General features: G+C 38.1%; 7 protein-coding genes and 1 non-coding gene across 15 annotated transcripts; 3 read left to right on the top strand and 5 right to left on the bottom strand.

Moving 5' to 3' along the window:
• Positions 1-18,071: 18,071 nt before the first annotated feature.
• SARS1 (seryl-tRNA synthetase 1) lies at positions 18,072-32,643 on the bottom strand. The gene is made up of 11 exons (XM_039323333.1): positions 32,398-32,643; positions 29,018-29,088; positions 26,998-27,078; positions 26,098-26,256; positions 24,899-25,042; positions 24,461-24,616; positions 23,687-23,908; positions 21,786-21,915; positions 21,345-21,502; positions 20,450-20,579; positions 18,072-19,379 (listed from the first exon to the last, which is right to left on the bottom strand). Exons 1-11 carry the CDS (start codon positions 32,531-32,533, stop codon positions 19,222-19,224), a joined length of 1,545 nt encoding a protein of 514 aa, XP_039179267.1. The 5' UTR covers positions 32,534-32,643; the 3' UTR covers positions 18,072-19,221.
• A 1,663-nt stretch (positions 32,644-34,306) lies between these two features.
• On the bottom strand, positions 34,307-87,575 carry ELAPOR1 (endosome-lysosome associated apoptosis and autophagy regulator 1). Of its 3 annotated transcripts, none has more exons than XM_039323330.1 (23): positions 87,324-87,575; positions 64,871-64,991; positions 62,065-62,257; positions 60,737-60,884; positions 59,292-59,372; positions 59,056-59,161; positions 58,428-58,577; positions 57,308-57,396; positions 56,138-56,315; positions 55,020-55,148; positions 53,064-53,154; positions 51,767-51,872; positions 51,545-51,682; positions 51,082-51,339; positions 48,897-49,070; positions 48,030-48,210; positions 46,990-47,086; positions 46,352-46,453; positions 45,383-45,509; positions 43,718-43,896; positions 42,472-42,637; positions 41,768-41,848; positions 34,307-39,514 (listed from the first exon to the last, which is right to left on the bottom strand). In XM_039323330.1, exons 1-23 carry the CDS (start codon positions 87,486-87,488, stop codon positions 39,446-39,448), a joined length of 3,129 nt encoding a protein of 1,042 aa, XP_039179264.1. In that variant the 5' UTR covers positions 87,489-87,575; the 3' UTR covers positions 34,307-39,445. The 3 variants fall into 3 exon arrangements, with proteins under 3 accessions (XP_039179264.1, XP_039179266.1, XP_039179265.1); XM_039323331.1 differs by lacking the exon at positions 34,307-39,514 and adding an exon at positions 39,531-39,995; XM_039323332.1 differs by lacking the exon at positions 41,768-41,848 and having other exon boundaries at positions 87,324-87,573.
• Positions 87,576-87,708: 133 nt separating this feature from the next.
• On the top strand, positions 87,709-95,901 carry CUNH1orf194 (chromosome unknown C1orf194 homolog). Its single transcript, XM_039323334.1, has 5 exons — positions 87,709-88,513; positions 91,523-91,603; positions 93,174-93,289; positions 93,935-94,062; positions 94,523-95,901. The coding sequence occupies exons 1-5, from the start codon at positions 88,436-88,438 to the stop codon at positions 94,591-94,593; spliced, it is 474 nt and encodes a 157-aa protein (XP_039179268.1). The 5' UTR covers positions 87,709-88,435; the 3' UTR covers positions 94,594-95,901.
• A 1,947-nt stretch (positions 95,902-97,848) lies between these two features.
• LOC120299042 lies at positions 97,849-98,217 on the bottom strand. The gene has a single exon (XR_005554308.1).
• Positions 98,218-101,370: 3,153 nt separating this feature from the next.
• On the bottom strand, positions 101,371-104,204 carry TMEM167B (transmembrane protein 167B). The gene is made up of 3 exons (XM_039323194.1): positions 104,066-104,204; positions 103,657-103,788; positions 101,371-102,645 (listed from the first exon to the last, which is right to left on the bottom strand). Exons 1-3 carry the CDS (start codon positions 104,073-104,075, stop codon positions 102,563-102,565), a joined length of 225 nt encoding a protein of 74 aa, XP_039179128.1. The 5' UTR covers positions 104,076-104,204; the 3' UTR covers positions 101,371-102,562.
• A 42-nt stretch (positions 104,205-104,246) lies between these two features.
• INAVA (innate immunity activator) lies at positions 104,247-183,672 on the top strand. 5 transcript variants are annotated; one of them, XM_039323190.1, is made up of 11 exons: positions 104,247-104,331; positions 110,398-110,501; positions 160,620-160,742; positions 162,787-162,911; positions 164,075-164,194; positions 169,423-169,651; positions 172,302-172,355; positions 173,298-173,532; positions 175,689-175,862; positions 177,294-178,017; positions 181,910-183,672. In XM_039323190.1, exons 3-11 carry the CDS (start codon positions 160,682-160,684, stop codon positions 182,000-182,002), a joined length of 1,815 nt encoding a protein of 604 aa, XP_039179124.1. In that variant the 5' UTR covers positions 104,247-104,331; positions 110,398-110,501; positions 160,620-160,681; the 3' UTR covers positions 182,003-183,672. The 5 variants fall into 5 exon arrangements, with proteins under 5 accessions (XP_039179124.1, XP_039179123.1, XP_039179122.1 ...); XM_039323189.1 differs by lacking the exons at positions 104,247-104,331; positions 110,398-110,501 and adding an exon at positions 138,378-138,519; XM_039323188.1 differs by lacking the exons at positions 104,247-104,331; positions 110,398-110,501 and adding an exon at positions 149,755-150,039.
• Positions 116,625-118,436, top strand: GPR25 (G protein-coupled receptor 25). The gene has a single exon (XM_039323193.1). It carries the CDS (start codon positions 116,658-116,660, stop codon positions 117,792-117,794), a length of 1,137 nt encoding a protein of 378 aa, XP_039179127.1. The 5' UTR covers positions 116,625-116,657; the 3' UTR covers positions 117,795-118,436.
• Positions 183,673-185,017: 1,345 nt separating the features above from the next.
• On the bottom strand, positions 185,018-254,307 carry KIF21B (kinesin family member 21B). 2 transcript variants are annotated; one of them, XM_039323268.1, is made up of 35 exons: positions 252,889-254,307; positions 229,005-229,227; positions 227,129-227,311; positions 226,024-226,173; positions 223,024-223,158; positions 222,522-222,689; positions 220,666-220,781; positions 219,635-219,830; positions 217,434-217,623; positions 216,148-216,211; positions 214,620-214,841; positions 213,307-213,391; positions 211,855-211,969; positions 210,792-210,983; positions 209,436-209,635; positions 208,798-208,905; positions 207,528-207,596; positions 206,692-206,924; positions 206,249-206,396; positions 205,924-206,118; positions 205,354-205,455; positions 204,813-204,978; positions 204,317-204,377; positions 203,957-204,014; positions 203,171-203,376; positions 201,455-201,529; positions 201,175-201,288; positions 199,888-199,926; positions 194,987-195,123; positions 194,310-194,490; positions 193,521-193,685; positions 192,707-192,824; positions 191,744-191,914; positions 190,472-190,668; positions 185,018-188,403 (listed from the first exon to the last, which is right to left on the bottom strand). In XM_039323268.1, exons 1-35 carry the CDS (start codon positions 252,930-252,932, stop codon positions 188,349-188,351), a joined length of 4,881 nt encoding a protein of 1,626 aa, XP_039179202.1. In that variant the 5' UTR covers positions 252,933-254,307; the 3' UTR covers positions 185,018-188,348. The 2 variants fall into 2 exon arrangements, with proteins under 2 accessions (XP_039179202.1, XP_039179203.1); XM_039323269.1 differs by lacking the exon at positions 199,888-199,926.
• Between the last annotated feature and the right edge of the window lie 2,597 nt (positions 254,308-256,904).

Here is a 256,904-nt window from a genome sequence, read left to right as displayed (position 1 = left end):
AGGCAACCTCGGCTCTTTTATGACTCATGGACTTCAACTCCCAGAATTCCTGAAAGTTGAAGTCCATGAGTCATAAAAGAGCCGAGGTTGCCTATCCCTCAATACTAGTTCCTCACTTCTTGAGACCAGGGTTGAAAGGCAACGTTCAGGGCTCAGTGCACCTGTAGAATGTGCTTTCCCTTCACCTGTTTCAGAATTAAGCAAGAATATTTCCAGGGAGAGTGCTATAAATCCAAAGTGGTTGCCCCAAAATTATCAATGAAAGGATGTGAGGGGCAGGAAAAACATGGTAGGGGTGAGAAATGAAAGACCGTAACCAAAGTTTCACCTATGAAAGTGGAGTAATTTCACGAGAAAAGCCATTTTTTTAAAAAAAAACACAAATAGAAGGGGAGAGGACTCCATTCCAAAGGATGGCGTTTAACGTTGACTATTTATGAAAAGCCATATTTAATCATTTTTATTGTCATAATCATTAGTTGTCAGTTATTATTAGCAAATATAGTCTTCTCAGATGGGCTTACTTGGTTTACTACTCTGAAAGAGTATATCTACATCACAATATAATATAATACACCACTATCAATATCCCCATTCACCTTTTCCCCTTAAGCTATACTCCCCAAAGTTAATGCAGTGAAAGCCCCTTAATCATTGTGCTGTTTTCTATATCTTTCCCATCCCAAAACAATATTTTTGGGAGTACAGTAATAAAATTGTGCACATTATAGGAGACGAGGCATGTTAATTGGTGGCAGAAATCAGGAAGAGCTTGATAACACCTCATGAAAACTTACGCCATTTAATAAAATTTGCTAGTTGGAAAAGATATTATCAGACTCCTGAAAACTCTACACAGTATCTCAAGGTTACAACATCATAATTTTCTATGTGGGAACCACAATATTGGCAGTTTTTGTATTCTTTCCATGTGCATCCTTGTGTAAATTTGTATGGATTTCATTGTAGCCTATTGATTATTGTATACATTAAAGATTACACTACAGCAGTGGTTCTCAACCTGTAGGTCGGGACCCCATTTGGGGTCGAACGACCATTTCACGAGGGTCGCCAAACAACACAGTCCGCCATTTTTTCCCCCTTTTCCTTAGCTGTGCTACTCCCTTTTATTCTATTGGCTTTTGAAAGCCAATAGAATAGACTCTCTTGAATAGAGTCTAATTCTATTGGCTTTCAAAAGCCAATAGGAATTGTCCAGGCTGTCTCTGCCCTGCTGAGCCCGCCAAAAGTCCCATTCTGCAAACGGTGCTGCACCAGTTGAGTAGTCCTAGACTTACGACCGGTTGAGTAGTCCTCGACTTACGACCGGTTGGGGGGTCGCAGCATTAAAAAGGTTGAGAACCACTGCACTACGGGGAGGTGTGATGGCAAAAAATATAGGAACCCCTAATCTAATATAGCACAAGCATGAACAGTCTGTTATGCAGACAAGTAGAATTTCCACCGATGACATAAAAATAAAGCAAATAGATTACATGTGAGATTTCAGTCATTAAGGTACATAGAAAACTGCCCCTTTGTGCCATATATCTCAGTATGATTCTTGCAGATGTTGTAATGAACTACAAACAGAACTCTTTTCCAGCAGTCTTGGAGATGCAGATGTTCAGCTAGTCTATATGGTAAAGCAGGGATCCCCAACACCCAGTCGGTGACCGGCACTGGGCCGCAGCCCATCAGCACCAGGTCCGCACAAACAACAAAAGTATCATCCGTGGGATTCAGTCAGCACACAAAACCATGCCCCCTCTGGTCTATGGAAAAAACCTCTCCCCATGTAACCAGTCCCTGGTGCCCAAAAGGGTGGGGAACTCTGTTATAAAGCATGCAGCCTTTCTTCATCGGTTGCCCTACAGATGTATTGGATCTGAATTTCTGTAATTCACAGGCAGTATGAATTGAGTCTTGCTATGATTCCCAGAGGAGGCAGCTGGTAGACGTCTGTGACCACCTACATCTACAAGCAGGACACTTTGGCATCTGAAGGAGGGCCCAGGAACACACCTTGTAGTAATGCACCTTATACTTCTCAAAACAATTTTGTTAGCTGCTCCTTTGAAATCTTTTACATGCATTCAGCACATAAGTTCTGTTTTGCAAATGTAGGATGCTATATGTGTGATATATGGAGAAATCACAAACATGTGATACAACTCAAAATTTATCCCAAGCCTTTCAAAATGTGGCAGGGAATCCTCTTGCCACAAAATTTATTGCATGTAATGATTTGTCATATCTCCCTCTTATGGTTAATAAACAGCTACCTTTGCACGGCTATTATTTAGGCAAACTGAGTTGTTTGGCACAGTCGTGAATGTAGAGCCAGTCCCACATGTTTTATATCAGACTGAAGGTCTATGGAGATTCTCAGTCATCCAGGTCACAAATATTCCAAATATGCTTTTTCATGAAGCAACTTGTTTCTTGTTTTTCTTTGAAGATATTTTGCTTCTTATCCAAGAAGCTTCTTCAGCTCTGACTGGATGGTGGGGAATGGAAAGATTATATTATAAAAAAAAACAAGAAAGTCCAGTTGCCTCGTGAAAAAGCATCTTTGGGATATCTGACTAAAGGTATTAGGTTTGATCATGGGACTATAGATCACTGGGGAAGCCTTGGGGATAGAGATGACTCCTAGGTGGGGGAAAACAGCAGAAAAGATGGGTGTGATAAAGCACTGGAACGTGTTCAGAAGGAGCCAAAGAATATGCAATAAATGACACTGGACTAGTTCAGGGGTGCACAAATTTGGAAGCATGGAGGTGAAAAGAAAGTATGGACAAAAAGTGAGTAGGGACTGAAAAAACATTTAATTAAATTAATATTACATTAAATTAATTACATATTAGTAATTTTGCTTTTCTATCATATTAAACATTAAAACATGACATTTCAGGGCTCTAAGGACCACACCTGAGGCTTTCTGGGGCTATTCATGGCCTTGGGTCTCAAATTGTACATCTCTGCATTTGATGGATCATGTGCCTGGCCTGATCCAAATCAGCATTTGATCATCCTAAAAGCTAAGATTCGGCGTTCTAATCTGTAAGGCTATGTATTAGGTCAACTCTCAGTCTGTTCTTGGAATCAAGGCCATTGTTCTGGGGAAGGTCTCATTCAACCCACTGTTGTTTCATAGGGCTGGCCTCAAGCCTGAGCTCGAGCATCTGTTTGAGTGATAAATAGAGATAAGCAAAAATATTAAAACTATGCTGGACAGCAGCCTCAGCTAGTACTCACATGCTCCCTTATTTTTCCAGTCTTCAAGAAGCTGGTTCAGCCAGCCCCAATGGCTGATTGTCTGGATCCAAAATCAGAGCTAAGGGCTGGATTCTGTATTTTCCTTCTATCTCATTCATCTTTTTTCCAGGTCACACCAACTTTTGCAGCACATCTTGCTTGTGTACATTTTTGTATCCATAAGAAACCACAAGGACTGCTCCTAGAATAGTCTTTCTTAAAAGGGCAATGCCTCTAGCTTTTCCACAGCAACACTCATAGCAGGTGCATGTATGTATGAAAACTTTCAACTAGTGAGCTGGATAAATGCCATAATACCAGCACTATGTTTGTCATTTACATATTGGCAATATGTAATTAATGTTCCTGTTATTCACAGTTGTAAAACATTTTTAAATCTGCAGTTCAATAATCTCTTTAGGTAGGTAGATAGATGATAGACAGACAGACAGGCAGACAGATAATGAACGTTGAAAGCCAATATAATACGAAGACATAGTTAAATCCTCCAAATGTCAGACACTGTGGCTTTAAAATTTGCAGCAAATATTTTTCTCTTCTCCTGCTTTCAAATGTTTTCATTTATATATTTGCTACATTAATTATCTTCCATTTTTTACACAATCCTATAAAATAGGTAACTGTACCAAAATCACCCAGGGAGCTTCCTCCATATGTGAAGTTGGACTTGAAACTGGATTTCCTGGGTCCTAGTCCAAGGCTTTAACTATTACATTGCCATTGGCGTATGATTAATGCAATACATTATGATGGGACAAGGAGGAGGAGGAGGAGGAGGAGGAGGAGTTGTTCATCTAATATGGTAGTAATTCATGCAAGGTATTTTTTAAATTAACATTTTCATCCAATTGCAAATGGGGAACCTTGAAAACAGGTTGCAATTTGAAACACCCAACTGATTCATGTGGTACTTGAGAAAAGCATAAAAAACAGAATGTATCAGCTAGTATTACACACTAGTATATATAAAGGTTTAGCTTTCTCCAATCTGATGTCTTCCAGTTTTTGACATAAAGTCTCTGCAAGTAGAGCTTGATTCCATATATATGCCTGTGCAGTTATCTTCACAAGTGGCTTGCCATTGTTTTCTTATGGAATGATTCTTTTTACTTCTCAGTCTAGTCTATAGCCGAGGAGTTCCCATCCAACTACTAACCAAGCTACACCCTACTTAGTTCTTTCAAGCTTGGCAGTTTAGACATATGGAACCACACTCTGTGATTGCACCTCAACTCTGATAAATTCCATCTAGCATTATCAAAGATTGTATTAAAAAAACAAAAAGAAACATTTTATCAGGTATGGCGGCTACGTGCTCTGTTCCCATGAAGCCCGAGTGGAAATGCCAACTGATTTTATCAGCAGAGAAAACATTTAAAATGGCCTTTCTGTACAATAAATTTGTAAGATGATAATGTTCAATTTTGATCTTAAATATAGAAACATTTTGATACTATACTCCAATAAAAATACTGAAATCACTTAGCAGTCAATACTAATATATTCTAGGAACAACAAGGAATAAATGCATTATTACATATTTAGATTTTAATTTTTTAAAGAAATAAATAATAATATAATGAGGCCACAGAAGCAATATACAAACCATTTGCCACTTGTTTGGCATTGTACAAGCATACTCCACAGGTGTTTCTTCACAACAGTAACAATATGTTGAAAATGTGAATTCCTTGGCATTTTTCCATGAGAGCTAAGGAGACAGAGTATACTGTACCTCCCTTCACTACTTTTATCCTCAGAGCACAGCAAACATTTAAAAATATTTTTGGGTACATGATGGATCTAGGCATGCTGGCAAGCTTGCAAAAAAGCGTCTGCAAAATGTTTGGACAAATGTAACAGATTGTCTTTTCATCGGTGTTATTTATGGCTCAAACCCTTTAGATGAAGGTTGCTAGAATTGTGGATTTGAGGTTTGTTTTGCTTCTGTACATGTTTGTGTATCTACATGGAGGCTTTTAAAAAGTATGAACCCATGCCTGCCCACCCTTTGGTACATGTCACTTCAACAGGGCTTACTTTCAGATAACCCCACTCTATTCAATTTCCATCATGCTTAGAGATCAACAATTCTTGTACCAGCAATTTAGCAAACAAAAAGAAAATGAAGGAGCCACATTCCAGTGAGGTAGCTATGTTAGTCCTTTGCAACAGAATCAAACAATTCCCCACAATATGGGGAAAAATGGAGTTCTGCCAAGTTTTATATGCTGGCTGAGGAATTTTGGGAGTTGAAGTCCACACATCTTAAAATTGCCAACTATGAAAACATTGTGCTAAGGAGAATTGCCTTGCTAAAAATACCTTAGTTTACAATGGAATTTTGACCTCCAACTAATAAAGAACAAAACAACTGCAAAAACAAAAACAAATCCTGGCATTGATTTGGGTGTCTTGACCACATGGCTCTCTGCACTTTCACAGAGCAAAGCTGAAGGCAAATTATGGAAGGTCTCCCTTAAATACTTTAAAACTTCTGTCTCAATCATTAATGGCCAGGCCAAGTCATTTTCTTGCCAACCCCAATGAAACAGGCAGGCAGACAAGCCAGCCGGCAAGCAGGAACTATCAATGGATCCCAAGGATACAGTGAGGAATTTACCCACTCCTCCTAGTGTAAAGGGTGAAAACAAACACGTTAGACACCGCCATTCAGAAGAAGAATGGCCATCAATTAATTATACCCTGGATTTAGGACCCATCCTGGAAGGATATTCAAAGAATCTAGTACCATCAGGGAGACCAAGAAAGGGGGACTTGCCCTCAGACAACTTTGTTAAATTTCTAAAGGCATCTTGGGATCTGAGCTAAGGATGTGAAGAGTTAAGATTAGACAAAGAATATAGGAAAATGGAACTATCAGGGAGACAGGGATATCACCAGCTCCTGCTGTCGGGTTACACCACAAGTGGAAACAATCCAAAGCAATATTTCTAGGTAAAAATAAATAAATAAATCCAACTTCTCTAAGCAGGCTCCAGGTCACTCTAGGTCAGGAGGCCAAAGGCCTCACGTGGATTTTGAATGGCATGTCAGGGGTTGCATTCCCCAAAGAAGAGGAATGAGACCAGGAGAAAAAAGCAATGTGATTTCATTTCATTTAGTTTTAATGAAACTACTTCTAAGGTTTGGCCGAGTGGCTAGATGTGATCTCAGATTGTTCACGACTCCAGATAACTCGTGATGGGAAATTCTGGAAGTCTCCAGTCTCCAACTACATCTGGCAAGATGTATTGGAAAACCCTGATCGTAGCTAAAATGTATATGTCCCCTCCCACATGCTACTACCTTCCTCTTTCATGTGGAACTCTACAACATAGAAACACACTTTGTGTGTGTGTGTGTGTGTGTGTGTGTGTTACTTCTTCCTTTGAAAGTATGTGATCTAATTTCTCCACATCCTGTTTAAAACAGAATTTGGGAGAGATTGCAATCAGGGCAGGACTGTGGGACAAAACCATACAGCTTCACAGATCAGCACGATTCCCCAACCCCTGCAAACGCAGCAGAACTGTTCTACCACATACAAATGTCCTACTCATTACCTTATAAAGTGAGATTGGGGCGAGCTATAAATCCATTACCCTTGGAATCAAAATGTGGTAATAGTTCTCACAGTAAGTAACAAAGCCAAATGGGTTATAGAACTTCACAAAAAAAGGAGCAAGAATTAGGTGATTTAATCTGTTCAAAATGTGCTTTAAACAATTTGCATTCCAGATGAGAACCTCCTTGGTGTTCTCTCACTATTGTCAAACAGCTTTCCCATTATGGTAAACCCACTCTAAAACATTTAGACACGATTCATTTTAAATCATTAAAAAGTTATTTAAGCTTCCTGTATTATTCCAAGAATATTCCTAGAGGAAAGGCAAACTTTGCTGCTATGAATTCAAAAAACTGTTTCATCTAATACTTAATCTATAGATTACATGAGCCAGTAAAACTATTAATCAGGAAAATATCCAAGCTCCAGCATCTGTTAGAAGGAGCAGAGTATTTTTTTTTCTCCTTGAAATGATCAAACACAATATTTTAATGTTACAATAAAAATGTCAATTTTTCATGAATCCCAAAGAATTGTGTAATGATCTGTTTCAACTTTGTCACTAAATCTAGACTGGATTCTTTTAAAAATGGAAACTAGAAATCCCTCCAGTGGAGTCTGGTACACAAAACACAAATTAGAATAAATAACATGTTGCACTCAAGACAGTTGTTATCAGCACCAAAATTAAGTGGCGCTTACAATCTTTCTCCACAAAAATCCATCCCGTTATTCCACTTGTAAAAAGAGATGGGGAATTTCTCTCTCTATTGGCTGCTATTATTAAACAATTGGAAGCCAAACGTCTTTGTCAATCTATTGCAAATCAATCAGAATCTGTGGAGGTGACCTCCTTTCAACTGACCCAGATTCAAGAAGTTCTGCATTTAGCATTCTGATACTTTAAAAGCTGGCAGTTCTGGTCCAGGAGCATGATAATGACACTGGATCACTCATCACTGGGGAGAAGAAACTGTTCCATTACTGCTATTATTAGTGGGGCAGATCATACTATAGTGCTCAGAACATATATCCAGTGGGAAAACCAGATTCTGCCCTGGAAGAGTCAAATAACTGCAAATGCAATCGCAAATCATTGGCCATCAGTTGGTGGTGATGGCACTGGGTGGAAACAGTGCAGGAGAGGATACCAGACTTCCAAAACACTTGCTTGGTTTGGAAACTTAAGGCAAGAAGCTAACAACAGAGTTTTAATAAGCAGGCAAAAGGTTGCTGCAAAGCAAAAAAAAAAAAGCTCAGTTAAGCCAAGTCCTTTCGCTGCCTTAAAGAAGATGACTCTGTTAACAGACCCCTATCTCTGGAGAAAGTTTCTTGGTAGGAAGATTTGCAAGGAGTGTATACCAAGGCAAAGGGAGAAATGATTGGTATAAACAGGTCAAAAGCAAGACAGACAAATTATGGAAATGAGGCAGTCTCAAGGTGACTGAGCGTGGCCCTGTGAAGTTGCTAAATCATCACATGACAATTCTGGTCCCCCTTATGTACTGTTGGCCCTGCAGTGAAAACAAAGAACAGGATATGTCACCCCCCTAGTGAGAGGACCAGCATTACTGTAACATCTTCGTGATGGAAGGACAACTTCCATCAAGCTTTCAAACTTACTTCTTCCCCAATCTTATTTCCATTCTGGATTGGCAATAAGAGAAAGGTGGCAGAGGATGGAACAATTTTTAAAGTAGCTGTCCCTGTAGTAGCATAATCTTCTCAAGAATTATAGGCAGCCTCTGTGGGGCTTATACACTATGTAAGCCATCATGCAAGCAATCCTCTTTTAGTGACGGTTCACAGACTTTTCTATGGTAATGAAAAAGTAACTTTACAAGTAGTCCTAACATTCACGAACTTTGCAGGCCTGTAAAGCAAAGAAAAGCTGAAGTAAGATGATAAGCACAGTTGCAGTTTCACTTTGCAAGCACTTTACTTAATGACCTATTGCCAGTCCCAATTGTGGTTGGGATTACTTGTATTTATTTTGACCATACTTTGTTAATAAAGCGACAACACAGCAGCTTGATTCATAGGTCACACTACACCATAATCCATGATTTATAAACCTCACGGGTTAGGCTGAGTTAATTATTAGTAAACAAATTTATACAGTTGGTCATCTACCAGAGGCAACTCTGAGTGGCAAACAAGAATCAAAATCACAAAATAGTTAAATCAATTGAGCAAAGAAGAAAAAAACATCAGAAAAAACAATGTTGAACTCTCAATAAAACTTCCATTCATCAATCATACCATGCTGACTCCATCAACATTCTGGCCCCAGTGCCTGGGGATACAGTCAGGTCTTCTCAGATTTCATGAAGGCCAACAAGGTCAAGTCTATCCATATCTGTTCCATAAGGCAGGTGCTACAACAGAGAAAGCACATTTCTGAGGCCCCATCAGACAACACTATTTCACTGAAGCGATTCAGAGAGCATATGCCCCCTGTCAGATCTAGTGTGGTAGGCAGAAACCATTAGGGATAGATGTTTCCACAAATAACCTTGCCCCATGCTATGAAGGGCTTAAAGGTGATGACCAGCACCCTGAATCGTACCTGGAAGCCCACCAGGAGCCAGTGCTGCTCACGTAGCAGTAGAATTACATATGTATACTGTAATACACACCATACTGCCCATGCCACTGCATTGTGGACCAGCTGCAATTCCAATGGATTTTCAAGGACAGTTCCATGAACAGCAGGTTGCAATAGTTCAATTGGGAGGTGACTGAGGCATGAAGAAATGTGAGCAGTACCTTACAATCTAAGAAAAGGTACAACTAAAAGTGCATTTGCAAAGCAATGGCTGCCACTTGCTCTTTGGACAGGAGCCCAGACTCCAGGAGAACACCCAGATTGTGCACCAGCTCTGGCTGGGGGTGTGTAACCCCAGCCAGAGTTAAAGAGGGCAAACCATGAGGTGCAGGTGGCCCAAAACCTCACAGCTACTTGGTCTTGTCACGGTTGAGTTGAAGCTGGTTCTTCCTATCCAGACCTGTATCACTTCCAGGCACTGGGAAAGTACCTTCACAGCATCACTTGAATGGCCCAGGGCAGAGATGTACAATTGAGTATCATCATACTGATTCTTGACCCTGTGCCAACATATCACCTCATCCAGTGGTTTCATGTAGATGTTAAATAGGAGCGGGGAGAGAAAAAGAAGCTCTGTGGCTCCCCACAAAGCAGAGCCTAGAGCTAAACCTTACTTGCCCCACCCAATCCCCCTGCCAACACAAACTTGAACTGGTCTTGGAGGAAGGAGAGCCACTGCCTATCTGGGCAAGAAGAATGCATTGATCAATGGTATTGAATGTCCCTGAGAGATCCTTTAGGGCCAGAATGGATCCATCATCCCCATTCTGAGCCACCAGAGGGCATCCACCAGTGTGGTCAGATGCCAACTAAGTACTATATTTCCACCTGAAACCTGATTGTAACAGGTCCAGACAATCTGCTTCTCCAAATCCCTTTGAACTGTAAACCTACCATTTTTTCAACCATCTTCCCTAAAAAGAAAAGTTGCAGACTGGATGAAGAATGTTCAGTATTTCCAGGTTGAGGAACGATCTCTTGCAGAAGGAACAGACTGCCACCTCCATCAAGGCACATAGAACTGCTCCCTACTGCAATGAAGCATTTACCACTACTTGGATCCAGCTGCATGCTACCTCCTAGGAGGCGTTGACTAAGCAGGAAGGAAATAGATTGGCCACAGATAGCAGAACTCAACCACCCAAAGATGCCATCCACTTCCTTAGCAGTAGTCAAGTCAAACTGAGCCCAGATAATTGGACAAGACTCAGTTCCGGTCATTTCCACAAAACCAGCACAGACAAGTGACTTTAATCAACAGGTGTGTTTCACAATCCTCACAGTGGCTCCGCAAGGGCTCTCTCAAATCCTCCTTCCCAAGGAAGGATTGAATCATCCAAAATGTATGATCTTGATCCAAAAGCAAAGGAACCACAGTTAACTTGTACCCACACAGGTTTGTTCTAGTTATTCCTAGGTGCCTAAACAAAACCTGTAACAGACATGGACAAGCAATGAGTCTAGTGATTGCGGTAACTTGGAAATAAAAATTTGCATGCATTTGGCAAAGTGCCTACCTGGGAAGGATTGGATCTGCTAGTATGGGTGTAGAAGCAATTAGCTGGGTCTATACGATTTAGGTGGCCGCCTCCTTAGCTAGAAGCCAGCAGAGATATTAAGGGTGTACTTGTTCTTTGAACTAATGAATAGTTTTATATTACTGATGAAGGAAGCTGAACAGGTATGTTGGAGCTGAGCATATTGTGTGGGGAGAGTGATCCAAAATGAATACGGGGTAATATACAGTATGCACGGACTGAATGTAGTCAGTTAATGTCCTAAGAGATTCCATGCAAGAAAACAAAAACTGACACCTAAAAATGATTCTTAAGTTCTAATTTTGCTGTTAAAACAGCTCATTTATTCCTAACAGAGTTAGTGCCACAGTAATCCTGCCAGCTGGGTTACACAAAAGCAACCTACCCATATGGGATCTTACACATACAATGATACATTGTTAAACCTACCTATGAAAAGTCATCCAAATAAGTGTGTATGCTTGGTATGCTAAAATAAAATAAATAAATAATAAAATAAAATTAAAATGCTGCCTTGTTTAGAAAAGATATAGCAGTGAGATGGAACAATGGATTCTGGAACACTATGAGACAGAAACTTATTCTTTCGGACTCCATCCCAATTTTATGCCAATCCAGAGGGAATGAAGGCAGGATAGATTTCTCACACTTCGAGACAGCTTCTAGACAAAAAGGAATAAGTTTAGTGGAAACCTGTTCACTAGTTCTCAACATAAAAATACTGCCTGCTATGTCATGGCTTGGATTACCTTGTCCATCCAAACCATCCACTGACAGAAATCATGTGGTAAGTACAGTATGATCTCTCTCTCTCTCTCTCTCTCTCTCTCTCTGTGTGTGTGTGTGTGTGTGAGAGAGAGAGGGGGGGGGAATCAGTTTTCATCCCCTTTGCAAGTCCTAGCTTAGGCTGCTGCTTTACAAGCAGGTTCATGTCACTGGGATAAGAACGATGAAATTGCCTTCAGGGTTGTTCTTTTAAAATTGGCAGAAAAGCAGCTCGGTTGGGGGCAAGAGGACTGACTCTGTCTCCGCCTTGTAAGTCACCTAGGCTAGGCTCAGTGCAAGACTCTATGCTTTTTCTTTCTTTCTGGAAGCAAGAAGATCGCCAAACTCGGATTCAGTGGGACCCCACCGTGGATGATAAATTAACATACTTCCTTCCACTAACTACACGCATGCTTAGTTTTGTTCATTTATAGTTTCAGAAATTAGCTCCCACTTTCCCGAAGCAGGAAGGATCTGTCGATCTAGTATTTGGGGAGTGGATGTGTGCAGTGGTGGGATTCAAATATGTGAACAACTAGTTCTCTGTGTGGATGATGCTTCCGGAAGTCCATTCTGGGCCTGGGCAACAAAAAAATTAGCTACCGATTCTGCCAAAGTGGTGCGAACTGGCTGAATCCCACCACTGAATGTGTGTGATAATTTCTTTCCAGCCATTGTCCTTATGTTTGTGGAGTCAGCCATCATTAGAGATGGTGAAATCCTATTCACCTCCTTTTCTGAATTCCAGCCCCCCCCCCCCCCAAACAGGGTTGGAAGAACCAGGAATGCGAATTTTTGAATTACAAATGGGAGCCTCTCCAAGCTGCTCCTTTTGTTCTCCTTTCTATTTAGCATTATTCTTCAGTGTAGCTGATCAAAGAAAGCCAGGGACAAGTGCTCTCAGTCAGAGGGATGGAAAGCCAGTGGCCAATGAATGGCTACCCCTAGCTCTCTGGGTACCAGCTGCTCTTTCATGTGCAAAATAACTGGCCAAAACTTGGTTTAAAACCCAGCTACACAATTAATAAGATCAACCCCTCAAAGTGCACAAGCATTTAATGGAACGGGCCTTACAATGTAGTCTGAAAGAAACCCTCTCTCTCAAGCCAGCCTGCATATTCTCCTTCTCCATTAAATGTATCACAGCCTGCGTACTACTTTCCCAGCTAGATATCATTTAGGAAGGCAAGTCAGAAATATTTCCATCAAAAGAAAAATGAGAGGCAAATGATACTGATTACCTTTTTTCTCCCACTTTTTTGCTTGTGGCACAAGGGCAAAAGCAGGACTGTAATAACTCCTAGGCTGGAAGCTGTGGCAAAACTTGTAATTGTGGAAAAGCGAGATCTAGATTACCATAATAACTGGCATTAAAGACTCTCTTCATCTCTCCACCAGATGAATCACACAAGTCAACCTGCCCGAAAATAACTACCTGTGATGAAAAAAATTCTCTTGAAGTGTGAAAGGGATTCTCCATATGACCAGTTGTTGCTTGTGCAAAAATTGCCTGTCCAAGTGTGGGAGGCCTCCACACTGAAAAAGCAGGTTTTGTTGTTGTTTTTCTTGTTTCACGTTTTCAGTTAGTCACCACATATTTGTCTCTGAAAAATAGGTTGGCATCAGAAGTCCTGGGTTGGTTATCAGTCAGGAAACCATCACCAAGGCCTGATTCTGAAGAACAGAATTCTGTGATAAAATCTCAGTGAAACAGGACCTTTCTAAGAAAATGGTCAGTGGATTTCACCGAGGAGAAAGATTAAGGAGACTTATGATCACAGTAGTCAAGTTGTCTCTAGAAGGTGCAGTTGTCCACACGGACCAGCACAGGGTCCTGACTGACAAGCAAGCATAATACTGTAGCTTAATGTTTCTCAACCTCAGCAACTTTATGATGTGTGCACTTCAATTCCCACAAGTTCCCCAGCCCGCATAATGGAGATAAGAGCAGTCCTAGGTGCTTTTCAAAAAACATCTAGGATCTGGCTTTTCTTCTGTGAGTGGGGTAATGCTTGTATGGAAGTGGTTATTAATACACCTGGGATATTCTGATTTATGCACTCCTTTATATCCATTGCCTTTATGAGTATCATATCTGTATCTGTATCAGATACATACAAGGCTTATTACTGTGACTGGAGATGCATATGCCTTCAATTCCTCACATTGCATTTTCAGAGAGTGAGCTAAATGTTTTTGCTTTAGACCTACAGAGCTCATCCCAGACAGAATGCACAGTTTGAGTCCCCCGTAATTCAAGCTGATGTCCATTGGAAATAGAACAGGGCAGAGGACAGAGCTTCTACTTACCTTGACTCTTTTTCAATAGGCTTCTATATTTTTTTAGACATTGTAGAAGAGCCATGTTAGTCTATAGCAGTGTTTTTCAATTGGCAACTTTGGCAACTTTAAGATGTATAGACCAACTTCCAGATGTGTGTGGGCTTCAACTTCTCCAGCATGTTGGTTGGAAATTGAAGTCCACACTTCTTAAAAGTTGCTAAGGTTGACAAACACTGTACTAGCCAAAACTACCACCATGTATCTGATTGAGTGAGCTCTAGTTCACAAAAGCTTAGGCTTTTTAATAAAATTAGTTAGTCCAAAGAGGTGCAACCAAAATCCTTCTAGCATTTTTAGTGGCATGTGTTGGTATGTGTGTGTACTTGCATGATGTGTGGATTTCATTACATGCTTTCTTTCCAGATAGAGGCTAAAGTTGCTTTTAAATAGTAAAAAAGCATATGCATAAAGTGTTCAGAAGTGACAATCAACAACAGGCATAATCCTTGAAACAGTTTAAAAGCAACTATACCAAGAAGCATAATACAAAAGATTAAAAGCCAGGAAGGAAAATTGGAAGGAATGATTTTACTCTAAGGCATTATTGCCTCTCTTAGGCGCTTATGTGCCACAGTCATTATATTCTTAAGCTTAAATTAAATGAAACAAGGCTGTACTTTACTACTATCACCATTCTTTCTGTCACATGTTATTTCTTGCGCTAAAGCAGGCATTGAAAAATAATAGAAAGATATTGGTAATATTTCCTAATATTTAGAACTCATATACTGTATATCCTAAAAAGTTTCTCAGAGTGAAAAAAAAAAACGAGGCTTTCTTGCTATATGACACTAATGTTGTCCCATGCAATTTTCTCTCTTCACTATAGAAAATAGAAATCAGCAACCTGAAGAATCCCCCCCTCCTTTAAAAAAGTAGATGAGATGCGGCGATGGCGAGAACACTTGGCCATCACCATAAATGGCAACAGAGGGAGCTTTTTATGGTTAGCAATAAGGATGAGGCATTACCAGATGCAGAGCAGATACAAGTTAGCAGCTGTTAACTGGGCAGGTGCAATTTCCTGATGTTCCAACCAATTACTTGTAAATTGTGTTGATGCTACTCATCAACACATCACAAGAAAGAATAATTGTTGAGAGAACAAGATTCCCCCCCCCCTTTTTTTTGTCTCAATATTCAGAACCTAGCGTTGTTGCTATTGGGCACAAAAGATAATTAAATGACTAAAAGGTGCTGCCAGTACTGATCTACTTATTCTACCTCTAGATTATACAAATGTGATACTTAAAGAATATTCTGCTAATGGCTTGACTGTGTTTATCAGCCACTGGGACCATCAAAGACATTTGCCAGTAATATAATTCCCTTGCTTGAATAAGCTCAACTCCTGAGGACTACATGGAGATGTCTAGGTAATTTTTAAGTTTGGTATTGCCTTCTTCCAATGAAGAGAATCATGCAGCCTTATTTACTTGCTGGTCCAGCTCACAGTGCTGAGATTTCCAAATTGTTGCCCATCAGAATCACTCTGTGAGTGAGATGGGCGGTCTCCAAATTTGATATATAAATAAAGTGTAACTTTGATCTGATCTTGCATAACTTTTCTGAAATCAGTCAAAATTGATCAGATGCTGCCACCTGCTGAGGATCCTGCATGAGATAATGTCACAAATAAATTTTTTTTGGGCTCCCAAGTGGGTTTCTATGGCAGACTATATGTTCCTGAAGGTGCAGGGTCAGCATTGCGGTGATTATGGTGAATTCTAACCAGTCCACTCTCTCCAAACAAGGAGAGATATGAGACCACTCATTTGCACTCTGAATAGCCACTCCCTGAGCGGAATCTGCAGGAACTGAAGTTTTGCAATCAACTGGTAACTTGAGTGGCTGGATGGATTTCAATCAAACTCACAGCCGAAATGCACAGAAAGTTGGCAAAACCCTCACTTTCTTAATCACTATCGGATGTAATCAATTTACAGCTAAAGAGTGATTTTCTGAGCAGGAGGATAAAAGAAATATACTTGGTGAATCTACTGTCATTCTTGATTAAAGGAGAGGAAAAAAGCTTTAAGAGGTTTAAATGTTTAACAAAAAGCTTAATAAGAATTAGTTATAAGGAAGTTTAAGAGATAAAGGGGACAGTAATTTTAAAGTTAAATTTTGGTGACAGTGCTTTTGAAATTATTGGAACAGAATTAAATAAACAAGCCTGACAATTACCAGAAAAGTGGCCAAAACAGGAGAAGGGAGGAGGGGATCATTAAAACAACCTGCAGAAATAATATCAGAATTTCTTCAGAAAATGTATAGGAAATTAGACAAATAGTTGTATGAAAGTTCAGATGCAGGAAAGGTTTGGGATGCAAAGACAGCTTCCATGTGTTATTTTATACAACATAATAGTGAACTCAAAGACAAGCTTCAAAAAAATCTATTTACAACCTGTTCTTGAGGTTATAATTGCCACATGCAGTCAAACAATTGCATTTTAGGCACTTGGCAACCAGCTTGTATTTATGACTGGTAGGAGTGCCCATGGCCACATGACTGTGATTTGCAATAGTTTTTTCACTTTTCTGCCAAAAAATGTCTATATGCTGAACTTAACAACCATGCAATTTGCTTAACCACTGCAGTGAACTTATGACAATTATAAAAATGGTAGTAAAATCAAATCCAGTCACACGGTGCCTCAACTTATGAACACAATTATGACAACTTATGACGGTAATTCCAGGCTCTATTGTAATTTTAAGTCAAAACTACCTGTATGAACTTTGGAGATAATTTATTTATACTTCATATGTCTTAGCTGCCTTTTCCCCTCGGATTAAGACAGACTGATTTACATTTCAAGGAAAGCACAAATTGTCGATAAAGATCTAACAAAAACCTGTGATACAAAAATGGACAAGAGATGTCTCCTTTCCTATTTATCTTAATTCTTGAAATATTGAATAGATGAAAGAATTGTAGAAATAAGGATTTAAAAAGAAACATAAGTTAAAGGTATTTGCTGATGACTTTATGCTTTGTTTAGGAGAGGAATGATAGTTAAACAAAAATGGTTAACTTATGCTAATGTCTGCCTTTCTCTCAAGACCTTAAGTTAAAAGCAAGAGATTTGGGATTAAGTTATATGCTGTATATCATTGATTTTCTTATGCTCAACTAATGAGATTTAAATTTGACAAGAATTATGATTTTGAATATGGTAAAACTGAATCTGATGTGAAAATGTGTACAAATGATCACATTATTGCAAAAATGTACTAATTTACTGAAGATGGGAACTGAAGATGAGTATGCCAGACTGTGACAAGACGGGCAACAAAATTCGGATGTACTATATAGTTGGATCAATGGGAGACTATGTAGAAGAAAAAGTAGAAATTCATGCTGAATTACCATCTTAGAGAGAACTTTTATGAAATTATGTATTGTTGGTATTTGACACCAGATAAGTTGTTAAAAATGTATAATGGAATTTCAAATATTTGTTGGAAATTAATCAAACTGAGGTTCTGTTCTTCTATCATTGGTGGCCATGTAAAAAAGGTAGAAAATATTGGGATCAAATTTGTATCTTTAGATTTTTAAAAGTAAATGTACAATTGAAATTAGGTTTTTCTTTTCAACCAAATTGAAAGATGCTGTAAATGTTTTATATATGTTAACAGCAGCAAGACTTCTATATAGATAGGTGGAAAAACTTATAAATACCTACATTGGAAGAATGGTTTCAAAAAAACTGAGAGAATTGGCAGAGATGGTAAAATTGACAGCTCTGATTAAAGAAAAATTTCAACTAATTTATCTCTGCTTGGAAACCAAGTATGTATTTTTTGCAAAAAAAAATGAGAGAAATGAAATTTTGACTTTGGGATTTGATGATTAAAATTATATGGAATTATAAAAATAATGTAAGACTATTATTAAGTTTAAAATTTGATGTATTTTTTAAATTTATATCTATAGTAAAGAAAGTCAGAAGTCATTCTTTTTTTTTTCTTTGCACTTTTATTTTGCTTTCTTTCAATTCGTTTTTTTTCTTGACTTTTTAATTCTTACCTGTGGATTTTCCCCCCGAAATTCAATATTTAATGGCAAATTCTGTGTTTAGTCAATTAAACTCGAAATATCATTACCTTCCTCCATATGTTATTGAAAAATAAAATTTCTTGAAAGCCAAAGCATAGTTAAATGAATTGGAACTTTATAGAAAACTCATTGTTTATAAAATCATATACGCCCATTTTTTACTATGTGATGCCGAGATATATGATTTTATAAACAATGAATTTTCTATAAAGTTCCCATTTCTTTAATTTCATAGTTCTACCTAAAAAGTTAAGATCAAGTGCTGGACATCTTCCCTCTTGTACCTCTCTTATGGTTTCAAGGATAAGCTCTCCCTCAGACCATCAAATATAAGACTGGTGGCCTATAAATTTATGAAATAAACAGAAATACTACAATGTATAATATAAGAAAGTATATTGCCAATAGGAAAATACTAAAAATTCTTAATCTTGTAAAGTTGCTGTAAGGCCACATAAATTTCTGCAACTGCGAGAATTAAAAAGGGCTCCAAGATACATGAAAGAATAATTAACTAAAAAAGAACCAATGTTTTAAATCTTTGATTTATTGACTGAGTCCCTCTAAATTAGAGAAAATCCTATGACGTTTCAAAAATCATGATGATAAAATTACACAAGTGCCTATATTTATTTCCTCTTTTGATATTTGCCTATATTCCTTACTTCAACATACTGATTTTTTTTTTTAAGCAAATGAACGTTATACAGTGTTTTGTTTCCTCCGCTTAAATTTGCAATTCTGGGCTTGGATAGAATTCTTTCTCACATATAATTAACATAATTTAAAATGGGGTGGGAAGTGGGTGGGAAATCAACAGCTTTTGTACTGCTTTTTACTTTCAGTTTAAGAAAATACACATATAATCAATATGAGAAGTTTCATCTTCCTGTACTGGAGGGTAAAAACTGAGACAGAAAAAGTGACATGTTCCTGACCTAGGAAGGAGGAGACAAAAAGCAGCAACTAATCCCAAGGACCCCCACCCCCACCCCTCTTCAGCTTTAAGATCTCCATAGGGCAACTCAGTGAGAGTAGCTGAGGTTTTGTCAGGGACTGTTCACATCCATGCTTTGCATCTTCCCTTCTAGGGCAAAGTCTCCACCAGCTGATTTCTTTTTGCCTCCTTCATGCTGTTTCTTTTGCTTCTTAGACAGTTCTTGATCTATAGGTGCAGGTTTCACAAATTTTATCATTTCCTTTAGACCTAGATGGAATAAAGAGTACATTAAATACTGATGGACAAACATGTCCAAAATGGATTATCACCAAGCATCTTTCTTTCAGATCAGTATTTTCCCTTTCACACCACCCAAACCACAATATATAAAACTATTTCAAGTAGTTACTTTACTACCTAATACCAGCTGTATAAAAGGTCAGATGCAGCATCCAAGCTCACCCTTCTCTTTCCTAGCAAGTGTTACAAGTAGCTTGAAAGGGAGAAAACCCTTAAGTGAAGCTTTCCTGCTCAGGCTTTCTTGGGCACCTTCTAGTTTGTTACTGACTTCCTTGGCTGCAAAATTAATACTAACAAGTACAGCACAACGTCTAAAATATTCTGGTTCAGGAAACCTACGAAGAAAATGGATCTTTCTTAGTTTAATGTAGTTAAGAAACAACAGTTCAGGTCAGCCTCCCATAACTTACTGGCATCAGACATGTTGGGATTAATATTCTCAAGGATCACTCTTAAACAAGTAGTTCTCAGCTTATGATCACGGTGGAGCCCAAAATTTCTGTTGCTGAGACATTTGTTAAGTGAGTTTTGCCCCATTTTACCTTTCTTGCCACAGCTGTCAGGTGAATCACTGCAGTGGTTAAGTTAGTAATTCAGCTGCTAAATGAATCTGGCTTCCCCATTGACTTTGCTTGTCAGAAAAATCACAAAAGGTGGACCCTAGGATTCTGGGATGCTGCAACCCTCATAAATTTTAAGTCATTTGCCAAACATCTGGAGTTCAATCACATGACTGTGGGGATGCCACAATAGTCATAAATGTGAAAAACGGTGATAAATCACCTTTTCAGTGCCACTGTAACTTTGAACAGTCATTAATCGAACTGTTGTTAAGTTGAGGACTACCTGTAGTACCAATTTAGCAGAAGATCAGCGCACAAGTTTCACGGGGAATTCATACAATTCCCTGCTCTAAGGACAGAGTTATGAGTTTTCAAAGGGAGACCTGAATCGGAAAGGAAAATAGACATTCGGGCAACAAAAGCAACGTTACAGAGGCTAAAAAGGAGGTAGGACGGGAGAATGAGCCTTGTTACCCAGTGGCATGAAATCCTTTAGTTTGTCTGGTATAATGATTCCTTCCTCCGTCTGGTAGTTCTCCAGAATAGCACATATAGCTCTTGTTGTAGCACACATGGTGGCATTAAGCATATGTACAAATTCCACCTATGAAAATAAAACTTGCTAAGTTTCATACATCTCCCAAGAAGCAAACATATTTTTCCAGAGACCTTACTTAATCTCCAGGATTTAGCTGTGATTTAAATAACTGCCCGCTATTTTTAAAATAAATTTATACTTAATTTTACACATTGAATCCAAAATCAAAAGATAAAAGAAAATAGTACTTTAAAATATAAAATATAGTAGTACAGAGAAAACATTGCCATAAGAATATCTGGCTAGCAGACCATTCTGCAAAGAATTTTATTTACAAATGCCAAAGCTCTGTGTATACATATATGTGCTTTCATTCATTCATTCTAAACTTTATCGTAATATCAAAAACCAATGATAATCCAATGTTTTTTTTAAAACCTACAAATCTCAGTTTCTATCATCTTTAAAATATTGAATGATAATATTTTTACTTTTCCAAGTTAGCAATTCTACGGTTTATATACAGCTTACCATTAGTTTAGTAAGCTAGATGACAAAGCTGGCAAATAGCCAACATTCAAATTGGACATGCATCTGTACATTTATTTCAGCTTTTCTAGATCACCTCTACCACAAGAATTTCAAATGATTATATTTGGAGCAGCTGCCCTTAAATGCTGAATGAAAAAACATCATGCTATGGCAAAATTGTAGATTTTCTATATAGAATAAAATATGAAAGCAGCTCCAGGAGAACCTTTTTGACTATAACACTAAAAAGTTACCGACAACTGTATAATGCTCCCAAAGTGCTTGAATAACACAACATACTTTATCCATCATCTTTTTGGTTTGGCCATAGCGTATCCGTAACCGCCGTGCTTGGTAATCAGTGCAGTTTGAACAAGAAACAAGCTCACGGAAGGCTCCAGAACCTGGGAACCATGCTTCCAGATCCAGTTTCTTACTGGCAGCATGATTTAAGGAACCTATAATAGCAGGAGGCAGCATTTAGTGTAGTATTAGGGGAAGTAATATTAGGCAAGAATCTCTTGGTCCTCTAAAAATGAAAATGTTAGGATGGCCCAGGATTTTCTTAAACACTTTTGAGAAATTAATTTCTCACTTTGGAAAATTAATACTGATACACAACTACATATTTGAGAAGTCATAAAGCTTCTAATTTTATTAAAAGTTAATGATGAAATGTTGTGCATATATATATTATGGAATCATCTCCCACAACTAGAAATTATTCTGAGAGAGAAGTACCTGAGACAATATTCACAATGTGATAAGGGATGCCCAGTGACTGGTAGAATTCTTCAGCAACGGAAATCATCTCATCAAACATTTCCCAAGATTTATTATCATGCGGTGATGCATAGACAAACTGCTCAATCTAAAAAAAAAAAAAGCTGGGGGATTAGAAATCAAACTCAATAAAATATTGAGACTCAGATTTTATTCTAAGAGAACAGCTGTCAGTATATTATGAATATGAGGATTTATGAAAGTTAACTCATTTGAATGTTATGGAATCTGAAAGTGCTCTTAGTGTTAATGAATTGACATTTAATGACATTATATATAAGCATATTTAAATCAGCGATTTCTGTAACAAAAAATATGCTGCCCAAGAAAATATACCTTAACAAGCCACTCTAAAATTATTACCATTAAGCATGCCATTTAACTGAAATAAACTACCTTGCAAATATTATGATTAACAAACTCATACACAGAATCTGAAACACAAAATGCATTCATTCTTATTAAAATTATTTTATTCTATTAAAAAGCTTTGAGTTATATGTTCACCCCTCATATATTTCCCAAAGACACAGGCTCCTACCTGCCACTGAGTTAAAGAAGCATTTTCATTTCTTATTATAACATTGAATCCTGTGCAGACTGAGTACAAAGACAGAAATCTCTGAGCATAGCTACAATTAAGAGGAACTGATGGAATTTTTTAATTAGACTTCTGCTCCAGTCTATAAGTATGGGTCTCTAGGCAGGTTTGTCAAGTTAACTATTAAACATTCAAAACGTGTGCCATAAAAACAGAATGCAATCAATCAATCTGGATTAAAGGTGGTAGCTATTGTTCTGGGGAATTAGCAACCAGTGCAGCTTTGTAAAGCAGAGATGTTAAATGGGCATACCAAGGCATATCCATTACTGCCCACTCTGCTGCATTCTAGACCATTTGAAAATTCAAGGGAAGCCCCGTGTATACCGCACTGCAGTAGTCAAACTGTGAGGTGACCAGAGCAACTGGCAGTCTGAAGGCATTCCAATCTAGGAAAGAGTGCAACTGGAGTACCAGATTAAGCTGGCCAAATACCTTCCTAGCCACAACTGCCACCTGCCTATTGAGCAACAAGTCCAGGAAGACTCCCAAAGTGTGCACCATCCTTGAATGGGGAAGAGCAACCCCATCCAAGGTCAAATCCCCAGATTTGGGTGGTCCAAACAATCACATGAATGTACAGAAAATAACTTGGAAGCAAATAGGTTAAGAAATGTAACTGACCCAAGATCTTTACTGTAAGCACATGATATATTTGGATAACAGAATGCCATAATAGGGAACTAAATATTCTGAGCTGAGGAAATAGGACCTCTTCTTAAGTAAACATATCGAAGTCAAAGGAAATATGCAATCTATACCTGTTAAGTGGTCCCTCAGAACTCAACATACCATCATTTTCCACTATTAGTCTTAAATAAAGAACAAAAACAAGTTTCTGGTCTGTTCCATAATAATCTAAATAAGCTCTGATGACACTGAGCATAGCTTAGAAAGGCACAGAATTGGGGGTGGGTGGGGCTAAATAACTGTTTTTAGGTTGGTTGAAGATCAACAACATAATCTATTTTGATATTTAAGGCTGACTGAATTCTATATGTACAGAAATATTCAGCGGTGTTACTTGTATCCAATGATTAGGAACGACTCTTTTACCAAACCTTTCTTTTCAAAATATGTTCTTAAAATACAATTTTAACTTTGCCTTGTGGATCTTGGAAACAGTAGTGAATGCATAAAGAGCAATCTGTGCATTCTGGCCTTTCAAATTTTACCAACTTTTATAAAGTGAAGGCAGCCACAAAGAAAAACTGCATATATTTTTTCACACCCTTCCCCCAAAACTAGATGGCATTACCTTTTCAAACTGATGTACTCGGAAAATGCCTCTGGTATCACGACCGTGAGAGCCTACTTCCTGGCGGAAGCAAGTAGAAAGCCCAGCATATTTGATGGGTAGATCTTCCGGCTTCAGCCATTCATCCCTGTGCAATGCTGCAATTGGTTGTTCAGATGTAGCAATTAGATATTTTTCATCAACAGTATTATCATCACTCTTCTCACTGCCTTTTCCCAGGACCTAGGAAGAACTTTGGAAATCAGAAAACTGCAATAGCACGCTGTTATATCTACACACTTCCTTCTTCAGATGAATGGAAGTTTAAATTAACTCAAGTATGTGCTTTACAAATATATTTACACATTTAAAATATTGTTATTAAGACCATTAGTATATAGACATGGGCCATCTCTTTTTGTTTATTTTTAAACTTCTATTTATAGGAGGAACATTTCTTTTCCAACAGGAGGGTAAACATTTGAATTAAAAGTGATATACAGCTAATTATCCTATTGAAAGTTTTACCAGAATATGTGAAAAATTCCCATGACTCCCTGGATAGTCTAATCACCCACTGAGATAGCAACAAAGATAGTCTAGAACAGGTATGTCAAACTTGTGATGTCACGTGATGTCACATGACGTGTCGCGACTTTCCCCCCCATTGTCGGCAATGAGGTGGGCGTGGTTTCGGCATGATGCATCTGGCCCGTCAGCCGGCAGTTTGACATGCCTGGTCTAGAAGCTCACAGCCAGTGCTATTGAAATAGTACCGTTTTTCTCACATCTTACCTTGTACAGCTCTTCATCAAACTGACTTAGCTGGGCCACTTCCTGCATTACTTCTTTTCTCATGAAGAAGGGTGTATAAACAGGGGTGTATCCCTTGCTAAGCAGTGTCTGCAAAGCATACTGAATGAGGGCCTGCTCTAGAAAAACCAAAGGTCCCTACAACAAAATGGAAACAGATTAACACCATGCTTTAAAAATGCCTCAGGACCCTATATTCAGGCTGTCTTCTACAATTAAGAAGACCTATTTATAGAAGCTTCATTCATCCAAGTTTACTTTAAATCCACGTGGGGATCATATTCACTCTCCCACCCTGAGATACTGTAGCTGAAGCATAACTCCTCAAAGTGACAGCCAGGTGAGAGCTTTTGCGAGTTATATTAACAAAAGCTGGAAGGAATTAGGTCTCCCACCTTTTATGAAGATGATAATCATTACCTTAAGGAAGTATCCTCTACTTCCAGCTACAACAGCTCCTTTTTCTCCCTCGTAGCCATCCACCATGACAACCAGATCCACGTGAGAATACTTCTTCCTTTCAGTGCAGTTTCCCCAAATTCTCTCTTCTTTATTATCCACATCCTACCCATTTGATAAAAGGACACTTTGTGTGACTGAACTAACCAAGAAAAAGCATATCTGTCCAAACAAAAACCTACTAGACGTTTTGTTTATTCACAACGCAACTTTGACTTCCATTTAATTGCACACTAGCATTTAATAAAATGGCCAGAAGCCTTTCTGCATTACACAGTTCTCTGTCTATGTGGATTGTGATGAATGCTTCAAGGACTACCAAAAGATGACAGACATTAGTATTTGGTCTAATATGAAAACATGATGGGTACTCTGGAAAGTAAAAATTACATTCAATGATTCCTCTGTACTGGAGAATTCCTTATAAAGGAATTCCTTGTTGCTAATTTAGTCTCGTAAAAAGTACTATTTTGCAATGCAAGTGATTACTTACAATCTGATAATAACTACTAAAAATTCTAATAATGACTGATCCAACAGTTTATTATATTAAAACTGGTGTTGCTAGACACTGGTTCTGCTGGCCATTCAACTACCTTCTGCTCACCCTTAAATTTACTTACCAGCTGCTATTGGGCTACAGAGCACACGAAGAGGGACCAGTCTATCGGCTCTTTTGACTACTAATAAGAACTCTATCACTTTCAACAACAGACACCAGTGTGAACTTCATTCCATCTTTCTTATACTTTCTGGATCACATTTTAGACTGTGAGGTCAATGGACCGTAGTGCCTTAACTTTACTTGACCTGTGTGCTACCTGGGTGCTTATTTTTGCCCGAAGAACAGAGTAAAATGGTCTAAATAAACAAAATGGAGTTGATCTTATGCCAGCCACACAGTTTGCTTCCCATTTATATTCCAAATAAGAATATGATTTAGCACATAATTGGTACTTTTATATTTGTGGCTTTTTTCTTTAAAGAATGATATTATAATGCAAACCATATTAAATTCTCATTCTCCTCACCAGGGATTAGTCATGCCCACACTACTGTTGTGCAAAAAAACCCTCAAATTAGATTCTCACGATTGTTTCAAACTGACCATAACCAATCACACTGTACGTTTACATGCAGGTCATGAAAATTGCTCCCACCTCATCATTGCTGATTGGCACAGAGGGATGAAGAAGATTTCCAATTTCTCTGAGATTTTCAAAGCGCTCTGCTTCCAGTTTCAAGCGTTCTTCATCACATTTCAGGACTGCTTCATCAATTAGGAGACGGATTTTCTTGATTTGGCTAACTTGAAGACTCTGAAGCACAAGAGAATGGCTGGGTGTGTCAGCATATCATAATGAGAGAAAATTTTAAAAAGAGAATTTTAAGAGGGCAGAGCTGTAACTGTATGTTCATCATATTTTAGCTGAAAGTTTATCATACCAAACATGAGGTTAAGAAAGGGGCTTGGCTTATATGAGGAAAATGTGATTAAAGGCTAATTTTGACATACTTTGAATAGTAATAATAACATGACAATACAAGAGATAATTGGTAAAATTACTAATCCAAGAATGAGAAAGATCAGTAGTAAGATGCAGTAGCATGGATGTGTTCAGGAATACAGATAGGAAAGGCTTCTTCCAGAAGTCCCTCATTTTATTTTCCACCTTCCCTGTCTTAATATGTCTTATGAATGGAACTACGTTGGTGTATAAGCCATAGTAGATGGCTTAGCATATCATTCAAGCTCAGTAAATTGTTTATTTACTATCAAAAGTAAGCCAAAGGTTAGCATAATATGTGAATCAAAATAATATAGTTCAGCTCAAAGTGCAAGAGAAATGGAAGAATACACCTAAAAAAATACTGAACTGTATTTTGAAGACAAGCAAATAGCACAATAATGGAAATAAATTCAAGAATACATGAAGAACAGAAATCCATCAAGTTATACAAACATCCCTCTCCAAATTTAAATCATATAATGTATCACTTTCTCAAATACAATGCATGCGTTGAAAGTCACTGAATAACGGAATAAGAAATGAACTTACTGTTAAGATGTCTATTGTGAGTTCGTCAAGATTTTGTGCATGATCTGGTATGTTGTCACTGTTACCCACAGGTTCTTTCTTCTGTAAATAAAAATGTAATTAAAAAAAAACAGGTCAGCAAAGAAAAAAATAATAGAAAAGATTATAGCTTTCAAGGCACCTCTGAATTCCATTTCTAAATTTCCAGAAAAAATTAGTTACCAAGACAAGGTATGACTGAACAATTATAAACTAGGCATTATATTTCGTGAGGAAAAGGCAATATGCCTATTGTCTAAATATATAAAACCCCAAGAAAAGAAAAATCCAAAGACTTTAAAATGGTTGTTTGTCCTTACTCCCTCTCACATTTCCATATTGCTTACATATTTCTCAGAAAAATATAGATGGGTTTATTTCAAACTTTTCAGGCCTTTGCATCTCAATTCTTATTAAATTACCTCACTTTTGCAAATTCTGCAGATTTGACAATGCTTAAAGCCTAATGAAAGCATATCATTTAGCATTATTTGCTGTAAACTCAATGGCTCTCATCTCTGTATTTATCAATAAATGAAGGGAAGACAACCAATTCTTTTTAAAAAGGTATTTCTAAGAATTAAGAATTTGTCAGTGCTAAGCATTGTTCTCACTCATCTTTCTTTGTAAAATGGACTTCAAATGGTACCCTTACCTTTAAAGCCCTATATGGCTCAGTGCCTGGCTATTTGCGAGACCGCCTACTACCTCATAGTTCCTTTCGTCCGGTTAGATCCCACAGGCTGGGCCTCCTTCAGGTCCCGTCGGCCAAGCAGTGCCATTTGGCGGGGCCGCGGAGGGCTTTCTCTGTGATGGTGCCCACGTTTTGGAACCAGCTCCTCCCGGAGATTAGGATCGCTCCCACCCTGTTGGTTTTCTGTAAGCTGCTTAAGACCTGGCTTTTCCGGCAGGCCTGGGGTTTATAAAATCTGACCCCTGGATGACTGTTCTTGTACTGTTTGTTTTGTTATGTTTTATGTGTTTTTATTGTTAGCCACCCAGAGTCCTCCGGGAGTAGGGCGGCTTATAAATTTTAAAAATAAAATAAATAAACAAATACCCAAATCATTCATACCAGATAAAATGAAGCAGTTCATCAAGTAGTTTCTGTTTCAGTTTGGGAAGGGGGGGGGGGAAATCACTGATTTTATTATTCGGAAAAATCACACTGAATTCCACTCAGCTGCTTCGGTATATTCATTTTCAAATGTTTAGTGTATGTCATGATCACAATTCAAGTGTGCCACTTTCCCCCACTGTTAGTTTATATACCACCTGCTAAGCTTAAATGTCTCTGCTAATCGAATAGTAGGAAATCTTTATTGGAAATCTTTATTGGATTACCTAAGATTCTACCCTGAGGAAACATTATATCACTGCAAAGAATCAGAGTTGTATTACCACACAAACATTGTATTTTTCAGGGCCCTGTCTCTATGCATCAAGAGAGAAGGAACAACTATTCCTTCCCCTTAGGACAGCGGTTCTCAACCTATGGGTCGCGACCCCATTTGGGGTCGATCGACCATTTTTCGGGGGTCGCCAAAGGCGGCGATCCGCCATTTTCTCCCCTCCGGGGGTGGCACCGCACATGCGCGTCGCGCCTCAGGGCGGCGCCGCGCCTCGGGGGGGTGCCGCCGTGCATGCGTGCCGCGCATGGGGGGCCGCCCCCATGCGCGCCGCGCCGTGCATGCACATAACGTTTGTGTGACGGGGGTCGCCGTCACAAAGCGTTGAGAACCGCTGCCTTAGGATATGGAGAAAAGGATCCATTCAGGAGAGGACCGCTAGTCATCAGCAGGTAAAATGAAAAGCTTCACAGACTGCATTCATCTGATGGGAGTTTCCAATCCAACCTTTACAACTGCTTAGCAAGTTAATCACATAATAATGTATAAAAGGTTGGATAAAGTAAACAAAACCAGAGCATGCAATTTCAATTTATTATGATTTTGTTCAATGAGGTAATAACATTTTTTGCTTTGAATAGAATATACTGCACCTTCATTTTTTCTCCTATAGTTTTGCTGCACAAGTTCTTCAGTTTGTTCAGGTTGTCTGCCCGGAATCTGCCTAGAAGAAATACACCAAAAATTTTACAAAACCTGACATTTAAAGGACAAACTTTCCAATGCAATGCTAAGTCCACTTTTGTATTACTATTAGTGGCAATTAAGTACATTCATCAAACAGATGGAGAAAAGTACTGCAGAAATATTAGAAAATTATATTTTCCAATCGAAGTGAAAAGTTCCTTCTGTAAAAAATACAGATACTTGATGTACAACAGTTCATTTAATGATCATTCAAAGTTACAATGGCACTGAAATAAATCGACTAATCACACTTATGACCGTTGTAGCATCCCCATAGTCACGTGATTTATATTTGGATGTCTGACAACCAGGGTGGATAATAATCGATTTAAAAAAAATCAAAAAATCGGATTTTTTTTATTTAAATCAGATTTTTTTTATAATATTTATTTTAATACAATGCTTTTGGAGTAAAAAAATCTATCTAAATATAGTTTTCTATTTAAGATACATTAATAATTTAGTTTATTCAGCATGAAATGGAGCTTAGTTATATATATGCATTGATGCATTCACACAATTTCACAGTAACCATGGGATAAATCATAAAACAGAGTTCAGGAATATTCTTTTATCCCATTGTTTTCAAATCTATATACACTACAAACTGTATGATTGTTTGAAGAGAAATGCACCTGTACCAGGCTCTAAGTGTTTTAATTAAATAAAAGAATTTTAGTAGTTCTCCAGCTATGTGTGATTAACCTATTAACCTAAAGTCACTTTTGATATCGCTGTTTTACTAACCTGACAGCTTATTATTCTAAATAGGAAACCTTCATTTTGTTTGCAAGTAATATTTAAGATTCTAACTATCAGCAAGAATGAGTCCTTACATTTGAAGAGCACCTGTCATTTCAGATCCATCATGGCAGCACAGCGGGTATCCACTCACCTGCTGCCCGCCATGTCCCTCACCTTGTTGTGTCACTGCTGCATCACCAGCCGTCTCATTAAAGTGAGTGGGACTGTCGGTGTCAACAGCAGGTCAGAGATGACAGTTGCTCTTTAAAAATTATAATTTAAATCGAGTTGATTTAAATCAAGCCTTTTTACTGGTGATTTAAATCATGATTTAAATTGACTTGATTTAAATCAAATCCACCCTGTTGGCAACTGTTTCGTATTTATGACAGCTGCAGTATCCTGGGATCATGTGATCATCTTTTGTGACCTTCTGACTAGCAAAGTCAATGGGGAAGCCAAATTCATTTAACAACCGTGTTACTAATTTAACTGCAGTGATTCACTTAACAAATGTGGCGAGAAAAGTCATACAATGGAGCAAAACTCACTTAACAAATTTCTCATTTAGCAATATAAATTCTGGGGTCAATTGTGGTCGTAAGTGGATGACTACCTGTACTAATAACTAAAAAAACATATTGGCTTTTGTCTCACTTGCATCTCTTTGCACATGCTTAGACATAAGACTGATAAAAGCCACTAAAGACTGGTAGCTAAACCTTACTTGCAAATGGACTATTTCTATTATGTGACTGTGGTATCTAGATTGAAGGATCCCAGATGTGTTGTGTGGCACATATATATCTCCCCTCCAACATCTCCAAGGAATCTGCTTCACGCTCCTGCACTTTCCTGATATTTCTACTGGCCAGTTGGCTAATTGCCCTGCTGGTTTCAATCAATCTGAAATGGCTAAAGGGATACACTGCAGGATGGTTGTGCCATTGCCTATGCAGGAAGATATTACAAACACAGCACATCGTGCTGTAAGAGTCAGGCAGCATATAAATGTATTGTTGTTTTGCTGCCTAACTAAGTCTACCACCAAAAGCAGCTGATTCCTTACGCCAAAAAGTGGGACCAACCTACAAATACAAAGGATTACTCTTACTGAAAGAAACTATTTCCATTCTTGAATGGAGTTCATTTTCAACTGAATGATATTTTTCATGGCTTGGAAAAATGAACAATAAAAATAACCTGAAGTTCTCATTTTACTACTGCATTACAATGGAATTCTAATTGACTTGAATGGTAGGCCTTCTATCACCTTCAAAGCCCTAGTGGCTCATGCTGCCAAGAGAAAGGAAAAGGTGGAGTTAACTTTTTTAGGCTTCTCATCCTAAACCAATTCTAGGCTGATTCAATAGATCCAAACTAATTCTGTCCTACTCCTAAAATATCTTACATTAGTGCTTTTTACTTGTCTTTAAAAATATTTATTAAAATATTTCTATATTATGCATTCATAGAACCCTGAGATAGCTTAGAGATGAGTATAAAATGATGCATTTTCAAAGGACATCAAATCCCAAAATACAGGCCTTTTCTTTCTAAGAAATAAAGCAGCACTGCCAAACAGAAAATGAAACTGTAAGACGGGTATTTGCAGCATCCAGAAGTCATTTTTCAGGGTGATGACAAATACAGCAGGATTGCATCAGATTCAGATGCACCAGTACCTGAACTGTGTACACTACTGACAAATAGGGTAAATTTGCCAATTTAAAAAGCACTGCAATGCTGAAAAATAAGGCAAAATCTACTCTGCAGTGGAGGGAGCTCATTGCACTATACAATTCTCATGACAAAAAAAAATCTCTACAATTGTTCTTGTGGGATGCTTTTCCTTAGGATGACAGAGAAACTAGGGAATTCCAAGCAGAAACTGAATTCCCCCTTCCAAACTTTCTGGTTTACTGTACTCTTTTGTTCACAAAGTTTCACTTTAAATCTATTTTCCCACTAGACCTTCGAGATTTACAACAATATGGGCACACTCTATATTGCAAGATATCAGCTACTAAGGGACGCCTACCTCAATAAAGTTAAGATAGGAAGGAGATACTCTGTATTGGGGCGCGTTCACATGTAAGCAAAGAAAGCATAAGGACAGCCCTCGTGGACAAGATCAAAGGTTCCTAACCAGATGTCGGGGGGGGAGGTGGAAATCACAAGCCAGACAGGAACACGCGAGCCCCTCCACTTCACGCGATGCTGCCACTGACATGACCATTAAAAATAATATGCCGTCCGGAAAGTCGGCGGCCCTGATTTTGCTAGCAGATTCCTCCTTTCCACCACGGGACAAGCCAGATGGCTGTCAAGAGGCTAAAAGCGGAAGGGAGGAGCAGACACACGTATGAATGGGACGCTCAAGCAGACCGGCCAGCGCGCAGGAAGGCACGCGAGACCAACACAAGGCTGACGGAGCCGGGTCGGACAATGGCTCTTTTCCTCGCTTTCTGTCAAGCCTCGCCGCGAAAATGGGCCTCGACACCCCCCCCCCCTACACACACCTACACAACTGCTCACTCACATCTCCTCCAGGCCCCGTCGGCAGCCACCAGCGCGTCCACCAGAGCCGGGTCTTTGAAGCGCTTCAGCTGCATCTTTCGCACGAGCTCCGGGTCGCCGCCTTTATCAGCGCGGAAAAGGTCCAAGTCGAGCACCATGGCGGCGAAGGAGAGCCGCCGAGGCTGAGAGGAAAGAAACCGGAGCCCGAGGGGAGCCGCGGCGGCAAAACGCGAAGAGGCAAGGACGACAGCAAAAGGGCGCCTGCGCAGTAGAGACGCAGAGGCAGAGAACTGCGCGCGCGCCTGAAAGAATTTCCCTGCCTGGGCGTGGTGAAGGAGCTGGGGCGGTCCCTGGCGTTTTCCATAACGCTGCTTCCTCGGCTCCCCTTGCCAAAGCGCATCTGCCTGCGTAAATGAAACGAGAGGCGCTTTACAGGCGGCTTCACACTTTCTGTGGCGAAGGTTTAGGCCAGAGGTAGGCAACCTCGGCTCTTTTATGACTCATGGACTTCAACTCCCAGAATAGTCCATGAGTCATAAAAGAGCCGAGGTTGCCTATCCCTGGTCTAGGCAAAGCTTGGGGATGGACAAACTGAGGGATGGTGTCATGAAAGTTTATGAATCGCCCCGACCTGAAACACTGCAGCTCACACCATCTGCGCAAATTGCTTCTGGTGGCGAGTGTGGCCGGGCAAGCCGAATGGGTGGCACGCGGGTAAAACCCTTTACGTTTTATATCTTTTTCCTTTTTCTTGGAGGTGTCTTATTGAATATAAAAGAACGTAAATGAGAAACCTTGGACTTTTATACTTTTAAGACTGTAACAAGCATTTTATAAAGTCTCTTACCACTATACAATAAATGTGTAAACTGAATCTGGGTTGCCAGACTTTTTAATCGGGCATCACTCTCTGAAATCCACAGAAAGGACTAGGAAGGACAAACTGCAGTCTGGTCCGATGTTGCTGAGCTGTAACTCCCTGCTCTTGTCTGTATGCTGGCCAGGGCTGTTGCAAATACTTGTGTGTTTGGGCAGCTACAGGATGACTACCCCTGCCAACCATCAGTTTGGTCTAAGCTGCCTTTGGTTGGTTCCATGTACTTGAAAAGCAAATAGAGCATTGCTGTAGGTTTGGATAGAAACTGCTGTGCATATGGTTTCTCAGTATGTTTCATCCCAAGTATGCCACCGTGACAATAATAGTATACCCATTCCAGTATCATTTATCATGCAATTGATCCAAAAATGTAATACTAATAAATAGGTTCCTAGCATATTGTACAGAAAGGATTATTTCTGTGTATTCCATAGAATGGAGATTCAGTGGCTATTTCTCAGCTGTCCACAATCTAGCAGTCTCCCTTGCCAGATAAGAGATGACAGGCTTATTAGTCCTGTGCATCTAAAGAGCAACAAATTGGAGAAATGTCTATGGAGATTCTCAATCATCCTGGTCATGTTTCTTTTTATCCAAGAAAGTCCAGTTGGCTTTGTTTGCAAAAAGCATCTTTGGGCCAGCAAATTGGAGAATAGTGGAATCAAAGTATATCTTCTATGTTTTGGTTCTGTCTTTTTGCTCCTAGTTGTTCTCAAGTTATCTTCAAGTTGGGTTGATCAGAGCTGTGGAATAACAGATGCACTTTGCAAATAAAAAGCCCTAGCCATAGCATCTTCATTAAATAGGCCCAGAGAAACCTGAGATCCTACAGACCCATTATTAGGTAGGATTGTAAGTGCAGGGCAGCTCCTGTTCTGTTTTCTGTAGCTTGAATACCAAACATTATTATAAAAGTTGATTAAATAGAAATCAGAAGCTTTTCTTGGTCTCTCTTTTTTTCAGTTCATCTAAAATGAACAAAAAAAGGTGAAAGCCCACACCCAAAGTCATAAATGTACATTAGTTCTTAATCAAAAATCCACATGCAATGTTGTCTCCATAAATTACAAAATTGTATTGACCTTATAAATAGAACCCAGCCCATTATGCACATAGAACAAAATAAGCTTCAGTTTATCATCACAAGGCTGAAAAGCTCCCCCACAGGTTTATAAGTGTAATTAAATCAATTTTATACAGCATTGCAAAAGTTGTCATATTTTTAAGAAATGTATCATATTGTAGTCCCTGAATAGCATTTTTATGATTCATCCAAGCTCTGAAAAGTCCTTGAAGATTACTATTGGAATAATAAAATATCTGACATATTATTAATTATATATTAAAAAGATTACACTTTCTTCCAAAACCCTCAAACATGTACAAAAATGTGGAAGCAAAAATCCCCTCAGCATAATATACCACAACAATACAAAACAGTAATGCTGTTATGTTATTAAATAGACAAAAGTACTTTTCCTGTCTTACATGAATGAAATTTACAAACATGTGAATTACAATTGGGCCACATTCTCATAGATGACATATAAGAAAATCTAGATGCTATACAGTAGTGTATTCCCAAGCCTCTACAGTAGATAACATTAAGTAAGACTAAATATACTTAACCAGTGGACAACACTCTAGCATTAGTATCTTTTGAGAAAATACTAGAAAAATATAAGAAAAGGGCATCTCTGAATCTTAAGAAGTATGGCTGCTCTTCAAGGTCCATTTCCATACTTCTGAAAAAAAACATTCCTATTGCTCACTGCTCTGCTATGGAGTAATTCAATGGCTTGTTTTACAAATAGTAGAAAAACCATAATGTGATTTATTTATTTTGCTTATATGATGTGTGGCTGCATCTAGTATGACTTAGCATTTAGTATACACCAATTATGGTTTGTTTAACAAACCACAATTAATGTTTACAAATTTTGATTTGGTATTATATTTATTATAAATGAGCCATTCATATATTTAATGGCTACTGATGCCATTAAATGGACCAAGACTTTTCCTTCCTTATATTAAAACACATATTCAGCAAAATACTGTCACTGAATGTGATTGAGTATGTTATGTTGCATACACAAATCCAAAGGAAAGCTTCAAGTGTGGAATTCTGTTTGGACTGCTGCTATCAAGTTTTCTACAAAGTTAGTTTTGGGCCTTTATTTTTTTTTTTAAAAAAAGGTTACTTTCATAACACATCTAATTTTCCAAACTGAGAAGAAAATAACAGATCATTTAGAAATGTAATAAATACATAATTTGTGAGAATAGCTTTACAACCCTGTCCCCATTATTAGTGGAGCAGCCTCTTTCCCCTTTTGATCCTCTACAGTTACATTACTGAAACATCATGTTTCGATGATGTTGATAATCTGAATGTTAAATTTAAGATTCTGACATTATTTAGAAGTGATGCTCTGAAATGAGCAGATATACAGATCCACCACCTCTCCATGATTCATTAAAGCAGTTATCCAAAAGCTTTTCCCGCAGCCGCACAAATGTAAGCAATCCTGCTTTAAGAAGTCCTACACTAGTGCTGTGTCTACATTCCCTTATGCTCCAGAGCCTCTTTTGAATTGATTAGAATACTGCACTTCTGTTACTATATGTTTTAATACAAGTGATGGTTTTTAGTACATCAGTTGTTACTGTTTTGAATACGGTTGGAATTTAAGTGGTCTCCTTTCTTTTAAAAAGAAACAGAGGATGAAACTATCATAGGCATTTTCAACTTGGATAGGAGAAGCTTCATTGGGGCATATGGGCCCACTTGGATAGCTTTTTTTATTATTATGAACTATACTGTATTCTAGCCAAATATCTGCCCTACCTTTCTTTATCCTTTGAGCTTCATTTGAAACTAAAAATAAATTTTCCTGTCCTGAGCAACAAGAAACTCTCCTAAGTTATTCTTATGACCACTGATAAATTTGTCCCATAACATCTTACTGTATTACATGAGCATAACCATCCTATCCTCAGGCAAGCACTTTTGTATGGAAAATATAGGAATTTTTTTTTAAAAAAAACCTGATGCTTGATCCCAAATTGATTTGGTAATCGTAGACAAGAGTTGCTTTTATCTATTGTTTAAATAACTAAAGTCCAGTTGGCGAAAACCAGTCAAGGTACTATGGCAGCCTTCCATTACAGGACACGTTTTAGTCAGTGTTATTATGCTGACAATCACTCTGGCTTGCAAGGTTTGTAACTACTCCATAAAATGAATTTGTTCTACCATATATGTCTTTTGGGTGTTCCAAGACATGGTTGTACTACAGACATTATCAAACAACTGGCAAGCCATAATAGATGCTACATTTACTTTACATATTGTGAACTGTATAGAATGTTTCAAATTATTGCAACTAACAACTGATTCATGCAAATCTGGTTGTACAGTTTCCTATTGGGTAGGAAAGCACAGTTGATAACTATACTCTCAGAGCAATTTCTGCCCTTCTCATCTCTATATCATTTCTAAGAGGCTGTCACAGTCTCAATTTTTTTCAATTACTGTCACAGTAAAAGCTATTAGGCCTTTTAACCGTGAAGTATGCTGATCATTAGGATTATAGTATTTTTCAGTTTTATCATGCATTAGTACTTAAGGCTATTTGAGTAAAAGCATTTAGCTTGTCTCATTTTAAAGTAATATTGGTTATCTCTCTTGAACTAATATAGCTATATCCCAATAAATATAATCCATTTCAAACAATATAACAGTCCTATTCCTGTAAGAGCAACAATTTCTGCTAACTGCTTTGGCAAAAAATGGCTTAAATCAAGTTTCCCAAAAATTGTATCTCTCAAATGTGGTAGAATGCAACTCCCATTTCTGTCAGCAGACGGGTCCTGCTTTACAGGCTGGGAGTGATAGTGGCTGTGGTTCCAATACATCTAAAAAGCATTTGAATGGAAAGGCTTGGTTAAACATTTAAAAAATGGACTGTTAAAATCATTACAACTTTCAAAATATATTTAAAGTAGAATGTGGATAGCAATCTATACTACGGGGTGCTTTAAGTACATATTTGAAAAAGTACTGCATTCTTTTTTATAAATAGAGTATTTGGACGTTCAGAGGAATCTAAGGGGGATTTTTTTACTTGGAGGAAAGCTCTATTGAACTCAATGGGAATTATTTCTGAGGTAGAGAAGTATACCGTCAAAAATGAACTTGGGTTTTGCATATTCCACCCTCAAGGTTATTCTAACCTGCCAAAACAAACAAAGCAACAAAATCAGTCAATTTTAACTTGACAATTGCCAGTTATTAGATGTTGCCTGAATTCCAAAGCCCAAATTGTCAACCCTTCCCAAGTATAATGGAGGAAATAATCTCTAGCTACCGGTAGTTGCTCTGAAAAATTCTTAAAGAGAATAATATGAAGGTAAAATCACAACAAAGTACCTGAACTCAAAATATTCATGTTATTTTGGGCCATTTTCACTGTGTTAACACTCACAAGTCATCTAACATACAGTTGAAGGGAGTGAAGGTTCATTCTCCAAGCTTGAAGGTTGGTTTCCAAACATTTCATTACCAGGCTAGGTAACATCTTCAGCAGTGTTTAGTGGATGTCTGTGTCAGTGTTCCACTTATATAAGCGCTTCAGGTGTGGGAGTGTCAAGTGAGGGTCTTGTGATGGGCCAGGTGTGAGTCATCAGAGAGAGGCTTGTGATGGGGAGGTACTTCAGGTCAGGGTCATTGGAGGGTGTGAATTAGTGGGTCAGCCCTTATATAAGTGGAACACTGACACAGACTAAATACTGCTGAAGATGTTACCTAGCCTGGTAACGAAACATTTGGAAACCAATCCTCAAGCTTGGAGAATGAACCTTCACTCTCATCCTACACCTGAGCTACAGATATTCACCACTATTGCATACAATTGAAGCTCATGTCAGCAGACCTTGTTTTCAGGTCTCCTGTATTGTCCTTTGTGGTCTTAAGTATTCATTCAAAATAATTAGTTGTTTAAGTCAGTTTCTATAATCCAATGACTTCCAGCTGTGTCAAACTGCAACCCCATTGTCCTCAGCCAGCCAATATCTTTGAAGCATGCCAGATTGGAGAAGTTCTTTAAAATTTAGAAGGCACTGAAAAAAGCAAGAAAACCAGAAAAGTCTTATATGACAGGAATCTGTCCTATAAGATAAGCTTTTCTGGGTGGAATCAGGGCAGGGAAATGGCCTGACATATTAAGCAGACTCAGTAATTTCTTACAAAGATGGAGAATGGGTTTAAAATTTTGGTTTGCTATGCTAGAGGTTTTTCTTTATCGTTGCAGTCATTGTTATAACATTTACAACTCAGAGTTTAGGAATGATCTGGAATCCTAATCTGACTGAGTTGCATAATATGGCAGAAACCTTATTAGGCCATGGAGCTTCACATATGCTACTGTCAGGATAGGCGCACCAGCAGCACAACTCCTTAACCACAATGCATTTTCCTGAAAGGTCATTAGCAAGGCAAATAACAGCATTTTTCAAGTCTTGGAAAAGGTAAATGCAGATATTTTTTCCTTGTGGTTTTAAAATAAAAGGACTGGAAATAGAAACAATTGCAGAATAGCCAGATATCCTGACAGAGAAAGATAGGCCTGCTTTGTTGAGGAGTCCTCAATAGTACAATAAAATCTTTAGAGGCAAATTGGATGTAACTGTTGTTATACTAGCTTCCTTAGGAGGGATGTTTGTAGCAAGCTACAAAAAGCAGATAGAAAGTTTTACAGCACAATTTTAAACATTCTTCTTAACACAAAGACGTTTGGTACAATAGGTCTTACTCAGAGAAGCAGTTTGTTTTAGCAGAGTGACATGACTTTAAATCAATTTTACAGTTCTTTAGCTATTATAGAGAGAATGTGTATAATGTCACTAGCTTTACTGCAAAAAATAATGTTTTGTGGGGATTTTTTTTCTTTATCACAAAAGAGTGACATACACATATACATCCACACATAATTTTAAAAGCACAATTATATTTGGCACAGTTTGTTTTTGGAGAAATGTTAAAATGTTTGACTTAAAAAAGTACAGTAAGAAGCTGAAGTTAAAAGATATTCCAATAAGGCCACATGGCAAGTTCATCAAAGTGCCAGTATTAATCAAGGAGAACTCCCAAAGCATCCTCCATGAAAGGTGTGGGAGAGGCAAATCTCTTCTAAAGATCCATGTCGGTGGTGCCAGAGGAGGTCTTCAAGGGCACAGAATCAAAACCATCAGATGTTCTCTAAAGATAATACAAAAAGGAAATGTGAATAAAACTAGAATACATGAAGATTGTGTATACTTTGTCATTCAGAATCCTATTTTTATAGGAATCAGGCCAAACATTGCCATAATCTTTTATCAAGTGGCATGGAAAGGGCAAACAATGCAATCCTTATATTCACAGAACATGAGAACGGCTCCCGTAAGAATTGATGGCGCAACAAGTGTTTTAGGTGTACCGGGACTGTATCTTCCAGAGTTCCCAGGCAGCAATACCAAAGCTCAAGCAAGCTGGGAATTCAATAAATGTAGTTTCAACATGTTAGTGAGTCTAATATTTCTCTACCAGTTGCCTCCATGTTCTTCTGAACATATTCCAACATGGGTGGAGCATTCAATAGCAACTGGAGACTCTCTGATTCTTACCAGAAACTTGCTTTTGATGTTTCTTTCCCAGGTGTCCACACATGATTTTGCTTCTACTGGGAGGTATCAGTGCACTGGGGGCCAAAGAAGGGTCCATTTGAGGATGCTTGCAGTTAAGATACAGTTTAGCTGCTTGTGAATAGCACTGGATACTTCCCACAATCCCTTTTCTTGAGAGTGACAATGTTTTATTAAAACTTTTTTTTTTTTTACAAATATTGAAAATGAAGCTGTTGTCAGTCCCAGATTTTGGTATGTTTTGATTTCTAAATATTCAGTCTTTAGTTCCTGTTTCTGCTGTTTTAAATGATCCCAATTGCAATTTTTTAATAAAAATAAAGGAGCGAGCAACTGCTTTAAATATAAAAAGCACGAAGAGCTAATTAAGAGTCAGTTTAGAACTGCTGAGGAGAGAAATGAATGGGAAACACATAAGCAAAGGACTGCTTAACAGAAGTTGCTTTTGAAAGAAAAAAGGTTTTTGCAGACTGAGGGCTTCAATTCTAGGCGTTGTTGGAAATGCAGAATGGTAATATTTCTGAATAATCAAGATTTAGATATGGCCCATGAATATGAATGGAGAACCTTACACTTGGACTGCAGAGGAACAGTCCTCAGCAGTGCTAAAGGTTTCTTGTGTGGAAGCAAACTCTGATGGATCTCAGGGCATTCAAATGAAGCACCTGGGATGGGAAGAATGTAAGAGCTTCTAAATATCTGCACACAATGGTTAAAGGAGTTAGGCAATAAGATAGGACCAATGCCACTCTTTGCCAAGCCCTTCTTCAGTATTCATCTCACTAAGGCAGTGGTGGGATTCAAATATGTGAACAACCGGTTCTCTGTGTGGATGCCGCTTCTGGAAGTCTATTCTGGGCCTGGACAACAAAAAAATAGCTACCAGTTCTGCCGAAGTGGTGCGAACCAGCTGAATCCCATCACTGCACTAAGGGCTTTATACCAACAGTTATCTGTGCCATGAAATAACCATGAGTAGGGTCATTACTTCAGAATGGATGAGAAGAAAAATTGAGGTAATGAGCAGTTAACATTTGTCTGTGCACACAAATGGCTTGCTAAATATTTAAGTGCATATTTTTGCTGAATCATCATTGGGGGCAAACCCCAAATACTCAAGTTTCCCTTTAGTCTCAAGAATTGGGGAAGAGGATTTTTCATCTGCAGAATTAAATTCCAATGTCTTACTGCATTCATGGAATTTAAGCATCTAGAGCCAGGTTTCATGCTCTGCTTTGGTTCTCCAGCTTCACAGAAAGTTAGTGGAGCGCCCAGGCTCTAATTCACCAAAGAGCAAAAGGCCAGCAGGTAACATAAAATACTCAGTCCTATTCTGAAGAGTGTTAACAAGCAGTCACTTCTTCCAGAGACAGGCCAAGGCTCCACAAATTTTTCTGGGTTACATATATAATCCTGTACTTGCAATATGAGTTTGCAGTTTCCTGTGCAGCCTTCCTTATCCTGTCCCTTCCACCTACACTGCATTAAAAGTAATTCCAAGTTATCAGCCATGCTTACTGGGAGTTCTGAAGGTTGTAGTTCAACAATTCTGGAGCATAAGTTTGAAAAGATTACGCTAATAGATGTCTTCAAATACACTATTTTCTCAAAAGGAAATAGAGATTGTGATATTCACCTCTAAGAACAGATAGTCTGTAACTTTAAAAGACAAATACTATCCTTCTCCACAATATAGGCCTTCTATGTCTCCCCCCCCCCCCCAGTGATCACAGACTGTGCTGTCCGGCTATCTAGCAACATTTGATTGTGGTACGCCCTCCGTCAGCTGGCCTCTTTTTATATGCATCTACATTTGATCTCCATCTACCTGGAAGATTCTTCCTCTTAGTTTATTGAGAACAGCCCTATACACAGAGTCCTGCCATGCCTGACTGTACTTAAGAGAAACCTACAGGAAAACAAATAGTCACATTAGAAATTAAGCATTAAACAACAATGCACAATTAATTAGAATGTAAGTTTGAGCAATAGAAAACAGCAGTAAATGTGGAGAGGCTTTGAGGCTTGATATTATTCACAGATTTATCCCAGAGTAATAGGGATGTCACTGCAATATTTTGCCAGATCTATATGAACCATTATTCGTGATAATCTGCTGCATCTTAGAAACATTAATGTATTTATTATTGGGATTACGTAACTTTTGCTACTCATCTCTGTCAGAAATACTAGCAGGGGAGAGAAGAACCACTCAAAACAATTCTATTGGGTTGACTCATGAGGCTTACACAGTATGCAGCCTATAATAGCCAAGATCATTAATTACAAACAGCCACAATTTTTTTTTTAAAAAAAATGTCTTCTACAAAAAGATATATGCACATCCTGGGAATACTTCATACATTAGCTGAATTTAGAAAATGGTAATTCAGAGTGGACTCAAAAGTTAAACATGACAGATGAAACATCTGTCAGGGTCAGATAAACATTGGAATTAAATCAAAGGCCTCCAAACTTTCACTCTGGACAATTATAAAAGCTATTTCCTCACCCCTTCCCGTCCCAGCTTACTTTAGAAGTGAATGCCTTTATTTTTCCAAAGAGAGAATTCTTGCTTGTGAATAACAGGTCATCCTCTGCATCTTCCCCCTCCATGATGGCACAACTGTCAGCTGCAGGCAGTTCACCGTCCTTGGCACTAGCATTCATAACCAGCTTAGAGTATTTATACTCTAATCTAAAAAGATATAGACATATAAGAATCAGATGGAAGGGTTATACTTGTAAAGCAGACTTTGGATTCTTTTGCATCCTTGAGTTACTCTATCAATATCTTTTCCATTTCTCTTTTTAAACATGTTTTCTTTTTAAACTAGGCTAACATAGCCTTCCTCAAACCAGGTGATTCTCCTGACATCTGGACTTTAACTACCAAAATTCTCAGCAATGGCTAAATTAGGTGGAATATGAAGGCCACACATCTGCAAAGCACTAAGACTGGAGAAGATAATGCTGGTTTCTCTATTTCAAAGCAACACAAACATCAGTTAATATTAGAGATGTTAAAAAGGGTCTTTACTTAAAAAAGCATCTTTTTTTGGAGAAACTAAGCAATATTCATTTGTTACAAATTGTCTAGGTTGTTTCAAATAAATAACTATATAAAAAAATTTATAGACTAACATAATACATATAATACTTTATATTAAATGCAAGTTTGTAATTGCTGAAATGTTAAAAAGCAAATAAAAAATAAAAAAAACAAATTATTAACATGCAATTAACTTTACACACTTTTACATGGCCATTATGCAAAATATTAACATTTGAAAGCTGACTTGCAGCTTTTGCTATTGTCTGTTATGTTGTTCAAAACTGTCACCTGTTTTAAAAAATTAACTAGACAATGAGATAGGAGCTTTGCATAAAGTACCATAATAAAGAAAACCTTAGGTATGACAGAACTAGGTTCAGTGGATTTGGGATACAATGAACTTTTTGTTTTTCAAGGCAAAGTAACAGACAAGGTATTATTCAAACAATTTGTTATTCAATCTGAATGTTAATCACTTCTGTAAATGATGTCCACATATCTATTTTTATCAGTTTATATCATTTGCATGCTCTATGCAAATGATATAAAGTCATTCTTGCATAAATATGTCATTACATAAATAATGGAAATGAATAAAAGATATTATTTACTATTTTAATGAAGTTTCAGTTTAAATGTATTGCCTCTGATCCCAACAGTCCGCTAAACTGAAGATTTCTTGTCACAGTTGGAACTGATGACAAGTGGAGTGAAATAACTTACTTTTGATTTTTCTTCCAGAAGTAGCAAGTCATGACGGTCAGTAGGACAGCAGTACAAGTCCCAGCTGAGATGCCCACCTTAAGCCAGAAATCCATGGACTTGCAGATGCTGACTTTTTCTTCTGGAAGCAGGACGCCTCCGGCGCATAGCTTTGGCTTCCGCCATACATAGGTGGTTCGCTGTAGTGAGGAAAGCGGATCTGTCATAGCTTCAGTCTGATAAGCAGTAACACAGTTAAAGTCAATTGTCACAGCTGTACCCAGTGGTGGGATTCAGCTGGTTCGTACCACTTCAGCAGAACCAGTAGCTAATTTTTTGTTGCCCAGGCCCAGAAGCAGCATCCACACAGAGAACCGGTTGTTCACATATTTGAATCTCACCACTGGCTGTACCACTATTGCACACTACAGGGATCTTGAAAGGACAAGTTTAGGAACACTATCAGAGCTTTATTACTGAAATGGCTGCTGAAATAGAGTATTGCAAGCCTTCCCTATATGGCAGCACCCAGGTGTGCTGGAACATTTATCTCATTGTTCTCAGGCATGTTTCAGTCCAGTACTGACTGCCCCAGGTGGTTTGTAATTTGAATTCCTATGCATTTCTGTGAAAATCACTTGCCCTCTAAGTAAACATAGTTTGGATTTCCAGCAGATTTTTTTCCCCCTTTTCTTTCTCAGTTTGGGATCTCTCATTTTTACATGCATATTTACTGAAAGATTTAACAGAGCCCAGTAATCAATTAAATGCAAATTTAAATGTTGTATAGGAGCAAAGCAGATCTGTCATAGCTTTAGTCTGATAAACAGTCATTATTTAATAAAATAGTAAACGTATGAAGTAATACGTATTTGGTGCCAAACAAGTTTCTTTGGGGAAAAAAAGATTAATTCAAATATAATAAAGGTAAAAGTTTCCCTGTCCAGTCTGATAGCATTTATTTATTTATATATATACTGGCTGCCCATCTTACCTCAGGGTAACATTTTCGTAATTCTATTATCAAATCAGATAAAGATAAATCTTCCAGTATTACATTTTTTGGCTATCCCTTGTGTGGAAAGGATCTACAATTCTTGATGTCTTGATAAATTTAGAATATTAGGAGTTTAATCATTAATAATTAGTTAATAAGCAGCATTTGCTCTAAAGTCATGCTGATAATCCTGTGAGTTTCATCTTCAAATGTAGCAATAGTAGCACAAGTGCAAAAATCTGAATATTCCAATTCCTGAATTGAGTTTTTTAAAAACTTCATCACTTTTCAAAAACAGGAAATTAAAAGATAAACAGACAAGAAAGAAATGGTTTAAGAAAAGAAAAAAATCAAGAAAGAAAAAAGATGTGCAAAAGGAAAAAAAGTAAATTAAATAGAAAAAGAATGACTTCCAACTTTCTTTGGTACTGGTGTCAGTTTAAAAAAAAATCAAACTCTTACTCTTAGGTTAATATTGTTCTACATTATTTGTACAACCCCTTGTAGTTCTAATCATCAAATCCCCAAATCAGCATTTCTTTCTGTTTCTGGCAAAAAAAAAAAAAAAAAATCCGAATGAATTGATTCTTAAACAAAGTGATCCCAACATTTTATAATGTACGGGAAAAGTCTGATGGCCTCAGGCAATTTAATAAAAGAAGCCCCAGAGACTGAGCCCAAGCGTCTACCTGTATCCCTCCAATGCAGGCACTGATAATGGCATGGTAATCTTCTGCAGAACAGAGAGGACAGGCTTCAACTGACTCCCACAGGAAATGGAAAGTGCATCCATCACAGGTTCCATCGGGACACTTGCTATTTTGAAATTTTAAGAAACATCTTAAATAGAACCAAATAAAGACTCACTTGTGCAGAGAACAGATCAAGAACTGGCTGTCGAAGGTTTCAGCAAAGGTAATTTTCCAGCCCTACCATCAAGTATCCCTTAAACTAGCTGCCTAATGCTACCCAGAAGAGTTGGGAATTCTGGAAATTGCAGCTCCTCTCTGTCTTGAGGACATCAGACTAAGGAATTTTGCCTTAACCAATGATCAACATCATACCTCATGTACAGATTGTGTAAGAGTTGCTGAATTTCAAAGCAGTTTAATCTGAACATTTTGATATATTTTATTATTAAAGCATTTTTAGAAGTTCTTTTAAAAACTATAGTTACTGTGAAGAATACAGCACACTATATATAGTGTTGGAAATAGTTTGGGAGAGATCAAGTTGGTAAATGTGAACAAACAAACTGGATCTAAGACTGTATACTGCCAAACTAGATATGCAACTTTAGCTCCAGAAACAGGAAAAACTTCTAAGATCCTGAGAGCTACTAGCGCTCACTGTTGACAGTATTAAGTTAAACTAAATGAACCCATTGTCTGAATCAATATAAGGCTATAGTCTGCTGGTAACCGTAGAAATTCTCTTAGTAGTACAAAACTTTTTGAGGCTCATTCTTAAGGAATAACTTCAGAAGCTAGCTGAGCACTGTAATATTAAGAAATCCCACATTTCCAAGCAATCTTTTAAGAACAGGGAAGTTCCTTAAATCTTATAAAAGCATTACACTTGGCACTTCAGACAATATTTTATCTGCCTGAAGCAGAGGAAGGAGAGGAAAAAATAACATCGCAGTTGCTTGACATTACCTTGGTAAAGAGAGAGATCCAAACTGAAGTTTTAGGGGATCACATCTCAGCCTAATGGTAGTTACTCTTCCATCATGGCATGTCTGGGTCACATCCTTGGATCTGCAGTTCAGAAAAGTCGTTATCTTAAGAAAATCTAAACTAGGGTTCCTGAAAATGGTCAATATTGATCCCCCCAATATCCAAGGGTTCAGTGATCAGCTCCTCTTCCTCATTCCCTCTCCTCCTCCTCCTCTGACTCAAACAGAGTAGGCATTTCTTATACAATTGTACAAACTTTAAGTCCATGTGCATAGTTTGGGGCAATCAATGCCCTCTCATTATCAGTAAAAATACAAAGAATACATAGAAAATAACATTGCCAGTTTGTGAAATCACAAATCAGCTACCAGCCTTGGCTACCTCCCTTTGTCAAATGCAGATAATTCAGCGCTAGCAGCAATACAGCACTTTCTGCTATATTATTTCAAATCATGTTCTGGTTTGGAAAGTAAGATTTCACAAGCAATAAATTTGCCAAATTTCTCCAAGATGCTGAAATATTGCCAGGAATTTTTTGTCAGAAAAATACCATTTTTTCCCCACAAAAAATGGGGTTAAAACCTGATCATACCTTGTTTGACAGTTCTTTAGCTTACCTATAAAAAAATATGACATCAGGTAAGTGCTCATTTTCAGCTGGGAAATAATCAGCATGAGAAGTTATGTTGTCCAGAATATGTTTTGTTGTTACTCCTAGAGATTAAATCCCAATCAGTAAAAATACCACCACATAGGAAAGATAGAGAATACATTTTAAGGATACATTTTGTTCCCCAAAATATATTAAGTTAAAGGTTTTCTGCATCAGAAGGTAAATCCCATCTTGTATTGATTACTGTAATTGACACATACATTTGTTTTGTCCATAATTGATTTTTTTTCCACAGTATATCATGTAGCTAATAATATGTGACCTGTCTTTGGCTACTTATTTGCCAGTTCCAAAATTTGTAGTATATTTCACAAAAAAGGTCACATACTATTAGCTATGTGATACAATCTAAAAAAAGGAAGAAGCCACGTTTTGTGTGTGTGTGTGTAAAGCATGATGAATGGTATGAGCCACAACTTTGTTTTTATAAGAATGAGGAGAACTAAAGTGAAAAAGTGCCAAGAGGTACAGGCATACATAATCTTATGGTGACTTGGAGGAAGGAGCTGATACCCACAATGAGCAGGATGGTGGGGCTAAGTGTGGGAATGGCTCTACTATGAGTGTGGCCAAAATATTCTGGGTTTTTTTTTCCCCGTCTGAATTTGAGAGGAAATTTTCTTTGTTATTAAAAAAAATTAAACCATTAATAGTTGAGTCTGTGTCACAATTTTAACTAACTTTGTTAGGAGAGAAGCCTGGGCGGTGGTAAAAAGGGAATTAGTGAGCCTCAAGAAGTTGTGGAGGAAAAATTCTGCAAAGAATTGTGGAGAGGTGATGGACACCTGGGGGTCTTTTTTAAAGAAAAAAAGGATCCTCCCACCTAATATTTTCTATAGAATGATTTTGTTCTTCTGTGCCAGTGATTAAAGTGATTCTGCGAATACTGGGTCAGGATTTGGTTCAGTATTATGAAGATCACCATCTGGCAACTGCTTTTGACTTCTGTTTAGTAAACAGGCTAACATTTTCAATGGCTCTCACCCACAAAGGTATCTGCCAGGTTCACAGGCTGAGAAGAGACCATGGTTTTGTAACCCCTCACTTCAGAAGGAATCATGACGGACTGGCATACATAGGATGAAGTTGACTTGGAGAACTCAGTGTCTTTGCCCAAAATATGAATATCTGTGACATTATCTATGCAGAGAGCAGTCTTCTTTCCCTTCATGAAAAAACAAAAAGAGAGACTTGATAGCAACCATGCCTCTTATTGCTATTAAAAAGCGAGATGTTCTTTTTGAAATATTGTACAGGTAGTCCTCAAGTTACAACCATTCATTTAGTAACTGTTTTAAGTTACAACGGCATGGGAAAAAAGTGGCTTATGACTTACGACTGTTTTTATGACTTTTGACCATTGCAGCATTCCCATAGTCATGTGATCAAAATTCAGATGTGTGGCAAGTGGCATGCATTTATGACAGCTACAGTGTCCCTGGGTCATGTGATCCTTTTCTGATCATCCGACAAGCAAAGTCAACGGGGAAATCAGATTTACTTAACAACCATGATACTCTTAACAATTGCAGTGATTCATTTAACAACTGTGGGAGGAAAGGCCGTAAAATGGAGCAAAACGCATTTAACTGTCTTGCTTAGTGGTGGAAATTTTGAGCTCAATTGTGATTGCAAGTTGAAGACTAGCTGTAATCAAAAAAAAATCTATGAGCATTGTGCTGCAAAATTGGGGTTCAAAAGAGGTACAAGGAAGGAGACTCATGGACAAACACATTTCTCGGTTCAAGAACTCCACCTTCCTGCATTAAGTAGTGCTGTCCAAAGGAGGGTCCCTATTGCATTTGCTTAAATGCAATAAAAATTAATACATGAAAATACACATATACTTACATAATTTCCACATAGACTGATGTTGAAATGATGAAAGTACTTCAGGCCTTTTGAAGTAAAGCTTGGCCCTCCTAAAAAGGAGGTGCTGTTAGCCAGTCTGGAGAAGTTATACTCCAGAGTCCTATCCTTCATGCTGATTGAGAAGTGACAGTCATTGTAACACAGAGAATGTATCTAAAGAAAAAAAAGAAAACACATCCCAGCAGAAGAATTTAGAAACTGTTGACTTTGTCAGCAATAATAAGACACTCAAGTGTTACTGAAATGTCTAATACCAGCTCCTGAATCCCTTAGCGTCCTACTCAGACAAGCATTGCTTGCCCAAACAACATGGATGATTATAGAAAACAGAACATCGGAGAGGAAGAACTTAACAGCTCTTGTGCTATTTCAGTTTTAGCAGGAAGTATCCACTTTTTCTGAAAGAATATAATTTTATTTGTATTAAAGAAAAATCTACAATGATTCAATAAAACAAAAATACATATAAATTATCTGATGATTTGTGGAGGATGAAATTAAATCTAATTTATCATGCAATTCTTACAGACAGCATTTTACTCTTCTATCTGAAAGACTGCGTTCATGGATTGACCAACCAATTTAGCACATTTGATTATTGCTCATTGCCTATCTAGGGCCACAAAAGCAGTATGAGGATTTTTTTAAAAAAAAAATATCACAATGCTTTAATAACAGGATCAACATTTCAGATTCAGAATATTATATAAATTTATTGCCAACTGAGAGATTGTACCATATTCAGCAATGTATGCTGGAAGAAAGGAAAGACTATATTTTCAAAGAATATTCTGCTCTTTGTGTATGCACAGTATACAACTGAAAAAGTAGCTCAGGTAGTATGGTTCTGAGGCTCCTACTACTGTTGAATAGTTATTTTTGCTTAAGGCAAGTTTAGTTTGCTATTTTATTCATTGAACTTTGGACTTGGCACTCCAGCACCCACAGGGCCTTATCTGTCACAAATACCATCTTATGTCATGAGGATACAAAAAGTAAATGGCTAAAATCTTGCTTGTGCCCCAAAATTTTACAAGACTTGGAACGAAAAAGCTAAAATCTCCAATGAGTTTGGACTTTTAAAGTTAATTTTGATTATGTATTGAGCCTCTGTTCACTCTTGCAAAATCATGCAATGGCACATGCAAAAGTTTTATTTATTTATTTATTTACTTACTTATTTATTTATCATCTCACCAAAGGTGAATCTGGCCGATGCACAAAGATTGCTATCCCTGGCTTGGCTCTTTGGGATATTAATGCTGACAAATTACACATATAGTCCTCGACTTACAACAGTTCATTAATGATGGTTCAAAGTTACAGCAGCACTTAAAGTGACTTATGACCGTTTTTCACACTTGCCGTTGTAGCATCCCCATGGCCATGTGATCAAAATTCAATTCATGGGATCACCCTTTGTAGCTTCTGACAAGCAAAGTCAATGGGGAAGCCAGATTCACTTACTGTGTTAGTAATTTAACAACTACAGTGATTCACTTAACAAATGTGGCAAGAAAGGTCATAAAATTGGGCATAACTCACTTAACAAATGTCTCATTTACCAATAGAAATTTTGGGCTCAATTGTCATAAGTTGAGGACACTTTTACAGTATTTCTTTAAAATGTCATATTTATGTAATAAAATAGTAGATAGCTAATTTGGCCATCTGGAAAATTGTCAAAAGTGTAGAATAGTATGTTCTTTATGTTATGTTGCAAGCTCTTTTATTATAACTGAAAAGACCCATCATTTCCTGATTCAATAGGTAGCAATTAGAAAGAAAGAAAAGAAGTCTCCACTCGAATGTGCATTGGGACATATTGATTGGAGATGGAATGCAGCTGCTGACATTCTTAAAACTCAGCTCTTCTCAGTGAATCTTGTTAAAGAGACTTTCTGAAGGTTGTGTTAGGAGAAGAATCATGCTTGGTTTCAAGCAGATGTTAAGAATCTGACAAATTGCTACTTTCTGGCAATATATCTGAACCTAATATTTTATTAGGATTTATTGCTCTGATATTGGTTTCATTATTTTAAGTAACAACCCTTTGTCAATTTCAATATTTGCACCCCTCATGTTGCACTTTTGTTCAAATAATGATGTAGCTCCAGTTGTCACAGTACAGAAATTATGAACAGTAAAGAGGACAATATAGTACCTTGTTATTTTTTGTGCCAGGGCCACAAGGGATGCAAGCTTGCTTTCCATAAGGTTGGTGAGCTTTCAGGTAAGTGTTTAATGGACATGGAGAACAACCACCGGATGTTTTGTCAATGTAGTGCCCATGAGGGCAGGAAGTACAGGATGAGCCAGAGGTTTCCAAAGCGCACTGTCGGCAATAAGAAGCGACACCGTCTATGACATTGGTCACATTAATGGAGTACAATCTGGCAACATCATTTGTGTATTTTCTTCCCTGGAAGAAAACATAGAGTGTCACAAATGCCTTGAAGTAGCAAAAGTATTCAGTTATAGAGAAAGGAGGACAATTGCAGGAAATGCTGGGCAACGTCCGAACTTTAATGACCCCTATTTCTAAGAATAAACCTAATTCTTGATGAGGCTCATTCCCTAAAAGGATATTTGAAGAACTAGTAAAAAACGGATTTCTCAGTCTTTACCGCTTCGTCATATGCTGTCCTCTGGAAGGCCCATGTGAAACTCGTGGTAGCATTCTTCTCAACAATGTATGTATAGGATTGTTTTCCCTTGGAGCCAATCCAGGTTTCTACGGGGGAATTGGTTCTAGAATTCATACCCTGTCAAAGATGAAATAGCACAAATCTATGAATAAACAATACACCTAAACAACTCTTGATTTTAGATGTCGAATAGTAACTTACCACCATAAAATAAAGTTCACAATTCACACTGCAGATGGTTTCAAAGACAAAAGTGATTTCTGCTATCTTCTTATTTTCAGAGTCTTCCATAACTGATTGTGGTGGACTGCAAATGAATAAGCAGAACTCATGAATTGAAGAAATAGTTATAAATCAGGGGTGTCACTCTGGTGGCCCACGGGCCGGATGCGTCATGCACAGGCCATGCCCATCCCCGGTTCCACAAAGGCAAAAAAATGATACGTCATGATACATCACATGACACAATCTTTGACACCCACGCTATAGATGAAACATCTCAATTATTGCTGCTTCAGTAACTAGGTAATCAGAATATTTACTTTAGAAACTAGGTAATCAGAATATCGACATTCAGTGGTGGGATTCAAATACCTGAACAACCGGTTCTCTGTGTGGACGTAGCTTCTGGAAGTCCGTTCTGGGCCTGGGCCCCCGTGGGCCAGAACGGACCTCCAGAAGTGGCGTCCACGCACTTCTGGTGGGCTGTTCTGGGCCTGGGAGGCCTGCCCAGCTCAGAACAGGCTTCTGGAAGTGGCACCCACGCACTTCTGGGAATCTGTTCTAGGCCTTACGAAAAACGGATAGGGCTTCAGCTGGTTTGCTGAAGTCAACAAAAAAAATTAGCCATCGAACCAGTGCAAACCAGCTGACAGTGCAAACCACTATCTACATTCCATTTCAAATATATTCAGAAGAAGATATTCGAATGGAATCACACTTCAATCATACAGATGCATTGTACGTATGATTCAGTGTACAGCATACCAGTACACTCTATGCACATTTATTTGGTTGTGACAAAACAATACAAACTGCCTAGTTTTAAAGATCACATTTTAAAATTCTGTTAAGAATCAGGTCAATTTTTCCTTCATTGTCTCTTTCTGCCATTTGTTATTAATCATTGTAAAATAATGCAAGCAGAATACTGACTAGGAGAAATTAAATTTGTTTATGCAGCTTTCTTGATAACAGTACAGCAGGAATTTGCCACTGCATTCTTTTGGACCTTTTCTTTTGATTTTTCAGTGTAGCATACAATCATTGTATTTCACAGTAATTTTCCATCCAAGTTCTAACTAGATTCAACCATGCTTAGCTTTCAAGCCCAGGCATGGTTAGCCAAAAGCTACTATTGACTGAAGCTTACCTAGAAATTAAGCACATTGCTTAGATTAATGCTTTATCTGCACTTCCCACTTACCTATTGCACCTGCTCACACTGCTTTACCAATGCATTTCCAATAAATAGTTTAATTTGGACTAGTAACCTCACCTGAAGCCAGGAATCACTAATGTTAAAATCATGAAATCATTGTCAGAAGCTCCTGCAGTTGTGTAGATGTAGTCACCAGCCACTTCCCACCCTGAAAATAAAAATCAAGAATTAACCACATATATTTGACGGAAGATTGTTATTTCCATTATGTAATCTCATATTTAATGTGTGCATTCCCTTCACAGAAACACAAGGAGTCTATTGCTTTGAACTTATTCCCATCCACTCTGTAACATTTTAAAACTAGTTTCTCTAGAAGCATTTGGATCACAATTTGAGAAATTTTCCAGGGATCAGGGCTGCTACTAGCTGGGGAATTCTGGGGGTTCGAATTTCAACAAATCTGGAATGAAGAATTCAGATCATTGAAAGCTGTGATAACATAACAATGGAGTAGAGGTCAGTGGAGAATTGCATATTCAAGGGGCTCCCAGGAGGGAAATAGAGAACTGAAGATGTCTCCATGAAAGTGGAGCTGACAACTGCAGTGAAACACGCCCCTGAATAGACCCACTCTTCGAAACCTCTCTGAACAAGGGGAGGATAGGAGATTTCCCACATATGCTCCAGATAGCTGCTCTTTGCAAGGAGACTGAAGAACAGCGATCTCCAATTGCACATTAACTACTTTTAAATGATTAGAAACCCTTGGAACAACAATTTTGAGTCTGCCTTCAATTCTGAATAGAAGAAAATTTTAATCATGTTTGCAGCTTAAGAATTTAAAGTATGTGAAATTAACAGCAAAAAGCTAAATAAGGTTTTGAGCTTAGAAAGCTATAAATGGACTAAGGGTCCGGATAAAATTGGAATATTGTAACTTTTATAATAAAATTCTGGAATTAATTATAAAGAACACACAGCTTCTCATGAGAAATAGATTCTGATTTTGTTTTTGTAAGATATAACAAAGTTAAGTAATTTCATAATTTCAAAAAGTGGACACTAGAGGGACTAAAGCAGTGGTTCTCAACCTGTGGGTCGGGACCCCATTTGGGGTCGAATGACCATTTCATGGGGGTCGCCAAACAAGGCTGTCTGCCATTTTTCCCCCCTTTTCTTTGGCCACGCCCCTGGCACCCAGTGATGTATAAGTGGTTGGGGGTCACCACAACATGGGGAACTGTATTATGGGGTCGCGGCATTAGAAAGGTTGAGAACCACTGGACTAAAGTTTTTAGGGAAAGATTTACTAGGCTGTAAAATGTAAAATGATACAAAACATAATGAAAATACAGGAGACTTTTGAATAATACAATCAGAAAAGACTAGCCACAATATCAACATTATTGATAATGATGTCTTCTTCTATGAACAGACTATGTCCAAAAGTTGTTATGTACAGACGTAGAACAATTTTTATCTGACAGACCAAGAGAATGATTTTGAAAAGGAAGTTTTCAAACTGAAAGAGGTATTCTAGATAAGAAATGAGATATAAGATGAAGAGGCAATGGTTTGTAAGCGGAAATTGGATGAAGAGTGCAATGGTTTGTAAGCTGAAATTGGATGAAGAGTCACTAAATTGTTTATATTTGTAGTGATCAAGATTGAAAGTCATTTATATATTTCTTTTTTCTTATTGTATTCTTGCTTTTCTCTTTCTTCTCTTTTCCTTGCAATAAAACTAAAAATAGAAAAATCAGGAGATTTAGAGATGCTGATTTCTGAGGTAGTCATTCAATTCCTGTAATATTTTATTTTCATCATATAGAAACACATGGTTAGAAAAGACTTTGGAAAATTTCTTCTCTAACCCTAGGGCTGTTGTAATTGTAATCTTCAATAAAATTACTATAAAAAATAAACTATCCATTCACATAAGAGTAAATAACAAGTCCAGGGTAGGTTCGTAAACTGTCTGGGGGTGCAATTTAATAAAGACACACAGCACAACTAGGGCCTCTTGCATTATCCAAATGCATTAGGTAAAAATACACATTGGGAGGATACCTGCCATTCTCTTATATTCAAAACTGATTCCACTGAGGACTGTAGTCTCCATATTAGCTGGCAGAGTGTTCCACCATTTATATTCAAAGCCTACCGCAGGCTCGGTGCCAACCGGGCAATTGGTACAACCTGAGAACCAAATTAAAAGAAAAAAACACCAAACACACATACAGTCAGGAAAAAAATTACTACTGCTACTGACAGTCTTTAATTGGTACTGTGGTTAACAGCACTTTCTGAAACAGTGGTAAATATAGTACAGCTATGATGGTAGCAGCCTTTAAAAAGAGTGCTTTTAAGAAGATCCACTAAAACCAATGTTTGTCAAACTTGGCAACTTTAAGACATACAGACTTTTAATTCCCAGAATTTGAGACACACTGGCTATGGAATTCTGGTAGCTGAAGGCCACATGTCCTAAAGTTGTCAAGTTTGAGAATCACTGCACTAAGGTTTCATTCTGGCTTTGTTTTCTTTTGTAATATCTTGAAATTTTTCGTGAAAGTAGGCAGCACTTTTTCAGACATATAACTTGTAGAGCAGTCACAATGACCTTTTAATGGTTTGTTTTTTTCATTTGTTTTAATGGAGCAAACTGTTGTACAGGGAGTAATTCTTCATGTTCCAAATTAGTCAGGTATATCAAGGTCAAGAATAAATCAGTAATACCCTCGGTAAATCATCGCTAAAATTCTTGATAGCTTTGAAAGATAGCTTTGTTCATTTGGCTCTTTCTTCTTTTCCTGCTTTATGGATGGTTCATAAAAAAAACAACAACCTGTATTATACTGGAAAGCACACAATTTGGAACACCATACTGGAGAAGGTTAATCTAAGTACACCAAGGAATCACATCCTCACCAGTGTTGTTTAGAGTCTCGTAGCCCTGTTGCCTTTAGAAAGAGCAATGAATAAGGGGAAAAAAGAGAAGAAAAGCTCCCACAATAAAAGACCAAATTCTCTTTTCTGCCACTACTGAATCCAGGAAGTGCCCAGTTCATGCTTTCTAGAGGCGGTTCTCAGTGATCAGAGCATGGTGCCAGTTTAAACTGTTTGGAGAACCTCGTTTGTGTGAGTTTTATCTAATTCAGAAGGGGGAAAAAACAGAATAGCATTACCAGTCCCATTTGAGTATGTTCCATATGGGCAAGGCTTGCAGGTGCTGGCATTTGTCTTGAAAAAACCAGGATTGCAAGGGGGGCACATCACCTTTATACCCGATGGAGGTAATTTCACTGCCTTGGGGATGTCCTCATTGCAGATCTTTGGCTCAGCCCATTTATACATTAGCTGTGTCTGTGAAGATAAAGCTATCACTCATTCATCCATTCAGTCAATCAGTCATTCACTCATATATAAAACATTTTACAGCATTTTTATACGCAAAATAATTTATAATGGTCATTTCTTATACAGTAGTATAAACAATTTCATGCTATCCAGATATTTTGGTTCACAATTCCAGGATTCCTTTGTTGCTAGTCATATTAACTGTGGCTAATGGGAGTTGAAGTCCAAATTATCTAAAAAGCAAGGAATCATATATCTACAGTATGCAATGCATACAGCCTACAATAATTTAGAGGTTGTTGAACTATAACTTCCAGTGTTTCTAAAATGCATGGTCAATGAGAACAATTTTCACAGGTATATTATGGTATACTCTATTTCCCCAAATATACACAAAAATACAAATACGTATGAAGAAAAAAAGGACCACAGACTGAACTTAACTTTAAGTGGGACTTATATGCCAAAACCTAGAAGCAAAGTCAAAAAAAGGGGCAGAGCCACGATCAAAATGGCATTTGGTTCAATTTGATTTAATAAATTAAGTAAAACAATTATATATCATTCATCATGATTACTGTTCATACAAATAATAATTCTTCCTTCCTACCATATACATATATTTAATAATTTCCCCCTTCTCTCAGGTAACATAATTCAACCAAGCTACAGAAGGGATTTTGTTGGCTACCTCCAAGCATTTTAGGTGGCCCATATAGCCCATTGAAGTTCAATATTCAATACTCGTGGAACAGGGAACCGAACAAATATTCTGACTCTCCTTAAAGGTAAATAAACAATGGCTATATGGGATGTGTTAACCAATCCTTATCTATTTCAGGCCTTGTTAATCATTCTGATTATTAAGTATCCACAAGGAAGTGCATATGGCACTTCGCAGCAGAAACATTTTGAATAATGCTGACCATCAAGGCTGTGCTTCAAAAGACCCCCAAAAGAGCATCCCAGTACTGTATGGAATTCTAGAGGTTGCATACCTCCCCGTTTGTATCACAGGCAGTGTGGATATAAAAATAATCCTTATTTGTACAGGCTGGGCGAGGCTTGCAGGAGGAAGAACCTGGTTCTTTGTGGCAAAAGAAACAGCAATTAAATCCATGCAGATATGAGAGACTCAGGAATATTTTCAGCAATAAGCTATAAAAATATACTATACCTCATATAATACACACACACACACACACACACACACACATACACCCACACACATATTGTGGACTCTGCTTAAATTTCTGATTCTCTGTCATCAAGGTTTCAAACTGAGCTGCACCAATTCATTGTAAAGGAGACTCTGATTTGAACAGTTTCTACTGTCTTTTAATCAATATGGCAGGAAGAATTCAAACAATACAGGACTGTATATCCTAGTGTTTGTGTTAGCAAGAACACAGCGTAAATATTTCAACTTTCGTTGGTTTTTTTAATCTGAACTTTGGAACTTTGCCAGAGGAAGCAGAAAGGAACTAGTAAATCAGGTATGCTAAATTATTGCCTGCGGCCTCTTTGTTCCCTTTTTGTAGTCCCCCAAGACCACATTATCAACATTCAGGAGCTAGATTTTCCTACAATATTTCAAACACAAGGAGTAATTATAGGTTTGTTAAGTCTATAATTTCACTTTGCTCTTGCTGTTAAAATAAACCCAAGAACACTCCTCCATTCAAATTATTCAAAAGGGCCTCAAATCCTAATCCTAGTCCTTCTAGTAACATCACTGCCATGATCTCTGTGACCCTCAATTATTAGAAAACCAATTAGAAAAAAGCACAGTCCCCTGTCTACCTTTGTGGCTGCTGCTGAATGAGTCAGTGTCAATAAAGTGTAGCTGAAACAAAATCTAGCATGCAATATTGTAGCATTTAGGGCAAGGATATGACAAACACCGACAAAAATGGATGAGAAATCTAAAAGAGAATGATACCTGATTTTCAATTTGTACAGAGCACATGCGGTAAAGTTAAAGACCAAGAGGGGCCGATGTAAGATGACATTTATACATCTAAAGCTAGCATGGCTGGAAATGTGGGATAACTTGATTAAGAAGTACAAAAAATCAACTACACATAAAAAAAATGGCTGGGGCATGCAATGTATTACCTGAATAATTTGCTGGCTCACACTGTTGGCAAGAAGTAGCTTTTTTGGAAGAAAACGAATTTGCTGGGCATTGCTGACAGAAGGAAGAACCAGATTTGGCTGTATAGGTGCCAGCTTTACAAGGAAAGCATTCGGAAGTATAAGCTACACCTAGGGAACATGGAAAAAAAGATGGGGAAACATGTATTCAGCAAGCAACATAACCCTTTGACTACCCCCAGCAGCAGCTTGCGCTATGAATTAGACTAGAGATAGGCAATACCTTTCTGACCCATGGGACTAATTTTACACAGATAGCCAATCAGTCAAACGAGGCCCCTCTCATAAAGTTTCATCTCCTATTTTCAAGTTGCCTCACCCATCTGTCACAATCTGTAGTAAAACTGTACACCTGCAATTGCGGTTGTGCCCTGATCACATCAAAACTCTCTGAAGAGAGAAAATATGGAATATAGATATGGTCGATTGGAAAAGTGTTCAAAGTACTCATGTCATTCTGAATCATCTTCTTCTAGAACAGAAGATGGTGAGTTTTGCTCTGTTCAAGGGGAGCAGGGAAGATATCTGAGCCTGTCACTAAACCTGGTCCTCTCATTAGATTAAGGGCAAGCACCAACAAAACACAGACCTGTAATCCCAATGTTTTTCACCAATACAGGCTTGGGGTTTTTGGACCAAACAGAGAAAGCCGTTGTTTTCCAATACAAGACATTGTTGCCACGACTCAGCTCCACCTATAAATATTAAAAAATACAAGTTTGAATGCCCAGATATGCATATTGAAATGCAGTGTAGTTCCCAGTAGTTCATATATTTTTCCTTCCTCAAGTTACAGTTTTAAATTTAAAAACATTGTATACTTACACTGTGTTTCTCCCACCCTCTCTCTGTAGTTTTCATCCATCGAGAATCCTCCACAGTTGACTGGCACTGGTCATTCTGAACCTACAATAAATGATGATGCAGATAAGGATGCAATTTCTGTTCACAGGTAAAGAGATTTATTGGATTCTCTACAGTCAACACCCATTTATGGTGACATTATTAAATACAATTTGAACATATGCTCTACATCAGAAAATAGATGGAAATTCTTTTACAAGTTTGTACAACTAATGATATTCCAGAGGTTAACTAATTTTTTAAAACTGAGGTACCTTTCAGAGAATCCTGAAAATCCTGTGAAAAGTGTACAGTTCCCCATGTCTATGGAGATTCTCAGCCATCCAGGTCATAGTTATCCCAAAGGTGCTTTTTCATGAGGCAACTGGACTTTCTTCTTTTCTTTGAAGACGTTTCGCTTCTCATCCAAGAAGCTCCTCCAGCTTCTTTCACTTCTTGGATGAGAAGTGAAATGTCTTCAAAGAAAAACAAGAAAGTCCAGTTACCTCGTGAAAAAGCACCTTTGGGGTACAGTTCCCCAAGATGTTGTGCAAGAACATTTAGAAATAATATAAAACCTGACCTACTATAAAACATACTTTAATATTAATATTAAATTAATTACGTTTTTCATTTTGGCACTTATAGCTCTGCCTCTAAAAATGTATATATTTAAGGCTGTACATTGAAATACAGTTATGTTGTTCTTGACTACTAAAAAAAAATACAGGCTCCTTAAAGTATTCAAACTGATTCTGCCACACCTGGAATATTTTATTTAGATTGTAACATTTGAGTTGGAGTCTTTTAATGCCCATTTTATTGATCCATGGGGACCTTTTCTATTACTACTACTTTCTAAGAACAATATAAAACAATGGAGCAACTAATATTAATTAAAACAACACTTAAATGCATTTCAATATACTTTAGACATGCAAAGTCATCAAAGGGCATTTTAAAAGAACATGCCAGCAACAGCCTTAATGGTTCTGGACTAGAAGTAAATATTGGAAAAGTCTTCTTGGCTGTAATATTATTATAGTTATGGAAAGAAAAAGTGCTAAAATAACAAAGTTGTTACTTCAAGAAGCGCACAAAGCTATCACTTTGTTTTAAAAGCTCACCAGAACATGATGATTACCCAAATTCATCTATGAGCAAATGCAGTTCAAGAAAGAAGGAATATCTGGAAGGTGTTAACAGACTACTGCAAAACTGGACATAAATTTTAGTGGTGTTTGATTTAAATAAAATAGAAACAGTTTTATTCAACCTGGGAGGAGATACCAGATCACATGGAATGCAAATTCTGGAAAACAGTGCTTAGGTTTTGAAAGACAGCACATAATTGAAAATTTCTTTCATATAACGTAAAATAACAAAAACTTAGATAGAATCTTTTAACTGAACTGTAAGAAACATACAAAGAATTCAAAGACGATGTTGCTATCTGGGTAGATGTAGTCAAAGGAGACGGTCCCAGATTGCTTGAGGTTAATAGCGTACATCAGAGTAGCTATGCACTCATCTGTGTTGGAAGCAATATAATCTCCCTTAGGAACCCATGTTGACCTGGAACAGAAGAAAGAGCCCAGCTGTTGTGAGAGTACTATTGCACACCACCAGCAACAGGTATTCCTAAGACATTATAAGGGAAATTACATTTGGATCGAAGAAGTTACAAATTTAGATGCCAGATCTTGTATTTCCACAGAAAAGGGAATAATTTTTATGAATGATTAATTGTAATTTGTTTATATCAAGTTTACTTTGATCTTGAAAACAAGGTTATGTAACAAAAAAAGCTGCACCAACAGTAGTTGACCTATATCGGTATTATACTAATTTCATAATGAACAGCATATAACCTATACACTCATTTCTACTATATGCATATATGGATAAAGCCATGTGAAGGCCAGAGCATACCGATTCAACATTGTGTTTGTACAATGTAATACAATAATGAAAAAGAGGTGTGGGTACCTTTATTTTTCTTAACCGACTATATTGGAAAGCCTTTGGTCAGTCTGAAGTATGGCAGATGCAGATGTTTGCATGCTTAGAAGGCACAAAGTTGAAAATAACTGCTTTAAAGCATTTCCTGGACTAGTTTCTTTCCCCCTGATAATTTTATTAATTACATTAAACAGATGTAACAACCTAATTCAGAAATATATTAACAAGAAAGAAAAAGAAATATTTAAAAAGTGTACCAACCCCTCCCCCCGAAGGAAGTAGCAAGAAAAGGAAATTTCTACTGGACCAATTTTTCATATAAACAGCATAAAGGTAAATCACCACTGAGAGCTAATTTAGTATATTGATTATCAGGCTAGAAACCAAGAGACCATGAGTTTCAGTCCCACCCCAGGCATGAAGCTAGCTGGGTGACTTTGAGCCAGTCATGTCTCTCTTTGAACTGAGAGGTGCTCACCTTGCTTCAATTTTCAGTTTCTTCCCCTATTACGTTCGAGTAAAGAAGGCATTAATGTTTGAACAAAAATCTAGAAAATTAATCTAAAGCAGAAGAATGGCAAAGAATCAAAGCACTGGTGCTAATGTACAAAGAAGAAAATGTTATTCTGAGCTCCCACACTTAGAGACAAATTAGCTGCAATGTTTCATAAACATTCCTACTCAAAATGCTGTCAAGCTTTAGAATCTGCAGCCTTAAGGTCGCTGGCTGGCATATAGAGGTTGACTTTCAAAACAGACATATCCCAGCATTAATAACAACATATTCACTTACTTGGTGCAGTTTCCCAAGGACTCCAAGAGGTTGTAATCAAGTTCAAAATTGGTTGCTATGCTGGCAAATCCATGGGGCAACTCATCCCATTCATCGAACCTGACACCAGTCCCAAGAGAATACGTGCCCTCTGCACATGGCTTGCATGACTGATTTTTCATATCCAAGAATTCACCTGCTTTGCAAGAAAATGCTGAAATACAGAAAATCACCAAAACAAAATCAGGTCAAAAGATGAATTTAGACTAGGGCTAGGCAACCTTGGCACTTTTATGACTCATGGACTCAACTCCCAGAATTCCTGAGCCAGCCATGCTGGCTCAGGAATTCTGGGAGTTGAAGTCCACGAGTCATAAAAGAGCCAAGGTTGCCTAGCCCTGATCTAGACCAACACAGGCAGCTTCAGTGAATCTGTTACAGCTGACTTTATAGAATGACACCTTCTTATAACACCTTTGAGTTGTGTTTAACATCTGACAAGACTATTTTTTTTAGATAAAATGAAAGATAGACATGTTTGTTAATTATATTTTATATTTTCATTGCATACAAAGCTTCATTAGATACATAGCACCAAAATATAATTGAAATAAAGCTAACACAAACAACACAAAGAATTAAAGAGAGTAAGGGCTGTTCCACATGACCAACCAGCCCGCCCAAAAGTTTGCATTCCTCGAAATAAGTTCCATTAAGTTAATGGGCCTTTATAAAAAGTGGATATCAAACTATACTGTTAGACCTTGTTTTATATAAAGACAAGTTTATATGACTCAACTATAATGAATCTCATGTTCACACAGTTTAACCCTTCTTTTCCTCTGCTTCCCCTATTAGAGGTTTAAGCATCACACCAAGGCATGTTTTCTTTTAACTACAATTTGATAGATAAGCCAAAAGGGTTAGATTCACACATAACTGTAAGCCATAAACTATAGGTTATAACTTATACTATCTGAATTCACACTTATTAGCCCATACCAAATCATACAATGACAGAGCTTAGTACAGTGGTTCTCAACCTGTGGGTCGGGACCCCATTTGGGGTAAACGACCATTTCACGGGGGTCGCCAAACAACGCAGTCCGCCATTTTTTCCCCCTTTTCCTTAGCTGTGCTACTCCATTTTATTCTATTGGCTTTTGAAAGCCAATAGAATAGACTCTCTTGAATAGAGTCTAATTCTATTGGCTTTCAAAAGCCAATAAGAATTGTCCAGGCTGACTCTGCCATGCTGAGCCCGCCAAAAGTCCCATTCTGCAAACGGTGCTGCACCAGTTGAGTAGTCCTCGACTTACGACCAGTTGAGTAGTCCTCAACTTACGACCAGTTGGGGGTCGCGGCATTAAAAAGGTTGAGAACCACTGGCTTAGTAGAATGGAGAGAGTAGAAATTTTAATTTCTAATTTTTAACAACTTAGAGCACTGTTAATTACAGTGTGATCCTAGGATCTCTGCGACCCCAAAACCCCAGCTGGGGTCCACAAAAATCAAAATTATTTGCCAGCTTATGTTGAAAAACAATACATATTGAAATTATGAGAAAAATACAACAAAAAAAATATGGTAATGATTCCTTTGTCTACATGTTGATGGAAATTTGGGCATCTTACTTCTTTTTATACCATTTCCCTATAAACATTAAAAAGAGAGCAATTGAATGATCTAAAATGGGTAAAAAGGTCTATCTGATATTTTGTGTTATTTAAATATTTATGTCTTATCTTTCTTTATAAAATTCAGAGTTAACAATGCCAGAGTACGAATTACTCATTAATATGCTAGCTCCAGAAAGCCTTTAGGCATGTGATTGATAGAATGATAGACTATAAAAATGATGCATGACAAGATTGAGGGAAGTAAAAGAATAGGAAGACAGGGAAAGATAAAATAGATGAAAAGGATCAAACAGATGACTGGAATATTCTTGGCAGATCTATGTTACTACAACATAGATAGTTCAAAATGGAAACCAGTTGAAGCAGTTTGATGAAACCTTATGAAATAGCTCTTAAAAGTGGGATGTATGTTTCCAAAGATACAGTATTTTTACTTCTAACTATTGATAGTAACGCTGGAAATAACAATATGTATGGAATGTAATAGAAAGAACAAAAATAGCTATGTACAAATACACTGATTTCAATTTTTATGTCCCATTTGGTATCATTATGCTATAAGTAATTCTGTACCACTGGAATAAAAATGAACAATGTAATAGTTAAAGTTAAATCAAAATTATATTTCTAAGTAAAAGTTGTATTTTCTTGTGTGAGTGGATATATAATGTCTCTTCTAACATACTATTTATCTTTATCAATTTTTAGAAGCACATGTATAACAAGCTTATAACAATTCTTTAAAAATATTTGTGGTCCACTTGATTATGGACAAATTAATATCTAGTGTGGTGGTCCTAATTACAGTTTATTTAAAATTTAAAAATTCTTTATTGATGTGCTGGCTTTGTATGCAACATAACATCTTAAATTTCTGAATGCTTTTATTCAGATACATCCCTGGTCAGAAGAAAAATATGACAGAGAGATATTTTAGGTCAGTTGCAAATTGAAATGTCTTCCTTTTGAATATTCAAATATTGGAATTGGAGAATCAGGTCTACATCCAAGAAAAGAAATTGTTAAATAAATCTACTGAAATGATAGTGTTGCCCCTGCTCTTAAACAAAGTAAAGTATCTTGTGCCATAGAGTAACCTTTGTCTCTGCTTCTGATAATGTTTGAAATGTCAAAAGAAAGAAATTGGTGGCAAACAAGAAAGATAGGTGGCAGCAATCATGGCTTACAGCATTTTGTGCCTTTGATGGGATCTGGCAGGCCAGTGCAGAGTCCTGGGGTGTGGGGCACAGCAACTCTCCATCTGGAGCCCAGGCTGTTACATGCTGTATATTCATAATGGTATTCAGACTGGAAGAGGAAAAAAGAGAGAGAGACCAAATAACAGGCATTTAGTCCAGGTGACAGACATTATTTTTCTTATTTCAGAAAATTGTTTCTCTGCAGGACCTAAGAGAACTTTATTATTTTAACTTCTATAAACTATCACAAGGGTAAAAAAAAAAAAAAAAAAGAATCCAACTCTTAGAGATTTCAAATCATATTTTTGATGTGAAAATAGCATACAAAACATATTATGGGCCAGCCTTCAAGTTTCAGTTCCTAGCGACTTATCATTTCATGATCTATTCTAAAACACTTATTTCTAAATCTACGGAGGTAACCATTTAGCCAAAGCAGGAAAAACTGCAGTTTTGTAGCATCTTAAAGACTAAACCACAATCCCACTCAGAGAATGCATCAGGCATTTTTCTTGCAGGCTATAGCTAAACATCTGGATTTGGGGGCTGTTGGGGGGGAGAGAGGACCACTATAGATAGTCCAGAAATATAGAAAACTAACTTGTGGTTGCCATGTGGCTTCTGGATATTGAAGACTAAGTTGACCAACCGTCCTCCTTTAGGGAGGACAGTCCTCCTTTTGTGAGTTCTGTCCTCCCTCGAAAAGTGTCCTCCTAAATGTCCTCCTTTTCAATATTTGAAGACTAATCTGCAGGGCTTTTTTTGTCTCATAGAACACTCAGAACGGCATTCCGGCACCTTTTTTTGATGTTTTTTTTTCAACTTTTGCATGAGCTGTGCTACTCCCCCTATTGGCTTTCGAAAGCCAATAGGAATTGCTGCTGAGCATACCAAAACACGGAGCCAGCAAAATTTGCACGTGTAAGTTGTCTGCAGCGAAGGCGAATTGGCAGGAACTTTGCACCCCTCCCTGCTACCCAAATACACCATCTCCTAGTTAGTCCCGAAGATACCTGGAGGACACTGGAGTGGTGATGCTATGGTAACTTTCTCTTGATCTTTGGCCCTGCTAGGGCAATAATGGCTGTGGGCGCAAGAGGCAGGGGTGGCGGGACTGCGGTGGGTGGGGGTGTGAGGGGCGGCGGTGGCTGGCTGCCCCCCATGCTGTGGGAGCTGCGGGGCCTGCTCTACACGGGGCTGTGCAGGGTGGGTGGTGTGCTGGTGGGGCGGCTGCAGGTGGGGTGTGTCGATGGCGGCTGCCCCCCCGGGGCCAGAGCCAGCGCAGCTGGTGCTTTGGGAGCTGAGGGGCCCGCTCTACACGGCGGGGCAGCAGTGCTGGTGGGGCAGCAGTGCTGGCGGGGCAGCAGTGCTGGCAGGGCGGCTGCAGGCGGGGGCGCGGCATGCAAGCATAATTACAATATAAAATGTTATTGTTACAAATGTTTTTATTATGCATTTATCATATTATAGTGTATTCTGTATTATTGCTGCAATGAATAAAATGTTTCTTTTATTTACGATATTTTTTCTTCAATTTATTTGTGTCCTCCTTTTCATTGTAAAAAAGTTGGTCACCTTATTGAAGACCAGATCTCTAGTTTTATTACAGAGAAGCAACCTAGAACTAAGGAGAAACTTCCTGACAGTTAGAACAATTAACCAGTGGAACAACCTGCCTCCAGAAGCGGTGAATGCTCCAACACTGGAAGTTTTTAAGAAGAAACTGGTCAGCCATTTGTCTGAAATGGTATAGAGTTACCTGCCTGAGCAGGGGGTTGGACTTGATGACCTCCAAGGTCCCTTCCATCTTTATTATTATTATTATTATTATTATTATTATTATTATTATTATTATTATTATTATTAACTATCCTAATATGCCTACTAATCAACAACAACAGATTGTGCTACTGACCATACTACAAGACTGTGCAACAATCCAGATTCCAAAGCTATCTCCATATCTACTCAGGTAGCAGTAGAACAGGACATAATACAATCAGCCCAACTTCAGACCTTTGCTCCAGTTCTAATCTTATATATGCCTATTGTCTGCTAGTAATGCTGGATTTTACAGCAAGCAGACTAGCCAATCCTTATGCCAAATCTATGAAGCCAAATCTGATATCAAAAGAGTAAGCATAGTACTGTAAATGTTTGTCAATATCTCTGGGTAAAAAAATCCAAATAAATTCAAAAGTGAACTGCTACCAACCATGCAAGTGTTTCTGCGTTTGGGCATTACTGGCAAATTAAATAAACACATTAATTGCATATTATCACCCAACCTGCTTTCTCTTTCTCCCATACATTTTCAGAAAGGTATGTAGTTTCTGAGTCAAGATAATACAGTAAAACTTTCTCACCTATGAAAGCCCAACTTGAAAAATAGAACTTGGAAGATCTGGGACCAACATGTTTGTTTTAATATCATGTGTGCTTGTAAATGCCTCTCTTTACTACCATTTAAGATCCCGATCCCTTTAAGACCTAAATATGTCACCAAACAAAATTATGTTTATTCTAGCACAATAAAGATTAACGTAACAATTTGTTTATGAAACAGTTCCCTGAGAACCCAAATGTGGAGTTTGCCTGAGAAAGAAAAATAAGTATATTTCTTTAGTATTCTAAATGGATAAACACTCTAAGTATATCTGTATCTTACAGTACAGTATTCTAAACAACTGCAATTGAGCATAAAAGGCAATGCAAGTGCATAGCTGCACTATAAATGCAGAGTCCTGATGGCATAGTGGTTAGAATGCCATATTGCAGGCTAAATCTGCCCACAGCCTGGAGTTTGTTCCTGACAGGATTCAAGGTTGACTCAGGCTTCCATCCTTCCTAGGTTGGTAAAATGAGGACCCAGAATGTTGGAGGGCAATATGCTGGCTCTGAGAGCACTATAAAGCATTATGGGGTGGTATATAAGTCTGCTATTGCTATATAACAATGTCTTCTACTTCCTTGCCAACATAAATTGTTGATTGGGGGCAGAGAAGAAGGACTAAAAAAATGAACCAAGTCCTTTTAAATACTATATTTCTATGTTTTTACTAGCTAAATACATCTATCACTGAATTTCTGCAACAGAGATTTTACAGATTGTTCTGCATATGTATTTTGATATTTCTTCTGACTATAATATGTGGGCATGTTACACTAAGCTTGGTTAGCCAAGCTACAAATAGCCTGAAAGCTTTATTGCATCCATGGGTGGAATCAGAAGAAATGTACAAATGGGTTTGATGGTGAGCACTATGGGGTTAATTACTGTAACTGCAAGATGAACATAGTTAAGTTACATAGCAATTTTTAAATTCTATATTTTAATGTAATCCTAACATTGGACTGAGACCTTTCACTATCCAGGAAGTTTTAATAATTACCTTGCTCAAATACGATAATAGTTGTAAGGTCAAGTTGTCTAAGTTCTGATTCAACAGAAAGCAAACATAGATGTGCCAATGAATGACTTCAGGCATAACAATCATCAACATCTGAATGCACGATTGCCTCCCCATGGAAAGCATGCTAAGACTGCATCTGTCACCTGTGCAGCTGCTCTTACTTCAGACTGAACCTAGTTCTGTTAAAAAAAAAAATCTATGGGCCACACATTGTAAGGCAGGAATAGCCAATCTATGTAATCTTAACTACAGTGTGTAACATCCCTTAGTACTTGATCCATCTCCAGCGTCCTTCGAGAGATCTTTGAGATGACTGGCCAGGATAAAATATTTTTTCCCAACCTCAATTAAAACCATCCCAAGATGCCTCTCTGTTTCCAATAGTCCACACAGTTCTTAGAAAATAAAAACCAAGCTTTATATTTCTTGTTAAATAAAAGTACTAGAGAACTATATTGTTCAGAGAACACTTTCTTTCTAAGCTAGCAGAGTGGGGAGCTCAGGCCTCCCAATTTAAGGATTAATCTAGGTTTGTTTGGAACACACAAAGCAGCTTTAAGTGAAAGAGCAATAACAACAAAAGATAGTCTAAGTAAATATTATTTTCCCCAGATGAGAATTTCATGAGGATTGATCAAGCCAGCACCTTTGCTCTCCAAATATATTTTCTAACTTGGTTTAATCTGATTTCTTGGATCTTGCTGTGTACATCCATATGGAAGAACAGCTGTTACATGGGCAAAGTGTTCTTTGCAGTTAATCACCTTGAAAACCAATACCTTCCCAATAGAGGCCAGGAAGGGATGTTTATGCAGGAGTTTAAGCTAACACTGAAGGCAAATACAATCAGCAGGAAAATTGATCATAGCTATATGACAAAATATAAAGGGAATTTAAAGCAATAGTTAAATATTCTATATCACCGCCACCCTTGTTTTAAAAAGAAGACAATGGTTTGGACCTTAAAGTGCAGAAACCTAAATATCTTATTTTGGAATCCTTTTATCAATATACAAATTCATAGATACATATACAGTATATTCAAGACTTATTTTATCTGCCCAGGACATGCTAGAACTTTGTAAAACAACAGTAACAGTGAAAAAGGATCACTTTTGTTCTTATATTTATTTTTTTATCTCCCCTTTATTACTGTTTATAAATAACTGAAGATGGCAAACACACCCAATACTGCTTCTGCTTCCTATTTTTCCTACAGCAACCTTCTGAGGTTATAGCCTGTATTGTATTGTATGTGGTACAGACCTCACTAAATACCTGGTATAAGTTCTGTTTCCATTTGTCACTCACACTTGCAACTTAATATGCACATAAGAAGCCTACCTGTGCAGAGTCAAATGTACAAAGACCTTATCTGTGCAATCATTAAATACACAACCTCTGTACTTTTAGAATCTAAGAAATCTCAACCTGCAAGCTCTTAAGAAAATGAAAAGAGAATAAGAGATCACAGCTTTTAAATATCCTAGTAAGGCAGTAAAAGCAACTGAAGGTTGGGATAGAGGTCAGTATTGTCCCAATAGGCAGAGCACAATGACCTTTCGTATATTTCTGTAATCTCTCTTCCCCACTAGATCATCAGATAACATGTTACACCGAATTACCAGAAGCAACCTAATTCTACAACAGAATTATGAACCATTTGAGAACTGGAAATAATACCATTTTTTTTAGGAATGCATAGGCCACAGTAGTAAATTACGCAAAATAAGATGAGCCAAACTTTTTTACCTTGGCTTTTGAGTGAAATTTTAAAGTGCTGCAGTTTAACACTTTAAAGTTTAACACTAAAGTTTACTTTAGTACTAAAAATGGAATGTTTAAAAAATTGTTATTTAAGTTAAACCAGGGGTGTCAAACTGCCGGCCCATGGGCTGGATGCATCACACAGAAGCTGAGCCCACCCCAGCTCCAGCAATGGGAAAAAAGTTGCGATACGTCACGACACGTCACATGACGCAGCGAGTTTGACACCCCTGAGTTAAACCTATTGCTTTAGAATAGGTTTGAATGTTTTGTCTCAAAATGAAAAGAACACACACCACCATTTTCAGTAACTGTGGGAGTTTTGAGAGCTATAAAAATGGGATTTGGTTAGGTCCTCAATTGACCACATGTGGACTACAGGGTCAGTTTTTCAGTGTGGGGGCCTAATTAATTTATTTGTTCAATTTATTACCCTCTCAATCACCAAGGTAACTCTAGGCAATTTACAGTTTTAAAAAAATATGTTTAAAACATACAGTAAGAAAATATCACTCACCTCCTTGAGAAACCAATATTGTAATACAAAACAGCATACACCATGCATAGTTACAAAATGCCCTGTCTTAGGTTTGAAAAAACTCAGTTCTAATGTCTTTTTTGAAGGACAACAGGATTGAAGCTCTGCAGAATTCAGTTGGGGGATACTAGTCCATAGGTCAGAGAGGGTAGAGAAGGAAAGTTGCTGAGGTCCTAAAATATGACATTTCTTTACTGTTGGGGCCTGGAACACACCAACCAAACAAGGGTGCTGCTGTTGGTAGTTTCTTAGAGAAATCAAATGTGTCATTTTGGATTGAAAAAATACTTATACATTTTAATATTAATTAAATATACTAAGGAATTTGTTTTAAAAAGGGTAGTTTTGTGTAGGAACATAAAGTGTACAAATAATCTATCTTTAATGGGGAACCAACTAGATGAGATTATAAAACAATTTTAATAAGGTTTATGACATTAAGATTGAAAACTTATCCATTGATAGGGGAAAAAAACAACTGGAATTTATAGTCTGCTATGTATACAGTAGTTATGGAAGATCCTATAGAATAGAGCTGTGTTGCAGGTAGTTTTTTAAAAAGAATCATTAACAAGAAATTGTGTTGAGCATCCCAGAACTGATTATGGAAATTTCTCTGTTTTTGCAAGCCCAAAAGTTTCAAAACATGCAGAAAGGGGAGAACAGAATATTAGTTGCTGAAAATCACCACAATATAAGCCATTCTAAGCATAATTAAGAAAGTTGGACTACTTTACAATTTATGAAATGGCAGGCTAGTTTCCCTAAAAGAGTAATGAAAATCTAGTTTTTGAGGATTATAAAAAAAGGCAGCCTCCCCCACAAAACAAACAAACAAACAAAAACCAAGCCTACTTAGACTTCCAGAAAGATAGGTGATCAGTTCTAATAGCAATAGCAATTGCACTTAGACTTATATACCACTCCATACTGCTTTACAGCATTCCCTAGTTCTATTCAGATTGAATTACTAAAATGTATTTAAAATAGGTCTGCCTTTGAAAACAATTGTGCTGTCAAAGTTACCATGGGTGCTGAATAATTGGGTCATCCTTCCTTTACCATTATCATATTACATCAGTCCTTTATCAGATACACTAATTGCCAGGGCATTTCTCAGAATACCGGTTTTGATCATTTGGGTCCCAGTTATTTTGAAGCATCAAAAAGATCTCAACAAGATCTTAAGGAGACTCCTTAGCCCACCACAAACATCAGAGGGCTGGCAAGCACTAAAGCAAAAATCCTCAGCTGTTTTGGAGAAGTAGGAATTTTGAAACTATTGTGGGTATCTTTGTTCACTCACTCATTCACTCAGATGGGCACAGAATGTCAAAAAAGCACTCATTCTGTAAAGCAACCCCAAGGCAGACATGAACCTGCCAGTTCTTCAAGGAGATGTTAAATACTTTTTGGGCTCCAAATGGATTCAATTATCTAGCACTATATTAGGAAAAAAGTAATAGTGTATTACAGTGGTGGCGAACCTATGGCACGGGTGCCAGAGGTGGCACTTGGAGCCCTCTCTGTGGGCACATGCACCATCTCCCCAGCCCCGCCTCCTCCCATGGCCCCCTCACCAGCAGCCCTCCTGGAGGAGAATTGCCCCTGGGCGAGGCCCACACGAAGCAGCGCAGCCAAGGACATGGTAGCCAGGCAGCGGGGACAAGACTCTGCCCTTGTGCCCCGTTGCGCGCAGATGCTGCTGCGGGGCATGGGCAGAGGGCATGGCTGCTATGGCGCTGCTGGGCTGCTTGGGTGATCTGTGGCGGGCCATGGAGGTGGTGGGTGGCCCAGTGGGCAGGGCAGAGCAGGGACGGGGGTGGGGGGCGGTTTTTGGGCACTCGGTCTCTAAAAGGTTTGCCATCACTGGTGTATTATATTTTTGATATGTATTCTTTTTGTACTTGTAAGCAGCCTTCAAAAGTCTAGGATGATGAAAAATATTTCTGTATATAGACAGAAAACGTTTGCCTTCTACAAACACATATTCCATAGTATCATCTCTTTAAAGTGTCATGGAACTCTATTTTTTAATAAAAAGAACTGTCAAATAAAGAGGGAAAATATAATATGTTCTATTTGGTATTTCGATTCTGCTTTTGGTTAATATGTCAGTCTTAGTTCTTATTCTTAAAAGAGAATGACTTTACAATTAATTCTTGGTTACTTTTTATGACACTTTTCTTCACATGTCATTTTATCAGCATCACATTTCAATGGATGTTTTTATACTTTGTTTCAGTGCTTTGTCAACTCTTCCAATGCTTTTTTTAAAACATAAAAAAACAGCTTTTTGAGAAATGTTTCAGTTTTATTCCTTATCTGACATTTATTTCCTTTTATGAAAAAACAACACTGCAACCTTAAAAATATCATTATTATAGTGTTCATTTTCTTAGGAAGCAACAGATTCCAATTCTTCTTCTCTTGAGACATTTGTAAAGTTGGAAAAGATGGAAGGAAAAATGGGGGAACAATTGGAGGATCGAAAGAATCAAGCTACATTCAGATCATCCTGAAGAATATCCTTTTATAGGATTGTACAGTGTCTACACCATCTTATGACACCTAAGCATCAAATCAATATTTGTGCACTGTTTTTAAGTTTTCTGTGTGGGGAGGTCAGGCTACAGGTCCAGGGCTAGGGTGGCCAAACCTGGCTAATCTTTTGCAGTGCCATGTGATAGTAATAATGACAACTGAAAACTGACAGTGCATTTTCCCACTTTGAGACTGGCAAACCACACAAACACAAACAGTAAGATAAATTTTGAAATAGGCAGTTAACAATTACACTCTATCTATTCTCAGTTCCACACACGCACCCCACCCAATTTGTATAATTCACAGCCATACCTACCCCTATCTAAAGCTATCCACAGAAGAGAGACACACCGACATTACTTTCTTATATGGGCGGCTTCTTCTTCACATCATGAAGTGGCAGAGACTCAATAGCCCAACCCCCTATTTAGAGTTCTACAAAGTACTGGTGGTCCTCGACTTACAACAGTTCACTTAGAGATCATTCAAAGTTACAACTGCACTGAAAAAAGTGACTATTGACTCTTTTTCACACTTACGACTATTGCAGCATTCCCCGTGGACATGTGATCAAAATGTAGATGCTTGGCAACTGACTCACACTTATGACAGTTCCTGTGTTCCAGGGCCATGTATCACCTTTTGCGACCTTCTTATAAGCTAAGTCAGTGCAGAAACCAGATTACTTAACAACTGTGTTATTAACTAATGACTGCAGTGATTCATTTATCAACTGTTGCAAGAAAGGTCATAAAATGGGGCAAATTCACTTTAACAAATGTTCACTTAGCAACAGAAATGTTTGACTCAATTATGTCATAAGACGAGGACTACCAGTACAAATGAGATGTGGGCAAGTATATACAGCACGGCTATTCCATAACAGCTGTTAACACCTCTGAAATTATTGTCTTGTGTACTTGTATGTAGCATATATGTCAGTCTTCAAAAGCAGCTCTTCTTTCGAGGTACTGTACTTTTTCAGCATTAAATTTTATTATTTGTGTAATAAGCAGAGTAGCAAACTGTATTGTGGATTTATCATGTATCAATAGCAAAACAACAACACTCCAGAAAGAACATTAACATTCTTTAAATGTCAGGCTTTTTTAAAAAAATAATTTTTAGTCAGTTTGTCTCACTGCATATACAATAGCCATTTAAAGTTAGACCGTCATATGCAAATGAAGGAATACATGCACAAATATCTTAGGAGGTGAAATATATATTTCTGACCACACTCTGCAAACATCCCTGCATTTAGCTTTCTTACAGAACCAAAGTTTTGGAACTGCACTTACATTTTCTTAAACAAATAAGAGACCTTTTTAAGTTCGTCCCCCGCAAATTAGTTATCAAACCAGTGCCTAGAAATACTTTTGCTTTTAGGCTATGAAAAATTATATGTAAAACACTAGCTGCTTCAAAATAGCAGTTGAAAATAAAAGTCTTTGAAGTTTTACTGTACAGCATTTAAATAGGAAGAAAAGGAAAAGATGTCAGCAATTATTTTATACTGTCTATTTGATAGGGATGATTTTTGATGTTCTTGATCTTTCTTAGCATATTTAGATCTCCATACTAAGAAAGATGCAGCTATATGCAATTTCTTTTGGAACATTTTATTTCAGTTGAGTAACTTTCAGTCTTCAAAAGAAAATTCATTTTCAAATGACAGAACACTCTAGATGTCATGCTTTTGAAAAATATACAATCATCCTCTGTATTTCTCCAGAGAATACAAATATTCCTTCAGATAAACACCTTCAAAGATGGAAAAACTGTTCCCCAGTACCTAGACACTCCATGGGCTTATCAACCCTAAATCTCCATGCTTCTTTTTCTCCAGCTATGATGCTCATGTCAAGAAGGCAATTTGGTGTTTGAAATTATGGTCACAAATGTAAAGGTGAGGCCTGAATAAAACATTATGTCATAAATAAATAACCTATCTAAGTAGAATTCTGAAGTCAAATTCTCAGATATAGTTTATGCACAATTTTAAAGTTATTTTAGTCCTCAAAGTCTTTTAAATGACTAAAGTCATTTTAGTCAGATACTAAGGGAAATAATTTAATACACGAGGAGTAACAAGGTTAATTGTATTTAATGTGTTTATTATTAATTCAATTCAATTCAATCAAATTTATCTTGGCTTCACCAACTTCATGTCTGTTCCTGGCAAGCTGGTCTTTCCCTGAGAAAAGTCATGCAGGCCAAGCAATATTAAAATATTCCAAGAAATTCAATCCAATCTTTATTATGGTCACAGACCAGCACAATTCAAGCAATTTTTGGCACACATTTTTGAATTATACTAGAAAAATCAAATCAATCTTCACTACAGTCATGAGAACAAAGGTACAAAGTTCTCACACTTGTTAAACTGGAGAATAAGGAGTTTCTGAATTCTCTTATAAATGACATTCCAAAAATTCCAGTTGAAGCCCAAATGGTTACAAGCATTTTTCCAATCAGAAAATCAAGCAATACATCTCAAGTTACCCATCTAGCTAGAGGTTGAGTGGAAGATCAACATGACATTCATAATCATTCAGCAGAACTAATCAATTTGGAGGAGAAGCTAGTACTCAGAGTAGCCTCCTTATCATTCACTTGGCGTGCCAGCAGTACCAAGATTTTAAAAGACCTAATTCTCACTCATGCTTAATAATGAGGAATGAAATACCCCATTGCATCCTCATAAATTGTACTTGTTTAATGGATGTGAGTTTTTCTTGGTTCACTGTGTAACTAATTTTTACTGTTTGTTAGTAGTTTGGGAAACAGTGTTCCTAACAAGATGCCAATTTTGGTTTTTTTTTTTGTTTTTTTGTTTACTCCTGGAGCAAAATTCAATATTTTCTATCAAATGCAGGATACTTTGTATATAATATATTGAGCTGCAATTTGTTGGTGGTAAAAAAAAATGGGACTGTCATCACACAATCCAGCACTCTAAATCAGGACAAAGTCCCAGTTTTATTCACATCTCTTAAAATTAGGTCATAGAGAATATTTAAAATGTACAATTCCATGCAAAAAAAATCATTTCAATTTTTCTGCCAGTTTCCTTCAATTTAATGAGATTTTTTTTGAAATTTATTTCAAATGAAAAGAGTGTTGATGAACTATGGTAACTTGTATTTATATAACTGTAAGCTGACCAGGATTTCTGCATGAAAAATCCTTTGTTTCATTCCTTCATCATTCACCCAGCAGTTGGCAGCTCCCCTCCCTTCCTATGCCTCCTTTCAATCCCAAGTGCATTTTCTTGTTGGGCTTTCAGATAGGGAAGCTTTACAATGATGGTGAGTTGTGTAACAGAAAACAATATACAAACAAACAAATAAAAGATAGTGTGGCCACTTATAACAATAAAACCAAGGTACAATAAGAACCATAAAAACAAAAAAAATCATTTTTATGCTTTTTATTTGTATTTTCAATTATTATAAGACATTTTAACATGTTTAACACATTAGGATATATATTTAATAAAATGAATAAATTACAAATGATCTCATTTTACTTCAATTCAAGGAATCACAGAAATCTGTGCCTCTTTTAAGAAACAAGACCTGTGATAATCATGGGAATCCTATATATAAATTGCTATTCCTAACAAAAGATTCATGCGGTATTCCTTGCTGCCACTTGTCAGAATTGATCTTTATCTGAAACAAACATACATATTACATACACTAGCAAAATGGTCACTAAACCACATTACTGAGAGGAAGACAGAGACACTGGAAACATTGCTGGTTGCTGCCGTCTCATTTAGATAAAGTTGTCTCCTGTAGCAATGCCAGCTTTACTCTCACTCTGGTATGCATTGTTGTCAAGTGTAGAAATTTGGGCATAAGTATGTGCATTGGTCAGAGAAATGATTTTTTTAAACAGCCATTTACTACAATTACGTACGCTGCATATACAAATACTAACGGAGGTAGTTGCTAAATGTAGGGTGGCTATATCACTAATATATTCTTCCCAAGTACAATGAATGCAAGGCAGAAAAAACAGAGAAGAATAAATTTTGTATTTATGAAATGCCTTTCCAAACAAAAATATGCATTTTTTTCATCTTTTAGGAATTTATTGAGACAAATGGTCAAACAACAAAAAGAGACCATCATCTATAGAAAATACGTACATAGTAGGCAGTTTTTAAAAAGATCCCTGAATTTGATTCAGCATGTGGTTTTAGAAAACCTGTAGCTTAATCATACAGCATACATTCTGCATACAAAAACAGCAAAGATTCTATCTCTGGCATCTCTCAAGCAAAGGAGGGAAAAACTCTTCTAGGACAAGGGCTGCTGTTACCAGTCAGAACTTTTGAAGACCATTAAAAAATTGAATAGTTATTAGCATGCCAAGCTTTGCTTATGCTACATGTCTACTGAGAGAACTGTATTGGAGATTGGTGAGCTTCTGAAATAATTCATTCTCCTCTAAATTCGACTATGCTTTGTTAATGGTACTAACTTGTCCAAATTGAAAGTTAAATAATTTGCTAATCTCATAGTCCGTGATATTTATCTGTGAGGAACAGGTTGTAAAAAAACAAAAACAGAGTAGGAACAAGTAGTTCTTATCCGTATATACCACATGCTTCTCTGGTACCTTGAATCTGCTAGCCTGCCAGGGCCTGGAATCAAGTACTGGGACCAGCCCAGAGTCTTACTTCTCTCTCTGCTATTTTAGCAGATTTCGTATCTGATACTAATACCAAAGGAGGTGTGATGGATCAGCAGTTAAAGAAGCTGAACTTGGCAGCTGGAAAGCTGACAGCCTGGGTTTGAGATCCACCTAGCACTTCAAAAGCATGCAAATGCAAGTAGAATAATAGGTACCACTTTGGTGGGAAGATAACGGCATTCTATATGCCTTTGGCGTATAGCCATGCTGGACATGACCACAAAAAATGTCTTCGGACAATGCTGGCTCCCTCGGCTAAGAAACTAAGATGAGCAAATGCGCTAAAGTCAGATACAACTGGACAAGGAAGCCTTTACCTTTTACTAGTACATTAGTTTTTTGCTAGTGACAATGCATATGGTTTCAGTCTCCCCAAATTATTTCAAACTATTACTTATTAGTGTATTATATCTTAATTATTTAACCTAATAAGGTAGGCAAGCCTTTTATATAAAAAAAAAAAGTCTGGAATCACTTCTCCTATATAGCAGAACAAGCACTTCAGAAACTAAATTGGAATTTTTTGTTAAAAGCATTGATACTCTCCCTCTATTCATTTATTCAACTTGGCAATATTCTGGTTCCCCACATACCATAGTTGTGGCAACTTTCATTATCACTGAAAATCAGATTTCTGCAACCAACTTCAATCTCAGCAAGCAAGCTTATAATCTGAATTGGTTCCACTTACCCATCTTCTCAGAATTGGCTATTCCAACTCTCATAAACAACTTGAAGTATCATAAACTCTTCCTCAGTCTATATGCCTTTCATTTTTAATGTTTCAAATGCCAAAGAGTGTAGGAAATCAAGTGCACCCATATACTTTATTGTTGAGTTAAAGCTTCACCTCTCCCCTCTGAACTTTAACACTGGACAATATCCTGATGAAAAGACAAGTCTTATTGAGGCAACATTTATCAAGTACAGTATATATCTGGTAAAGTTCTTTATTAAAAAGTAACTTCAGACTCCAGTGCCCAATATTTAAATCTCCTAGAGAATATTTATGGATTAAAAGGGGCTTTTGTGTCTTTGCTAAGCTTAGTGATGGTGTGGAAACAACTGGATCTCTTTGTAAGTCACAGACTGATGCTTCTGGTTTTTCCAGTTTTGCTCATAAATTGCTATTCAGTTTTTTTTTCAACCAGCCAGACATTTAAAGAATAAAAAATAAGGAACATTCACTATCATTAGATATATTTCCTTTGTCACTTCTTGTCATATTGCTTTTTCATGGGTATCATTATGGATATGGCATGCTTTGTTCACTAATTTTTAGACGGAATTTACGTGGTCCTATCATCAATTCATTTTCCATAGGAACCTTTGTATTTTCAGAAAGTATTAATTCTTTTATATTTTCATGAAAATGAAAAAGAGGGATGATTACAATAAGAATAATTTTAACACTAATTGTTTGATTCCTCTTACAACTTTTCTTGCCACATTTGTTAAGTTGTTAAGTTAGTTACAGGTTTTTAAGTGAATCTGGCTTTCCCCATTGACTTTGCTTGTCAGAATGTTGCAAAAGGGGATCACGTGACCCCAGGACACTGCAACTGTCATAAATATGAACCAGTTGTCAAGCATCTGAATGTAAATCACATGACCTCAAGGACTCTACAATGATCATAAGTGTGAAAAATAATCATAAGACACTTTTGTCAGTGCTGTTGTAACTTTGAACGGTCACTAAATGAACTGTTGTAAGTCGAGGACTACCTGTACATGCTAGCAGGCTATCTGGGCCTACAGGTAAGTAGGGAGATCTGTTGTAATCAATCAGGTATGTATCTTACCTGCTGCTGCTTCTTTTCCAGCACTGTGACAAGATTAGAAACATCAAGTATATTCCACATAAACCAGAATTATTTTAACCATGGTTTGAACTAATTATAATGGGCTGATTTCTACATATCTCTAACTCATGATGGCTGGTTTATGTTCTGTACTCTGAGAAAGACCTGATTCACATATTTAAAAAAATATATACTAGTCAACATATGTTTTCAGATTGGATTTATTTTTTATAAAATTTTGCTAAAAAGTTTGGCCAACAGGATCAGCACCACTATACCACTACATCTTCATAGGAAACATCAGAAATAAATGTCAGAAATAAACTATTAATATTAAAGACTCAAAGACAGGAATGGATCTATTTTTAGTTCCTTTTGCACTGTTCCATTTTTGTAAGACCAATAATCACTTAAACCTAACTAAGCCATTGGTCAAGGCTTGCATGACATGTATAGCCTATAATAAACCATATGTACCAAAACATTTATCTTAATTACAGTTTGATTCAAGGACTGGATTTGGACAAGGCCAAAATAAAATGTAACAAAACAAATTTGTACCAACCATTTTAAATTAATAGTGGCTATGCAAAATTCAGATCAAGTTATGGTTAATTTAGCTAGGATTTATTTCCTAACAATAATACTATTTTTTGAAAATATTAACACACACCCCCCAACTACCACTGATGTCAATGTAACCTATTTTTAAAAGCCATATGTTAGATCAACTGCAGGTGTGATATAAGAACTTTTCTCTCTTTCTCTCATGTAGAAGAAACTAGTTCCCCAATGATAATTTATAAAAGATTGTGGTTAATAATTCTGTTCTATTTCACAATCAGAACTACTATCTTTCCCAAACTGAGAATAGGAAATTGCAATTATTAAGGGGAAAAATACTTTTGATCTCTTCTTTATGAAAATGCTAGAGAAGCATAGGAGAACACACAATTTCAATTCAAAAGAATGGCTTTTAGTGTTGTGCAAATTACATCATTCAATTTCATTGTTAAAAGTGATAGGTTAAGGAAGTTTGCTTTCGATGATTTTAAATTTATGTATTTTAATCTTGGTAAAGGCAAACCAGTTGTGCTGGGAAGCAACATAGTCAAAACTGAGACATAGAAATATTCCTAGATAATGTGCTTATCAACATTAAATGATTCAGATTAGCATCCATGATCACAAAAAAGACAACAATGAAATTATATAAAGGCAGAAAAATATAGTCACTTACAAACTTATGCTACTTTTTCAAAGTAGACTTGAAAAGGAAATGAATCACCTTGAAGATAAATTGCCCTTATTTATTTTCTAACACTTCTAATTCAATAACAAATTATACAAGGGAAGTAAAATGACAATTTACTCAGAAGACACCTTATTGCTGAAAGAGAAAGAGCCAATATGTCATAGGATAAGCAGCCAATAAAAAAAATAGTCAGAGAAAATATGTTTCTAAAAAAAGAAATGCTCAGCACCATTAATGAAACAAGAGGAAGATGGTGAATACAGATAGTGGTAAAGCAATGAATGGAGTAGGATTAATAAAATCCATTAGGGCTGCAGATCCCTGAATGTGCTACAGTCTTGCAGATGATGTGAATGAAGAATTTGAAATGAGATTGATAAAATCAGAATTAGTTCATACAATAACAGCATTCACACATAATGCCAAAGCAAGATTTTTTTTTCTAATTATAATTCTTTGTCATAATGGCCTGGTTTGAATATAATTCTAAATCATAGAGTTCCTTCACTCAACACATTAAGCCAAAGCTCAGCAAAGACTTAGCATTGCATGTTTATGACCAATTTAAAAAAAGGAGGTGTTTGTGTATATTTTAATTATTTATAAAAAGGAAGGTTAGAATACCATAAGGCAAAGTAGAATCATCATAAAGGTAAAGTCAGTTGTGTCTGACTCTAGGGGGTGGTGCTCATTTCTGTTTCTTAGCCAAGGGGGCCAGTGTTGTCCAAAGACATTTCTGTGGTCATGTGGCCATATGACTATAGGCCAAGGTACATGGAACTTTGTTACCTTCCCACCCAAAGTGGTACCTATTTATCGACTCCCATTTGCATACTTTCGAACTGCTAGATGACCAGGAGTTGGGACAAGTAACAGAGCTCTCCCCGTCATGCAGTTCTTAGGCCTCGAACCCAGACTGTCAGCTTTCGAGCTGACAAGCTCAGCGTCTTTAACTATCACACCCCCATCATACATCATGCAACCATCGTATATATTTTTTTCAAAAAATACTTTTCAGCCCTTCGTAAACCATGTAGGTATTCTTAGAAAATTTAAAAGATAGAGGTGCTGTCACTCAGTACTTCGCTTTAAAAAGAGGAAAGCTGAAAAAAAGAGAGTTTATTGACTAGAGAAAGTTGTGGAAACAATTTCACACCACTTTCTAGCAAATGAGGTGTGTGTGTGTGTGTGTGTGTGTGTGTGTGTGTGTGTAAACTAGCCACTCTCACATAGCAGTCATTTTGCAAAAAGACATTGTTTCAACATTCCAAAGATGTCCACAGTCCCCAAACATTAAGTTTTTCTTAAAAATGAGAGAAAATTAACCTTCAAGTCATCCATTTATTGGAAATGGATTATATTGCAACTAATAATGCCAAATAACACATTAAGCTTATTTGATCAAAATAATAGATTCCAGAACAATAAAAGGAAAAACATATCAATAAATATCAATAAAATAATGATCATGAGATTATTAGGATACTAAATATATCTTAATGCCTTATTAATAATACAGTATACATTTATCTTATATGTATCTGTTAGGGATTGTAAAGTCATTTCCAGAGGGCAGGATGCTTAGGTAGAGTGCTACAACCTACTGAAACAAATAAACAAACAAAATCAATAATTTTTTTAAAAAGGCTTTAATTCAGAAAAAAGGGAAATTAATCCTTGAATGTTTTGGAAAGTAAGCTTTGTAGTACAGTTGCTCTGCTTTATTTATGGACATTTTGAAGAATCCAGACATGTCCATTTCTATTTGTTAATTTACTATTATTTTTCGTCGCTTCTATCATTTTTTTCCTAGAAAAGATGAAGGGTACAGAAGACAGCAAAGAAGTGACATCTCCACTTGCTGAGATTGCTACCAGTTCCTCTGGGGCCTCCCTTCTCTCTGACTTGTCAGCAAGAACAACAACATCATCTATTCTGAACCTTGCCTGAGGGTCTCAGTTCTTTCACAATTAGTAGAAGAACCATTAAACATTAATAACTGGTGACTATGATTTTTGTTTTTTTTTTGGTCCACTCTGTCAACTTTTCCTTCCGTGTCTTATCTTTGTATGATGTAAATCTGGCTATAGGGATTGGCTTACTCTGGAAACCTTTAAAGGTAAAGAGCAGGATAGAAATTAATGCAATCAAGATTCTCTAAATCAGGGGTCTTCAAACTTGGCCCTTTTATGAATTGTGGACTTCAGCTCCCAGAATTCCTGAGCATGCATTCTGGGAGTTGAAGTCCACAAGTCATAAAAGGGCCAAGTTTGAAGACCCCTGCTCTAAATATTCAATAAACTGTCTTAGATTTCACTCATCTAGCCTACAGTATAAATACAAAGGTGTTAATATAAGTAACCAACAGGGCTCATAATTTATTAAATCCCTTCTAATTTTTACTTTAAAATGTTTTAAATGTGTTCAATTATCCATATTTGGGTTGTGGCATATCACATACCTACTGATTGTAGCATAAGCCACAAATCCAAATAATCTATTATGATAGATAGGTTGCACAATCAGACAGATGTTTAGACTGGTTTTGGTATTTTTATCCTTCCATCGAGTCCTTCCTAGGGACCTGGAATAGGCAGATATTGATATTTGATGATGTTAAAGATACCATCACAGGATGTGAACTATTCCAAGTAAAGCTGCCTTTTGCAATTGACTGATGGTGATTTTGTCAATGAGGATGGTCTTCAAATGATGCTCCAGATGTTTTGGGATTGAATCCAAGACACCTAGTGATACTATCTTTGTTTCCTTTTGAAAAGAGTCATTCTAATTCTATTTGATGGTTTGTTTATTGTGATTTTCTCCAGGTCTTGTCTGTTGGAATTCTGAAGTCTCAGAGCACTTTAGCATCATTTTGTAATCTATTATTATTTATACAAAATGTAAAATCACAGTTGCCACTTCTTTAACTGGTGTTGGCCTTCATCCACACTGAGTTCTTCCCAAGAACCTAGGCTGTCATAATTTATCTGTGTAGTATATGTACGGATCCAAGCAGTGTTGCCTTTTGTAATTGATTGCTGGAATTTTGTCAGGCAGAACTAATCTTGCCAATAACTTGAAATCTTTGAATAACAGGTGTTGTTCTTAAATTCATTTAATATTCCTTTCCTTTTCTCAGTAGCCCAGCACACTAAATGCAACTATATCATTTCCATTTCAGGCTTGAAGTAAATGAGATATTTATATATGACTCATAAAAGCTAAGCATAGGTAAGTAATGAGAACCAATTATTTTCATCTGGGTTTACTGCACAAGGCAGAGTTACAGATGACTAAATGCTGTAGTGCTCCCATCTAGGCTACAAGAAACCTTTTTTCTATCCTAAAATCCAAAATTGTGGAAGTTATTAAAACCAGGCAACTCCTAGTTCCTAATGGTAGCATTACCTGGGTGGATCAAAAGCTGTGCAGGTCTTTAAAAAAATCAGAGTCCACTATTTGGTACTTAATTTTAATCATCTTATTTGACCAGTTAAAAAGGAAGTAATTAATAAAATAAAAAATATTTTTATCAAATGAAAACCCAAGTACATAATGTAATTGCCAAGTTGATCACAGAGCCATCTGGCCATGAGCCAAAGCATATTCTCTTTGAAACAAGTTCTACTAATCTTCAAAATGACTCACCTTCAACAGGAGTCACATTATATTTTTGTATATGAACCTGAAATGATTTGGAATAAATCTAATATTTAATCAGAAATTGTTTCTGAGGAAATTAAGTTTCTGCAGTAAGCAGCAATTACGGTATGTGTAAATAAATTCTTGGACAATTGAAATGGTAACCATTTTTTGATGCTGCGGTTAAACCAAATACTTATTTTTATGCAATCATGAGAGTGCAGAGAAAAGTGTGTTCTGAATACTTTTCCATCAAAATGACATAGTTGATCATTCTGAAATTATTCTACATTATCCTGGGATCTACATTAATCTCTTATCTTACATGATAAGAAAAGCATACTATGTATCTCCTCTGGGCCATTGGGAATTATTTTGTCTAGAGCCATGTCAAAATAATCTTTTTGCTCTGCTCACCACTATAAACTAGCAAATGAAAATCTTCAACCAGAAGAGTCTTCAGCGGGTCAAAAAAGTCAAGATGATGACCATAATGCAACAAAAGTCCTGCCTCTTTTATATGTTTATTATATAACACACATAAACAAGGGAGGTCTTCAATCAGGTGGTCTCAGTTGCCATCTTGATTTTTTTTTACCCCTGCCCTTCTGCTCATGGATATTCCTCTATCTTCAGCTTACAGTATTGTTAAAAATTGACTGTACAGCTCCTGTAATTAATTCACATCCAGGCCTCATTGTCATACATATTTGCAAAAACCTATTTATCAAAGGCACAAAGAATTGATCCATGTGTTGGTCCCATAACCAAATTCATGCATTCATATCCTTGATTTAGAAACAATATGTCTTTTAGGAAAAAATAGTATTATAACTTTTTCATATCGTCCTACTGAGTCTTCAGGAAAATCTGTATGGTCTTTATGAAAACTTAACAGTTTACTTGCTGAACTCCTTATTTTATCCACTACACTCATGTTTCCAACAGAGTTGAAATTGCAACATTCACAATCATACCGATAATATAGCCTGAAAATTTAATTGATGCTCTGTGGTTATATCCCATTCTTGGGTTGATTTTATAAATGTTCAGGATTTAAGAAGTCATATTTTTATAAGTTTGCTGTCTGTTTATTTTGAATTACTATATTGGCAGTAAATACAGAAAACAAAGGAATGGTTTCTGCATAAGCAGTAATAAGAAGCAAGCTGTACATTTAATAGATGCATATATGCATACAGTATAAGAACTCACTGTAAGCTTTCGTCTTTAGATATGGTAAGACTACGTTTCTCACCTGGCATAGCTGTTAACATGTTGACAGGGGATTATGGAAACTGAAGTTCCAAAACAGCAGAGTACCAGGTAGACAATGGTTACCAAATTCAGCTTCATATGGGCAGAAAGTCCTTTACGGCAATAGCACTAACTTTTAAAGCGGTATAATTTTCAGTGTAATGAACTGAAAAAAAAATCTAAGAAGCTACTCATAAAGGTGCAATAGGAAAACATACTGTATTTTAATAAATTCAGGAAAGTGGCATTTCTAAAGCAATTTTAAAAAGTGAACCATATGGCAAGAAGTATCACTTGCCTCACCCATTTTAGCCTCTGGAATGCAACAATCGTCTGTATAACAAAAGCAAATACAAGGGTATTAACTCTCATGCGCCTGGTTGCTTTTTTACTATAATTCTTTTACCCCATTTTATTTCATTGTATTTAGTTTCATTTCCATACTTTATATCCTTCAAAAGGAAACAAAAACAAGCTCAAAAGATGTTAATGTAATGATATATTAACCTACTAGGAAGTTAGTACTGTCTGATTCACTGACAACCTGCCACGTAACCTGAAGAGAAAAAATAGGCAAACATTTGGTCAATTTCCCAAGGTAAATTGCAGCCAGCACCTAGTGGGTGTGGGATCCAGCAAAACAAATATTCATGCACTAGAAAGTTAAGCAGCAGTTGAAAGATAGACTCTCTCTTCTGCTTTGCAAGTTGTACAGTATTCTAGCTATTACCTTTGCTTTAAGCCAAGGCAGGTATCACTGCTGCTTTTAGAACATTTGCTTAGGCCAAAGCCACTGTTAAATAACAGGGAACACAGCTGCATCTTCAAGGCTAACACATCTTTAAGCAAAAGCCCATGTCACAATAAATATGCTACACTCTATTTCGGCTACATTTAAGATAGAATGGGTCTTTAGAAAGCATCAACACCTGTCCATTTCTATGGGGATAATAGAGGTCTCACAAGTAATGTGTACAAAATTCAGAGGGCAATGATTTAACGAAACTCAGCCCCTCTGCTGATTCATTGCTGACCAAAATTTTGTTAATTCTGACGTCTTCTCTTCTCCTTCTGCTCATTCTAAAGTGGTATGAAGTTAGTTTACTTCCACATTTTACACACACACACACACACTGTTAGCCCATTAAATAGAAGCTGATCCTAATGTGTTATTTCTTAGTAGCCCAAAATACTTGCAGGGTGGGGGGTGGGGAAGCCAGATGTTTATGTTTGCAATGCCCATCTCAATCAAAATCTGTCAAAAATTTTGCTTTTGCTCATTCAGACCTAAGTGAAAGAAACGAGGCGCAGCTAGAGTGGCTTTTTCTCTACTTTGATAGGAGAGTGCTTTCTTTTTTTTTTAAACCCAGGACTCACACAACGATATTTCGCCAATTATTTTAAGGAAGGACCCCCCTGATTCCACTCTTCCGACCTGGTCACAGATGCCCCCTCCCCGCTTTTCCCCACGCAGAAAGAGTAAGATGTCACCCTGTCCCCCCGCGGGTACCTCTTTGCAGGCGTGGAGATTCTCCCCCTGGGTAGCGGTGCCCGCCCAAAGCAGCAACAACAGACAGAGCAGAAGGAGCGTCAGGCGCCTCCACCTGATCCCAATAGGATGGCAGCAGCATCTGGTTATCCCCTCAGCAGGATGAAGCCTGCCAGCTCCAGCCATCGTGGCGCAGGAGAAACAGCGAGGAGCCGGTAGTCGCGCTGCGCCTCGGACAGACAGTCACCGACTCAGGTGCGACGGTAGCCGCGCTCTGGGGCAGAAAAGGATGCAGGAACCCGCCCCGCCCCCTCAGACCGCCCACACCTCGCTGCCTAGCAACCACAGCTGCCTCCGCCGTGCGGCCCTCCGGAGGCCAAGGAGCACCTGAGGCTCGAAAGGCGCGCGCGACGAAAGAAAGCCGTTTGGTTACGCTCATTCAGCGGCCCCAGCAAGGCCTCGCCGGAGTCGCTCAAGCCACGCGCGCTGCACTAACGATCCAGTCCTGAGCCGGGTGACGGGTGGCGCTTTGGGCAGCCGTTCTCGACACAGGAGCGGCTAAGGGTCCGAAAGCAGCAGCCCGACTCTGTTCGCACCTCGCCTGCCGGTTCCTGGGAACTCGCTCCCCTTAACCAAAGTTATTCTCGGGCTCTGAAACCATTAAATGGGGTGCCTCGCTTCTCATATTGGTGTTTGACTGGCACTGTCTGAATGTTTCCGTTCACCTGGGACTAATTCTTCCGTGTAATCCCGCTGGGCTTCAGGAAGGGAGAGAATTGTAAAGGTCTTTCAGAGCTATTCAGTGCGGTTAAACCATGAGCGGTAAAAATGAAGGAAACGTGGGTTCGACTTTATAAATATTCTTGTAAAGGTTGATTTTTCTTTATTTCATGTGAAGGAGCATACAGTGTCTCCCGACTTCTGTCCTTTCCAGCCTCGCGCCGTTTTTGTGGGTTTTTTCCTGCCTCCAAGAGCTTCGCTTTTATGTCCAGCCATTAGAGGGCGCTTTCAATACGTAGTGACCGGAGAATTCGGTCACTGTCGCTTAGCAACCGCCATCATATCCTAAACAAAACTGACACGCGGAGAAAGAACGTGATCCGGCATCACGACTGGCAACCGTACTGCTGAGTATGTCACCCGCTAGGAACTCCTTTCCATTCCCTCATTACGAAAATGAAAATACATACTGTGGTAATAGGAATGCACAGGTAAGAGAGATCCCTTTATTTTTTTTCTTTAAAATATAAAGACACAAGCATCCGCATTGCGATGCATTTTCTTTATCCTAATATTTAGAGGCCAGATGCTATTAATTCAATGATACGGCAGCCTCTCTTTAGCCTCTTTTAATATTTTACAGACGATGCCGGAAACTGCTTTTTAACCTGAGATGCATATTTTTTATTTATTTTGTTGTTGTTAATTGCGAAGTTGTGTCCGACCCATCTCGACCCCATGGAAAACGTTCCTCCAGGTCTTCCTGTCCTCTACCATCTTCTGGAGTCCATTTAAGTTCACACCTACTGCTTCAGTGACTCCATCCAGCCATCTCATTCTCTGTCGTCCCCTTCTTCTATTGCCCTCAATCTTTCCCGGCATTAGGCCCTTCTCCAATGAGTCCTTCCTTCTCATTAGGGGGCCAAAGTATTTGAGTTTCAACTTCAGGATCTGGCCTTCTATAGAGCAGTCGGGGTTGATCTCTTCTAGGACTGACCGGTTTGAACGCCTTGCAGTCCAAGGGACACGCAGGAGTCTTCTCCAGCACCATAGTTCAAAGGCCTCAATTCTTTGGCGCTCAGCCTTTCTTATGGTCCAACTTTCACAGCCATACATTGCAACTGGGAAAACCATGGCCTGGACTTTTGTTGGCAGGGTGATGTCTCTGCTTTTTAATATGCTGTCTAAATTTGCCATAGGTTTCCTCCCCAGGAGCAAGCGTCTTGGAGCCCAGAAAAATAAAATCTGTCACTACCTCCATTTCTTCCCCATTTGCCAGGAATTGAGAGGGCCGGATGCCATGATTTTGGTTTTCTTAATGTTGAGTTTCAAGCCAACTTTTGCACTCTCCTTCTTCACCCGCATCAAGAGGCTCCTTAGTTCCTCTTCACTTTCTGCCCTTAGAGTGGTATCATCTGCATATCTTAGGTTGTTGATATTTCTCACGGCAATCTTAATTCCAACTTTTGTTTCATCTAGCCCTGCCTTTCTCATGATGTGCTCTGCATATAAGTTAAATAGGCAGGGCGACAGTATACAGCCTTGCCGGAATCCTTTTCCAATTTTGAACCAATCAGTGGTTCCGTGTCCAGTTCTCACTGTTGCTTCTTGACCCGCATATAGGTTTCTCAAGAGACAAATAAGATGGTCTGGTATTCCGATCTCTTTAAGAACTTGCCACAATTTGTTGTGATCCACACAATCAAAGGCTTTAGCAGGATAAAACGTGGAGGTCTGGCTTTAAAAATAACCCTAAATACATCTTGTGTGTACAAAATGCACATCTGGGAAGTTTGTCCTATTTTCTTGCTTTTCAGACAATTACTGTCCCTTAATGATTCATATTTATTATAGAAACTGGCCTTCCACCCAGAGTAATAAATCAAGATGCACAAGAGAGACTTGGAGACACAGGATGAAAGATCAAAATTGTCAAAATTAAGTGATCTTCTCTTGCTTTAATGTTCTTTATAAAAATGCAAAACATAAAAGAACACAATGCAATTATTATAGATGTTTATATTTCACTGAGTTAATGAGAACTTCCTTAAACAAGGGGATTGAGGAAAAAATGGAAAGACAAGAAAACACTGAACTACTGTAAGACACAACAATAGAACCTCTGTTAGAATGTATACCAAAGATCTAATTGGCCAGATATTCAAATCTGAGTTAAGCCAAGCAATCAGGTTTGTCCAAGTCAAGCAACCAATTTTGGGATTTGTTACCAAGTAGGTAAGTTAACATCAGTCTTCCCCAATGTGACGCCAGAGATGTCAGACTGCAAGTTCCAGACTTCTGTGCTAATAGTCTGGCAAGATGTTTATACATTTAATTCCAATTCCTCTGGAGGTTAACAGGTTGAGGAAGACTGCCTAAAATATGTTGAGAATCCTTTGTAACATGCAATCTTAAAAATACAAGGTGAGTTTTATATAACATTTTACATCTCCTTTTAAAGTAAGAATGGTTTGATATTATCCATCTGCTGATATCTGTTGCTATGTTGACTTTTTCTGATTAGAAAAACTTGTGTAGTCTCAACTTACAACCATTCAGTGACCAAAAACTGACTTACGACGTTGCTGTGTTACCATGGTCATGTAATCAAAATTTGGACACTTGGCAACTGGCATGTATTTGATGTTTGCAATGTCCTGGGATCATGCACTCACCTTTGCAACCTTCTGAAAAGCAAAATCAATGAGGAAGCCATATTCACTTAATATATCATCACATATAAACCATGTTACTAACTTAACAACTGCAGTGATTCATTTAACATCTGTGGCAAGAAAACTCGTAAAAAAGGGCAAAACTCATTTAGCAATTGTCTTGCTTAGAAATGAAAATTTTAGGATCAATTGTAGTCATAAGTCGAGGACTAGCTGTATTTGTCTTACTGCATATGGCTATCTGGACTAATCCTATATTTTAAACATACATGAGTCAATAGGATTGAAGTAGTCAGGAAGATGCCAATATTTTTACTGCATGTGTGCATTCCTTGGATTCCAACTTCAATAATTAGGCAATATTAAGAGTTAATATAAATAAGCAGTTAAGTTTTATCTTTTTATTGAGTCAGTACAGTAAGTTTAGTATCATTCTTATTGATCCAGAAAACCTATGACAGTGATGGCGAACCTTTTAGAGACGGAGTGCCCAAAAACTGGCCCCGCTCCTGCCTCACCCCGCCTGCCCGCAGGGCCACTCATCGCCTCCAGGGCCCGCTGCAGATCGCTCAGCAGCACCATGGCAGTCATGCCCTCTGCCCATGCCCCGCAGCATCAACTGTACGCGATGGGGCATGAGAGCAGAATTGCCTGGCTGCCATGTTCTTGACTGCATTGCTCTGTGGGCCACACTCAGGGGCGACCCTTCTCCAGGAGGGCTGCTGGTGAGGAGGGTGTCATGGGGGAAGGCAAGGCTGGGGCAACGGCACCCGTGCCATAGGTTCGCCACCACTGTTCTATGACATGCCCTCCCATCTTTCTCAGCAACAAGACACCTGGAATCGGCTACATGGAACAGCAACTTTGGCAAGCATCAGAAGAGAAGTCTGGTACTCAGAACCTGAGGTAAAAAAAGAAATGATATTGCCATCCTTTGTTGTTTTTCAAGGTGCATTCTCTTTATTCTTTAGTGCCTTACTAGCCCTTCTTTAAAATGCCTTAGAAATGGGTATTAAATAGACCTTGAGAACCTGAAAGTGACACTTCAATTTGATAAAATGTTTGTTTAGAATGAAAATGTATTATCTACTTGGGGTTTGTTTAGAGAGCCAGAGTGTCTTTAGAAATCTGACAAGTTCTTGGGTCAATTTTTATCAGGCAAATGTACACCTTTATAGCTTTGAAGGCTGCTAGATGCATTAATAGAGAAGCTGTTAAATTTTGAACTTGATTACGTGAGAAACAGATGTTATGGAGTAATCTTAATTTGAAAATGGGGGAAAATCCTAAGCTGAGTAAGGGATCAATGCCTAGAAACTGTATTTGAAATACAACCTAACAATTCAATTCGATGCAAATTAAAGTTAGGAGGATAATATTTTATTTGTGGAATAAGCAATTCTTGGAAAATCAATGGGCCCAAGTTTTAAGAAATGCTAATTAAGAAGTTGCTTAATTAGAAATTCTTGGTTCATGTTTACTGAACTTTCCAAACAGACTTTCATTCTTAAATATTTCTTGTCATGGCATTTCTCATAATGGCATTGTAAGATATTTCTGGGCTCTTTCATATAATTTGGTTGTATTCTATCAGTTTCATTTGATTTCAAATCATTAATATAATTTTAGAGAATATAGTTTTATATATATATATAAATGGAATTTTAAATTGCATTCCAAAATTACAGAATTTTACGTTATATTAAGAGTCTTTTACTCTCTGAGATTGGTTATTTTCTTGCAGATGTTTCATTAGTACTAAACTACATAACATCAGTGCTAGTAGTGAGTGGGGTTTGCTCCCATTTTACTTTAATTGGCACAAACATAGGGATCAGTTAAAATATAGGGAAAAACAACACTCCATGTGTCAAGAGTGAATTCTAGAGATGTGTTTTGTTTTTTGAAATGTATTTATACTATAGAATGAAGAAGATGGATTAGTATGCTTCTACTGTATATGGTCTAGAATGTATATGACCAAGGTAGATAGATATTACTATTACATATTTTATTTTTATTACATATTTGATATATTTTAAATTCTATTATTACTATTAAATACTATTTTTATAGCATTTACTATTTCACTATAAAAGAAACCAATGTAGAATGAAGCAACTTATATTGATATATAAATTATAGGCATCTGGATAAGGCACCTTGCTTTTTTGTGTTCTGATATAGATGCATTCTACTAATCTGTATGTGTGTGTGTGTGTGTGTGTGTATATATATATATATATATATATATATACACACACAATGGTGCCAGTTTGCACAATCTTAATTCTGAGAACATTTATTGCAAGATTCTTACCTTAATACATATTGTCATTTTTGCCTTCTGTTTTGCTGTTAGGCAATTCCTAAAAAGTTTGCATATACTATTTAACTTTTAAAACATTTCTACTGCACTTTCTCTAATGTATGCTTGTAAGTCAACATGCTTCCCGTTTACCAATCTCATTTGCAGATTTCTAAAGACAGTTTGGATTTTAACCTCAGTTCTCTATACAATCACCATGAAGACCTGCTTAAAGACAAAAGTCAAGTAGTACTCCATAAAGAGACCCTCCTTGATGACCATGGGTAAACATACATTTTTATTCTTCTAAATTTAAAAAACGAGCATCAGACTCCAGTGGATGCATACTCTAATAGTGCTGCAATTCTTATAGCTATGAAACCAACACTGTGTGGTCAATAATTCTATCAATCATATTTATTAGATTATATTTTTACATTAAACAAGTTTGTCCACATCAGCTACATTTCATTTTCTTCAGGATAAATTTCAACTAGTATCAGGCATGTAAAATACATTTTTAATATTTTCAATTTGAAATAAATACAAATGCATGTTTGAAAAAATAACTTAAATGTTTCCAGCTCCAGAATGCAGTCTCTAGTTAAAGACATGTTCTGGAGAATACTTTAAAGTCATTTATCAGGGATAGTGTAATTCATTTTCCGTACTGAACAGATGATTAGACTCCATAACCTAAATGGTCTTTTCTAACTCAATAATTGCTGTTAATTCTAAGTGTTCTCATAAATTTGAACAGCATGCTACTGTTTCCTTAGCTAAATAGTCTTATTCTACTTCTTTTACTTAATTAAAGATTATTTGCACAATACATTAATTCACTTTAATGTTTACCATTCAACAATTATTTCTGCCCAAGAGGCAACACTTTCTTGCTAATGCACGTCCTTTGTTTTTGAGCACGGCAGAACATTGAAGAGTTTAGAGCCTGTGAAGAAATACACTTCAGTTCAGCATCCTACTTCCAAGGGCATTACTGTGAGACACTGGGCTAACCCTGTAAAAGAATCTATCCACCACATTGAGGGAGCCATTGGTAAGCATGACCATTAAATGCCTTTTTGGTTGAAGAGGAGCTAGAACAGAAACCTTTTCAGTTCATCAGTTTTCAAATACCTTCCCCTCAAGTTAGTTTAGATTATTTTATCCAACTTTCTTTTGAGACAATATATTATATCCTTAATCACAGGTCCGTGTTAAAAGCTTCATCATTCGAAGTGGATAATACTAGAGTGATGTAAACTTTATATTTAAATAATTAAATGCCAATAGCTCAGTGGAGCAGAACCTAAAATACAGTAAAAATAGATATTTAAAAAATGTTCCCGGCTGCATAACGTAATTTTAAAGATAAAATAAAGTCAAGAGAGTTCTGTAGCTTTGTTCCATTGCAAGATACCAGTTATTTACGTGTGTGTATGTGTGTGTGTTTGGGGTGTATGTCAATTCTCAGAACAGTAAATAACAGTGACAAAATAATTTGTCTTTGTTTGCAGAATCTCCACATACTGCTGCCACAAACAGTGGATATTCCCGTAAAGAGAATGGTGGGATCTTCTATCATTAATGATTTTTGCAGGGTCCTTTCGTCTGTACTTGCTGCCTATTTGTTAACTCTTGGCTCACTGTATGCTTAGTTTTCAGATCATCCATTAAACCAGCCAGCTTCACTGAATTTTAGTAAAAGCTCAGCTGTGCCATATTTGAAAAAGTAGCTTGTTCTTGCCAATGGACCAAGCCCCAAACATATTGGGCCTAATAAATTCAGATATTTGGTTAGGACTGAAATAATAGAATTAGTCCACTTTGGGTTCGACTCTAAAGAAGATACTATTTATACTGAACCATTACAGTATTATTTTACACAATCTTACGCTAAAACTATCTTAATTAACATCTCAAAGTAAAATATGAACATCAATTACAATCTTAAAAAAATGTTTTTCAAAAACAAAATGCAAATATAACTTCATTCCTAAATTATTCCTAATACACTTATGGAGTACTTCAGAACACAAATTTCCATAAGAACAGAGTGGTCCAACGTCTGAAGATTAAAACTATTATATCAAGATCAAAAAGAATGCCAACCTGGGCCGAATGCCAAAATACACAATTCTATAACCTTTATAAAAAGTTCTGCAAGTACAAAAACTGCCACAGATCGAGGAGACAAAGCACCCGATGTCATTTATAAACACCGTGGCTATGTGCAAGTTTCAAAAGCAAGCTGGAGCCAAAGATTGCCAATACAAATGAATCTCAAAACCAGCCCAGTAATGTTTATTTCAAATTGGAAATTTATGCTTTATGATACATTACTGAATTGATATTTTCCCTTGGCGCTTTAAGCCTGTACTTTTGAGTGATGTTGGATTATTAGCTATGCAAAGTGTAGGTTGTGAGAATTTTGCTCAAAGAAAGAGGTCAAGAAACCCAAGAAAGAAAAATTTCTATACCTCTTAGGCTTATCCACTTCCTCTCTACTGCATTGACTTAAGTTTTGATCCTTTATCTTCACATATAAAGCCATACTTTTAAAGATCTGCTTTGTCCATTGTTTTCATTATTCAGTATTATCTCCCTATTGCAATTTTTTCACTAATCTATCCAGTAACATGCTGTAAGAATCAACCCATTCTCTTCTGCTGAACTTTTTTTTGTCACTCTAATTTACATTTTTAATTAATATTTTCACCTATATTCTTTCAATATTGCCTTATGGTTCCTGTGATGCAATTTTTCTGCTTTTCCAAAAAAAAAGATGTTGTAGATCCCAAATAATTGTTTCACATTTTAATTCCAAATCAATTATAACCTTTCTTGTATAGTATATCAAACCATGCAATTTCCTGAATAAACATTCTAAGCATTATATCATCTCAGTTAATTAACATTAAAGGTTTCTCTGTATATTTGTATCTTAAGGAAATTTGGAACATTATCTCTTCTCAAGCTAGTTCTTGCTGATTTGAACTAATTCATTCATCTGGTATCATTTTCCCCTGGTCTAATATATCACAGCGCTGGCTCAATGACTTAGAAATAGATATAAGCACTGCCCCTAAGGTTGGTTATGACTAGCACAGTAAAACTGCAAAATTGATTAATCTACAATTAAGCACTATCTAAAATTAGCTTGCTTGTCCTGCTAGATCAGACATATCAAACTCGCGACATCATGTGTATCGCAACACAACGTATCCAGCTGGTTTTGCCATTGCCGGCAATGGGATGGGTGCAGCTTCTGGATGACGCATCCGGCCCATGGGCCGGCAGTTTGACACCCCTGTGCTAGATGATAGGGTAAAGTTTACAATAAGATTTTAAAATAATAATAATCTCTTACTGCTTTCATATAAAGGTTGGATTCAAACTGGTTACTCCCTGAACATTATCTCCTTATAATCTCAAAAAGAGCACAAACTCTTGCAAGTCCATGTTTTCAGAGTTCTCAGAGGATGCTTCTGTGGTCATGTGGCCAGCATGACTATACGCTGAGGCACATGGAATGCTGTTACCTTCCCACTGAAATGGTACCTATTTATCTACTTGCATTTTCATGCTTTCTAATTGCTATGTGGGCGGGAGCTGGGGCTAGTAATGGGAGCTCACCTGGTCACACAGCACTCAGGTCTTGAACCCAGGCTGCTAGCTAAACAAGCTGTCTTTTAATTGCTGAGCTATCATACCCCAAAAACATTCTATACATGCATAATCCTTAATTGCCAGGAATGCATACCAAGACATGAAAAAAGCAGAAATTAAAGAAAAATGAACAGAGTACAATCCAAAGTCTTCATCTTAGTCTAGTCCAGTGGTTCTCAACCTGTGGGTCGGGACCCCATTTGGGGTCGAATGACCATTTCACGGGGTCGCCAAACAACACAGTCCACATTTTTTCCCCCCTTTTCCTTAGCTGTGCTACTCCCTTTTATTCTATTGGCTTTTGAAAGCCAATAGAACAGACTCTCTTGAATAGTCTAATTCTATTGGCTTTTAAAAGCCAATAGGAATTGTCCAGGCTGTCTCTGCCCTGCTGAGCCCACCAAAAGTCCCATTCTGCAAACGGTGCTGCACCAGTTGAGTAGTCCTCGACTTACGACCGGTTTGGGGGGGGGTCGCAGCATTAAAAAGGTTGAGAATCACTGGTCTAGTCTCATTTACAACTGGCTTCTTGTCCCAATAAATAAAAATAAGTATCACTAAGATTACTACTTAAATAATAAGTAGATTACTACTTAAATAATAAGTATCACTAAGGTTACTAGTGAAATAAAAGTAAAAATTATCACTAAGGTTACTAGTAATAGGGTATGTCCCATTTCAACTGAGATCATATTTTAAAATTTCACAGGGGTTAAAACTCCCTTGATTCCTCATTGACCACGATAGCTGGGAGTTTCTCATTGTTTTGTGTCGGAATTATGATATTAGAAAGAGCTTTTTTTTTTTTTTTTTTTTAAAAAAAGGGCAATTTCTCAAACTTGTATGCACAAACTAGTTCCTGAGGAGGAAGCTCTTAGTCTGGAGTTGTAAGAGGTCCTGGCAGCACCTTAACCACCATGCGCCCATGGGCTTTGAGAAAATCCATTTTATCATTTTTTTTTCCCCAAAGGCGCATACCATACTCAGATCGATCTTTAGAGCATCGCAAGCATCTTGGGCGCATTACCTTTATTACATATTAAAGAAAACCTACTCAACGGCTAGCACAGGCTGTTGGTTAAGGAAAATCGAATCTTGATTTTAGTCGACGGCGATGCTTCTAACCCGAGGAATAAAAGCCCCCACCCGGAACAAAGAAGTTCCTAGGCTGAAGCCGGATCAGAATCGCTTCGATACACATTGGCTAGGAAGAGGAACTTTCCAACCTCCAGCCTCATCTATCTGATCAATTCATCATTTCCGACAATCCTGCCGCACGCTCATTAAACCGGCTTCTCTGTACAGCGCCAAGGGCTTCACAGAAGCGGGTCTTTTCATTTCAGGCCGGGAAGGCGGCGACATCTCGGCCCGATCAAATAAGATCAACGTGTAAAAGCAATTGTTGCAGAGCAGGGCCACATACATACACCTCCCGAAACCTTACATATGGTAACATACAAACTACAGACACGGTTCAAGCATCCTCCAAACCACGCTCGCTCCCATTCACAAACACACCACGATCGCTTCCCCTGACTGCCGACACAAAGATGGCGGGCAGGCCTCCACAGTTTTTCTACCCCGCACTGCATTCTGGGCATCGCACAGATCTGGGGCGGGGCCAGCGCGAGCTGCGGCTTTCGGTGAGATCCTGCGAAGGAGGAGGGAGCGCTGCGCATCAGAGCCTCGAAGGAAGCCGGCGCCTGATTGGACGGATTAGTCTGTTCGAATGGCCGGAATTTCAAAAAGCGTTTAAGGCTGATGGATAAGAAATAGTTTTAGAATAATGGCCGGGGGGGTAGGAGAGGAGGAAGGAAGCGGAAAAAAGTAGTTGAACATACATTGGTTTTACTGCCTTTCCGCTTGAAATTTTACTGCTTTTTCATTTGAATGTACTCTTCTTCCGCCGTGCATCCGTGATTATTTGTGTTGCATTTCAACGTTACTCTCCAGAGCCTCATCAGAACTAAACAGATCGTCACTAAACCATAAACAGAATAACAGTACGTTCTCTTTGTTTCCTTCCTGATGTACATTAAACGTACGATTTTCATTTTGGCATTTTATAGTGTGCCTAAACGTTTTAACTATGTTGTTCATCAAGAAGTTACCAACAGTGAAAACTGTTATAAAAATGTATTAATTATATGTGCATAATATTTCATAATAAATTACACCTGCGTTATAAAACTAACGAGGACAATCGCAGTTAAAAATTTCCTCGAAAATCATGCCATCGCTATAATTTGAGAATTGGGGGTTACCACGTGACAAGGAAAGTATCTAGAGCAGCGTTCAACCTCGACAAATTTTAAGTGCTGTACACATCTCAACACTAAGGAATTCTGGGAGTTGAATTCCACACATTTTAAAAGTTGCTGAGGTTGAGAGATGCTGGTCTAAGGAATAAAAATAAAACTATATTGTCAATCCTGTGGGACCACAAGCATTCCCACTGATTTTCATAGACCCTGAAAAATCTCTGGGAAATAAGCCTGGTTGATAATATAATCCCATGAATATGGACTTTCTACCTGCCATAAAAACTTTGGGTATTTCCTGGAATATGCAAGTTCCTATATCTTAGATTTAATGTATCCAAATTATTAGAATTCTTACAAAGTATTTAGCTTCAACACCAAGATAACTATCAATTCAATGCAGGTTTTAATACATTAACTACCTTTGTTGTAGGTACAGTACTGTATTTATTATATATATATTTTTGAGAATATATTTACATTCTTTTACAAATGGATTTCCCCCTTTACTTCCAGATACAGGGATAAAAGTGCGAGATTATATTATACTAGTGAATCGCCAATATCAATGTTGGCTTTTTCAATGAGTGAAAATATTATAAAATTTTAAAAAACTTACTCTCATCTTCTGCAGTTTGATGAAAATTATAGATTAACCATACATAGGAAAGGTAGCTACTTTAAAATGGAAACAAATTTAAGTTTTCAGGGGTGAATATACTGGCTATAAAGAGCATAAAACCTCATCTTTGTCTCTATTTAGAGAGTGTAGCAATGATATAAACAGTCATTTTAATTTATGAATGAATTAAGTGAAAGAATTCAACAGAAACAAGCAGAAAGTAATCCTGACTGCTTAGTAAAATGTTAGAGTTGCAGTTAAAGCTTCACATCTTGCTTGATATCATACCAGTTATACTTTTATTCCATACCATATTCACAACTGGTATGGAAAGAAAGTTGCAGATATAGTGAATGAAGAACAAACTGAAGAATTATAAGCAGAAAGTTCATTTGCAATAGCCCTAAATAAACCAATTACAGAGCAAGTCTCACTAAATGACTAAATTGATTAAATTCCATTGGGATTGTGTTATCAGTATTAGATGCTCTAGAATACGTATTGTGATGTTTTTTGCCTTTGTGGAGCTGGGATGGGCATGGCCTGTGCGTGATGCATCCAGCCCATGAGCTGCCAGTTTGACTTCACTGCATTTCCAGATGGCTTGCATAGGTATATGAATTGATACAAATATAAGTAAACTATTAAATTTATATGCCATTCATCTCACTATCGAATTTAAAAGAGGCCCTTGCTTGATATTTACACTGGAGTCTGCATTTCAATTTTATGAGAAATTTGATCCCTAATGTTGATCTAATTATATCCCATTTTTCCAAGTAGTGTTTTATTGTTATCTAGTAATAGCAATTTTAGTTTTTCTTTTTAAAAATGATATATTTCATTGCTTTATGGGCAACTAATAATATATTTAAAAATAATTTTCATGACATTTCAGATAATTTACTTAACTATCTTTTTATTCTTTTTACATTTCTTTTACCAATTCATATTCTTCTAAAAAGTTTAATATATATATAATAAAAACCTAAATACTTCATTGTAAAACTTGGTCATCAGCTTTAAATGAAGAAAGGAAATAAAGAGAAGATCGGACATTACTGACTTATCTTCTGAATAGCTGAAAATTAAACAGATTTTAGCATTTTGAATTCTAGTGCTAAAACTAAGCCAGTTCTTATGCATGGCACAGATTTTCATATAATCCTACCAGGGAAAATGGATATATATCATTACATTGTAGCAAAATGCTTGTTAGCATTCAATTTTCTTCATGTATTAAAAGTTTGACAAAGTAATAAAGGATAAATTATATCCTTTAGAGTCTGATATTTATTTTCATTAAAGGAATAATCCTAGCATTGATTTTTTACAGCATTATGTTCACCAGAATTATGTATTGGTAAAAGTATCTGTAAAAAGATTCCCTAAATTACAAATAATCAAAAACAAAACATCTCTAATAACAGATTTTTTTCAGAATAATATTATGATTCTAATATTTTCTTCCAATCGCTGTCTAATTTGCTTTCATAGCAAACATGAAAATATATCTTCAAATAGACGAGAAACTTTTTAAAAGATTGTCCTATTGATTGCTAAGTTATTAATACGATCCAACTATTTATGCAATTTGTTAAAAGAAATCTAATATTGAGATCCCAATGCCCCTGGAGACATGCCTTTAAGTAAAACTCTCTAAATGCTGAAATTAATAATCCACTACTCAAATAGCACCTCTATTTTTCTCTTCCCATTTCTACATCAAACTAACAAAAGTTTTTATTTTTATAGTTTCTAACAGCAAGAAATCACACACAAAAAAGAGTTCAAATATATATCAGTTAGGAAGTACAGGGAAGATCAAAAAAGGCAGATTTATTCAAACACATATTGCTGGAATACCAAAGGCCAAATTATGGCTTTAGTGTTCTTGCTGATTTATAAATATATAATTAGTACAAGTTTTGTCTGTGACAAAATGTACAATGTTGAAAAAGAAACTTGGCTTTCTCAGATTGAACTGATATACAAAACAATGGATTAAAATTATTTAGGGCCAACCTTGAAACTATTTGTGAATTTGTCAGATGCTTACATTATAAACTTTAAACAGACAAGTCAAATATGCTCTTTTACAGTAATGCTCCTGTTTTAGAAGAGAATCTCCTACACTTAAAGCACATGGTGATAGGAGGTTACTATCAAGAGGAAGGCTGGAATGAAGAAAATTTAAAAGTATAATAAAAATAAAGACTAGAACAACTCTTTTAAGTATGTACACTTCTCAAAATATACATGTAATCTTTAAATGTAATTTAAACATGTTAGCATCTCACATCTTATATAACAGCATATGCCCCCACTTTTTTCTCCTATACCATACCACATTTTAAGTTCTTTTAATTCTTACTTTCAAATAGGGTTCTACAAAATAACAAGACATTTTAACCATACTCAGCAATTCATATGAGGTGGCAAGATTATTAACTATAGCAAAAGATAAGTGAACATCACCAAATTGTAATTTGTTTCCTTTATGTTTCAATTCTTCAAGAATTCCACAATGCACAAATATTTTATTCTATCACTGGTGAGTTTCTCATCTTCAGTTATTTGTGTTATAAGTTTGGGTTCAAAGTGCAGTAATCAAAGAAAACAAATCTACAGCTTTTCAATGCTACTACATTTTGGAGACAAAAGAAACACCATTCCACTTCCATGTTATATCAAACTCTGGAAAAAAACATCACTCATTTCTACTTGCCATAAACCTGTGATATTTCTCTTGTATAGACTAATATTAATTTTAATAATCTGCACATAAAATAATCTTTTGATTTTTGTTGAAACTCTCTTAGACGCACAGAAGATTGTTTCTATCTAAACAACATTCCCTTGGTCTCAAGCAAGACATGGCCACAGAATAATTTATTCTTGCCATCTGTACAGATTCTTGTCAATTCTGCTAGGAGGTACAGTCCTCTGAAGCAAAAGAGCATAGTGTCTTCATTTAAACAGTTGTCCATCTGAAGCAGTGGGATTCATTTTATAAAGAGGACATAAAAAGCCATGACAATACAAGATATTGCCACTGCTGAATGAAGCCTGGTACCAATGACTGCCGCTGAAAAACATCAAAGAGCATTTATTATTCAAACAATAGTAATCACATGTCATTTCCTATAATTCTTCGAGAATGACGAAAAATAAAAATGCTTTCTTGTAAAGCACACTAAGAGTGCAGTGCTAATCTTACTAACTTCAAACCTTTCAACCTACCATTTCAAGCCAGTTTTCTGCATACTACTCACAGAATCTCTAAGGTTTTTCAACTTTGTTGCTGATATAGAATCCTTCTATAACACTGCCAGCACCTTTAGAGCCACAGCAGAAACCACTCCAATAATAGAAGTCTACCTCTACCCAATCTGCTGACCTCCAGTCAACCAGTGAAAGTGATGGTCACCAGCATATTGTCATACCACCTTTGTCAGTAACATAAGCTTAAGCATGATTAAATCCTCCAATCTCAATAAGTATGCTATACCAATGCTAAAGCTGGAGGAAAAGTTTACTATATATAAGCAACACTTACCATTTCTAATTAAATCAAAGTGTCACCACTCTTACTTTACAAAAAAACAAATGTAAAGACATTTAAAGCTAAATCACAAGAGGATCATATAGCAGATCCTTAATTAATTTCTCCTACCCACCCAGGTCCGATTTACACACCAAACTCTCTTCCATCTAACCCAGGGTTTCCCAAACTATGAGGGGTATCTCTCTTGGGAAAATGCAGAAAAGAGTCCCAGGGAAAGTGTGTGTGTGGGGGAAAGAACTTTTTAGTTGTTCATTATCACAATAAATCCACCTATTCCAAAGTTTTATTGTACTGTTTCCATTGGTCATTTGTATTCGGATTTTTTTAAAGGGAGGTGTGTAAGCTAAAGAGAAGTGCCATGGCAAAAAGTTTTAAAACCCTTGGTCTAAAATTGTCCTTCCTCCCGGAGATGCAATCAGCTTCACTTCTGCTACTACTCAACGCTTCTCCGATAGGACTTACTCCCGCTTGTCTAAAGTTTTCCCTCTGCTTTACTGTGTCGGTACTTAGCGCTCTGTGCGAGATGCCGACCTTTGTAAAACACTCCCCAGACGCCTCTCTTCTCCGACAGAAGCCAGGTTTTCAGGCGAGGCACCTTCCGGAAGTAGGCGCAGGTGCAAACGAAGAGCAAGCCGAAGACCAAGAGCCCGTCCAGGGAGTACACTGCGAAGAACAGGAAAAAGAAAGTCAAGGCCGGCTGGGTGGACCGTTCCTGCTTTCAGGGGAGGTGGGGAGCATGAAAGGGAGACTGACACACGGACCCCACGGCGGCCTTGGGGGGGGGGGAGGATCCTGACCCGAGGGAACCGCCCCACTCGCGGGAGCCTAAGTACTCGCTGGGCCGGCGAGCGGGGAATGCATAATATGACCCGAGAGAATGGCCAGGAGAGCGTTTTAGAGGGAGGGAGGGAGAGAACCGGACTAAGAACCAGCTACTCACCATTAGCCATGACGGCCGCCCCAAGATCCAAAGCCGAACTCGTCACCGCATCTCCAGGAGGAATGAACGGCCAGCGCGGCACCGGAACCGCCAAGTAAGGCTAATCGAGCTCAGATAGGCAAGCTTTCTGGATCGACTAAGAATCCTAGAACGGCGCGCCGTGTCATTTCAGGCAGCAACAAACAAAGACCGATAGAACTACTGAGTCGTGTTACCAGCCCGCAGGTTTTTAAATCTGGGGATCTGGTTTCCCGTTCATTTTGGAGGTAATGTTTGTCTTTGGTTAAAATAAAAGTGGTAACATCTGCTCATAGACGGTATACATATTAAAGACTGTTAATGATCCGTTATCAGTCAATGGTTATAATGATTTGAAAGCGACGTATCCAGTGCCAAATCAAGTAAAAGTTGGAATAGCTTTCTCATTTCTTGAAGCAACTCATAGGAACTAAAATTTATTTGTTTTTATTTATTATATTAATATTCAGATTTTTCTCTTCTGCATGCTTGCAGTCTACTGACTACCTAAAATTGCATAATAAGTTCCATTGATTTGGACTTGTACTACTACATGATCCTATTAAGCAAGATGAACAAAAGATAAGTCATTCTTTCCAAACAATTCTGTGGCGACTTCGGAGATACTAGTTAGACCAGGGGTCTTCAAACTTGGCCTTTTTGTGACTTGTGGATGTCAACTCCCAGAATTCCTCAGCCAGGCACGCTGGCTGAGGAATTCTGGGAGTTGAAGTCCACAAGTCATAAAAGGGCCAAGTTTGACGACCCCTGAGTTAAACTATACAGTAGAGTCCAATATCCTCCTCCCTGCACAAATCCTAATTAAAACTTCCATAATAAAAATCTGCCCATCCTGTCTTGGAACACATCCAATGAAGAGGAGCCCATCACTCCCCTATGTAACCGATTCTACATTAGATTGGGAATTATAATTGTATGTATTGTGATTGCTGCATGTTAGAAATAATCTGATACTGTGCGTTGTACTAGCTGTTGTGAATAGCAACATAGACACCTCTAGTGGCCAGATTGAACAAGGAGCCTACCTTAGAAACAACAGCCATAATATTAAAAACCTGTCAATAAGGTTGCTTACCACTCATGAGCAAAGTGTTGACTCCCGGTCATTTTAAAACATTGCAATAACCAAACCAAAATAAAGTTAATACTCTTCCTTAAGAGGAGGGAAGTGCTAGATTTAGATAAGATAATGTGCTCAAGCAACTCCAGAGAATCCTGGAGCATGACAGATTCTTAGAGAAGGACCGGTGATGGAGGGTTACCTGAGCCAAAAATAACAAATGTTTTGAAAAGTGAAAGAGAATAGATAGTACCTCAGAATCACTTAAGTCACCTGAAAGAATAGCTTAGGGCTACTAGATTGCTATGGAGAAAATCTATGTGGTTGGTAGGAGCCTGAAAACAACTTGATGACATATAACAAATCAATCTGAATCCTAATCAGCCTGAAAATCAAGCCTTATACCAGGGGCTCTTCTGAATGAGCTACTAACCACAAGCAATTTACAGTCAAATTGAGAAGGCTTGAACTGACATTACCCCTGGCAAACTTACAACAGAATACCAGAGTTGGAAGGGACCTTGGAGGTCTTGTAGTCCAACTCCCTGCTCATACAGGAAACCCTAACATTTCAGACAAATGGTTGTCTAGTCTCTTCTTAAAAGCCTCCAGTGATGTACCACTGAATTGAATTAAGGAGCCCTGGTGGTGCAGTGGTCAGAATGCAGTATTGCAGGCTAATTCTGCTGACTGCCAGGAGTTTGATCCTGATGGGGCTCAAGGTTGACTCAGCCTTCCATCTTCCTGAGGTCATGAAAATGAGGACCCAGATTGTTGGGGGCAAGATACTGACTCTGTAAACCAGATATGTCAAACTCGTGACATCACATGACATCACACGATATAGCGGAGCTTTTTCCCCATTGCTGGCAATGGGGTGGGCACGGTTTCGTGATGTATCTGGCCCATGGGCCAGCAGTTTGACACCCCTGCTGTAAACCACTCAGAGCTGTAAAACACTATGGGACAGTATATAAGTCTAAATCAGGGGTGTCAAACTGCCGACCCATGGGCCGGTTTCATCATATCAGAGCCGTTCCCACCCCATTGCCGGCAATGGCAAAAAAGCTCCGATACGTCGCGCGATGTCACGTGACGTCGCGAGTTTGACATGCCTGGTCTAAATGCTAATGCTAATCCAGAGACCTTCTTGGGGTGGTTGATTTTAGGGCCCATTTTCCTCAGTAGCATGATCCAATGGTTATCATTGGAACTGTTAACCCCAGATAGAGGAAGCCAGCTCGAGTTGTGGTCACTACTGCTCCTTTCTGGCACACCTCAACAAATCTGGGGATCTCCTCCCTGGCCAACCACTTGGCAATAGCAAGCACCCTACAGGGGATGAGAATGGACAGGCAGTGAATCTCTGATTTAGATGAGGGTGGGGTCTTACTGAAGCCCTAGCTTCCCCACCCCCGGAGTCCAAAACAGTCACCAAACAAAGTGCCTTATCAAGACTTTTATCATGGAGCAGAACTTTCTTGTTCTGTTTTAAAAGTGATTTTTTTTTTTTACTTGTGCTGGCAAGAGCCCAGCTTGTAGGATTCTCTGCTGTGGTTTAATTTCAAGATAAATTGGTTGCTGTATGAAACTGCCGGCATACCTCTTCCCCTCTAGTCTCTAGATCATTCATGGCCATTTTCAGGAAGTCTTCTTCCAAGGAGAGGAACATGATCATCTTAATCCTGCCCTCTGCTTTGTGGCATTACACGATTTTCTTCCATATTCTGGTAACCAGTAGTCAGTTTGGTGAGCACAATAGTAAAAACTGAGGTTTTTTGACTAATTTTCTGAGTGCTGTTTATCTTCCTAAGAATTTGCCTATTATCCTTGGCAGAAAAATCATATATACTTCAGAAAATTGGATTGAGCTGAGTCTGAGACAGCTAGAGCAGGGTGATTCATCAACAAGTAACCAAAATATACAGCAACCTCTCAGAAACTTTTGCTGCACGTACTTCTAAGATATCTGGAGAGGTTGGAAAAGAAAGAGGAATTATGATTCTGATTTCCCCATGCTTGCTCTCTACCCATCTATCTTTTTGGTTATCATATTGATATATCATCAGTGTATTCCTTTTTCATTGTTTATTTTATAGGTTCTCTTATTTTACTTCTGTTTACACTCCTTTCGTTTTCTTCCTTTTTATTATTGTAAGCTGCCTAGAGTAGCCCCATGGCAAGATAGGGAGCAAATAAATTTAATAAATAAATAATAAAAAATATTTCATCTGGTTGAGTATAATATGTACAGTAAAAGCTGTTGTACCATCAGATGGCAGTCTTGAGCCTCCATTTCTGATTTACAGAATAAAGTTAAATATAAGGCAAATGTTTGTAAGGAAAGTTGTAATTGCAACACATCTGAAAGATGCCATATTGAGGAAAATTGGATTAAAGAGTGAAGGAATATACTTCTTAGAATTTTCATGATATAAATGAAAGATATCATGCACTATCTGCTGCTTTATGTCATAGGACTTGTTCTCACTTGTATCTTAGCATGGCACAGTCATAACCCAATTATGCTAATTTCCTACAATCTTATCTTTACTTACCCTCTGTCCATGAGTGAGCCAGGCTTATGTTGGTCATTAATAGTACCATATAAATGTAACATTCCCTCCCCCATTCTAACACTACCAAAGACTAGTCTCAGAATATTTAGAATATGTTAACCTTTTGCCTCTTATTATTTAAAAACCAAGTCAGAGGTATGTTGCAGGTGCAGGAAGACTAAAACTACTTTTATTGAGGTTGTCCATTACAACAAAATCTTGCAATTCTGTGCTGTTCTTCCTTCTCCTTATACTCCAATGAAATAAGAAGAAATCTACCTGAGTTACTTTCAAATGATGTCTTGTTGTTTTGGACTTAAAAAATGCTTCAGCCCCTTTTGCCTAAAAAACAGTTCCTGCATATCTTCATGAAGATTATTCACCTTACTCTGTACACCATTAGAGGAGCTTTGCTTCCTGAGACCTTTTGATACCTGTTGTTCTATCCACCCTCAACCCCACATCCATAAACATGCTTTGTGTTTTGGACACCAGCTTCTTTTCAGGCTTCTGGAAGATAGAGGATTGGAAAGCAAATCCTTTTTTTCATTCATGGAAGAGGAGAGAGACCTTTATGTTTATTTGTCAGTGTCCTGGGCTTATACGTGTCAATCAAATCCCTCTATGTAGAATTAGTGTCAGCCCAATAAGGTAGACCAGACTAAGCAACCAATGCCAAATACCGTGTTTCTCCAAAAATAAGACCTATTATTATTGTTGTTGTTGTTGTTGTTATTATTTGCCTCCAAAAGAGGCACCAGGTCTTATTTTCGGGAGAGGTGTCTTTTCCACTCACCTTGTAGTGGCGGCACCGACAGCCTCGCCCAGCCGGCCCACTTCTGCGGCCAAAGGAACAGCTTCACTTGGTAGCTGAGAATGGAGCTCAGCCTGCATTTCTGCAGCCAAGAACTGCAGGTCTTCTGGAAAGGCCTCTGACTGCGAAATATAAGCTGAGCTCCATTCTCAGCTGCAGAATGAAACTGCTCCTTCCGGTGAAGCAAGTGTTGATCCATGGGATGCCTGGCTGCAATGGTAAGCTCCACCCTCCCCGCTCTAGCTTGAATTTTAGGCGTGCACCTCGCCCCAAAACTAGGGGTTATTTTTGTGGTAGGGTTTATATTAGGCCCACCCTCAAAAAGTCAAGCTATGGCTTATTTTGGGGGTAGGTCTTACTTTCGGGGAAACACGGTTGGTCAGGATTATTTTTACTTTAACAGCTATAGTAACAGAATCTTGCAAGTCTGAGTGTGCATCCTTCTCCCTCACTTTATTTTAGTGTGAACTAAGGAAGGGCTTGTTTGAGTTGTTTTATCATATTATTTTCTCGGCCCAGACTCAAACTCTTCTTATCTGATAATTGCCTTGGTAGGAGGTCTTCCTCTTGTCCTTTAAGGCCATTCTCTCTTCCCTGTACAATTAGATATCACCTTTTGGATTCCATTGTTCCATTTCAGGGAGAACAAATACAACGAATGGTGGGATAATTATTATTTTTTGTCTCGTATGCTGATACATCAGCATTTGCATTTTACAGTAATAATATCTGTCCAACAAGAGATAAAGAAGTACTTCTAAAAATGGATAAGATAGGATAGAATCTTAAATATTTACAAAATTGCGTGTGTTGTATCTACAAGTACTTTGAGATCAGATTGCTTTTAAAAACTTTAGAGATTAGATTGCTTTTAAAAACTTCTCCCAGGAAAAGACCAACGTTTAGACAAGGAATCAGAAGGTCATGATTAAAGTGAGTTCAAATAATGTATTATTTGATTTAGTGCAAATTATAAATTGATACCAGATTGCATTTAATGAGAGCCAAAATTCAATTAATGCAAGTTGAGGTTAGTGCATTCCGACCTGGTGGAATCAACTTCCCCCCGAGGTTCGAACTACTCCCACCCTGCCGGCCTTTAAGAAAGCCGTTAAAACTCTCCTGTTCCGGCAGGCCTGAGGCTGATGTCCCCGGGGTGGGGCCGGGATATGATCGGACTCGCGGTATGACTGTATTATTTTATTGTTTTATGATTGTTTTAATCTCTGTACGCCGCCCTGAGTCCTTTGGGATTGGGCGGCATATAAATAAAATTAAATACAAAATACAAATTGCCATTGGGGTTTTAGATGCTAATTGTCGTGTGCAAAATGGAGAAAAGGAAGGTTCAGTTCAAGAAAAGCTTAAAAAAAGAAGATGCTCGTTTTGAAGAATCATAGTAGAATATGGGAGATAGCAGGTACAGTATATTTTGAATATAGGTTTATCCTCCAGCTTGCCCTTTGTCCATTTTATTTATTTAAAATATTTAAAATAAGGAAGATCTCATACCTGTAGTAGTTGGTATTCCATTAGAAAGCAATAAAAATACTAAAACCACACACACACACACACACACACACAGAGTATAGCCTGGATAACCATCTTGCTACCATTTCTTGCATTAAGTGACAAAGATGTTTTTGTCAGTTTAAGCTTACCTTTAGGAATGATATTTAGATTTTTTTTTTGTTTTAATTTATTTTCTATAACTGTGACTTTGTTAAAAATAAATTTAAATTGTAAGTATATTATTTTAATGTTTTACTTTTATAATTCATTAATAAATATATACAAATCTATGTTTGTAAATTGTGGTCTATTTCCATCAACCTGGAACCAATTATCCTTTTTTCCATAGAAATATCACTTTGAATGAAGTCCCCTATTTCATGGGATTCATTATTTAATCAAGACCTACCGGTACCTATATAACAAACTTTATTATAGAATGATCAAAGAAAGGTAAGAATATATATGATTTCCATGTACACATTTATTTGCTAGGTTATTATATACTTTAACATATGTGGCTTAACAGTGTCCCATTTAGGACATCACATGTTCTAGTAATTTGGGACTTCCTTATTAGTGCATGCTGCTTATACATTCTTTCTGCTCAACCAGCAATAAAAGGCATTATGTTTTAGGGAGTGGTCTATACCCTTGAGGTTAACTGGAACTAATCTAACTACAATCAAGATATTGTGCTAAATGTTTCTTTAGCTTTATTATTGGCATTTGAGGAAACAAATAACAAAACTGCTGTGTAAAGAACTGATAATTTTTGTTAGTTGCTGCAAGGCAATTCATAATCTGTGTTTGGGAGACAGGGAATAATTTTTGGTGTCTTTTTGATACGGTTTTATTATGTATGCACAACGTGGAACAATTTTTGTGGTCTTCTAACTCAGGGATCGCCAACCGGGCTGGGGCCTATTCAGAACTGGGCTGTGCAAGAGGTGGGCCAGCACGCACACGCGCATGCAGCTCCACTCACACAAGAGTCGGACCGGCTTGCAGGCGTGCCAGTCCCCACATGCACGACCCAGTTCCCCTCTCTCCCCCCAAGCCAGGCTGCCAAGCCGCAATAGTTGGGGACTGCTGATCTAACTCACATATTAATTAGCCAGGTATTTTTAATAGCTTTAAAAAGAACCATTGTATTATTCTGTAGCATTGTTTAATAATATCTTTAGCATTTGGAAGTTTTATTGTGAAAGAATAATTATCCCATTGTAGTTACCTTTTCCTTAAAGGCAATAAAATATTTATTCAAATTCTAACTCAGCACTCTCTCTATACCATATGATTAAAAAAATCCACAGCTATGAGTGCTGGGATGAGAGTTAGATATACTGTATGCATTGCTGGTTTTGGACAAAGTACGTTTTGGGATGGAATTCCTTGATATTGATAGTTATATTATGTAAAGGTCGGAAGTGGAAGTCACTTTTCCGCATAACAGTGGTGGTTGATTTATCATATGAATTAGATGGAGACCTGAGTTTCAGATTAGATAAGTATTTCTATAACCATTAGAAAAATGAAGAGTCATGTTTAATTCTCCTTGAAACTGATGCTTAATTTCAGTGCTTTTATGCTTAGTTGTAGTCTTCAATTTATTATATGGGGTATTTTGAGTACTGAGGTTAGGGTTAGGAGAAAAATTTCTTGCCATTATATTACCTTGAGGGTCAGCAGACTCAAAGTTAATGATTAAATTTAAATCCCAATTCAGTTTTACTTGTAGAGTTTTACCAAGAAGCCATTTAACTAAGCCACTTATGTCATTCTGTGATCCAATTATTTTATTTCCTCCCACTTTTCCCCTTATATTACCTCCCCAGCTATGTCCACCCTTTGAAATAGATTGGATTAAGAAACCAAAGTCATGCAGGCCAATACTATTTTTATTATATGGCTACAGCAACAGAATCTTTCAAGTCTGGATGTGCTTCTCCCCTGCCTCCCTAGCAAAAGTTTTGTCTGAGACATTTTTTCTGGTTACAGTTCTGCCCTGGACTCATCTGACTTTATCTTGACAGTGTCTCTTCCTTCTGTCCCTCCAGGTCATTTCTACTGTCCATGACAAGCTAATTACAAATCCTGGGTACCCACATTTCTAGCACCTAGGTTATTTCCTTGCTTCCCATGATGAAGCCTAGCCAGTTTGTAACAGTTTCCTTCTTTCTTAAGTTTACTGAAATCTTTGGAGTACGAGGCTGTTTACAGCTTTAGTGGGTTTTTTAAAAATACTTATCAGAAGTACATTTTTGTAACTGTTCTTTAGTTTTGGCTTAGCGCACTGTTTCAATGCCCTAAATAATAACAACATAAAAGTAGTGTTACTTAGAATTTTAGGTTTTCCTTTGAACCAAAGCCATTTCCTTTGTTGTGCAAAAAATACCCCTTTCAGGGACCATCAATCAGCAATGTGTTTTGAAGTCCTTAAGTGTTACAAGTGTAAAGAAGCAAGGCCAGTTTGAAAAAAAGATGCAAGATATTTTAAGGGTGCCTCAAATCTAATCTTTCTTTCCTCAAAATCTAATCTATGTATTTTATTGTTTGTTGTGGATGCATTACATATAACAATTTATGCATCCATTATTTCTGCACCCTATATAAAGACTTGATTCCTCCCCTTAATAAAATACCTTTTGCTTTGCACCAAGTAATTGTGGTTCATATTGAGGGAAGCAACCTCCCCCCCACTTTCTATGGTTTTGGGTGTTTCTCAAATTCAGGGACTAGGTCAGTGATGGCAAACCTTTTAGAGACCGAGTGCCCAAAAACTGCCCCCCACCCGTCCCCGCTCCGCTGTGCCCGCTGGGCTACCCACCACTTCCACAGCCCACCACAGATCACCCTGCAGCCCAGCAGTTCCATGGTGGCCATGCCCTCCGCCCGTGCCCCGCAGCATCATCTGTGTGTGATGGAGCGCACGGGTGGAGTCTTGTCCCCGCTGCCCGGCTACCATGTCCTTTGCTGCACTGCTTCACTTGGGCCATGCCCAAGGGCAACTCTCCTCTGGGGGGCTGCTGGTGAGGAGGGGGCTGTGGGAGGAGGGGGGGCTGGGGCAACAGTTTGTGTGCCCAGAGAGGGCTCCGAGTGCCGCCTCTGGCACATGTGCCATAGGTTCGCCACCACTGGATTAGGTTCTTTCCCACCCCACACAGGCACCTGAGTTTTATGGGCAACAAGTTGGGGGCTCATCTGGAATTGCAGGATGTCATCTCTTTGGATTCAGACTGGCCTGCTTTAGTCATAGAACACACAACTGGCAGGGTAAGTTCAGTCCTGGGTCTTCAGAGGAAGCAGGCAACCAAGGAGCCAGTAGGGGTGGTAGTTCCTTAGGAGAGAACACAAATATAAAGAAATGGAACAGGGGAGGAGCATACCACCCATGAGCCCATTGGGGTTCATGGTCCAATTGTGGTATCAAGGAGCCCTGCCAATCTTCCAGGGATGGCCAAAAGGAGAATGGTCACATCTTACATAGGGAAGTGGACAAGATACACTGGATATGTTTCATGAAAGGAGACATATTGACTCACAACTACCAGGGGCAGTCCAAGTGCAATTTGAGCAGAACCATCCCCAACAAATAGATGTTTATGTCCTGTGGGCTGTAATTAATTAAATGTAATTAATTTAATCTCAGCAGCTGAAATCTATATGCTGGATCAGACTGCCCATTTCTTAAAGATTTCATTTTGTGCACAGTAATCTTAAATTAAAGTGGCTATAGAAGTCCCTTTGAAAACATTTATAGTAATGTTTTATCAGTTCAATAGCATTTAAACAATAAAGTGCCCAGTCAGTGAGAATATCTGCAGCTATTAAACTGTTCCTGCAATTTCTTAGAAAGGCAATGAGGACCTAGTCGCTTGATAGAGGAAAAGTAGATTTGTCCTAATATGCCAATGGACCATATCTTAAGACAGTATTTCTCAATGTTAGTACATTAAGATGTATAGATTTCAGCTCCCAAATTTCTAACTAGCATGGCTGGCTGGGGAATTCTGGGAGCTGAAGTACATACATCTTTGTTGCTGAAATTGAGAAACACTCAAGGCAGCCTTTCCTAACCATGACACTCTCCTTGTGTGTGAACTTCAGTTTCCAGAATTCTCAGCAATGTCCATGCTGGCTGGGAATTCTGGTAGGTGTCCCCAAATATCTGGTAGGCATAGTAAATTGTCCTAATTTTAAAAGATTCTTACGCTCTCATTTCCTTTCTTCCTATTTGTGGAATAAGACAATAGGAATTTGGTTCTCTTTAGCTTACCAAATCTAGGTCTAGACTAGATATTAATACAAAATATAATAGATGAAAAATTAAACATGAGGCTTTTATAAACTGTGAATAAAAAACTGCATCTGTTAGAATCTTAATTTCTATATACATCTTATTAGAGATACAGCTCTCTTATCTTTTCTCCATATTTTTCTATATTTTCCCTATATATTTTACAGAAACATATCTATTTTTAATGTTTATGAACTATTATGTCTTTACCTTTTAAAATTGTTTTATATTTCTTATAAATGTATGTTATAATTATTCACCTTTCCTGTTCGTATGAATGAATTTCAAGTTTTAATTATTTATCCAAATGTGAATGGACTTTAGGAAACTGCAGAAGTTTCCTTAGCTGTTCTAAAAACAGGCAACATCTACCATTTTCTGCTGTGTGATCTTCAAAAGTCTCCTACTCCATCATTCTGAGCGCTGAAAATTTGGGGATGTAGTATAATCAGAATAGCTGCCCTGAGGAACTGGCAAAGGAGCAGGCAACAGCTGAGACTGTATTTAGTATCTCTAAGATCGTTTGTTGTTGTTTTCAGTTAATCAGTGTCAGACTCCAAGAACCAAGAATGACATCTGGAGTTATTTAAGAGTAGTTTCTTTTATTGTTCTTCATGTATAGACACATTCTTGCAGATTAACAACTATTAGCACAACTACAAATAGGCAACATAGTCATACCTTGGTATTCGACTCCTTTGAAACTTGTCAAATTTGGTATTTGCCGCATTTTGGCAAGAAAATGTTGTCCTGGTACTCATCATTTGTTTGGTTCTCGAAGCGCAAACTAGAATTTGTCAGTGTCAATTACTTCATGACTCTTTCTCCTTTCCAGCTGAAACATACGGGCACCCTTGCCCTGTGCATATCCCCTTGCCATCTTATCTTAGCTTCTTCTGTGGTCATTTTGTGTTTTTTTGTGCTTTTTTTCCTCATCAGAAAGATAAGGTAAAGAATTTACAAAACTGATAAGTCATTAGTGATAATATCTTGTTTCCTTGTCTTTTATCGGCCATTTTTTTGATTGACTTATTTTTTTCAAGCATCAGCAATTCTCAAATAATGTATATAAAATAACAGAACTGTAAATTCATGATCAGCATTTCTTGGTTCAATCTTTCTGATTGTCTAGTGTTCACAATTTATAAAACTTATGATTTGGCCACATCTTATTCTTTGCATGTCCTGAGAATTACCTCAGTGGAAGGCAGCTTGTTTTTTGATATTAGGCAAAGAAAAAGATGCTACCCGGGTTAGAAGTTTGTGTTCAGTTTGGATTGAAACTGAGAGAAGGAAGAAAATAGCCATCTTTGCTATCTGTGAGTGATTTTATTCCATCTCTGAATCAAGTACTTTCTGTGTCATGCTAGGCATTATCTATATTACGTTTAAATGTCTTGATGTGCATTTCTCTTTTTTCATTCATAAAATATATAATCTGTCATTGTTTTCTAGCATAATTTGCTAGAAAATGTTTATTCAAATATACCTAAATGGAATTTTTAAACATTTTACTTTGGATTGGTGTGGAAGGAACCACTGCTTGATAATTGTAATAATATTTGAATTGTAATGGTCTGAAGAATTCAATGTGAAAGACAAGGATGTCTCAAGACACTCAATAGCTGAGATGAAGAACAAGGTGGCATTTCTCCCATTCTTACAAAAATAGATGAGACTGCAGTTTTAACTTAAATTGACATGATGAAAGGACAGCACATTTTACCTCATTTGAGTGCAACAAATTAGCTTAAGGAATGTGGAACTGGCCATTGTGGACTTCATAACTTTGTCATGCAAGATGAGGATGCTAACAGTCTCTCTGTACTACTGAAAGCACCACTTAATTTTGCCTATTGGGAAAAAAACTGACTTTGGAAAAAAGACAAAATATTCCTTAATAATTTATGACCAATAATTTTATGACTATTCCTATGTTGGCTGAAATTTTAAGACTTGTAATTCCAATTTGATCTGAGCCTTCTGAGAAAGAGCTTAAACTATCCAATGAGAAAAGCAGCTTGCAAATAACTAACTACAATAGACTACACTACCACCAAGAATGTGGCTACTCAGCCATACCAAATTAGGTTACTAAGTGTTTACTTCATTCTTATAGAGTTTCAGGATTTCTATCTGCTGCTTGGCATCAACTTTTCATAAAAACAAGAGGAAGTTACCACAGGTGCTTAAAAACAGGCAAACCACTGCTTTATTTAAATACCACCCAACCAAATATAGAGCATATGTACTTTGGCTAGCCCTTGCAACTGTAGGCTGAAAACTCTTTGCTGAGTCTCTGATAGAAAATGAAGATTTCTGAGTTGGTAACTGACTTGGCCATGACCAAAAATTGGAATGGAGATTTGGAATTACCCACTGTAGATTATTATGGTTCAGGAGTTACCAGTGATGCCTTCTGCCTTAGGGAAAAGCTGCCATTTGCCTCTATTTTTATCTCTGTCATCTACTTCATGATTTTTTTCATTGGCTTCTTTGGGAACCTATTTGTGGTCCTGGTGATGGTGCAGAAACGAGGCAACCAGAGGCTTGTAGACAACTTCGTCCTTAACCTGGCCATTGCAGACCTTGTCTTTGTATGCACTTTGCCTTTTTGGGCTTTGACAGAAGCATTTGATTCCTGGTGGTTTGGTGAAGAGCTGTGCAAATTTAGTAGCTATGCGATTTCCGTGAACCGTTGCTCAAGCATCTTGTTCCTGATGGGCATGAGTGTGGAACGCTTCCTTGTGATGAATAAACACTGGGATTCCAGATCTCTCGGGACCAAGAGAAATTCCAACATTACCTGCGGTTGCATCTGGGTGTTTTCCTTTCTATTAGGAATACCATCTTTGCTCTACAGAAAGCTGATCCCTGTGGGAGACAGGTTTTCATGCCAGGATGAAGAGCCTTCTGTCATCTATATTTTCACTGTACTTTTTTTGACTTTCTTGCTACCCTTGGGAGTAATCTTATTCTGCTACTGCTCTATCTTCGCCATGCTCCAGAGTCATGTCAAGTTAGGCAGGAAAACAAACCATGCTCTTAAAATCATCTTTGTCGTCATTGGGGCATTCATCTGCTGTTGGTTACCCTTCAATACTTTCACAGCTTTCATCACCTACGGTGTGGTACAGAACATCGACTTCTCTTGTGAGGTATTGAAAGCTCTCAGGAGGGGACTCATTATCAGTGCTTGTCTGGCTTTCACAAACAGCTGCATTAATCCCATCATCTACGCCTTTATGGACCAGCAATTCCGGCAGAAAGTATTGAAGAATTTCCTAGGTCTTTTTCACTCAAAGGAAAATGTGCAAAGCTCATCCCTGTTCTTTTCATCTACAGACTCAGGCCTTATGTTTGGCAGCAAAAAGAGGTTCATACCAGCCACAACTGTTCCAGTTAGCAGTGGGGCTGGTTTATGTGCCTCTAAAAGACAGATATAACTGCTGTTGAAACCACACAGAATTGTTAGTCAGGTTAGTTATGGAAGAAAGAGGAGGGAGACGGCTTAGAGGATTGCTCTTCTTGATAAGAAAAATGTTTTTTTTTTAATTTCTGATCAGCGTTTTTTTTTAAAACATTGTGGTTTCTAATACAATGTCAAATGAATGTTTTTTATGATGCCTTCCATGTACTACATACATTTATAAAATAAAATTCTGTTTATATAAATTTTCCATTAGTCTGTAGGTTAAAAATGCAGATTTAATACTTGCAGATTTATAAGAGCTTCTTAAACTACCAAGAGATATTTCATGTATGAATAGGAGTGACTTGTAATAGTAATTATATACTTTGCTAGAAAGTAGATGACCTGACTGTATGTTTAGTCTTAAGCTTACCTGCCTGCCTTAGCTATTTAGATATTTTTGTAGCTTTTGCAATTTGACTATTGATTGATTGAAAATGTGTTTAAATATCTATAAAAAGAAATGATGGGTGAGTATCTTTTGATAGCAAGTGTTCTTTAATACAATGAACCATGCAAACAAAACTACCACAACCCATAATAAAACCAAGACTTGTATATTTAATTAAGGGCAAATATATAATTGAAACTGTTGTCTTCCTGTCTCAAGCTGTTGAAGGTGTGTATTTCTGAAAAAGTGTTTCCTATGTTTAAATTACTGTAAGTTTTCTTGATTTTGATTAAATTTTTAATTACAAAACTCTGATCTGATTTTTATTCGTTAAAACAATCAAAATTCTATTATCACATAACAGTGAATGCAAAATTTCCAATGAATATGTCAAGTTTAATTATTGCTATCAATATTCAGGTTTCATATCAGCTTTTGAAATTATTAATTTTCTTTTTTACTTATGTTGTTTGTCTGGTAATGAGAAATAACATGAATTGTGAGTCATGAGTTCCAAATGTGCTTAGTTGAAATCTTACTCTACTAAGAACCATTAAGCCAAATTACCTGTGCTTAGTGCACCAAAGGAAGGGAGGCACCACAGAGTTTTCCCCACTCATGCCCTTAATTCTTTCACTGCCATACTCTACTTTTCAGCACTTGTGACTAAATACTGTATCTTGTCTGTTAAGTAATAGAAGTGGCATCATTGTTGCGTTGTTCCTAGGATATCAGTTGGCTTTAATCCAGCTCAGAACCTTAGGAAACATTATATCATCCCTTTTTTCAGTCATACTTTGATTATTTACAAAGAAAAAGGCTATTTGTTGCTCTCTCTATATTCCTATCCATGGGATCGCGATGGATCGGACACGACTTCGCAACTAACAACAACAAATATATTCCTAACTGGGATTACAACCAAATGGTTTGAAATTATAAATTTTATAATCCAAAACAACTGGAATACACTAATTTGCTACATTTATATGACATTCTTTCTCCAAGAAACTCACCATACATACCCCCTTATATTTTCACAACTGTATAAATGAAACATATTATATGAGAGTGGATGATTGCCTCAGGTCACTCAATGAGGCTCATGGGTCAGTGGAAATCTCCCCAATCCTAGTACAATACCAATCACTTGCATCATAACATTGGATCTATTTCAAGATACAAGAAAAACTGAAATAATGGGGAGTAGCCCTTTAAAAATAAATTGTTATAGAAATCTTTCCCAATTCTTCTGGAAGGATTTTTCCTGTTCTCTTTTTTCCCTTTGTCTATCCCAGAATTTGAGAGACAGGCTGCTTTATTAGCAGATTATTTGACTTTATTTATTTATTATTGGACATTAGCATATGTTTCTAAATCTTGGCAACTTTCAGATATAGACATAACTGTCTGGGGAATTCTGTGAGTTGAAGTCCATACATCTGAAAAATTGCCATAGTTGAGAAACATTGCCTTAGCATGAACTACCTACACAAACGGTGTGTTTTGTTCCAGTCATTTAAGTCTTCAAACTCAATCAATATCCAGTCCTAACTGAAATGCTTTACTATCTCTTAATTTGTGCAATCCATATTACTCTGAGAAAACAGGAGAATTATATTGTAATTGTGATGCCATCATTAAGCTGAAACAGGTGAGATTATATCTCATTTGAAACTCTGCATAGATAGCATTGTTGATAACATGTAAATAGGGCTCCATAATTAGTATTATATATGGTCTTAGCTATGATGCGCTGTGAAAGTTGGACCATAAGAAAGGCTGAGCGCCAAAGAATTGAGGCCTTTGAACTATGGTGCTGGAGAAGACTCCTGCGAGTCCCTTGGACTGCAAAGCGATCAAACCAGTCAGTCCTAGAAGAGATCAACCCCGACTGCTCTTTAGAAGGTCAGATCCTGAAGTTGAAACTCAAGTACTTTGGCCACCTAATGAGAAGGAAGGACTCACTGGAGAAGGGCCTAATGCTGGGAAAGACTGAGGGCAATAGAAGAAGGGGACAACAGAGAATGAGATGGCTGGATGGAGTCACTGAAGCAGTAGGTGTGAACTTAAATGGACTCCAGAAGATGGTAGAGGGCAGGAAGACCTGGAGGAACGTTGTCCATGGGGTCGCGATGGGTCGGACACGACTTCGCAATTAACAACAATTAACAACAACATGATGCGCTATTCCTAGACATGGTTTCTCTAAATATGAAATAGAGAATGCCTAATTTTACAAGTTGATATGAGAGTTTATACAGAGTCAAGACTTTCATAAGCATGTCTGAAATATTATTTGCAGCAGAAACTGCAGCAGCACCCCCTTTATGTTGACATCAAGGTACAGAAAGTAATTTGAAAATTTGGAAATGAAAGAAAATCACATGCTAACATGGGAGGGATGTGAATAAGTTTGGAGTGAGGGCTATACTGTATAGAGAAAGTACTATATCTCATCTAATTGTTTGGGTAACAAATTACCAAACCAATATTGAATGTACTTTCACAAAGGAACCTTTGGACTTACTATTGGAAGGAGTAAACCCATTTTATTCTGGGAAAGGAGAACACCCAATGATATTTAATCAAAATCCTAGGGTTTTTTTTCCTATTTTCATTACTGTCTGGTAATGATCTAAAGAAACCAAATTTGAGAAAACACAGTAAGATTATTTGTTAAGTCCTATGTGTTTCACTGTGGCCCTTACATCTGCCTTCCTATGGTCCCAGCCAGCTTGCTGATTACTGTAGTGAAATATGTGGGATATTTTATGAGCAGGAAAGAGCAGTGAATGATTAATGGAGGAATTAATAATTGCTCTGTTCCTTTTACAATTAAAGTGAAAACACAGAAGTTTCAACTTTTTATCGAGAACAAAAAGAGTCATTATTCTTTTCCTCACAGGGATCATAATAGTATATATTATCACACTATGATTTCTAGTCAGATTTTTCTGAATTTCACAGCAGACTGCAAACAACTAAAATATCATATTCTTTTTAACACTCTTAGGTTGAATAAAAATGATATTACAATAATGCAGATGATTATGTTTGTCCTATATTTATTCAGAAATAAAACATAATTAATCTGAATTAATTTCCTTCAGCAATTCATGAGGCGATATGGATTTCCATTCAATGTTATTAAATGCATGGGCATTTACTATTAACATCCCTCTGCATAAATTATGACAAACTGATTAATTTCAGAAGCATAGTACCCTCCATTTTTTAAATTTATTTGTATTTATTATTTTTACAAGTAAATCAAAGTTGCAAACATATCCCACACATCTTCCTCCTCCTATTTTCTTCAAAACAGCCCTGTGAGGTGAGTTGGGCTGAGAGAGAGTGAGTGACTCAAATCACCCAGCTGGCCTTCATAGCCAAGGCAGGACTAGAACTCAGTCTCCTGCTTTTTAGCCTGGTGCTTTAACCACTGGACCAACATTTTCTCCACTGCCTTTTGGTATTTTGTTTTTATTCCTGAGTCTTGGAACCCTTCGCAATTTTATTAGGCAATCTAATGATAGTACTGTTATTACTCTGGTAGGTTTTGATTATAAAAAAATATATAGCTTGGTGATATTTTAGCAATTTTAGATACTAATTCATTCCATATCTTATACAGGTGATTCAACATTTTGGCAAGTATTCTGGAAATCTGTTTTACTTGCCTTAGGCTGTGAATTTTCAATAACCAATGCAAAGACTTAAGTTTTGTAACTGTTACAGATAATATTAAATATCTACGGTAGAATTGTATATCGGAAATGAAATACATTATAAGTTTTAGAGAAAGTTCTCTGAGATATTCATTAGAATTAATTAGAATAGAATACTACTGATAAATGTTTAGGGGAATGTGAAGCTATTAATGCTGCAGGTAAATAAAACTAAAAAGAAAATATGATGCAAGGGAGCAGGGTTTTTTCTTAAAGTAATCTTGCTATTTATTGAATATTTGCAGATTATCTGGTGAAAGTTTCAGAAAAGTATATACTTAGAATCAATTTTTAGAGTTATTTTAAAGGAAATTGGGTAATAAAAACATTTAATTTGTGGTTTCTAGATACTCTGAAATTATAGCAGTCAGAAAGATAATAAGATTATTCTTGTACCATAATCAATAGAGTAGTCAACATTTATACTGGGAATTTCACTAACTCAGAGAATTGTTCTATACCTAAACTGATCTGAAAGCGCTCATCTCCAGTAGGATTTGCTTGACAGAACCTTTCTTAGAGAGCTTGAATTTCAACTTAAATTATATTAATTTATTTAAAAAGATGCATAAGCTGCTTTTTTTTAAAAAAAAATCCACCCCTCCAAAATAGCATACAAAGACGTTTCATACCTGTGATATTTTAATTTATTCTTCAGAAAATAATACCTGGTGAGACGAAATTCTCGTTTCAAAAATGCACTTTAAATTCGAGCATTCATTTTTCCTAACGTGACACCATCCTCCCGAGACAATAATTCCCAGGACGCCCAGCCAGCAGGAAGGAAAATCTAGAGATTTACGGGGGGGGGGGAGGCGGCAAACAAATTGAGGAAAACAGTTTTGCTATGAATATGAAACGGGGGGGGGAACCACTTTCTGAATCTCGTCAATGATTTCCGTCGCATGCAAGGTCTTTTCATATGGGCTTGATATATAAAGATAGAATTCTGCTCTGGCAGAGGGGTCTCCTCGCCCTCCCTTATTCCCTTCTCTGACGCCAGGTTGGCTCCGACCCCGGCGTGTCCGCACCTTAGCCCGGAAAGTTTTGCGAAAGTTGAGCAAAAATAGAGGGCTAGCGCGTCCGTGAGTGCGGCACATGCAGCGCTACGGCAGGAGGATATCCACAGACCCACCAAGGAAGGTACTGGACTGAAGAGAGGGAAACGGGGTCCAGAATCCCCCGTCAATCCAGGTTGCATCCACCCTGCTACGCGCCTGAGGCGTTGGCGCCAGAATTGCTCCCGCCTCAAAACTCTCAAAGCTCAGAGTGCTAATAACGTTTATTCCGAAGTAAGGAGCACTGATTTTAAGTAACTTTACTTGCAAGCTTGAAGTGCAATCTTGTGGGTTCCCCGCATTCCCGCCCTTAAGGTTGCATTTCAAAAATAAAGAACAAAGAAAGGAAATACTCAAAAATGAAAATATGATATTAATTCATATATTCGGGGGTGGGAAGGGGGGGAGAGAGAATTGATCACAGTAAGCAAGGAATGAATGAAAAACGGCATCCTTGGGGAATAATAAATAAAAATTAATGTCTCCATTCTGGTGTGTTTATCTGTATGATGACTATTCCCCCTCCCCATTATACACTGAAATATTAACTTTAAAGTAGTAAATTCGCTACAGTCTACATGTTAAGTCATCCTATAGTTATAAGTGTGTATCATTCAAATTTATTTATTCCAACTTTGACTGGGCTAATCATACTAATCTGTTGCAGCAAATTCAAGAGATAAAAATATTTTGGGGGATACCTCACATAGAAGGGGCTATAGTCAGCTGAGTTTCTGTCTTTGTAAATTTGTTCATTTTGGAGATTCTTTGTGGCTTTACTGCAAATAATTTTCAAATTTAAAGTATACAATGTGGCTCGAAAGATGTGCATTTGTTTATGATTGTCCAAGTAGTAAAATGTCAGATAAATTCCAAAAGAAATATAACTAAGAAATTATGTAAATATAGTGAGAAAAAACTTGTCAAAATTATGCTGTGTATTCTTGTGCAGAATGTTCCTGAAGGTTCTTTTTTTTTTCTATTGAGTGATATTTGTCATCAATTTGGTCTAGTGGTTAAACCAGGAGAATGTTAGTTCTAGTCGTGCCTTAGGTATGAAAGCCAGTTGGATGACTTCAGGCCAGTCAGTGTGTCTTAGCCCACAATATCAGGGTTGAGCAACAAGCTGGTCTGTCAATCCTTGTCATAACCAACAGATCAATACCTGGTTGATCTGAAAAAAGTGGACTTTGCATTTGTGGGTAAAATGCTAGGAAGAAAAAAGTGTTGTTTGTCATGAGAGACAAAGTTCTCTTCCTTAAATGACTGCCAGGATGGATGGCAGTCCAAGAGATAACAAGATTGAACTGATTTGAAGTGTATTAAATCTGAGCACAACCAAAAAACTATTGAAACTGAGAGTAGCAGCAACGATTTCTGAAATGAATCAACCCTGATCACTTGAAAAACTGACTTTGCAGTTATTGCCTGCTGTTTCAAACACATAATGGATTTCCCTAGCGGGGTCATATTCAACTAATGCCAGCATGGGCCAATCATTATTAAATAAATCTTCCCTTGCTTATAGTAGTGTAAACTAATGTCTAATTCTAAGAGCTCCTTCCAGTTCCCATTATATATTCTGAAAACTGTTTCAGTCCAGGGAACAACCAGGTGTGGTCATAGACCTGTATCTTTCTGTCTGTGTGAATTGAGAGAGAATGCTGGGATAACTTAGCCCAGTGATGGCGAACCTTTTAGAGACCGAGTGCCCAAACTGCAACCCAAAACCCACTTATGCATCAACGGGTGCTGGGTGGGTGTGGCCCATTGGGTGGATGTGGCCCATTGGGTGGGCGTGGCTGTGATGGTAACAGCAGACTGGGTGGGACTAAAAAGTTCAATCAATCAATTCCAACTTTGCATCTTTTCCCCCCCCGCAAGAAGTTGAAATTGACTGATTGATTGAACCTTTTTTTTTGTACATGGCAGCGGAGGCCTAAAGCAAAAAGGTTTTATAAAACCCAGTGACAGCGTGTGTGCCCATAGAGAGGGCTCTGAGTGCTGCCTCTGGCACCCGTGCCATAGGTTCGCCACCACTGACTTAGCCTAACCCTAGACAGATCCAAGACTTTGGCTCCTTGAGAATGAGATCTCAGTGGTAGCCCCCTCACTCTCGAACAGCTTGCCCCCTGAGATCAGATTAGCCCCCCCCCCAACCTTTGCTCTTTTGAAGGTGGTTTATGCCCTCCCAGAGGGTGTTCAGAGAGAGAAATTTTAACTGATGACAGTCATGGAGATTATCATAAGATTTTAATGCTGGATTGATGTGTTCATAATTTAAATCTTCTTAATTTTCTTAATTAATAATTTATATCTTCATAATAGAATTGCTTCACAAACCACATGCAAATATTTATAAATTAGAGACAAATAAATAATTAGCCTTCCACGGGAGAATTTAAAAAGTTAAGATGGCAGCTGCAGTCACTTGAATGAGGCTTCACTCTTTCTGGCAGGTTGTGGTTGTGTGGTTGTAGCAACCATCATGATTTATTTGATCTCTATCCCACTGCAGATGCCCTGAAGGTACCACCAGGCTGTTATTTTTTATTTAATGTGTTTGTATGAAAGAAAATGTTTCATTTCATATGGGTCCATATAATATATATTTCTTAGAATTGAAATGGTCTTTAGGTTTAGATCTGGGGAAACCCAATGTTGACAATTACTCTAGCTGATTCCTTAAATGTGTGTGTGTTTCTTTTTAAAAAATAAATCCCATGTTAAAAGAGCATGCATTAACATCCAGAGTATTAGCATTGAGTGCCACCTAGTGACAGTATAAATTAGACCAAATTGTGAGTAACAGGAGAGAATGTGATCCTTTAGGATAAAACTCTCCAAACAGCTGGAGTGTCACAATGTTCTCTATTGTCCCAAAATGCTGAATAAGGACTTTATGTTTCTGGAAGGTAGAAGCTACTTTTGTATAGAATGGAAAATGGAAAAATGTCCTAATGTAAGAGCAGTGAATCCAATTACTGAGAGAGGCGCCATGCTACCCGTCACCGGATGACATAGTCACAAAAATATGACATGCATTAGTTAATGTGTCAGTTGCTTCGTGGCATGAATGACTTACATATAATTTGTGCAATGATATCATGATATATATGCCATCATTCCCTTCTTCTGACTTCTTGTGGGCACCTTGCTATCATTCTGTTTAAGGGGAATTCTGTCTTAGTTAGAGAGGTTCAATGATAATCCCACAGATAGTAGCTTTGCCTACTGCCTCCCAGCCAAGTACCGGTATATATACCAAATGGGCTTTCTGAGCTGACTAATAAATTCTCCTAACTTACAGTTAAAGTTGTTCAGATGAAGAGAAGTTCTTCTTGCAGCTAAATGTCCTCCTAGATCTCTAGAAGGATCACTGGATTCTACTCAATTGCCATTGTTAATTGAGGCTTAGTAGTCTAGTAACTTTGTTAATTTGAGTAATATATTTATATTTTAATTGTATTCAGTTAGTACATAATCTTTGCTTAATTGTAACATTTTTTATAATTTTTTGGACCGGACTGTAAATCAAGAAAAAATAATAATGGAAGGGCTTTATTGAAACATGTGTCTGGCACTGTTGAAAAAGAGCTAGACTTTGAGCTAGATCAGATTTCAGGCCATCTAATTTAAAGTAAATTCCCAAATAAATCGATGTCCAACAAGAAGATTCTTTTAGTTTGTTGCAATACTGTATGGTTCCCATTTTGAACATTTGCTTCCACTTCAATTCTATAGATTTATACATTGTATCTAAACATTTTCAGAGAGAGCTTTACTGGACTAATCAAATAGTTTAAATAATACAGCTGAGTTTTCAAGCTACTTTTTTCCAAGAGCACTGATTATATGTTCAGATCTGAGATAAAGAAAATTAGATATAATTTTTGAAAAGCTAATGGGGATTGAAGAATATTAAAATCTCAAGAATTGTATGTCTTACAGGTGATGGAATTGCCCATAAACAGTTCCCATATATGTGTCCATTCTTAACCATGATTCAAAAATGACAACACATGAGTCATTGTTCAAGCTGCACCCCTAATGTATTTGACTTATGTCATACAGAGAAGGCAAAATCACGAAACTGTCCCTCACTTATTTTAGCCATGTCATATGAATTTGTTGGAGAAAGCAATTATATTTGGAAGAGCCAGTGGTAAAAGGAAACCAGGTTATCAAAGAACATGGTGGCTGGACACCATCAAAGCTGACACCAGCCAGAGCATAGAAAAACTCAAAGGAGTAGTACAACATCAGAAGGTATGGAGAGACCTGGCCCATAGAATCATCAGGAGTCCAACATGACAAAATGGATAACATCATCATCACTATGTCATACAGAAGTATACGAGAGTAGAGTTTGTGTTGTGATACAAGTTCCATCACTTGCCTCCTCCTGCTCCTTCATAGACACCCATAGCAACTCATATCACGTAGCAATGCATTATAAAAAAATAATATTAGGAAAGGCTTTGCAAATTATAAAGACATCTCCTCCTCCTTAAACAGCTTATCTCAATATGCTGCCTTCCAAATATATTGGGAACTGAATCCCCCACATAGCAGGAAATAACTAAGTAAGGAAAAAGTGTCCCAAAGATAGATTCGGTATTTAACTTTTTTTTAGACATGCAGGTTGAGTTTTCATTATGATGATGTAGAAACAATCATACATCTGGACACAACTAGATCTCCTAAAGCAACTTAAGTCTAATCCATGTTTTAAATGTATTCATTTTCTTTAAATATGAACTTCCCCCAAAATCATTATTTGTGAGTAAATATACAGAACTCACTGCTCAACATACTGGCTTTAATCATACTGACTTCTTGGAACGATGATGGATTGAACTAATCTTAAGAATAAATTTTAAATGATATAATAATTCTAACTGGAACATATAATCAGGAGAATCCTTTAAAAAGTGATAAGAAGAAACTCACCATCTCCAAGTTAGAATAGGTGTTTCTTTTTTCTCTGGTTCTCCATCACTAGCATCATTACAGAATGTTATCAATAGGCAGATTGAAGAGTTACAGAATGTTATCAATAGACAGATTCTTCTTAGCCTATCAATTTTTGAGTGGCTTCATCAACGCAAGTAGTACTTGGATGACCCAAGTGCCAGACTGCCAACTGCATAGTCTGACAACCGTTTACAGAGGATGTGGTCAGCTTAGTACAAGTTAACATTCAGTCTCTGATTCATATCATGCACAGTGTGGGCACTACCAGAGCATTTTCCCATGGGGTACACAGACAGGGCAAACGAGATATATACCCTGATTCTTAACCACTGACTTTAATTATTGCTATAAGGGAAAAGAGCTTCTGCATGACAAGAAATACTGATGCTCATAGTTTGCACTTTTGCTGATGAAACTGAACCAGACTTTTAGAGTAGACTTACTGGAATCTAGTTGTTACAAATCTTTAAAAAGTGTTCAGAAACATGGACACCTGATAGAGTCTGCACATTTCAGCAGTAAAACTGAGACATAACTAAGGGGTGGAAGTTCTGAGGTTCTGCCAGGCCTTTTCTACAGTTAGATAAGTCGACTCATCACTGTGCTCAGTTTTAATAATAATAGTCAAACAGAAGATAATATCTGAAAAAAAATGGTCCATGGATGTTTGAATCAGTTGCATTCAATTTTGGTTTGTGTCCCTTGAGTCTGCAGGATAGGGAAAAATTTAAAAAAATAGAAGTTTCCCTTTGTGTCTCTGGAAATATTGCCTGCTTGTAGGCAGTGGTTCTGCTGACTTACCTAGCTACAAATACCGGTACTTCCAGTATCTCTCTTTCCTTCTCTGGTTTTTATTTCCATGTTTCAGTTTTAATCTTTCAGTTTCCTTATGTCCCTCTGCTCACTTCTCTTTTTGATACACAGATGGGCATCCTTGATTCAAACTATGGCTTGTAACTATTATGCTCCAAATTGATTTTACTGTACATTCACCATGCAAGCTGTTTTTTTCTGATACTGTCAACTCCCATTCCTCATTTCAACCCTGTGCTCTAAATTAGAGGCTTTAAAAAAATTTTGTGATCCTCTGATTAACTTTTGCACAAAATGGAAGAGCTGCAGTGAGAAAGAAGATAGAGGAATTCCCCTGTCAACTTGGGTTTCTTAGCTGCTTTATGTGAGTTTGAAAAGTGGTGGGCATATACCAGTATATGCAAATGGTTTATGTAGAAAGGTTGATAGGTAAGCTGCCCAAGGCTGGAAGCATAAATCCATTGGGTCAAAGCAGCTGTAAAATCTTGCTTTGGGTGACCCACAAATTTCAAGAGAAATAAGGGTAGTTCTGCATAAAATTGGCTTTGGGATAGTTTCTTTTTCTTAAAATCATAGAATCATGGAGTTAGATGGGAATGTAAGCATGATGTAATCCAATCCTATGCAATATGCAAGAAAATCTTTTAAATCATTCCCCAAAAGTGGCTACCCAGCCTCTTTTTTAAATCTTCAGAGATGGAGATCCCAAAACTTTTGAATTGTGTTAATTAAAAGTTACACTTAAGAAATAGGGTAGACAGCTCTCTGGATCTAAGCCAGTGGTTCTCAACCTTTTTAATGCCGCGACCCCCCAACTGGTCGTAGGTCGAGGACTACTCAACCGGTCGTAAGTCGAGGACTACTCAACTGGTGCAGCAGCGTTTGCAGAATGGGACTTTTGGCGGGCTCAGCAGGGCAGAGACAGCCTGGACAATTCCTATTGGCTTTTGAAAGCCAATAGAATTAGACTCTATTCAAGAGAGTCTATTCTATTGGCTTTCAAAAGCCAATAGAATAAAAGGGAGTAGCACAGCTAAGGAAAAGGGGGAAAAAATGGCGGACTGCGTTGTTTGGCGACCCCCGTGAAATGGTCGTTCGACCCCAAATGGGGTCCCGACCCACAGGTTGAGAACCACTGATCTAAGCTGTAATGTAATTTGTTCATGGGCAATCCATGATTTTGGGATAAATACTGCTTGTGAACCCAGTCAAATGTGATTTATTATGTTATAAACTATTGTTTGAAATTGCTTCACATGAACATAATAAAAAAGATCTATTGCAGAACATGTTAAATCATTATGTGAAACCAGTAAGCGAAACCACTATCTGGTTTCACTGTAGAAGGGAAGCACACCCTGCCCACATAGAAGGTGGTGATACAAAGTGTTCTGTTTCAGGAAAAGAGGCATTGAGATGAAGCAACAAGTTCCAGCAATTCTCCTTTATTGCAAACACCAACAGAACAGGTTTTAAAATGGTGCAGCCCCCTTTTATAGCCCCCCTGCACAATACCTTGCTGGCCAATCATTGCAAAGGATCTTTTCCCGCCGAGCATGTGCACGCAAGGCTGGGAGCAGCCTTTCTTGTCCCGGGCATCCACATGGTCTGCCTGGGCCAATCGCTGCAGTCTATGTCTGCCGGCCCAGGACATAACACAAAGTACAAAGATGTACTTTGTAGTTTTAGTCACCACAATGTAAAAAAGATGTTGAGACTCTAGAAAGAGTACAGAGAAGAGCAACAAAGATGATTAGGGGGCTGGAGGCTAAAACATATAAGAAACAGTTGCTAGAACTGGGTATGTCTAATCTAATGAAGAGAAGGATGAGGGATGACATGATAGCAGTGTTCCGATATCTCAGGGGCTGCCACAAAGAAGAGGGAGTCAAGCTATTCTCCAAAGCACCTGAAGGCAAGACAAGAAGCAATGGGTGGAAATTAACCAAAGAGAGAAGCAACCTAGAACTAAGGAGAAACTTCCTGACAGTTAGAACAATTAATCAGTGGAACAACCTGCCTCCAGAAGCTGTGAATGCTCCAACACTGGAAGTTTTTAAGAAGAGACTGGACAGCCATTTGTCTGAAATGGTATAGGGTTTCCTGCTTGAGCAGGGGCTCGACTAGATGACCTCCAAGATCCCTTCTAACTTTTATTATTATTATTATTATTATTATTATTATTATTATTATTATTATTATTATTATTATTATTATTATTATTATTAGCATGTGGATGTGGGTCCACTGTGATCTAGGAGTCTATCCTCAAATGGAAAGATGGGGAAGGGCGACACAGAGAAATTTCAGAACTTCTGGGCATGGTACATTCAAATTTCACAGCATGTTGCACTGCATATTGACGTACACACATTAGTGTCCTCCGGTATTCTTCCGAAGCAATAAGGATGTGGTTCTGCAGTAATGACCACTATAGACTTATCTTGGATTCAATACTCTCAATTGTGGGGGTAACAATCCCTTTGCCAATGGTGGCATTTAAAGTCTTTGTGGTTATGGATTCTATCAGTTTGAGAAGTACTTCAGGGGATTTCATATACTGTGTAATGAAAGGCCATTTGTCCTTTTCTGTGATGTGTATCTTTCATCTCCCACTATCTGTGTTGATACCCTTCTCATAACTTGTGGTGTTATGGACATGCAAGACCACCCCAACCATACACTGCATAACAAGCACAGTATCATTAAGGAACTCTATGGAGTCTCTATTATGCAGAATTGTGTTATCTCCCTGGCTGTTATGTGGATATTCCTTCACTCATTATCCAGAACACAAAGGCATTTGCAAGCTCACTCTCAACAGTCTTTTCAATCCTTTTCAACTTCTCTAGTCAATCCATATGTTTTGAAGCATGTGCATGTGCTTTGATGATAAAACAGAAAGCTGAAGAGTTCATCAAAGCATATTACTGAGGATATATAGTAGGATATGCAGAATGACAGAAGTCATGTTGATCAGTTGGCCTGAATGTAGGCAAAACCTACCTTCATTTGACTGCATCAGCAGCCAACATTCTTCTTCTTCAAGGAAAACATTCTTATGTAATATGTGTGTCATGCACTGCTTCCTGTACTTTAATATCAGGATTGGAAAGCAGGAAATCTGAACTGTTGCATGCACTGGACACAGGCACATTTCACTGGGCCATTCTTTTCTTGCTAATAACTACTCTTTAGGAGCTCGTTTGCTTCAAATTATAGGCAAGAGAAGTCTTTCAGTATCTAGTGGTCCCCTTCTCAAGCCCAGATGCAATTCTCACATGTGAAATGAATTATCTGCTGGAAGGTGCCCATAGACCCACACTGGAGAATACACGGAGGCTCACCTGGAAGGCAAGCAGAAGAACATGCTAGAAAAGATACCCTTGACCTTTGTAGGTAGTTTTTAAGAATTACACTAACTATGGCACAGACAACAGGAAATTTAGTGTTCTTGCACAGTTGTGAAAGAACACTACACAAAAAAAATGTCTACTGTGGCACCTGAATGTCCTGGAATGCACCCACAAAGTTACACTTCTCACAATGAGTCTCCGAGTCAGCACAACACATCCTTTGATGGAAACTGGACTGAATGGCGTACACATAAACAGAAGGTGATATTTTCATATTGTGGTGCAAAAATGCAAAATGCAGTTTTAAAAAAGTGTCTATAATATACCATAACGATATGGTCCCCTGATACTGGATAGCAAATCCAGAATGACACTTCAGAGGATCCTCAAGGATTGGAAAGGGAACATGACATCTCCATAGCAACCTGTAGGTGGAAGCAGGGCTGACTCAAGCCACATTACCAAGCCTCAGTCTCAAATTGTATGTGAAATGACCAGTTGTTTCCATCTGTAACCACATGCAGAACTACAGTAAGCTAGTCTAATGGGAAAATACTATAAAAACTCCCCCTTTTTATTGACCTTATAATCCCTTAACTTGGGATAGAATTTGGTGACTAGATGGAGCTGAGTGTTTACTGGCTGGATGCCCTTCCTGACGCTATGCAGAGTTTGCAGCAGATATTTTTTCTTTGCGCCCTAGGAGAGAAGCATTGTCTTGAGCTCTCAACTTTCCAAGTGGTAGGTGAGCATCATCACCACTAAAATACTATGCCATAATATTTGAAAATTCAGAATGTGGGGCAGGTATGTGATGAAAACATAGAAGCTAGAAAGGGTTTCTGGGATATGTCCATGGGTAGGGGCAATTAGGAAAAAGTTTTTAGTTTGCTAAAATGGAGCTACCATAAAAACATTGTAAAAATTCAAGCAACCACTAGATGGCAGAAACGAGTTAAAGTTTTCTGTAGTCTTTGTGGCCATATGGTGGCTGTCTGTATTTTTGCTAAGATTGCTAACATCCATTGGTCTCTTACAGTATTTGATCTCCTGTTAAGTAATCAGATGTTTTACATCTGCTTCACATACCTATTGGATTATAACTTCTGTTATTCTAAGCCACCCAATCTGTGGAATTAAATTTATAGCCGTTGTTCAACACCTACCAAACATAGAACTGGAGATTAAGTAGGGCAGTAGGCAAAAAATGCAGTCCTGCAAAATCTGCACTATTGTAATGAATGCATTAGAATGGGATCTAACTGTCCCAGGGCTTTTCACACTAAACATCTCTCAACTCATAGGTTTTATTGCAAATAACACAGCACTGCTCACAAATTTGCAGTGAGAATACTCTGTTTTTAAAAAAGAAAGGGAATAAAATAGATACATGGATTTGCTCACAGTTAATTTCATCTCATAACAATCAGCATCTTCCAGAAATGGTGTTGGTAGCTCCAAAAAACACATCTTTAAAACAATAGCGAGTGACAAAACTGTTTTTTCTCCCTGCCCTCTAGCTGTTTTGCCCCTCCTATTGCTGTTCAAGACTTCAATTTATGCAGAAAAGAACAGACACGTCTTATAATAACTCACCCCCAACAAATAAACTATTTGAACAAAGCAGTGGAAAATGTGACCTTAAGCCAACTGGCTTTGTACAGAAGGCTGCTGAATTTTTGTGGAAGAGGAAAGCATTTAATTGACAGGTGGAATCTGTCTTTTAGTGGAATTGTCCAATTGCTTTGAGTTTTCACACAAATACAATATTTAGTATTAAAAGAATTGCAGTTTTTGAAAGCCAATTTATGAAACAATGGGTGCATTTGGAATTCTGTCTAATGCAATATCTTAATCCAGTGATGGCGAACCTTTTAGAGACTGAGTACCCAAACTGCAACCCAAAACCCACTTATGCATCGTCGAGTGCCAGGTGGGTGTGGCCCATTGACTGGGTGTGGCCAATTGGATGGGTGTGGCTAATTGAGTAGGCATGGCTGCAGTGGTAACAGCAGACTGGGTGGGGCTAAAAAGTTCAATCAATCAATTCCCACTTTGCAAGAACTTTTTTTTTCTCCGTGAGAAGTTGAAATTGACTGATTGAACCCTTTTTTTTTTGCACGTGGTGGTGGAGGCCTAAAGCAAAAAGGTTTTATAAAACCCAGCTGAAGGCGATGGCGCAGGTGCCCACAGAGGGCTCTGAGTGCCGCCTCTGGCACCGTGCCATAGGTTCGCCACCACTGTCTTAATCCATTCATTCCAAGTACCAAAAATCCAGATGGGGAGGTCTAGTTACTTGGTCTGCAAATAAGGCTTTACGAAGTACACCAGACTAAAAATGGGAGCTCCTCCCTTGCACTGGCCAACAACTTTCCAGAAGTGTCTGTGGGTTCTTTTACCTGTTTCTACAGTTGCCTAAAACTATTCTACACTGTCTCATCTCACATTAGAATTACAGGAAAAAGAAGATTGTCTTGAATAGTTTGTCAGGGAGATTTAGAAACAAACCAGTGCTATGTAAAAATAGGAAAAATAGGAGGCAGCTGCCTTGGGGCCCAGATGTACAGAGGCCACCCCGGCTTCCCTTCTGCACCCACTTCTTGCCCCATGCCTACCAGTCATGATTGTGTGCAAAGGGAATAACAGAGTTGAGCTGAAAAGATCAGAAGGCCACTGGGCCATCAAGGAGTTAAGCTTTTGTGTAGCCTGATAATCTGAATGTGTCCTCAGTTTGCAGCTTTGCATAGTAGGCCAAGCACAGGGCCCCAGTATGAAGAGCAACAAGAAAGAAAGGAGGGAGGGAGTAAAGGAAGAGCTAACACCGCTGCTGCTTTCAGTCATAGGTAACTGGATGGCAGAATTTAGAATTTAGGTTGGGGACAAGGGACATGTTGAGTAACTGAGGAGGGGAGGGGATGCCTTGCATACCTCAGGGGGAAGAATTAGCAGGGTGAGCCTCTGGACTGCTAAGGAGGAGGGGAGGGGGGAGGGGAGGATTGATGAGTGGAGGGGGAGGAGCTCTGAGATGTTAATCCCAAGATAGCTCCAATAGAAGAGAATATAAGATAAGATAACCTTTATTGTCATTTTTTACTATGAGCACACTACCCACATTGAAAATGAAATTCTGTTGCCTGCTCTCAAAAGAAAGTATATATCTACCCATACACATACATAACACACATATGCACATGCTATATACATACATATATACATACATATATGTCTCTAGTTATAATAAAAATGCGAATCCCCGGTATATTCATGTTGAAAAAATAGACTATTTTTCTACACACACACACACACACACACACACACACACACACTTGTCCGTTTTGAATATATAGCAGAAAGAGAAAATTTGAGAGTTCACCAGGTTGATGCTGTATGGAACAAAACTGTGAGTGATGTTCTGCTTTGGATACCACGAAGCCTCCTCCCAGAAGGTAACAAGGAAAAGACGTCGTGAAGAGGATGTGTAGTGTCCCAGATAATATTACGGACCCTGCTTAAGCAACGCTTCTGTGCTATGTCCTGGATGGGAGGGAGAGAACAGCCAATGATCTTTTCTGCCATTTTCATCACTTTCTGCACCACCTTCCTGTCTGAAACAGTAATACTTCCAAACCAGACAGTAATGCAATATGACAGGATGTCCCTCTGTGGAAAGTGATAAGAGTAGGGGAAGGAAGAAAGTGGTATAGGGTTGAATTCTTGGTGTTCTCTGAGTTTGGTTGTTTGCTTGCAGACATTTGACTGGGGAATATAATCCGTTCTAGTGAGTGTGAAGTTTGTTCCCTATTTATATATAGTAGCCTGCCCTATCAGTGTTGGTCAGGTTATGGTTTTCTCCCTGGTAATTCCTTGATTAGGCTATTGTTTTCTGTTTGGTCATTTGTCTGGCAGTAATCCTTCCTTATCTGGGTATAGGCTGCTGGAAAGGATGTGGAAAGGTCTTTTTGTCTTTTTCTTGGCCTTTTTCATTGTCTCTTTTGGGTGGTCTATAAATGTAATTTATTTATATGTCTATTGATGGTTGATTTGTCTGAGTGCCAAGCTTCCAGGAATTACCTAAAGTTTTTGGATTTAGCTTGGTTTGCAATGCTAAGCTTCCTAATTGAAACTATGGTTGAATCTGTCCATGTGTTGTGAGATTAAGGAGGGTTTGTTGTGTCTTCTAACTGTTAACTGGTGTTCATGGATGTGTTCTGCTAACCTTCTATCTGTTACAGGTAGCTGTTACAATTCTTACATTGTATGTTGTAGGTGACTCTTCTTTTTTCTTCTTGGGAACGGGATCTTTTGGTTTATTTAAGATGTTCTGGATAGCTTTGGTTGGTTTGTGTGCTACGTGATGCCATGTATTTCTAATAGTATGTTGGCTTTTTCTGAGATGTTGATATTTGATGGTATTATCCTTTTCATAGCTTCTGTTGGTTGTGCTCTAGCGCATTGAGTGGTCAGATACTTTTTGATAAAGTTGGGTGGGTATCCATTTTGTTGGAAGAGGTTGTAGAAGTGATCTATTTCCTTTTTCCGGTGTTCTGGGCTGTTGCCGTGCATTTGTATTCGTCTGACTAGAACCCAACAACCAGGGTCTGCAAGCAAACAACCAAGCTCAGAAGCACCAAGGAACTTACAGATCTCTTATTTATCCTGCCATAAATGCAAATGATTTTTTTCTTTTGAGATAGAGGCACATAAACACTTAGGGTACAAAGCATGGGCACAGTGGCTTTTGGGCTTGTTTTGGATTTTACAGCTGTTTCTTCATCTATTTCATAAAATAAATATATGCAAATGCATATTCACCAAAAAGGAAGGCTAGCTTACTAAAGTAGGAGAAACAGAAACACAGTATAAAAGAATTGTGCAATATCCTGCTTTCCCACTTTATCAAATTAGGGTTAATGAGTCTGGTGTGGAAATTTCCCCTTCTCCATTAAGTGGTTATGATAGCAGTTGTATGTATTTGCATCTACTTGTCATAGATCAGGGCCAAAATGGATTTTATCTGCTCACCTGTCTGTGTAATGTGAGTATGTGTGCATGTATGACTGTACGTGTGTGAAAGAGATGTCCAGCTACTTAATCTGGAAAATGATTTTAAACAAAGTATTTGGGGGTGTAATGATTTAGGAAAGGGGGAAAAAATGACAGTAAAGCAGACATTGTGTAGAACTATACTGTGAACCCTAAAATATGGCTTCTACATGAAGTTTTGTACAACACAAGCTTTATGTTGTTTTGTACTGCTAATCCCAAATAGCATGGAGGTTTTTAAGAATAGACTGGACAGCCACCTGTCTAAAATGGTATAGGGTCTCCTGCTTGAGCAGGGGGGCTGGACTAGAAGACCTCCAAGGTCCCTTCCAGCTCTTTTGTGATTGATTGAAGCATATAATTCTCTTGACAAAGATATATCCACAGAGTTATATCCTAGTTCTATGATACAAGACATTGTGCAACAATTCTGTTTCTTTTCCTTAAAACGATTTTTGTCAACAAGACATGAAAGAAGTGATGAGCAGTCTGTCAATTTTAACAAATTGCTTGGAGTATTTTTTTTTCCTAAAATGACCCTGTTTCCAGAGAAGATTTATGTGAAATGATAATCTGTTTATAAATACCAAATTCTGCTATATCCTCATAGGTGTATGTGTATCACATACGAACACCTGATAAAATGAAGACATTGTTTCTTCAGCATGCTTTTCACTGAGTTATTAGTTTGGCATTGTGCTTGTGGCTTAACTGACAAGGGAATTCAACTTAATCCATCACTAATACGACAGTAATAGCCAGCTGCCAGGCTCACTTTTCTGAGGACTGATCTGAGGGGAGAAAAAATCCATTCTTTTGCCTGATAGCCTTGGGTCTCGCAGCCAAAAAGCAAGAGGAGCCGGAGACATTGTGCGTCTTGGAAGTTCTTTTATTCAGCGAATGACTCCTACCACTAGGGCTGAGGCAATCTAACCTTCAAAACAGGGATTCCCAAAAAATGATATTCCTACATAATTAGGAATTAGTTTAAAACAATAGCATAAGAAGAGGAAGAGAAACTTTGAGTGTGACTATTTTAATGCCCTCTTTTTATGCGTTCTCCTAAATGATTTCGTGCACATGTTTGAAAGAATTTGGCTAAGATATTCCACCCCTCCTTTTTCTGAGGGATTGGTATGCCCCAGGGACAGATGTCTTCAGATCCTTTAACATTTGGGATGTCGCTAATGCCCAAGTTAAATGAAATACCTAGTGGGGGGTGGAGGGAAATTTAGCAAAAGCACCAAGAACATGGAAGCTGCTGTGCAACTTTCATGCCTTCCAGGAAGCTAATGGAGAAGCTCAAAGAGAGCCACTTCCTCCTTAAAAGGTAAGTGAAAACAAAGTAGAACTCGCTCTGGGTGTAAAATGTGATCCTTCCACTAATAGTTCAAAACCTCTGCATGGAGGAAACATATTTTCCCTTGACATTAAGAGCAAAGAATTCTTTTCAATTGATTGATTCCTGGAAGTAATTTATAACTGTATTTGTTTCCCCCCTCTGAAATCTTGTAATAACCACCAAGAATTAAAGGAAAGAATTTGGGAAAGCTGATTTCATCGCAGTTCTGTTACTGCAAAAGCAAGTTAATGCCATTTCCAGAGGTTTTAGACCTGAATATCATTAGCTGGAGATCCCCACCTATGCACCCATAGAAACACATAGAAGCCAAATTCTCTGAATTAAAGCATGCAAGTACAGTATTGGTGGGCATTACCAACTCTTTTTTTTTTTTTTTTTTAAGAAACTGCCTTTCTTTTTTGATCAGCTGCTGTGCCTTAGGCAGTTACTGAAGAGAAATGCTTCTGAATGCATGAACAGGACATGGACCAGTGATTGCTTTCTTGAGTTCTTTGTTAAGAATGTTTAATAATAATAAAAAAAAAGAATGCGTAAGGAAGAAATGTATTTGGACGGAAGAACCATACCGGTAGAAGCATCACATCTTTTTTTATTAGCTGTAGGTTTCTCTTTTCCAGATGAACTACATTTCTGAGGTCCAGATTTTTAGCTGATTATCATGAAAACCTTAGCATCTGGCAACAAATGCAGGGTTTAAGAACCAATTACAGGAACCGTTTACAAACTGGAATCTAGTCCTGAGTGTCACAGACCAGTTGGTGCTCAGCCTAGGAGTGTGTGGATTAAGTCATTTTCAATGACTCATAGCAGAGTCATTGAAAAGTGTTAATAATAAAGATAAAGGAGATAAAGGATTTCTAGGTTGATTTAAATTATTGGACTTATGGATCCACATATTGTGAAAAATATTTTTATTAAGCCACCATTATATTCACCAATTGATTGACTGAATTGCACACAGTGTTATATCTGATTGTAGCATGTGGATACTCAGTGAGAAAAGGACAGTGCCTTTTTCACTTTTTCACAAAACTCATACATTTTAATGTTGGATTAGAGTTGTAGCATTTGGTTTCTGATTTCTGATACTCTCCAGTATTTGTTAATGCCACACAGGAATGAGTTGCTTCAAGATTATTTAATATTTTGTAGCAATTTATTATAAGATGATCCCTTGGTGACCTAGGATATTAACTTATTGTCAGCCTTTCTATGTCAACAGTACATAACCCTGCAATGACGATATATCACATTTTTATGTCTCCTCAATGAATCAAATGGTTATGTCCCATTCAGTGGAGGTACTTGCCAATAGTACCAGTAGTTAATAATTCAAATATGTTTAAAATGGATCAAGTCTTTTGTACCTTCCACTCCAAATCTCATGTGTGCAAAAAGTACTCTCTTGTCTTTGATTATTCTGCAAGAATTAGAGTTTGACACAGAGTATGTGAATTCTTGCTTATCTGTTACAGTGAAATTATTATTTTTTGTTTGAGGCAACTATAAATAACACATGTAGGATTCCTAGAGTGTTGATGTCATAATGATATGGATTGCATTTATAGTGAGTTAAATACCATTGATCTTAGATGGAGAAATTGATGCTGAGGATTAATGACTAGCCTAGGCGAAAAAGAATTCTATGACAGAAATAGAATTTAAGCCAATTTGGTGTCTACAACCCTAGCCCATTTATTCACCATCTTTTTTATATCCCATCCTGGCTTTGCCACCTAATTTCAGGCATGTGAAAGCTTTTGCCTGTGTAAGTAAGCGCTATTACTTTAAGGGAGAGCTTTGTGGTAACTTGTCATAACCCTGGTATAACATTCCATTACTTTATAGAATTGAATTCTAAATTCATCTGTTCATGCTCCCATACTCCTGGCCTAGATCTTTCAGTTTCCCACGGGCAGAGAACAGTAGCTCATCAAAACCCCTGCAAATGTGACTTGGATGATGGGTGAAATGCTTCAGGTTCCATGCCAGAATGAAGAGGGACAGAAACACAGCTGTGACATGCTTTATCATTCTGGAGCAAAGGAATTGGCCTCTCCTCTTGGTCTTGATGGGATGATGGATGGCCTGCATGTAGAGGGCACTAAAAGGGCACTTGTCCTTCACTGTTCTTTATTCTTGAAGGGCACATCTGGCAGCTAATTGAGAGAATGAGATGAATCCCTTCAGTGTTATGATGTTAGCTCCTGTATGTCTGCCTAAGTTGACAGAGCCTGGGAGAAGGGAGATAGGGCATAGCTTTTTAGGAATAAAGCCAAATGGAATGATTGGACCATTTATATTGAAATTCTTTCTTGAACTTTAGCTGGGGAAGCTCCCCGGAACACGCAGTGTAACACAGGTTATTTTGTACCCTGCTTCCCTTGGCAAGGGAGCAGTTGAAAGAGGAGGAATAGTTGGCTTAAAAATCAGTCTGATTCTCAGGGATGAGCATATAAAACTCAAAAGAAAAGACTGCTGTTTGTAGATCAACAGATTCTTTATTCCATAGCAGCTCCATGCTGCATTCAAACAGGAATAATTCACAGGCATCTTCCAATTCCAATTCTCATTGGTCTTTGCAGTGCCTCATGCAACAAAGAGCCAAAAGATCAGTTTATTATATCATACATTATTTCTACAGAACCTATACTCTAAGTGTGACAGTGATACTTTTTATGAATGGACAAAGATAGTTTTCAGAGAACAGTTTTGCAGTGGTGGAAGGAATTTTAGGAAAAGCCATTAGGGCTCCATTTTATTATGTGCTAGCAGTTATCAGGTGTTTAGGAGAATATCCTAAATTAGGAGAATATCAGGAGGGAACGATTGAATCTCAGATACAGGTAATTGATAAGCACAGAATATGCTGATAAGTAACATTTCTGCATTAAATGAAACTGATACTTCCAAATTCTACACAGAAACATTAATTTTTCATTTAACTTAAGTTGTCTTAAGACAGCAATGGTGGAAAAGTTCAGTAGTGCTGGGGCGAAAAAAAAGGGGGGGAGTTATTATTTCCCTCTCCTTCCATGCAAAATGAAAGGCACTCTTTGTTAAAGAAGGAAAGCCCCGTGAAGATCTCAGTGTGGAATGAAACAGTCTTCCCTCCCTTAGAAAATGCATGGAGATCCAAGTTAGGAATCCCTATAGTAGGCTCAATATACAATACCTCCAGGGCACCAGGATATGGAAGATTGATGTAAGCTGTTTTCAAAAGTCCTTGACGTCATTTCATTCCAGCTGGCCCAATCCCAGGCATTGTTCTTTAATACTCCTTAAGGTACCTGGGAAGAGGCAATTGTAGAGGTGGATATTCTTATCAGTAGGTATTGGGCAAATATTTACTTCTGGGGCTCTGCTTTCCTGGTAGGGCCACCTAGTCTTTAACAGCTCATTATTAGCAGATGTTTTAACAAAGTTTTTGTTTTCATTTTATCCTGAAATAGCTTGCCTGCTTTTCCCTCTAGTACAGGCAAATTTAAGTTGGGTGGACTTCAACTCCGAGGATCCTGTCCTAGTATTTACAGTGTAGACCAATTTGGCAACTACAAAAAATGCTTCTTGTTTTTCCACACCCTATTGATATTGTACTAGCCTTGAGAATCAAAGAGAACGAAACAGATTAAGGTCCCTTATTCTATGTTTGCTATTCTGTTACAAAAGCAGTTTCCTGTGATGCTCTTAAATCTAAACTCACATGAATTAACTTTGTTCCTTCTAAACAGTTTATTGGACTGACAGTGTTTATAAAATAGCCCAATGTGCAGCTGCAGCAATTATTTAAACAACCTGTATATGTGCTGGATCCATTACGCAGGGCTTTTCTGCATAGCAGCCTCAAGCTGCTTCGCTCTTATGTTGGAAATGAAGACAATTTAAGAAATCCCTTTCTGGATTTCTGGCCCTTCCTCTGCCTTTGCCTTGGAGATGGCATGTTATACTACAATTACCATGGTGGATTCCTATGCTACTGTAATCCTTTCACTTTTGCTGGGAAAGCAAGCACTAGTCATTTTCCTTTCTGCGGATGGATTTTTGAGGACATGTGTTTGAAACATCTTTTGTATGAGGATCCTTTCCCCGGCTCATATGTGACATGATCCAATCTAGTGTCTTCAGTGGTAAAGCGGAAGGCCAGACCAACCTCCATATTTTACCATTATTTCTATTAATGGGGCTAGAGGGGAAAATGGAGAACTCTAGTCACCTGCCTTTAAAAAAAAAGGGCCAGGTGTTTCACTTTAGTGGAGGGGCTAGTGGAGGAAAGAAAGCTCCATACTGACCATTCTTCCTGTCACTTGATCTGGAAGGAAAACTGGCAGAACTTTTGTCAATGTTGCATTTAATTTTTGTCAATTTTGCAGTTGTTTCATTTCCCCCTCCCATCAGCATACTTATAAAACAACAACACGGCACAGATCAGCCTTGTGGCATGGTGGGGTATGTGCCTTCTTGGTGGGCTGGGTGTGGGTAGAAGACGGTATCATGCATTCCTTGAGAAACTGCAGCTTGTGTTTCCACTGGGGAAGTCTGGCTGTGCATATCAGTCCACAATCTATTGCCACAAGATTCTCCCTTCAGGGTACTTTAAAGTGTACAAACATGCACACAGCCAGACAGTGAAAATACCACGTTTGGTTAAAAACAGTTGAGTGTAAAAGTCTCCCCACCACCCCTTGTGTATTTGAACACTTCATACCTTTGGTTGTGACAATTTCATATATTATAGAGAGATAAACATGGTTTGGAGATTTGAGTATAACAACGCCATTGTCAGGTGGGAAAATACCACAAAGGATTAAAGAAAGGTAAGCATTTTAAAAACATTCTGAAGAGAGAACTAAATGATTATCATTAAAAGAGTCTGGATTCATAACAATTTGGAAGAAAGGAAAAGTGATGTGTTGTGATGTCCAGTCCCTTAATTTGAGATGGAATATTTGGTGTATAATGATTTTGAAAAGTGGAAAGAATGGCAGAAAAAGAGAATGACAGAGACAGGTGGTAATTTGGCTTACTACCATGTTAGGCTTTGGTTAGAATTATACTATGAATTCTCCCAAAACATTGCCAAAGTTTTGCACCACCTTTGTCTCTGTCTCTCCCCCACCCTCTGTCTCTCTTCCCCCGCCTCTCTCTCTGTATCAATCCAGTGGCACTTTTACCAAAGCTACTGTGATCCTTGCAGCAGGGCTTAAATGATCAACACTTAAACACATTTGTCACCTTATTGGGGTACCAGTTTTATCTTTATCACTATCTTCATGCTATCTAAAATAGGTGAATTCTGCCTGGTTTTGTCGCTCTGATCAAAAGATGTTATCTATAAAAAATGAGATCTTTTTTCTCCTGTCTCTTTACTTCTTGACCCAGAAAACCTTAACATCCTTGCCAGAAAAAAAAGCATTCATTAGTTGTCACTCACTATTTCTAAAGAGAAAGATAATTAGTTGTTGGCTGTTTCTTTGAAAGGATATTTAGTTTTTGACCTATATTTTCAAAGTTAGGTGTGGCTATTCATTTGGAAACCTTCAATGGAAAATAAAACTCTTTAGATGTTGTGTTAAATTGTGACATTAAAGAGAAACTAATATAAGAAGTGAATAGTTAATAATTTGCTGGCCTTCAATCCTTCAACATAAGGGTGTATCTAAGGGTGAAATCAGAGGAAATGACACTCAAAGATGAGAATTCATACAAAGTTCTAAAAGAGCACGGGTGACATTATAGAAAATATTTATTGCTTACATGATATGGACAATAAGCTCAATTGCCTTAGCTTAAAGTTTCTGGGTCTTTTGCTACTTAAGTGGATTAGTATATGGTTTAATATTTCTTTTGAACTCAGGTTAAATATTTGAATGATCTTTTTGGCTGGCATTTAATGCGAAACACAAAATTTCTAAACTAGTTTCTATAATCAAAGTGGATCTGTTTCAAACACTTAATGTAATATTCTGTCTTCATACATAAACAAGTACTAAGAATTTAAGGAACAGGCTACAGGGGCCCTCAAGTACATATGGCAATGCATATTTAATGGGCTTTGGCATCCTTCAGTAATGTTGGATGAAAAAAAAAATTCAAAACTACTTTTGGTAGACAGAAACATCAAGACAAAACTTGTTTGCATGAAATAGAACGGGAGGATTGCTTTGGAAATGAATAAACTAGGATGTTGTATCACACATATTAGATTTTTGTTCTTGGTTTTCAGTAGCAGTATTTTAGATAATAATGCTCCAGACTAGGTGGGATTTTGAATTATGGTTGGAAGAAAATAGGAAATTTGTAGAGATGATATAATAATGCTATTAGAGACTCATGCTATATTTATCGGGTATAGCTTTTGCATTTTGAACTGTAGAAATTTTGGACAATTTTCAAAGACAAACCCATGCAAAATACATCGTGCTACGTATGTTTGGATCTTTCCTTTTCCTGGAAAGAGTGCAGTTAGCATGTTGTATCATTAAAACTGCAAAGCTACACTTAGCTACATTTGATCCAGTTTGATCCAGAAATCCTTCCAAGCAAAACACCTGCTCATTCAGAATATAATACAGGTATTCCTTTGTTTAGCGACTGCCTCATCAAATGACTACTCACAGTTCCAATCGTGATATAAAAGTAATTTTGTCTGGCAAAATCTAGGAAGAAAGCCGTCTCTGCCACTGACCCCAACCTTTGAAACACCTTACCCTAAAGGTGAGGTGGGCCCCCATTCTTCTGGCCTTCAGAAAGAGCGTCAAGTCCTGGCTCTGCCAATTAAAAAGTTTTAGGCAACCCTGGGGATGGATGGTGTTGTGAGGGTGTTCTCTCCATATATTTTTTTAGCTTTTTAACTTTTCATACTGTAACCCTATATTTTAATTCTGTTTTTTAACTTCGTTTTTATTTATGTTTTTATAATTTGTGACATGTTCTTATTGTAAACTGCCCAAGTCCCTTCAGTGAGCTGGGCAGTATAGAAAGGTGATGAATAAAATAAAATAAAAACTTTACAACCAATCCCTGCATTTACTACCACAGGTTTGTAAAGCAAAGGAAAGCTGAAGATCATAAGCACAGTTGTGGTTTCACTTAGCAACCACTTCATTTCATGACCAAGTTGCTAGTCTAAATTGTGATCACTAAACAAGGACTACTATACAGTCCCATTCAGGAGACGCAGAATACTGAATAAGTCATTCCACCAAGAAACGGTGCTGCTGTCTTCCTTGGCTTAAATCTGTTTGTTGCTTTCTCCACATTTCTCATGGGGTAGGTTCTTTGTGTCTATGATGTACAGACTTCTCAGATATCAGTTCAGTTACCCTGTTACCCTGAGAAAGCCAGCTTCCTCAATGATATGGCTTCTCCTACAGCTGTAGTATAGTTTGCTGATAAGCTTGATCATTGGTCAAATTCTATGGAGGTCAAAGTTGAAGGAAAAATTGCAACAGATATGCTTTGGTACTTTATCTTGATCTATGGTAAATAATCCCCCCAGGGCTTGTTTATTTGAATAAACATCACATTTAAATTTTCTTCGGCTATATGAAACACAGAGCGAAACCAGAGGAGTAAAGTTCCCAGGCTTAAGATTTGCACTGCTGTGCATGTGTGGAGCTGTACTTGTTTGATATCAAATTATTTGATCAAAGTAGACCAATCAGGACAGGAGCCTTTATGATTGGTACTCACGCTTAAATTTATATAATGTATTCATTTTGCAATCCTCATTTTATTTATCCCTTGGACAACATCATTAGACAGACTTTTTTACTCTGTGAAACAAGGCTGAGGGTCACAATTTGCTCAATAACACGTAAAGGGTCCATTCTGACCTTTAGGTGCACACTCCAGATTTTCCTGGAAATCAGGAAAAGAGCTCAGTTATAGGCAACAGACTCAGGTGAGCTGGGACTCATTTTATGAGTAAGAATAATTGAAGAGTAAAATTGAATAGACAAATCAGGTAAACCAGAAATTAAACCAAAAATCAAATTGGGATTGAAGCACAAGCCAAGAAGTGGGGCTAATGAGCAAGTCAAATCTCACCGGCTCAAGGTTGACTCAGCCTTCCATCCTTCCGGGGTAGGTAAAATGAGGACCCAGATTGTTGGGGGCAATGTAAATATATATATATATATATATATATATATATATATATATATATATATATATACATACATACATACATACATACATACATACATACATACATACATTGCTTACTGGTGTACACCGCTTAGAGAGTGCTTGCACTTAAAGCGGTATATAAGTCTCATAAATAAATAAACAAACAAATAAACAAATAAATAAATAAATGTTAAAACTGAAGAACAACAAAAGATGCAGAAACACTGCAGATTTTTCTTATTCCAGGCAGGTTCAGCTGGAACAAATAGTCCTTTTATATTCCTTCCAGGATCCAATTTGGGTGGGTAGAACTTTACCTGAGGATATTTCACTAAGAAACATCAGTTATCAGTCAGTTTAGTGATTTCCCATACAGGATAGCTGCTGGCAATCCCACCACCTCCTAACTGGTTTGCATCAGTGACTGAAATGTAGGATACTAAAGAACTTAAGCTGCAGTATTTCTTAGGTTTTTTTTTAAAGGATAAAATAGCAAACACATGCTGCTGTAATTGTTTCAAATATTTATTATTTGACTTGATTTATGGCCCTCCTTTATTAATTTATAAGTAACTCAAGGTGGCAAACACACATAATACTCCTTCCTCCCCCTGTTTCCCCCAATAACAACCCTGTGAAGTTGGTTGGGCTGAGAAAGAGTGACTGGATCAAAATCACCTGGCTGGCTTTCATGCCTAAGCCAGGACTAGAACACATGGTCTCCTGACTAGCACTTTAACCACCACACCAAGCTGGCTCTTTATTTGTATTGTTAATATTCTCGTTTATGCTGTTTCCAGTGGAAATAGAAGAAAGAAACAGTAAAAAGAACCATAAAGAACCCCTCTCTCCCCCCCCCCCGGATTTTCTAAGTTTCTATAATGATACTTATTGGACCAAGTAAAACTGTATCAATATAGTATTTCTGTATTTTAGTAGTAGTATTTTAATCCATAGTATTTTAACCCATGATCTTTAATTAAAAATCTGAGGGACTACTTATCTACATATGGGTTTATACACAAGGGCCTATTGGAAATGAGGGTATTTTAAAAAAAGTATCACTGTATGCAGGCAATCCTTGATTTATGACCACAACTGAACCTGGAATTTTGGATACAAATTGGGGTGGCTTTTAAGTGCGTTGCAGTGTGATTCTACATGACTTATTGGTCAATTTTACAATTGTTATTAAGTGAACCTGATAGTCATGAAGTGAATCCAATATGGCTGTCTTTTGCGGTTTTCTGTGGAAAATGGCAAAAGGCATCACAAATTGTGGTCACATGATAGTGAGACAATGGGCAACTGGTTATAAATGCAAGCCAGTTGCTCAGTGCTTGAAATGCGTTCATGTGAAAGGGGCGGTGCGATGCTTTATGATAGTTGAAAGTGCTTTAGAGGCTGTAAAGCAGACTTTCTGAGCCCATTGTAACTTTGAACAGTCATTAAACAGCCAGTCATTAAGTGAGGACTATCTGTACACTCATAATTAAGCCCATCTATGGATAAGCCAAACCTGATTTTTTAAAATGCATTTTGGTACCTAGAATTTAAAATGCATTTTGGTACCTATATCTGTACAGTATCTATACAGTACACACACATACACATACATATACATATATGATTCACTGGAATGTAATCATATATTTTTACTTTTAATTAAAGGGAAACAAATGTTGGATTTGTTTATCCCTAACAGCTATTTTCTAGAATGTTGTCAAATGCTCTGTGTGGCCCTCAGCCTGGATGAAGCTATTGTATTGTTTAATGATCATGCTTGGAGACAGTTTTTCTATCCTGTGACACAAATGCTGATAGTGGCAGACTCAAGGGATGCCAAATGGATGGATTTATCTTTCTGTGACAGGATTTGTCCCTCTTTCCTCCCCAGCCTGGTGCCTTCTAGGTGAATTGGGCATTCTGTATGTTTTATCTTCAGAAAGTTGAAGCAAAGGCAGTATTGCTTTGAGTCATTACTATCTGCAAGGCCACAGAGCTTAGATAACAGTAGCCACCCACATGAAAACTAGTTCATCTTGTATGTTTATTGCAGGGCATGAATTAAAGGTGATTATATGCCTGACTTTAGCCCCACACCTTTATCTCTGTAATGGCAAATATTTTGAATGCATGAAACGGCTAACCTGCTTTTGAATTAATGTTTTTCTTTCATTCCCAACTGGACCTGTGTACATTAGGTTACTATATCATCCCTCATCAGTAAATATTTTAAGTGCCGCTTTTCTTCCACTGTGGTATATAGAGAAGTGATAATTGAAAGAAGACAAGGCTCCCACCTCTGTTAGTTCTCTATTTGAGAAAAATTGTGATTTAAACATTAATAACAGATACACTTTGCACTTTAATATCATACTTTTAAAAATACTCGAATTGCACATTTTTGTTTACAAACCACCTGGATAAACTTCTGATTTCATGAGTGGCTTATAAAAGTTAAAACACTACAATACTTAAAGTGCTCCTTCAATTCATTTGCCAACTGTTACTTTTATAGGAAAAGCAGCTTTAAAATGCAATGCTCCTTGATGCTTCCATTATTCAGTGCTCTTTTAAGTTTTAAGTTTCTTTTTAGAGAAACTCATCTGGAACTCTGTGGGGCTAAAAATTATTTGTGAGCAAAGGGTTAAACACTTCCCCCCTCTGTTTTTCTACTACAGTACAGCAGACCACCTCTTAAAGCTGTTTTCTTCTTCTTTTTTATCAATTAGTTGTCTCATTGTATTATGTTTTTGAGCCCAACATGTATTCTATTGAAAACAGCATTAGGAAAAACAATCTTCGCATTGATTGGATTACAGAACTATAGGAATAGTCTGGTAGTATTTACATGCTAATGAAGTCTTTTTGCTGATCACCAGAGAAAGTGCTCAAAGCGTGTTTCTCTGGCAAGTAAGTTACAAAGGCAGAAAATATATTTTCATGCATGTGGACTTAGAACTGACTGCAGTAGGTTATTGCAGCTTTCCCTGCTTATTCAGGACTGGGGGATTCCTTGCTAACTTTTGCAAGAGATGTTTAATCTAGTCCCTCCCTTCTGGTGTTATGTGTCAGCTTGTGCTTTTGTGCCTGGAAGGATTTGGCTCCACTGATTCTCTTGTGCTGAAAAGGTATTGCTCACCTGCCCTGCTTCTCTGACTCAAGTCAAAACAAGTCACACAGTTTTTTTGGCACAACCAGAGTGAGGCAGTGCTGGGAAGAGAGAAGGAAGGGATTGGAAATGTGAACAAAAACTGCATGCAGTTGCAGTGACTTGGATATTAGGTGTAAACCTCCCTGATTTTCCTCTCAGTAACAAGTACCTGGAAACAAAACCCCCAAAGCCCCTTTAAGGTAAGACTGCTTTTTCATTCCAAAAGGGTGGTAGGAGGGCTGGCACTTGCTAGAAAACAGCATTTTGATTTTATTCAATATATGACTTTCCAGTTTGTTTAAAAATCTTCAAATGATAAGTGGAAATCCACCGAAACCCATTAATTGCAATGATGAGTCAATATTTGGGTTTTAAATTTAAAAGAACGGGAACTTTGATTAAATCAATTATACTAATCTTCTGTATATGGATATTTTCATATATTATTGAGATTCTACATAGAAATTAGCAACAATTATAGAAAAGTCTACATACAGATTGCTCTGTAAGCCTTACAAGTCTTTTTGCTCTGGTCAGTGACAGCTTCAACACCTGCATAATTATATTTAATTGTGTAAATTACTTGAAATTTTTTACACAGATGATAACATGTAACGTGGACTCTAGACCCAGGAAAGTATTCTGTAGTTCCTTCAATTCATTTTTGTGTCTGGAGGACAGGGCAAAAAGAGAAGGCTATGAGATGGACAAACTTTCTCAATGGAGCCAAGACAGAAAAAGGAAAATTCAAAATTGTTCTTTATATTTAATGCCAATATCTTGGATTTTTGGATCGGAGGGAACATTCTAGGGTCACAAGCAGAATTGTTTGGATGTAGCAAGATGAACAAGAATCTTTGCCTTTATATAGCCAGCAACTGTGATTAAGAAATGTATTGGGAATTAAATCTGCATTGCTCAATAGCAAATAAAGGTCAGGGAAATCTGATGGCTTTATCAGTAGGACATAGCAATAGCATAGGTATAGAAATTGATAAATCTGAACTATTTCATCATGCAGCTTCTGACTAGTTAGCTTTCCTCATCATAGACTTGGGCTGTGTTATCAAAGTTCTATAATAATGCATGATGCTAATTAACCAAATAATTGGCATCAGCATATGGCCAACTCAGCAACCTTCATATTTTTTTAAGCTAATTTGTGACCTGTCAGTGAAGACATCAAGTCTCCCTGTTCCCTGGTCATGTTTTAGTGCTTCTTTCTGATTTCTCAATACTGGCTTACTAGCTATGGCTGCATCCAGTTCCCAGGTTGTGACAGACTGGTTCCTAAGTCTGTCTTTAAATAAAATTTGTAGGTAAATCAGAATGGTTATTTAGCGTTAATCAAATGTTTGTCTTAGTATATATTATATATTATAGTTTTCATAAGTATATATTATAAGTTATAGTTTCACATGCTCCATTATTTTCACTTTATCCTTTAAAATTGTTCCAACTGTTGACCCACCGTAGCCTAATAATTTTCTAATGATTGATGCTGTTTCATATCCTTCTGATTACTTTGTTATTTTCACTTTATTTTCAATCATGATTAGTTTTCCTTTTCTTTGATGCATCCCCAATGCTTGCATTGGATCTACATCTTGGAGGCATGATTACCAGAGTAAATAAGAGAAAAATGTAAGCCAAATATGAAGTTGCATAGTCAATGCAGCGTTAACAATAGTGTGATCTGACTTAAACTGGCAAAAATCCTTCCTCCTGCTGATTGAAGCCATGTAGTGTTTTCATGTGAGCATCATAAAGTGTGTGTTATTATAAAACATTGTATTTAACTCAAATGTTTAATATGGTAGGCTTTATGACAATCTGTTTGAAAATACAAGTTGTCCATAAGTCAGACATTCTTATGCTAGGGATTGCCTATATCAGTGGTTCTCAACCTTTTTAATGCTGCAACCCCCAACCGGTCGTAAGTCGAGGACTACTCAACCGGTCGTAAGTCAAGGACTACTCAACTGGTGCAGCACCGTTTGCAGAACGGGAGTTTTGGCGGGCTCAGCAGGGCAGAGACAGCCTGAACAATTCCTATTGGCTTTTGAAAGCCAATAGAATTAGACTCTATTCAAGAGAGTCTATTCTATTGGCTTTCAAAAGCCAATAGAATAAAAAGGAGTAGCACAGCTAAGGAAAAGGGGAAAAAAATGGCGGACTGCGTTGTTTGGCGACCCCCGTGAAATGGTCGTTTGACCCCAAATGGGGTCCCGATTCACAGGTTGAGAACCACTGGCCTATATCATGTTAATGCCATATCATGCAGTGAGATCTGATTGTCATCCTGCATTATAGAACAGGGCAAGTTGGAAATAGGGTTTTATTTTAATTGTGGGACTTGTAGGATGAGCGCTCTGCCTTCAGAGGAAGAAAGGGAAATCAGCAAGACATCATTAAGATAATAGGAGGGTTTCATCCAGCTACTGGAAGGGACCTTATTGCTGTCAAAAGTATCACCATCCATTTGACTCCAATAGCAAAATATAGGGTCACATGATCCTAGTTCAAAAGGAGTGCAACCTATATTTGTTAGGGCGGGAAGTTCCACAGGTAATTTCAGAAGGAATTGTGCATTGCCCTGGTTATATCAAAGTTAAGGAACTTTATATTCTTTCAGCTAAATACACTTTTTCATCCTACATATGCATCCTATTTTCATCCTACATATGCATCCTATTTAACTCTATGTTAAATATAGAATAACACAGGAAAGATATTTGTTGGGAGAACATTGAAGGAGCTTCCAGGGTGTCCACCCTTTGTTTCATGAAGCAGAAACAGATGATCAAGCTTCACAGGGTGTGAGAAAAGCTGTGAGGCTGCTGGGGGAAATCTGGGATAATAATTGCAAGATTTTAATCTCTTAATGGTTCAATTAGTCAATTAAAATAGGACAGTTAATTAAAAAAATAATTCAACCAGCAGGCAACCCTGTTTTTACTTTGGTGGTTAGCTGACAAAAGAAAGGAGCTCACTCAGCACACTCTTTTAGAACTGCTTGGAGGGGGTGTTCAAATATCCACTGGTGGGGCAAGAGTGGGTGCTGTGCTGACTCACAGTCTGGGATCTGGTGCCCAGAGGACACTTCCAGATGATTATTTAATTACTGTGCAATAAATATGCAGTGGCTAATCTGGTGGGGGTCCAGAAGAAATGAGGAAGAGGCGGGCACAGTTTTTTTGAAACAGAACTTTTCAGAAATATTGTAGCAGGTAGGCCATGTGTTTGAACTTGTATTTAGGGATTTTTTTCACCTAGTATTTCTATTTCTGTGTTCTGTTGGCTAGTTTAGTGATGTTCTCAATGTTACTTGGATAACTGCGTTCCACATTATAATTATAGACTACTTTATATGTATTTTATTTTCTAAAAAAAATACTTGTCTAAAATATTTACTTAGAATTTCTCTCTACTGTCTAGTCTAGAAATCCTGCACTGTTAATTTTCTGTTAAATTTGCCATCACAAGTTATTTTGCTTAGTTTTAGGTTATACTTCCCCCCCCCCCCTTCAGCCCTGAAGGGCATGGATGGTGAACAGGCTGCCTCCTTGAAACTCTTCTCCAAACTCTTTTCCTCAAAAGACTGTGCTTAAATTTTGGAGGAAAATAGAGTATTTTAATACAACCCATTAGCTCCCTTTCTTAGGGGAGCTAATTCTTCTCCTTAGTAGTTGAACAGAACACTTCTATAACCTTTCAACAGGTAACTGATCAGAATGGCTGTTCAGATAAGGTTGGTGCTATCAGCCTGGAATTTATATATTATTTATATGGCTGCCCAACTCACATATAGTAATTTGGGGTGGGTTATAGAATTAAAAATCCAAAATCTAAGTTTTAGTTTGATACTGATTTGTTTGCCTGTTTGTTTACGTATTTTCTGCAGCATTGAGCCTGAAAAGCCCTGAGTGTATGTGTGAACCAGTCAGTCAGAGAACTGTTTGGCTTGAGACACAACCTGAAGCAAGATTTTGCTTTGTCAGTCTTGAGGGCTAAAAATACAAAGTGGTGATAGTTTTACTGCTGTCTGGTTTCCATCCATGTACAGGAAATTTGGCTCCATTTCTTGGTTCTTAATTAGATATTTCTGCGCAGTCAAAGCCCATGAAAGTGCAGAAATACAATGCAGGGATTTAAAGGCTGATTCAGACAACCACTAATTGTTAACTGGCTGAAATTTTGGCATGTACTAAACCAGTTGGGTGCATGTATATATGGGTGGGAGGGAATGCCTCATGGGATTATCTGCATAATTCTGATATTCATATCCATATTCTGTTTGCCTAAGAATAAGTGAAGGGGGTAACTCCTGTTCTATTTATGGTTGCATATAAAAACTGCCATTAGAACTTTAATAGCCTTCCCCCTATTTTTTAAAAAGAATTTCAAAGAGGTATCAGTTTAAAGTAAATAGAAAAATAACATGAAAGGAGGTATTTGTTTCTTTTCTCCCCATCATTTCTCTACTCAAGATCTGCCTTCTTAAATAGCCCTTCATAAAGGCTGTCCCTTATAAATATAAGGTGGAAACCTTGGAGGAGACCCACTTCACAAAATTGGGGACAGAGAAAACTGCTTCCCACTATTTTGTTTTCACTATCTATGCCTGAATTAGCTTTTTAACATTCAGAATGTATTGGAATTGGGCAGCTAATAAATTCAAACAAACAGAATAATCGTCTTTTAGACCTCTAATAGATGCATTGATATGTATAGGCTGGATTCGTACAATATCCATAACTATTTACTGGATTAAGCCATTTGTAAATTTGTGCAATACCTTGAGGTACTAAAATTACTGTGTGAATGCAGCCACGAGGACTTTCACTAATTTGATTGTGCTATGCTACGCCAGCTGTTGTGGTTGCAGTGTTCGCAATGTTTTGATATCTAGCTATGAAACATATTCTTTTAATTTATCCTAAACTCAATGAGCACTGAATCCTAGCTCTTTATGGCAGTGTTAAAATATAGTGAAGGCTAATGGATGGATTATAACTCACTATGCTCAGAAGTTAAATAAAAACTGGGCTCTTTGCCCAGGGAAACTCTTAATTCTTTGTAGAAAACCTTTATCTTGTTCTGACTGGATACCTGTAGCAAATTTCTTTTTGACTAACAAACAGGCAGGTGATTTGAAGTAATCCAGAAATCATGTATTTGTTTCCTGCAGAAGACATTTTTTTACCATCACATAGGTAAGCTGGGAGGGGGTTGCTCTTTGTTTATAGCCATGAAGAAAACACAGTTAAAAATAAAAGATGAAATATCTCAGAATTCCAACAAGATTTGTTAAATTGATTCAAGTACTTATCATACAGCACATATTCCCCACCTCTTCTTTAATCATGAGATATGATTGTATAATGAGATCAGCAGGGACTAGATTGCATGAGGTACAGGAGGAGAACTAAAAATAGAGTAAAGGCAAGGAATATTTGGGTAAGAGTGGGGCATTGAAAGGCAGAAGGGCAAGGAAGGGTGGTGGAGGAAATGTACTTACATAAACTTCATAGCGTCTCTGCTTAGTTTTGTAATCAAATGGAATAACTTCCCTAAGGACTTTGTGAAACCCTAGTTGTTCAGTGTTTTAAGTCAGGTAGATCTCTTTGTTTTGTGTATATTGTCAGTATATATGTTTTAACACGAAGATTATCAAGGGAAATAATCAAGTATGGGTACAACTTTTGTAAATAAATGGCAAACAATGTTTGTTTTGGAATATTGGCATACAGAGAGAAAAGAAGTAGAAAAGATTATATTTATTTGAAGTCTTTGTCTGATTAAATATTTAGAAGATTAGAGTGGGCTGGTTACTTTTTTTTGGCCAGGATGGATGCTGTGCCCATTTAATAGAAGTCATCTTCTGTTGTTAGGTTATTTTCATTGATCTACAAAAGTTGCATCTATATCTTAATATGGAGACAGGTTTTGTTTGTCTACTTGTGGGTTCAAGTTCAGTTGCTTGAAGGTGCAAAAATACAACATTCTCAATACGGCTCAACCAGAATGCAAAATTCATCATCCAAAAGCAGCCTTTGAGGGTCTGTTGCAAGTTATGGTTTTGATTAGCAAGCCCAGCTAATCATTAAAGTTTTCAATTAATTAAGTTAGCAAGGTTTAGCTTTTTTTTTCTTTCCTGCCACATAGGGCAAAGTGTATATCTTTTATATCTATTGCCAAGCAGCAGGTTTAGAGAAGGGGAGTGGCAAGTGGTATATAGAAATCATTCTTCCTGCTCCGGTGTTGTTAAGAAGGGGCTTAGCTCTGCTTTGCACTGTTTTGAAAAAGGCTATTTTAAAACTGCACTTTGAATGGAATGATTTCTATTGTTATGCGTAGGCATGTATGGATTCTACTTGTCTGTTCATTTTAAATTATTGAAAGCTTGTAGCTGTATGGCATAAGTATATCTTAGAACTAAAAAGCATACATGCATCCATTTCGTAGCTTCATAATCAAATTGAAAAATGTGCCTTCATCTTGTTTAATATCTTTACCCCTAAAAAGCTAAAATTGGTTCTAGATTCAGTCTTTTCTAAAATGCTTCTTAGCTTGGTTACACTTCAAAATGTGTGCGGTATGTGCCTTGAAGGGACAGAATGATATGACTTGTTCATCCCGTCTCAGAAAATATACTGAGATTATTCTTCTCCCTCTGTTGATCTTGCAATTTATTCTACCTCTTAATATCTGACCACATTTTGTCCTTCATCCAAGTTTGCCTTTCATCTACTATATTTGGTAGAATGCCTCTTTTGCTTTTAAAAAAGTCCTGGTTTAGTTTTTGGCATCTCCAGAAAGGCTAAAAATCTAGAAAGTCATTGTTAGCACATTAAAATCTCTCTTCAACTTGGACTCCCTCCAAAACTATAGATCTCAATGTCCAAAATTCCTAGATATCATACTTACTACTGAGAAATTTACAGATACAAATTTAGAGGGTTCTCAGACTGGGGGAGAGAAGTTTACATTATTAATAATATCATCCAACTGGGATAAAGGTCTGATCTAAGGTATTTTTTACATATCTCGTTCTTGCAATGTGTGCTTATTATAAATGTTCTGAAACACCAAAAAGACCCTTTTACTAAATAGAGTTGAGGGTCTGGGTGTTCATATTTGAAAACTGGAAAGACAGACATGGGATATCCTATAGTTTTGAGGGAGACACTGAAAGGGAAAACTGTAATAAAAATAGTTAAGTTAAATCTTTCTCCGTAATCTGTTCCTCATTCTATTGAAGTAGTAGGATCTTCTTTAATTAATCAGCTAGTTCCAAATTGACTTGATAAATATGAAGACAAGTTCTCCAGAAACGGCATTCCTGCTGTATAGTTCTTAAATTTTCTGCACTGTATTTCTGTTTGCATGAATCAGGATCATAGTCAATATGTGCTGTTTCACATATTGTACTGGTAAATGGACAAGACATAACTTACTGCTTAAAATTTAGCTGTGATTAGTTGGTCTGTACACTTATCAAATCTTTGTGCTTGTGTAAATTGAATCTCAATAAGAACAGGTTGCTCTTGAATCTGAAAGCTCCTGGCTAAATTCACAGCATTATATAAAGACTTTAAGAAAGATGTTATATGAATTCTGAGACGTTTGATTGTACATTGTAAAGCATGGACATCCATTCACTAGTTATGTGGTTCTCATACAAATCTGCTGTCTCTCTATGATGAATTTTTCGTATATAATGTTTTTACTTTGGTTTGTAGGGGGAAAAGGGTTGTATGATGGTCAAAAAGAATGTTTTTCTGGATGTTGCAATCTGCAAGATCCTAAAAGATGTACACTAAATAAAATAGATCTTTACCTATGGGTCTACATAATAGTAGTCTCCAGCCTGAAATGCTGGAACTGCAAGTACCAAAATTGCTATGCTGCCTGCCAGTTTGAGGAAGGCTTCTGCGCATAGTTTTCTATATGAGAGACCACTGAACTCTCCATAAATCTTAAACTTGTATATTTTCTCATTGGTACAAGATTCCAAAACTACAATGGCTTTTGCCATGGACTTGCTAATTTGTTAGATAGCTATCAGGTAAAAAGACAGATAGGCAAACTGGAGTAGTGCAGCCTACAGCAGATAGGGCAAAATTGAACTACTAGTAGATGGATTGCAGGCTGGTAATTTGGAAACAACTGAGAAATGTTTTCTTGTGACAAGTTATCAGATCCAGGAAGCCAGCACTCTTGAAAGTACCATTAATTGAACCATTGAGCTGATTCTTTTATTTACTGATCGTAAGAGCAGAAGCGTGGTCAGTTTGTACTTTAATTTAAGAGTAATTTAACTTTTACTCATATAAAGGATGTTAATGTCTGATCCAAAACAGAAAGCCTGATACACATTATAATTGTGGGAATTATATTGTTCTGGAGAAGATGTACTATGGCTGCGTGGTTGTCTATTTCAATTTATGAATGGGATTGTTTGTTATGGGAGGCAGTGGAACAGGCTGCTGCCCACACAGCCTCCTATGCCTGTTTGGAGTGAGCAATAATCTGTACAGGTCTAAGCAACATCACCTTAGGTCATACAGCTCAGTAACAGCTGTGAACCTTGTCCTTCCACCTCCTGTTATTTTTTTTTTCCTCAGGAGACTGGCAGTCCTGTGATAAGCTCCAGACAGAAACTCAGAGTGACTTTCAGATTGACTCATCCAGTAAGGGTGGGGAAGTGCTGTGCAAACAAGTGTGGTTGCAAAGAGGAAGGCTTGGAGTCACCCTGGCTGCTGGGAAAGCAATAAAAAATGATCCCTACCATATAATACCCCAGTTTTGAATGGCCCATCTGGGCATCTGGACTGAAGTTTCATGGTCACATCTTCCAAAGCTGGAATTTGTTTGCTTAGCACTTCCTGCCAACCTTATGGCATAGCTTCTATAGATTTACTTTTTGCTGGGGGGGGGGGGAGCAGGAGTGGAATGATTGGGCATATGGCATCATCACAAAATTAGAGAGAACATGTAAGGGAGATAAGAATTCTCTCTCTCCAGCAAGTTTCTTTCTCTCTCTTTTCCCTCCCTCCCTCCCTCCCTCCCTCCATCTCTCTGTCTCTTTTTCTCTCCCTCTCTCATTGTCTTTTTCCCCACAATTTTCTCCAGATTGGAAATGTGTTTTCTGGTTTGGTTTAGCTATTAACAGCGAGTGGAACCTAAAGGCCAGGAGACTTGGGTTATATATCAGTCCTGATTTGATTCTCGCTCTGTTCCGAACTAACTTAGAGGCATCTATGTTAGCCTTCCTCTTCCTACAGTTTTTGGATAATAATACTGAATTATTGTATGTATAGTATCACTATACAATGTTAAATTATTATTGTTAATTCTAGTTAAGGTTCTATGCAATCTTAGTGACAAGGTAATTTAAATTTGTATTCTATGTGAATTGGATTATTTAAATTTTCATCTGAGATTAATGATTATCCCTTTTATATCCCTTCACATTTAACAGGTTTACAGAAAGCAACTTCTCTTTATGTTAAGATGGTAGCCCTCCAGATGTTTTTAAATATAAGCTGCTAGGAGCCTCATTCATTCTAATAAGTTCTAATGGCCTGTGGGAGTTGTAGTTCAGCAATAATTAGAAGTCCAAAAGCCTTTTTATTTTATTGTGAGGTTATGTGCTAGATTACCGTAAATGCCGGCGTATAAGACGACCCCTGTCTTTATAGCCGGGCCGCATTCCTAGAACGTCGTCTTATACGCTGGAAACTACCAGTATTTCCGGCGTATAAGACGACTCGGCGTATAAGATGACCCCCGTGTTTGGCGCCGATTTCAGTGCTTGCGGAAGTCGCCTTATACGCCGGCATTTACGGTACAGTGTTTCTCAACCTTGACAATTTTAAGGCACGTGGACTTCAACTCCCAGAATTCCACAGCCAGCAGTGCTGGCTGTGGAATTCTGGGAGTTGAAGTCCACGTGCCTTAAAATTGTCAAGGTTGAGAAACACTGTGCTAGATCAAACATAATTCAGTTTCCTTACATGATTTAGCATAGAACAGCCTTGGCAATCTGACATTTGATAGTATCAGCAACACAACCTATGATAGTCCCAGTGAAATATCTCAAAGATGCTTTTCCAAAAGGTAACTGGACTTCCTTGTTTTTTTTTTCCTTGAAAACTTCCTTTCCTTGTACTAAAGAAACATAAGGCATCATACAGCATTCATGCAAAAAGAATCCACATAGTTTAGGTTTCTAGTGAAAACCAAGAAAGTCCAGTTACCTTTTGGAAACATACCTTTGGGACATCCATATCCTGGATGATTGAGAATCTGCATAGACATTGTCGCAATCAAATGATTTCTTCTTACTGAATAGAAAATTTGGAAGGTGGGAAGCAGGAATGGAATGTGAGTCTTGGGTAGTGGTATGCTGAAGCTGGCTCATATTGGCTTATTGGAGTCAATTGTTGATTTTTTTGGAAACTTTGTGAGCCAGTTGAAAGCAGAGTTCAGCCCTGATGCCTAGTGAGGACCCTGTTAGTTGATAAATATTTAACACCTGGCAGCAACAGTGGAGCCAGATGTTAAATATTTATCAGCACATTATTGGCCTTGGGTCCACATAGGAGCCCTAAGTAGAAACTTTGCAAGATAGAGGCCTCTAGGTAACCAAGTTCTGACAGCAAGTTCCACAGTCAGTGGAAGGCCCCCATCCAGCCCTTTCTTTTAGCATTGTTCTTGCTCACTTTGTGTTTGTACAAAGCATATCTCAGTCATGCCCTTTTTGTATTAGCAGAAGACATTACAGCATTTTCCAGGTGTGACCATACTGTCTCTCTTCACAACCTGGGTTTGGCCATGAAAAGTAAGAATAAGGATGAGACCAGCGATACAGACAGTGGCATCATAATCCAGTCCGGTAAGTGACTAATGGGGAAGTTTCTTCTTGGAAAAATGCAGACATCTCCTGGATGCTTTCTTATGTCAACAAGTTTAAGCAACAATATATACTCTGCTGGGGTCTTTCTTCTGTGGCTTGCTGTAGACAGAGGTTTGCTTAGGCTAGACTCTGTTGATGTTGCTAACACTCATTTGTTGCAATTGACACAAAATACAGTTGTGCACAGAATTCCACACCTTATTAGTCATGGCTGGCCCAGCAGTCAGAGTTTATCAGTGTGGCTTTATCTCAGATGGGTTACGATGTTGCACAAGATATAGTCTTTACATTGAAGTGATGAAGGGCAATTTTGCAAAATAAGAATTGATCTTGGACAGGAACCAGAGCCAGGAGCTGGTGACAACAACAGTTGTATCAGATTTGAGGAATGATAGGACAGGGTGGAGCCTTCTGTTTGGCCTGATGCTTGCCACTCATCTTACAGTATAACTTATTACCACTGCAAAGCTTTTCAGTTGCCTTGAAATACAGGCCAGCTATTACATTGAAGTATTAATCCTTTCTTTTTCTGACCAAGCAGACTTTTGAGAAGCTATTTTATTAGAAATCTAAGCATGAAATATGTGACATTCTTTTTGCATGAATGTTGTGTGATGCCTTGTACTTCTTTAGTTATTTCTAAACTTGTTGAATTGCTAAAAAGCTCTGAGCTACATACTTTTGTAGCAAAACAAATAATAATCTAACCACACATCAGCTAAGGCAACGCATATACAATTAAATGCTTCCTTGGATAGGAAAGTGGTACATATCCAGTGCTGTGCGCTGATTCATGGTTTATTGAATAAATTACAGGAGCTGAGTGTATATATCCCACTAAATCAAAACAAAGCAGGCTATTTTACAATCTGGCAAGATTCATAAGCCCAGCCTTTGATGTAACTCTGGTCTAGAGCCTTTCTCCATACAGGCAATATATGTATAAGAATTTATAGAGAGTCAGGCCCACTAATTCTTCTTTTTCTCAGGATGGTTTACTCACTCTCACGAATTACTATAGCATCCTTAATAACACAAGGTAGCACTAAGAAAGAGCTGATGTGGATTATTCCAATGAAGATATAGTCTAATTGCCAACAAGACATCTTCTGTTGTGGTCTGGACAGGGTGCAAGCCTGGATTTTCCTTTTAGCCTCTTGAATAAAGGCAGTATTAAGAAGTACAAGCATAATGAAGAAGTATTTTCTTTACTTTGGAAGCTCTTGAGACTGCAAAAAGCTCAGTTGTGGCACACCTAGCTGGATTTTTTATTTTGGAAAGAAAAGCTAGTTCCATGTGCACTTGGAAAATTGATTTTGAAATAAATAAATTAGGGAAGTCATCATACAACCTCTGCTTCCTCAGCAAATTCCCAGGAGCTTATTACCATATACAGTTCGCACATCTGAATAAGAATTGCTCTTTCTTCAGTGCCATCAAATTTAGACCATGCTGACAGAATCTTACCCTGCCCTATGTTATGAATCGTGTACATGGAGAGATTGTCAGTGCCCTGTTTGATTAAAACCTGTATGGGCTGATATCATATGCTTGAAAGGAGTCAGAGAGCTGATCCCATGGAAGAAATTCTGTGTAGGCTTTAAAAATCAATGCCGGATATTTCTTCTTCAATCCATGGGCAGAGCAATAAATAAATGTGCTTTCTTTGCTAATAAGGTAACATTTACAGATGTTGGCCTTAGGCCTTGTATTTATCTTGTCTATAACAACCTTGACCTGCCCATTGTCTATGAAGTGGAGCTACTCAATCCTTGCTGTTGGACACATTCCATGCCTTATCTGATGAGGTTCAGAAAAGCTCTTTTGATGTTAAACAGAATTTTGTGATAACAATGTTATTGGTCTTTGAAGATGCATTTACAACCCCTGCCTGTGCTTAAAGAAGCTGCCAAAGGCCATCTTTGTCTGACTGATCAAATATTATCAAAATTCATCCCATCCGAGCTTTCTTTTCTGACAAATCAATCTATACTTGTTTTTTGTTTTTTTTTAATTCTTTCAGGACCTGATAGCCCCATGGCTGCAATGAAGGATTTGACACAAGCCATGAGGAAGCAGCAAAAGGCCCTTGAGGAACGTCTGGAAGCCTGTTTACAGGAACTACGAAGATTATGCTTGCGTGAAGCTGTAAGGAGCCAAAAGAGTTGTAGAACTGTTAACCATATTAGGGATTTGTAAGGTGCATTACTGCAGGAAAGAAAGCATGTCTGGAAGGGTTGGGATTCCACTGTCCAAAGAAATGAGAAGAGCTTTCTATAGAGATTGAATGATACCTAGGCTAAGTGTGAAGATAGTGAAAGAGTAAAATGGATCTCACAAACACTTGGTCTGTGATAGAAGCTCATGCATCATTTAAGAAGTAGCTTGGTAAAGCAACTCAAGTCTTTTAATTAAATCTACAATTCTCCTTTCAAGTTTCTTAATAAACCTGATTGTGCAGCTGTTAGTCGATATGTGAATATGAAAATTTCTACCAAACAAAATCCATCCCATCAAGCCATTGTTATCTTCTCTGACAATGTCTAAACATAAATACAGAAAGTTACTAAGTTAATATCAAACTTGTTTCCAGTTAGGTCCCTATTGGGAGTCTCCCCCAGAACATTCTATTGTCTCTAGGATCTACTTCTTCCCTTGAATCAGTTCATTGACTGTCTTCCTGTTTCTTTGTTTGACTAATCACCAACTTATAAAAAGCCCCTTAAAATAATTAGTTTAGAAATTATCTTGCAATGAATTCAATCCTGGGTATTTCCCCAAGCATTCAATTTTTGGTCGTTCTCTCTGCCTGAAATTAACTGAAGGCTATTTAGAAAATAAGAAAAAGCCAAAAGCTAACTGCATACCAAGCCCATTAAAATGAACGTCAACTTATTTATCTCCTTTTATTGATATTTTCAGGCTCGTTACTGAATGCAAATTCAAAAAAGTTAAATAAAATATACTATGGTGGTGTGCTAAATAAATAGATTAGATACTGCCTGTTCCCCTTTGGCAATCAGCTTTAGCGGCAATCTTGGCTAAATTGCTACTTCAGGCAGCAGAAGAAATAGCATTCTGTTTCCAGGTCAAGGTATGCAGTGCCCAAGGCCTATTAAATTGTTGTGGCACCAGAAGCAGAAAAAATCACAAAAATATTTCCCCTCCTATCTGGCAGGAGAAATATATTAATAAATCAGTTAATGACAAATATGCTGCTCTTTCATGATACTCAGTTCAGCTGCTTTACATTGCCTAACCTTAAGGCTCTCCTTGACTTGTGCTGCTTCTACGTTTTTTTTTCTGGGCAGGAATTGACAGGAATGCTGTCTTCAGAATATCCTCTGAAACCAGGAGAGAAGCCCCCGAAGGTCCGCCGTCGAATTGGTGCTGCTTTCAAACTGGACCAAAAGGCTATTCTTTCAGGAGCAGTAAGGCACCTTGCTCACAACCTTTTGGGGTTTAGAGAGTGTGGATGAGCACAAACATTTGAGTTACCCAGAAGGTTGTGTTGCCTGAATCAGCATGTAAATATAAATGGATTCCAGGAGGGAAAAAAACAACAAGTGAATTGCAGTTCAGTCATGGACACAATTAGTTTGGTTAGGAAAGAGGTTCTGGGAATCCCTGCTTGATATTCTGGCCTCCAAAGGTCCCTGAACAGGATTACCAGATCAGCATCTAATTTTGCTTGCTCTTGTAGTTAATAGCAGTAGTCATGGGAACTTCTGCTGCTAAGGCTGTTTGGAATAGAGTGGAAGAAGAGTAGCTTTGCAATGCTGGTGATCTTGGCTGAATACAAGTCTGGCATCTCTATTTTCTTAACCCTGCTCTGTAAGGACCTCCTGTTACTTCTTAACCTTTATCGGGCCATCAGCAAAGATCGGGCCAATGTTCTGAAACTTAAAACATTTCTATAGGTTCAGCCATAAAGCAAAAAAAAAAAAAAAAGCTCTTCAATTATATAAAAGTAGCACTAAGGCTGAGAAAAGACATTTCTTCCTCCTAGTTAGCTTGATCATTTTGTACCTGCTATTCTTTTCATAGGTGCTTCAGTGTAGAAGGATCCCAACACAGTCAGTCAAAATCCAATATACAGCATTTCCAACTTTCCCGCTCCAGTAGGAGTAAGTTGGGTAAATAAAAAAAAGACAGGATTAACTTCAGATTCCAAATGGAAGATACCTAGTAGCCAACCTATATAGAGGCATGGTTTCTTTCATGCATAAAGCTCAGTCTCCCTTTGAAACCTAGTTCAGCCAATCTAGGAAACCTTTTTCTCTGTGGAAAAAGCTTGCATGGGATTTTTACAAATTATGGATTCCCAATTTAAAAAAAGTGTCTGAAAGTGGTTCCCAGTAGAAAGTGAAGGGTAGATAAGGGATCTGGAAGCCTCGGGTTTCCTTCCTATCAAACATGTAGGATGCAGTGTCTCTTTTGCAAATAGTGTTTCTCCTGCCTGTGTCCTATGTTCAATTTTACTAATTAATTTAGGGGATTAGCCATTTTGGATCTAATTCTCACTAACAGAGATGAAATGATAGACGGTGTTGAAGCCATAGGAACCCTGGGAGGAAGTGATCATGCAATATTAGAATTCAACATTATAGAAGCACAACCAATAGAACACAGTCAAACTAGAGTCTTGGACTTCAAGAGAGCTAATTTCAATAAACTTAGAGAGGGCTTGGGAAGGATTCCATGGATGAGAATCCTCAAGGGGAAAACAACTCAAGAAGCTTGGGAAATTTTGAAAAATGAGATAATAAAAGCACAGTCTAGCACAATACCAACAAAGAGGAAAAATAACAGCTCTCAAAAGAAACCAGCATGGCTGCATAAAGAACTCTCTGACAAATTGAAAGATAAAAAGGACAAGTATAGAAAGTGGAAAGAGGGGAACATAACTAAGTCAGAATATCAGCAAATAGCCCGAGCCTGCAAAGATGAAGTGAAGAAAGCCAAGGCTCAAAATGAACTAAGGCTTGCGACCAAAGTCAAAAATAACAAAAAAAGCTTCTTTCAACATGTAAAAAACAAGAAAAAAGTGAAGGAAATGATTGGTCCATTAGTGGGTGGAAGTGGCAAGAAGGTGACAAGCAACAGGGAGAAAGCAGAACTATTTAACTCATTTTTTGCATCTGTCTTTACACAAAGGGAAAAAACAGACCAACCTATCAAAAATAGTGCCATAAAAAACAAAACAGAAACACAAGTTAAGATAGGCAAGAAAATGGTTAGGGAGCACCTGTCCAGCCTAGATGAGTTCAAATCGCCAGGACCAGATGGATTACACCCCAGAGTTCTCAAGGAACTGGCAGATGTGATATCAGAGCCACTGAACTATATTTTTCAAAGATCCTGGAACACAGGGGAACTACCAGAGGACTGGAAAAGAGCTGATGTAGTTCCCATCCTCAAAAAAGGAAAAAAAATGGATCCAGGAAATTACAGACCTATCAGCCTGACCTCAATACCTGGGAAGATCCTGGAAAAGATAATCAAACAACGAATCAACGAACACCTAGAGGCAAACAAAGTCATTACTAAAAGCCAACATGGGTTTGTCAAAAATAGATCATGCCAGACAAATCTTATTGCATTCTTTGACCAAGTGACAAAATTAGTGGATCAGAGGAATGCTGTGGACATAATTTACTTGGACTTCAGTAAGGCATTTGATAAAGTAGATCACAACCTACTACTTGACAAGATAGAAAAATGTGGGGTAGACAGAACCACCACCAGATGGATCCGTAGCTGGCTGACGGCCGTACTCAGCGAGTGGTCCTCAATGGAACTGCATCTATATGGAGGGAAGTGTGTAGTGGGGTGCCCCAGGGCTCTGTTCTGGGCCCAGTACTCTTCAACATCTTCATCAACGATTTGGATGAAGGGATAGATGGGGAACTCATCAAATTTGCAGATGACACCAAGCTGGCAGGAATAGCCAACACTCCAGAAGACAGGCTTCAGATACAGAAGGATCTGGACAGACTTGAACACTGGGCACTAACTAACAAAATGAAATTCAATGGTGAAAAAAGCAAGGTTCTACATTTAGGCAAGAAAAACCAAATGCACAAGTACAGCATAGGTGGCACCATGCTCAATAGTAGTAACTGTGAGAGGGACCTCGGAGTCCTAGTAGACAATCAGTTAAATATGAGCCAGCAGTGTGCTGCAGCTGCCAAAAAGGCCAACACAGTGCTAGGCTGCATTAACAGAGGGATAGAATCAAGATCACGCGAAGTATTAATACCACTCTTCAATGCCTTGGTAAGGCCACACTTGGAATACTGCATCCAGTTTTGGTCACCACGATGTAAAAAAGATGTTGAGACTCTAGAAAGAGTACAGAGAAGAGCAACAAAGATGATTAGGGGACTGGAGGCTAAAACATATAAGGAACGGTTGCTGGAATTGGGTATGTCTAGTTTAACGAAGAGAAGGACAAGGGGGGACATGATAGCAGTATTCCAATATCTCAGGGGCTGCCATAAAGAAGAGGGAATTAAGCTATTTTCCAAAGCACCTGAAGGCAGGACAAGAAGCAACGGGTGGAAACTAATCAAGGAGAGAAGCAACCTAGAACTAAGGAGAAACTTCCTGACAGTGAGAACAATTAATCAGTGGAACAGCTTGCCTCCAGAAGCAGTAAATGCTCCAACACTGGAAGTTTTTAAGAAGAGACTGGACAGCCATTTGTCCGAAATGGTGTAGGGTTTCCTGCCCGAGCAGGGGGTTGGACTAGATGACCTCCAAGGTCCCTTCCAACTTTACTATTATTATTATTATAATCTAAATAAGGATGGCATGTGGTGTGCTGTTTGTTCTCTCTATAAGTTCCCCTCAATGGGAGGCAGACAGTGTGGTGCTAAATAAAATTGTTCTTTTGGAAGCCCCTTGCTTCTCTTTGTCTCACACGCAGAGTCCAGACATGCACTTGTATATTCACACACTATTCCAATCTTTTTCCCTCTTAACCTCCAGCTCAATGAAATATTGCATACTACTTTGTGTTTCCTCCTCAACTATTAGGAACCTGTTATACTGGAAGCAGGACATATCTGCTTAGTCTGTAAATAGTTTTAATTCATCCGGTTTGCTAGTTCAGCAGGAGGCTGGGAATTTTGCCTTAGACATCAGTCCAGTGGAATAGACAAAAGAGCACACCCTTTTAACTGTCGATTACTTAAATCCGAAATAATCACCACCTAAATCTTTAAATTGGATTAGCATCCCTACACTGCTTGTAAGATGCCCCGAAAGAGCTGAAAATCATTCTTTGTGATTAGTGTTTAATTATTCTAGCTGAAAAGTGGCAGGAAGATTACATTTAGTGAGGGATGTATCTGGTAACTTGTGCAATATTGTCTTGGCCCATCATTTTCCATAACTCTAGCAACATGATGTACCATCGCCTGCTTTTTATGCCAAGCATGACCTTCCCCTGTTTGTTTTTCCTTGTTTATTGAATGTTTAATATAAAAAGAAAATTGTTAGGAAAATTGATTTGAAACATAGCGTATTTTGCACACTAAGTCTCAGCATAATTACTTGAATCATGAAAATCTTTCAAGGGCAATAAGCCCTGAGATTCTAGTTGGATCATGAAGGGAGATGCTATTTCCAGAAGAATTAACTTCAGCCCAAATCCAATTAATTACCTTTTTTTAATGCACCCCTATGCCTGAAGAAGCTTCCTTTTGTTGTCTCCATCAACATGTAGATTTTCTCACACTAAAATGCTCACTGCATATGTATACACTTATGTGCACATATGCGTATAGTATACACACGGGAATTGTGGAATCTTTTCTGCAACTGAAGACAGGGAAGATCTATTTTTCAGCAGGCTACAGTTGCCTAGCAGATCCAACATGGATCTAATTGGGAGTTCTTTTATTAGTTTGTGAGCCATTTGGACTGTTATTACTTACATTCCACAGATTTTTATGACATGTTGCCTGGAACATGTCATAAACATCATTCATCGAGCAAATCTAACATACAATCCTTTTGTGCCAGATATTTTTTTTCTATGTGGAGCAATACATTATGCTTTAGAACAGGGATTCTCAACACTGGCAATTTTCAGATGTGTGACTTCAACTCCCAGAACTTCCAAGGTAGCATGCTGAACATAGACATTTGAAAATTGTTAAAACATTGATTTCCCTTCTTTTTTCCTTTTTATCTGTTTTCCCCATCCCAGACAAAAGCATCTAGCCTGAAATAATCATCAAACAACTGTTATTTCTCTTACACAGCAAAGATTTTGTTGCATGACCAGTGTCAGAACTAATTCAGGCCAATTTTTGTTGCACAAACCTTACAAAACGTGGCTGACATTGGCTTCTATGGAAACCCCCAGATCAGTTTACAGTGACGAAGTGTATCGCTAGAAATCATTCAAAACATAACTAGCTAAAAAGGATGTATCATAGTTAATTACCAAGATGTCCACAAAAGGAGTCTTCGGAGCAGAGAATAGGGTGATGATGTCAGATCTGTGCTGACTTCTTCAAGGAGTGACTCTAAGTTCTGATACTTTATATCCTCCTCTATTCTCTTTAAAAGGCCAGTCATACCACCCTTGCTAAGAACACTCAGAAAAGACAGATTTTGGAATATAGTCTCCCTTCCTTTTCTCCAGGATCCGCTGAGCACATTAGAGAGAGATCTGGCTCTGCAGCTGCAGATTGCTGAAGCTGCTCGATGTCTTTCCAAGGAAGAAAATCTTGCCAAGCAGGTTCGAAAACGCCGGAAAAGTGCTGTTTTGAAAGAGGAAAAGAAACTGAAGGAGTTGGAGCAAGCGCTCAGTGAATATCGCCTGGCATCCAAACAGTCCACCCTGCTGAAGACCATTGCTCCAGCCTTAGAAGGTAAGTGGAATCAATCTGGAGCATGGTGTTATCTAATTCAGTACAATCTCTGAAATTCATTTTTGTAATTTCCGCAGCCCCATCCAGCTGCACCACTGAATTTTTAATTCCTGCCACTTTGAAGCATGAAGTATATAAAAGCCAAGCATAAACTTAGTACAGTCCTCAAGGAAGTAAAACAACTGTAACCCCGCAACCAAATCCTCCTTGGCCCTGGTGTGTTAAAAGTTGTGGTTGTTTTGCATTATTTTTCCTAGGGACCATTAAGGACAGCCTACAGCTGGGCCACCCTTCTGTAATTTATACCAATAGATTGAATGACTTTGAAATACTTCTTAGATGGCTTGGAAAGCAAAGTTGTAAGTACATATTTTGGCAAGCAAGCCTGTTTGTCTGCAAAAAGAAGGCCTGAAAAGTTAAAGATATGATGGTAATAATAATAATACACTCTTACCAAGGACAGGCTAATCAGTTTATTCTGTATAGCCACTACAGAGAGTAAAATTAAAGCCCCTTTTGACTGAAGACCTAAAAACCGGGAGGGTAGAGACAGACACAAGCCTCACAAAACTTTAAGGACTAATATTTTTTGTTAAAATAGATTTGTTTCTCTTTAGGCTGCCACAAGATTCTTTGTTATTATGAGGAAGTAGGTTTTGAAATTAGAAAGATTGTCAGGAAATGAGACAGAGGTTAGGATTAAGTACTTGTCCCTGTAAATCATAAGAAACAGGTTAAATGAACTTTTGACAGGCACGGCTTGAGTGGAATTCATCCCAGTTCAAAGCAGGAAGCTGACCTTTTATGGCTTCTTCCTGCTGTGATAAGATACCAAGGGAAATTTTCTGTAAGTGGTTGCCAAAGAGAACTCAAGAAAAAAAAAAAAAAAAACAGGGAGAGGCAGCTGGAGGAGGAAGCATGTAGAAGCCTGCGGTGAATGATTGATGCAAAGCTTTGTAGTATCAGATTTAACCCTTAATCAGTCACCTAGCTTAGCTTCCCAAGCTGCCTCCTCTAGCTGTGCTGGGACTACAGAATTCCCAGCAACATGGCGAATAGAGACATTCCCTAGGAATTCTGAAAACTGTAGTGGAAACATGCCTGCAAGGCCCTGGGTAGTAGAAGGTTCACTGATTCTTTTTTAGTCCCTGTCACTTACTTGACAGTGAGAACAATTAATCAGTGTGACAGCTTGCCTTCAGAATTTGTTCCATCATTGGAGGTTTTCAGGAAGAGATTGGACAAGCCATTTGTCTAAAATGGTATAGGGTCTCCTACTTGAACAGACAGTTGGACTAGAAGACCACCAAGGTCCCTTCCAACTTTTTTATTTTGTTATTTTTACAAAAAAAAGTGCAATCCTGTGAACATTGAAATGAGACGTAAGCTGTATTGAACTCAGTCAGACTTACTTGCACATAGAATGAACATATTTTGGACTTCAATATTAGGCTCAATCCTTGCTAATTCCTTTCTTCCCTCCCAGTAATTGGCTTTAGCATTTACTAGTTCAGATATACTACTATGAAAATAGCTATATTGAAAAAGACTTCACTGGGGTAACTGGATGGCTTCTTATACACCCACTTCATTGCTTTTTGCCCAAGAATCCCACGTGGTAAATATTTGTAGATGAGAGCTTAGTGTTTTCATTTATATCTTGTACTATTTGTTTAGGGTATCTGGAACATAAAAAGGCAGCTTATTTTTTTAAAAAAGAACACTGAATATTGTCTATGCAACTGTTAGAAACTCTCAGGGTTTCTAATGGGGTTCTTTCCCAGCAGTATCTAGAGTTGATCAGGTTTGAACCTATACACAAAAGCACTCTTTGTTTAATAGAAGGACAATACTTTGTGTAGATTGTGCAGAGATATTGTTGACTGAATGAGATCATCTCTTCAGAGTCCACCTTGGCTGGACCATAAAAGGCAACTAGTGGTTATTAGCATCTACCTGTTGTTTCAGAGTGAAGCTCTTTGAAATGAATCATCTTAAGGACATTTCTCTCTGAACTGGATTATTACCCTCATGTCTCATCCACATGACATCTAAAGAGTAAAAGAAATTTTGAGCTATTAATTCCTAATTTAATATTTTGACTGTATGGAAAAATGCTGCCTGAAATGCAAATCCAAATCCTTTAGATTAGCATTAATTCGTTGTACCATGGACTGTTTCTTTGAGGAGGCTAGTTTAGTGTACATGAATGCTTTACCTTGAATGATGTGGTTTGGGTTATTGGAGTTAGCCCAATACTAATAAGATAGAAGCTTTTGTTGTTCCTTCTGTGGGTCTGCGAGGAATTTATGACTGCATATTTCTAATGAGTTGTCAGTGTTCCTGATAGTTGCTTGGAAATCTATAGCTCAAAGAAAGCCTAATTTTTGATGTTTTCTCTGATGCCATGAGTAACTCAAAAAGCACTGCTGAAATGGACAGAATCTTTAAGAAGAAAAAAACCAAAGAGATGTCTCACTTGTAATTACGTAGTGGGGGTGTTTATGCTCAGTGGCCTCAGAATGTTGGCTGGGGGGTGGGAATATGGGAAATAAGTGGAAAGAGTGAATGAAATCCAATATCTAGAATCCTGAATAGCAAAATGGTTTACAGTTCCCATTTACAGCAACTTTCCCCATTTCATCTTAAGGGTTTGGTGCCTCTGACGAACGTTCCTTCTTGGATGCGACTGTGAGAGAAGAAGGCAAGTTAATTAAGTATGATCCTAATGGCTTTACTTGGGATGTTCTTCCCTTTGAATGCAGACCGGAAGTTGTTCTTAGGGCCTTCTTTTTCATGATAAGAATGCCCTTTCATAAAACATTTCAAGTTGATTGTTTACTGATTTTCTATACTTCGGTATTTTTGAACACATTTTGTGACATCATTTTTTCATGGTAATATAATAACATTCGTACCTATGCTTCGTTATTTTACATAAATATACTTCCCCCCCCCAGTCAAATAGTAGTTCAGAGGGAAGGCTGTTTCCATAGCTCATCGCACGTACACAAAAAGACAATCTTTTTTTCCTCTGGGATGGTGAAGTTGCATTTTTTAAAATAATAATTTTTCATCCTAGAGTTATGATGCCCAGGGAGGGAGGGGGGGTTCAAGAATAGAAGTTTTGCCTTGCAGAGGGTTAGTAAATAAACATTTTAGTCATGTTTTTAAAAAATGCACAGCAAATAATTCCTCAAAACATTCTGAAGGTCACAACTTGAGGTCTGAAAAGCTACCAGAAATTTGTACTTTCATTAAATGTAATATTTGCTTTTGGCTTAGATGTTCAACAAATAATGGCTAATTTAATAAGTTATGTTTCGGCAGCCCATAGTTTAAGTGTCCATCTCAGTCATAGAGTAACCACATTCCTCCTTTACCATAGTCTCCATGCATTCCATATTTTGCTGCTGCTGTTTTTATTTAATGACTTCATATTCAACTAAAGAGATTAGCCTGCAACACTGTACCAAGCTTGAAGGCAAGGAAGGATGTTTATTATGGTTCTCAGAGAAATTTAATGTCCTCCTTTGATTTAATTAATGGCTAGTAAGGGAGTGTAGCTGTACAAGGTAGCTTAGCAAATGTTTAAAGGACTTTCAAGTTTGTGGTGACAAGCTATCATCCTCCTTTCTTTTTAAAGAAGTCCCAGTGGTGAATCCTCACCTTCCAACAAAAAATATACGTTGGACCCAAATCCAGTCTTACCACAGTTCTTCATCGCAACTTTCCCCCCTTGGCTTTCTAGAAGATTCAACTCATCATCCAGCTGCTGAAGTGGAGTCTTCTCCCATCCAGAATAGCCCCTGGAAAGAAACTAGTTTGGATAAGCCCTATGAGAAGCCCAAGAAGTCGTTTGAGACCAACAACATGCTGAGGTCAAACTTGTTCCCTAGATCTTTCTACTGTGCTTTTCTCTGTGTTAAGATGTCTCTATTTGATTTCAAAGAGTTGAGGTGAATATATGTAAATCGTAATTTATAGAGAAGCAATACAATAACTTGCAAAGTGTATTTGCAATGCTTGATGACAGGCAAGTTGAATTGAACTTTCTGGTTAGAATCTCAGCTTATTCATGGATTCTTAACATTATCCTTCTTTTCCCACTATATTAAAATTGCACTAGTCTACCTTGTTACAGCGTTTATTGAACAGATAAGAAAAGTGCCATCAGTATATTTTATATCCTGGGTGTATTATTAATATCTTGTGTTATTAATTACACTGATTAATAATATTGATCACAGTGATAGAAGTCAGATGTTTATGATGGCTAATTTTTTTGCAAGTATCACTTACTTTTAAGATGTGCCTACAGATGAAATTATGAATTAGGATAGTAAATTGGTAGTCAGATTATTTTGATTTGCAATAGGAAATGGATTTAGGGAAAACTTTGATTCATTTTGACCCTCTGATTCTATCAGTGGCAATATCCCAAAGGTGCTTTTTCAAAAGGCAACTGGACTTTGTTTTTTTTTCTCAGTTCAGAAGAAGCTTCTTGGATGAGAAGCGAAACGTCTTCAAGGAAAAACGAAGTCCAGTTGTCTTTTGAAAAAGCACCTTTGAGACAACCATGACCTGGATGACTGAGAATCTCCATAGATAATCAGTGACAATTTTATAGCTATTTTAAAAACAACAACCCTAATTTATATTTTGTGGCAATGCCATGGTAAGAGCATTACCTGAAACTTTTTTCCTGCTCCTGCAATTCAGGTAGATGGAAAATTGGAGACAACATCTAAAGCAGGGGTTCTCAACCTTGGCAACTTTAAGACTTGTGGACTTCAACTCCCAGAATTCCTCAGCCAGCTTTGCTGGCTGAAGAATTCTGGGAGTTGAAGTCCACAAGTCTTAAAGTTGCCAAGGTTGAGAACCCCTGATTCTAAAGTATTTACTGGTTGTGTCCTGTCCCTTTAGTGTCCGTCCTTCTTTACAAGACGAATCCATTACAAGAATATTACAAGACAGATATGAGGGAAGTTAATGGCTGGATAATGCCAACATAAAATTTTAATTTTGAAAAAGACACTTAAAAGGTGCCAGCATGAATTGGCATATTACAGGGAAGAAGATGGTTCCACAAGACAGGTGCCACCATGGATAAGGCCCTCTTCCATGTCAATTTCAAACAGCAAATTCCTGTCTTCCCAGACGATTGTACTGTAGACGCCTGGAAAGCTGATGTACAGGTAGTCCTTGATTTACAACAGTTCATTTAGTGACCATTCAAAGTTACGATGGCACTGAAAAAAGTGACTTATGACCGTTTTCACACTGACGGCCAATGCAGCATCCGCATGGTCATGTGATCAAAATTTGGACGCTTGGCAACTGGCTCCTATTTACGAAGGATGTGGAGTCCCTTCTGGCAAGCAAAGTCATTGGGAAAGCCCAATTCACTTAACAACTAACTTAACAACTCAGTGATTCACTTAACAACTGTGGCAAGAAAAGTCATATAAAATGGGGCAAAATTCACTTAACAAATGTCTCACTTAGCAACAGAAATGATGGGCTCAATTGTGGCCGTGAGTCAAGGACTACATGTACTTGAAGCCTTGTTTCAGGTAGCCTGGTGCCAAGGAACTTGAAGCATTGTATGTTCAGATCAGCACCTTGAATCTAGCTGGCAGCCCCGGTATCATAGGCCTATAAGATGGGATGGAACTCCAGTGGATAGTCTGTCCTGGCCTGGTACTGATTGAAGCATCTGGTCTCTGCCCAAAGTTCAAGGCAAACCCATATGCAAGTAGTCCTTGACTTATGGCTACATGTGGGATCAAAATGCTCTTTGAGGAGCATCGACCCAGAATATCAGAGTTAGCTAAACCTGAACAGTTATTTTATTGACACCCATCAATCTTCAGACTTTTCTTTTGCTTCTGTTCTGTTTCAGAAATAATGGGAAAGAACTACTTTTACAGCCCTTAACCAGTGGCCCTCGGTTTGCTTGTAGAAAAATAATGAAAACTGGGAAGTGGACAGAAAAACTGTTTCTTACTTTTTATCTCATTGTATCCTATTATAGCACAGCAAGCGTAATGTCCCCACCGGCACCCAGCCCTTCCCTTCAGAGGGCAGTTGAGACACATCCGTGTCACTTGGATCTTCCTAGGAAGCTGGAAGTAAGAAGACAGGCTGGTTTCAGTGCCCCTCCAACCCCAGAATTCCCGGGAAGGAGAGGACAGTCTCAGCTGATAAGGTATTTCAAAGCTTTAGATACCATATATTAAAGCATTCCTGTGGTTCAACAAGCTTTAAACATACAGTTTAAACTCGCTTGTGATAAACGTATGTCTATCATCTGACAAAAATTAACAAAAATATAAACAAACAAACAAACAAACCCAAAGGGCAGACTCAATGGACCATTAGGTCTTTTTCTGCTGTCAGTTTTCTATGTTTCTATGATTACCTTGCCTAACCCAACAATGGATTTTGACAACAAGCAGACACTTTAAATGTGTATTGTAGCCAGACTAATTCATATGATGCAGACCATTTATGTGTATCCCAAAATACAGAGCTTTGAGAATCTTAGCTCTCATTTTTAAAAAGTTTCTAGTCTTTAATGCCTCTGAAAGTAGCTTTGTATGAGAGATTAGTGCAGGAGTAGTCAACCTTGGCTCTTTTATGACTCGTGGACTTCAACTCCCAGAATTCCTGAGCCAGCATAGCTGGCTCAGGAATTCTGGGCTTTGAAGTCCACAAGTCATAAAAGAGCCAAGGTTGACTACCCCTGGATTAGTGTTTAGCGAATACTGTCAGCTAGAAGGAGGAGGCCAATAGAACATCTATGATAAGCAAAATAAATAATTAAAATAAAGAAATATATGGACATTGGAGGAAGGGGAATTTGACTCAAATTGCAATTTTGATTGGGATGGAGAGAACTGTGGATGGCATATTGCCCTGAAATGAGAAATGTGAAAGAAAGGTGAAACTGAATATAAGTATGCCTGCTGCTTGACCCTATTCATAGTTCCATATAAATGGGTATAAAATAAAAAAGTAAGTTATCCACTAAAGAAGTCAAAAATATAGCCTTAAATATTTTCTTAGAACATGGGTGTCCAAGCATGGCAACTTTAAAACCTGTGGATTTCAACTCCCACAACTCCTGGCTGGGGAATTCTGGGGGTTGAAGTCCATAAGTCTTAAAGTTGTCATGTTTGGGCATCCCTGATTTAAATGAACATTTATGGCATAGGCATGAAATGAGATACAGTAGGAAAGGCCAGTCATAAGTAGAATGCACTGTAGACAGAATGAAATGTATGGAAGTTCTGAACTCTACATTTTAAGAGTTTTTGTGTTTAGATTTTGAGAAGATAGTGTCATGTTCCCCCTTTTTCCCAGGATCAAACAAAAGAGCCGTGGTAGCACAGTGGTTAGAATGCAGTCCTGCAGGCTAACTCATTGCTCAGTCCAGGAGTTTGATTCCGAACGGCTCAAGGTTCACTCAGCCTTCCATCCTTCCGAGGTCGGTAAAATGAGGACCCAGATTGCTAGGGGACAAATGCTGACTCTGTAAAGAGCTTAGGGTTTTAATGCACTGTGAAGTGGTATATAAGTCTAAGTGCTGTTTCTATTGCTACATTTGTAGTTTTAACTAATTTATTCTGGCTCACAGGGTATGTTCAACTCGGGAAAGTTTGGAGTCCCGTGGAAGAAGTGCACTACCCAGGCGACGCCCCACCTACTATACCGTGACTGTCCCTGAGTTCTGTTTCTCTGCATCCAATCCTAACCCTGCTCTGAAAGCCAACTTTCACTCTGCTTCAGAAGATAGCAGTTCAGATGTCTCCAGCATCTCTTATACAACATCTGCCGGCAGCAGCAGCCCAGACATTTCCTTTATGAAGCCAGCAACTGTCGTGTCCAAGGAGGAGCCCATGCAGCTGTTCCATAACCAGGTCTTCAAGGGACAAGAAGCAGAATACCACCGCCTGTGTCCTCAAAACCTGCGTTCAGGGCCAGTTTTTTTTCCTGCCACAGAACACGTGCCCAGTAGCCACCTGACTGCTGGGAGAGAGCTCTGCCACAGTCGGCCATCTTTTCTCTCTGGCAGCTCAGCCCACTTTGCCTACAAGGAAGAAGCGGTGCCAGTTAGACTCCACAGGTCAGTTGTAGCCCACAGCAGGGTAGTTCGCACACCATCCCTGAAGGACTTTGTCCCAGTGGGTCCTCGAGTTCTCTCCAAGGCGGCAGTGACAGAAGAGTTAAAATCCTGGCACGAACGAACCCGTCTGCGCAATGCACGTCCACATTCCCTGGATAGGCAAGGGGCTTTCCGTGTGCGCAGTGTGCCAGGCAGAGAACTGCATTCTCCGTGTTCCTTTGGGCATCAAATTCAGGTAAGACTGTATAGCACCTCTAGGGAGAGGGGAACCAGCACCTTCTTAATTCTCTCCGCCTTGCCCTAAGCTGGCAGCTTTCCTACAGCAAGGACGGTGAACAAAGTAATGGGTTATGTTAGCCAGTGTTGTTGAACTCCTAAAAACCCACATTAGGACTGGGCCAACTCCACTCCTGGCTTATACCACCTGGACACACAAGACAAAGCAACTAAACTTAAGTAAATGGAAAAAATGGTGGAAGAGTGCTTTCTAACTGAATGTGATGGATGCCAACAAAAATGGAGAACAACCCATGATGTTGTCTGCCACCAATGCCTGTTTCTTTTGGATATGAATATGAAGATCAAGAAATTATCAAGAAAAAAAATGCTTTTTATTCTTTTTGCAAACTTTCTCCTCCTGCCTCTCCAAATTTGGGAGACAGGAGAAAAAGAGCTTATGCAAATTTCCAATTATTTTTGTTTTAAATGATATGTTAATTCATTAAGAAGTGAAAGAAATTTAGATGTGCTTGGAAATTTGTCAACTCAAAGAGTAAACAAACACGTGAAACAGTAAGAAAGTTTGTCTCAGTGTGGGCTAGCTTTTTTATTTTCAAAAGATAATGAAATTTATAAAATAACCAAAGTCAAGGGTCAAAAGAAGTAAATCATTATAAACACCACCAATAGTGAGGATATTACTTTAGGTTCATATAAGATTCATTTTAAATCAAATTCAATTAATACACATATAGTAACTTTTTTGGCTAAACCATATTTTTTAACTGCATAACAAAGCATATTTTATAAGCAAGCTAACTTGTTTATGTAGAACAGGCTTTATGATATGAGAGCTTGATATTTGTAAAATCTGTTAGAAATTAAGAATTGCATATATTTCTATCTACTTCCTCCCAATTTCTGTTTTTTCCTTCATTCATGATTTTCTGGTTATTTTAACATTTCATTATTTATTTGATTTATGTGCTGCCTGACACTAGAATGACTCCGGGCAGTTCACTATGTAGCGGGTTTTTTAAAAAAAATATAGATTAAAAAAAGTCAAATTAAAAAAAAAACAAGGTAGGTAAAAAGAAAAGAGTGAATTCTGCCAACAACTCAAAAACATATACAAGCACACCACACAGAGCTTCATCCACCTTAGCCCAGGGCATGAGAGAACAGCCAGTTCTTTAATATTAGAACTGTGCCTTCTAATATTGTGCTTCGGAGTTGATGCTCTCTGAGCTTGGTTGTTTACTTGCAGACGTTTCATTAGCAAACTAGATAATATCATCAGCACAGATGATGTTACTTTATTAATGAAATGTCTACAAGACAACAACCAAGCTCAAGGACCACTCAGTTCAACCGTGAGTTACAAATATTCTCCTATCAATATTGTGCTTGTGATACCACCTTTCCTAAAACAATATTTTAAAATGTCCTTTTCCAAGTAACAGATATATACAGATATATAGTAAGAGGAGTTGATGTTCAGGATACTTATGGGCAGGGCTTTTTTTGTCATAGAACACCCAGAACAGAGTTCTGGCACTTTTTTTGGATGGAACCTGGTAGGCTAGGCAAGGCAGGTTGTATGATATGTGTGAGTTCCGGCACCTTTTTTTTTTTTTTTTTACAAAAAAAGCACTGCTTATGGGTCATCAATGTCAACAGGAATTGCTTAAGCCTACCCTATGGCAAAGAGTGAAATGATCAGATGATAATCACTAAACTTTGCCCACTGTACTTCTCCTGAACTCATCCCTGATTTGATAAATTGCATCTGTTGTTCAGTTTAAGTTTATTTGAGACTGGCTGTTTGCTGGGAAATGGTTAAACTGCACCCAAGCTCTGTTGTTTTGAGCAGCCTTTCTGAACCTAGTGTTCTCTGGAGACTTGGTCTTCCACAATTCCATACTAATTCTTTTGAAGGGCATCTGATGGAAAAAGCTGATCAATTGCTTTTGAGGTTTATAGCAAAGGCCTTGCCAGCTTAGCTGAATTTGGTTGATCTCAAATGGCTACACAGAATCAGACCTGGTTATTAGTTGGGTTCCAGATCATCAAAAATAAATAAATAAAAAAAAAATCCAAGGCTGCAAGCTAGACTGAAAAGTTGAAAAAGTCTTGAAAGAAGGCGGTGGCAAATTTTGTGTGATTTGACAAGAATGATCCCAATTTCTGGCCATTCTCCGGTAGTCAACAGTTGCCAAGTTGGACTTGAGTATTTTTCTTTTACCTTTGTCAGGGCAGAGGATTCTGGGAATGCTTCTGCCACCTACGTTCAGAAAAGTAGCCATTGAAAGAAATCTGTGTGGCATGGATATTTTTTGTTTGTTCTAGATTTTTCCCCCCTCTCCAGATGTGTGAATGTTTCATAAGGAGTAAAACTTTCATCTCCTTGGACATCTCCCTTGCCTGGAGCGCAGGCCCACACCATGCAAGCATGAGCTTGCCCTTGGTTTCCTCCTCTCATAATCCCTAATGCTTACCTTCCACTCCTTTGAAACAGAGCTGCAAAATTGTTATCTAGGAAGTGGTTGCATGAGCTAGAAAGGCAGGTTCTTGAACAGCTCACTACATTTTTTTCCCTAATCTGTTTTAAGTAGAACACTGAACCCATGCAGCGATGTCACGGGAAAGTAACCTTTAAACAATGCTCTTATCGCCAGTGCTGAAAGTCCATTGTTAAAATCATGTACTTAACTAGATGGGCCAGTTTGTGAGCTTCGAAGTCAAGAATTCTAGATACAGATTTATTCTACATTCAGCTGCATGAAATCTGCTTCATGTTTATCAGCCTGAGAAACACTGCTTCCCCCGTCTAGGCATCACATTAAATGGACTTTAGTCTATAAATTGATTCCATATTACATATGTTAGTCTTTAAGATTCTCCTGGTGCTTCTTGCAATTGCCACAAGAGGCTAATGTAGCTGACCTTCTGGACCATCTGGCCTGATACTCAGGCCATTGACTGTGAATGAAAATGAATAGAAACTTGTTGGGTTTCACTTCAGTTGTGAACTATTTCAGGTATTAACAAATTAGCAGAGACATTCCCTATTCTTGCTGTTTCCTGAGCTCTCATATCCATAGTTGTTTAAATGTACAGCACTGCAAGTAGAATGGGAAAATCTAAAACATAAATTAGTAATCTGTCAGTCCCCATGCAGCCAACTAGAGTTGCCACTTATCGCCATCTTCCTGAATTTTCTCTTAAGAGGTGCTACTGATCTTAGAGGGGGGTACATAGGAATGATCCACCTGTTATGCCATCTTCTCTAAATCAGTCCTGATGTTAACACACAGGCTGTTGGGCACACAGGTTAAGGCAGAAGGTAATGTAATCATATCTATTTGTCACATACTTTTCCCCTCTCTCTTACCAGATTAGTTTCTTAAGAGGCAGTTAAATGGTTAGTTCCCCTAGATATTGAATTATAACATCTATCCCATTGCATTTCTATGGCTCCACATTATAGTGATTTTATTATGGTTTTATCTTAATTTAATATTTTATCTCTTATATCAGGGGTAGGCAACCGTGGCTTTTTTATGACTCGTGGACTTCAACTCCCAGAATTCCTGAGCCAGCAAGGCTGGCTCAGGAATTCTGGGAGTTGAAGTCCACGAGTCATAAAAGAGCCAAGGTTGTCTACCCCTGTCCTATATTGTAGTGTGTGTGTTCACATACACACACTGATGCTTACAAACACACACATACACACATTGATGCTTTATTTAAACTAAATTTGTATAGCAGTGATTGCATGATCTCTGTAGATGCCATACGCTAACTAAAAATAAAATAGATGAATTATAATGGTAGCAGAGTAAATAGGTAATGGGAAGCCTTGCTAAAATAACACTTTTACGAAAGGTTTTCTTTTGAATTTTCAGGTACCTCGTGTCCATATCCTCAAACGCTCTCCTGAAGGAGCCCCTGTGCAGGTCTACGTCCCAGAAAATGGAGAAATCATTACTCAGGTTTAGATGCTGCTGGACCCTGGCAGCATGAGCAGGATGATTACCTCTTAGGCCCTTGTCTGGGAGGGGAAGAAGAGGCCTTAATTCAAGTCTTGACATGTTCTTGCATCTTGTACTCCTTCTATTTAGAAGAGAAACTTTGGGACTTGTTCTGCAAGCTACGTGAGATCATATTCCTATGATGTTGATACAGTGTACTGGTGACAACAGAAGTTATGTTTCTTGTATTATATGAAATATAGATCAGAGTAACTAGGATTTGTCTGCCTATTTATTCTCTCCTAGGTCTGTGCTGGAAACAGAGTCTCTATAGATTATGGAAATGAAATTGGTGTAGGATTTTTGTAGTCAGAGCTATTTCTGACTACAACTTACTTTCTGGTGGAAGTAGAATGTATGTGTACCTACACAAGTTCCTTCCCAATTACTAGATTTGCCTTCTTTGTTCCTAAAGAAAGCTACCTGATGCAGCCAATGGTCTGCCTTAGTGTACTTCATACTCCATTGTTATTCTGCCTTTTTTTAGACTAATGGAATTCACAAATCTTGCTATCTCTGTGGACCTGTTTATGAATCCTTGTTTTCAGTTTTAATGGAATTTTGTATTAAAAAGAGGCCCATTTTGATGGATGAACTATATAACATATTGCTCAACTTTTCTATGCAATCCTAATTAAATTATGGCAGCAGAGGGTTGCCTACATAGAACAAATTCCATGTCACATAGTTGATAATCATCTAGCATTGAGCCAGACAACCAGCTTTAATTTTATAGCAGAAGAGATTGATGACTGGTTTATCAACTGTAAGAAAACAACTCACTATTCACTGATCTCTTTGGCAAGAAACAAGATGGTTTACACAAAGACATACTCAGACCATTACACTTATGGCCAGAAAGTAGTTTTATAGGTTAATAAGGTGTTTAATTCAACAATAAACTCAGCAACCTTAGAATTGAGCAACATATATGTGGAACCTGGGATGATCTGTACCCAAATGGAAACACTTGTTGGGCTGTTTTATTCCAAAGATGGACTAAAACATAGTTCCTCTGGGTGGAGATGGGTCAGGGAGGGGAGGAGTAGGGAAAAGCCAAGTTTGAAGGCATATGCAAACTTTTGTGGTGGCAGTGACAATGTAGGACAGAGAAGGCACTGAAAAGATCAGAAGCAGTGTGGCCCAGTGCCACACTGGAACTTTGTGATGGTAGCTGACTAGAAACCGGAGAAGAGGGCAAAGTATACCACTGCATAACAGTTACTCCACAATCCTTCTGAATGCTGTTTTAGCAGAAGCCTTGGGCAATGGAAATGTTGTGGGTTTTGTTTCTACCAAGCCACAACCGATCCAAAACGTTTTTGGTTTATCATGGATTCCAACCAAAACATTTTTCCCTGCAGTATTTTCTATATATCCTTACTGTAAACCATAGCCTACAGGGTGAAGATATGTCTTAATTTTTAAGTCACTCTTGCATTTAACCTGAGAGTTCTCAAGTTAAACTTCAGTACTGCTCAAGGGTATATACTATATTTCTAAGTTTTGGTAAATTATTAGTACTGTCCACCATTTTTCTGTTAGTGTTCTATGCCTTTTGACTTCATTAAAAGTAGAAATCAAGCTAAGAAAATGTTCAATCTATTTACATTATTAAAAAAAAATGTTGGCAATGTTCTGATGACTTTGTTGTCCTTCAGATACGAAGGGAAAAGACAACCAAAAGACAGCCTTTTGTTAGTAATTGTAATTTTATATATTAGGATTCAATATCTTCAAATGACATGATTTTTCTTCCCCCAATTACTCTGATACAGTATGTAAGAATTCACAATTGTCCTGTCCAGTTTTCAAGTTTTTTTTTTCACAAAGTGAAAACAAATACCTATGGAAAAGATCGTCTTCACTTCAACTTTATATTAATAATTGTATTGACTTTGATTCAGCCCAGCAAAGAAACTTTATTGCCCAGATCTCTGCAAAGAAGTCTTTGTGAACACTGATCAAATGATTTACAAAAGGCAATTTGTATAACAACAATGGTTTTGAGCGTCTTGGGGCTGCTTCATTCCTAATCACTAGAAACTTTTTTTGTATCATTCATCTCACTTTTCACACTTCCACTACTAATACTTTAGTAGTCTAGAAAGCTCTAAAAAAGTAAGATAATTTATAAGTCTGCTACCCTAGAATAAGTATAGACCAGTGATGGTGAACCTTTTAGAGACCAAGTGCCCAAAAACTGGCCCTGCTCCGCCCCCACCCCGTCCCCCACCCCACCTGCCCGCAGAGCCACTCACCACCTCCAGGGTCCACTGCAGATCGCCCAGGCAGCCCAGCAGCGCCATGGCAGCCACGCCCTCTGCCTGCATCAACTGTGCGGGGTGGGGCATGAGGGCAGAGTCTTGGCTACGCTGCCTGGTTGCCATGTCCTTGGCTGCACTGCTCCGTGTGGGCCACGCTTGGGGGCGACTCTCCTCCAGGAGGGCTGCGGGTGAGGAGGGGATTGTGGGGGGAGGCAAGGCTGGGACAATGCCAAATGTGCCCACAGAGAGGGCTCCGAGTGCCGCCTCTGGCCCGCGTGCCATAGGTTCGCCACCACTGGTATAGACTTTGTCTCTTACTTAGTTGTATTCTCATTTGAAAATTGGGGGAGGGAGTAATTTTGCGTGAACACATAGATGTTATCAGATGATAAGAGTCTGGGAAAGAGAAATGTCTTTTTTAAGTTAACTTCTCTCCCTTCAAGACCATTCACTATGCAGAAAACGTTAATCTTTCAGGGCAAAGAATGAATGGTAAGGGTTACTGAAGAACTATGAGCTATTTTATCAGATTAGACCTGTGAGACTGAAGTTCTCCATGTCTGCTCAGGGTCATTTCCAATTTCCTAGCTATTTTTAATCCTTACATTTGTTCTGTAATAGCTTAGGGATCCAACTTCTCAAACCCACACGCTTCTGATTTCATATTTTTTAAAGTTTTTGCATTAGCCTGTTAATGTAGAAACCAGACCTGAGATTTCAGTTGCATAAATTTATTACCAGGAGGAACAAAAACATTCATTGGAAAACCATGTACATCGGAAACATTAAATAACTTACATTATTTACACAGAGGTATAAAATATTACATACACTGTATCTTTACATGCACACACACACGCACACACACACACACTCACACTCACACAATATCATTTTTGCCAGATGACACAGTCCCCACAGAAGCCCCAGACAAGCACCAGTGTTTTCTATGGGTAAAAACCCTGACCTTTCAGGATAAGGAAAGGCACCTGTTGTTTGAAACAAAATTTCAACCTGGCCATATCCAGGTGTGCTGGGACTGCAACTAAAACAACTGTCCCAACCCTAGACTGAGGTGGCTGGTGTACATTAGTACACAATGAGCAGGTGTCTTAAACTGAGAGTTTAGCCTTAGGGACAGCATGATAACATGTTCTTAAACATCCTTGCAGATGATGTAAAACCATTTTTAGTCTTATTATAGTAATCTGTTGTTCAGCTCTTGAAAATTATGAGAGAGATGAAATGTCCATTGTTGGTTGCTTTGTATCCTCTCAATTATGTGCTTCAAGTACAATCAACAATAGGGTAAACTATACATACTAAACCCAAGAAATCAGCTCAATTCCACTTCTGCTACATCCATGAGATCAGAAGTATTAAAAGAGGCAAAGTTCACCCTCCCCGCCCAGAAAATGGAGACTAACTCTGTGCCAAAGGACAAGAAAGCAAGAGCCATCCAGGACTCTATGGCAAATACGGGCAGTAATTTAAGAAGGAATGTGTGGCTTCCACCAGCTTTCCTTGAATCTGAGCTGGCTGAGTGAGGAAAGATGGAAGATGAAGTACAACTTCTGGAGGACCACAAGTCACACAATTCTTTTTAACCTATAAAAGATATCGCCTAGCAGACAGATTTAGACATATTAGTATCATCTTTTGGATGCTTCATATTCTTTGCTCTAAATAAATTATATAAGTCAATGGAAAATGCTGAGTTATTTCACAATCTATTCATAGATTTGTGCAGGCAAAAAAATTCAAAGGGGACACAAACTTCCCTAAATAGCAAAAAAACATAATTTGGGTTCCATGTGCAGAAGTGAAGATTGTGCTGATTTTGTGGAAGATTATTCTCTTCCAATCCTGGAATCATATGGCCCACCTCCCCACTCAGTTTAGAGTGCTGAGTTAAGATAAGACTGCAAAAGACATCAAGATGCAGTAAACACAGTACATAAATGCTCGCTCTGAGATTACACAGAGGCCAGCTTCTTTCATCCTGCTTTCCTCTTAAGCTCAGAAATTGGGACCAGCGATACTGTGCGTTTCCCAGACCAATTCAAGTTTTATTAACAAACAAAAAAACAACAAAATGAGAAAACACCTTGGACCATGAGGTAGGTTAACCCAAAACAAGCTCTCACCCTCTTAAAATCTCAGTCACACATCTGCTGCCCCCCCTTCACCCCCAATTGCACAAGACAAAACACAGAATCATTTGAACACCTATTTAGAATTACAATACAACTTTCCACTTGGCTGGAAGAATCAGCAGCTTAAGTGTAGAGAAAGGAATTTTCATAACACAAATGAACGGACAGAATTCCAACCTAATCCAGGGCAGTAGAGCAAAGACTCCTACAAACTAAAAGCAGAGCTGTAGAATGGTCCAAAGCATTCAGAAAGCAAATTGCTTCAACCTGCTGGTCCATATTTCCCTATTAGCGAATGGCTTTCCCAAGTCTGCTGCTGAGCAATCAGTTTAAATCCTTGATCCTCTGATGGAAGAGTACAATGCAAGTTAGAAGTTTAAGGATGAATCTATAACAATGTGAACAGTGCTTGATCAATCCTCCAGTAAGGCTTCGACAGCCCTGCTATATTGCACACAGACGGAAGCTTCTCCCACAGAATGATAGATCTTCAAGGGCTTAAGCCAATGTTTGCTGCTAAACATCAAGTGCAGTGAACAATATCTCGTGAAAAATTCAAGTTTCTAAAACAGAGCATCAACTTTTATCCATTTGCTCCTTATTGTGACATGGAAATGTGAATGTTTGAAAAAGATGTAAACAAAAAAAGATGCTGGGGGTGAGATTAAGCGGGGCAGGCTCGTTATCTCCCCAGTAATACAGGAACGCATTGCAACACCCTTGTGCTTAGCAATTCAAATCTTCCTTACCCTGTTTGAAAGCTGGAAGGGAAGGTTCCACATTTTTTCTGTTCCCAGACAAAGGAGGGGACAAAATGTCCTTTTTCCCGTGATAGGGGGTCAGTTGATTTCTGCAATCACTGCCATTTTACCAAAACACAATAAAAAGCTCTGCAAGTTGAGAATGGGAAGAGGAGGTGGCATGTCTAGGCTACTTCTTTGCCGGAATTGCTGAATGATGGCATGAAGGAGAATCCTAAATGTATTTAATCAGTTTAGCTCTCTCTTTCTTGTTGCTTATCTAACATTTAGAAAAAAGCATCCAGCTTTATAACTAGTATTCAGGAAACAACAACTCTTCTGACGTTATCCAAGTTCATCAAATCAGCTACTAAATATATCACTCTGTTTAATACAATTGTTAGTTGTCTTTTTTCTTTTAATACTGTCATTCCAGGAATCTGGGAAAATCAACTTCAAGGGTATTTGGCAAATGTAATAGAAAACGTCTGGGCAATTCTTAATCTACAGGGACCACTGAGAAGCACTACATTATGTGCTCAAATTAAAGTGGCTCATTTTCTTGCATTCTCCTCCAATCCTTCTCCCTTTCAAAGAGAAAACAAATAGCAATTCACAGATAAAAGTAAGAAATAAAAGTCAGTACTTCAATAAATCCTCCCGAAAGACCAACTACAACAAGAAATACCCCCTAAAACATAGCAATCAACTATCCAGGAAGGAATTGGCAACCCTTGATTTTTCTCTCTTAATTATTTTCACCGTTACGTCTTATGGGCATAAGCAGGATATAGGCAGTTCCTGGGGAGCTGGAAACCATGGGAAAACCGTGTTTAATTATAGTAGGATGAAAAATCTCATTTCGATTTGTAGACTTGTCAGGTGAATTCTGACTGAAAGAACCTTAGCACCAAATTTTGTCTTCTTTTTTGGCTCTCTTTTACAATGGCTGCCATCCTAGACACCTGACAAGCAAGGAGACTTGAACATGTAAAGGAAAAGACTTCTTTTGCCTTCTCCAACCCATGTATTTGTCAGAAAACCAGGCAGCCTTCTCATCCTGAAGCCCTGGGTATGAGAGATTAACTACTACTTCCTAGCCAAGCTCCATCTTAGTCTTCTTAAGGCCATAGCTGATTTTTCTCAACTTCTAGGTTGTGCTGTTCAGTAGCTTCCTGGCACTCCAGAGCTTCACTGTGCAGTCACTGGGAATAAAGGTAAAAGGGTAAGAATGTGAGGAATATCAAGTAAAAAAAGCAAAGCTTGTACATTTGAAACCAAAGCATTACATGAGCTGAGAAACAGAAAAAAATGAAAGCCAAATTACCTATTACATTAAATGTACTTTAAAATGGTATACTTTAAAATGGCGTACCAGCACATTTTCATTTTGAAGGAAAAGAACTACAGGGGTCCCTGATCTGAGTACTTTGGTGCTTTCCTGAAATAAGCCATCATTCTGTTTATCCCCAATATTTTCTCTTTCTCCCTAAAGATGCCGTTTTATTGTAAATTGCAACTTAGGGAATAAATGAGATTTGGCAGATCTGGAGGCAATTTACCCCTCCCCCAACCAAGGTCTCATGTAACTGCTTTTCCTTCAACATAAAATTGACTAATTTAAGTGTACGTTTATAAAGCAGATTCAATATAACGTATTTTACATTAGTTTGGACACTATTATTTTAATCTGCCTAGTAGAGAGGTTTTAGGTCTTTCCCATCTTTCATGCTCTTGTGACACCCAAAGGCTTAGAAGCTACTCTTGAGTTCATTATCTTATTCTGACACATATGGAGGGGGGTGCCTAGAGATCTTCAAAGTATTTTTTTTACTAGATTTCTATTCCATATTTCCTCCAGGAAATCCAGATGGCTTACTGAGGGCTCTCCATTCATTTTATCCTCTCAGCAACAATGGGTTGGGCTGAGAGAGAGAGAGAGAGAGTGAGTGACCCAAAGTCACTCAGGGAGCTTACAAACCTGAGGGTGGTTTGACTCTATATCTCCTCATCTGTAGTCCAACATTTTCATCACTATATCATACTGACTGGTCTTCATACTGCAAAAACCAGGCAGTGAATTGGAAGTACCTCACTGGAAGCCAATTTGCCCTCAACGCACTGATCTTGAGCTTTTTACTAGGAACAAGTTTACACTTATTTCGGTATGGCAGGTTTCCAAATAAAGCCAAACCACTTGACATTGGAACCAAATTGGCAAAGTTAGGGAAAAATAGAAGGTGCATTTAGGATGTCCATTTAGGAGGTAAAACCAGGAGTGAATTCTCCCTTAGAAGACACCTTCACTTACTGTCCCTTCAAAGGAAAGAAAAGCAAGTAAGCATTGCATACCGTCAAGAAGCAGCTGAAATCAGCTCCCAGAGAGAGGGACAGGGAAGACAAAGAGAGGCAGGGAGGGAGAACACAGCAAGAAAAAGTAAGCAGGAGAGTAGAGAAGAAGGAGGAAGATCAAGGCAGACTGGTGGCACGGCCCTTGATGGCAAGGACGCGTCGTGGAAGGCAGGGGGTGAGCCCAGGCACGTAATTCCATAACTTTACCCGACAGTCACTGTGGCACAGAGAAAGAGAAAAAGAAAGAAAAGAAGAAGAAGACAAGAAGGAAGACAAGAAAAGGAAAAAAAAAAAAGAAACATGGTCGGAAAAGTGGAGATCAGAGATTGCCTTAGGGAAGGAAGTGAATGATGTATTCTTAGTTGCCCTCCCAGGAGATGCACATCTGCCAATCATCTAGTGCTTGCTAGTTTTCCAACCCCAGCTTTGCCAGAATCGTGTTTTATAATGGCAGGTTACCAAGATTAATCCCCACTGCTATGCTCCTGGTTTCTAAATATATAGATAAAACATTTTATTCTGCCTTAATCAAGGATGCATTGATTGATTCAGTAAGATATTCAGATAGCAATACTAGGTTCAGCAATACATTTTTTCAAGATTTCTTTTTGGGATCACTGAAGGTGGATATTCATTCACAATGGCATTATGCAAAGAAGCTATAAACAAAACAACTAACACAAAAAATTCTCCTTTGGTTTAAGGATGAACAGTCAATGGCTGCAGCACTATAGAAAGTGGCAGTCGATAAATAGTCAGTCACTCACCCTTGGCTCCTTTTGCTCCCTCCCTCAGTCAGGCATTTGGACTCTGATGAAGCAATGTTACCTTGAACAGGTCAATTACATATCATGGGATCAAGAAGGCAAAACCTTTTGGAACTCTTCCCTGGATATAGTAGGACTCTACTTAAACACTCACCTGGAAGCTGTGAAAATGTGCTTTGAATTTGTGCAGATGGCATTGATAGGACTATCATGCCCCTTGATGTCCCCAACGGGTGTGAAGTTGTCAACATTCCAGACCTTCACCGTCCCACCACGGCAGGCACTAAGCAGCATGGGCCGGCTGGGCACAAAGGCCAAAGCACAAACCCAATCTTTATGTGCTGGGATTTGCTGGAAGCAGGAATACAGTAAATCAGAAAGGGCATAAGTCTTGTCATAGTAGCTAATTAAAGAAAGGAAAATATGTGATTAAGTAACTGAGTTGACTACTTTGAACCATGGTCTTTGTTTATCTTTTCATAATTCTTGAAACTTTTCAAGATTTTAAAGATCAGTGATATAGGAAAGATGTGCTAAAGATTTGTTGTTAGTTGCGAAGTCGTGTCTGACACATCGCGACCCATGGACAACATTCCTCCAGGCCTTCTTGCCCTCTACCATTTTCTGGAGTCCATTTAAGCTCACACCTACTGCTTCAGTGACTCCATCCAGTCACCTCATTCTCTGTCGTCCCTTTCTTCTATTGCCCTCAATCTTTCCCAGCATTAGGCCCTTCTCCAGTGAGTCCTTCCTTCTCATTAGGTGGCCAAAGTATTTGAGTTTCAACCTCAGGATCTGGCCTTCTAAAGAGCAGTCGGGGATGATCTCTTCTAGGACTGACCGGTTTGAACGCCTTGCAGTCCAAGGGACTCGCAGGAGTCTTCTCCAGCACCATAGTTCAAAGGCCTCAATTCTTTTGTGTTCAGCCTTTCTTATGGCCCAACTTTCACAACCATATGTGCTAAGGATATAAAGGCAAAAACTATAACCTGAAAATGCATTAACTATTAATGTACTGATACTATGATCAGTACAGTGAATGTATAGAATGGTCCCTGAAATAATATAGCATCCTTTAGTAGAAAGGAATATTTTCTCCATTACAATTACAAAAGCATTCTTCAAATCTGTTCTGGAAAACTGGCTGACTCTACAATTGACTCTACTGCACAAGTATATGTGGGGGGAAGAAGTGTGTTATAAAGTGCCACTGGACATAAGGAAGTTCATTCCTAAGTTCCTGGATATAGTTTGTAACATTAGCACAAATCAGATCTCACTAATACACTAGCACATAGGGACACTTTGCCATGATATCTTCAACATTATCTATCATCTAAACATCTGATTTCTCTCCCTGCCTTTACAAAGTTAATTCTCCCCCACTTTTATTCCCCAATGATATCATAGCTTAGTGCTTTGATACCTGGATGAGTTCTTGTTGTTCCAAGTCCCATTTCTTGATCCCATTGTCACGGGAACCACTGAAGAGAATGTCTCCCTGAATAGCTAGGCACTCAATCCCATCATAATGTGGAGGCTCAAAGTTGTGGGAAGGTCCAATGTTCCCACCGACACCTTCAGCAATCTCAAACATCTGCAAAATAGAACTTCTTAGGAAAAAGAGTAGCTAATCAAGGACCAAGTTCAAGATGCTTGAAGCCTTGGGTTCAGTATGGTACTTTACTGTCAAAGATGAAGGAACAGTGATAGAGAAAGAGGACCATCTCCCTTTCCCAATATTAAATTTTAAACAGGAAAACTATATGCAATGATTTTGGAATCTGAGATATGCGTTAGCTGGTATGGGCTTAATTTTGATCTTTTGTAAGAAATTTAGTGGGGAAGTACACTAATGCAGATATTCACTAGAAATAATTGTTATAATCACCGTTGTTGGATAGCTCCTACCATACTTCAATTTTCAACTAATTCCTTTCCCAATAATTTACATAAAGCCACGTTGCAAGCAAATGCTAACTGTGAGATCAAGTAGAGCTTAATGGAATGGTTTTATTTGCTCTTTAGTAATTTTTCATTTCTATTGCCCGAATGTGAACAGTCTCATCTTTCTCCTGGATCAGAAATTCTCTTCTCTTCTAGATGGCAGATAGACAGATAAATAGATAGACAGAGACAGATGATAGATAGATAGATAGATAGATAGATAGATAGATAGATAGATAGATAGATAGATAGATAGACAGACAGACAGACAGACAGACAGGTAGGTAGGTAGATAGATAGATAGATAGATAGATAGATAGATAGATAGAGACACAGACAGACAGACAACATATAATGAAAGGAGAGGAACCAAACTGTCAATAATATAGAAACAGTGTTCCTGAATATGCTAATAATACTCTCAACAAAACTTAAATAATACCTTAATGTAGTGATCCTTAGATCCTGTGACTACCAAGTCATGATTACTTGCAGTCCTGTTCACTGTGAGACACATCACAGGGCCAATGTGACCTGTTAGCTTTCCAATAGGCAGAAACCTATTCAATATATAAATAACCCAATAAATAGCCAAACACTACAACAGTGATCAAAACATTGTAGAGAGATTTTATCTGAGAAAAAGTGTTCTTTTGCCCCTTTCCTATACTATGAACCTCAGCATGCAAATTATCTGGAACATAAAGGAATGACAATATACTTCAACAACTCCTTGTCATTCTCTTCTGGGCATTCTCATACATTTGCAACCACTTGTATACTGTGGGCAGTCCTGGGAGTTGCTGATTGTTTATCCTCTCTCTCCACACACACACCTATCGTATTATCCCTGATTACACCTCTCACTGTCCCCATTAACTGGGAATGATATGTATAGAAAATCATAAAATCATAGGACTGGAAGGGACCTTGGAGATCTTCTAGTCCAGGGGTGTCAAACTGCCGGCCCATGGGCCGGATGCGTCACATGAAAGCACACCCACCCCATTGCCGGCAATGGCAAAACCGGCCAGATACATTGCGCGATGTCACATGACATCGCGAGTTTGAGATGCCTGTTTTAGTCCAACCCCTTGTTCAAGGCATGAACATTATACCATCCTAGTCAAATGGTTGTCCAGTCTACCCTGAAAACCTCTAGTGATGTAGCATCTACAACTCTGGGAAGCAAGCTATAATAGTCCAAAGCACTATAGGACACAGGTTAAAGAAATTATTTCTGGGTTTTTTCTGACCTGTTCAATTCCCAAATGCGGACAAAATTGCCAGTGGCTGCATAAAGCATGGTGCCTGTGGGATTAAGTGCAATCTGATTGATCTGGTGCTCGCCTTGCACGCTGGTGATAGTCCGGGTAGTGGTCCCAGCACAGGCATCTCCAGTGATCACCTGACCTGAGGAACTAGTGGAGAGAAGGAGAGGGAGGATCTGAAACATAAAATATATCTGACAAAAGTATGAATGGAGTTCAATGAGAAAACAATAGAGGTTTGCTCTTACAAGAGACTATTTCATCACAGGCAATTTTATCAACAGAATAGAATCTCCATCGATTTATATACTGCAAACTCACATAACTAGAATGAATTATTTCTCAATCTTGTCTTACACACCATTTTACTCAATCTTACAATTATAGCTAACTGCAGTTATAATTCTCCAGTGAAAAAACAAAAACTAACTCATAGCTAAAACTTGCTTTCTTCCTTCCTCTGCAATAAGGATTAATTAACCTATGTGATTAGAGCCAACAAAGGGTTTATAAAAGATAAGACTAACTCTTTTCTTCTTAGCTGGAAGAAGGAAGACTAGACTGAAAGGAAAGCTCAAGAAGGCCAAATTTCATGTGATGTTAGTCAGATGGTTATCCACTTGGTTTGTTAGACTCCAGCTTCCACAATGTTCATTCAGAGCATTCATGGCATATTCTACCTGGGAAATCTGGAATTTGTATTCTTACCATATCCCAAGGTAAAAGGAATCTTGGAAAGATTACTGTAATGCACGCAACGCAGTGATTACTTACGTGAGAGTGCGGATGCACTTTGCAGAATCACGAATATCCCATACTTTGATGTAAGAGGTAGAGACTGTGAATACCAGGCCAGAGTCACTGCAGTATTTTATGGAGACTACATTATTTGGATGACCTTTCAAAGATGCAATTTCCTGTCCTGTTACTAAGTTCCACATTTTGCAACTCCGATCTTTGGAAAAGAAAGAATGTTGAATCAGAATGGCTTTTTCTTCTCTGTTGAGAAAAGAAACCACTAGTCTCCAGTAAACCTTGAGGCATGCACAAAAAACATGGAAACCATCACAACTGATTGGCCCAGGAGACTCATGCTTTCCTTAGGCTGGATTCTGAAACTGTCTTAATAGAGATTGTTACAGATTGCCACCCACTTATTTTTAGGAGTATAGGTGACTCTGAAACTGTGTCCTCAAAAAAGGTGGGTTATGATATGTATCGATAGCTATCATATGGTTCCCATGAAGAAACCGCTCAAATATAACTATCTTTACAACAGAGGTCCCCAAACCTTGGCCATTTTACAACTTGTGGACTTCAACTCCCAGAATTCTGGAAGTAGAAGTCCACAAGTCGTAAAGTGGCCAAGGTTGGAGATCCCTGCTTTAGAACATGTGTGCAGCACTATTCATCCTTCCAGCATCTTGGTCATCAAAAGCAGACAAACTTACCTTTGGATCCAGAAAATAACAATTCATCAGTAGCATCCAAGCATAATACTGGCTTGGTATGTCCTTCAGCCACAGAAATGCATTGCAGTGGTGCTGTCCGAGTACTCCTGGAACCTCCCACAGGGCTAATGATCCCCCTTGCATGGGAGAAAACAAAACAATTAAAAGAGTGCAAGTACACTGTCCAAATAGAAAACATGGAACTTTTGATTTAGGAAAGTGTGAATCTGATTCTACTCTGGAGCAGCCACTTCACCAGTGAATATGGACACGCCACAGAAGAACACCCTAAGATTGGCAATTCAGATCATCACATGTAAAGTGATAACAACTATTACTTGATCTTGCAATAAAGAAACTAAATTATTCAGAATATGCTTAGCTGGCTAGAATCTAAAGTTATTATTTTGCTTTTTTGTTTTATTATATACTGGTAGAAGCAAATGAAGCAAAAATATGTGATGCTATTCTGTCAATTGATTGTTTCTGACTTTCCTGTTTCTTACTGCTTTGCAAAGACTGAACTAAAAATTATAGATTCAGAATGGCAACCTGCAACTGATATAGATTTATATCCCCAATATCTCTCTCTCTCAAAAGCTCCCAGAAAGCATTGACTAATTTTGAAATTCCACCACCAAGAAATAACAGCCCAATTTTCTAACATTTTTGGTGGAAAACAGCAAAAATCAGTTCAAAAGCAAACACATAGGGCTGAATCTTCATTTAAACTTTTCAATTTAAATCTCATTTTCCCCCCACAGAAATCCATCACTGCCCACTCTGATTAAATACAGTAACAGCATTGCTATTTTACCCACTGCTCTCCTCAGATCCTCAGAATGGAAAAATGTGTGTCTCTAATTGTCTTAAACTTGCCCTTCCCTGTTCTCTTTTCTTGCATCCCTTATTCCACGGGTGTCAAACTCGCCACGTCATGTGATGTGTCGCGACATATCGTGACTTTTTTCACATTGTCGGAGCTGGGGTGGGCGTGGCCTCCACATGATGCAACCAGCTCACGGGCCAGCAGTTTGACACCCCTGCCTTATTCCATTCCATTCCACCCACTGGGATTAAGACACTGGCCAAAATTAGCTTCAACTCTGTGCTATAGATGAAGGAAATATATTATGGTCTGGTGATGCTGTATATAGTGCAAAACATATTATACAATTTTGTGATCAGAACAGAACATTCACAATGGGAGACTGGAATGTAATATAGCTATTACATAGCACTTAGACTTATATACTCCTTCACGGTGCTTAACAGCCCTCTCTAAGTGGCTTACAAAGTCAGCCTATTGCCCCCAACAATGGGGTCCTCATTTTACCAATCTCAGAAAGAGAGACGGCTGAGTCAACCCTGAGCCAGTGAGGATCGAACCCCTGGCAGTCAGCAGAATTAGCCTGCAATACTGCATTCTAACCACTGCACCACCATGGCTCATGCAATATGCAAATAAAAAAAAAGTTTTTTTGTAACAACAATTTTGGCTTTAAAAGATACAATTTGACTTTGGGGTTAATGTGGAAAAAAAGAAACTCCTGGACTCTGGCCCAGAAAAACAGATTTTTCTGGAATCTCTAGAAAGGGAGTGGGAATTGAAACTCATAAAATATATATTCTCAGTTACAAATAAAACAAGTATCATATTTTAATATTTTTCATCCAATTTGTATGTGTGTGTGTGTGTGTGTGTGTGTGTATGTGTGTTGTGAGATATGTTGCTGATATAGTTCATGTGCAAATTATCGGTTATACCTAACCACAGCAATTACATTGACAGGTTCATGTATCCATAGTTTTTTTGGTTACATTTTTCAGAAGTGGCTTGACCTTGTCTTCTTCCCAGAAATGAGAGCGTCTAAAGTCACCCACCAGTTAACTTCATGCCTAAATCGGGGCTAGAACTCAGAGTCTCTCAGTTTCAAGCCTGATGCATTTAACCACTACAACAAACTACTTCTTAAGTAATCCTTAGATGTATTAATATTAAAGTATTATTCTTCCTTTTGTGTGTATGATGCAATTTAAAGGTATCTGTTATGGCCACAGAGCTGCTTTGCCATGCTTCCCTCCTGTTCTAGACTTGAGAGAAAATTTTAGTGCCCCTGCATCCGTCCCAGATACCTGGAACAGAACTGTGTTGCACGGTTATCTGTGCAATTTTAATACATAATATTCTGAGGACTGTGATTGGTGTCCTTATTTGCTGAAATTCTAAACCCACTCAACATCATCCATTGTGTGAAAAATGCTTCCAATTTTATTCAATTCACTGCAATTTTTCTTTCTTTTTTCTATTGCATCATCAACAGAGTGAATTTTCTTGTTTAAGTTCCTTATAACTGTCAACTGACTGCTGGCAGAAAAAAAGAGAGTTCTATGTCTTTTGGCTGTCACATAGGGGTAACCCCGATATGAGTACCAGAGACTAAGATGCAGTTACTCGGTAGATGTTGAAGAGCTGGAGTTTGAGAATCAAATTTTTCATGTGGGAAATGTAAATTATTACGAGAGGAAAAGAACAGAAAAACCAGGACTTCTCCAGGAGCAGCAGTCACTGGCTGTGGAAATACTTGAGTTGTCCTTTCCATTACAATTTCAATTATCTGTGCGAAGCCAAGGATCAGCTAATCAGTTTTAAGGCTCCATGTCCCTTAATTTGACCTAAAAAAATGGCCACAGAAGCCCAAATCCCAGTAAGCCTCTCGCCCAATTGCAATAAAGATGCAGAGCCCAGGTACTGACAGAAGGAGAAGTCCCACAGCAAATCTGCAGGAGCAGTTGGGGCCAAGCGGATTGCTGAATCCAATGGTCCCTCATTCTCCATAGATCATCCAGATGGAAGGCTTAGAGGTGGACAAAAGGGGAAAACACATTTTGAGAACAGGGCAGCTAAAGCTGTCTTCAAAATGCCTCAGATGAGGGATACCGATGAGGTACTGATGCTGGCACAAGGTCAGGTCCTCTTCAAATTGCTAGTACAGGTAATCCTTGACTTATGATCACAACTGAGCCCAAAATTTCTGTTGTTGAATGAAACATTTATTAAGTGAATTTTGCCCCATTTTACGATCTTTCTTGCCTCAGTTGTTAAGTGAATCACTGCAGTTGATAAATTAGAAACCCAGTTGTTAAGTGAATCCAGCTTCCCCATTGACTGATCAGAAGGTCGCAAACAGGGATCACATGACTCCAGGACACGGCAACCATCATAAATAGGAGTCAGTGGCCAAGAATCTGAAGTTTGATCACAGGATCCTGGGGACGCTGGAAAGGTTGTTAACTGTGAAAAAACGGTCATAGTGCTGTTGTAACTTTGAATGGTCATTAAACGAACTGTTATAAGTCAAGGACTACCTGTACTATAGGACATCTTCATGCCAATACAAGGAGACTGTGTGGCTGTGGCTAAAGTATACAAAATCTTATATTTTTTAGTGCATGTCCAGGCTAGAAACCACGCAGGACAGCCAGCACTTAAATTTCAATCAACAGTTTAAGGGGGAAGAGATGTCCTTTGGCAAGTAGGAAGGCACGTATCTTTTACACACAGGCATAGAAAAAAAGCTCAACTACACTCTCCTAGATAGGAAAAAGCTTTATTCTTTTAAAAAGTAGGGGTAGAACTTGGGGAAGACAGGGCAAGAGAGAAAAGAAGAAACGTATCATTGTTCTTCTCAATTTTTCGATAAAAGTGGAATTTTTAGCAAAAAGAAATTTCCAAGTAAGGGTGCAGAAGGAGCATTTGCTTACAAGGACAACAATTCCCTATAGGAATAGGAAAAATGTTATAGCCAGAAATATTTCATTTTTCTAAACCACTATAAGGAATTGGATCCAATTCAGACTAGGCTGAAAGATACTAGCATTTATTTAGAAACTTATTCTAATCTGTATTATTAAATTGCACCGTCTCCCATTTTATAAAAGACATCACATCATTTGTAGCAGATCACTGCCATCTAGTGATCTTTTGGATTTTTTCCATTTAACCAGTGTGTCAGCTGCTGAATATTGTACATTTGGGCAGCTCTATAATCGGTCTCCTATGACATGAAATGTTTACAATTTAATATTTAAAATTGGCAATTTCTCTTTTTAAAACAGGTTGATTCTCTTCCAAAAGAGGGCTGGAACAGTTGAAACCTCTAGTCATACACCTCTACGCTACAAGGCCTGGAGGTTTTACTATAGAAATCTTTTCATTTTCCCCCCAATATGCCACGAGGGTAATAAATGTTCCCAAGCCCCATCTAGGCTTATGAGAGGATTCCAAGTGAAGTATTCCAAGGTGGAAGCAGCGGTAGTTACTAAGCAGTTAAACTGAGGCAGGAGAAAAAGCCAGAAAGTGATTTCCTAGAAAAGATATTTGAAACCTCGAAATATCTGCTATGGAGTTTGTCACCCATTTTTGGAGGGACGTTAGGTGACTGCAGTAACTTCTGTTCTCCAGAACAGAAACAAGCAGAGGCTGGATAAGGATCAACAAAGGAGAGAGCAACTTTTATATTGATGTTGTCAGTAGACTCAATAATAGATGGAGAGCCTGTCAACTCAGCAAAACAAAGAGGCTTTTGGGGAAAGAGACTGAAAGCTTCAGATACCTGCTAGTGATTTAACCAGGACTTTTAGACAGGGTGCAATTTTAACCCACTCCTGACTGGCAATTTGGAAGAAAACATGTTATTCGAAGTCACAGGAAGTAGGCCTGAAACATTCTTTAGTCAACTGGAAGTATATTTAGCACTCAGAAAGTAGAAATGGAGGAAAGTAAGAAATACTATATCAGGGTCTGGTGACATGCAGGTTTTAAATGCGGGAAGAGAAAATAGAATGAAAGTGGGGAAAAGGGGCCACAGGAGTTATATAATAAACAGTAAGTTTTATACCTCAGCACCTCCGAGATAGAGGAATCACTGTCATCAGACCTAGGGATAGAAAATTAGCAGGATTATGGGTAATTAAAACCAGGAGAAGGAAAAGCAGCAGTATAAAGTCAGAAGGGGGAGTTTGTTATTGCATCCAAGCTAGCAGGGCAGATAAAAAGACAGCAAGCTGCAGACAGAGAGGGCTCAGGAGCAGAAGGAACATGTGCAGAAACCACCTGCAATTTGAATGGGTATTTTCTCACCCACTAATCACTTAATACTATACATAAAGTCTTGGAACTTGCTTTAGGAAAAAGGAAATGAAAACTCTAATGATGTTAAATTTTTGCACATATGTGGCTCTTCTGAGGAGAAAGACACCATACATACAACACTGTCTACCGAGGTTTGTGGTAACACCTAGTGGTCAACTTCTGAGCAAAGTCTTTTGTGACTTCATGATACCTCCTCATGAGGTTATGATCACTGAAGTGACAAATTCCCTCTACAAATGGCTGCAATTATGTTTCTTGTATTGCTTTTAGTTTTATTTGAAGCTTCAGTAGCCACTTAGGATGAAGTTGATCTATGCTGGACAATTTAGCTTAAAGCACTAATGGAACATCACCAATTGTTCGATTCTACAATTCCCCTCTCCCTCAACCCTGATCTCAAAAGTACACCGGCCAGTATTTGGAAAGCAGAAAGCATAGGCAACTCTGTTGTGAGATCTTGCCCAATTAATGGAGCAAATTAACAGCTATTTAGAAGATGCATGTGACTCAAACCTATGTTGAAAAAATAAACTTGCATCCTCTCAACATTCATGTGCAAAGTGAAAATGAGACTTCTGGCTCTGGGAGCTGCAGACAGGATTGGAAAGAGATTTCATGCTTCCTAGCAACCTTCTAAATACACTGAAGAGAGGCAGCAATCATTTAGCAATGGAGACGTTATGGAATGTATAAAATTAGATGCTGGTCCTGGATGGGGAAATGGTATAATAACAGTTATTTAGGTTTCTTACATATTTAGGGAAGTTCTAGGGAAATCTTGTCTGGTTGCTGCTAAACGTCCCGATTGCTGAAGCAGAGAGCTAACTCCAGCACAAATGGGAAGCCACATCGTCAGTTTCCCATCAAAAAACAAACCAAAACAACAACCCCAAACCAAAAAAACTAAAGGTTTTCAGTGTTGGGTAAAATGAAAAATTAGGAGAAACTTTTTTAGTGTCAGCAGTTATAACCATACATTCTTCTCTTAATCCTTGGGAAATGAACCTCCTCCAAATCTCGTACTTAATCTTACTTGTCTAATGCAGAGCCCTGGCTCTGGTTGCTAGTGAGCCGAGAGAAGACATTGCGGTCATTGCGTGGTCTGCTGGGAGGAGATGAGGGAGGAGTGAACCCAACATCTGGATTTCTAGGCAAGAAAGAAAGATGTGATGATTTACTCCAACTGGAGACTGGTTTGCTCCTTGCACATCATCTCTCACCACTCTCAGATCCCGTTCCACCAAGCAAGTCAATCGGATTACAGGGAAAATAAAAAAAAAAAACCACCAAGAAGTCCCTTCTTATGCACTTACCTGATAGACTGGCCCCTGTCGTATGACTTCCTTCTTGTAAGGGGTGAAGTGTCTGTGCCTCGGGACTGTCGAGGGCTAGAGAGGAAACAATGACCGAAAATATTCTTTGCAAAATTCTCTTATTGGAATGAATGAGGTGATAAATGCCTGGGGAATCATTTGCTTCAAAATACTCCTAGTGTCAGGGAGGATAGACAGAATGTACATAATCTTCTTGCAGATGTAAAGATTTTGATGGGGGAGCACATGGAACTTTATGATCTCTTAAAACAGTGCAAAAACAAATGTCAAGGAACTGAAATGGACTGGGAATATCAATTCAGTTTCCACTTCCTTCCATCTTTGCAAGATCACTCATATCTGCAGAAACATTTATATTTGTTTTAGTACCTATACTTACTCTTGCCAATTCATAACTGATGGAGACTAATATAGGTTACGTCATTTGTATAAACTAAGTTTTTTAAATGTTCAGCAGCCACATCCTGCAGGAAATAGTTCTTGCTTAGACCTCACAATGCTTCAGTTTTGACTCTAAAATGGGGTTTCAGACAGTGGTGGGATTCAAATATGTGAACAACCAGTTCTCTGTGTGGATGCCACTTCCGGAAGTCCATTCTGGGCCTGGGCAATAAAAAATTAGCTACCGGCTCTGCTGAACTGGTGCAAATTGGCTGAATCCCACCACTGGTTTCAGAGTATATGGTGCATGAACATAGCATCTGTCTGCAACTCTTTTAAAGCAGTTGCATCTTTTTCCAGTATCATCTGACTGCTGCTTGAAAAGAAAATTGTGGCTGCTTTGAAGACTTGCAGGTAGGGATTGCAATCATGCTTTTTGAAGCATATTTTTATAATCAAAGCCAAAGCAAAGCTCCTATTTTCCCTTTAGGGCACTCTAGATTTTGAACCAGTATCAGGTGAAGCTCCCAGCTGACAGAGGATTATGAAAAGAATTTTGAGATGATTTCATAAAAATGATGGAATCTAATGAATTGAAAACTTCTATGTTGTTAAAATTTCTGTAAAGTTTGCAGTCAACAAAAAGATAATTCTGGCCTGAACTCAATACACAGATGGTTGTTTTTTCCTTGCCCGGTTATTTCTCTGGCTCACTAACTACTACCATCAAGAAAACCAAATTTTGGGTTGCTAAAATTATGACTCATATATTGGTTTACACAAAATAATGCTGAAGTACTGGGCTCCAAATTTTCAAGCCAGTAGTGCCTCCACTTCTCAACATGCAAGAGAACTTCCTCAGAGGTCATTGCCTCTATAACAGAGCTCCCCAACGTTTTCGGCACCAGGGACTGGTTCTGTGGAGAAAGGATTTTCCATGGATACAAGGTGCTTGGTTTTGTGTGCTGCCTGCATCCCACGGATGGGGCTTTGCTTGTTTGTGCGGTCTGGTTGCCGGCATGCTGCGGCCCGGTACTGGTCTACGGACCGGGGGCTGGGGACCCCTGCTCTATAACATTACCTCTATAAGAGCCATGGTGGCGCAGTGGTTAGAATGTAGTATTTCAGGCTCTGGCATTCCACTGATTCTGACTGGCTCAAGATTGATTCAATCTTCCTTCCTTCCGCCATTGGTGAAATAAGAAACAGATTGTTGGGGGCAATATGCTGACTCTGTAAACTGCTTAGAGTGGGCTGTAAATCATTATGAAGTGGTATATAAGTCTAGGTGCTATTGCTACAACAAGGACTTACAATGTGCTTCCTCGGATAGGCAGGCTGATGGTGCGGGAGACTTTCTCCTTATAGTAAGGATCATGGATAGAGAATCCAACACTGTCCTCTTTGATTTCCATGAGAGACGCTAATGACTTGGTGATGTTCTTAGTGGAGATGTCCAATGTGGGCCCTAAGCACTCTGCAGATACAGCTTTCATCTGACCAGACAGTTTAGGCTCTCCCTAAAACAAAGTCCCAAAAGATCCAAGTCAGAAAAGGAGCATTAATCAGCTATTCAGGCATTATTCCCTAGCTGAATTTGTAACAATCCTTTCTGATTGGTAAAATATAGCACAAGATTTAGATTTGAATTCAAGTAAGAGATATCCATAGTGATCATCCTAAATTTTGTGGAAGGATATAATAAGTCTCAAGAGTCATTAAGACACTGAAGAAATTGTGGTCTGAAGGCAATAAAGGAAAGGCACATACAAATAGAAAAGGATGAATATTTAATACTAATTATGATTTATGTACCATCCTAATCTAATGACCGTGAGTGGTTCACAATTAAAAAGCAGTAAAATTTCAAAACACAAAAAGTCCATCAACTAAACATAAATTAACAATATGCTGATCAACTAATTTCTACTTAAAAAAGAGAGCATATACTTGGCTATTATACCTTGAATGCTCGGTGGTACAGTTAAATTTTAAAACGTCATGCAAACTACTCTCACTGTTTAATTGAAGAGAAGTCAGATGTTTACAAAGACACAAAACACCTATAGCCACACTGACCAAATGCAGTTTTCAACTTACCCTGCACTTGAAGTCATCCTGACTAGCAGAACCTTTCATGAAGAAAGACTGGGAAAAGCTGCAGGACATAGAAAGAGATCCTTGGTACATGCAATTTTTATAGGAACCTATAGAGAATCCAAGTGAGACCAACCCCTCAGAGATTCCTCTAAGTGCAATACTTGGAGTCCAATTTATTCCTGACACTCCGTGCTGAATTGGATTTTGATATAAAAAATAGAGCATAGGGACTCTTTGATGACTGCAAGCTAGTTCACTGGTTAACAAAAAGAATTTCCATTTCTCCCATTTTTAAAAATCACACAGGGTAAAGTATACACACACACACACACACCTCTCACTTTCTCTGATGATACTCACCTTCCCTCTGAAGCCAAACTGAATTCTGAGACTTCCTCATCAGTGCTGGCATAGCCATTTTCTATGCAGAAAAGAGACCAACATTTGGATCACATTCATCAGCACACAGACATCAGCACTGCTTCTGTATCAGAAACTTATCTAAGAAAATGTCTCTAGAGTATATCCAAAGGACACAAGAAGCTTTTTTAAATTTTTAAAATGTCTGGGCAAAAGAGCACTAATCTCCAATTTACAGAAGCAGAAGGGCCAGAAGAATGAGCCTAGAACAAATACACTCTCAACTTAAAAAGAGCCTTGCCACATGAACTGACTAATTCAGAAGTAAGTTTAAATGTTCAGTTCAGGGTTGTACTCATCACATAGCAGCCTGGCTATTTGAAGTCTTTGTCATGTAGCGATTGTCCTCAAATAGTCCTTTTGTCACACAGCAAGGAAGTTTTATAGGAGTGATGCTATAGAAGAGCACTGCAGATAGGTGACTAATGAAACAGACCTTGCTGCACGTTGTGAATGAGTGCCTGTAATTCAGGGTGGGATTCTGCTTTTTCTCGTAGGGCATCCAGAATATGATGGTTCTGAGAGGAGCCAGTCACATCGGTTTGTCTCAGGCGTCCCTCCAGTAAGCGGATCTGAGCTTCCTTCTGGGCTACCTGCAGGCTCTATTTTCAGAGAGTGGAAAATTAAGTAAGAACTTGATCTCTCCGCAAGCTCTACTCTCAGCCACAAAGAAGGCTATATTATTATTATTTCTGCAATGGGATTCTGTGTCTTGCAATAGGTTCTGAGACAAAACCAGAAGACTGTAATCATAATATTCAGTCAGAGCTTTATTCTACTTCTTAGTAAAGTGTTTGGATAAAGCACAAGGACTAAAAAGAGTTTCACTGCAAATATATTTCAAAATATTAAGAATCTTATTCCACTCTGAATGCATTTCTCCAAGAGTTCCATAGATAGATCAGATTAACATTACATTTGCTACTGGATTAGCTATACCTATCAATCGCTACCAGGCACTCCTAGCCTTGACTTACCTTGTCTATGGATGCTTTGAGAAAATTGTCCAATAAAAGTCGTGCTTCAGCCAAAGAGCAGGAGCTGATCACCACAGAGGTATCTGTAGAATCCAATTCTTCCTAGTAAGAAGAGACCCATAGAGAGAAGCATTAGAATGAGAAAGTCTGGGGATAGAACATCGTTTCACTGTCCAAATATTTTTACTGGCCTTGAAATCCTCTCAGTAGAGTTGTGCATGAGTAGCTAATTTCAATTATTCATTCATCAAGTGAACCCACTGTGGATTACTAGAATCTTCTGCCCTTGTTTTCTACAACAAGAGTTCTTCTCAAAGTACTAATGCCTTAATGTAAATAACAAATGATCAAGCTGATAAGATATAATTCCACACTGAAAAAGAGAAAAAATCCAGGACTTTTCCAATTCTCTCAGGGATCTCATAAGATTGAGAGTATAGTAATTCCTTAGTCTCTATTGTTCCTAAGAGCAAGGAGTCCAGCTATCAGCTTCAATTAATCTCTGGCTCATACATAAACTATGGAATCCCCCCTCCCAAATCCTCTGCCTCAGAGGAAAATGGGACACACCTTGGTCTCTTCAATCTGCATAATGGTGGCCTGGCAGTCAGAAATGCTGTCATTTATATAGTCAAGATTGGCAGCCAACACTTCAATCTCCTCATTCAATTCCTGTAGTCCCTTCTGTTCTTCTGGGTTCTCAGCCTGCAGTTTTCCCCTTTTTCCTAGAAGTCCTTCCTGCATCAGTGACAATTCCTCACGTTTCTGAAAGCAAAAAGAAAGAACTGAGTCATTCTGCTAGGCCACTGTTCTGTAATAAACTCTGGCCCCCAAGCCTTGCCTTCTATCCCAATGAAGACATCCACCCTTATGAATCACCCCCCCCCCCCATCACCTTGATAAGACGCTCCATATCTGATTCCAGATTGATGACAGTCATTCTTTGCATGACAATATCAAAAACACGGCGTTCCAGTGATTGCCACTTCAGGCGGGCTGTCTTACTAGAAGTCTGATTTGTACCTTTCTTTGGGAATCTTTTCCTACAGAGGGAGATCACAAGCAAGAGATGAGCAGCACAATCCTACTATTATGCTAAAATCTCGGTTATAATATTCCAAGTAGTTCTGAAGCAGAGGGATATGGGTGGGAAACCATTCTGAATGCTACCAAAAAGGAAGATATCAGGAAAAGCCAAAGCCCCAGAAGGCAAGATGGGCTTGAAAAATATCAATATGCTTACAGGTACCCACATATAATACAGACACAAGTATGAACTTCCTGATAGATCCCTTGAATAGCTTGAAATATAACTAAAGAATTAACACAGAATCTGACCTGATTGTCCGAGTTCCATTTGTGGAAGAAGAAGAATCTCCCAGCAAAGCATTGGTTTTTCTATTCCACTGGCGTACAATGCTAGAGACAGAACGAGAACCAGATTCCAGCTCTAAGGAGGAGGTTGTGCTGGTGGAGACTTCAGCCCCTGGCTCTACCATGGTTTGTTTCTGGTTAATCCTCCCAGCAACCCTATCAGTCATAGGTTTGGCTAGACGACGCAAAGCAGAGACCTGGAAAGCCAGAAGCAAAAAAGAGTTCTGACAAATAGAAATATGGAAGTAGGTTCAGGCATCAGTTTCAGGAGAAGAATCAAAAGTGATTCCAGTTATCTCCAATAACAGCCCCAAACTGGAAGGGCAAATGGATCAGGGAAAAGAGAGCTAAATTTGGGTAAGAATTTTCTCCCAAGTAACAAGGTTTTTGAGATTCATGGCAAAATGATGCAAAATGCCAGACATTATCTATAATCAAGCTCAAATTACCTAAGCTAAGACCAAATGAGGAACTTCACTAATCAAGTGATGTGCTCAGTCTCTTGGTAAGAAATTACTGATTTGTCTGGATAAACAGAAATTATAATTCTGTTTAATACAATTACAAGCTCAAAAGATACATTTGGGGTCTCCCTATCACACTTTATGCAGAGATCCCATGATTCATAAGTACAAGAGGTATTGTTCTTGGTTCGTTAACTGAGGTTTCAGTTTAGTGGCTATGTGTAACTGGTGCAACAAACCACACTCAAGAAACCCACATGTAATACCAGAGTACAAGGAAATATTTTCAAAGTTGCAGACTGGCAAGGACTTTTTTTAAAAGCAGAGATTTAGCACCTCTTGGGTTTTCCTGCGCAAGACAATCTCCTGCTGTCGCTTCTGAGATTCCAGAGTTCGGATCTGATACTGCAAGAACAATGGGGAAAAAATTATTGACAACATCCCACAATGGGGAATCCAGGAAATAAACTTTTCTTAGGATGCTTTACTAATTGCTCTGATAAAGCTCTTAAGAATATCTTGAGGCCTAATATATGTCAGTTGGGATTGTCCAAATGCTTCCTGTTGCAGTCCAATGGGATTTATGGATGGAAAATAACAGCATTATTGATCAAGAGCGAATAGATAAAATTTGTATACAACTTGCAGAAACTGTGGATTATAAGATAGGAAAACTCTGATTTCAGACTTTCATTGCATTTTTTCCTTAGGACCTAATTTTACTCTTGTAGCACTGCTGGGAATATCAGTTCTTCTTCTAGCAATTATTTTCTAAGGCTGTCAGGAGTTCCTCTAACTGAAATCCCAGCTCCCCAAAAAATCCATGAAGTTTAACTCCCTGCTCTTATTCAGCTGTTCTATGGTAAAACATCTGGAGAGGGGAAAACTATCCAAGACAATATGGATTTTTTTAATGGAGTATTTAGAATTGCTTTATTTTCTTTCTTGTTCATGTTTAAGAGCGGTTAAAATATTTAAACTTGTTTAAAATGTTACATTGTGGATTATATCGGGTTTTAAATAGAAAGTACCAAAATCAAAAGTTCAGGATTCTCATGGATGTTAAACCAATATTTTAGATTATAATATTGTATATCTTTAAGTTTACACCTCACCTTTCTATTGTTAATTATGATATATTCTAATATAAAATTATGTATTTCATAAAGTTAGAATATAACCATAATTTCCGTAGGCTTAACCTTCTACAATGGCCCCTTTCCTGAATAACTACATATAATCTAGAAATATATTTCCACGAAACAATTTACTTATATAGATATTGTGAAAATACAGCTTTATACTTGCACACAACTTAAACTACTTATGGAATGTACAAAAGAGGAGAAGAAGCACTATGGTAATTCTACATAACCCCCAATACTTATGGATCCTCTGGCCATCTCTCCAATATCCATATCAATGTAGCATACTCAAAGTTGCAGGGTGTAATAAATTCAGACAAATATCAAATCAAAACTTCCCTTCCAACTTATCCTCCTCTCTCTCTTCCATCTATACCACATCAATTGATCAACTCTACTAAAAAAAAAAAAGACCCCAATCTGGAAACATTGGAGAATAGACAAAAAATGTTCTTGTTCACCTCTTGCCTACGTTGCTCTTTCTTCAGCTGGGCAATCTCCCGGTTCCTCTTGCTCTCCACCATTCGCCGTCTTTGTTGCTCTTCACGCATTTGTTTCATCAGTGCTACCTGTAAATAACAGTCATATGTCAACTCAATAGTAGTGATAATGAAGAAGACAGTCTTGCCAAAACAAGATTAACTAACTAGAGAATACAAATAGTTTGAATTGGTATCAATATAGGGCCAAGATAGTAAGGCAGGAATGAGATTTGTATAGAGATTACCCAAAATTCAAATTTCTGCTGAAAAAACAAGACAAACACAGAGATGATGACAAGTTACTAACTTTTGGCCTAACTGAACCTCATTGAGCCTTTTAGAAAGTAAAAATGGTACAAGATTCTCCCAATAAAAGCATGGAGGGAGGGAGGGAGGGAGGGAGAGAGAGAGAGAGAAGGAGGGAGGGAGGGAGGGAGAGAGAGAGAGAGAAGGAGGGAGGGAGGGAGATATCATGTTTTGCCATTTACATTGTTCAACAAATGTTCCTCCTCACACTCTCTGACTCTGACCTATGTCCAGTATTGTCAAGAGGGAAACATGAAAACCGGCTTTCTCTCACGCACAAAAAGGCATGACTGAATTCTCAACTGAATTACCTTTGCTTTCTTCATCTCTGCTACTTCTGCCTGCAGCTTCTTCAGCTCTCGCTCGTATCGAGACTGGTTCTTGAGAAGGCGAGCATGCTCCTTCTGGGCAGCCTGCAACTTCTGCAGGTCACGATTCATCTCCCTTAAACGTTTCTCATAATCTGCTTTAATTTTGTTAGCCTTCTCTTCTGTATAGCATTCCATACTACCTAAGAAGAGGAAAACAAAAAACAAAGCAAAAAAAAAACCTCATATAAATCTCTATAAGGGCACTGTACTTGGAGCAGTTTCTGAGAAGGCAGTAATTCAATAAACCAGTGTTTCCCAAACTTGACAATTTTAAGGCATGAGGACTTCAACTCCCAGAATTCCACAGCCAGCAACGCTGGCTGTGGAATTCTGGGAGTTGAAGTCCACATGCCTTAAAATTGTCAAGTTTGGGAAACACTGCAATAAACAAATAAGACAAATTAAGACAAACCAAGGGAGATTTTTCAAACAGACCTAAGCTATTGCAATCATATCTGAAGACCTAAAAAAACTTAAATTTCTGACACTCTTCTTACATAACTAAAGTATATAACTACATAACTAAATTAAATCCTACATTCTCCCCAAATCATAGGGATCAGAATCACACAGTTCAGATTACATTTCCAGGAGCAAACCCATTCAGAGAGCAAGTTGAGGAACTTCATGACTGATTTTTTTTTCTCCTATCACTAAAGCAGTAATTATTATGCTAATAGGAGTTCAGGTCTTCTTCCAAACTTTACTTGGGGAAAGCATTCAATCATGAACCTTCATCTTATATTCTGAAGTGGTACATTCCTGGGAATGTATAGTAGCTCAGTAGTTATATTACTCTATAATTTTTCCCCTGAACATATAGCTCAGTTTTCAATCATAATGAGCTAATAGTAGATAGGAAACAAAAAGCATATATTTTGAAGGAAAATGGGTTTATACACATATAAAACTTAAGCTGATCTTTCTGGTGACCACTCATTTGACCTCACAACATTTGACCATTTTGAGAGTAAGCTCTGAGTCACATTGCACCTAGTGGGTATTGTAAATTATGAGTTAGCATGTTGTGCATACCTAGTTATTGCGATTTCTTAGCAACAATTTGCAGAGTTAACATTATGGGCAAACCACACCATAACAACAAATCATGGTGTGACATAAAGTGTAAATCTAATCAAAGATTTACTTACTAACTCAAGTTTGAGATTCAGACAGTTCTCATTCATTCAAACCATAGCTGTGACTGTGCATTCAGATAAAAAGTCTTTCAATACCAGAACAGAGCAGACTGATCAACCTGTAAAACTCCCATTTTCCCAACCAATAAGCCCTTACTGAGATTCTGCAGCACCCTGTCTCTCTCCAGCTGAGTGTCACGGATCTTGTTCTGCAGCAAAATCAACTTTTCCTCATATTGGTGCTTCAAGGTCTGTAGGCGCCGTTGGCTGTTCTCCAATTCATCAATTAGTTTCTGTTTGATCTCAATCTCACAGGTCAAGTCAGCCAGATCAGCTTGGAAATTTACTGCTAAATAGATTGAAAAAAGAGATACAAATAAATGTTACCATGCAACCTGCCATGATCTTGCATCCCAGGCAATCTTCTAATTTAGTCATATTTTCTCTATCAACAGCATCTTATGTGAATCAGCCTGTCTATCTATCAATTAATCAATCAATCATATTTAGGACTTGCCGATCTCACTCTCAAAAAAAGAGCAAATTTGCTGGTATTTGGAACCTGTTTTGCTTGGAGAAATTTTCATTACTTTTTTTAAAATTTCAATCATGTGTGGCTGGCCATTTATTTATTTAAATTATGCCACCCATCTTACTCTGAAAAGTGATTATTTTCAGCATAATGGAGTGCCACCCAAGGAATTGGCTATTGCCTTGTTCTGCCTTCAAAAGCCAAGAGTTGTCCTATATTTTGAAGATGGTGAGAACTAAATTCACTACAGCCTTCTTCTAAGACAGGAATGCATAAGGCCTCCTATGAAACTTAACATGGCCTTTTCCACTCAGTGTCTTAGGTAACAGCTTTCATCATCCTACCAGCATATCCAAGGTTGTTTAATGTATTCCCAAAGTAATTGGGAAACACAAGAACAGTTAAGATGACAGCAAATGGCCTATGCACTAATCAATCATAATAAGACTCATATGTACCTAAAACCATGCATTCACCTGGTATCAGGAAGCACTGTTGTTGAGAAATATGAATGGGAAAATTCTTTTGCTATTGTATTCATTTACTTCTGAGATTTTCATGGCCCAGTGATTGGCCAATGTGGAAACAATTGCTGGACAAAATGGGATTTTTAATTGTTCTGATAAGATAATTCTTGTATTTTAATCACTATAGTGATGGCATTAAACACTGTGAAACTGCATATTACCCTTTTCTTCAACATCTGAATCAGAATCCACCAGACTTTCTTCACTCCCCGAATCTTCTTCATCTTCTTCGTCCTGGCCACCTTCTTCCTCACAGCCACTTTCATCCCTTTCCTCCTTAAATAGGAGGAAAGCCATGATAAAAAATAAATGAGTTGCAATACTACTCCTTCCACGATATCACAGTATTAACCCCTCCCAATTTCTATTTGAATTTGAGGTACTGTTGTCAATTTTTCTTGGTTCTTTGCTCATTTTGTTCCAGTGGGAACTGATTGGTGGTAATTTGGTATGGTGAATTTTGCAAGGTTTAAGACAGCTTTCTCTCAGCCAATATCCTCCAGATGTGCTGAGATTTCAACATATAGACAAGGCTTAGAATTCTTAAAGTTGAATTGCCATATATATCTAGAGGCTGTCAGATTAGAGAGATGTTATCTCCTATAAATCATACCTCCCCTCTTAATTTTAACCATATTCTTCCAGCGAACTGATCAGCAAACACTAAGAATCCAAACTATGAACAATTAGAAAATTCAGTCACAACCAGTATTGAGAAAGCTTGATGTCCAAAGCATTACACTGGCTGCCAATTCATTTCTGTGCAAAATACAAAGTGCTGGATGCTATGTTTAAAACCTACACAGCTTAGGCTTTTTGAGAGGCTGCTTCCTTCTGTATGTACCTGCATCTTTATTGAGATTTATCTACAATGATTGTGAACTCATTTAATACAGCTCAGGTTTTTAAAATGCCTATTTTGTAGAGGCTTTTACTGTTGACTCAAATGTTAATTTTAATCATTAATTTTAGCTGTTTTCCTTTTTTGTTTTAATTCCTACTTTAACTGTGATATTTCAGCTGTAAATCATTCTTATGATAAACCGCATTACAATAAAAGCCCACAACTGTTGTTTGGTTTGCTAAATAAGGGGAGAATTCTTAATTCACAATTCCTTATTTTCCTTTGTAATTCGTACTGTATTAGCTATTGACTGATAGCAAATCCCCTGCTTCGCTAATGGCTGGCCCTGTCATCACAGCACTTGTCTTCAAATGGGCTTTACACAGGATCTTGTCAGATTTGGATCAGGCCTTCCTCTAGTTGTGTACCTATCTAAGTTAACACCGCTGCCTGACTTCTCTATTTCATATGCTGATGGCATTTAAAAAAAAAAGCATCCAGTTCTTGGAGGGGATGAAACAAGATATTTCATTCTGAAGCTTAAGGAATTAGCTGGGAATTGCTTATGTCAGGAGATTTGGAAAGCAGAGATTAAATTGAATGAGAAAAATGACTTGAAAGCCTTCTTTGTCCAAATTGAGCTTGCATTTTATTGTTGGGAAATCACTCTTATCCTCCTTATGGAGCCTCTGCAGTAAATGGAGCACAATGGATGGGTGAGTAAAAAGATCACAGACATTACACACACGTGAGAAGGAAAACCTCTTACCTCTTCTGCCTCATTCTCGTCATTTTCATCTACCTCGCTTCCCTGCTGCAGCCTCAACCGCTTTTTAAACCCTTCTTTCTCTGGGCTATCAAAGAAAAGTGAATTTTATGTCCACATTTGTTTTGTTTTTAAGCCATTCTTTTATTCTAGATTTCAACCTAAAAGGCAGATGATCCACTATCAGAGTAGATATCATTACAATCAAAGGAACATTGGTTTCATTTATATCCAATAATGAAAAACACCAGCAGGACAGCCAATATAAATAATAATTTTTCTATAGATCTTGGCCAAGTCCCTTTATTTGACAATACCTTCAGCAAGACAGACCCATCCATACTTACTATCTTTACACTATGTATACCAGTATAGTAATAACATTTTGAACTGCAGAAGTTCATAATAAGAGTGACAAACAGAATACCTAATTTATAAATATCAGTATGAGTACAATGTATGTGTAATTACATGGGAGTGATGCCATAGGGCACAGTGGGTGCTTATTTCTTGCTGCAGAACACACTGAACTTAATAAAAGATCTTCAGCCAGCTGAAATACAACCTATAATTTTTTAATTAGAGATTCAAATTTATTTGACTAATATATTAGCATTTAAATTGCTATTGTAAAATTAGGGATCCAAGAAATGGCAAAAATGTGGTATCAAAACTCTACTTAATTTCTTTTTCTCCATCACTGTTTTCTTATATACTAAAGAGGAACAAATGATAGATAGCTCAAACCCTTATAAATATCCAATTTAGGAGCCAGAATAAGTAATCCTGTCAGTTACCCTGGCCCTATATTTTATCACTCTAATTGAAATAAGCCCCAAAGCACTGATCTCCAGCGATTTTCTTTGCTGCACCACTGATTTGTGTGTCTGTATGTCCATGGCCAAGTTAGTCTTAACCTCTGGCAATTGCCTAGATAGATCCACATAGCTTTATTAGCAAGATTTTTTGAAGTAGTTTGCCCTTAACTTATTTCTAGGGCTGAGAATGAGTGACTGACCTAAAGCTATCCTGTTTAGTCATGCCTAAGGAGGAATTATAGCTCACAAACTCTAGCCCCGTCCCTTTAACCACTACACCACTAAACTCATGCCTCTGATTACATTTATTTATTAAGCAAATTTAAATAGCCATCCAACATACACAAAAGTGACTCTGGGTAGATTTAGTCTTCAATAATGATTGCTGAGACACAAGAATTGGTAAAGAGTAGGAAGGATGGAAAGATAGGAGATGTCCCATCCCCAGGCACTGTTATAAAGATTGTGACAATTGATGAAATGGGAAGTGTGGTTTACCTTTTTCTTCGCTGTTTTGTCTCCTTCTTCAGCCTCTCGAGATCTTGCTTGGCCCACTGTAGAACTTCAGAGGCTTCAGCTTCCAACGAGGTGGCAGGGGAACGTGAATCTCCCAATCCAATCCCTGGTGACAAGCCCAGGGTATAGGGCAGCCTAGATGAAACCCGGTTCAGATTGCGGCGTAGTGATTCATTCATAGCTTCACTCTCCAAGAGTTTTGTCCTACAAAGGAAACACACACAGACACACAGACACATACACACAACCTAATTAGATACAAACTTCTTTGAAGTTCTCTGGTATGGAGAATTTATTTGCCCCCAAAAGCATGAAACAAGATAATTAATACCATATTTTAATGACATAACTTCCTGATGTTCTAAGTTCAAAAGATTACTATATTACAAGAAGAGGAACCAATAAGCAAAATATGTTCCAAAATATGCCCCTCCATAAACCCATTTATATAGCAAAATACTCAAAAATAAAAAGATGAAAGGATAAAGCAAATTTTAAAAGTTCATCCTACTCAGATTCTCAAGGTCACAGAAAACAGTTTCAGGCTGCATTGTATAACGTAGCTAATGATATCAAGCTAATGATTCAAACACTGAAGAATGATCTTTTATAAGAATTTAGCAGTGATCAAAATGTAGCATCAAAGTTAAAAATAATTCTTCTTTCTGTACAATGTTTTCAAGTGTAAATACAAGTTTTTACAAATGCAAGGTCTATACATATGTTGTTCATAGTATGGTTAGGTGTGTGTCATGTATGTGTTTCACTTTGAGAGTGGGCAACTAAATTTCATTTCTGATGTGTGCCATTGTGCCCACAGTATAAAAATGACAATAAATCTTATCTTATCTTATCTTATCTTATCTTTTCATCTTATTTTATCTTTAAGATGTCAGATAACATAACCTAAGGCACCTGAAAGCTTAAAAGTTTTGGAGTTCTGCAAATAAGGAAGATTTAATCTTATCCATCAATTAAAAAATGGGCAATTGTGCCTTTGTGCCAGATGTATATTTATAGGAACTGTCAACATTAAACACTTATTTTGTATTGTCTTAAAAAAAATCTATGTCTCTGTATACAAATGCAGTAGTTCTGCCTTTCTTGCACCTCCATGCTTGGATGATACTGAAATTTGGTTATTGTGAATTTATGAAATTATGGCTGTTCCAACTGTATGTTCTTGCATCTATGCCTGCTGTGCTTGCTGCATCTTCTGTGCATGTACAGCCTGTTGCTCTTTTGTACTGGTACTACTGTCCAACTTTGGGTACCATCAACACAAATGTAAAAATAAAGCAAATCAGAATATAAACTTTGTGTAATGTGGAGAAATTCTTAGACACTTTAATCTACACTTTTTGTAACTTCTGAGATATTACAAATTTCTAAGTGCTTTAATTTTTCTTCTATACCAGAACTTTTCCTTTCCCACATCTGAGGATGGCTGGCAACTGTCCCCACATCAAAAATATCCTGAACATAAAGCAAAAAAAAAAATTCTATTTACCTGAGATCTTCAATTTCCCTGATGTAGTTCTGGATCAGAGCACCAATAGCCTCATTACCATCACCTGGAAGAAAAGTACAAATAAGAAACAAAACATCAACTACAATAACAAAAACAGTTTCTAAAACTGAAGCAATCAAATTAAGAGAAAAAGCTAGGTAAAAATAACCCAAGGCAATATAAGAAATTTTCTTGATTACCAGGAATGCTATAGGCAACTATCCTAAAACTTAACTATATATAACAATAGTCATTTAGTTAATAGTCATTTAGTTTTAATATGGAGGAAAAATACTGGTGAGGCTCCCACCAATCCAGAATTTCATCCAATCAGGATCCCACATCAGGTTTTTGTAGATAAAATTAGGTAGATTCTCTGCCTAATAAATATGTTCCATAGTTTTTGTTAGCTTGTTTTGCAGCAACAGCATTTGGGAGAGGCAAACAAAAAGAAAGAGGGGGATCTCTTTGTCCGATCGCCTATCTCTATTGAAGGCAAACAATTAAAAAAAAGAACTATTCAAAGTAACTCGACGTATTGTTCTTGCTTTTGGGGGCTGTCAGTCTGCCTTCTAACTCTGAATACATGGGGGAGGGGCTGATGGTGATAGTGGTGGTGGTGGAAGAGGAGGAGGAGGAGAAGGAAGAAGAGATAATTTTATGAGTCTTTTTTATTGTTTGTTGTCGGAGCTGCCTCTAGCACAATGTTTTATTTATTTATTTATTTATTTTATGAGACTTATATACCGCTTTAAGTGCAAGCACTCTCTAAGCGGTGTACACAAGTAAGCAATTATATATATATATTTACATTGCCCCCAACAATCTGGGTCCTCATTTTACCTACCCCGGAAGGATGGAAGGCTGAGTCAACCTTGAGCCGGTGAGATTTGAACCGCTGACCTGCTGAACACAGTCAGCTAAAGTGGCCTGCAGTACTGCACTCTAACTGCTGCGCCACCTCGGCTCTTTTATTATATTTTATTCTTTGATGACTGCTATTTGTTGTTTTTAATTGTGTACTCTGCCCTGAGTTTCAGGTTGTATACATAACTATATAAACTGAATAAATAAATGCTTCTGAAGTGGCTGTTATTCCGAAAGCAATGTACCCAGATTAAGCATATTTGTCTCAATATATAAGCAATGTCACATGTAATCTGTACTTACTGAAGGAACTCTGTAAATTCAAAGATTCCACTGTTATTTAAGAAGTCTGCAGAGTTCACTCTATGCTGGGCTTTGAACCGGCATGGGAACCCCAACAGTAGCTCTCACAGTCTCACCTGCCTTGGCAAGAATCAGATTGGCTTCCTGGCTCATCAAATGGGTGACACGGATGTTGATTGCATCAATGGCCTCCTGCATGGCTTTCACCCGCATGCGTAATGTGGTGTTCTCCTTCTGCAGCATGGCGTTCTCCTGATACAGGTCACTGTAACCTTCAGAGCCATCTTCTGCAATAACACGCTTACCCTTTGAGGTGGGAAAAAACAGTGGGGAAGGTTGAAATGAATAAAAAGCAGTCAGTTGAGTATTCTGTGAGAGTAGAAGTTATAGGGCAAAACCATATCACATTCTAGTACTGTGATATTTATCCTCATATATATTGAAGTAGGGTGCCTGTCAGATCCTTTTGAACAAGCAATAGAAGTAGTGGACAAGATGTATTTCTCTGTTTGCATTTTTAGATTTTGATTATGAAATCTGCATAGAGGTTGTAGACATGATACGCAATAACATTAAAACAAACTGCAATCTAAAGAAATACATTTGCATAGAAGCGTCATAAGTGTGTGCCAGAACTTGAAAACCAGGATAACTATAGACAGTAACTCAGAATAGATTTGTTTTTATAGATAGTCCTCGAGTTACAACAGTTCATTTAGTGACTGTTCAAAGTTACAACGGTACTGAAAAAACTGTTTTTCACACTTACGACCATTGCCACATCCCTATGGGCATCTGATCAAAATTCAGATGCTTGGCAACTGACTCATATTTATGACGGTTGCAGTATCCCAGGGTCATGTGATCACCTTTTCGACCTTCTGACAAGCAAAGTCAATGGGGAAGCCAGATTCGCTTAACAACCGTGCTACTAATTTAACAACTGCTGTGATTCACTTAACAACTCAGGCAAAAAATGTTGTAAAATGGGGCAAAACTCACTTAACAAATGTCTCACTTAACAACAGAAATTTGGGACTTAATTGTGGTTGTAAGTCGAGGACTACCTGTATTGTCTTTCTAAATAGCTAGATCTGGCAACTTGCCAAAAGGAGAACAAACATCATGAAGATGCCTCAACTCAAAAACATTTCTGTTTTGAAGCGTTATCTTGATGTGAAAAAGTTAGCTAAACCTCAAGTCAACCACTTTGAGCTGTTCCGCTTTGGCAGAAATGTCTTTGGTGCAGGCAAGTGTGCAGAAAAGATTTAAGGCCAATGAAGTAGCCAAGATGATACAATTTAGCAGCAATGTACAGAGCCTTCAAGTGGGGCTTCATTTCACTTCTTGGAGACACATCAAAGGGGTGCTTTATTATTTGAACCTCAATCAAAGCAAAGCTCTCCTCTGATACTTCATAAAGCCCACTCCTTAGTTACGCGGCAGAGCAAAGCTTATACAATTCCTTCATTGTTGCAGTTAGCAATTCACAGACAGGATATTCAGTGACCTAGTTCACAAATAACACAATGGCATAATACAATTTGGTTTGGAGTTAGCACGATTCATTGGGAAAAAAGATTTGATCAACATATTATGGTTAAAAAAAGAAGCTTCGATAGGTATTATGTGCAAACACAGTCAATGAGTGAGGGGGAATAAATCAGTACACTTCTGAATGTTCACATATTTAGTGAAAATACAGAAGTACCTTTTTAATTCCCATCTTTCTTATAAATTCACAATTCCATGAAAGTATTTGGAGGGAGGGGGCAGAGATTGTTTAGCAGCTGAGAAAATTTGAAATGTACTTTTGGCTCTGCGTTTATTGGCCAGGGGATATTCTAATCCTGAACTTCAAAAATAATCTTCTTCCATGAAACCATGCCTTTGACTTATCTATTTACACCAAGAGACAAGTGTACTCCAATTAGACCACACATAGTTTCATTCCTCACAAATGCCAACATTTCACCCCAAACTCTTTAAAAAGGGGGGGAGGGGAGAAAGGAAGTCAACTCCTGCTATTTTCTGGGTTCAATATATCTATTTTGAAGAGAGAAGGTCAGAAGCACCTCTGATTGTTCATATATAATGATTCCATTGCAGAAAAGAAAATGCTAAAAAAGACTGAGAAAGAGGTCATATAAAAATTACTTTGGGGTTTTTTAAAGCATATTTAAGTAGGTTTATATAAAACATCAAAGACTCAAAAACATATTGAAATCACTAGAGATATTTCTAATGCTAGAAGTCTGTATTTGATTTAGGAATCAAATTTCATAGTAACAAGCAGTTGCTCATGGCTTATACTTACTGCCTTATATTCCATAAGTTCCATCTGGAGACGAGCAATTTCAGCTCTCAGGGCACTGATCTGCTGGCTGGTCTTGTCTTGATTAACCACCACTTTGTTCTTGATGTTGCGAGCACGATTGGCATACTTAAGGGTATTCAGGGTCTCCATAAAATCCCGATCTGAAGGACTCACACAGGCAATCATCACAGTTTGGCTATAAAAGAGGAGCACAGATGGACTAAAAAAACTTCCCTGTAGTGTCAGCCATGCCCAAATAGGAATAACAAAGCAGTTTGTCAAGGCACTTTTAATACTGACTTCTTCAAACATGTTCATCTGGGAATGCAGCTCAGCAAGCAAGGATGAAGATCTACATGTAAGGACCTTTCATGTAGAACTTTCATTCTTCTGGATTATCAGTGAATTATTAAACTATCTGCTCAATAATGAATAGGAAGCAGGGGATTTCAGATCCAAAATGTACAGGTAGTCTTTGACTTACGACCACAATTAAACCCAAAATTTCTATTGCTAAGCAAGACTGAGTTTTATCCCATTTTATGACATGTCTTACCACAGCTGTTAAGTGAATCGCTGCAGTTGCTAAGTTAGTAATACGGTTGTTAAGTGAATCTGGCTTATTTTGATTACTTCACCATGGGGATGCTGCAATGTTCATAAGTGTGAAAAAACTGTCATAAGTCAGTTTTTTCAGTGCCATTGTAACTTTGAATGGTCACTAAGCAAACTGTTGTAAGTCAAGGACTACCTGTAGATTACTAAAATTTGATGTTAGGAGGTTCAGTTGCCAAAATTTGGATTAAAAACTATTTTAGGCTAATTATACAACCATCTACACTGCAGAAGCTAATAATGACATGTGAAATAATTAAGCTAGTGGCCTTGTCCTGACTTCTGATTAAGCCCATATGTGGCTATACATGTGCCGTCTTTTCTTCTGAAATTCTCAATGCTAGCAACCCCGTATCAACACTTATATAGACTTCCGGTTGACGTAAAGAGCTCTATTAATGTTTCTTCCCATTTACCTATTTCCACCAAGTGAATCTTGGAGAAGCCTGGTCAACTTTGAATCTCGGTAGGGCACGTGCAACGCTTTCTTGCTCTGATCCCCAAGGGCACTGATGACGTTTCCTAAGGCTAGCTGTCAGAGAAAGAGAAAAGTCAGTAATAAAACTGCCTTATTTTGCTCTTGCCTTCATTTTAGAACTGTTACTCCATAAATGCTTCCCAGATAAGCATCAGAGCTCCAGACTATTTTCCTCCTTCCATTCCCAGCTTATTAGATTATAAACACACATTGGCTGGGAAGTGGATTCTCCTTGCTTAAAGGAAGATTAGACTGATACAATGACATAATTTTTCCATTACAGGAATGTAGCATGTGAATTTTCTTTTCAAAAGGCAAGTCAGCTAGACTAGCAAACCATCTTCACTTAACTACATAAACTGCCTTTTTATTTATGAAACACACATCAATTCAAAGTTTCTCTTCTTATTAAAAATTCCCAACCCTCAGAATTATGGGAGAAATGTATACAATAAAAACCATAGCTCAAAAAAATTGGTCAAATATTTATGTTTTATATATGACTTCCAGTGGACTTGGTTTTTTATTTCATTGATTCTTTTACCTCCAGAAGGATCCTGAGCACTGCTACTTTGGCTATTGATCTTTTATGTGCCATTTCCCTTTTGTTATTTAATTCTTTCACTACATTTCAGACACCTAACCTACAGTGTCTGAAATGGTCATGGTCAGATTATACTGCTTGATGCTATATATGCATTGCAAAAAAATTGCAACTAGTGTATTATATGATGCATGTTTCCAAAAGTCAATGTCACATTCATATTTTATATTTTCAAATATACCCTGCAGCTATGTTAGGATTTGACATGGAAAAGAAATGCATGAAGCAGCCCTTTAACTAAATGTCAAAGCTGCTGATTGATAACAGAAATTAGTCAAACTTTCATATTTTTGTAAAGATCAACTTGTTCTTTGCAGCTATTCCAGTAAATGAAACTCTGCCCTCCAGAAGCAATACATAATACATTTCATAGACAATCCCCTTTCATGAAACTGCATGCTACAAACAGCTCAGTTCTTAATGAACATGTCCAAACTCATATCTGTGGAGACATTAAACTACTGGGGCACTTCCACACGAAAATTTTACACTCTTCTTGTATTGTTTCAATGTCTTCAACAATCATGCTCCATAGTCTTGTTTGAGCAGCACAGCTGATTGTCTTCTGCTCAGCTAGAATGTAAAAGGAGTTACTACAATATTAGTTTTATGCCATAGACTTCAGAGCTTATGAGTGGGCAACCTCATGCTATCTCCCAGCTCCTTGACTCTTCCCTCCATATAGCCAATAACTCAAAATCATTCCTCAGTGTTTCAGGGATTAAACAAATGGGCTGCTTAGTTTTTTGTCCACCTTCCTGGCTGTTTTTTAAATAACTCAGAATGAAGTAAGAATGAGGAGCAGGGTGCCAGCTGAATATGTTTGCAGTAACCTTTCACCCATTGCATAGAGCACTATTGAGCCTTTCTAGTATTCTTTATGTTTTGAGATGATTGCAATGGATGTCTCTTCAAAATGACTGTGAGAGTCTGTGGAGCAAACACTGTGGCTGTGCAAGAGTGCCCTGAATCACAAGATGCTGGACTGAATATTATGGGGCCTGTCTTCCTCACATCGTATTGTCTATATGCCATCAGTCCAGCCAAGCAAAAATGCTCAAGGCAGCAAACACAATTCACCAATAGAGATTCACCAACAGAAAATAATAAAATAAAAAACTATATACTTAAAACATAATTAAACTACAACCCAAAATACCATATTCAGTCTTAAAAGCAATCCACCATACCAAACCACAATTGATAGAGATGCCTTCTTTAGCTCTCTCGCCTGTGGCCCCAGTTCTTTTCAACCTCTCTGAGCCAGCTAGATCAACAAAGTGGAATTTGGCTGTTCGTGTCTCATATTCACTGGTAGGTTGGGATCCATCCAGGAGACTATTTGAGTCTCCATTCACCTGTAGGAAGAACAAGTCCCAGCATCAGGTTACATGGTATAATTTGCTAACACCTGTACCATATAAAATATCAGCTATGGTTATATTGTCACAAAACCAATAATACACTCACAAAATTAACTTGCTGCTGGCATGAGAAGCCACGCTTCCTCTTCTGAGATAATGAGACTGAATCAAGCTCCCAAGTTTTCATTGACTACATCAAAGTTCTTGCTGTGTCTTTAATTCCTACACTACATGTCTGCCATCAAAAATTCCACCCTTTCCATTTGATAGTAGAGGGGCAAGAGACACGATCCCTTCTGATCTCTGCTTCCCCTCCTTATGGCCTTACCAAGTGTACAGGAGAGCAGACACGCATTTGGCAAAGGTAGATTGTAAAGATAGCGTGGGAGCGGGAACTTTGGACATTCATCTGGGTGCTGGCTGTGGTTCGGGAGAGAGCTCCCTGTTTCAGGCACTGGATCAGCTGCAGTGAGAGAGAGGATATACTTTCAGACCAATTGCAAGCCCCTCCCCCCAATGTAAAGGAAAAGTACTACTCCATCTTGCTTAAATAAGCTGCTATACTATCTTATTAACCATAGCAAAAATCTTCCCCGACACGCCACAAGACAGTAATAATACAAGCTGAACTAGATGCTATATGCAGTTAAATCTTTCTCTGAGCTAAAAGGGGTTTCCAAGTGAAGAGTGGTTAGAATAAAGTGTTTTATCCTTTCCTCTCTTGCTGTTTCTTACCTCAAAATCATTTCCCCAATTCAAACATAATTTAGGTTGCACTTCCTTCTGAACAGAAGAGTTATGCATTTTTCACAGGAAAATTTGTTTGTTAATTTCCTGAATGGCTGGATTATTTATTTCAGCAAAATAACATACAAATCTGGTGAAACAAGGGAAATGAAGATATTTGACTTGAAAGATATCTTGAAGAAGTTCACTTCTTCTGTTAATACATAATCTTGGGAGGAGGGATCCCATGGTTTAGGCACATATTTCAAATGCTTATTTCTCTTTTAAATATTTAAACAAATGGAGCGGTGAGATACAATTTAAAATTAGGACAAATGATTGTTAATAAATGTATAGTAAACAAATGTATTAATTCCAAATCTAATTATATAAAATTAGTCTTATTTAATCAAAATTATTAAGACAGAGATCTGAATTGCAAATAATAATAAACTAGACAATGGAACCTAACATATTCAGAGGATGAGTTTTCAAATGTGGGATAAGGATGAAGGAAAAAAGAGAGAGAATTTATCTCAATGGCTGAAGTAATATTGGGAATAAAGATAGAGATTTTCAGATTCTTTCTGTATTTCCCCACTTAAAAAAACTTTCTGCAAAAGACTAATTGCATTACACTTCTGAAATAATTAACAGCCAAATGAAGATGGTAAGTGACCATTCAATTTCATTTTATTTCTAATGAAACAAAGATCTAAATATCCTGACAATATATATTGAAATTTTTGATGAAATGAAGAATATTGTACCTAGAAATTTAAAATTTTAGGATTATAGCAGAATAAATTAATTTCTCACTGTGTGAAATTATTAAATGTTAAATTGAATGCTAATGGCTAAATTTAAAAATGTACAGAGCAGAAGAACATTTATATCACCTTGGTAAATGCGCATTTTAAATTGCTAATCCCTTGACAATGGAAAAAATCATGGAAAAAATGAGATTTAAAGCGTATATATTTATACATACAGTATAATTGAGCTGCTTTAAAATTGCTGCTTTCTAGTACTCAGTATTAAATATGATTATTTATTATTTCCAAAGATTAAATACTAATGTTTTTTTAATTGGGATATTAGGATACGCCACGCAAGGATCTAAAACAAATCCAACACTCCTTGCAATCCAATATGCTGAAAAAGATCCTACACTGAGAGAACTATCATTATTTGAATGAAAGAAGGAAGGATCTGTATATATAAATTCAGTGTCAGTTTTTCTCATCCTGATGCTTTTCAGGTATGTTGAATTTCTCTAGACAACGTGGGAACGGAAAGCCAATAAAGCAATAGTGCATCAGGTTGGCAAAGCTACAATTGAGCGTGGCAGCTGTTCAGTGTCTTTTAGAAGAACAACACTCAAGAACAGGAATTTGGCTTTGTTAATATGGTTTTGGCTATGGAAAGAATATTTGGCATGATTTGATTCATTTTATGCTTCATAAGCATTTTGTGAGTTCTTAAGAGGATTTGAATAATGGTGTGAATTTGTGTCTTAATATTGGGAAACCAATCCTTTGGTTGTTTTTTTTTTATATTTACCAGAAAAAATATATAGATAATTCTTCACATAAATTCCCAGGATAGGAATGTATGTTAAAGTAATGAAATAAAAATAAAACAATTTCCCAGCTGCTTCTCTGTCTGTAAGAGGAAAGATGTATGGGTCTATACTTTAACTACATATGGAGAGTAATCAGTGGGACAAACTGTAAGCAGACCCTTTCTGATCTGATCCTCTTCAGTCTCTACTGTAGTGTCCAAGGCTTGTTATCTGTTAAAACTAAGAAGTATTTCCAACCGATTAATATATACACAGTATCAACTAGATTCTATTTGTTAGAACATAATAAGAGTAACAATTTGAGCTGCAAAAAGTAAAAATGGAAATCCATGGAAAGCTAAAGATGATGTTTCACATTATAAAAAGCAAAATGAAGAGTGATTTTTTTCATAGCTGAAAAAATGGGTTCAGTTATGGACGTCATCCAAATAATGAATGGCAATTAGAATCTGGATAGAATGTTGGAAAGTTAACAACTCTAGTGAAATCAGAATGAGCCAAGCTAAAGTTTGAAACACAGTTGAGGAATTCTAATCTCAAAATCCCATACATACACAAAATCAGTTACTCCAGTTCAATTAAAGCTTAGTTTTCATCATCTTACTACTTTGTTGCAAAGATAGGAAAGTGGAATCTCCTATCCCAGTATTTAGATAGATTTTATAGGTGAAACTGAGTAAGTAATAACTTTGAAGAGAAGCTTGATTGGATGGATGAGAAACTACTAGAAAATACCAGGATTGTAGGCTAGATGGGGAAATTGAAAAACATATGAGAAGAAAGTTAATGGCAAATCATTTCCACACAGTAGTGTTATTCAGAAAATTATCCATGAAGCCACCATCTGTCCAACTTTACTCGAGTTCACTTGTATCTACTTTATCTGCTAGGTAAAGTGAAGAGTATGTAACTTCTTTTAGCATCTGTGAACATGGAATCAGAAATTAAAAGCTGCTCCAGGTTCAGTAAGATGAGACATAGGAGAAAGAGTTTATGTACAAAAAATTATTCACTTACCTCATCCTGTGAGCTAATAATACGTGATGTAACACCTGTGGTATAAATACCACCACTGGCATCTTCGTGGATTTTGATGTTTGATTTTCGGTGGCGATACTCAGGGTCTCTTGTGCTATCAAAAAGATCCAGGATTTCCTCATTATATAGCTGAACAATGAAACAGAAAAACAAATTACTGATGAATGTATTGTTTTGCTTTTTAAACTGCTCCACGACAAACAAAAATTGGTAAAATTTTAGATATACAAATGTTTGAAGATCAAAGCTTAGTGTTTTATTTTAGTAGAAAGTGATGCTGATTACAGTGTCAAAAAGCCTATAAAAGAACTAGCAAGTTTGAAATTCTATAATTATTACAGATAATGTGAAGTTATTTATCTCCTTGGTTTTAAGATTTGGTGCTTTTTGTAAGGAGAGAAATTCATTATTGTGATTAACATAAATGAGAAGTTATAGAAGTAAAAATATGGAGAGGTACAGTACTAAATGAATACATCCTTCCCTTAAAACACTAAACAAAATCTGAACACTGAGACAAATGTTCTGTCTATTATGTTTGCAACGATCAGAAACAGGTAAATAAATAATGCAATTTATTCATGTGGTAATCCTCAGAAGTCAACAGTGTTTCAAAAGTAATATGAGCTGAGGGCTATGAGAAGAGTAACTTTTTTATTTTATTTTCTTGCTTGTATTTTATACTTTCTTATAATTATTGTCAAGAATTTCTCTTCTGCTCACAGGTTATTTATTGTATACTAGAATATATAAGAATGATAAAGATAAGGCCTCCTTCAAGTCAAGATTAATTTCTGGTAGCTTTCTGAACACCATATAGTTTTATGGTGTCTCCTACCCCAATATCAACCATGTTAATATTTGACTAGGGCAGTTAGTTAAAAACTGCCACCTATTAAGACTGTACAGGAATACCCAATACTTTAATTTATATTTGAACTGAAATAATATCACTGGTCACTATTTATCTTCAGACACTGAAATAGAGAAATTCCACCTCACTTCCCAGTCCCAGTTGCCTTATCAATGAGTTTGTAAATACTCTTATCTCAGGACTCACTCTCTATAACATCAATATACTTACCTCCAAAAACTGTGCACTGACTTTGAACTCTGGGATGGGGACCCCCTGGTCTTGTGCAGCCTGCTTACGTGCTTGTAGGCCATTGAAGAGATGGGCAATGGCCCGTGGAATTATGCCCTGCTCCTCTTCAGAAGCGTTCATGTCGAAACCAGTGCCCATGGTATAAGTCTTACCTGCACCTGTCTAAAGATGATAGTATTTCATGGAATTGTCTCAGGCAAAATAGATAAGAAAACATGTACCTTTGGTCTGTTCTGTTGGTCATTCAAGCAAACACAGACTATCACTATCAAAAACACAGACTATCACTATCAAATTTACTCCTGGCCTTATTTTTTTAAATTCCAGTTTATGCCACATCCTTTTTCATATTTGTCATAGTTTTTTTAGTTAGCTAAAGTGAGTCCACATTGTGCTGTGTCTATTGTGTAACATAAAAACATAACATTGCCCTAGAGGGAAGGGTAATAGGAATTTCTAAAATGAAAAGCCATTTAATGTCACAAGCTAATTTGCAAGCTTGTCAACTGCTGCCATTTGTTTCAACATTAATCTACCATGTATTATTCTTGCACCTAATTAATTCATTTCAAGTTCTCTCCCATCCTTTCCCAAGGGCTGGTGAGAACCAGTGTGAAGCCATGGCTTGAAATGTGAGAAAACTAATTTCAAACCCTCTTATGCTCATTAGGTTGCTTTTAGACGCTATTCCTGGACTCAGCCTCATTTGCCTTATACGTTTCTCCTGATGCTGAAGCATTGGTCCTAAAGTACAGGTCCCTTGGGAAAAAATACGATTAAAAACAAGGCTTAGTCATCAGAATATCCACAATCCAGGATATAAAATTAGTATTAGAAACAATGAGAAATGAAGAGAGAATGCAAATAAATAAAAACAGAATGTAAGTCCCAAATATATGTTTCATTCTAGTAAAAAAAGATAAGCGAATGTTATGACATATCCAGAAAGATTTGGATTTATCACTATGATGTTGCTTTAAAGAACATGTATGTAGGTCTGCATGCTGTGTATTTAAATATCAATGATGCCTTGAAAATACTCTTTTGATCAAAAATTGTATTCTTTTATTGGCTTGAGGACTGGATATGTATCTGAAGAGATCTTTTGGATATATAGCTAAATATCCCATCCTTAAGTCTATTTGCCCTGTGAAATTTGACTGTTCCTCAGTTTATAGAGGTAACTGCTAGTCCATTGCAGCATGTTTTCTGTAAGTTTTGCATATGGAAATATATATTTGCTTTCTACTCTGGTAATTTACTCTATATCTTTCCGCTAATGCTAAAGCCCAATTTTCATCATCATTTCTAATACCCTGACGAATTTCTCCATATAATTATTGGTACAGCAGTATTTAGTTCCACTATTTATACCAATTAGTGGATAGCTTTAGTGATCTTTAAAATTTTCATTTCTTAAAGCTATCACTACAAAATAAACAATCTCAGTCACTTCTTATTTTACTTTGTGACAAGGCTACTGCATACTTAAGTAAAGTTATTGTTACCCCTTATATACCTCCCCCCAGAAGAAATGCTAAACAGGGAAGACAAAAGGTCCCACGTTGTATAAAAAGTGCTTATTTTGTTACACGGAGAGAAAGAGATGCATGTAATTAAATATTAAAATTTAAATATAAGTATAGTACCTCTCCCTCTAGTGGAAAAGACTAAGATTTAAGGGGTTGCCATACTGTTTTCTGACGGGTTTTATTAACTTTAAACTTAACTTGGCTGGACAAGCCTTCAAACAGAGAATGATTTTTCATAAAATATAGTACTCTGCATAAAGCAGTGAATCCCATTCAGATAAGCTCATAACAGAAACTGTGAGGAGAGTGAAAAAGACACACACCTGGCCATATGCCAACACAGTTGCATTGTAGCCTTCAAAGCAGCCTTCAATCAACTTGCTTACACAAGTTGTATAGATTTGATCCTGCCAAGTCTCCAGGTCAAAGACAAAGTCGTAGGTAAATGCTTTGTCCTTTCCCAGGAGTACTTGGGGTTCTCCAGGTGTCACTGATGTGCAGATGTGGCATCCTTCAATCTTTTCCTTTGGCATCTGAGGACGAATCCTGAAAAAAAAAAGGAGGGAGGTTAGAAGGTAATCTCTTTTAAGGAATTATAGGACTTAAGTACTAGAGAATATGAAGATAATGCTTTGGTAAGACCATCCTTGGAATACTGCATCCCATTTGTAAAAAAGATGTTGAGACTCTAGAAAGAATGCAGAGAAGAGCAACAAAGGTGATTAGGGGACTAGAGGCTAAAACATATAAAGAACGGTTGCTGGAATTGGGTATGTCTATTTTAATGAAAAGAATGGCAAAGGGTGACATGATAGTAGTGTTCCAATATCTCAGGGGTTGCCACAAAGACGATGGAATCAAGCTATTCTCCAAAGCAGATGAAGGCAGGACAAGAAGCAATAGATGGAAACTAATCAAGGAGAGAAGCAACCTAGAACTAAAGAGAAATATCCTGACTGTTAGAACAATTAATCAGTGGAATAACCTGCCTCCAGAATTTGTGAATGCTCCAAAACTGGAAGTTTTTAAAAAGAGTTTGGACAACCATTTGTCTGAAATGGTATAGGGTTTCCCTGCCTGAGCAGGGGGTTGGACTAGAAGACCTCCAAGGTCCCTTCCAACTCTGTTATTCTGTTCTGTGAAGAGATAATGCATTGGATAGCTTTTTCTAGGGCACAAACAGTATAGCCTCAAAAATCTTCATGAAGTTGCAAATCTGTATGTTTAAATAAATATAAATAAGAGCTCTCATATTATCTATAATAATAGAATAATGAACTTGCAAAAATAAAACCAACATCACTGCAGTGCTACAAGTACTTATAGATGCATGTTAGCATTATATTCCATAGACTGGAAGCAGGTAGATTTACCTGCAAGTGACAGATTAAATATAATAGACATACTGAGCTATAGGGTGGGAGTAGGTACTGTTAATAGATAGGTCTTTCTATTATTGAGTTGTACACAGCAAGCAATGTGTCATTGTAGTTAAGGGGGGTGAGAGTAGGCAGAATAAGTTATTTCTGCAACAAGATCCCTTGAGGAAAAAAGACAAAGTTAAGACAAATCACCCATTAGTAGAACTATGCAGATAATGTATTGATACACCAGAGAATCTGTAACTAGCATTTTGGTACCCATACAAATGGGGGCAAATCTCCCCTCCAGCCAAAAAGGCTCTTCTAGACCCCACTAGCCAAAACTCCTTGACCTACAGGGTCCATAACTCCTTCTGTTGGATTGAATGGGGTAGGCCAATCCCATTGCAGTGACATAATTCCCCAAAAAACCTGGTCTCATGGCATGAAGGGCTTTAAAATGATAACCAATAGACCCAGAAGCAAACCAACAACTAGTGCAGCTCACACAACAACAGAGTTACACGTGCCATCCTAGGGTCAGTCAGAACTGTACCATAAAACTCTCTCAGGTTTAATATTAGAAACAAACCATTTGAAACTCAGATGTGCTTCTAGATTTCATATTAGGATTCAAAGAAACATAAGAACAGGCCAGAAATTATACAAATATTTATCTATGTAGCTGTCTTAAAGTAATAACGAGCCCTTGATGTCTGTTGCTTTTTACTTTTTCTCTGCCTAATCTCCAAGAAATGTATCATTGCTTAAAGCTGCTGATAATATCAATTCATTTCCTCTGTTTAGCATTTTCTTTATAATTTTTATAATTTTACAATGGACGAAAAGGGGTGTTTTCTTACCTGAACTCCTTTTCTCAGCATGATGATGGAGAAACTTTAGTGACTTTTGGGCAAAATTATATTTCATGTTTTTTTCACCAATACAGTCTGTCTTTACTGTAAGCACTTATTATACACTTGGGACAGAAGCACAACATCTTTCTACAATTAGATGTTACTTGCCTGTATTTATACAGAACTAAAGCCAATCAAGTTGATGCTTTAGACTTGTTTTGTTTCTGGAAGTAGAACAGTAAGAGCAAATGTGATAATATAAATACATGCAGCATTCGGACTACTAAAAAATATCCTCTCAAAACCCCCAAAACCCTAGTTTCAGTGAGTTGGCATCCTGTTTGCAAAAGTTATTCAGAATTATAGTAGGCAATTAAATAAGCAGAGAAAATATTATATGTTTTGAGTTTGCTCCTAAATGTATAACTACTGTACCATAGGCACTTAAAGGCTAAAACAACAATAAGATAAATTGTAATGAATACAGCTTTTCAAAAAAAAAAAAAAATGGTGCAACTGCTACTCTATCAATCTGGGAAAAAGCTATCACTCTTTCAACTCTCCATGTAACTTAATAGTCCCAAGTCAGAGCAGGATTTATACTCAATGCAATGCTCATTTCTCTCCCTTTGTGTCAGGGAGATACTTTCAGAGTCCATATTGTTAAAGCGGATTTGATCTGGAGGATCAGAGAAGGTGAAAATAGCATATGTAAAACCATCTATTTTATAACTTCTGTAAAATGCTCCTCTTTTACTTAAGATCCCAGTCAGCCCTGATGAGTTTTACTTATATTTTTTTCTTAGTAGACCGGTATCCAGCAGGAAAACAAATCTAATAAGGTTCTGCATGCCTATTCACCCCATGTGGTCAACATACATTATTCCTGCCTCTCTTTGAGTTGTAGCTCCAAACCCTAGTTTATCTCAATAATAGCAATGTTTTTATTTTAACTATTATCCAATCTACAATTATTGCAAATTGTACTGCCATTCAGCTCACAAAAGATAGTCAGAACACTGTTAAAAAATTGGGAGGCTTCTCCATTCTGTGCCAACAGGATGGAAGAGTAGCAGTTCCCATGACAACCAAGTCTCTGCAGGAGGAGGAGGACGAGGACAAGGAGGAAGAAATGCAACCCTAAAAGAGAGCACACTGACAACACTATATAAAACACCACTCAGGCATTTTCTCCAGTGGTCTTGGCATATACAATGGCTTAGCTGTTCAGCTCTATCAGCAAAAGCCAACATTTATAGAGAGGGGAACCAACTGGGCTGGCATCCAAAGCACAAATGGCCTCTGGTCTTAAAGGGAAAGCTTTAGACCAGAGGCCAAAAAGGAGCTTTCTCTTTTTTCATGCCCAATAGTGTTTCTCATTCAGGAAGTTCCCCAAAAGAAGGGATTTCATCCTAGGATTTTCCAATCAAGCTAGTCTTTGCTCTAAATTTGCTTGCAAAAGGAGGATATATCCTAAAATTATTCCTGAATAAATAGAAACTAAATTAAAAGCCTTCTCACAAAGAGCTGGAATAAATAGTATTATGCCTTACAATTCTCAACCAGAAACAAAAGCTGTCTAAAAGAAAATGGTGAAGGATTCTCTTAAGAGCTTTACTTTATTTTTCAAAGGCCTATTTGCTTCCCTTACTTGTCAGTCTGATCATAAGGTCACTTTGGGCCAGGACAGGATGGAGACAAAAAGCGTGACTTATACTGCTCCTGCTTTATTCTGCCACTGAATTCCAATATTCAAAAGACTTAATTTAAGACTCTTATTTGAGTGGGGTCATAGAATCAGGAGAACTAAAACTAGTCAGTTAAATACATATTATGATAAACTCCAGTCAGTCAATGACCAGCACAATAAACCCGAATAATTGGAGAAAAGCCTGAGCCTGACATGTTCAATCAACAAATGCTTTTTTCTTGCCATGTAGCTAGAGAATACCATATTTTCAGGAAGAACATTAGTGCTGCCCCCATATAGTCTTAATATGGTCCTAATGCATGTTTGATCAGAAAAAAAAAAACAAGTAAAGGAACTTATTGACTCCCAAACATATATGGCTCAATAGATGGCACCCAGCACTTTGGATTGTACCAGGCATATCAGCAGCCAATGCAACTTTTGCAGTAATGGTCTGACATGAGTACAGTAGTACAGTAGTCTGGTGTAGAATCAATTACAATCTAGACAAGACAAGAAATAACAAAAAGTCATGAGTGGCTGTCATTATAACTCCCAGTTCAGAAAAGGCTGAAACTGGCATACAAGCAGAACTCTACAAAATTCTCCTGGCCATGGCTTCCACCTGTTTTTCAGCAGGATCCATGAATCCAGGGAAATCCCCAAATATGATTCTGCCCCCTATGAGGAGCATAGCCCCATTTATAGGAAATGATGGACCTCCTCTATAGTCAAAATGCTTTTGGATCAACAGCCATGCTCTTATTTGTATTAAGATTAAGCCTGTTTCTTCCCAGCCAGATCCCAACATCCCTCAGACACTAAGGCAGAACTTTTATGTTAATAATTTTATGACACTAAGATAGAACTTTGATAGCATCTCCTAATTTGCCCAGGATACAGATAAACAACTGAGCATCATAGGCATACCAACAATAATTCACTCTGTGCTCACAGATGACTTCTCCCAATGACTTTAGATAAATATTAAAGAGTAAAATGGAGAGCCCTGTGATAACCGATATCAGTGTATCTAAGGACACAATCTCTTTCCTCCACCAAACGGAATCACTCACTCATGCAAAATCAAACCACAACATGAACAAACAGCTGGCAACATACAGTATCACAGACTGCAATAGTGAGTGAAATTTCTAATATGAATTTCAACCCATTTAAGCCAACTGAGCAAATAGGGCCCTAAAATCGCCATACATACTGCAAGAGTAAGATACATGCAGAAAATCCTCTCCACATTGCTACTGTCTTACCATTTGGTAAGTGGAAAGGAGGATGCTAATGTTTTGGGGGGATGTCTTTCAAAGTCAAACAAAAGATAACTGAAGTCTACCAAATGCTACACTGCTATAGTACTAAATTCTCACTTAATTTTCAGGGTGTTTCCATTAGCTAAACTAAAAAGAGAAAGACAAAACAGACTAAATATTGTATCCCAAATTGCAATAGAATAATGCTTTTAATTAACATAGGTTGTAAAAGATGAAACTATCATCCAGGACCAGAGCTTTAGATATTAACAGTTTACTGAAAGCCTTCTATAATACACCAGAGCTCTCACTTTTATCAACCGCATCATTCATGTTCAACAAATCACATGAACGTCATGCTTCAGGCATTATTTCAAATTCTGATGGCAGCACAGTTCCTTTCAAATCCAGAGAATACTAACTCTCCATGTTCTATTTTATTTTGCAATGAGTGAATAGTAATAGCATTTCCCTGAAGAAAAAAGCTATTCCATGTTATGAACTGTTGTAAGTCGAGGACTACCTATACCAGAACAGAAGGGCAGTCAAATACATTTTGATTCTAAATTATTTAACGGAGAGAATATTTTTTTCATCAGATGGAATTTGTAGTTCTAATTTAAGAAAAAGGTTTGCCCTTCCCCAAGATAGAGGGTAGATAACCAGTTAGTTCATTCAGTTTCCAAAGCCTCAGGCACACTAGATGTTTTTAAGAAGAGACTGGACAGCCACTTGTCTGAAATGATATAGGCGGGTCTCCTGCTTGAGCAGGGGACTGGACTAGAAGACCTCCAAGGTCTCTTCCAGCTCTTTTCTGATTGATTGATACACATTGTATATAAATATTGCACAAGATATTTTAATTATGATTTAACCAACTTAGATGAAAGGTTTTACATGGAGGATGTGCCCAAACTTTTCTTATTCCTCCTTTATCAATACTAAATTCTAAATATCAGGGAAAAGAAAGAACTAATTTCTTTAGCAAGGCTAGTTATTGCAAATTCTCCAAGTTAATCTCCTCAGATATTAAGATCTAAATCAGTGGCTATTTTCAAATTCTTGCCTGGATTGGATTAGGTCAGTGGTTCTCAACCTTTTTAATGCTGCGACCCCCAACCGGTCGTAAGTCGAGGACTACTCAACCGGTCGTAAGTCAAGGACTACTCAGCTGGTGCAGCACCGTTTGCAGAATGGGACTTTTGGCGGGCTCAGCAGGGCAGAGACAGCCTGGACAATTCCTATTGGCCTTTGAAAGCCAATAGAATTAGACTCTATGCAAGAGAGTCTATTCTATTGGCTTTCAAAAGCCAATAGAATAAAAGGGAGTAGCACAGCTAAGGAAAAGGGGGAAAAAATGGTGGACTGCGTTGTTTGGCGACCCCCGTGAAATGGTCGTTCGACCCCAAATGGGGTCCCGACCCACAGGTTGAGAACCACTGGATTAGGTTATAGAGCAGAACTTTTTCTGCACTTTCTGAGAGAATCAGCAATTCACCTTGGGAACCAGCCAATTTCTTTAAACAAGTGCTCCAACTTATTTCAACGTATACAGATACAGAGGAAGAAACTATTTAAGTCCATGACCAAGGGACTATTACCATGAAATATAGATTAGACAAGGATCATATGATGAGGCTTTAGGGCCCCATTTATCATGAGAAAATCTATTATCTTCCCAAAAATTGACAGGACACATAAGAATACCAGCATAATCTGCATTGGCAAACAGAGAGCTGTGGCTTCTTTCTCATCTCTCCAGCAATAACCATAGCATCTTCTTACTCGGATTTAGATAGTAATATACTATTATGCCGATACTGCTGTCTCTATTTAAATGACTTCTATTTTCTTCTCATTGTCTTTAACTAATCTGCCTTCAAGCTTGTTAAATTATGCTAAGAACATTTACTTTAATCTCCTATATGTATGATAATTGTTTTTATCTATATATATGACATATCTGCAAACATCAGGAACAAGTATATTCCTCTTCTTTTTCACATAAGATGTGCATTCATCTTAAGGTAAACAGAGCTTACCATGATCTTCTAAAATTAATAGAACTTTTTCTTTCATATGACAGGTTTGTCTACCACAAAAGCTAAAAGTAATCATTCTAGAAACTAATTGTATCATTAGGCAAGATGAGAGACATAGCCTCTCATTCAAGATGGATATAACCAAGATATACAATTTCTTCTTCCCTAATGTGTATGTAATGTATAGTGCAGTGTAGTGTATAGTGTAGTGTATAGTGTAGTGTATGACACGGGTGCCAGAGGCGGCGGCACTCAGAATCCTCTCTGTGGGCGCGCACGCCGTCGCCCCAGTCCTAGGCATTCAGCTGGGTTTTATAAACCCTTTTTGCTTTAGGCCTCTGTCGCCATGTACAAAAAAAAAAAGGTTCAATCAATCAGTCAATTTCAACTTCTCACAGGAAAAAAAAAGATCTTGCAAAGTTGGAATTGATTGATTGAACTTTTTAGTCCCACCCAGTCTGCTGTTACCACCGCAGCCACGCCCACCCAATGGGCCACACCCACCCGGCACCCGACGATGCATAAGTGGGTTTTGGGTTGCAGTTTGGGCACTCGGTCTCTAAAAGGTTCGCCATCACTGGTATAGTGTATACCCTAAATACACTAAGAGGGGCACCAGAAAGAGCATACAAACCCAAAGGCTCTATTATATTTTATATGCTTATTTCTGGCTTTACTTAAATTCTTTGAGTCTTGGGGCATCCACATCATTGATACTTTAGAAGCTATACTATGCAAATACTATAGGACAGTACATTGTGGATTACATTGCTCTATCTAATGTTCTCAACATAAAATGTTCTTTTAGGAAGAGCCAATTCATACTCGGAAATATCATATATATTTACTCTGAGGTGGGGCACCTGTTGCTCCAATGCAAGCAACAAAATAACTTATGTCAGCCTTTCTTCAAGTTTCCAATAATCATATCACATTTGGAGGATGATTGAAACAGGCCTGATAAAAATATCTTTATCCTAGGTTTTTGAAATATTTAAATAACGTTTAAATGCAAGTTGTTTAACAACAACCAAAATTATCCTCCCTTCGCAGCACTATTGCTATGTTCAAGCCTCCCGGATGATTGCATCTGGGTTAGAATTGCATGTAAGCTCCTCTTTAGTATGCGACACCACAAGCCTACCCTCCATGTCATGTAATAACCCAGAATATTTTGACAGGACTTAGTATAGGATATTCCCTCAGAGCCCACCAATCAGATCAACCATGCAGAGAGAACTAGGCAATAAACAGTTACATTTATTTGCTCTGCAAAACCCCAAATAGCATTTTCTTTTCTACAGATCAGAAGAATGGATACTTTTTTAAAAACAAAATCTTATCAGTATGCATTTTGATATGTCAATAATCCTTAATCCATTATATAATACTGTCTCCCTGCTTCCACATATCGTTAGATGAACTCTCTTGGCTGATGTAGCTAAATTAAAGTATCTTCTAATGTAAGCATTATGAAGGTTACAAATATTAAATGCCAATGACATTTTTAGACAAACTAATTTTATTATATAATTACAATTATAAGGTTACAAACTTAGAAGACCAAGTATGTTTATCCTTAAGTCTTGCATGTTACCCCAAAATACATATATATGTACTGTGCTGTATACTGTAATACACTCATTCTTAAGTGAATAAAAAAATTAAAATATGACAACAGATGGGGAAGGGGGTTTCATAGATAGATATTAGAAACAATGTGGATAAGATGTTGTTGTTGTTGTATCTACTCAAATCAGTGCTCTCTAGAAAAATATATCTAAAGCATTTTTACGATGTAGCAAAAATAAGCCAGAAAGCAGAATTTAAGAATGTCATGCCTGTTATTTGTCTCACATGTTTGGAGCCCACAAGCCAAGAGATAGCGCAAAGAAAAGCAGAACTGTTTCAAACTCATTGCAGGGAATGACTTCATAACACAAACTATTGCAGCTAATGTTCTTCAAAAACATGACTCACTATCCTTCTGTTATTACAGTCTTTAACCCTGGCCTGCTCTGCTGCCCTGGACTTCTTCCTAGAAAAGATGCTGACAGAACTCATTTGCAAAGTTCCCTGGAAATCAGTTTACATAGGGCAGAGAGTCTTTCTGAATGTGATACTTGTCAACACCATTGATTAAAACAAGTCACAGTGTATAAATGTCTGGAACCTGTGCAGATTCTCAGGCAGAGCTCCTCCCATGAGACAGAACGAGCTTGATGGTCTCTTTTGCACAATAGGACTAATTTATTATATTTTATATATCTATATCTATCTGTAATATAAATTGGCTTCATAAGAGCCTTCCTTCAAAAAAAAAAAAACACCTATATCCAAAGTCTACAATAATCAAAATGCATCACAGATTATTAGTATTACAATGGATGAGGCCAACACATTTATCTTAAACAGAGATTTTTCAATAACTCTTTCAATCGCTAGCCAGTTAGAGAAATGCTGAGATGCAGACTCCAAAATTGGCTTTCTTTTTCTACTCTATGCCTTGCCATGCCAAGCAACGTTGCAAAGATATAACCATGGGTGCTGCAAGTTTGTCAGAATTCTTGTATGTAATGCAACTAACAGAGATAAAAGTAGTGATTAGGTGAAGTAGCAATACTTGCATTACTTGAGAACTGTAAAATTTGACTGTTGATGCTACATCATATAGGAAGAAAGTTGAGAGTCAGAGGAAAGATGAGTTTAAATACATTATAGATAGCACAAGCCAGATGCTAGATAGGAAGCAAGAATAGGTCATGGAATTTCAGTCTCTCCATTCTAGCTGATCTAACATCAGCTGTACACAGAGATGAATCATTAGCAGAGAAATACCCTTGCTTCAATCATACTGTGTTCAAAATGAAACCAAAATCTTATTTCAGGAAGAAAAATAACAGGTAGTTTTCAATTTATGACTATTAGTTTAGCGACTATTTGAAAGTACAATGATGCTGAAAAAGGTAACTTATGATCAGTCCTCACACTTACAACCGTTACAGTGTCCCCGCAATCATATGATCAAAACTCAGGCACTTGGCAACCAATTTATATATTTGCAACAGCTGCAATGTCCTGAGTCATGTGATCTCCATTTGCAACTTTCCCAGGAAGCCAGATATGCTTAACAACTGTGTGATTTGCTTAATGACCACTGTGATTTGTTTAACAACTGCGGTAAAAAAATTCATAAAATAAGTCTTACTTAATATATTGATTAGTGATGGAAGTTCCGAACCCAATTGCGGTTGCAAGTTAAAGACTACCTATAGTTAAACAACATTATACATGTGCATGAGGGACCCTAAGAGCAGAGATTACATGGCAGCATTTGGGGCAATACTGCAATTTCCACTTCAAAACAATCAAGCCAGACAAACCATTTCAGACAAATGGTTGTCCAATCTCCTCTTAAAAACCCCCAGTGTTGGAGTACCCACAACTTTTTGGAGGCAAGTCATTCCACTGCTTAATTGTTCTAACTATCAGGAAATTTCTCCTTAATTCTATTTAGGCTGATTCTCTCCTTGATCCAGTTTCCATCCATTGCTTCTTGTCCTGTCTTCAGGTGCTTTGGAGAATAGTTTGACCCCGTCTTCATTGTGACAGCCCCTTAGATACTGAAATGCTGCTATCATGTCAACCCTATTTCTTCTTTTCATTAAACTAGACATACCCAATTCCTGCAATCGTTCTTCATATTTTTAGCCTCCAGTCTCCTAATAATCTTTGTTGCTCTTCTCTGCACTCTTTCTAGAATTTCAATATATTTTTTATATTGTGGTGACCAAAATTGAATGCATTACAGTATTCCAAATGAGGTCTTACCAAGGCATTATAACCAGTTGCATTCATTTGATTTAATTTTTTTGAATTAATGTTGTATATCTCTATATTTTTGTCAATCCAAGTTTTCTAGACAAGTCACAAAATTAAAAACAAAATATAAAAGCAAAAGCAACAGATAAAAAACCAATTAAAAAATAGTGCCGGTTTCAATTTGTTGTGAAATGAATGGGTACATTTTTATTGCTCCTCTTAGTATTCAATTCTGTTTTAAGGACTGATTTTAGCTTTCTTTAAGAGTATCTATCAGTTTCTTTTCCCAGAACAGCTCAGATGATATATTTCATGGCACTTTGTCAAGGAGAAACTTCAGCTTCTATAACAAAATAGTAATCATAGTGGAGATCTGCCACTGTTATAGCAGAAGATGCTAAAACTGAGGCAACCTTTCTGACACTCAGGATAAGAAAGTGGCAGTCTTTAACAGAGAGCTGCAGTTGGCAAAACAGTGAAACACATAACGCAAATTATGTAACAAAATTGAATAAATGAGATATTTGATAGCCAAAACAAATGCATTTAAAAATAAACAAAATATCTCCATGCCTTTTAATCCCCTAGTGCCATTAAGGCTAGCTGATCTACAAGAATGGGTAGAACTTATATATTTTCTATCAACATTTGAAATAAAAACCGGGAAAAAAATGATGTTGTTCAACTAATCTATTTTATATACAGTAGCTGAATCTTTAGAATAAATTGACACAGTTTCTTCCTCATGTAATCCTGTGCTTAAGCCCTAAAAAAATGTTAATGAATTGGCTGAAAGCAGACATGTCAAACCCAAGGCCCGCGGGCCAAATCCGGCCCGCCGTGTGGTTACATCTGACCCATGGAGCTGCCCTGGAAACAGCAAAGGACAGGCCCGCAGCACCTTGGCCCGGCCAGGCTGACCGGGCGCTGATCTACAACCTGGTGCCAGCCATCAAAGCCACAACACGCTCAGACTTAGATCCACGGAGCGGCCCTGGAATCAGCAATGGGCACCCCTGCCCACCCCTGGGTGCGCACGTAGGAGGTGGGGAATGTGTGGAGCCCAGCATCCTTGCTGATTTTCTTGCCCCGCAGGCTGACTTCACCCAGGATACCAGCGCTTTCTGCCTCCTGTGAGCACACCCAGGGGGCGGGGCAGAGGCAGCGCAACAGCCCCTCACTGGTTCCAGGGCTGCCTCATGGATCTAAGGCTGAGGGCATTTTTTGATGGATACAACCAGGTTATAGATCAGCGCCTCACCCCCCAGCACCTCCATGGCCCTAGCCTCACAGCCACGAGGCTAACCTATCATCAGGACTGCCCCCACCCATGTGGGATAGCGATGGCCAGTGGCAGCATAGCCACCAGCAGCGCTGGCAATCTCTTCCCATCCCGTCATCCCCTCCTAAGCACGGAGGAAGGAAAGAGATGGGAATGCGAAGCAGAGAAGGCAGGAGGGAAGGAAGGAAGGAAGATGAGAATGAGAAGGAGGGAGGGAAAAAGGAAGGAAGGAAATGGGAATGAGAAGTAGGGAAGGAAGGAAGGAAGGAAGGAAGGAAGGAAGGAAGGAAGGAAGGAAGGAAGGAAGGAAGGAAGGAAGGAAGGAAGATTATAATGAGAGGGAGGGAGGGTCTGAGGGAAGTCCTGCCTTAGCATTTCACCATGAGCAGCGCTGCTGCCCTTTCTCTATCCCCTTGCCCCCTCCTCCTGACCTCTCCTGGTGGTCTCCCATCCTATTGCTGAGGATGCTCTGGTTACAAAGCCAAGTCTCCTTGCATGGAGAGAGAGTGGGCCTCCCTCTGACCCACACCTTTTGCCCTCCCCCACACACTTGGCCAAGGAGAGCAAGCCAATCAGCAACAGCCTTGAGGAGGAGGGAAGCGCAGCCAAGCATCCCCTTGGGGAAGGCTGGACTGGGCACTTGCCCTCCACTGCCTAGGGCTCCAGGCACCCTGCATCAATGGGGGTCCTCCGTGTGGCCTGAGAGCGATAACAAGGCTCCTCTGGTGGACAAGGGTATGATGCTCACCCTGGTCTTGCCTTCCTCCACTGGAGACAATGGATCCCCCCAGCCCCGCCCAGGCCACCACAGGCACCCCTCGATACCAGAGACATTGAGCTGGCCATGCTCACCCTGGCCATGCCCACCCTGGCCATCCCCCCAGCCCCCCCTGAAGTCAACCACAACCCTGATGCGGCCGCCAATGAAATCGAATTTGACATCCCTGGCTTAAAGAAATTTTTTACTCTAAGCATGTGGAACAGAATTCCTAAGTACTATTGTTCACTTTGCCAATATTTACAGAGGGACAAATTGGCCTATTAATTTATGCATTTATTTCAGTTTGTAAACTGTCCAATTCCCAGTGACTCTATTTATAATCCATATCAGTTTTCTATATTTAGTTTCATGATGCTGCAATAATCTAAACATACTTTATATAACAGAATGTCATTTTTGATATAGTTTTATACAAGAGAGAACGACAGAGATTTAGTCTAGTCTAGTAGTTAAGGCACAGGACAAGGAGAGGAGAAACCTGAGTTCTGGTTCTGACTTGGGCATGGAAGTAAACTGGGTGACTTTGAGTCAAACATTTTCTCTCATTTTTAGAAAGATGGTTATGACAAACCAGTTCTAAAAATGTTACCAAGAAAACTATCTTAAATAAACTTTTTTTAACAAAGATATCAGTAGATATCTAATCAAGAAGTTACAGTTGGTTAGTTAGCATCTAGGACCAATCACCCTATACTAGCTATTATTTTGCTTTAAGGAGCTAGAGTCCAAAATATTTGCCAATTGTTTTTGTTCATTCTTCTTTCAAAAAGGACAAAGGCTGCCAGAGTAAAATGGCTGATTACTATAAGTAGAGGATCTAACCTATCTCTTGGGGAGATCAAGGATGTGGCATGTTTCAACAAGAATATTTTTAAAAGTGGCTGCAAGAGTTTAAATAAACTTGAAATGTACTTCCTTCCCCCCCATTTCACAAGCTCCGTTTCCTGATTCTTCTCAGTACTGAGAAGAACTCTCAGATATTACAGGAAATGCTCAGTGAAAGACATTTTTGGAAGTCTTCAGTACACATCTTTTTTGCAATCTGATATAAATTCTCACATTTAAAAAAAAAAACTTTAGGCAGACAATTCTAAATTAGATTCATGTAGTTGTATGTTTGTGTAAATGCAAAGCATTGTTCTACATTACTGTGACTGGAGAACAATTCTGGAATCGTTCTACTTTCTTTGATTTGTAAATGATAAGGAGCCAAATTTTCATTATCAGGCGCCCCTGCCCATTAAGGGGAACTGAACTGGAAACTATTAGTCCATGATATGAGAAACACTTAAAACATACATAAAGGGTGCAAAAGAGGATGTGGATAATTTCTGTACTGAAGGAGGCAAAGTCTACTAGACCAGTGGTTCTTAACCTTTTTGAACGAATCGCCCCCTTGAGCCAATGAGGAAGTTGTCATCGCCCCCCTCCCCCAACACAACCTCTCAATCACAACATAGGAAATAATTCTTCAATTTAGGCAAACACTTTTTTTGTTTTCTTTAAAATTGTTCATCAGGACATATCGATGCAAATAATTTATTTCCAGTCTTTCCCCCATATCTCCCATATTCTGGCCAATGGCCCGCAATGTGCATGAAGATAAGCGATGTGTTTTCATATATGTACGGTGTTCTGTACTGAAGCTAGCTGGAAGAACATTTGAAAACACAATTCAATCCACTAATAGCGAGCAATCTGATATTTTTGTACGACAGATATACAGCGATTCACTGTATGAAAAAGTCTCAAAAGTGTCCCCAAAACTTCTTGCTCCATTGCCCCCATATCACCCCCTGTTCGTTCCTTCGCCCCCGCATCGCCCTTTTTCGTTCCATCGCCCCCCTGAAAAATGAAATCGCCCCCTGGGGGGCAATATCGCCCAGGTTAAGAACCACTGTACTAGACTATAGCACAAGAAAACAGAAACCTACAAAGGCATTTGACAGGCACAATAATCTGAAATTTTACCCTAGACATTATTCCTATCTTGAAAATGAGACTGAATCAACTTAATGCCGGACAGGCATACATAATTTAAAACTAAATGCAATACAGATAGATAGCATCCTATATATATATATCTAATGTTTGCAACCCTGTAAATAAATGTAACTAGTTGAGGATAATCCATAGTTTTTATTTACAGTAGTTAGCTTCATTGTGAATTAATAGCTCTCCTTTCAATCCAAAAATAGCAGCAAAGAAATGTATTGTGAATTATCACAGTGAATTTTCCTATTGACTGTATCTCATGGCCACTTCATATGATTTGATTTATATTGATTAGCACTAAGCCAGGACTGTGTTAAGCAAAGCTCATAAGTAAGCTGTTAATTGTCTAGCTATACACAGCATGTTAAGATGTGTGATCTACAGTTTATAAACTATAAAGGCTAGGTTCACATAAGACTCTTAAACCAAAATCCCTTCCGGTATATTGGCTTCTTGGTATAATTCATGCTGCTCATTGCCACATTTAAAACCCTTCATGGCATAGGACCACCTTCTCCAATTGTTTCTGCCCATACAATATGAAGAAACAAAAGGTCCCTTCATTCAGACTGCTATCATCCTGGGATTCAGAGGTGGGCCTTTTCATTCATCCCTCTCTGCACAAATTCTACTATTGTTCCTACATTGATGATCTTATCTCATCCCATTCCAAGCTCATGAACTCATTTAAAGTATCAGGGTAGGGTTAAACTAGTATTTCCCTCCTTATTTCAGTATCTTCCAACAACAGCTTTGAAGGGTGAATAGCTGCTATGTTTCATCATCTTTTCTGGAGACTTTGTGGGATGACTGAAGCAGAATTTCAGACTTTGGGAGATACAGTCTCACGCTCTTCTCTCCGCTTACCAGCCAAGACCTCCACATTTGTCTGCAGCGTTTGCTCCCTCCATTTGTATTTTATTTCTTGAGTTTGATCCCTTCACACCTGTCATTTTCCACCCCCTGCTTTTGACACCAATTTCTTTCCCAGCTTTCAACAAGGTAGATGATCGCTGAGCTGAGCTTCCCCATTTTATCTGGGGAAGATGAAGCAGCATTTGCCACATTTTGTTCTAACAATATGCCAAAACGCCTTTTTAATTTCAGATGCAGCAACCTTACTTTTTCCTCCAGAAATTATCCTTTTTTTAGTACTTGTTCCACAGTTGCCAGGTCCAATCATTATCCTTGGTGGATTCCCCAAAGCATGTATCTGCCCTTTGGAATAATGATGTCCTGTGATCCATCCAACCAGACCCTGCCATCCTTGACGAACCTCAGACCTAACCTAGAGGACCAGGATGTGTGTGATTATCTAGTCTGTTTAATAGCCACAACCCTCCTCCCTCTGGCCTTTTCTATTATTCTCTTTTGATAGATTGTATTGCTTTTTATTAACCCAGCTGGCCAAGAGTCATTTGTAAGTGGGCAGACTGAAAAAATGAAATTATAAATGGATGTATTTGTCCCTCATGTTGGCTAATGACAGGTCAAATGAAGACAGCACCAAAGTCACAGATAAAATCATTGCAGATTATGAGTAGCAGTCACTAATCAGGACCACACCATTCAGTAGAGACACAGTAAAGATGCAGTGGAAGCAGGGTAGGAAACAGTTGGGGAAAGGACAGCTACCTTTGTGCTGATATTGTTTTAAGTAATTTCGAGGATTGGTCTGTAGGGATGTGTATGTGTAACTATTTCTTAGTGGGTCTCCAATAATTTTGAATAGGTTCATTTTTAAGCAAAAAAAATTCACACACGTTATTATTCTTCAGATCTATTTGTGTTCTTCTCTTTAAAAATACTTATAAAAGGAAACTACAAGTAGCAATTATGTTTTAGAAAGGAAACAGCATACTATAGCAAATAAAGCACAGACATAATCTTCATAATTGATGGCAGCAAACTGGTATTTTACACTTTTTAACAGAATGTGAGAAAAGCCTGCTTCGGTTGATCAAATTATGCAACTATAAAAAAAAAGATTGGAGCATCTGCTCTGCACGACAACTGGGATCCTAAATGCAGCTTGTTAGCTTAATGGTTTTATAAGCGTTAAGCAGGCCTCTGTAGAGAAGCAGTTTTCAGAAAAGGTGCAAACATCATAATAATCTCCTGCCTCCTGTGTGTATCTTGATTGTCCAGGAAAAAAAGCACCAACACAGATTCCTCTGAATCAGCAGTTACATCTTACAATACAAGCAGTCCTCAATTTTTGATCAGTTTGAAATTATGATGACCTCCAAAAGTCATTTAGGACTTAAATTGCACTTATGTCTATCACAAACTGTCATGCTACCCCCAATGGTCACATGATGGCAATTCAGGCACTTGGCAAACTTACTTATGTTTACAACTGGTTACAACTGTCCTTTGGTCATGTAATTGCAATTTGGACACTTTTTGCCAGTTTCTGCCAAAATGACTATTGGGGAAGCTGGGTTCACTTAACGAATGTATGAGTTGCTTAATGACTATGATGACTCAACTTATGACCACAGTAATAAAGCTGCCTATCTCACAAGCAGAGACACAAACAGGGTACCAGGATTAAAGCAACTACAACAGAATGCATGCAAAATCCATGATGCCGGGGGATAAAACTCACATCAACAGCAGCATTCATCCAACTGTGTGGCATAAATGTGTGGGACAACATACTGGAAACAATTCTAGATATCTTAGCAGTTAGCATCCCTTGTGGATTCTGTTGCATTATTCATAGTGACAAGTTGTGCTATTTTAGGAATTGGGATTTATCTTTATTTACATTAATATAATAAAGCAATGTTTCACATTCCATGAAGTTTAAAATACATGTTAAATATTCAGCATACTTGCCAAAAAGAAGTAGTAAAACAACCCTTGCCACCCTGGAAAGTATCCAGTTTAGAAAGGCTTCACAGGACAAAGAAGATTGTACACAGGGAGATAGATAACCACCGTAAAGAGTAGGATAGAATCAGAACAGGATAAAGTGAGCCCCACAATGACTCTATCTCTCTCCAGTTCCAAGCTACAAGAAATTATATGTCTCAGTCATTGTTACTGAGACTATTGTTAATTTCCATCGCATAATGGTGTTGATCATCAAAGGCAGCATAATCATGTTTCTTTCTCTTTTTACAATGTCACCTGCTTGTCACTGGCATTTTGCGCTTTGAACACTATTCAGATTATTAAGCATTTTTCTAATGTATCTCAGAATTATCAGCATACATTTTCATGCAGATGTGTGCAATGTCCATATAGGTGCCTTAAAAAATATTTCTAGTTTTTAAATATATTTTCCAAAGCAGACTGGAGTTATACAGATTGGGGTTACCTATCCATCGACCTAACATGTGGCTGTTGGTTATGATCTAGTACTACAAATCCAGTTACTGAGATCAATCATGGTTGATGGCTTAGAATGTGCTATGAACCCAGGGAGCTATGGTTTAATAAACCATGGCTTAGCTCAAGCTGTATACTAGTTTACTCAATCCTAAACTCTATATAGGAACGGTTATTACTGAGCAATACCAGAGTTAACCAATGGATTCCAGGCGTAGCTTCATTCTTAACTACTATAGTATATATTTCCATGTGTATCAGGCCAGACTGAAAGGGAAAGGAACAGACCTAATGCAGTGAGTTCTTTAATTTGTTTTGCCCATGCAGAAAAGAGCAGAAAGGGGAAAAAGGGGCGCTGCCACTGAAGAACAGTTGAAATGCTTTAGCTGTGTCCCTTAACAAAAGAATTTCCACTAAGGATGTTTTACCTTATCCAATAAGGCAAGAATCCATGACTTCCCTGAAAACTCAAAGTATCATCTGATATAGAGGCCAAATTGCAAGATTCCAAAATATGAAGCCATTCTGTCCTTTCATATTTTAGCTATCACTAATAGGATGAATTCAGAGCATGTTTCTCAACCTTGGCAACTTTAAGATGTGTGGACTTTCACTCCCAGAATTCTACTGAAGAAGAAGTCCATGCTGACTGAAGAATTGTGGAAGTCTGCACATCTTCAGGTTGCTAAAAAATACCGATTCAGCGCATGAAGGATTTCTGATGTCCATTCCTATTGATAATTTGTATTTATAGGAATCTACTCCTCTAAGTGCACTGTTAGAAGAATATAACCAATTCCTATGATCAGTTTCCAAGGGAGGGCAGAGAGGGAGAGAAAAAAATAGCCATGGTTTGCTTTTGACATTGTTTTGGCCGGATGCAAGTTTGCATTATAGTCTTAAATTGCTCTTAAAATCAACCTCTTCCTATTACTCTCTGCCACTCGCTTCAAGTTCTAATATTGCTAACATTGCAAAAGAAAAAATAGCCCTCTTGGATTCAGTAATGTAGAGGGGACATACACAAAAGATGTGCTTATAGCAGAAGAATTGCACAAGCAGCAAGGGGGGGAGGGTGTATTAGCCAAAGATAGTTCCCGCCTCTCCCATTTCCTGCTTATTGCCGAAGGCCCCAATAGTTTGCTCATACACTTCCATTTGACTGGTCTTCCCCCCTCACCTCAGTCCCCCTCTTAATTGTATAATGATTGCAGTATTCAAAACACTTCAGTGAAGTTTTTGACATTTCCACCACCCACATACCCTCAGATCCTGCAGTAAGAAAGTTTAAAGGACCTGCAGCTGAAATAACATGCATACGTCCTCTGTCTCCTTTCTTCCTGTTGCTTCCCCCTGTGCAGCATGATAGACTATGATGAAAACCTGTCTATATTATGCAAATGAAGACAGCTGGCATATATCTGCATAACTTATTGCATTTCTAAAACTAAAAGACAAGCTCTATCCTACACAGCCTCCTCCCTGAAGTCTGGAACCCAAGTCCATACTAACTGATTGGAAAATACATTAAGTAAATATTTTAATTCCCTTTTGAACCATAAATCTATTAACCTGAGTATTTTAAAGAAAACAAAATTAATTTCTTAGAGAAAGAAATGTCATTTGCAAACTAACACATTTGCTTATTTGCTCTAGCTATAATGCACGTGCTTTAATTTTCTCTAACAGTACTCCTGTAATAAACTACGTGTGTAGAGAAACTTAACCTGGTCCAGAATGGTGGAGCCAAATTATTATTATGACTAGTTAGAGGCTACTTCACTGTATATTAGTATAGTTTATATTAGTACTAGTTATTAGTATATTCCAGCTATTATTTAAACCTATCTTAGTCAATTGATCTCTTTCCAATTTCAAAAAAAAGATACAAAATTAAAAGATAAACAGAAGAAAATAGAAAATTAGAAATGGAAAAAGGAATAACAGTAAACATGCTGAAAAGAAAAAAGAAAAAAATAAGGAAAATAGGAAAATAATGACTTCCAAGTTTCACTGGTACAGATAAAGATATAAGAATACAACAAACTTCTATTCCAAGATTAACATTTGTCTACATTATTTCGATAATCCCATACAATATTTTTCATCAAATTCCAAAATCAGCTGTTCATTTCTTTCAGTTTTTTTGCAAAAACTCAAATAATGATTTCCAAGTAGAAATAAAATTTGCCAAAGTCTTTTTTTTCCTTCAAGGCTATCAATTTCACCATCTCTGCCAATTCTACCCACTCCTTCGTCTATTCTTCCATTATAGGTATTTGATAGATATCTTTGCTGTTGTTATCATACATAAAAACAAAGTTCCATAAGATGTTTCCATTTGTTTGCCTATTAAGTCAAAAAGAAATTTGATCTTTTTCAAATTGATGACCATGCTTGACTTTGAGTGGTATACCACGAATCACACTCCAACAAATAAGGAAGACTAAATTAATAATAATAGCAGCAATAATGGTCATTGAAAAAATAAATGCCTTCCCCAATACACAATTAAATGTTACAAGGAATTTTAACTACACAATTTGGCAGCAAAATGGCAGGGACAACAGTGAGTTCTTCTGGGAGTGCAGGATTATATACAGCTCACATGCTCTGCCCTAAATAGTTGGGTTCACCTGTTTAAAAGACAATTATCTCTCTTATGAGCCTACCTCTAGGTATCTCCTTCAAACCCACAATGACCTATCTGATAGAAATAGACAAGAGAGTTTTATTGGTGACTGCTCCCACATTGCAGAACTCCATGCTAAATGAAGTCACACTAGCTCCATTGTTGTTATACTTTTGTTTGTAAGCAAAAACATTCTATTTAGGTAAGACTTTGACAAAGAAGTTGATCTGTTATCTGGATGCTGTCTTTCTACTCGTGTGTAAATAATGTTTTATATTTTAAATTCTCTAATTATCCTCTTATAGGGCATATGTACCTCTTGCAGCAATAACTATGGGAAAACATCCAAGAGGGCCTTCCCATTACCTTATATCTTCCCTACAATAACTTCTGGACCTCCCTACTTTATGAACCCCATAAAAGTGGTCCAGCTTCTGATAAAAGCTATCTGTTCTTCAATAGAACTCTGGACAGGATAAAAAGAAAACAGATGACAAAAAACAAAGGACAGGTGGGGAAGAATGACTTATACAAATTTAGTCTTCCCTGCACTCACTCACTCACCCTGAGAAAGTCTTTTCCCCAAAAGAATGTTATTCAGATCAGGGGAAGCCCCAACCCCAGAGTGGGAGGGGTAATTTTTAGCTTGTGATCTGGAGATCTGCTCAACTTTGCTATATTTCCTTTATAGGTAGTCTTCATTTAGTGACTGACTCATTTAGCAACTGTTTGCAGTTGCAATGCTGATGAAACAATAACTCTGTGACCAGCCTTTACATATACAACCTTTGCAGGTCTGCAAAGCAAAGGAAACTTCAACAGAATTGTAAAATTGTCATTTCACTTCGTGATCACTTTGTTTAAAGATTGAGGTGCTGGTCCTGGTTGTGGCCACTAACCTTCTGCTACGTGTAATCCCCCTTTTCATATATAGTTTTCAAAAGACAATCTCTGGCATAGAATCTCCTACTGAACATACATTTGGAAGGAAGGGGGTTGTTTTATATTTCTCCTTCTGCCTTTTGTCTTAGCTTTTTATTTCTGATTTTTCAGCCAGTATGAATACTAAAGGTAGAAAATACATTAGAAAGAAAAATGAGTGAGGTGGGGCAAGTACTTGTTTTCACAACGCTCAAACCAATATTGTTCTTTAGAATGCCTTTCCAACTGTGCATCTTCCAGAAATGTTGCCCCCAATTTCTAATAATTCTCAACCAGAATAGGCAATATGCTCTTGCTAAGGATAATGCCAGCTGGGAATTTTGATACAGTCCAACATTTCTAGAAGAACTCATTTAGAATAAGCTGGCTTGATGGGAAACATGGATCACTAAAAAGCAAAAGGTGTTAGCTTTTGCCTTGCAATTAATATTTAAAAACCTTCTGTGGCAATGGAATATTGACAATAGCAAACAATACAATTTTACATTTCCTGGATTTTAAAAAAAAATTGGTCCAGCCCTTCAGGTACAAAATACTAACAAACAAGAAGATATGCACCACCTAGTGAAGAGTATCTGTAGTACTGCCCTCTTGTGAACTGGGCATTTTGTACAAAGTGTGCTTCCCTTTCAGCAGAACAAACTGTTGCCAAAATGGCAACCCTAATATGTCTGCTCAGTCTAGTATTTTTTGGACAAAGCCTCTTTCCCAACCCATCTTCTCCAACTCAGCAAATGACCAGTTCACCTCACAGAATGGCAGACAGTAATATTATTTCCAAACACTGTCTGAGACACAGATTCCCTCTTCTCTTCATAAGTACTGCTCCTTATTCAAATCAAATAGAAATTATATTAGATGCAGCTTCCTGATTGTTTTAAATCAAAGCTCAAGTGAGCATGAACACACCAAGGAGATTGTATCCTCCATGGCTTGAGTAACACAAAAGGAAAGCACCTTGGGAAATATGCCTCTGCATTAACACCACCCTTTCCCTGCAACTAGAAAAAATTGCCAGGCTTCAGGTGAAGAGAGAAAAGCACTTGTATTGATTTTACCTGCACAAACAAAATGTAGGGAGTTGCAAAATTAGGCAAGGGAAAGAGAGAGATGGATGAATATGAAACAATGTTGCTGATGCTATTTATCCAGGGCACTGCATAAGCAGATAGCCCCCCCCCCAACCCCACCCTCATGGAGAAGCTATCAGTCACCACATGTGATGGATGAAAGCACAAAACTGAAATAGGAAAAATTAATTGCCAGCCAAAGAAAACAGAAGCTAGCAAGGGAAAAGAATCAACTGTTGGCCCACATGGAAATCTGACAGCAAGGGGTTTATCAGAAACAATAATAATAAAGAGAAAGGGAGTGAACAGTTACACACATGACAGAAAGGAAAGGCAGAAAAACACAGCAAATACGCGAAATACAGGATTTCCTTGTTTCTCTTGCTGTCTGATGTGGAGAGAGAGAGAGAGAGAGAGAGAGACAGAGACAAACACACACACACACAGAGAGCAAGCAATCCCGCTATTCTTCCAAAAGACAAATACTAAAACCCCACTCTTTGTACCTACTTAACAGAAACAGCACAAATTGACCTGCTTTTGTAGAGTGGGGAAGAAGCAAGGGGGCAAAAGAGATGGATCTGTGTAATTACAACATTTTTGTGTGCCTGGGATTAGCCGCCTCAGCACCCAGACAGGACCAGCAATTGGACAGTGGAATTTCGCTCTGGGTCGCCCTCTCTGCAGCGCTAACAAAGAGCAACAATGCCCATTGGCGTAGGTTAGACACACGGAGATAAAGGGAACGCGAGGCAACTTCTCCACCGTGGCAGCGACGGGGCTCAGCCGCCCCCTAAGCCTGGAGGAAGCGCAAACCTTTCTTACCAACCAGGGCCGTGCAAAGACTCTTGACGGTCAGCAAAACACGAGTCTGCAGCTCCAAGGGCAAAATATAGCGGCAACGACCAGGCAGACTCTTCCCCGCCCTCCACCCCAGCAAAATGCACAAGTCGCCTTTGCACGAGCCGCGCATCTTGACGAATGCGAAACAACAGATCGCAATGAACGGGACCTGGAACGGGCAGGGCGGAGCACTAGCAGCTGGAAGGGAACTCCTTTTGTTCGCTCTTTCCAGTCACCTGCAACGAAAGTTACCCACTGAAAACCCCTCCTGTCCCCATCTCACCTCACGGCCACCTTGACGCTGCAGCTGTCACCCTGGGCGGCCATTCCCTTCTTCTTCTTCTTCTTCTTCTCCTCGCTCGCCGCCGCCCCGCACCGCAGGAGAACGCTGCCCCTCAACCACCATGGAGCTCGGTGGGGCCAGGGCCGAGGCGAGGTTGCGACTCGGCTAGGAGCAGGAGGCTCGGAGGCTGCTCGAGTCGCACGAGGGCATGCTGAGCTCCTCTCGGTCGCGGGCGCTCCTCCTCTCCAGAAGAGAAGGAGAAGGCAGCCCCGAGCAGGCGAAAGCTTAAGCGGCGTCCCCGCTTCCCATCCCGCCCGCCGCGGCAGCAACGGGACTGCGGAGGGAAAAATTACCGGCGACAGAGGCAGAAGCCGAGCGGGCGGAGGGGCAGGGCGAGCGGGGGAGGGAGAGAGGGAGGCGGAAGGAGGGGCGCCAGGACGCGGAGGCGGTCACGCCCACCCCCCGTTAACTCAAAAGGTGGAGGAGGGACTCGCGCCGAGTGGGAAGCTGCGAAGAGACGCGGGAGAAAGAGGGAAACGGCCTCGCGGTTGGAAGGGCTTAAGAAGCTTTCGGTAGTAAGTCCGGAGGCTTGGAGTTTTAAGAGCGCCGCCGCTTCAGTGCACGATCTCGGAGAATCGCTTCCGTTCCTTCTAGCCGGCCAGCTCTAGAAGAAAAAAAATCCCGGAAGAGAGTAAATCGCCGGAGAACGAAATTTCCACAGAGCTCGTATGTGAGCTTGAAATGTGACATTTTTCACACAGATGGAAGATGGGCTTTTGTGGTTGTGTGATTAGCTGAACCAAGGCTTACTTCATTAACCCAAGGTTCTGTATTTGAATGACGCCATAAACTACGGAGGCTGGCTTTCTCATAATAGGCATAGTTGACGAACTGGGTTTGGTGCACTGTGTGAGTATCGCAGGTCCTGTTTAGCCTTTGATGGGAATTTTCATTTTTAATATTGTGGATTGGGTTTCTGCAACAGATTAGGCTAAAATATGGCTGTATCAGTAAACTATTGTGCCATTATAATTAATATCACACACATGCACTGATGTAAAGATTCTGTAGCTACAATAGAGACTATCACCTCCTTGCTTATATTTGATAGCCAAGATGTGGTCTATGTCAGCTCCATTAGTTGAAGATTGAGATTCTCCAAGGTCAGGGTTCTCCAAACCTGACAACTCTAAGACTTGTGGACTTCAGTTCCCAGAATTCTCCAGCCAACAAGGACATTACCAACACTTCTGGGAACTTAAGTCCACTCTTCTCACAGTTGCTCAATTGGAAAATGCCGATCTATTTCAACCCTTTGTAATGTGCAAAAAAGTCAATGAGGTGAGGATGTTCAGACATTTCTAACAAAAACTTCTAGATCAGAGGTGTCAAACTCAATTTCACTGAGGGCTGCATCAGCATTGCGGTTGCCCTGGGGGGGTCAGGTGGGTGTGGCCAGAGTGGGTGCAGCCTAATGGGTGGGTGGGATGCAGTGGGTGTGGCCTACTGGGTGGGCGTAGCCAGTTCTACATCATTCACGTCAAGGGTACCTATGGGAGGCCTAGGCAGGAGTAGGACAGATCTGAGGGTCTCGGGCAGAAGGGGGTGGGATCGGGGCAAGTGCCAAGGCATGGTCCACTGGGGCAAGTGCCAAGATGGCCACCACAAAATTGTGCATTGGCTCCCGGCTGGCCTGGGCCAGGGCCAAGGCAGCGGGGGCCGTTCCCTTACTGTTTCCAGGATGGCTTCACGGGCCACATGAAACCACTTTGTGGGTCGCATCCGGCCCCTGGGCCTTGTGTTTGACATGTCTGCTCTAGATCAATTGGCTATTGTACGGGTCTTACAATCAGGAAGCTTTGCCTTACATGTTTTTCTTTCTAGATGTCAGTGAAATCATAAATCTAAATCATAAACTGAGTGGACATCTTGAAATGCTAACATCTTCCTGTAGTTTCAGTTATATAAAATCATTGACACCCTTCCTTGCCATTTTGAAGCAGGAAACTAAAAATTTTAGGTCCCCTGTACTGTATCATAAGTGGGTTGCAGAAATCTAGATGAACATTAGATGGCAGCAAAGAGTTAGCATTCTTTGTTGCAGTTTTAAGGATTTTTGCAGCCTAGTTTTGGAAACCAAAAAATACCTTTAAAAAACAAAGAACTGGTTCACACAACACACTGAGCCATAAATTGATATGGTTCTGCTGGAATGTTCTTACTGGGTATATACATGTATACAAGCTTCATTTTGTTTCTAATCATTAAATAAGCTCTATTTGGGTGCGTTTATACAACATACAAGGTCAACATCAAACAAATCACATGACAAGGTGTGTAAACCCAGCCCTTTATAGTTTTGACACTCAATGTGTGTAATAAGATCAAAGAAATATTGCAAGATTCCTTCTCCGTCATATCCTGACCAATTTTCATGACCTTTACTTTCTCATAAAATATAAAGTGCAGGCCTCAGCAAACACCTTATCATAAAATAAAATGCAGTTTACATATCACAATAACTGAGTTTTCACACACACAAAAAACCTCACTCATGCTGTGGCTTAGCATGTGGTATGAACTTTAGTCCATCCACTCAGCCATGATTTAAGGTTCTTCCTTTACTGTCAGTGACTGGGAAAGGAGCATTCTTTTCACAGCTGTGATAGGAATACTGAATTTTGCCTTGGTCAGATAAGTCGCACAAAGATATAAAGCAAAACAAGACAATCCCTGTTTCCACAAAGAATGTAACTGTATGTAAGTATTAGCTTAATGAAGTTAACCAGCTTTTCTGGGTTCACATAACCATAAACTAATTGTTTAAGTTGCATCTGTGCAAGCTTCAAGTTTGGGTTGGTCAGTTTGTGATTTGGGATGCTGAGTGAACAGGCTTCCTAGACAGAAAAGGATTTGGAATAGGGCTCCCTGGTTCAGCATTATAGTAATAACAGAGGCACACACTGGCAATAGCAAGGAGGTGAACAGAGTGTTAAATTATGAAAATAAGAGGGATCAACATAGGCTGCTTCATCACAGTTCCATCAGAAATGCATTTAAGTTTTCCAGCTTAAGTTTTGGCAACCCTGCCAAAGTCTACATGCCGTTTATCTCCTTCAATACATTATGAGGGGAAAGGGTATGAGAAAAAAAGAGTGTGATTAAATGTTAAAGACTGGATGATGGATTTCTATTTTAGAAGATACTATAAATAATTTGTTCCAAGTAGCTGTATTGATTGAAATTAAAACAAGTCTAGTTGATATAGTTTGTGTTTCTGTAAGCAACATCACAGTATAATCAGTGAACTACATTTCTTATCTACAAATACTTTTTTTTTATAGTTACATATTGAACCTTGGTCCTCCTATTTAATAGAAAACTCTGTAATCAACCAGATCACTGTCCTTGGGTATTCTCTGGGATGTCCATGGGTGATGAAAAATAAGTAAAGATGAGAAACACAACAGTGTAATCAATGCTCAGCTCATTTTTTAAAGAATGCACAGAAAAATCTGACAGAGCTTTAATCACATCATTGTAGCTGTCACCTTGACTTTTTTTTAAACCACACCCTGCATATACTCCTGGTATCACACAACTAATGTCTACCCTTCCGGCAAACATTTTGCTAGGAATTTGTGTCTGGAAATATGTCTCTTGTTTTAGCTAATGGTCTTGCCTATATCTGGTTTAATATGTAATCACAGTGATTAGGGTGAGGATGAATTATTATATGAAATAATTCCATTTGTAATGGGCTGTTAGAAAGCCAGTTTGGTGTAGTGATTAAGGCATCAGGTTAGAAACTGGGAGACTGTGAGTTCTAGTTCTGCCTTAGGCATAAAACAAACTGGGTGTACTTGGGCCAATCACTCACTCTGAGCTCTAGGAAGAAGGCAACAGCAAACTATTTCCAAAAACTTGCCAAGGAAACTGAAAGGACCTGTCCAGGCAATGGCCAGGAATCAACATTGACTCAAAGGCATTAAAACACACACACACACACACACACA

Source organism: Crotalus tigris, unplaced genomic scaffold, assembly GCF_016545835.1.
Source record: "Crotalus tigris isolate CLP2741 ecotype Arizona unplaced genomic scaffold, ASM1654583v1 scf7180000024167.7108832, whole genome shotgun sequence".
Classification (NCBI taxonomy): domain Eukaryota; kingdom Metazoa; phylum Chordata; class Lepidosauria; order Squamata; family Viperidae; genus Crotalus; species Crotalus tigris.
Note: the sequence above shows the minus strand (reverse complement) of the source record. Positions and strands in the feature narration are given on the sequence as shown.

Excerpts from the sequence above, each read along its gene's own strand:
- KIF21B (XM_039323268.1), bottom strand. The coding sequence starts at position 252,932 with ATGGCCGCCCAGGGTGACAGCTGCAGCGTCAAGGTGGCCGTGAG. Across the intron at positions 208,906-209,435 it reads CAGAGATGAAGAAAGCAAAG|GTAGCACTGATGAAACAAAT; the intron begins GTAATTCAGTTG and ends TGTTATTTACAG. Across the intron at positions 191,915-192,706 it reads CTAAGGATCACTACATTAAG|ATGTTTGAGATTGCTGAAGG; the intron begins GTATTATTTAAG and ends TCTATTTTGCAG.
- TMEM167B (XM_039323194.1), bottom strand. Across the intron at positions 102,646-103,656 it reads CTGGGGAGTGTTTTACAAAG|CGGCAGTCATTGGTACCAGG; the intron begins GTCGGCATCTCG and ends GATGTTTTTCAG.
- SARS1 (XM_039323333.1), bottom strand. The coding sequence starts at position 32,533 with ATGGTGCTCGACTTGGACCTTTTCCGCGCTGATAAAGGCGGCGACCCG. Across the intron at positions 27,079-29,017 it reads CTATAGGAGAAAAAATGAAG|AAGAAAGAACCTGTGGGTAA; the intron begins GTGCAGTATATT and ends TTTTATTTACAG. Across the intron at positions 23,909-24,460 it reads TTGATGAAGAGCTGTACAAG|GTCCTGGGAAAAGGCAGTGA; the intron begins GTAAGATGTGAG and ends AGTTCTTCCTAG.
- GPR25 (XM_039323193.1), top strand. The coding sequence starts at position 116,658 with ATGAAGATTTCTGAGTTGGTAACTGACTTGGCCATGACCAAAAATTGG.
- ELAPOR1 (XM_039323330.1), bottom strand. The coding sequence starts at position 87,488 with ATGGCTGGAGCTGGCAGGCTTCATCCTGCTGAGGGGATAACCAGATGC. Across the intron at positions 64,992-87,323 it reads ATCTCCACGCCTGCAAAGAG|TCTGAATACCATTATGAATA; the intron begins GTACCCGCGGGG and ends TTCCTCTTCCAG. Across the intron at positions 45,510-46,351 it reads GGATCTCTCTCTTTACCAAG|CAAGTGTCCCGATGGAACCT; the intron begins GTAATGTCAAGC and ends ATTTCAAAATAG.
- INAVA (XM_039323190.1), top strand. The coding sequence starts at position 160,682 with ATGAAAAGTAAGAATAAGGATGAGACCAGCGATACAGACAGTGGCATC. Across the intron at positions 162,912-164,074 it reads GATTATGCTTGCGTGAAGCT|GAATTGACAGGAATGCTGTC; the intron begins GTAAGGAGCCAA and ends TTTTCTGGGCAG. Across the intron at positions 175,863-177,293 it reads GGACAGTCTCAGCTGATAAG|GGTATGTTCAACTCGGGAAA; the intron begins GTATTTCAAAGC and ends TCTGGCTCACAG.
- CUNH1orf194 (XM_039323334.1), top strand. The coding sequence starts at position 88,436 with ATGTCACCCGCTAGGAACTCCTTTCCATTCCCTCATTACGAAAATGAA. Across the intron at positions 88,514-91,522 it reads GTGGTAATAGGAATGCACAG|CAACAAGACACCTGGAATCG; the intron begins GTAAGAGAGATC and ends CATCTTTCTCAG. Across the intron at positions 93,290-93,934 it reads ACCCTCCTTGATGACCATGG|AACATTGAAGAGTTTAGAGC; the intron begins GTAAACATACAT and ends TGAGCACGGCAG.